Genomic DNA, 243793 nt, shown 5'->3' with positions numbered 1-243793 from the left:
AAATTAAATGAGCCCTGGATTGTACCTGGGCAGAATGAGGGGCTAGAGATGGCTGTATTTATTTATAATTTACTTTCTAGATTGCCCCTCCCTGCAAGTGGACTCAGGGAGCTTTACAACAATAAACTGAAAAAACCTTAACACAATAAAATATAATGAAACAGATTATTTCCTTCATTAATCATCTGTCTATGGGAATGAGCATAGAGACAGAAATCCTAGAGTTAACGGTGCCTCCCATTTGCAGTTTGATTTGAGAAATCCATAGCCACATCAGACTATGGGAGGAGTCACATGACTAACATTCCCCCACATAAAAACTCCCTGAACATTAAAATTAGCACATCAGGGAATAACATACAGTTCTAGCCAATGTTCACTATATTGGTTTCCACTTTTCGTTAACCATTATTTGCGGAGAATGAAATGCAATCTATCCTTTGCAAGCCACAGGGGTATCATCCATTCTAGGAGCTCTGCACTTTAGTACTTCAAGTCCCACTCATTCTACTGCGTGCCTAGACCGGGCCTGACTTTTCCCAAAACCACATTATAGCTGGTGCCTGTGAGTCCCTGTGTCAGAGCTTGAGGCTGGTTGCCCTAGCAGGCAATGTTAGTTGCTATGGCAACAGCAGGCGGTACTAGAAGTCCGGCTGGGTGGCTTCCTGCCTCCCTGAATATGTGCACCAGCTTGGTGTAGTGGTTAAGAGTGGCAGCTTCTAATCTGGAGAGCCGGATTTGATTCTCTGCTCTTCTACATGCAGCCAGCTGGGTGACCTTGGGCTAATCACAATCCTGTCAGAGCTGTTCTTACATAACAGTTCTGTCAGAGCTCTCTCAGCCCCACTTATCTCACAGGATGTCTGTTGTGGGGAGAGGAAGGGAAGGTGATTGTAAGCTGCTTTGAGACTCCTTCAGGTAGTAAAACGTAGGGTATAAAAAAACAGCTGCTCTTCTGGAAATCCTAAGAAAAGTGTTTAGCATTTCTTAGGAATTATATAATCAGCCTTCCCCACACAACATGAGAAGCACTCTTAAAAAATAGATGAACATATTTTTTGTGACTTCAATTTGCTTTTAACTGGATTGCAACTGATCTGTGCTGTCTTGGCAGAGGAAATACAGCACTCTGCCTGACTGTGGAATGGTAAACCATTGGTACCAGCAAGTCAAGTTCAGTGTCTTAGCACCCAGGAGTAATGCTGAGCTAATGTGTACCCGTAGTCCATACAGATCTACTTTTGTCTGAATAACATCAGGAGTCATTATATCTTCTAATAAAATACATTTTGTCTTCAGTGGGGAATAGACAAATGTGCCCTTTTGGTTTGTTTTGGTGTCTTTATGTGGTCATTATGGACAGTTGCATCAGCCAATGACCAGAGCTAGGTAGCAACAGTAAGGGAAGGCCTCAGCCTCAGTTCCATTTGTTGAACTTTCAGGGATACTGAGTTTGAAGGGCAAAATGCTAGACTGGTCTCATCAAACAATAGCCACAGTGCATCTTTTAGGTTACATTCATATGGAGGAAAAGTATTACAGCTTTTCCTTCATGGGAAAGCTGGCTCTGAATGTCACAACTAGCCTAGAATAACACGATTCTAAAAGGGGAGCCATACCTGGAATATCAATTTGTTCCTGAGCTTTTGGTTTGTATCTTGTTTAGTACACTTTATGTTATGAATGCCATTGGGGTTCCTTGAGACACCCTGGACAGCTCCCTAAGCCAAACAACAGGCAACTGCTGTGTGAACATAACCACAGCGATAAATCCAGAGGGTAGGTAGACTTGAGAACAGTAGCACCCAGAGACCAATAATATTTTGAAAGTCAACGCTACTTTGATATTTGACAAAGTGAGACTTCACTCTTGAACGCTCCTGAAAATCCTGAAAATCTCTCAAGGTCTACTGGACATACATGTAGCTGCATCACCACATAGTCCCTTAAGTTAGTACTAGGCTCTGTATAATTTTACTACATTGTACCACTTTCTTGAATCCAGATCTGTACAATGCGACCAGCCAAGGCTACTGTTGAGGGCTCTGCAAGCTCAAGGCAACCCTCTGATTTGCAAAAACAATAAAAAGTAAGCAACCAAGTATTGTGTTTTGAGTTTCACGTAAGCCTGCTTTTCAGCATAAAGCGGGGCAGATATTCATGCTCTGTATAATGGCTTCCAAAACAAATCTATATGTATACAGCAGGACTCTACCAGACAGAACTTCTCTACAGGTGACTTCCACACATGCTGTAGCCTAACATCAAAGGCACTGTCTACTTGACCGCTCCAGGTTTAGCCACAGTAGCGGATCATCTAAGCAACAGGGAAGCCCTTGAATGAATAGCGTCAGTGGGGGGCCAATTTCATCTCCCTGATGCTGGGGATTCCAGCAGCAGACTTTATCTTCCTCTCTGACTATTCCTACTGAGTGTGCTGCTCTTTCCCTCCTCCCCCTTTACTAGCATTGCCCACTTAAGACGGATTTGCTGGACTCCTGGGAACCGGAAGATTTTCCCCGATTTAATAAAGGCTTCCTTCTCAGTAGCCAATCAGGACTCAGAGAGAGAGAAAATCAAGATTAATCAGAGAAGGAAGGCAGGAACTGGAGGCTGTGTGGGTGGGGATTGTTATGCAAATCATTATAATTTTACAGAGAACCATCTCACTGCTCACTGATGTTCTGATTCAGTTAAGTTCCAGTTTTATACAACACACACTCACAATAGCATGAATACCCCTCATTTAAGGGGAATTTCCCTCATGCATTATTTATGTAGGCATTTTTACCAAAGAAGGCTGAATCTTATAAATGTCAGCAATGCCTGTCAGTTTTTAAAAAATGATGTAACCATAATTCTAAATCTGATTATTATTGCATAAAATCATATAGAATCACAGTGTCGGGAGACTGATAAGCTGGAGTGAATTGAGAAATGAAAATGATCCTGGAGGAAACCAACCTGGATTGCTTACTGCAATGCAAGCCAGTAGCTCAAGGCTCCTCTGCAACATGAATGCTGGCTCACCCACGGAATGTTCCCACAAACAGACTGTGGGGCACGAGGATGCAATGAGGGGCTTGTCATTGCCAGGTCTGAGAAAACTGGTCCCTGAGGCACTGGCAGAGTTGCTGGGGCATGGCTCTACATGCTGATTGTCACCAGTGGTCCCCTGGGGCAGTGGCACACTGGGACCTTTCCCTGCAATTTAAATGGCCTGCCTTTCCTTTATTTCCATTTCCATATAAAAAAAAGTGAATTGACTGAGTTCGACCATTTCAAACCAAGAAATGTTGCAGAATTTTAGTCACTGAAACACAGGTCATTCATTACTTCTTACAGTAGCATGAAATGGATGCCCATCACATACTATCTGGAATAAGGACCAGTTCCTCAAAATGAGGGATACTGGGCAGCTGTGTAGGATACACAGGGCCCTCTTCAGGAGTTAGTTTTACTGGAGGGCCACTTTCAGGAGAGTCAGCCCAAGTAAACCCTAACTGTGGGGTAGTGGTTAAGAGTGGTGGCTTCTAATATGGTAAGCTGGGTTTGCTTCCTTGCTCCTCCACATGCAGCCAGCTAGGTGACCTTGGACTTTTCACAGCCCTGCTGGTGCTGCTGTCATAGAGCAGTAACATTAGGGGTCTCTCAGCCCTATCTACATCATTTTAGTTTATTTATTTATATCTATAGACTGACACTCCTGGCACAGCTGGCTCATGGCAGTTTACATAAGAAAGATAAAAACAACATAACCCCCCCTATACAATCGATTGATGGTGGCAACATAGGGTGCCTGTTGCAGGGGGAGGAAGGAAAGGCAATTGTAAGCCACTTGGAGACTCCTTCTGGTAGAGAAAAGTGGTGTATAAAAGCCAACTCTTCTTCATCTTCATTTTCAAAGGGCTACTACTAGTCATGTGACCCCAAAAACAACTCTTTCCATAAGCAACCTCTGGATCTTGGGTGGCAACTGCCAAGCCAGCAGGGGTAGTCACTTTGACTACCCCTGCCTTAGGGGTTTGGATGTGCATAAAATCTGTAAAGTTTTGACGCATGTCCACGTATGTGTATTAGTACCTTTCTAAGTAGAATGGCTGGTTGACGTAGAAATGGAGTAACTTTGTTCAGGTAAAGGTAAAGGTAAAGGTATCCCCTGTGCAAGCACCGAGTCATGTCTGACCCTTGGGGTGACGCCCTCTAGCGTTTTCATGGCAGACTCAATACGGGGTGGTTTGCCAGTGCCTTCCCCAGTCATGACCGTTTACCCCCCAGCAAGCTGGGTACTCATTTTACCGACCTCGGAAGGATGGAAGGCTGAGTCAACCTTGAGCCGGCTGCTGGGATTGAACTCCCAACCTCATGGGCAAAGCTTTCAGGCGGCTGCCTTACCACTCTGCGCCACAAGAGGCTCTCAAGAGGCGCTTTGTTCAGGACTGTACTATAAAACTCCCAAAATTATTTTTGTTTTTGAGGTAAAATATTTTATTCTGCCTTTCCCAAAGTTCTAAGAAATATCTGCCCCCCCCCTCCAAAAAAGGGCAAAATATATTTCAGTCTCTGATTGTTGACACAGTTGTTCAGTGGTGGGTGGAAGAGAGAAAGAATAATCCATTACAAGAGTTCTTAAGCTGGCTCTCCATCACTTGCAGAAAAGCAATCAGGTAAACAACTGCGAGTTCTAATGAAGCAAGTACATAGAGTCCCAGGCCTAAGCAAAGATTACCCACATGAGGCTGTGGCAGCCTTCAATGCCTTGCTATTTTGAAAGAAAGAGAACTGTTTATTTCCAAAGAAATATTGTTTCAGAAAGTCCAATTTAATAGTCTTAAAAAAACGAATACACAATTGAAAAAGTTAGTGTCTATAAGTGTGATTACATTTCCCAAAATCCATTTAGGACGTCTGAATGATTTAGACGTGTTTTATCATGATCGTCACACTTCTACATGTTTCTGTCTTTTTATTCCTACCTGTAATTCTCAATACAGTAAATTTTGATATATGTTTAACTGAGCACATTTGGCCAGTCCATTCTTCTAGAGAAAGTACTATACAAACTATTAATAATGATACCTATGTTAGGAGATAGATTCAGGTGGGCAGCCATATTAGTCTGAAGCAGCACGATAACGTTTGAGTCCAGGGGAATCTTTAGGGCCAAACTTTAATTCTGAGTATAAGTACACATTTCACCAGATGCCAGAAATCAGAGAACAATGTTCATTTCTCAGTGCTATTTCATAATCCCCACAAAAAATCAAAGAATCTCATAGAACACTGAATATTATAATATATTAATCTCAATTAGTACTATGCCTCTATGATGGGACAGTTTATAAAATCCAAGTCACCATTTGTCTTTCACATTTTATAGGAAAGTTTTTTTAATAGGAGTGTGTATGTGTGTGTGAATAAATCAAACTGGACTAAAAATATTTATAGCTGTTGTTAGAAATCATCCATATAGTATATTAACAACATTTTCTTTCATATTGACTCAAATGGCATTGCTATTCCTTTAATGCCAAATGGAATTCTGCTATAGAAGTCCCAAGCACTTTTTCCCAGCTCTGTGTCTTGTCTCCAGCAGCAAGAGCAATGGAAATAATGAGTAACATATTCTCTGTCTTCCAATTATATTATTCAATGTGTGATTTTGTCATGATTACTTATGGAGCCCTCTACTATACCAGTCCAACTATCAGGGCAATTCCGCACAAAGGGCAATGTCGCTAAGTCTGAGCGCTATCGAAAAGCGCTGCAGGAAAAAGCGGCAGGTTGCGGTAACGCACACAGCCGTTTCTATTGAAAAAAAGGCTCTCCCGCTCGCGCTGTTCTCCTAACGCACAAGTTTCCGGTCTCGTCTAAATCGAAACAGAAGAGGCAATATTTTTCCGCGCTTCCTCCCGTCCCTGGCCGTCAATCAACCAGAACAGCCAATTAACTGTTGTGTTCATGTTTACCTTTAAGAAATCTTTTTTAAAAACTCGAAAACACTGGTTTACTTCCTGTATCAGAGAGACTTTTTCCACTGGCATAGGAGCTGGCGCTTAATCGTTTGCATGCTCTTAAAGAAAAAAAAATCCACCTCCCCCTGCTATTCCTGACTAAAATTATGGACAATGTCAAAGGGGGGTGGGGAGGTGGGCTGTATTGCGCTTGGAAACTTTACAGACACTTGCTTGTGGAGTGATTTCAGCCAAAGAAGTAACGCTTTTTCGTTGCTTTTTCTGGTTTAAGGGGGGGGGGGGGGAATGGCGATTGTGACACCGGAGGGCGGGTACGAGAGATTAGGGAGGGACATTCTTTCTATCGCTACATTGTGAACACGCATGTCTTTTCCGGATGTGTTGCAGGTTGTTCTCAAGAGTCTAGCGGTTTTTTTAGGGGGAATCCACTTTTGTGGATTCCAATTATACTTTTGTGGATTCCCCGAAAAGCGCTACAACAAAACGATTTTTGCAGGAGTGTTGCTGATTGGGTACGACGTCGTGAATAATGAGAAATATATAGCATTACACAATGGCAACACTTTGGCTACATTAACGCTGTGTGGAATGGACCTCAGTATTTGCATCATCAGTGATGGCTCTCCAGAACGCAAATTCTACATTTTCCAGCATCCAAATTTTAGATTTTTGCTCCTCTAGATCAAATATACCAAATACTGAATTTTGAATTTTAACTGTGCTGTATACAAGATTATGTGTTAATTTCCAGTAAGCATACCCTATTCCATCATATATCCATTAACCAAGCAAGTTTCTTTGTAAAGTTGATGGGGTTCCATTCCATGCAGCTCAACGGTGGTGCCTTCCATAAAGCGGATAGCCATGCTGGTCTGAAGTAGCACTACAAAATTCGAGTCCAATGGGACCCTTAAGTCCAACAAAGTTTAACTCAAGGTGTGAACTTTGTTCACTGACACAGCTATCCATTTGACTACATCCATTAGCCTTCGCTATTAACAGCAAAAGTCAATTAAGCCATCATGATGCCTATTTGTTCATTTCTCAGTTTCGATATCACCCTCCCCCCCCCCCTTGTATCTTAAAGCCTTCTTAAGGTTGTGCATGTATGTAAAGTGCTGTCAACTGGAGGGGAGCCGTGAGAGCCTGGCTCTGCATGGCAGGTTAAGGTTAGGAGGACTGGGAAAGCTTTCTAAAAGGCTTCAGGTGGGCACCTTCCTATGGTGTGGTCAAATTCTGCTCAAGCCAGAGAAGTGACTCTCAGGTGGGACCCACAAACGTGACACGCAGGGTCCCTGAACAATTCCTGGAGTTCATCCTCGACCAACCATCCATTCCGTGGTGGGCAAGAAGTGGCTGGCTGGCACGTCTGCTTTCTTTGTTTCGCGGCTGAGTTCCTGACCCGGTCCCGGTCCAGGCAAGTTTGAAGTTGGGCTCCTCTGCCGTTTCCTATTAAGGCAGGACAACCGTAGGGGGAAGTCAGGTCTGAAACACGCCTCCCCCCGCCCGGGTGCTGGTGGGGAGGGGGGGGGGATGTTGAGGACTTTGGAGCAACTCTCAGGCTGGACAGTGAGCAGCCCTCGGTTTGACAGGGGACCCGGCGCTGAACTGCCGCCCCACCGCTGCCTCTGAGCGCGGCTCCTTCTCCAGTGCGCCCCCCCCTCCTCCTCCCGCCTCCCGCCTCCCGCCTCCCGCTCCTTCTTCCTCCGCCGATCCCGCTGCCCAGGCTGACGCCCCCGGAGAAGAAGGGGCTGAGAGGCAGCGGCGGTCCCCGTCTGGTCACACCACCCCGACTCTGCTCCGCGGCGGCGGCTCCCACCAGGGACCCCGGGCGAGGGGGACGGCGATGCCGCGGATCCCCTCCCGGAGCCCGCAGGAGGCTTGGCGCCGCGCCAGGGTCCTCTCCCGGCCTCCATCGCCTTTTTAAGGCCCGGCAGCGCCTCCCCGCCCGCCCGCCTCCGGCGCCGTCAGAGCGCTCTGCGTTGCCCCTTTAATACCGCCCGCCCGCCTGGCCGCCTGTGCCCGGCTCTGCTGCCCTCCCTGCCGGCCGTTTCGCGTCCCGGAGCCGCCGCTGGTGCGCGCGAGATCCGCGGCCGAGGAGGAGGAGGAGGAGGAGAGGAGCAGGCACGCCGCCGGCCGAGCTCCGGCCGCCCCTCGGCTTCCCCCGCCGCCGCTGCTGTTGCTGCTGCCGCTGCTGCTGGTGCTCCTCCTGCGGCGCCTGGGCGGCCGCCGCGGGGCATGCCGTGATGTGAGCGGCGGCGGCGGCGCGTCCCTGGGGGCCCCCCGTCGCCCTCGGGAGCCGGAGCAAGACGGAGAGGGCGGTGGAGCATCGGGCCCAAGGCCGCGCCCCCATGAAGGAGAAGGAGGCGGGGGCGGGCGGGGAGCGGGGCAAGCCGGCCACCTACACCGGGGACAAGAAGGCGCGCATGGCGGCCAAGACCAACAAGAAGTGGGTGCGCCTGGCCACCGTGCTGGCCTACGTGCTCTCCGTCTCGCTGGCCGCCATCGTGCTGGCCGTCTACTACAGCCTCATCTGGCAGCCCGTGCGCGGCGGCGGCCAGCAGCACGCGCAGCCCCAGCCCCCCGGATCGGCCAACCCGCCGCCCGGCCCCACGCCGCCCGACCCCGACGCCGGGAGGACGACGGCGCCCCAAGAAGGAGCCAGCCCCGCCGCCTCGGCCAAGCCCCGCGCCGCCGCCGCCGCCGCGCAGTAGCCCGTCCACCGGCCCGGGAGGCCGCAGCCGCAGCTCAGCCCAGCCCAGCCGGAGGGCGCCGGAGACGCGGGACGCGGACACCCGAGCCGGAGCGCCATGGCCCGTGGGGCGGGCAAGGAGCCCTCGGACGCAGAGGCCCGGCTCCGGACTGCCGGACGCCTGGAGACTGGACGCGCTCTTCCCCCGGGCCTCTCCCTTGGCTCCCCCGGCGCTGGGACTCGAGCAGGGCGCGGGGAACCTGTGCAGATTTTAGTTTCTACAAATGCGCTTTATTAATCAGTGAATAAATTATTATTATTATTATTATGGGGAGGGGGCAGCCACGTGGAATGGAGCTCAGGTATGTCAGCCCAGCTGAAATGTACCCAGATGCATTTTCTTTGTATTCTGACTTGTGTATAGATTCTTTGTATACAGAGACACTTCGCTTATGCTTAGAGAGAAGCTATATAATCTATATTCTGTATATACACACACAGAGATTGCTGAATGATGTTTAAAGGGCTATTGGGAAAACCTTGCTTTGAGAGCCACAGCTCACCTGGGGCAGAAAGCGATGCTGCTTGCAGAGGTTGCAGGTGGTACGGCTGGTTTGCCCCTCAGCTTTATTATTCCTTGCTTAGTTTCTCTATTTGAAGCAGAAATGTTAGGTTTCATTTTCTGCCGAGAACAGACATGTATTCTTGAGGTTTTACTGGCCTCCTGTACCCTCGGGCTTTCTGGCTGTGCTTCATTAGAGGATTAACCTTCGGAGAATTCATGCCTAGGTAAAAGACGGCTGGTCTGGGCTCATTAAATCACTTCCCTTCTGTTCCTCCTGCATGTTGTCATTACTCACACAGGCCAATCCTAAATCTGTTGATTTGGTATGCCCTCCATAATGCTGCCGCCCCTGGTCTGTATTGATTTCATCCTTCCCTGTGCAAATGGTGTTCCCAGAAGACATTAGGGAAGCAGCAAGCCCTTGATCAGTGCCTGCGAAGCCCAGAACTATCCTGCTGCTGCTGCTTTCATGCTTATTCCTGATGCATTCTTGGAACTACTGCTAGAGCATCAGAAGTACAGGAACTGAAGAACAACCTGCCATTATTCCTCTGGTACTTCTAGAAGTAGTTCCAGCTTTAGACCAGTGCTCAGGCAGCTGGAACAATGACCCTGTGACACATTTGCCTTCAGATGTATAGTTTATCAAGGGAGCCTGTGGTTTCCGTAGAGTTTTTGCTTATCTTCTCTTAAATTTCCATCAGAAGCCTAACCTTTTCCTTTTAGCTCCTATTTTTCTAACTAGAATATGCTGATGTACACATTGCCATTTGCCACCATTCATGATTTTGTTGACAAGGAGAACATGACTAGAAAGACAAGCTATATCCAAGGCATGGGTGATAGTCAGGCTTGCTTTAACTACCCCACCTTTCCTCCCCTCCCCCCCCCCCCCCCCCGCCACATAGAGGTCATGATGTTTACTTGTCTGGATCAATTTTAGGGATGTCTTTGATAACAGTAAAGCCTTGGATCTTTGCAAAGGTTTGGTTCATACAGTATAATTTTGTTTCCCCCCCCCCCAGGGATACCATTATTCATGTAGGAAAAACGCTCTATGAATCTTGGGGCACACTGACAAATATATCACAGGATATGTTTTTGTGAGCCAGAGTTGTCAGACGTATGAGGGAAAGATTATGCTACAACATGTTTGTTAGTTTTTAAGGTGCTACCAAATTCTCTGTTGTTTTTTGCTGCCACCAACTAATAAGGCTGGAGCACATGCCCAGGACTGTTGAAGATCGGACAGGAAGGAGTATATAGCAGTATATAGCAGGATCTATGAACCTGCAGCAGAAAAAAAACCCTCTTCTCATTGTGAGTCTGCACTACAGGGTGGCTTAAATAGCCCAATATCCACTGGGCAGCAGTACATGGGAATTTGGGATCAGATTCCTTGTGAGCAACAACAGCAATTTGTCACCCTGCTAAACCTCAGAAATAATCTGGTATGTCTGAATAGATGCTCTGTGGCCCCTTCCCCCACCTCTTGCCTTTTTTTTTCTTTTAAGGAAGTGGGCTTTCCACTGCTAATGTCTGACAGAATCCAAGGACTGAAGTGAAAAACTAAAACAAAATCCAGATATGTTACAATTGAAAGCTCTGATGGACAGGATTGGTGGTGGTGGGCAGTCCAGAGGCTTTTGAGGAGAAAATGTGGACCAGCAACAAGGGGAGAAACAACCCTGATACGTTTTAAACAAATACATTTTTAAAACTCACGTGCCCTCTGTTTTATGAATTCAGCTACATAGCAAATATATGCCTTTAGAGGGATTCCAGTAATTAAAACAAAATATGTTGTATTTTCTAGTCAGACATTATATTCTGAATGTTCAAATGCTCAGAAACAAAATTAAAATGTTGGCAGCATTGTTTCCACGTCAGGCTGAGAAGACGCTAGCCCACTGTTAGAGGGTCACGGAATGTCAGACTTTAATAGTTTTAAATTTAAAGTTGTAAACATGCTCTAATGTTGTCTATATCTAATTCAGCCATGTAAGCTATGTCTGTATTCAGAAGTTCTGTATATTTTTAAAAAAAATATTTTTAAGGTTAAAAAATACATCAAGAGATTTCTGCTTAAAACTCATGCGCCCTAAGACTGTCATTCTTTCTTCTGTGTCTGTTTGCACATGTGGGTAATGGGGATGTAATTTGTGAACTTGATCTATGGTGAGCAAATTGCGGTGGATATTCTGATAATTTAGCCAGCAATTGGATATATCACTTAGACCATAATAACTGACATATTTGGTTACTTCTGTTGCTGTGGAGAAGGTCACACGAGGCTAGGTGCTGGGAGGTAACACTTTGTCCACAGGGCAAGAAATAAGAGCTTCTTTGGGCCAGGAGCACCAGTGCAACAAAAAGTGAATTGTGATGAGGTCCCACTGAAATCAGTGGGTCAAATTATTTGTGGCTGAGGCTTAAGCATGGTGGACTTTCTGTGGCCGGGGACCAAAATGTTGCTTTTCAACTTGTATTGCATGATTTTGACCTTTGGGGGCATCATTTAGAAAATGCTGAAGATGTAATTATTTTTATACTTGTCTACAAGGAAGATAGTTGTGTTTAAGACTCATATCTTCCTGAAAGTCCCTGCGATCCCTGTTTGAGTCATGGGCAAACGCTTCTCCCCCGTGGGTGTGCTCAGAGGAAGAAATTCACATCTGCTGTGTCCTGTTTTGTGCACGGAAGGTGATGTTTGTGTCATAGGAGGGACCTCTTGCAGTTTGTTGCTCTGAGATGTCAGAAGCAGGCTTAGGATGGCTGGATCTGGGATTCATCTATCTCAGAAGGGCATGAGTGGGAGTGAAAGAAAGCAGATTTCTACTCTGCAGCCTGAGCAATTCCTTAGAATTTATATTGGAAGCCAGACTGTTATGAGGAATGCTGAATTCTCAAGTTCCTGTGTTGCTTTGGAAGGCATTCCACTGATTTACTGGTGGCTTTTATGCTCTTAAAACTCAAAAAGAGAATTTGCTACAGCAGGGACAGCACTTTGATTGAGGACTTCATACAGGCAGCGGGTATTGCATAGACTTATAAACATTTTTATTTCATAAACAGCCAGCAGTTTTTTCAAGATTACTGGGTAAAGCCGGAGGAAGAGAAAGTGAATTGAATTTAAAGACCAACATCTAATGGGTGCTTTTCATTTTATCATGACTGTAGGCCTTTCTGGGATTTCTATATTTGGCACTTTTCACATGCATTCACAGCACTTCCTCTAGAAAGTCTGCTTGCTGTGCAAGACGGTTTGACCGTCTTATCGGCTCATTGATCAGAGGTCAGCAATTAAACTTTTCATACTGAAGTTGAAAACTCTTTTCTGATATTAAAGAGGGCAGTAAATGCCACATATGTGACAGTGGTTTCATTTTTTAAAATGTGTGTGTTTCCATAATTCAATGTTGCTTGATAGAGGAAGTATGACCAATGTAATATTGATAAATATTTATCTATCAGAACCGTGTGGGTCTTTCTGTTGACAATGAATGTCTGAGAAAGACCAGGGAAGGGAGATGTTGATGAGGGCTTGTGGAGCTGGAGATCTATGTGGCAACCACCCTTTCATGGGAACTTTTTCCCAGACAGTAATGCCAGTGTACCAAATTTTCCTGCATTGCTTTCGCTTCCATTTATCTGAGCTGCCGATACAGGCAGTTGTGAAGGCTCTTGTTCCATCTTTGTTACCATTCTAAGCATATGTGATTATATTCCAAATCAGCTTGATGAATTCACTAATAAGGTAAATGGATCAAAATCAGGAGTGCTGAAATTGTATTATGGGAAAAGTAGATAAAATTTTGGAATACCTGGAGTCAAGATGCACTGTCTGTGATGGTCCCCCAATCAATGTAAATGAATAGTTACTAAGAGAATGTGTCCCATGAATTTGATGTCTTATCCGTAAAGGAAGTAGAGTTCCAGAGTATTTTTCTGGGAGATCTCTAAGATTTGGAATGTATTTTATAGCTGTTTTAGAGCAATGAAATTGATTACAATTATGGACTCCATTAAATACTGCTTTCTGGATCTCGTGAAGAAATGCTGGGTAGAACTGGTTCCTCCCCAAGAGGTCTAATCATGCTGAAATTAGGACTGGTACATTTAAAAAAAAAAACTTGTGGTGTTATTCTGAACCAAGCTATTTTAATGAGCCCAGGGCATGTGAAAACAATGTAACCAAAATAGCCTGTCTGCTTATTAATTTGTTTAACACGTCCAGGGTTTTGTAATTCTTAGGAGATGAGCTGAATGTATAAGGTATGACAGTTGAAGGGGCAGTTTATTGGCTCATGAGTAACTGAGGGGGGAGGATGGGTGGCATCTGTCACTCACTGCTTGCCAGCTTTGCCACATGACCCACACAGGCCCCATTCTGCTGACAGTTAAGCCAAATCCAAACGATACCTAAAAGCTGGGGGCAGTACCATTTTCAATATATATATTTTAAAATTAATTTGATAAATAGATTTAAACCATCTGTGTTTACAAATATTCTGAAGTACTGCTACATTCCATCTTGAGCAGTATCCAGAGAATATTTAAAAATTAATCTTAAGTTTGTACAATGGCAGGGCATTGTTGAGCATTTGTGTTTGTCTCATTTTTTAGGAAAGTGCTGAATGGTCAATTCTGCTCTGGCATGGCAGGGAGGGAGTCCATATTTTTTTAATTAAAACATCCAACCCTTCTAAAATATCAAAAGTTTTCATAGAATGGCACAGGCATGCAGGTAAGAGAGTAGGAGACTAATTAGTCAGCCTCCAGTAAATGCCTGTGACATTTGCAGCCCAAGTGGAAAAGTGGCCAAGATTATGGGACGAGTATCTGAGAGACCTGGGTTGGAAGCCTCACTTGTGCCATGGGCGCTCACTGGGTAACCTTGGGCTAGTTATACCCTCTCAGCCTAAAGTATCTCACAGGGCGGTGTGAGAATAAAATGAAGGCAAAGAATTTCCTTAGGTCCGCATTGGGGAGAAAGGCAGAATACAAATGTAGGAAATAAATAAAAATAACTGAAGTCCAAGGAAAGGATTGCACTTTCTTGGACATCAAACGTGGACTTTTGGGGTACAGATGAAATGCAGGATTTTCACAACAGGTATGCAGTCTTGAAGGAAAATGTGCAGACTGTGTACAAAAGTACATTTATAGTGTAACAACTGTGATCATATAGATAGAGCTCCCATAATTTTTAAATCTTCTCTTGGGACTCCTTTAAATTTGATGCCTTCTGTGGGTGTGAGGAAAGTCTCAGGACCCATAGTTGTCGATTACATGCGCAGCCATAAACAGCTGGGCTAATTCAGGTAGGAGGCAGCATGCAAACAAGATCAGCTCCTGTGATGCAACCCACAATATTTGTTATTGGACTTGCATAGGGAATATAACATTAAAATTGGCCCTTGATGAAACCCTAATTAAAAAAAAAAACCTAGAGCTCCAAGCATGAATTCTAAGGCCGAAATTATAGCAGAAAGCTTTTTTGCCTGCTGAGGCAGAGAGCTTAGAGAGGAAATAGTCATGTAGGCCATGCAGTGTTTGAACACTGTCCTGCTTCTCCCTGCTATAAGGAGATGGTCACCTACCTCTTAATTTAGACCAGGGGTCCCATTGGGGTACCTATGGACACCATGGCATCCACCAACACCTTTCCTGGCACCTGCTAGGTGTTTTTATGCAATGGGGCAAGCCAGGTAGGGCCAGCTTGGTATAGTGGTTAAGAGTGGTGGCTTCTAATCTGGTGAGCCAGGTTTGATTCCTTGCTCCTCCACATGCAGCCACCTGGGTGACCTTGGGCTCATCACAGTCCTGATAGTGCTGTTCTCATAAAGCAATAACATCAGTCCCACCTATCTCACAGGGTGCGTGTTGTGGGGAGAGGAAGGGAAGGTGATTATAAGACCCATTTAGGCAGTGAATAGCAGGGGATAGAAACCAGCTCTTCTTTTGCCCAGCAAGGTTTCTGATTGAGTACTGAAGAATTGATTGGTTGTGCAGGTATTTTTAAATGTTTTTTTTTTGTAGCATCTGCTACCACCACAGCACAAGGATCAGCTTTGTCCTAGTGAAGTTAAGCAGAGGTGATTGCTTTGTGGCTGGCTCTGCCTCCTGCAGCAGCCATTTTTTGCAGCGCCCAGCATGCCATGTCCAAATGTGCCCACAGACTAAAAAAGGTTGTAGACCCTTGGTTTAGATGCGAGGACAGGATATGCTGTTTCTGGTGTTTCTGTTCATCACTGTGTGTGTGTGTGTTCAAAATATGTTTGGCCTTCACATTGTCAACAGAAACCCTGCAGAATCAGCATGGCCCAAGAGTTGATTTGTTTGCTCTTGCCCAGTGTTTGATTACAAAACTCTCTTTGTTTGCTCACCAAAGTTAAAAAAAACAAAACCCTCTGACTGGGTTTAGGCCTGTGTGCCCGTCTCTTGTGAAAGGGCTACCCTGGCTCATTATCTGAAAGCCTCCTTAGAACTTAAGGGTTCACTTCCATTTATCTGTAGTAGACAGCAGGAACTCAGTGGTTCAAAAAGTGGTGCATCTTTTTTCAAAACTCATTGAAGTATGCAGCTGCTCAGCATCTCCGGAAACCAGCCCTAGACTGATGTGTCAGGAAATATCACGTGGCAACTTCCTTATGCTTGATTTGATGCTGCAGTGCTATAATGGATCATTTTATAATGCAGGTGCCTTTATTCACTGGAGTGTGTGGATACTGCAATGGTATCACTGCAATATGTGAGCCCTATGAAAGCTAGCAGAATATAAACAACTCTGTACAGCCTTAAAGGTTTGTCTTTTTAGATGCTCTTTGGGAAAGTATTCTTTCCATGTGAAAACTGGTTGTTCACCAAGAAGATCTTGTGCTCATTCCCCTCCACACAGACACGCCATTATCACCACAGCCCTAAACAGGGATGCCAGTCCCCAGGTGGGACCTGGAGATCCCTTGGAATTATAGAATCATAGAGTTGGAAGGGGCCATACAGGCCATCTAGTCCAACCCCCTGCTCAACGCAGGATCAGCCCTAAGCAACCTAAAGCATCCAAGAAAAGTGTGTATCCAATCTTTGCTTGAAGACTGCCAGTGAGGGGGAGTTCACCACCTCCTTAGGCAGCCTATTCCACTGCTGAACTACTCTGACTGTGAAAAATGTTTTCCTGATATCTAGCCTATATCGTTGTACTTGTAGTTTAAACCCATTACTGCATGTCCTTTCCTCTGCAGCCAACAGAAACAGCCCTCCTCCAAGTGACAACCTTTCAAATACTTAGAGGGCTATCATGTTCCCTCTCAACCTCCTTTTCTCCAGGCTGAACATTCCCAAGTCCCTCAACCTATCTTCATAGGGCTTGGTCCCTCATCTCCAGTTCCTCTGGAGAAAATGGCTGCTTTCGGAGGTCCCCCTCTCCCCAAATCCCACCCGATACCAGCTCCACCCTCAAAGTCTCCAGGTATTTTCCAACCCAGAGCTGACACCCCTATCCCTGAAGTTCTTGGTCTCTGCACCTCGTGTGATGGAAAGCATCCATGTACAGTGGTGACCATAGGGAGCAACCCTGAACAAGTCTGCTTGGAAGGAAGTCCCGTTTTTTTCCATAGGGTTTTCTTTTGGAAGAGCCAGTCAGGTGGCAGCAATAGTAATATATAAACTGACCTGCAGGCATACTTAGGCTGCTTCTTATCAAATTGAGAAAGTAAATTTAGCTCCCGGAAGCAGTTAGAGAGGTTAGAGTTAGGGGTGGACATCATGCCCATTAGAATAACATGAGCCCAAATAAGTTGTATTTTCTTTGAATATTTTGGTTTTTAAAATCAACAACTGTAATAGTAGAAGACATATATATTGTAAAGCAGAAGATATGAGCAGACATCTTGAGTGGACAATTCTCTGCAATAATACTTTTGTGATATCTATTAATATTTTGACTAGATCTGCATACTGTTTGCTCTCCTGCCTAGATATGGACATTTTGGTACACTAGGTAAAAACATGTAAGTGGCTGTGTTCCTGTGCTCCAAGTGCCCTAGGATATATTTCTGTTCCAATGTGCACTGTGACTCTGCCCAAGCATTTAGGGGTATCTTTCACTGTAATTATTCTGTCAGAAATTCTATTCAGCACCTGACAATGTACCCATAGTTATGGCTTATTACAGGAATAGAATAGTTGTATTAATATTCCTATAGGAAGAGTGCTAAGCAGGGGAGGTCAGTTTTCACCTTTTACACATAGCCAATGTGCCAGGTTAATTAGGAAGGGTGAGGAACTCAAAAGTTGAGCTGCAAAACAATGTTTAAAAATATTAAAAATATTTATTAAAGTGCACCAATAATATATTTAAAACAAAGTAAAAACAATACATATCTAACTGCACATGAAGAACAGACCAAACACATTTTGACCCACAGGGGTCTTTCTCAGTGGTCAATGTACTGTACAAGGCTCTCTTGTCTAAAAACAAATTCTACAGTTTTCCTGGGTGGTCAAGAGAAATCTGTTTGGTGCAGCCCCAACCAATATTTCTAAAGTGTTTCTTTTTTGCAGCCCACCTTCTGAGATATATATTGTCTAGCTATAACCTTATTCTTTCAGCTATAATCTTATTCTGCATCAAGAGTGCATTTCATGTGTGTCAGAAAAAAGCTTTGTCCAGGTTGGATTTCTGTTCCCTTTTTGGCTTTGCATAGTTATGAAGGGTGACCAAAACTCACAAGCAGTGGCATGAAATGCTGCAATTGAGAGAGAGAGAGAGAGAGAGAGAGAGAGAGAGAGAGAGAGAGAGCTAATTCTACATGGACTTCCCATTTTTCATATTTGGCAGTACTTGTGTGCATAAGGAGTAAAAAAAGGAAAGGGAGGAGTGTTTTTAGGACCCTGGATGACAAAGTACCTGTCTATGGGAATTGCTGCCAATTTCTGTGATTGCTGCATTTCAAATGGGGCACAGCAATGCCTTACGCAAGCATTGTGCTGGGTGGGAGGCTTTAAATAGCATCCCAATGTTTTATTTAAGCCTTATATTACACCATTTAAATATGGAAGTGTGCCTTTAATTAAAGGACAATATAGCTCCTTCAGGCTTGCAAACCAATTATGCTCTGTTTGTCTGGGGAGGAGTTGGTGGGAAGAATAATTTAGTATCTGGAGTTACAATGAAATATTGCACTGATATGCCAATTATAAAATGTAGCAATCCTTAGCAGTGTGACATTGTAGTTTATGCTGGTGCTGTAACAGCAGGAAAGTTCGCAATGAGCCTAGCTGCGGGGGGGGGGGGGGTAGGCTTTTTCCACACACACACACACACACACACGCACCGGTTGTGCTTGTCGAAATAATGCAATATTGATGCCCTTGCTGCCCATAGGGGTTCCTAGTGTGGGGGGTTCCTAGCTTAAAAGAATTAAGAAGAGGAGCCATTGGGCTGCCGGCCAACTTTGGGAGAGAAAACAAGTACCCCTATAAGAGAACGACTGTGACTGGGTGTCTCAGCTCCATGATTATCTGTTATTATCTGTCATTATCTGTTTACACACCTGGAGTACTGTGTGCAGTTCTGGAGGCCTCACTTCAAGAAGGACGTAGATAAAATTGAAAGGGTACAGAGGAGAGCAACGAAGATGATCTGGGGCCAAGGGACCAAGCCCTATGAAGATAGGTTGAGGGACTTGGGAATGTTCAGCCTGGAGAAAAGGAGGTGGAGAGGGGACATGATAGCCCTCTTTAAGTATTTGAAAGGTTGTCACTTGGAGGAGGGCAGGATGCTGTTCCCGTTGGCTGCAGAGGAAAAGACACGCAGTAATGGGTTTAAACTTCAAGTACAACGATATAGGCTAGATATCAGGAAAAAAATTTTCACAGATTAGTTCAGCAGTGGAATAGGCTGCCTAAGGACGTGATGAGCTCCCCCTCACTGGCAGTCTTCAAGCAAAGGTTGGATACACACTTTTCTTGGATGCTTTAGGATGCTTTGGGCTGATCCCGTATTGAACTTTTGTGTGCACGCAAAATCTGATAAAGTATGCAGTATCTGATGAAGTGTGCATGCACATGGAAGATTATACCTTAAATTAAACTTTGTTGTTCTTAAAGGTGCAACTGGACTCAAACCCCCTCCCCCCGCCCTTTTTACTGTTTCACCAGTTGTTTTGTATTCACATTTGCATGGATAGTTTAGATGCACATTTAGGTTGCAATCCTGTACATACTTGCTTAGGCATAGTCCCCACTGGCCACAGTATTTTTTCTGGGTAAATGTGTAAAGTATCCTGTTGAGAGTTTCCATTTTATATCAGATGCAGACTTTATTTATCCACTGTTTTTATGCCGGTCTCATGATTTTATGCCAGCCTTTCCCAACCTTTTTACCATTGATAAACCCCTGAAACATTCTTCAGGCTTTAAGAAACCCCAGAAGTGGCTTCATGCTGAAGAATATGGTTGGAGGGCATATTGTGTACATGCACCCCCCCAGGTCCCCCCTTCCCATTCCCTCCAGATCCATCATTGGCCATGGGGGGGGCAGATTGACATGACCATATAAAGTTATATCACCCAATAAATGTTAAACAAATTTTCAAAGTACATTAGAAAACATTAACTCCCACCCATGCAGGAAACTCCTCCAGGGCTGTCAAGAAACCCCAGGGTTTCACGAAGCCGTGTTTGGACAGCCTGTTCAATGCCTACCTCTAAAAAGATGTTTTGGTGCCTGCATGGTGCTGTTCAAAAGTGGTGCTATTCACAATGCTATGCTTTAAAACCCTTTTTGATCCTTTAGTGATGCTAATCCAGGAACTTACTGGGTGTTCCATTGTAGTTAACAGTAGTTATCTACATTTTAAAAGATTAATTAATGTCCTACTGCTTGGGGAAAGGGGTGAGAGACAATTTCTGGAATTTTTCAGTTGAAGAGCAGAGAAAAGCCCTTACCCACTTGTGCTGTCACCACTCTATGGTGGTGCCCCGGCTGAAATTGCAGAGAAGGGGGGCAAACGGCCTGTGTGTTTGCTTTTATTCATACACAAGGTATGTACCTTCACTTTTGGACATGGGGAAAAAGGTACTTCTGACAACACCATTCCAGGAATGTTGTTCTTTTCAGGTTTAAAAGGGCTGGGTTTTTAAAAACAAAAGCCAGCTGTTCCCAATGTATGCAGGAATGGAAGACAATATCATCTGGAAACAGCAGCAGCAACCCCAAAATGGCCCTCAGTTGAAGTTGCTGGAATAAAGAACAGGCTCAGTGTGGAATCAGCCTCCTCCTGTAAGTGAGGAAATGTGTTTTGTGGCCAGGGCTGCCAAATGTTGTATATTTTCTAGCATTAGTCTTACCAGTGTGGGGTTGTCAGTTTGAATTACAGTTCCAAATACAGGCTCTTCACATGATCCCTGGGAGACACTTATCTCAATAGCTTTTTCTGTTTTTTGGAGGATATATCATCTGAAGGAGAGATTTCTTTTTGCTACTGTTTATTGCCTCAGCAGTAGAATGATGTGATCTTGCTTCTCACCTGGGTTAGCATCCATAATGGTTTCAGCAGGATCTGATTCCATTTCTAATGTGTGCACATTGACCCTCTCCCCCATTTTTAGAAACTTCTTCAGGATGTTATTATGAGCACTGATCATTCAAAGAGTCTCCCATGGCAATTGGAACAACACAATCAAAATATATGGTAACTACCAAATATGGCAGTTGTGATCATCATTCTCTTTCCTCCTCTGCCTCTTTCCCCTCCCTCTGAGTAACAGTCATAACACGTAAGAAAGGCATAACCCGTTGTGTTTTCCTCAAGCATCATTTATTTAATAAAAATAAGTCCTATATATCTCATCTATTTCAGTAGTCTCTCAACCATATCATGGAAATTTTGGAAAACAAGAAAAGAGGGCGATAAGCCAAGTTAGTTCAGACCTCTCAATATCAATACTACAGATTTCAACAACTCACAATCAATTGCCTCTTCCCAGAGAACTGGGGAGGCAAAGTAAACATGTCTGACAGAGAATTCTCAAGATTCTTTGCGAACTATAATTCCCAGGAGGCATTGGGGAGAAGCCATGGCAATTAAAGTGACATAAAACTGCTAGAAGACTGTAGTGTAAATAAAGGAAGGAGTACATATATAACTAGGCTATTTGATTTAGTTGGTATTGTCTCAGAGCACTGCTTGTTCTTTTCAGTATCACCTCCTGTCCACATAAACTTATTTTTAGATTTCACATTATTTTGGTCTTTTTTGAGGGGGGGGAGGCAGAATAGCAATTGCTCCTCCAAAAGTAAGCTAAAAATATTAAATAGTACTTAACAGAGCAATTATAAAGGAGTATAACTCCATGTTTTGGTAAATGAGACAATAAAGTGGTTCAAGCTTTTTAATGTGGCACAACTATAAAATGATATGATAGAAGAACAGCTGGTGAAAATCCTGCTCAAAACAGTGTTAAGTGATACAAATGATATACAAATAAGCTGTCTATTAAGAATGAACCAAAGTGGAAGAGTGTGTTGGAAATCAACTGAGGGATATAAGTGTGGGCTGGGTTTATTTTTTCTTAATTGTACCATCAAGTTCATGATCTAGCAATAACTAGTTATAATCACTAACTACTGAATGTTCTGTCCTTTAGAAATTGGGCCTTTTCAGGCAAAGAACATCTAAACCTGAAAGCAATTTTTCACCAATGGATGGATCTGTTTCTATCTTTCCAACAGAAGTCAACATTGGCTACCCTGAGTTCAAGTCATTGTTTCCAATAAAGCACATGATAATTGCATAGCAGTTCATACTGTCTTTTAAAAATCAATTTCTGGAGTCCTCTTGAAAAGAGCATGAGACTGAATTCTGTGGAATGGAGAATGACTAAATGTTTCACATTCAAATTAGTGGAAAAACAAAAACAAATTTATTTGCGCTTAAGTGGTTTAATAAAGTCCAGACATGCTATTCTGCTTGACTCTTGCCAACATCTTCAGTAGGCACATTAGCTGTTTTGGAACAGGTTGTCAGGAAGCCAAATAGATCTCTGTGCACACATGAATACATACTCAGCACATATTTTCCCCCTTCAGTGGACAACAGCAGATGCTTTGAGGTCACAGGACAGGTGTCGAAATGTAGACATTCTTTGCAAAAAGATCTTTTTTTTTGCTCATTCTGTGGGGGTGCATAGCTATGTCATACATAAACAGAAGAAGAACTGGAGATAAGGGATATGGAGCTCCCTTGCATTAAAGGCATGTCTTCTCCTAAAACAAGTCATTATGCTGTGATGGATGGTTGGCACTGGTATCTCTTTATCCCAGCAAAAGGCAGCGAAAGATGGGGCTTATAATGTAAAGCCTCTGTTATAAAAAGCAAGGCTTTCAACTATAAGCAGCCTGCTTGGAAGCCTTTGTGTAATTCTTTATGCACAGACACATTAGCTTTGTGATCCATACGGTGAAAGAGATTCACTATTGTGCTTCCATTTTTAATAAACTCAACAGGTGCATACATTTCTATGCTCTAACTAATTGCTTTACCCACCACCTAGTTTTCTCTATGATTCCATCAGAATCAAATATAGCATTTCCCCACAAACAATCAATGTAGCATTCACTCACTGCATCAATTTCCTAAAATGGCAGCCATTTGCTTTAATACTAAATTATCACAATTGAAATTCTGTAGGGGGGAATGCTAATGGAACTACTATAATGGATCAAGAAGCATAGTATGGCTGCACTCACATTAGTTCCTGAGGTGATAAATTCATTACAAGTTCATTTTCCCTCTTCCGTTTTGCAGGAAAGGGACATCTCATATGAGAATGTGTTTCAGAGGTTTGTGGAGGCTGGTAGTACCAAAGCTTCTGGCTGCCTTTAGTTAATCTTCTCTGAGCCTCTAAGGGCCATGGGCAAGCAGGGAAGCCTGGGGAGGTCACAGCAATAGGGAAAGAAGGAGGCCAGGGCCTGAACAGGCCAAGAGAAGGAGGGAGGCCTAGAAAGTAAGAGTGGGGAATCTTGAAGGATGAAGGGATGAGGAGAAGGTTAAGAAGACCAGTTTGATAAGAGAATCACATTAGGAGACAGACTATGAGGCAGAGAACAAAGGGTCTGGGGACTCCTGTTCAGTGGGGAGGAGAGCTAAACTTCTTGTTGTTTTAAAGGGCCAGACAAAGTTTGTGCTACAGGCCTCTAACATTACTTGAACATATCCTCACATGAGTGAGGTCTAACTGATTAGGGAGAACTTTCATTCTTCATTATATGTTATTTTACAGTCTGGACTGTGAAGATATGAGAAAGCATTCAGATGTTCAAGCACAAAATTGAACGGAACCAACTTCAACATGTCAAAATCAATGCAGCACTCAGGCACTTGTAGAAATCTGCCCTCATGGCCCCTTGTTACCTGCACTGAGCAACTTCAGGTCTGGATTTTCTACATACCCAGAACTTGCGACTACCGTCCAATAAGCCAATCAGCACTGTATTCCATACATGGTTTCAGCCAGGAGGTACCTCAAGACAGCACAAATGGTGTCTCCTGCTCCAGAAGAGACCCTGGGCAATGATTGAACTGAATAATTTCATATGTCTATTTTAACATAGCTTAGCACCCATCTCCTTGGTTCTCCATGTGGTAATAAGTCTACTACGGCCTTTTTTTCTGTGTGGGTTCCTCCACTGCTCTAGCAGTGTGAGAAGAAAACAGCCCAAGGAACTGGACAATCTCAAATGTATGTGTTACATAAGTTTCTAGTTATGATTGTGGAGAAAATTGGCCTGTAGTGTATGCTGATGTTCAAATGCTAGAAAGTAATTTACATATGTAAATACTTTCAAGTTGCAACTGTCTTATGAAAGCAGAAAGCAAATTAAAAGGCTCTAATTTCCCCCCCACAAAAACCTACTGGACACAGTTCAACCCACACACTTACAAATCTCACTGTTTTCGATGAGGGTGGTGGTGCTGAATTGGTGCTCAACTTTCCCATTGAAATTAACAAATCTTTCTGCTGTTGGATTGTACTTTTGGAGAGCTAAGGCACAGCACGGGCATTAATGCACATCAGCAAAAATAGTGTCACGCCAGCTGAATGGTATAGTGCGAAATGTTTATTGCACTTCCCAGCCCCTTCTCACCTTTTTGCTGTCTTGCTCTAGTCTGTCGCCTTTTCGCGCTTCTCTCCCTCCGCATCACCTGCGGGAAATGGCAGAAGAGAGCAATGCACTTTACATGCGACTCTCCTCCGCCTGTCAATCAATCAAGCCAGGCAGCCAATTCCCTTTCTCCTTGTTTTAAAGGTCGTGCGATGCCTGCTATTTTTTTGTATTTCATACTTCTTCGTTTAAACACCTATGCATCTAATCACAGATGCATAGTGGTTTTTGAATGCCACCCCTAATGGAATCATGAGTCTTAATACTTTAAAAATGAATCTCATTCCTGATTGGGGGGAACTTTAGAGAGGCATGCTTTGTGTAACAACTTTGGGGAAATTTTTTTATTTCTGGCATCACCTACACACTTGCCCACCTATTCGTTACTCCAGGACGTTAGACCTTTAAAAAAAAGAAATTCCCGTCCCTGGGAACAAGGGAGAGAGAGGTCGGGCGAGGGAGGGATGAGCAGGCGCCTTTAGCGTGTTTGAGCCTCCATACCTTCCCTCTGCTGGTTGCCTGCTGGTTGCTCTCTCTTAGCTAGCGCTAAATAGGTTGGGGAATCCACTTTATGTGATTCCCCAACTAGCGCTTTAAAGTGGAGGGTGTAGCCGTCCATTTACTGCTCAGACACCAGGTGTTGGCGACATCATATGGAGGGGCCAGGATATAACAACTACGTAACCTAAGCATTTCACTACATTTAACGGGTGTGGAAATGCCCTGTGTAACCACTTGGCACTGATACTTGGCTTTTCATGCCAAGTATTATTACCACTGGTTTTTCATGCTCACATCTTTTGCTGCATCTTTGCATCCTTAATTGTTAGTGGCTCTTGAAGTACAGGGCTATCACCTTGCCACAAATCCATTCTAACTTGCAGGGTATGCTGCCCATTTCCAAGACTTGCAGAATAGCTCAGCAGGAGAAATGAGACAAGACCGAAAACATCACATCATTGTGATAAACCTATCTGGTTCATCAAGAATTTCTGGTCTCAAAATCACCCTGCGCATTTTGCACATCCCTGCTCTGACCTGGGTAAATTTGTTCTTCCCCTTGATTTGAGAGAGGCCTTGTATCAAAGATGTTTTGTTCTCAGCAGTGGCTGTTAAATTGCCTATTCACTTCACACATGCAGCCACGACCTGCTCTTAATTCAATGCCTGGGAAGGTAGATATTTTCATTCCTATTTAGAATCATAGAATCATAGAGTTGGAAGGGACCATACAGGCCATCTAGTCCAATCCCCTGCTCAATGCAGGATCAGCCCTAAGGACTGTTCCCTAGATTTGCTTCTAGGATGTTCATGAGAGTCACAATTCCCAAAACTAGGAAGGTTAAAAAGAAAAGCTGTTACCAAATTGCAAACCCCATATTCTACCACTGGTCCCTCCTCATCATTCTGACACCCTCCAACAAAGCAAAACTTCCTGTATTAGACCACTACCTTTTCTGCTACTTTTACCTTTCAGGAGACCATTGTCTCTTCTTCATGGCCTCTGATTGCTCAATCATAGGCTCAAGCATGATGCGACAGTGTAACCCATGTTCTCCTGTTTGAGTAGTGGCAATATAATTCTATAGAAGGGGGTGGGGGAGAGGTAAATATCTACAAGCAAACTCAAATTTCAAATAAAATTAGTTATTAAACAACATAAAGTGCATCATGGCTGGTCACATGCCCACAGTAGATGGGGGGTGGGGAGTCAGGTACAAAAATAAAAGCATTGGTGGTTTGTTTCTGTCACTGCAGCCTGCTTTTTTGCAGGTTTTCCTGTCTTTGGCTTGGAAGCTGTGCTTGAGGGGGACCGCTGCCAAAGCAGGACACTACTGGCTCTCTACGAAGCAAACATCGTCTGCCGTGGGAGGTGTTCGTGAGAACTTAAGAGGGAAGGCTGGGGGAGGAAGGATGGTGTATCCGAAGGAGAGGTTTTGCTCTTCTGTTTTTTTGTAACCAGCTCTGCATTGTACATTGTCCTGGAAAACAAAGAAAAGGCAAATTGAAAGAGCAGCATATCGGGGACCATGGCCACAAACAAAGCCCACTTCTTAACAGTCAGCATATCAGGGACCACTGAGCAATAAGGTTGAAGCGGCCAGGGAATTCTAGCTGCAAGTTGCTGTCCAGCCGGGATTCCGTATGACATAACCGAGTACACTAGAAGTTCCTGAGACTGTGATGAGCACACTGCACATGTTCTATAATAGGAGGAGGCTAAATCCTACCATGCCCCCCCCCCTCTACAGAGACAATTATTTGGCAAATGCTCACTGACAGGAAGAGTGGGTCATGAGAGACTTGTTTTATATGTTTGCTAGCAGGAGCCTGAGATCCTATCTTTAGCACCCAAGGGCCTCTGGGAGCTGTTGTGTCATTGGCCTTGAATCTGAATGTATATCTATCCACTCACGGAGTGACCTTGGGTGCATCACTTTGTCTTGCACGGATTCAACTCCGAGAACATTATAGAGTTCTGGTGCTCCTCTGCAGAGGGGATGTGTGTGACAATGCATGTTGTAAAGGGGTGAGGGGAATCAAGCATCTTCCTGCTGGGCTCTCTCTTGACTATCACAATAGCAGCAGGAACTCTCAGAACTTTTTGCTCATTGAAATCTTTACCAAATATTTCCTTCTTTTTAGACAGGGATCCTTATTTTCTAGTGGTCAGGTGAGTTAGGTATTGCTCTCCTTAGCATTGCTTGTGTGCTTTGCAGTCAATGTTTTCCTGGCTCCCAGAGTGCAGCAAGAATCCTTTTTACACTGCTGTAATGGTCTGGGGAAGTCCGTACCATGGATGGGCATGCTCACTGCATAACCTCTGTGGAGCGGCAGCATGTGTGGAGACTCACATTTGGACTGGCTAAAATTCACCAGACACACTGTGATTGCGCTTAGATGTTTGGACATTTTAAAAAGAAAAAACATTCCTAGTTGAAATGCTGAACTAGCCCAAGCAGTTCTGTACAATGACTATGGAGGAAAATGTTAGAACAGGATTGGTCCTTCCAACTACTTCAGTGGGCACCAACAGAGATTCTGGTGAGCTTTCTCTTGATGTTCTGTACACAGAGAGAGAGAGAGAGAGAGAGAGAGAGAGAGAGAGAGAGAGAGAGAGAGAGAGAGAGACTTCTCATTCCCACATCCATCCCAGATGCCAGCTCGACTTCCAGTGCTCAGTTACTAAGCTCAATTCAAGGCACTGCTACAGTGCAGAATGACTGAGGGCACCTGTCTCTTGGCTTCATCAGCTACTATTGATCCACCCCATGATCTTAATTCCATCCTTGTAGTTACCCCATTATCTAATCCGACTTTCCCAGCTTGGTGTAGTGATTAAAAGTGGTGGCTTCTAATCTGGCGTGCCGGTTTGATTCCCCGCTCCCCCACAAGCAAACAGCTGGGTGACGTTGGGCTCTCACAGCACTGAGAAAGCTGTTCTGACAGAGCAGGAATACCAGGGCTCTCTTAGCCACACCTACCTCACAGGGTGTCTGTTGTGGGGAGAGGAAAGGGAAGGCGAATGTAAGCCGCTTTGAGGCTCTGGGTAGAGAAAAGCGGCATATAAAAACCAACTCCAAGTCATATAGAGATAGTGAAAAAATCTGATCCAGAGTGGAAAGGTCCTACTAAAAGCCAGCTCCTTGGCTATAGATGCCAGCCTCCAGGTAAGACCCGAGGATCCCTTGAAATTACAGCCCATCTTCAGACAGGAATCAGTTCCCCTGAGGAAAATGGATGCTTTCAAGGGTGGGATGTTTGACTTTGTACCCCATTGAGGTTCTTGGCATTCCTAGGCCCCAACCCCAAATCTTTAGGAGTTTCCCTACCTTTGAGATGGCAGCTCTACTCCCCATCCCAACTCAGAGAAGATCAATTCCCGGTTTCCTTCATCTTCATTATTCTGTCTGTGAAATTACGGAATGACTATACAAGCCATTTTACTGGTCAGCAATAAACAATATGTAAATCAAGTGGATAAATACCAAGCAAATGCTAGTTGTCCAAGACTTCTTGGATTGGAATGCAAGCTCTTCTCTCTCTTTTGTGAGGGCTGGGACCTGCAGAAACCTCCTGATTGGATGTCTATTGATCTGAAATTGGAGAGAGATTCCCCTCCCCCCATACAGTGCCTTTTCAGAACTGCTGAATTAGTCTTTTGGGACTTCTATATTTAAATCTATGGCCTTGCATCGTGTTGACAGGTTTTTAATGCTCAGTAAGCACAAAGATAACCTGCAGTGTGGGAAGACCGCAAGACAGCAAAGAAAACCCTCAAGAGTGGAAGGAAAGCGATTTCTCCGAAGGACTAGAAGGGTGCATTTATTAATGTCAAAAACTAAGAAACCTACATGTCCTACAATGTTAATGTAAATGTATTTTATAGACAATTAAGAGGATAGGCTATAAAATGCAATCTTTTAGAGACTGTATCTTTGTTCTTTTCCTCCTCTTAGTCTGCAGCCACAACTGAAATAGTATCTGTGGGCTAATCTAGAGGGCACCAGAGACCTCCCGTAATCTTTAATGACATTCAAAAGCAGCCACAGTGGGGATATTGGAACTGGGGTCAGAAGAGGGGAGAAGGGGGGGGGTTAACCTATTCCATGCTCAGCCCCAGAGTGAAATCCCACCCTGCAATTAGCTGGGGGGGGGGGGGAGAGACAGGCAAGCCATCTTTTTTTCTTTGCCAGAGCTAATAGCTGCTTGATGGAGGGTAACGTCTGAGACATGGTGTAAAAGGAGAGGGGTTGTAGTTCACTTGTGAAGCATCTACTTGGCACGCTGAAGGTCCCAGGTTCAATCCCCAACATCTCCAGTTGAAAGGATCAGATAGGAGGTGATGTTAAAGACCCCAACATGAGAGCCGATGCCTGTCTGAGTAGACAATACTGCCTTTGGTGGACCAAGGATCTGATTCAGTAGAAGGCAGTTTCAGAGTTACTGTCATGAGATGGTAACTCTACTGGTCCTTTATCGGGGAATCATGTTAAGAACCTTAGAATGGATATAGGTGACATGTTGAGCAAGGATTCTCTGTAGTTCTGGCTCAAGAAGCGGGGTAGAGAACATGTCAGTGGAACAGCATCTGCTTGGCATGCAGAAGATCTCATGTTCAGTCCCTGGCATCTCCAGCGCAAAGAGTCAGTAAGTAGGCAATGTGAAATATCTTTGCCTGTGGAGCCTCTGCCAGTCTGAGCAGACGATCCTGACCTTGACGGACCAAAGACATATAAGGCAGTTTCATGTATGGGTTCAAGGGCTTGAGTAGCCACCAGGACAGGCTGCAGGTGGCCAGCTCTCCTTGCCCCTTCCCCAGCCAAGCAGAAGCAAAATGAAGCCAAAATGCTTCATTTGCATAATCTGCATGAGTAAGTTTCTTAACTCATGCAAATTATGCAAATGAAGCATTTTGGCTTCATTTTGCTTCTGCTTGGCTGGGGAAGGGGCAAGGAGAGCTGGCCACCTACAGCCTGTCCTGGTGGCTACTCAAGTAGTTGAACCTTGAGATGGGGAAGAAATGGAGATAGTGACAGATTTTATTTTCCTAGGTTCCAAGATCACTGCAGATGGGGACTGCAGCAAAGAAATTAAAAGACGCTTGCTCCTGGGGAGGAAAGCTATGGCAAATCTAGACACCATCCTAAAAAGCAGAGATATCACCCTGCCAACAAAAGTGCGTTTAGTCAAGGCTATGGTCATCCCAGTTGCAATGTATGGCTGCGAAGGTTGGACCATAAGGAAGGCCGAGCGTCAAAGAATTGAGGCTTTTGAACTCTGGTGCTGGAGAAGACTCTTGCGAGTCCCTTGGACTGCAAGGCGAACAAACCAGTCAGTCCTAGAGGAGATCAGCCCTGACTGCTCTTTAGAAGGCCAGATCCTGAAGATGAAACTCAAATACTTTGGCCACCTCATGAGAAGGAAGGACTCCCTGGAGAAGAGCCTAATGCTGGGAGCGATCGAGGGCAAAAGAAGAAGGGGACAACAGAGAATGAGGTGGCTGGATGGAGTCACTGAAGCAGTAGGTGCAAACTTAAATGGACTTCGAGGAATGGTAGAGGACAGGAAGGCCTAGAGGATCATTGTCCATGGTGTCACGATGGGTCGGACACGACTTCGCACCTAACAACAATAACAAAGTTTCTTAAAACCATTTATTGCCAATCAGAAAATAAATGATCCTCTAATTGAAAACTGTAAACAATGAATTTTCCAGCATAGCGATAAAGGTGCCCCTATCCTTAGCAGTCCATTACTATCTCCATTTCTATTCTGCAGCTATGCTGATCCAATTAATGTGTCCATTTCAGTCACCCAGATCAACACTTTCTTATGACAATGTGCAGCATCTCATTTGACTCCCAGTTTTGAGGGACAAGATGTTTTGCTGGGATAACAAGGAGGTTTCCATGAGGCTGCTGTCAGGATAAAACAGAGGAGAGGAGAATGATGTAGAAAGGGAGGGGGTATAAATGAGGCAAAAAAAGAAATATATAACCAAAGGGCAAGAACATGATAAGGGTGAAGTTGTTACTGTGACTTGCACACAGTTTAACAAATCACAGCATCCTGTTTTTCTTGGGGCAGAATGTGAGTGATCTTTAAAAAATAAATACAGACTATACCAGACACACTGGCAATAATGCCTCCCTTTCATACTTAGAGGGCAGAAGTTTTTAAATGGCAGAACTATGGACTTTCTCATTGCCTCCTTACTGAGGAGTGCAAGGAATGTCCTGTTCAGAGGACTGGCTTGCATTTGAAAATTCCTATCTGCTTTCAAGACCTGCATCATTCAGGGCTTGGGCCATACTGTGCTTGTTTACGTCAGGGAGAATGTTGACGTCAGCACCCCACTGGGCTTTGGAAATGTACCCCAGCTGTATTTTCTCTGGAGATGTTGAAATTAATAGTCTTGAGAGAGCTGAATGAAAAGCCTCTGTGGCTGGCTTGCTTTGTTGATTTCTCTGGCACTCTGATGAAAATTCTTCAGGGGATTCAAGGGTTGCATTTTGAGTAAATATTTATTTCGGGTCATTTGAAGCAGGGTATGAGAGCTACCCGGATGATAATGTATCTAGAAGATAAATCATGAGAGAAAAGGCTGATAGCATGAGCAGTGTTTCACCCACAACAGCAGTTTTCCAAGGAACCTTTGGATTTCTTGGAAAGTTACACTGGGATGATCAATAAGAGAAGAAAAGAAAAGATGCCCCTAAAAGTCCACTTTATCATAATTAGGTTCTAGGCCACACTTATACTTTATGCAGAGCAGTGGGGAGACACCACAAAACTATGCAGCTAAGGCCAAACTATCAGTGATCCTGGTTATCTTTGGAGTTCTGGTGGCATAGGTCAGTGATACCCTGATCTTGATGGCCTTTCTTGGGTGCATTACCATATATGACCCACCCCTCCAAAAATGGCCAGTGATGGGCCTGGAAGGGATGGAAGGGGAGAGGCCCCAAATGGGTATGTATACAACTATACCTCCCAACCATATTTTGCATGATCATGCCACTTCTGGGGCTTCTCGAAGCCTGAAGAATGTTTTAGGGGTTTCTCAATGGTAAAAAAAATTGAGAAAGGTTGGCCTAGAGGTTAGCCTATTCTCACCAGATCTGGAAACTAAGCCCATAGCAGGGGTTGGGGGAGGAATGTGGGGGAAAGAAACACAGGGCAAATCAGCCTTTGGGTATTCAATGGTACTGACTGTAACAGGACAGTGACGGACACTTCACAACCTGATGTCAGGTTACTCCCAAAGGGGACAGAGTAAAACTGGCAGATAGTCAGAACATACTCTCTTAGTCTTTGGGAAGGAAGAGCCAAATGACAGATGCCCCCAAGGTAGATTATAAATTCCCAGGACACAAGAAAAAAAATGCAGTTCCATCTTGGGCAGCTCTTGAAATAGGTACAAGCTATGATGGATTAGCTTTCCCCCTAGGGACGCCATCTTGTCCATACAGTGGAACACAATGCAGAAGAGTCCCAACCTGGAAATCTAAGGTAATGATGAAGTCTAAACTTCTGCAACTTCAAGTAAGGCTAGCCTGTCCTAAATTAGACATCATTTATGAAGTGCATAGTGCAGGGACAGAGAATAGTGTTTTCACCTTTTCTTTCTTCCCTTGTTAAGCTTGAAAGTTTGAGCAGCACATGTGTATTCTTTTATTCCCTTATTAAACTTTCATATATTTTAATTAATTAAATCTAATAGATGAAAATGTACCACAGCTATTCCATCTTCCTATCTAAAGTGTGGTGATGGGGAGGGGCAGTTGAGGTACTTCTCATCCCTGGAGCTTGGTAGTTCTAAATTACAAAGTCGTGATACAAGCCCCCACAACTCCTTGGAGAAGCGTAGTGGAAGGAGCAGCCTCTCAACAGCAATGCATGTACAGAGTGGCAGATGTATGACTCCATCTGGGAGGACAATAAAGTCAGAGCCCAGTGGCACCTTAAAGACCAACAAAGATTTATTCAAGGTCTTAAAGGTGCCACTGGGCTCTGACTTTATTGTGCTACTTCAGACCAACACGGCTACCCACTTGAATCTATCCAGCCTAAGTTTCATTGGTGGTGGTGACTACTCAGCTTGTACCTGGCATCTATGGGAAGGGGTGTGTTGCCAAGTAGAGACTTTGTGGCCATTGGATTGTTCAGACCTCCCGGGGCTCAATCAGAAAAAAAACAGGGGAAAGTTTGCAAGCCTGTTCCTTCCCAGTATGCATGTATTGAAGTTGTTTGCTCACGTGCACTCCTGATTATGAAAAACTGGAGTGCCATTTGTAACGGGCTTTTGTGAAAGGAAGCTCTTCATCCTCATCCCTCCCCACTCAGCATGATCCTCCTGCATTTACAGTTCGCACAAAGAAAGAGAAGAATGGGCAAAAAGCAGCAAGAGTTGAACTTGTAGCTGACTATTGTGCGAAGCAAAGCCCAAAGGCCATGGGAGCTGTTCTTCTGGTAGGAGGTTGAAACAGAAATAAAGGCAGCATTCTTTGTGTATGTTCCCCTGCAGAAAATGGTATGAACCCGGATCTGTTATGCTTTCCCACTTCAGTCCTTTTTCCTATAATGTGATTGAAACCAGTGAACAAATTTTGGTGGCACAAAGTATGCATTCATGTTTTAAAGCACAGCATTCCTTTCAAAAAGGAAACATTATTGTGCAAAGAACAGCAAGACTACTAAGTCGTTTTCTTGTAGAAAACCTGCCCTACTGATGGTCTTTGGATGCCACAAAAGACAAACAACCTCCCAAAAGCACTTCAAATGAATTCCCATACTGCAAGCCAGACCCTACTTGAAATGGAGTAGTATTTGCATTATTTAACAAACTTGCTCTGTCCATGAGCTCAAAATCAACTTTAAATTACTACACCTTCCTGATCCCCATTCTGCTTTGAAGAGGAGTCCTGGAAGCTTGCATTCTTCCAGCAGTAGGAGCTCTAGTAGGGCACTGCTTGACTGCCTCTCCATCACCAGCATCACCCCCCCCCCCATATCAGTGTTGCCCACTGCATATCTGCCACTGATGGCAGCTGGGGGATCGACCCACTTTGACACTAGTGACACTTTGCTTAACATGCATGTCTATCTGCAGGCATCATCCACAAAGGAGGCAGGAAGGACAAGAGGGGAGAGTCAGATGTGAAGCCTGCAATTCTGAGGGCCCTACTGAATAGCACTGAGGCTGGCTTCTGAGCAGGCCTGCCTAAAATTGCCATCTTGCTTAAAGAAGAGCTTTTTTGGGTCCCTCACTTTTCACTACCCGAAAGAATACTGAGAGGCTTACAATCGCCTTCCCTTCCTCTCTGCACAACAGAGGTTGTGTGAAGCTAAGAGAGCTCTGAGAGAACTGTGACTGGCCCAAGGTCAACCAGCTGGCTGCATGTGGAGGAGGAGTGAAAATCCAGTCTGGTTCTCCATCTTAGAGGCTGCTGCTCTCAACCACTGCACCAAGCTGGCTCTCGAGAGGCTTAGCTGACTTGGCAGACTCTTTACACAGCCAGAGCCAACCTTGAATCAGGTGTGACGTCTGCTTGACAGTGCTGCTTCTCCCTGAGCACAAAGGCAAAGCCGCTAGCACTCAGTCCATTATCAGCTGGCCTGCTGACGAAATCCCAGGGGCCAGCACCTTCGATTCTTGGTGCCAAATGCAAACGTGGAACACAGAATGTCGGTGAAGCTTTTAGGATGGGCACACAGAAGCTGCAGTGATGGCCCAAATCAATGTCTTGTCAACGAGAAGGCTTAGGACATTTGCAGTTCATTTCAGATAAAAAATTAATGAAAGGCTGCAGTCTACTTTGCTGCCCTTTATGGTTTGCTTGGGAATATCAGGTCACCTGGTTAGCTGCCCCTGGAAACTGAATGCTGAGTGAATGTCTGATTCAGTTAGGTGATTCTTCTTGTTAAGCAGAACTGTAATGAACAGCAAATTCTTAAAGCTCTGCCTACCAAGAAGAATCATGCTCTGTTGGCTAAAACTGCAAATGTACCATATTCTATGTTAAAAGTAAATCTTTTGTATTGGCAAAAATGATGGCCTGCACATCGGGTTTCAGTATATCACCTATGTCCATCTGTGTTGTGGTTATCTGTGTTTATTTGAATTGTATGCCATTAAAGGTAATCTATTTCTATATCAGTTAAGTGATGTGCATTAGTACATCTCAGGGTGTGTGTGGGGGATTCTACTCCCCTACCTGCACAGATAATAAACCTGTGCAAATCTGAAGCATGTTTATTTCAATCAAACTGATAGCGAAATCTTCATGCAAACAATCTCTTAATCTATTCATAAATTACGAGAATGAGACCGTTTTCAGGAGTGTGAGGGGTGTCCTATTCTTAAAAATGAACACAAGCCAAAGTTGAAATGGAAAGTCGAAAACCTATGGGCTTACACACTAGAGAAACAACTGGGATTTTTATTTTCAGCTCTAACAGGATATGTCAATCACCGCAAAAAGGGGATGAGATTATCCCTTATTTTTCTGACCGTTTCTGTAATCTGACAGTTTGAGGTTCTTGCAGAGGTATGGCATGAAGAAAGAAGGGACATGAATATGTTCATGTGATAATTCTTTTGTCAGGCACCATTAGAAAAGAAAATCTATCAGTCATCACAAGTACCGTGCAACCTGAGACATGCAGCCAGCTGGGTGACCTTGGCCTAGTCACAATCCGAATACAGCTGTTCCACAGAGCAGTCTGGACAGAGCTCTCTCAGCCCCACCTGCCTTACAGGCGGCCTGTTGTGAGGAGAGACCCAGAGACTCCAACTGGTCCCAAATGCAGCAGCTTGAATTCTTACAGGGACTCAGTGGAGGGAGCATATGACACCGGTGGTTGCCCAACCGCATTGACTCCACATTGGAGATTGGTTCAAGGTTTTGACTGGTTCAAGGTTTTGATATTGACCTTCAAAGCACTAATCGGTCTGGGACCAACATATCTGTGAGACTGCCTCTCAGGGGTGAGCGCTTTGGTGCAGTTCAGTAGCCTCAGTAATCACCGAAGCCCGAGGTGGCCAGGGCCGCAGTGCAAAGATGGGTCACAATCTGCTCAGGGTCCCTGGCCCCAAAAAGTGAAACTGGCCTCAACTTGCTCTGGCCTGGTGGAATGCTCTGCCAACCGAGATCAGGGCCCTGCAGGACCTTAACCAGTTCCACAGGGCCTGCAGGGCACAGGTATTTTGCCTGGCCTACGGTTAACATCTAACCGTATGAAAACATCCCTTGAAGAGAAATTATTAGAACAACAAAGCAAAATATACCACCAAAATAAGAATACCCTTCTTAACGTTTAATTAGTTGGCAGACAGATTAGACTTAAAATTATTTTTATGTAAAATGTGATGTTAAAGTTATTGTATTTTAGGCACTGATGGTACCCATCCTGAGACAGGAAGGGTGGGATATAAAAATAAAGATTTATTTATTTTCACATAATCTTCTCCTAGGTCCTGGTTGGCCCAGTTGGAGACATCCTGCTCCTTTGAGCACAATTCCTTCTGTTTTCCCTCTGAAACAACAGTTAGTCAGATAGATTTAAGTGGGTAGCTGTGTTGGTCTGAAGCAGCAGAACAAACTTAGAGTCCAGGGGCACCTTTAAGACCAACAAAGTTTTATTCAAGGTATGAGCTTTCGTGTGCATGCACACTTCATCAGATACAATGTCCATGTCTGAGGAAGTGTGCATGCACATGAAACTTATACCTTGAATAAAACTTTGTTGGTCTTAAAGGTGCCACTGGACTCTAAATTTGTTCAGTCAATTAGACTGTTAGGACTATCTTTCTCCTCTCTCTTTACAAAGTTGTTTCTCTTCTGAATAAAACTATTTGTTCTTTAAGTAGCTGGTGCTCGGCTCCTCTTTTGTACATTTAAATTCTGCCAACGTATACATTATCACTGATCTACACTAGTCTATGCATATTTCTTTCTATCATCATATATATGTTTGTGTTTCAAAGGTGCACAGGGCAGGCAAAGTTTTTGAGGCCTGGAGAGAATAATTAAACAGCCAATGGAGAAAGTTTGATTCTTGCAAGCCAGTGTTTCACAGTATTATTTCACAGTATTTCTTCATCCACTGAGAGAAACTGTATAGGTGGATTCAGGGAATTTTGTAGCAAAGATTTAAAGGCAAGAATTCCCAGGTTGTTCCCTGATAGAAATAGATCACTGCTGCAAATCACTGCCTGCTAATAGCCTTGTATGTGAAATATATCACTGACACAAGAGCTCCATTAATGGATGTCGGTATAAAGAAAGATGACCTGTCCACTTGTGGGCAATGTCTCCTCAGAAGGAACCTTGGCATTTACTTACGTTAAAGCAATTTCCAACAAATTAACCCGCACAAAAAAGTACACTACCACTCAACTGCCTCCATTGAAAGAAATCAGAGATTTGTCTGGATTCTCCTAGACAAGAAATTGCTGGCTCACAGGCATGGTGACACTTGAAAATACATGTTGACCTATAGCCAGTTGGCTAAACTAGATGCCGGAAGTTCGATCATCAAGCTCCAGAGCATTTTCCTTTTAGAAGAAGCAGCAACATTCGGCTCTGCTTTGGATCAGGGTCATGGTCCTGGGGAGAGTGGGGGGTGACTGCACAGAGGAAAAGTTAAACAACCGATGTTGTAGTCCTGATCCTAAAACTCCCTCAGTTTCTACTGACCAAGGAAGTCTTCCAGCATCTCCTCCGGATTGACTTTTGGATTGTGATCTCTTAGGGACCTTTTTCACATGAGGAATTTGCCTGGTTGCGGGGCTAATTCCTACTTCCTGACAACGTTGCACCAGTCTGGGGTGGTCCCAGTGCTGTCATGGTTCTGGCCATCAGTTCCCCCACTGCGAGAAAGAGAATCAGCTGCAACTTTTCCCCACTTCGGGGGTGGGACGTGGAGCCACAAATCCAGGCAAGACAAGGGGCTTAATTGATTGATTCATTGATTGATTGGATTTATTCACTGCCACTTCCAAAGCCAGTCCAGCTCATGGTGGTTTACAATAAAAGAATAAAACCCCCAAAACCCCAAAACAGGGCCCTCAGCTCTTCCAGGAACTCATTCCACCAGGTCGGGGCCGGGATCGAGAAAGCCCTGGGCCTGGTCGATGACAGGCATGCCTCCTGGAGACCTGGGATAACAAGCAGATTCATACCTGCAGAGGGCATAAGGAGACAAGCAGTCCCTCAAATATGCAAGGCCATGGATGGCCTTACAGGTAAGAACCAAAACCTTGAACCTGATCTGGAAGCTAATTGGTAAAAACTGCAGCTGCCTCAGCAGAGGCTGGACATGGATCCTCCAAGGTGATCTCGTGAGGACATCAGAACAACTACCACCAAATAAAAAATCAGGCGGCAGCACAGTTTTGCGTTTTCTGTGCAGAAAGGGTCAGGGAGAAGCATTCTTGGGTAAAATCTAGTAAGCGGTCCCCCATGCAAGTTCAGTGGTTGTTTTATGCTGTTCTTATACCTCTGGCCTGTTTTTAATGGATGTTTGGTTTTTACATTGATCATGTAAGTTTTATGATTGTGTCATATTGTTCTTATTTGTGAGATTCAATATTATGGAAAGGTAACGAAGAAATACTAGATAGAGACAATAGACAGAAATGCTACCCTGTTCTTGCACTGCTTTAATTTGTTTTACTGGTGCTTTTTGTAGTAGAATTCCCTGGATAATTAACAGCCCTGAGCCTTGGGATAGAAGGTTCTAAATCTACATACTTAAGTGCCATCAGGTTGCAACCAACTTAAGGTGACCTTAACAATGGGTTTGCAATACAAGTAATAAGCAGAGGTAGTTTGCCAATCTCTTCCTCTGCAGAGTCTTCCTTGGGGGTCCCCCATCCAAGTACTGACTTTGCTTAGCTTCCAAGATCTGTTGTGATCAGACTATACTATGCTGCCTGCCCACCCAAGTCCACATACATAAATAAAAAAGCCATATAGAAAGAATTAGGATGCACTCACCTTTATACTTTTGGAGCTCAGCATGTTCTCTCTTAATGTTTTGCTTCCTTATTGCATGTCTCAGGTTGGTCCTGTTTGTTGTTCCTCATTATTGCTGCATCCTGGACAAATGTATTAGTTCTGTCTGGGATTTCTTGATTTGGGGAACAGAACTCCTCCCTGTGTGCAAGGCAAGCAATGGCATCACTCTCTTTCTCACAGATTCTTTGGATCTCTCCTTCTACTTGTCTGGCTGGTGACAGTTCTTCACCTCCAGCACCCTCCTCTGCCATCGACAGCAGCTCTCTAAGGCTTTCTGCATACTCTGCACGAGGGCTCTTTTCAAAGTGCCCATTTCTGGATAAACCGTTTTCTACAGACCGGATTTCCTTAATGGCACATCCATCAGTCTGCATTACACTATGGGCCACCCCTTGGCAAGGGCTGCTATGCGCACAGTGGCCCTTGGGGGATTGATCAGCCCCAATTATTGTGTTACTTGGCTTGGATTCTGCCTCAGGGTCATCGAGGCCAAAAGTTGGCATTTCTTGAGCAAGGAACTTCCTGGTCTTTCCACTGGAGCCCTGATCTTCATCTGCAAATGGATTCCTTCCACATCTTTCAGCTTCTGGCATGAGAAGACTCCGGTCATCTTGAACCTCTTGTGGCTTAACATTCTTATCTAACTCCTCAGTGCATTTATGTTTCTTGACTGCCTCACTGACCACAGTTTGATTCTTCAGTTGCTCAGTTCTAGGGTGTCTCTAGAATGAAAAAAGGCAATATTGTGCTTTGCATTTTTAAAAACTTTTATGCACATCAACATAAGCCTACACATCCAAAGTTACCAATATTAGTAATTAGTGAGTGATCATTCTTTAGTGGTGAGAAAGCTATAGCATCTTGATAGAATGTCATTATCATACTACATTAAATGGTGACTGTACTTCTGATGACACGCTGGCCCTCTGACTGGCCCTTAGGGGGGAGGGCCTAACCCACTGAAGGCCACTCAGAGGAACTGGCACACCATCAGGAAGCACCAGGCAGCCTCAGATTGGCTCTCACTGTGTGGGGCCTCCTCCCTCCCCAATGAGAGCCAATCACAGACCATACCACTTTCCAATGGTGCGGAAACTAGACCAAGCACTCTGTGGCTGCTCCACTGCTCACCCCAACACTGCCTGCTTGGTAAGTCCCATTCCCCCTCCAAAAATTGCTACCAGCCTCCCCAGCCCACAGCTGCCTGTGGCAGCCACCCAACCACACTTCTCACCATCCTCCCCTGCCCCTCCATGATGGTGCCACTGCAATCCCTGGCCCACTGCTGCCCTCTGAGGCCTCCCTGATTCCCTCCCCATCTATAGCCAGTGGGGAAGATCCCCACCCCCATGAAGGCACCATTGTGCTCTCCAGCGCACTGCAATCCCCACCCTCCTGCCTACTGGGAGACTGGGAAACACCCTCCTGCCATGCTCCAAGCCTCCTGCCCCTCTCTCCCTGATCTTCAGCCTCCCAGGGGAAGGCATGCCATACACACTCCCTGCTGCCTACCATCTCTCTCCACCTGCCTGCCAGGGGAAAGCACTGAGCCCTGACTGTGCATGCTCTCCACCACCCTCTGACGTCTTCCTGCCCCCCTGGATGCTGGGGCGCCATAGGGAATCCCACCTGCACAGCCTCCGCATTGCCCATGCAGCTCTTACTTCCCTCCTGCCTCCCACTATCAAATAAATGGGATCATACTGACCACTTTCTTATTTACCAGCCTAGAGTGCTGCACATTCTCCCCAGTCTGTCATAAGGTATGTGTCCAATCCATACCATAAGGATTAAATAAGCTGTCACGGCCTATAATCACATCATCCCATTTGTTGTGCTTCCAGAGCACCACTGTCTGCCTCTGCCTTACACCAGCGGTCAGCATCCTTTTATAATTAAAAGCCCAAATAACACCACCGTTCAGAGCAAGAGATCATAAGCAACATTCACTAATCTGCATAAGTGAAAATACTGAACTTAATGTGACGAAATATTACTGAACATTGACATGTTGATTAATAATCTGTAATGTTTCTGCAACCCATTCATTGGCTTGCTGTGAACTGTTTATTAGAAAGTGGCACACATCAGATCTCACAATAACTAATAAATATATACTAGATCACCCTGTATGACTACTTTAGCATGCTAGTATACAACTGTGCATAAATTGCACTTGGTCTACTGGTGACTGTTCACCATCACATCTAAGAAGCCCTTTAGGCTCACAAAAATCTTCACTTGACCTTCCTCACATACTGCAGCTTCTCAGCTTTCCAACATACTGTAATATAAAGACTTTGTTCTCTTTTTTTAAAGCATCACTGGTTCTATATTGAGCCACACTTAGCTGTGGAGCCCTAGGCTGCAGTTCCCTGTGCTGTGGAGCCCTAGGCTGCAGTTCCCTGTCCTACTGCTTGATTTTCCACACTGCTCTCATCATCACATCTAAATCCCAGCTCAAGGAATAAACGGTTCATCTCATATTGGTTTTTTCCCTTGTTGGAGCCCAGTGACAGCAATGGGGTTTAAAGGCCTTAAGAGGACTGACTGCAAATCTCCCAGTGTCTTCTAGTCTGCCCCTTGGTGACTAGGAGAAAATAATAAAGGAGTCATAGTGCTGCTAGAGTATTAATGGAAAGTAAGAGGGTGCGGTTTTTAGTTTTATGAGAGATTTTCGTTTCCTTGCTTGTTTCAAGCATCTAAACAGATGTTCCATAGCCTCACCTGGTTATCTAGATCCTCTTTTACGAAGGGTAGTTCTTCAGCTTCTTTGGCATCCCATCTGTAAAGCAATACATAAAACAGAGTTGTCAGTTTTTCAGATAATAGAATTGTAAAAACCAGACTTTCCAATAAGCTGATGATTTACAGCAACTGATTTTAAACAATACAAATCAATCAGAAACATATAAGATAAAAATAGGACAAAAACTGCAACATGGGTAGGAAAAGCACTTAAATGAAATAAGACAGCCTCCAAACCCTTGTTTCCTTTCTGGAAGAAGACTGGTTTACAAAGTCTCAGATTGTTATGAGAATTTTAGTACTCTACTCACTTTCTTAGCTCAAGGAATGATGATTCTCCTAGAGAAGAGAGTTGATTGCAAGTTTAGGAGAATAGGGCTATAGTCAGCTAAGAAAGGTAATTGCTTTGTTACCCTTACTTTTTTCCTCCTGGTTCATCAGCCCAGAGATATCAAGAAGAGGAGCTTATCTTGTGCTAGGACCTGACAGCCAAAACTAGACATGACAATGTCCATGGGCTTGACTAATGGGCACTGTTATGTCTGACAAACTAATGAGGCCATTTTTAAAAATGTCACAGGAACCCAATCCTGACTTGGTCTGCAGCATGCTGGGATGAGGTGCTCTTGTCCCCCTCCCCCCCCCTACCTTTTCATGTACCAGAACAGAATATTTAGAAAAGCCTGAATACAGCCTGCCATTTTCCCTGCAGTGGTGACTCTTCAGTGAAGTTGAGATTTTTAAAAAGTTTTAAAGCCCTACTGGATTGGGAGAGGAATGGGGAGGGATGCCTTCATCTTTTTATTGTAACTGAGGATATACCGCCTGTTCCAGACACATTGAAAAGAATGCCCAGACTGGGTTTTGCTTTGTTTTGAAAAACCATTTCTTTAGAAGAAGAAAAAAATGGACTGCCTACATTTGGAACACGAATGTAGGATGGCATCAAGTGAAAACAGAAAAAAACACACAAGTTGTGAGGCTGAAAAGGGGAAATCCCTCTGTGTGAAAGCAGCCCAGCATGCAGATTAGAGGGCTTCAAGGACAGTGGTAAGGGAATGTATTGCTATCACAGATGAGCATTGGACCTAATAGTTTGCCATGTTCCTAATGTGTCCAAATTGAGTCACTGCTGGCCTAGATAAAAAAAGGAAGAAGCAAAGAGCTCTTTGGCCATCTGAATTTTCCATTGCATCTCAAAAATATCTCTCCCCTCCAACCACCCTGAACTGGGAAACAGTGTTCATTTTCTGAATTCTATCACTGGTCCAAATGTGTTCCCATTTTTGCCTTCTGGGAATATGTGTGTGAATCGCCAGCCGTTATGCTTTAGGGGGTCAACTCCCATTGCAGGATCACAAAGTTAAATCTGAGTTATCTCTATATATATACAGTTTTATTACGGTCATAGACCAGCATAAGAAACATCCATTAAAACCAGGAATTAAAACATCTTAAAATATAGAGAATACAAAAGGTAGAAAATACAAAAGGTAGATAGACACAGCTGTCCAGATTCATTTAAAACAGACTATTCTATTACGAATTTTGATCGCTGCTGCGCAGAACTTAGCAACTCTATAAGTTGTGTTGTTTTCTATATCTGCAAGCAGCAGAGAAATGTAAAATTCTCCCGAGTGCCCTGGGAATCTGCCTAGCAATGGAAGAATTAGACTAGTTCGAATCTCATTATAGAATCGACATTGAAAGAGAACATGTTCCATGGTTTCTACATGCCCAGAGCCACAGATGCATTTCCTTTCAGTATAGGGTATTTTCTTATATTTTCCTTCTAATACCGCTGAAGGGAAGGCATCGCAGCGTGCCAAAGTGAAGGCCCTCCTATGACTAGGTACTTCAAGCTTGGCCAGATATGTCATAGGGTAAGATGAATATCTATTGGGTTCACTAATAATGAAAGATGGGTTATTCGCTAGGTCCTGTTGGCGTTCTATGTCGGTCAATCTCTGCTTAACAACTTCTTTGGCCTGATCATATCCCATACTCAGTAGGAGCTCAGGAGAGAACCCCAAGAGTGTGATTTTAGTTCTGATGTTTCGTTGCCTAGATGATTGATAGCCATCCTCAGTTGTTAGTGGGGCAAGGCCACGAGGGAAAAAGGACAGTCTAAGCCAGTAATTTAAAGCAGTCAGCCATACTCTAGCCTCCATCTTCATGAAACCTGTCTCAAGTCTCAGAGTAACATTGGAGACACACTTTGGCACTTGAAGAGCAGATCTTAAAAATTTAGATTGAACCCTCTCTAAAGGGGCCAAGTTTGAGGGGAGGCCCAACTGTGTGCCATATTATAGTTGTGACACTGCCTTGGCTTCAAATAATTTGAGTGCTGCAGGTATATATTGTCCACCTTTTGAGTTATCTCTAGCATTGATGATGTATGTTTATTTTCTTTATTTATTGTTGTATTTATATATTGCCCTCCTCTGAGGCTTCCATGAAACTTAGAGCCTCTTGCAGTGCAAAGGCATATTTCACACTCAGCAGCTGCTGCTAACTTGCTGTTGAGACAACCATGTTTTTCTACCATACCTCTAACCAACAGAACCACTTCACACTCTCCTGGCTTTTAAATAAGTGCAGGACAGTGTTTTGCAGCATACAGGCCCCACTGCAGAACTGCCACCTGAGAAGCGTCTCAGGCAGTAATCATTGGAATGAGAACAAGGACCATGAAATGCTGGAGAACAAGCCATGGAGACAACACTCCGCTCCCCTTAATATGCAACTAAGAAGCAAAAAGAAAAAAAATGCTCAGAAACACAGTGCCAGAATGCTGGAAGTTTAGCAATACTCCCTCTGCTTCCACAGTCAGGTGGTGGAAGGAGGGGGGGTTGCACTCAAATTCCTTTCTCTCCTTTAATGGCTGAGTCTGTTTTTTTGTATGCATTACCAATTTTCTAAACGAGCTTCTCTTGTTGATTCAGTAGTTCATCAGACCTTGAAAGGAGGATGAATGGAGCTATACTGCTTCCAGTCCCTGCCATATTTCTACTTAACGGAGTGCTGAGCCATGCACTAATGAGGCGTTCTCATGACTGAGCCACTAGTTGCTGAAAATGAATGGAGGGCCGATTGACAGGCTAGCTGTAGCAGTATGCCAGTAATCAAACTGACCATAGGCTTGCTCCATGCAAACAAAGCAATATTTTAGTAACTGGTTGCAAATGGATTTTTTTGGTCATTGCAGACAGACCTGTTTTAGTAAGTGGTGCTAGCAGAATATATTTAGCTATTCATACAAACCCACTGGCATCAGGTTAGCAAAATGTGATTTTTTTTCTTCCTTTCTTGATTCCTTTGTTGTGCTTCTGAATTGCAGTGGTGTACCGTTTAAAATGTCCATATCACTTCCTATGGTGCTGCTTTTTGCCTACCCTTTCACCATGTGATCTTCTGCAGACTTGTGGGAGGGAATGTTCTAAGTTGAGCGATATAGCACTAAAGCTGTGCTATAGCAGCACCACTGAGGTGATTTGGCTCCACTGACTCATAGATATGATTTTCATACCTACCAACTAGGACACTAACATTCTTCCAGGCGTCACAGACTTGGTGTATGGGAAGGGAACCAAGGCTAAAGCAGGGGCTTGCTTCTTTTCTCAAAAGCCCATGCATGCTAGAGGTAAGAGCTGAAAGTGGCATTTCCTGGATCACCACCCTCTACATCCAAACCACTACATCTTTAACTGCTCCTGCGGAGCGGCAGTAATAATTGAGTAAGGGCAATGTGGGAGGAGAAAGGGCGGGCCCTGTCCGGGATAAAAACTCAGAGGGCCCAATCAGGAGCCTGATTGGGCCCTCTGAGTGTCCATCCAGGTCCATCCCGGTATCGCCTGGCCTAGCCGGGGTGTCGCCAAACAGACAAACAAGACAGCCTGTACGGTGAGTCCTCCGGCTGGGTTCTCCTCCCACTAGGGAAAAGAGCAGGGAGAAGGTCACAGGTCACGCGTGGGTGGGTGGGAGGCCGGCGGCCTTCTCTCGCCTCCGGAAACACCCTCATTGCATCACTGATGCGGCGAGCGTGTTCCCAGGGCTGGGAGAACGCCCCAGGTCGTGGGCGGGTGGGCGGGTGGGCGGCAGCCTTCTCCCAGCCCCAGGAACAGCCTCGACGGGTCTGTGACGCGTCAAGGCTGTTCCCGGGGCCGGGAGAATGCCCCAGGTCGCGGGCAGGTGGCCTCGGCGCATCAGCCCTGCGAAGGCTTCCCCGGGGAGGGGAGCCTAGCACCCATTTTATTTCTGAATAAAATGGGCTTTAATTCTAGTGTTACTAGATTCTGTTTAAAAAACAGATATTCTCCTGAGGTAGTGCGTCAGCTTACCAAATCAGCCGTCACACCACAGGAGAATTTTCACCTGGTTTCTCCATGAGAAGATTTATTTGTATAAATCACAGGAGAGTATATTTTACCTCAGAACATATTGGATTGCTACCACTGGAATAATGAAGTGATAAAAGTTAGGACTATTTTTTTTTTCACATTAAAGACTTGGGAAATTTTCCTGTTAATTTATTTCACTGACAGCTGTGTGTTGGTTTCTGTTTTCAGGTCAGTGATGTGTGACTATTTTTATAATCATTTTAACACTGTTGGTTTCTACCCATCTATTCCTGTCATGAGTTTACATCACCATATCGTCTCCTAGAGTGTGTTGGCAGACAGGCAGGTTAAAATAGTTAAAGTTGGTTGAAATGTGGGTATGGGAGCAGGGAGTGCTGTTCGCTCAGGTGTACAAGATCAGGGTTGGATTCAGACTAAAGTTCTCACCAGCAGAATGAAAGTTCCCTGCCTTTTCTGTTCCACTGCAGCCCACTGGCCTCCAGTAAATGCTGCTCTTGGGAGACAGGGTCTTTGAGAAACAAGGGGGAAGCAGTTGGTGCAAACTTAAATGGACTCCGGGGAATGGTAAATGACAGGAAAGCCTGGAGGATCATTGTCCCTGGGGTCGCGATGGGTCGGACACGACTTCGCAACTAACAAGAACAACAAGCCCTCTGTTTAAGACTGTGCTGTTAGTCATTGCCGACATGAGATCCTGGTGAAGCAATCCCATAAAAGAATCCAGTGATGGGATCCACTTTAACTACCTCCTGAATGGTCAGCTGAATCAGGAGTTGAATTTGATTTCCCTAATCTAGGATTCCAGGTGTTGTAAAGACTATGGTTCATTGGAAGAGCATCTACTTTGTGCAGAGAAGGCCTCAAATTCAATCCCTGACATCTCCAGTTAAAGCAGTGGTTCTCAACCTTCCTAGTGCCACGACCCTTTAATACAGTTCCTTGTGTTGTGGTGACCCCCAACCATAAAATTATGAAAGTGTATTTCACAGAAATTAAACCGAAATTGACCAATGGCATGAAGATCCATTGTTCATGATTGTATATAAATTGGGTTTTTTTCCTGGGTTTCTTAGCTCTGCCTCTTGTCCCATCAAGTCAATCTTGATCTTTTCTGCTGCTCCAGAGAGACGAACGCTCTCGATCTACCCCGCAAGACTGTTGTGTGGGTGGCGCTCCCCCCCCCCGGCCAAGCTGCTTGCCCTGCTATGACCCCTGTGAAAGGGTCGTTCAACTCCCAGATTGAGAACCACTGAGTAAAAAGGGACCAGGTACCTGGCAAAGACCTCTACCTGACACCCTGGAGAGCTTTGCCAGTGAGAGGAAGCAAACCCAAGCCTGATTGACCAAGCCTTACTTGGTACATGGCAGCTTCATAAGGCTTGCAAAAGAAATGCTGTTGCCTCATGAAAATTAATATATTTACTAATATAGCTAGTTTGGTGTAGTGGTTAGGAATGTGGACTTCTAATCTGGCATGCTGGATTGATTCTGCGCTCCCCCACGTCCAACCAGCTGGGTGACCTTCGGCTCTCCACAGCACTGATAAAACTGTTCTGACTGAGCAGGACTATCAGGGCTCTCTCAGCCTCACCCACCTCACAGGGTGTCTGTTGTGGGGAGAGGAAAGAGAAGGCGACTGTAAGCCGCTTTGAGCCTCCTTCGGGTAGAGAAAAGCGACATATAAGAACCAACTCTTCTTCTTCTAATATATTTTAGAGCTCCAGTGGAGCCTTAAAATGCAAATGCAGGCACTTTCCTCCCCCTTTCTAAAGATCATTTATACTGCACATATAGCACAACATGTTCTAACTGGGGGGAAGGGGAATGAAAGAGGTTTAGAACCGGTTTATATGCTAACATAAACATTCCCTAAGGATTAGACAAGCTCATTTACTGAAATGAGTACAAAAAAAAAGAATAATTTGCTGTTAAAAAAATGCAAAAAAAAAAAAGGAAATAAGTGTGATGCATGATATGTATAAATAGATCACATCTAATAGGCTACAAAAGTTCAGCAATGTCTCCCTTCTGGAATACATTTCATTTTCTGTGTGTAACAAATACTAGCCCCTTACCCACTGGGTCTATGGTGCCACTGTAAAAATTGCAGCGTTGTAGGGTACTGAAAAAATTAACATCCCTCTGAGCCCAATTACTTCAAGGGACTTCTTAGACTCACTAGACAATGGAAGAAGGGAGTAAAGACATATTTTACAGTTCTACTCTATTTTGACTAGAAAAGGCAGCATTGCTTTTTATACCCTGCTTTTCACTTCTCCAAAGAGTCTCAAAGTGGCTTACAATTTCCTTTCCTTCTCCCCACAACAGATACCGTGTGAGGTAGGTGGCACTGAGAGAGCTTGAACAGAACTACTCTGTGAGAACAGCTCTAAGAGGACTGTGACTAGCCCAAGGTCACCTGGCTGGCTGCAGGTAGAGGAGTGGGGGATCAAAACCAGCTATCCAGATTAGAGGTTGCCACTAGCTTGTGCTCTAAAGGTACAATGTGGATTGATTCGGCTTTGGCTGATGCTGCGTTGGCCTGCCTCGGCTTCAGCCAAAGTGTCTGAAGTGTCCAAACTGCTTTGGCGTCCATTTAAGTCAATGGCACTATTAACTTTAATAGGATTTTTGGCTTTTCTGCCTTTCCTGGGGGCTGGGGGGGTTAGGTTACAGCCTCAAAACTTTCAGGGTAGTTCCAGGAGGCTCTTTCCTGACGCTCCTCCAAATTTTAAAAAGATTGGACCAGGAGAGTCTGTCCCATAGCCCAGTGGTCCCCAACCTGTGGGCCGCGGCCCGGTGCCCTGCCGGTCCCCAGCCTCAGAAAGGTTGGGGACCATTGCCATAGGCTATAATGCAGCTGATGGGGGCATCCTCTTTGGGAGCCCCTAGAATTGGATCCTTTGGTCCAATCTTTTTGAAATTTTGAGGGGAGTCAGGGAAGAGCCTCCTGGAACTACCCTGAAGGTTTTGAGGCTGTAACTTAACCTCTCCAGGCCCTGGGAAACATGGAAAAGCCAAAATTCCCATTAAAGTCAATGGCGCCTTTGACTTTCCAGGGCCAGGAAGGAAAGGTAAGTGGCCACTTAAAATTTTAAACGGCTGCTGCCAAAGTGCTCTGAAAAGGTCTGAAGCACTCCAAAGCGGGCTGCTCTGGCTCAGTTTTTTTGATGGGCAGTGCATTTCAGACTGCCTCAGAGCAATCCGTCTCTGAATCAGGGCCATTCGAAGCAAATTGCATAACCCTAGTTGCCAATCGCTGCACTAAACTCGCTTTTAACCACTACACCAAGACAATGGAACTTTAAGAGGTTACTTAGGAAGTGTTCTTTCTTCAAGGGTGATTTCTGTTTTTAGCTCTGTGCAAAGAACCCGCAGTTACTTTCATTCTGCTAGTTCTTTATCAGGGGGATTTGTGAATGGGCATGCCAGCTAAACTGTGAGTGTGGGGAACTGCAGTTTTAATCTTTCACAATATTAAATATGAATAATGTATTGAACTAATGCACGTCTACATGTATTGTTGATAATGCATAAATGTTAATCAATATGAATTTGACTAGAGGACATGTGGGAAGGGACCCCCATCTTCCACCCCTCCTGATCAGAACTGCCACTCGACGACTCTGAGAAAGACAAAGAGACATTGAGGATTATGGTTGAACTCATATTCTCCATGCAAATAAGCCAGAGCAAATATAATTCGTTCATTCAGCTTCTTAGAGTCATGGTGTTGAGGGATTTCAGGGTATTTGCTTGAGTGATACAGTCTGTTCTTGAAAGAGCTAGTTATCCATCATACTCTACAAACACTACAACATCATCTACAAGTGTGGAAGAATTGGTTAGGCACAAATCTGCCCTGGCTGCATGAGGAAGGGGCTTCTTGGGGACAATCAAGCCCTAGGGCAGGGGTCGTCAAACTGCGGCCCTCCAGATGTCCATGGACTACAATTCCCAGGAGCCCCTGCCAGCGAACACTGGCAGGGGCTCCTGGGAATTGTAGTCCATGGACATCTGGAGGGCCGCAGTTTGACGACCCCTGCCCTAGGGTTTAGGACAAGTCTCGGGATCATTTCGAGTGGGGCCAAGGGTGACTTGGCCAGCACATACTGTGGTTGCCTTGAGAAAACAGAGGGGCTTTACGCACCGGGATCTTTGTAGCAAATTGGTCACTGAATGAAAAATCGCCATTCAAAATAGTGGAATTCGTCGTTATGCATACCTGCCTTTGTAGTGGAATCCAGTTGCGTTTTGTAGCGTTTCCCACAGGCTTCCGGTCTCGGCAGAAATCGCTAGAAAGGAAGCGCTATTGCCGAGCTCGTCCCACCCCTGGCCGTCAAGCAGCCAATGGGCAGCCGTTAGCATGCTCCCAAACAGCCCCTTTCCCTTTAAAAAAGGTTTTTTTTAAAAAAAAAACAGACCCATTGCAATGAATCTGTGTTAATTCGTTGCAACGGAGAGACCCATCCAGCTGCCTGGTGTGTTTGAGCTGTCGTTTGATCGTTGCCACGCTCCCTCCGAGTGAAAAAAAAAATTCCCCCCCCCCTCACGGGCCCGATTTTCGGCTGAATGAATGTGTAAAAAATAAAGTGACTGCTTAGTAGTGTGCTTAGTGACTGAAGTGTGCTTAGTGACTGAAGGGGAGGGACTGAAGCCGGGGAAGCCTCTAAACTGAAAGAGGCTCGCTGGTGCGTTTATCCCCGCTCGCTCGGAGAAAAAAAAATGGCGATCGCTTCACCGGAAGATCAGAGAAGAGAGCCAGGGGGAGGGACTTTGTAGAAACCGCAACAATGTTAACGCACAGGTCTTTTTCGCTAGTGTTGCAGATTGGTTGCAGGACTGTATCGCTTTCCGGAGGGTGAATCCACTTTTGGGGATTTCCCTGAAAGCGCTACAAGGAAGCGCGTTTTGCAGATTGGTTTCAGGTGTGTGGCAGATTGTCGACGACGTTGTGCAAAACAGCAAATCAGTAGCGTTTTCAATTGGCAACCATTGTGCTATTTTGAAGGCGTGCAAAAAGCCCCAGAGAGACCAAAGAAGCAGGTGACAAGTTCTCCTTCCTTGTAAGAACATTCTTTCAGCCTGTCCAGACCTGTCAATCACAGTAACTTTCAATTTCCCTACCAATACTATTTGTGAAAATAAAGGTGCAATATACACTGCTTGCATCTACACCAAATAAACTTTTTAAAAAGGCATCTTCTTAAGCAGTCACATCACTGGGCACAAACAATACATGCCATTACTTGGATTCCTATAGGACACTGAAAGATGGGAAGGGGATAATGGAGCCATTGCAGTTCTGTGTGACCTGGAAGAATATGGAGCTAGTAGAAAATATAGCAATATGTGACATGTGATCCAAGGCAGGTGGGGGTCCTCTGACTTCATGTTCATTAGGAGAACTCACTTACAAACCCTCACATTGCTCAATGTGGCTTGGAGTGCTGAGAGGTTTCTGATCCTGATTCTTCCCTCAAATAATAGCTTTAAAAGTCATAGAATCATAGAGTTGGAAGGGACCTCATGGGTCATCTAGTCCAACCCCCTGCACTATGCAGGACACTCACATCCCTATCGTTCATCTACTGTAACCTGCCACTCCTTTGCCTTCACAGAATCAGCCTCTCCGTCAGATGGCTATCATAAACATTACCCATTACTGAGAGAGAGAGAGAGAGAGAGAGAGAGAGAGAGAGACTAATCAACCAACTATTAGAAACATTTTGGTTTGGAATTGGTCAAATGAGTGCTATTATATTGTTTACAAACAAAAGCTATGCTAATTTTATTGTTCCAATTCAGGCTGCTTTGGGCCTTGTTCACACATTTGATTTTGGTACTCCAACACTATATAACAGGAGCATACCACCCACAACCCCTCTGCCTGTTTTCCGTGCGTGTACAGCTTCAGTTCACATGAATGTAACTCTGTTTAATTAATCTGTTTACACATAAAAAGGTATATGTGCATGGAAAAGGCATCTGCCCTTTTCATGCAAAATGGCAATCTTGCATATCAGGAGGATCATGAGGGGCATGCTGTTTTATCTTGTGGAGTGCCAAAATCAAACCTTGGCCTAGAACTGTAGTCAAAATCAAAGTTAGGAATGGTTAATGCATTATCAGCAGTTGTGGAGAAATGTACACCAAAATTCACCCCAATATTTCAAGTAAAGCTAGCCTGCCCTGTACAAACAGAATTAAGGAAGTACCTAGTGACTGTTTTCACCTTTTGTTTTTAACTCGCTCATGCTGAAATATTTGGACAGAACATGTGTAATATTTTTATTCATTAATTAAAGTTTCTTATCTTGTGAATCCTGTTACACTGACCAATGAAAATACACCACACCTATTTGGTCTTGCTGCCTGAAGTGTTTTAACGGAGAGAGGAGCGGAGAATGCCAGTCTCCCTGGAGCATGATAGTGGTAAATGGCAATGGTGCCATTTATTGCTCCTGTGCTGGCTTGTGGAACCCGTGACAACTAGGCAAGGCCTCTCAATGGCAGCACATTCAGTTCAGAGGGCTGGATGTATGACTTTGTCTGGCTGGCTAAATGGGAGGCCAAATGCGAGGGAGGACTCATGGCCACCGCAAGTCTGTCACTGCAAAATACTGCACAGGAGGACCTGAGCTCTCCCCACCGCCCACCCCCACCCCCTGCCCCAATGCCTTTTCAAGTGGCAAAACAAACACTGGGGATATAAGCCCACTCGTGTCTGTTTTGGCACATGCAAAGGTGCAGGGGGAAAGAGCTCTGTGCCAGGATTGGGCCCTGGCAGCATTTTAAAATCACTTGTAAATGGCAATGGCAAACTAGCAGTGGCCATGTGTTCTCCATCCCATTTAGTTAAGTATTGGTGGCATCAGGTAGCTTCCCAGTTTGTTTCTGGCACCACTGGAGAGAGAGGAGAAGAGGGCGACAGCAGCAGTGGGATTTGGCACAGCTGTGGGGGTTTTCTGACCTCACAGGGGCCAATCAGAAGGATAGAATCATAGAACCATAGAGCTGGAAGGGGCCATGCAGCCATCTAGTCCAACCTCCTGCTCAGGGCAGGATCAGTCCAAAGCATCCAGGATAAGTATCTGTCTAGCCGCTGCCAGAAGACTGCCAGTCGGGGGAGCTCACCACCTCCTTAGGAAATCTCCTCCTTCAGAGTAGGATAAAGAAACATTGATCTGATCAGATCAGGAAGAGACTGATTTGAACGCAACTGAACTGGTGACTGAATTTTGGACACATCATAAAGTCCAATTTAAGCTGACCCCCAAAGAACTTATCTACTTTAAAATTTTAGACAGTTCAAGTAACACAAACACAAGAAGGAAAAGTTGTCCAGATTAAAAATAAACTTCTAGTTTATTCCCCAATCATTTTTTCTGATGTGACCCACAAACAGCCTCTCTTTTTCTAGCAGCCACTGAGTTCAGTCATAGGATTATTTTCAGTAAATACACCAAGGAAGATAAATAATGTTAAGCACACTCTCATCTGAGTCGTTCATCTCATTCAGCGTGCCAAAAGTGTGCTTATGACGTTTCTTTGGGAACTGGTAGGCACGGGTGTATCCTATTACTCATCTGTTGTTTATTGACATACACTTACGTGGACTCTAGCCTACTTTATCAACTGTTATCCTTAACTGGCAGAAATGTGTATATATACAGGTATAAAGACAATAAATGTAAATTGAGCAGCCAAAAGGCCATTAAATGGAAGGATCATGACTTCTGGTCACTGTTTACAATTTTTTCTGTATACCTTTTTTTCTGGATAAGCATCTGATGATAAGGACTTTACTATGTCAAAACTGAAGCCAAATCATTTGTTCTTTAAGGTCTCACAGAACTCTTTGTTGCAAAGACAAATACAGCTGCCCGTGCTTAGATGTCAGATTTTTTTTTTTGTAGAAAGCGCATAATAGAAATTGATTTTTTCAATTTTCAATCGCAAGAGAATGTATGTCGTAATGCTGCATAAGAAATGTCAACATATGGTCAACATATGGTGACTTTGCCCTGTGATTAGTGATCAAATAGATTTGTGAATGCTACTGATCCAGCTGCTCCCCTTCAGAACTGGGGAAACTATTTAAATAAACCCAAATCATGATCTGTGTTATTGGTTCTTAGAGCCAAGCCAAATATTAAATTAACATTAAAGAGCTAACCCATTTCTTTAAATGCACCAATCTCACAGAAAGCCAAATCCAGCCAGTATCACCAATGTAAATGTTAAATATAAAGACTGTACAGTTCCTAGACATGTAATCTCTCTGCTAACAATTTCATTTTTAATACTGCAATGATTCAATTTGCCGTTATCCAAACAAGTAACATATAATGGAGCTTCATTCGATAGTGGATACCACATACCACATTTCTTATCCAAAGACAGGTGGAGAATATCTCCAAGATGCAATGATGGTCCTTCTATATCTTCTCCCTTACCGTCTGGCTCTGCCTGTCAATCGGTCCTTTCCTCTAGCTTTACTGCTCATTACTGGCAATGTTCTGGAAGCAGACTCACTGGTGCCCATTCTGTGTGGTCCTCCGCCTGAAAAACAGAACATAAGCAGAAGTGTAGTCTAGCCAGTGCAGCATCAGGGCAGATCCAAGGGGCCTCCCTTAGAACTTGGAGCTCTGTGCTTGAAGCAGGGTCCAGTAGCAATAAGGGCCTGACTGGGAGGCTGATTATATTATTCATGGTCTAGAACTAGGAGGTTCAACTAATCTCTAGAACACTGGAGAGACAGGGGCCACATGCATAGAGTGTTGGATATTGTGCAGGACAGCAATTATTTGCAACAGTATTTGCCTACTTAGACAGAACAATCCAAATGTAAGTTATCACTACAGCGCAGCATCCAGTGACATATGGATGCAGCCAAGGAATCCTGCTGAAGAGTGTAAAAATGTCAATTTTCAAAGTCCCAAAGTCTGTCAGCTCAGCAGTTCCTCCAACAGAGGGGCATTTCTATTTGCAGAAGAAGGGAGGGCAATGCCCTGCCCTGCCCTCCCTTCTGCAGACAGGTCAGTCAAGTTCCCTCTGGAGTAGAGCCCTCAGGCATAGATAGCAAGGCTTGAGCATCAGTGGGAGCTTGTGCCTAGTGGACTGGTTGCTCCAGCAAGCCTCCCCACACAGCCCAAGAATTAAATGGGCTGAGATGACAGCAGCTCCGCTGGCTCTGGAAGCAGCACCTGGGGCTCATCTTGTCCAGGCTTAACTGGGACCAAAATCTTGCAAAGGTGGAGCACAGGCTGCAAGATGTCTTCACTGGGCTACCTAGCATGAGCCCACTGTCTCTGCCACTCTTGCTGGGAGAAGGCAGATTCTGGTGGGCTTTGTGGGCCTCTTCCTGAACTGGCACTGAGGACCTGGGGGGGGGGGGAGAGACAGAGGAAACTCTGTTGCAGGATCTCCAACTGCAGATTCCTCAAAGGCAGAAGTAGGCAGGTGTATCCACACTGCAGGGGTCTCTCGGAGTTTCCTGCTCTCTCCCGGCCATGTTTCTGGCTCCTCCTCAGAGGCTTCCAAGCCAGAATCCAGAACCAGCTTGGTGGGGGCCATGACACTTCCCTCCCGCAACAAACCCCCACTCTGTGCTCCATACCAGCATGTACCTTCCTATTCTACTCAGAACAGTAGACTACGTACCACTCCCTCCAATCTAAGAGGCTCTCCTTGCAGAGCAAGATCCATTTAAGGTGGCAGAAATAACCTTTGGCTGGAGGAAGAATTTGAACGTTGTTGGAAAGTGCAGTAGGAAACAGGCTATTTTTCCTGGTAGGTCCACTGACCCACATAAGCACAGTTTTCAAGGGCACCTAAAACTGTGAAGGGTGAAAGGGGGCACTGACTTTTCCTGGCTCCACTCTACTTGTTCTGCTTAGGACCCAAGCCTTGGTGTTCTGTTCTCAATGCCCTTCTTGCCATCTAGCATTCTGTTAGCCACCTTGAGTATCTGGTCTCTAAAACATCCCTCTTCAAACAGCAATGGTGCAGGGGATAGTTATAATGGCAGCAGCATGGCCATGGAAGAAGAAGGATGCAACCCTAAGCCTACAGACATATCTACAATGACCAGTTGACAGGCTGAAAAAGTACATGATCCCCAGTATAAAGGGTATGTTAGGGTTTTCAGGCCCCTGCCAGGTACAAGGAATTCCCTGCTTTGCATCACCCCCACCCCCCTGCATTGGTCAGCTGACTGGCTGGAAACTTACAAGCAGAAAAACTAGTCTTGGCATCATTGGTAACACAGCAATGTCACTTCTGGTGGCAGAAGGGACATTATCATGTTGCCAGCAACACTCAGATACTCTAGTAAAATTCTGCAGTAAAAATGATTTCTGCCATAGCATTTTGCCCAAATACCAGAACATCCCCAGCAATGGTGATGTTGCTGTGTTGCCACATCTGCAAGCCTAGGCCTGCTTTACCAGGTAAACCTACTGGCAAGTCACCCACTATCCCTGCTGGTCGCCAGGGGTACCTGGGAACCCTGCATGTTCCTCTGGATCTGGAATCATGGGCAAAAATAACTGGGGCAAAAATGTCCATTCTGAGTTATGTGTTTGTAAGCCTCTTGATAGTTCATTGGTGCAATAAATCAGCTTTTACCATATAACTGAACAGCTAAAAGATTATTCCTGGCTCCTACTCACTTTTTCCTTCAGATCGATGCTGGGACTTCCTGACATTTCTTGCACCTAAAAATACAAAGCATAAAAATCAGTAATATAAATAGGCTCCCCTGTTCCCCAGCAGCATAGTACTGATTGCCTAAGAAAGCAAGACAAAAAAACACTGTGGAAATGAGAGACTTGGGCTGATTCTGCACAGGCAGAAAAGGCTGGGTTAGCACTCATCTGGCCGCAGGGCTAATCCCACACAACATTGCCATTATCCTGGCCCTGGCCCAGGCCTGGCGCGGATCAGGATTTCTGTTGTTCCACATTCCCTTTTTTGCTGCAGGGACTAATGGGGCCACAGGTCAATGTGGACGTGAAAGAGGCTGCAGGACATGTCCAGCCCCTGGCCTGGCTCCTCCCCTCCTACAGAGGCCTTAAGGGGACAGAAAATGCCCCACAGCTCCATGGTGCTTCGACACCCACCCACCCACCCCGTGCAGCAAAACCTTTCCAACTTGGCTGCATCTGTTGGAACACAGAAATCTGGGGCAGACAACATCCACCGCCGAAATGTGTCCCCTGAGGGGACACAGAAAGCAGTGGAGCATGCAGCTCCACCATAACATGCTGGCAGCAGCCAGGAATGGCACCACTGGTGCAGAATTGGCCTTGGTGGCTCCAACATCTGAGGGCTGAAAATGCATACCTCTGTGTTAAGTACATCGAGAAAGGGGCTTGTATAATAGTAGTGAGCAATGAAAGTGAACATCATGGTTTTGTATTTGTGCACAAAGTGAAAACTCCCAACATTTCATAAAATATTGCCTTTATATTTGTTTGGCTCAATGTCTGGAAATTGTCCGTGATTTCCTCACTGGCTTGTTCTAAATCTCATGTTTTCACATTCCAGTAGAAACTAAGACCGACTACAATAAGAAGACTATTATTTTTATGCTTCCCAAAGACATTATGGGATTCTTATCTTGCCATTCCAAAAGAAGATGTCAGGACAGCTCACAAGTAAAAATCAGAACACTGAAAAAGCTACTATATAAAAATTATAAGCTTAAACTACCGTCTACTCTATCAATGGTAGGTGGCCTCAGTGTGCAAAGAGGGTTTGAGTCACAGGCTTCCCCTTTCAAAGCCATCTCCCAGGCTTTGGGGAGGGGATGGGGATTAATCTGATGGAGCCTCTTGCTGGCCAATTGGAAACCTAACCCAACATTAACGACTCATCCCTTCTTTCTACCATTGGGTGCTCTGGGTAGCAAAGCCCTTGGCCACTGTGTCTGCTCATCACATCTTAGCTCCCAGGGGAGAGGTAAGCTTGATGTACTGGTTAAGAGCAGCAGCTGGGTTGGATTCCCCACTCCTCCTCCACATGCAGCCAGTTGGGTGACCTTAGGCCAGTCGCAGTTCTCTCAGAACTCTCTCAGTCCCACCTACCTCACAGAGTGTCTATTGTGGGGAAAAGAAGGGAAGGTGACTATAAACCACTTTGATACTCCTGCAGGTAGTTAAAAGTGAGCCATAAAACCCAACTCTTCTTCTTCTAAGTCCTGGCCTCTCTCTGTGTCGTCAGGCAGCCATGTCAGGTAGAAGAACTGTCAAGGAGTCCATTGTATCTGTCATCCTCCAGAGACTGATCATGGAATAACCCCTCCCCTCCTGCAGTGGCAGAAGCTCTGACTCCACTGGGCTGCTATCCTATATCTTGAAGCATATGTTGTCTGAACGATGCCTTTCACAAAAACAGAAGTACAATAACATTTTTAGCATTCTGGCAGAACAAACCAAAGCAAAAAAGTGCCAAGATTTGCATCCTTTCATAACTGACAGAAACATATTTCGATTTAATCAAGCCCTTACTGACCTTTCTTACTGTGAACACAATCCACAACTAGTTCCCCGCCCTTAGTATCTTCAAACCTGCAAGTTAAAAGAAAGACCATTGCAGGTATGAAATGACTGGCAAAATGTACTGAAAATAATTTTGCCCACGTTTCCTTTCACACTACAGGCCAATAGATGTCATGCTGGCATTTACAATGCAGGAAGTGAGCTGAGATGGATGAAACATGCTTCAAGCTACAGAGTATGTTTGTACAGGTACAGTGGGGAAAAGGGGCAAGGTTTAAGTGACTTCACCCCGCCTGCACACATCATTTCCACTACAAACCAGAGCCCACCCTATTTTACACTAGTTTGGTCCTAAAATATTCCATCAAATATGAATCAGTATATCCCTCCATATGGATAGCGATGGGCTACCCTGTGAAAATTCCCTATGAATCTTTAGACACTTCTTCCTTGCATAATCAACCAACCAACCTTATAGCCATCATATTTTTAAGTATGCTGAGAGTTGCTGGGGAATTATGCTGTAAGAAGAGCCTGCAGAATCCAAGCAAGGGTGCGTAGGGTCCAGCACCCTCTCTCCAGTAACTGCAACTGGAGGCTTTTGGGGAGCTTGTCATGCTTCTGGGCCAAAGGCAACAGTCCTGCCTCCTCATATGTTCCCAGGAAGTGGTTCTCAGAAGCATGCTGCCTCTGAACAGTAAAGTGCCACTTACCTATTTTTGCTGATCATCCTGACTTTATATAATCCATTTAAAAATCCATAAAAGAAAGGACTATCATCGCATCCTGTAGGCTTGAAATTCATAAGTTAATTGTGTGAAAAAGCTGGCCTGAGACCTACCTTCTTTGGATTGCCCCCAGATTCTAGCGCCATGAATCCAGGCATGGCGCCTCATTACTCTGAGTGTCTGTAACTGAGTTATCTGATAAAGAATAATCTATATGCCATTAGAATCACTTGGAATGCCTGCAAGGCATTCTCTAATAGAACAGGGTAATCAGTCTGCCTGGCTCTTGGCCAGCATGAAAGGAGTCATAAGTCCAGTGCCTATGTGCCGGGTGGGAGAGCAGAAGAAATCCCGCTGCCCCCTCTCCAGGCCCTTAGCCACAGTGGTGCACAAAAAGGCAGGGGCCCATCAAGCATTATGAATGCCCCTCCAATCAGCACTAGGGGCTGTTGTGAAATCTGTCACTCGTCTTCTGCCCTCCCACCTCACTCCCAGCTTTGCAAATGACGGGGGATTCTCTTCCCTCCTCCTGCCTCTCTCCCAGGCTTTGTCAATGGGGGAGAGAGTCTTTTCCCCTCCTCCTGTCTCCCTCGCAGGCTTTCCCTTTGCACTTTGCTTCCTGCACAAAGTAGTTGCTCCTGCTGTGCTCTGAAGCAGGCAACATAGGCCTTTAGCTCCGGCCAGGCATGGATTCCTCTGATCTGCAGCACTGTAGCACATTATGGTAGAAGCTTCTGGGGGCCCCATGTGGGGCTTGGGATGAGAGGGAATGGGTGGCAGCAGCAGCAGCAGCCTCTATATTCTGCCTCTCACAAGTGGACTTGTGACCCTTTGACAGTGTGTGCTGGTGTCCATGCAGCTGATTTGGCCTTTGAAAACACTTGGGTAGGGGGAAAGTATTCTCCACCACAAGCCCACAGTGGATCAGAGCATCACAGCACTTTAAAACCACTGTAAAATGGTAGCAATGAGGTGGTGCTGGCAACAATTTTGACTTTTCTTTTAACTGGGGAGAGCCAGCCTCTGTCTCCATGGAGGGGAGCCTCCCCAGCTTCTCTTCCCAACTGCCTGAAGCAAAACGTCTTTGCCTTCTCCTGCACACCAAGCGGGCTGTAACTGAAGGACACGTGTGTGTGCACATACATGTCAGGCTGGCCAACCCCATGCTGGGGGATTTCTAGAGATTCAGGTGCTAGAGCCCAGGGAAGGTGGGGAGGGACATTCATCAGGTATAATACTTTAGACTCTATCCCCTGAAACAGCCATTTTCTCCAGAGGAAGTGATCTCTCTACTCTTGTAATTCTGCAAGATCTACAGGCCCCTCCTGGAGATTGGCCACCCTATTATATTCCAGCCTGAGTGTCTATAGCTATTCTTGTGTCTTCCTATAGCAACTTATGTGGAGCCAAACTAGGGCAGGGGGGCTAGGATTTGGGGGTGAGGGGGGTCAATGGAAGATGGTGTTGTGAATCAAGGGGGACATCCATCCAAAATGCACCTTCTCCTGTGATCTCTGTTAGCAAAGCCGCATTTCATGCGCTGAGGAAGAAACAGACACTTGCATGGGGGTACTTCAGTGTGTGTGTGGGGGGGGAATTCCCATTTGGGGGGGGTGCTTCATGCATTTACAAGACTCTGGTCATCATGTGCAAATAAAGGAAGGGGATATTTGATTTCAGACGAAAAGGATTATCATTTAACCTTCTTTGCAGAATGGACCCATGCAGAGACTTTGCACCACATCATAGTTCATTTATGATAAACTAAATAAATAATGAGTTGCTTGCCACTATTTTACTCATTTGCTCCCCCCCCCACCTAAAAATCTCCTGGCTAGGGGTCTGCCCCACCCTCTCTTTCTGTGTAATCTTCTGATCACCTGCTGGGCGGCTGCATGGAGGAGGTGACCATGTGAATTTTCTCCCCTGCAATCGATGTTTCAAAACCAACTCTTGCTCTCCCTCCCTTACAAGTGGGGCTATCATGTGCACAAGGCCATGATGTCTGCATTTCTAAGAGGGACTTTTCTGAACATTGCAAGATGCTTCCTTCCCTTATCAGTTGTATGCACCCTGGAGTTATAATAGATCCACTGTGGGACATTGAATTTGAGTCATCTGTTGATGCAGAGACAATGATGTACTATCTTCTTTATACAGTTATCACAAGTCACGTAAAACTGGCATGAACACATCCCCGAGGGTATAAGTAGAAATATTGCTTCCCGTCAGTGGTCTGCTTCCCTCTAGGATATGGTTCCTACTATCGACCTCTTTGCAGGCTTCAGATCCAGGGTGTATTAAGTTGGAGGTGACTTACAGACACTCTGATTTTTCTATGTCCCAAGCCCGTCGCCATTCTCCCCTTGCATTCTTGTGACGTGCCAGTCGCTCAAGGTCAATCTGATCCCGCTCCTTCTTCCACCGCATATATTCTGACCTCTCTCTTCCAGCTAGGGTACCACCTTTGCCTCCTGGACTCTTCTGGGGAGATGCCCCTCTCTCCTAATTGAATAAAAGGGTGACTAATTAATGCAGTTCCTCTCCCCCACCCACCACCCACCCCCGGGACAGCCAGTAGTTCAAGGTGACAACTGCAACACTCTTAAGCTCTGTTGGACTGCAGGCCACTGTTCGGGTTTGCTTGCTACTCTTACTCTTGGCGATTTTTGAAATATCATGGCTTATATCCACTCCAGGTTATCATTGGGGAGGGGGGGAAGGTAGGGTCACCCCAAATCAATCGTGCATGTTGCAGAGGGAAGATTTAAAGCACCCAAAATCAAAATGCAAATTGAATTCCGTGTAGACTGCAGGGATTCATTCGAACTAGGACTGGGTAAAAAGCCCTGTGCAGACTACACCCAGGTCAGGGCAACAGACTTTAATTCTACAAAACAATTTTCTAAAGTACCAAACAATTACTTCACACGTGGTCTTATGGATCACAGCTTGTGAATTGGTTACATCCCCTCAGCCATCCTTTCCTTTCAATCTTGTATCTTCTGTTTCTCTTAAAATGTCTTTGGCAGGGACCTGCCTATTAGAAAATACAGAGCAGCGCTTAGTTTGCCATTATGTGTTTAACGAACGGACAGTATCAATATAATGACAGAGCGCCTCTGAACCAGTCCTTCTCCTTCTTCTAAGCACACTCTGTAGCCAGAACAATGATCTCAAAACTGCACAACTGGCCTCTTTGTGACAGAGATGGGTGGGCTCGCTCCCTTATCTCCTTTTTAATTGATAATAAATATCCCCTGATTTAGAGAACTGAGGGCCATGAGTTATTTCCTATGTTGTGCAGTTATCATACAGTTGTTATTCTGTTGAGCCCCAGAAGCTAGAGGCAAGATTGGGGTTACAGTGTCAAAGGACACTGGTCAGGCTCTGTTGCATCTCCTGAAAGCACGTGAGAGATTTGAACCAGGAACTTCTTTACTCACAGCTCAAGGTCTTAACCATTAGATTGCACTAGCTATCAACATGCAGCAACCATAAATGTGTGTGTGTATCTGTGCAACTAATCGTGCTAGTGCAGGGCACTCAGAGAATGCCACAGAACCATCATAAAGCTCACAAGTCAAAGACTGTTCTTTGAGAAAGGAAGGGCTGGGCCTGGACTGCCAGGTGCCCCCCGGAGCTGTTGTCCATCATGGGTCATAACACTGAGGGCTGGTCTTGCTCGAATAGGTAAGATCTTTTTTAAAAGAGTCTGCTTAGGGAAAGGCTGCATTTGAGAGCAATGCTATCGACACAGCAAGAGTTCAGCGTGGTTCACCGGAGGCAAGAACCCACCATCCGTTCCCTGGTATCAAGTGAGACCCCATAGTGGAGAGCTGAATGTACAGCAAGTCATATGACGTTTATTGTCTGTGGGTAATTCACTGGTTTCATATTGCTCCCCTTCAAAGACAGCCACCCCCACCTTTTTCCCCAAACAGAATTAATCTCCTTGGCATTTTGCTACAGATCAAAATAGACTGAAGGAAAATTAGAGACTGAGAGACTTGTTGCCAGGGAGACACACCTGTGTGGGTGGGCAAAGGAGGGACAGAACAACAAACTCTTTACTTTTGTACCACTAAAGGGAGTTGAGGTACCTGACAGGCCCATCCACATGTGGGTGGAGTAACAAAGGGCAAGTACTCCTGCTGCAGGAGACCGGTAAAGGCCTACTGGGATCTGGAGGCCTTGGTTCTTCTCACCTCAAATATGTGCTGGTTCTAAGAGACCTTCCAGAGATTTGTGTGAGCCCTCTTCCTAACCACTTTCCCTCACTACACTCACCTCACCTGCCAGGCAGGTGCAAGAAATAAGAGATAAATTCATAACAGAAAAGCTCTGAGGGCAATGCATCATTGCGCATGAAGTACATGAATGATGGGGTGAGACCTAGAATGTAGCTATTACATTAAAAATAACAGGAAATTATTATTCCCCATTTCCTAGTTTATTACAAAGCAGTCCAACTGTGGTCATTTCTTATCGGGTTCTGAACTCAAGGGAGATACTCTGGATTTGGCCAGAGGAAAATAATCCTTTACATTCACTTTTATAGCCTAAGAAGAAACATAGAAATTACCCACCCTCCAAATTTAGAATAATCCTGTAAATATAAATTTATTAATTTTATTAAATAAATGGAATATGGCTTAAATTAAAATTTGTTCGGATAAATTTCCATTTACATCCGTTATTTGAAATAGTATTCCTAAGGAAGAATCTTCCTACTGATTTAATTGTATGGATTGTATAGTAACAGCTTTAAAGATATTTCAAAGTATTGATTTTCTTTTTAGTGAGAAATGTGTATAAGGAAGTGTTGATCCCTGTTCTAGCAATACTGCTTGACAGAGATATGTGATAATGGAATGGGTTAGTGAGGAAATCAGGTAGAAAATACATAAAAGATAATTCTAAGTCTTGGGTAACTATCTCATATGGCAATGTTGGAAAAGGAAACCATTCATTATAACTATGTTATCTGGAAGACGGAAGTTGATGCTGAATGGAAGTTTTGATTAGCCACGATCAAATCTTCTACTATTTTGTTCAGGGCCTGATGGAAAACAGAAATCTAAGGAAATAGGGCAAGGGGGGGGGAGGAGATATTAAACCCTTTTTGCACATGCTGTGTTCCTAATGCAACAGTGCAACCCTGAACAGAGTTATACTCTTGAAAACTTAGTGATTTTAAAGAGCTTAACCCAGTTTAGGATGGTACTGTACATCAAAGCATATACACCCCTGAAGCTGTTGCTATCCCGAAAGTCTCTGTGTTTTAATTTCTGTTGTTGGGATAATAGCAGCCTTGGGGGATTGTTTAGATCAGGTATGGCCAAACTGGTTCTCCAGGGGAGAATCTGCACGAAGCTTTTATTGCAATCCCAGATCGATTAAATCCTGCCCGTGTGTGTCAGGATTGTAGAATCTCTGTCATAAATTAGCCTGAGTTCCTCCATGTCAGTTATATTGTTTAATTGGACCTGGCGCCTGCTAGCCCCGGCCTTGTAGTTTGTAAGCAATAAAATAGAATAGTGATGTTATTTTAACCTTATCTTGTTATGGGCTCACAGGGTTGTTGTCACTTCTCTCAAGGATGGGAGTTTGGAATCCTGTTGTTGTTTCACATATGTCTTTCCTCACTAACCCCCCTCCTTGGGAACTGTCAAGTTTTGGGCGGGAGAAATGTATTGATAAGCTGAGGCAAATCTGGCTTCGAGTCAGATTTGACTTTCAGTCCAATGCGTATAGTGCTAATCAATAAAACTATTTTCTTTTGAATAAGTTTTGTTGTGAGTTTCCTGTGCGTCTGACATCAAGTCAAATCTCACAACTCCTTTCACCTGCAAAATGCAGGGCGAGGGACATACTTTTTCTGAGCAGGGAGAGGGCCTGGATTGGGACCTCTCCCAGGGCGACGGCGCGGGTGCCGGCCCGCACAGCTCGGGCATGATGCGGGCAATCTCGGGGACAACCCCGGGGCCCGAGGAATTTTTGGAACGACACGTCACCCAGCGCAGGCGATTGTCTAGATACGACCGCCCTACTGGGGATGAGAGGTGGCCGGAGCACCTGGGACTGCCTAGCTACGCGCTGGAGCCTGTGGGTGAGACGCAGGACTTGCAGTACAAGCTGGACAGGGTGACTAACTGGCTGCAGGATCTTTCGGGTCGGCTGGATCCGGAGGAGAAGCGCCGAACGCAACGCCTGCTGAAGGAAGTGCTTGGTGGTGGTGCGCACGATACCAGCCTGCGAAGAGCGAGTGGTGGGCTTGCACTGCGGGAACACGGCATGGCGGACACGCAAGCAGCAGCGGATGCTGAGGCGTTGGCCAGGGCCAGGGCGCAGCTGGAGATCGAGGCGGAGGCAGAGGCTCGAGCGAGAGCGCAGAGGGAACGAGAAAGCGAGGACGAGGAGCGAGAGGACGAAGGCGGCGCGGGAGGTGATGGAGCCGGAGGGGACGGCGCGGACGGAGGCGAGGATGCAGCAGCGGCGGCGGCGGCGGCGGCGGCGGCGGACGTTGCGGGAGCCGAGGCGGCGGCGGCAGCAGCGGCGCGAGAAGCGGCGCGAGCGGCAGCGCGAGCAGCAGAGGCGGCACGGGCAGCGGAACGAGCAAGAGTGGCGGCGGGGAGAGGACGAGGCATCGGCCATGGTGCAAGACCCCTCGTACCGGCCCCGGCACCGGCGGATTGGGGCCCGGGGCGCCTACCTGCCCACCTCCGGGGTGTGGAGATGCGGAGCACCTATAAATTCAAGGCTAAGTTTTCTGGGGACCCCTCCGATTTTCCTACGTTTCTGGTGCACCTCCAGGCCTACATGATGGAAATGGGGTTCACTTTCCAGGACGACGCTGAGAAAGTGCGTTTCGTGGGTCAAGCCCTAGAAGGCAAAGCAGCCAAATGGTTCGTGGACTTGTACCGTTATCACCCCCAAGCCATCCGTGACTACAACCATTTTATGAGAGCCCTGCGCCAGATGTACGTGGAACCGTTCGAACGAGAGACTGCGGAGAAAAAACTCAGGGCTCACCGGCAAGGGAAGTTGTCAGTGGTCGAGTACGCCAGGGAGTTTAAAGAGCTGGCTTCCTCGGTGCCGGACTGGACGGAACCCCAACGCGTGCTGTCGTTTGTGGGGGGCCTCAATCCTACTCTGGCTGACAAATGCCTCCTCCTGGAAGACCCGCTTACAGTTGAAGGGTGGGTCCAATTGGCTGGGGAGATGGAAAATCGATTGGAGCGAGCTTCAATGGTGCAGGTCCTGGCAGGCAAAACCGTGGCGAAAACTTCCACCCCGGCGAAAGTCAAGCCCCGAGCCAAGTTGGAGCCGTCGGAGCGCACCCGACGCATGGAAAAGGGGCTGTGCTTGGGTTGCGGCCAAGCGGGGCACTTTCTCGCACACTGCCCGACAAAAGCAACAGCGGCCCCGAGGGCCGTGAGCAGCGCCCCACCGAAAGCCCAGCCCGCCAAGAAAACCACTCCAAAGAAAAGTGCCAAGTCTCTCCTGGTGCCAGTGGCTGCCGTACCAGCAGTGGACGACTCGGAGGAGGGAAGCGGGCTGGAGGACGAGGATCAAGCAGAGGAGCAGTCGGGAAACGAGGACGGTCTGCTGTAAAGGCGCCCCGCCAGCAGGCCGCCAACAGGGGCAAACGCGTGGTGAGTGATTCCCCCTTGCTACTCCTACCTGCCAAGCTCTCCAACCCCAAGTCGGGGAAAACAGTGGGAGTCCGGTGTATCGTGGACTCGGGGTGCACCCAATCCCTAGTGAGCCCGGCACTGGCCGAGACTTTGGGGGTGGGAAAGGTGCCGCTAAGGGAACCCTTACCAATCACCCAATTAGATGGGAAATGTGCTCCCGGAGGGGAGGCCACGGCGAAAACGCGCCCAATGGACTTGGACATAAAAAAACATTGGGAGCAAATCCAGCCTTTGGTAGCCCCTCAGTCTGCCTTCCCTTGTGTGTTGGGGTTGGATTGGCTGAAGGAACATGACCCCCTAGTGAAGTGGAAAGAAGGGACTGTGGACTTTACCTCTCCCGCCTGCGAGCAGCACGCTCGACCGCGGGATCCCCCACGTACGGGGATTGTGGCCGCTTTGGGATCGGGGGGGACAGCGCTCCCTCCCGAGTATCGGGACTTTGCTGATGTGTTCGCGGAGGTAGAGTGCAACCAACTTCCTCCCCACCGTAAAACTGACTGTGCCATTGAATTGAAGAAAGGGGAACCACTCCCCAAAGCCAAACTTTATTCCATGAGCCCCCGGGAAATGGCGGAGCTTAGGGAATTTTTGGATAAGAACCTGGCGAGGGGTTTTATTAGACCGGCCACATCTTCATTAGCGGCCCCGGTCCTTTTTGTAAAAAAGAAGGACGGTTCGCTACGTTTGTGTACTGACTACCGTGGGTTGAACGCGGTCTCCACCTGCAATGCCTACCCGCTCCCCCTGATAAAAGACTTGTTGGGCCACTTGGGGAAGGCACGAATTTTTACGAAATTGGATTTGAGGGAAGCCTATTACCGAGTTCGGATCAAGAAGGGGCACGAATATCTTACGGCTTTTAATACCCCCCTGGGGCAGTTTGAGTACACCGTAATGCCGTTCGGCCTCGCCGGCGCTCCGGGCGTGTTCATGAATATGATTAATGAAATTATGCATGATTTATTGTACCAGGGGGTGTTGGTTTACATTGATGATATTCTTGTGTATTCAGAGAATGTTGAGAGTCATGCTGAACTGGTACGCGAAGTGCTCAACCGCTTGCGGAAGCACCAATTGTTTGCTAAACTGTCTAAATGTGAGTTCCACCGCGATGCGGTGGAGTTTTTGGGGTTCCGTGTTTCCCAGGCTGGGATTGAGATGGACCCTGGCAAGGTGCGCGACTTGCTGGCTTGGGAACCTCCCCGCACCAGGAGGCAACTGCAAAGTTTCCTAGGATTCGCTAATTTCTACAGGACTTTCATTCCCAATTTTGCCAAAGTGGTGTTGCCCCTCACTGACTTGTTGAAAACCAAACAAGGGGGAAAAACGGCGAGCCGCCCGGGGACGCCCCTTCTGTGGACTCCCCCCTGTCAAGACGCATTTGACAAACTAAAGTTGTTGTTTACGTCCGAACCAGTTTTGGCCCATGCTGACCCTTCTAAGCAATTCACTGTACAAGTAGACTCCTCGGACGTAGCAATGGGGGCCGTGATCCTCCAAGAGGGGGAGGACGGGAAATTACACCCGCTGGCCTATCTGTCAAAGAAATTCTCGGGGGCAGAGCGAAATTGGGCAATTTGGGAAAAAGAGGCGGCTGCAGTAAAATTGGCCCTTTCCACCTGGAGGCATTGGCTAGAGGGGTCTGCGATCCCATTTGTAGTCTGGACGGATCATAAAAACCTTCAGGCACTCAAGCAGCCCCGATCGCTTTCCACCAAGCAAATGAGATGGGCGGAGTTTTTCGCCCGTTTCAACTTCTCCCTAAAGCATCTGCCGGGTAAAATGAACTTTTTGGCAGACGCATTATCACGCCTGCCCCAGTACAACAGCAAACGAGACCCATTGGTGGACACCGTTTTCACCCCCGCCCAACTAGGGATGGCCGCCGTGACGCGCAGCCACGTAAAGACTGCTACGCCCATCCCAGGGGGCTGGGTCCAGAAGGAGATGTCACAAGATCCGGAGTTTAGCTCCCTCCGCCCTGATCTGACTGAGAAGGGGGGGCTCTTTTTTAAGGGCGAGAGACTCTTTGTTCCTGTTGCGGCCAGGGGAAAAGTTTTGAAACTTTGCCACGACGCAAAAACTGCTGGACACTTTGGTTTCGTGAAAACTCTGCACCTAGTCAGGAGACAGTATTGGTGGCCGTCCCTGCGCAAAGATGTGGAGAAGTATGTGCAGGGATGCCCTATTTGTATTGCCTCAAAACCGGTTGGGGGCAAGAAAAAAGGGCTATTGCAACCACAGCCCACCCCCTCTTGTCCATGGACAGATGTCACTATGGACTTTATTACGGACCTCCCTCCCAGCCACGGGAACACCGTTATATGGGTGGTAGTGGATGCTTTTTCTAAACAGGCTCACTTCATTCCCTGCACGGGAGTGCCTTCAGCACCAAAATTGGCTTCTCTTTTCATTGAACACGTAGTACGTCTGCACGGGATCCCGACACGTGTCCTGACGGATCGGGGCCCCCAGTTCGTTTCCAAGTTTTGGAGGGAACTCCTGAAACTATTGGGGGTGGAGCAAGCCCTCACTTCGGGCTATCACCCTGAATCAAATGGCCAGACCGAAAGGGTAAACCAAATCCTGGAACAGTACTTGCGTTGTTTCATCAATCACCAGCAGGACAATTGGGTCTCCTTATTACCGCTGGCTGAATTTGCCTACAACAATGGGGTTCATGCCTCAACAGGGGTATCACCCTTCAAAGTAGTGTATGGGACTGATTTGGCAACAGCCCCCACCTGGGAACTCAGCTCCACTGAGACTCCTGACATAAATAAATGGGCATCGACCATCAGTACAGGTTGGCCAGAAATTGTTGCTAGCCTCAAGGAGGCAAAACAAGCCTATAAAGCTCAAGCAGATAAGAAAAGAGTGCCTGCACCTGATTGGAAAGTGGGAGACCTGGCCTATTTGTCTACTAAGAACCTGAGGTGCCAGCAGAAATCAAAGAAACTTGGCCCTAAATACGTGGGGCCATTTAAAGTGGTAAAACTGATTAATACTGTGACTGTTGAGCTAGCTTTACCAAAGACTTATAGGAATGTGCATCCGGTTTTTCATTCCAGCCTGCTGCGAAGAGCTCCGGTCCCAGACGAGTGGCACCCTCCTCCAGACCAGCCTGTGCCAATTTACATCGACAAAGACACCCACTACGAAGTCAACCAAATTTTAGACTCTCGTTTGCACAAGGGTCGGGATTGTCAGGATTGTAGAATCTCTGTCATAAATTAGCCTGAGTTCCTCCATGTCAGTTATATTGTTTAATTGGACCTGGCGCCTGCTAGCCCCGGCCTTGTAGTTTGTAAGCAATAAAATAGAATAGTGATGTTATTTTAACCTTATCTTGTTATGGGCTCACAGGGTTGTTGTCACTTCTCTCAAGGATGGGAGTTTGGAATCCTGTTGTTGTTTCACATATGTCTTTCCTCACTAACCCCCCTCCTTGGGAACTGTCAAGTTTTGGGCGGGAGAAATGTATTGATAAGCTGAGGCAAATCTGGCTTCGAGTCAGATTTGACTTTCAGTCCAATGCGTATAGTGCTAATCAATAAAACTATTTTCTTTTGAATAAGTTTTGTTGTGAGTTTCCTGTGCGTCTGACAGTGTGCACTGGAATTGATTTTCATTTTGATTTTGGTCGATGGAAATTTTCCATCTGCAACCTCCATGCCTCGTCCCGCATTGACCCTACCTTTTCACCGGAATATCAGGGAGCGCTTATTTTCCAGATATCTGACTAAAGCACTCCGGAAGCCCAATAGATGAAAGTGTAGATGTCCGCGGCTTCAGAGTAACAGGCAATCCCCCCACCACCACTTTTTTACAATGCTGTAAATGTGTTTACAATACTCACGTAGCACAGTTGTCCCCTGCTGATTGGCTGAGTCACGGACTCAAAAAGAAAGGGCTATCCTTTAGATCCTTTGCTTGGGATTGTTGAAAGACTGCTATAATTCCATTATTCGCTGTTTTATGCTACTCTCCGCTCTCTGCTCACTAAGCTGAACATACATTTTATGGAGCCATTTCTTTCTTTCTTTTTTAAATTATTTAAGGCACTTGAGGCATAATATAGAATCATAGAATCATAGAGTTGGAAGGGGCCATACAGGCCATCTAGTCCAACCCCCTGCTCAATGCAGGATCAGCCCAAAGCATCCTAAAGCATCCAAGAAAAGTGTGTATCCAATATATTCTTCTAAATGGAAACTCAGGGCCATTCCGCACTTCAAAGTAGCAGAAGGCTTACAAATGGTAAACGCTACTAATTTGCCATTCCGCATGACCTCGTACACAATCTGCAACAGTCCTGCAACACTAGCGCTAAAATCGCTTTGTTGTAGCGATTTCCGGTGAATCCAGAAAAGTGGATTCACCCTCAGAAAATCGCTACACTCCTGCCAACAACCTGCAACACTTGTGAAAAAGACCTGTGCGTGCTCAATGTAGCGGCTGCAACAAAGTCCCTCCCCCTGGCTCTCTCTTCCAAACTTCCGGCTAAGCGATCGCCATTTTTTTTCCCTCGGAGCGAGCGGGGAAAACAACAAATCAGCGAGGCTTCATTCACCCAGCGAGGCTTCTCCGGCTACAGTCCCTCCACAGAAGTGCTTTAATTTCCCCTAAGTCCCCAAGCACAACACAGCCCCCTGTTTGCAAGTTCCCTTTATTTTCAGCCGAAAATTGCGCCCGTGCAGGGGGGGATTTTTTTCACTTGGGGGAGTGTGGTAACGATGACTCGCCAGCTCACACGCCTGCTAGATGCGTCTCTACATTAGGAAGAATCAAGGCATATTCGTTGCAACGTGTGTGTGTGTGTTTTTAAACCTGTGCTTAAAGGGAAAGGGGCTTTCCTGGAGCATGATAACAACCGCCCATTGGCTGTTCGTTTGATTGATGGCCAGGGGCGGGAACAAGCACAGAAAAAATCGCTTCCTTTCTAGCGATTTTTGCAAGACCGGAAACCTATGAACGAATGAAACACTACTGGATTCCACTACAAATGTAGGTATGCGGAAAGCCAAGATTCCACTATTTAAAATAGCGTTTCCGCTTTGTGAAACCAATTGGCAACATTGGTCCCTGTGCGGAAAGGCCCTCAGTTTTCTGGTGACCTCTCCTCCAAGCTCCAGCTCAGCAGCATTTGCAAAAACCCCCCCCCCCATCTTTGGCCTCACCCATGCATTTCAAAGGCTCACTCTCCCCCAGGGCCCTTACATCTTGCTATGCACAGGGCAGGGATGGGGGTGATAAGCTTTAAAGTGCTTTGGTGGGCGCTCAGTTTCCTGGCAGGCCCGCCATGAGCATGGGGGAGAAAGTGGGGGTGGGGGGCCCAGAAGTGCAAGGGTGCTTTAATGTGGTGGGATGGGCACTAAAGTTCCTGGCAGCCCGCCACAAACTGGAGTGTGTGTGATCGAGAAGCACTAAGGAGAGCTGCAGTCGGGTGGGGGAGCCCACCCAGATGCAGATGGCGAAAGTGACTGAAGGCTGTTTTGGTTTTGGGAAACTGTTTGTTGCAGATCACTTACTATGTCCGGGCCTGAATGGAAAGGAGATCGGTAAGAATGAATGCGGGAAAAATCATTCAATGCAGAATAGGCCCAGGTGTCCATTGATTACAATTATCATAACAGCCTATGTCAATGGATATCTGGAGAGCCACAATCTGGTCATCCTGATTTAGGTAATGAAAAGATCTGGAGGGGGGAGTATTAAGGCCCACTGTCTCCCAGCAGAACTGCTTTGATCAAACTGGAATTCCTGGTGTTTTCAAGTAAAACTAGATTTATTGGGAGGTTCTGTCACATCTCATGAAGTACGGCCCTTGATGGACTAAGAAAAAAAATAATTCAGATATTTTACTGGGCATGTTTGGGAGTAGATATTGACTCAATTTGGAGGGAGGGAGGGAAATCACTTTAAAGTTCATGACAGGCTGACTGAGTAATCAGTTCAGCTGACTTTGAAAAAGATGTATTTAATGCAAAAAGACAAATGTTAATCCTGTGGGGTTACATCAAGGAAAATACTTGCTGAATAGTGTATTAATAATTGAAGGCAAGGTGGCATGGCATAGCCTGATTTTGTAAGGTCACTGAAGCTAAGCAGGGTCAGTACATGGAAGGCAGACCAGCAAGAAAGATGTTCCAGAAGAAGGCAATGGCAGACCACCTCTGCTTCTCACTTGCCTTGAAAGACCCTTGCTGGGGTCACCATACAACGGTTGTAACTCAATGTCTCACACACACATACACACACACACAGAGAGAGAGAGAAAATAATTGTTTCCAAGAAGAAAATGAAAGCTCTATCAATTGAACAGTGGGCAAGGCAAACATGGAAACAATTGTAGATGGTGAATGATAATCATTCGGTAGGCTGGAAATAAGTGAGTCTCAGAAGGAACTTTGGTACGCATACGCATACATTTGCCTCCTTTTAGAATACAAAAGACATGAATGAATTCCTACAGTCTACACTGAATTCGATTTCCACTTTGATTTGGGGCACTTTAAATTTTATCTTTGCGACATGCATGATTGATTCCTGGTGACCCTACCTTTCTTCCGTGATATCTTGGAGTAGATATAAGCATCGACATTTAAAAGCATCGACAACAGTAAATGTGTAGACGGCTCTTCTTTGCGAATTAATGAGCCTGGGAGCATAGGGGTCCCTGATTGGCCAGGGTGTCAGTTCAAGGACTTCCTGGTTCCCAGTTGCAAGGCTTCCTTTTATGTGGCTGCGCTCCAGACGCCCTAACTTCTCTTAACAGAGATTTGCCTCTTGGATTTATTCCCCCTCCTCTGCTATCTCCAATCCTCTCCCCGTCCCCCACTCATTCAAGAAAAGAAAGAGCCTACTATCAGGAAAATAATTTTCACAGTCAGAGTAGTTCAGCAGAGGAATAGGCTGCCTAAGGAGGTGGTGAGCACCCCCTTACTGGCAGTCTTCAAGCAAAGGTTGTATACACACTGTTCTTGGATGCTTTAGGATGCTTTGGGCTGATCCTGCGTTGAGCAGGGGGTTGGACTAGATGGCCTGTGTGGCCCCTTCCAACTCTGTGATTCTGTGATTCTACTGCTGTGCTTGCCTTCCCTCCCTTTTCTGAGCTTCCCCAATTACGTGCAGAACACTTCTGTTTCAGTGGAGGGGGGGGGGGGGGTAGAGGAAGACCCAAGTTCAAATTGATCTGAATTCAGCAGGATCCACACCAGAAAAAGACAAAGCAAGTGCAGAATCAGCCCAGGTCTCTTTCATCCACTGAGACTGGTCCACTACACTATTGCGTTAGCTCTCCTCCATTAGCAGACCCTACCATAAGTACGAGTGATGTTGGCACATCTTCCCTTTGCCTATGCAGCTGGGCCAGAGAGAGTTGATGCCAACCTTGGGGCTTTACAATGTTCCCTGTCAAGCCTGATACTTGAATCAAAGCTATTCATCGGGGCTCAGCCCACTGCCAGGGAATACACTTAGCTCCTCATGGACAACCAACCAAAGAGGGAGCAAGAGATGCTTCAGCCTGACCGTGTCCCTGGACAATCCCTATGTCTGGTGTGGCTCAGAGGAGGCAGGGATATTGACATTGGTAGCTTTGCACAATAAGCCCAAGAGTTCCCCAAGGAAAGTGTACTCTTCTATTTAGATTGACTGTACACATCGTTTCCGGGACTTTTCCAGTCCCTGAGGTCTAGAATAAGGGCAAAGAAAAAATGCGTTGCTCCTTGGCAATAAGTTATTTGGAGAACACAGTCTATTAAAATGAACCTTCCGTTTAAAAAATAGACACATTTATGGACAAGATGTCTATATCACATAAATATGGGCCTTTTTCTAAGGGGAACAGAGTTTTAGTTATTCCCTGTACAACTCAGGGCAGTCTTCATTGCCCTGTTCATTTGACAGTGTGGTATACTGTTTGTGGCATTATTCTCCGATTCTTTCTCCTAATCGATGTTATGTGCTACAAGTGTGTTCTCTAACTCTGCATATCTGCTTTCTGCACTGTTTGTTGTGTACATATTCCTGCTTCCAGGGCACTGTTTCTAACCGTGTTCTGCCTCAAGGCTCAACAAAAAAGGCAGACTATGAATGAAGTACACAGATCAATAAAATCTGCTGCCTGGCGTGGAATGCAGGACCTGGGGTAGTCCTTACTAGTGGCCAATGCTTTCGACCAATTTAAGTGAAGAGGGCCAGGGCAGGGAAATGTTTATCACTCCAGGCTCAGGCTCTGCTCTGTTCTGCTCCGCCACAGCTGGGCTTTCTGGGCCATGAGGGAGCCTGATCCGGCAGCCCCCTGCTACTCGGTGGGGCAGCAGCTGGGACCAATGCTAAGGAGCTCAGCTGTGTTCTTCTAATGAACTGCATCACCAAGGAAGGGACGCTTATTCAATTTGTCTCCCATTAATTAAGAATGTGCGCCCACTCCAGGGAGCCAGGCCTTCCTCCAGGGTCTCTCCTGAGCAGCCTGCCACCCAGGGCCATGGCAAAAGCACCGCCTTGCATTCCGAGTGTGGCATGTTTTTGTTTTCTTTTTCTTCATGGCACTTAACAGGCTCAGTCCTACAGCCTCCCCTGCAGGAGTTCACGAAAGCTGTGCGAGTGAATCCCTTGCCACAGAGCCGTGAAATAATTCCAACTTGGCTGCAATGGAGGACACCAACGCCTGCACGGAACAGGCACCTCACGGGTTTCTGTTTCACTGCCACAGCTGGTTCCCTAATCTTTTAAACATCAAGGGAAGTACAGGGGCCTTTGTGCTCCAAAAGAAGCGGGTGAGGGGCGTTCCGGCATCCCTCAACAGCCCTGTTGAGCCAAAGGACCAGCCTCGGCAGGCAACTTCCTCCTCCTGGGCCTTGGCGGTGCAACAGAGAAGGCTGCTGGGGGTCACACTGTGCTTATGGTGCCCTCTGGTGGTTGATGTGTTGAACCACAGGGTGGCTTTCCTCTGAAGCAAAGATCAGCCCTGCGCCAGACCAAGGGCTGATTCACTCGAGGGCTCCTGCCTCCCCCCCCCCTCACACACTCCCCTTCCGCTCCCTATTCACAGTGAAAAGTTCATGTGAGTCACTCCCAAAAGCTACCTCAGTGTGGGGTGAGCGAGCAAAACTGCTTATTCTGGTTACAATGAAAAGCTTTTGCCACAAATGGAGACATTCTTTGAATCACCCGGACTTTAACATAATTCCTTTTCCCCATCCGCTTCTCTTTGGCTCTGGCTGGGGCCAACGCAGGTCCAACAGGGCCAGTTTGGGAGATTCTCTAGCAAATCAGAGCACAAGGCTTCCCCACCCCTTCGGGGTTTGATCAGGAATGCCTTTTGGGTCTGGGGCTTTACTAGCTAGTGAACCCAAACACTCAAGCTAGGCAGAGATCAATGTGCATGGAGTCTGATTTGTCTCCATGTTGCAGAGGTGGGGCTCTTCTGCAAATCTTTTGGGCAGGGCGGACAAGAGTCCATCCTTCAGTGATTGTTTTGAAGGGGGTTGGATACTGAGGAAACATTGCCCTCCCGTTGAACTGGCTTCATTCACCCACAATGAGGTCAGCATCTAACCAGTTTTGACTGAACATAATATCAACTAGGTGGGCAACTGGAAGGAGCTTGGATGTGGGGGCATGGAAGATACATGCCATTGTGTGCATCATGATGTCATTTCTGGGGGAAACCCGGAAGTGATGGAGGAGAGATCTAGATAAAACTCTCTAGGAAAACCATAGAGCCACATTATTATTTCTGGGTTTTCCCTAGAAGTGACAAAACAGAGCATGAGCCACCATTGTTTCCCCCCTGCTGCCGCTTGGGGCTGTGGTGGGCAGAGTGGGTTTTCTGCAAGAGGCCTCCCTCCACAGCAGGAAGCTGGTGGCCATAACATCAATGCATTCACTACATTACTTCCATCACTTCAGACTGCCCAGTTAGTCTTGATCTCAAAAATGTCACACAGTCAAAGCTGCTGGGTAACCCTGAAATGTCTTTCTGTGGACTAAGGATTCTTTTCTGGGACTACGTCCCACTGAACAGAGTTTGGCGTGAAAGACGCACACCTACACTCAACACCATGTCTTGGCCACCTCTGGAAATCAGTGGGTTATGAAGTGGGCATGATGATTTTAGAAATACAGAACAGCTGCTGGGCCTGGTTGTACATGAAGGGAAATCATCATGTGGCATATGTAAGCATCCTACTAAACTCTTCAGAATTTATCTGAGGAACTCTGACTCATTCTTCATATGACAACATCTCACATTGATGCCCTCCTGACATACATAAAAGGAGGCAGCTGCCATGTCTGAACTCAAGGCTGTTAGATCATCACCAGACTAGGGTTGCTAGGTCTCCTTTGGACACTGTCAGGAGATGATGGGGTAGGGTGGCCAGATACAAGTTGGGAAACTCCTGAAGATTTGGGGGTGCATGTTGGGGAGGACAGAGACCTCAGGGGAGTACAATGCCAGAGAGTCCTCCCTCTAAAGCATCCATTTTTTCCAGGGAAACTAATCTCTATAGTCTGGAGATGAGCTGTAATTCTAGGGGATCTCCATAGCTCATCTAGAAGCTGGCATCTGGACACCAGAAAAAAGGGAGGCCTACCAGGTTTTACAAATGATCGGCTCTAAAAAAACAAGGCATTGTTTTCAAAAGTTATAAGCATCCATCTGTCTTGTGAACGGCCTACTTGCCACCCTTTCCCTGAAGCCAATCGATATTAAAGGCTACCCTCACCTTTCTGCCAAGAATGTTTTCGGAATGCTTGTCGCCCTCTGATTTCCTCCTCTCCACTGTTCTTTTCTCCTGCACCTAAAAAGACACAGGCCAGGATTCATTTGGGTAACAAACCAGCTTCTGTACAAATTACCTGGGCTAGATGAATCTGCTAAGAAATCTCAAGGGCGGCGTTTTTTAAGGCACAGAGGGAACAAAGCCACCAGGGAGGCTGTCAAGTGAACTTAACCATAAGAGAAAAGAGAAAAGGGAAAGGATGGGAGAAAAAGGTGTGTGTGGAGAATAGCAAAATTCTTACCAAATCATGGCTACTGCACCCTGCTGTCAGAAAGGGAAAGCGGATCTGCAGTTAACAGTCCTATTCTTTACCAGTGAGGTGAGCACTTTCAGCCATACTCCCTTTTCTGTTTTATGGCCCTTTTGAATCTGAAAAGTGCTTTACAAAGCAGAGTACAATTTCACCAGGGTTCAGAGGGGTGTCTGAAGAAGCAGAACATCTCCTATTGCAATCAATGGGGCTTGTGCTCGGGTGAATGACGCCTATTGCTGTGTTTGCCCATATCACACTCCTGGGAGGCTGGTCACCGTGACTTCCATTTTATAGACAGGGGACATGAGTGAGATGGGATGCAAAGGGCCCCTGCCACTCACAGTAGGGTTCACTTTACCCTTTGCATGGAGGATTGCTGACTGGCATACACAGAACCCTACAGATTTCGGTGGCTTTTGTAGCTAATCAGCTCCGGTCACTCTCAGCTTTGTCACCATCCAGGGCAGCAGCAAAAGTAATCGCACACTTTTGTTTTGCAGTCAGCGTTTAAAACCTACACAGGCTGGAAACCAGCAACCCCACCTGCAGTGACCGAGGAATAAGAGAAAGGCAACAACATCCAAAACTGCATCTGCCCCAATTCAACCCCGTCTTCATTTTAGCAGACTGTCACCATCTCACACAATTTCCCCAGGCCGGCTGTGCGGTTAAAGCACACACACTGGCAATAATCAGAGGCGTAAGTTCTGTTCTGCGGCACTGCAGTGAGTGAGTTGCGTGTTGGTATTCCACACGGACCATTTTGACATAACTCTGTATTTATGTTTTCCCTCTGATTTCTATCCCTCAACAATTGTCTCATCCCAGTCCCTTCTCTTTTTCCTGTCCATCATTATTTGCTTTGGTCTGTTCTGCCTTCCTATCCATCAGCATCTCCCAACATCCCTCGAGGCTGTTTATTTCTGTAATGTTCTCTTACAGCTTTGCCAATAGAACGGTGGCAGTTTTATCTGCTGCTGTGATCCTGCAGCTGCTCTGATGTGCTGTGACAGAAAGATGCTTTAATGTTGGGATTGCACAAGGCATTAATTTGTGCTCAGCAGCTTTCTCTGCCAGTTTCCTTGGGGACTTATGACACCTACTCTTGCTCCCAAAGGAGGGGGGGATATCAAAAGCTGGATGCACAAATTCTGGAGTGCAATTGGGGGTGGGGGGGGGGAATAACAATGAATTAATAGGCTGCCTTTTAAGTGGTGAAAATTGTGTGTGAGCAGCCAAGAGCAGGAAGTAAAGACCACAAGCCACCAATGGAAAGAGGCTTCAATGTTAAGGTGAACTTCCAGGCTGGGACTGGCTGCACAGCTGGGGGCAACAGATATCTCTCTTGCTTTTTGCCCCACCATAAAAGGCATTCTAGCAGCATTACTAGGGCAAGAGAGATTCAAAGCAGGTTTTAAAGGCCATGTGAGAAAAAGGCCTCCTTATTCCACAACTCATCATGGCCACTGTGTGAAACACTATGCAGGACCGGACAGATCACTGGCCTGACCCAGCAGGGCGATTGTATCCTTGCCCTCCCTTTAAAAAAACAAAGCTTACTCTCTATGCTGTCAACTGATTATGCAATGGCATCAATCCAAGCAGGATTAGAGGGGAAATAACTGAATGAGAGGCGGAAATGACACGAGGAGGAATTAAGTTGGGGAAAGTCAATGCTGGATGTCAAGGCAAGGGAGTCGGCATACTGAGCACCTGGTCACTCAGAGCCACTTATGGGAAGAGCCCAGCAGCGTCTGCCTGCACTCAATACCTAGGCATACATTATTATACTTAGCGAGAAGCAATATTGCCCCAATATTGCATGTGGACCACACAGATCCTAACATAATCCAAAAGGACAGCTGTCACAGAAAAAGGGGAAAAAAACATATCCTTCAAGGAGCCAAGCAGGCAGCCAAGAGGAGGGGTTATTGCCTGATTGGATGCCCTGGAAGAACCTGGGCAGCTCAGCTAGTGACAGCCAGCCAACACGGCCTGACCTTCCCAACAGACTCCACCGTCTCTTCGTTCGGGGTGTCACTTCAGTTTCTGCTCTTGAGATTTGCTGTGGCAGCCAAGCAAGTACAGAGGCAGCACAGGTGAGACCCAGAGCTTGGACTATGGCCAGTTGTGGCACAGGGTTCCTTCAGAGTTGCACCCTCAGAGCCCTCGGAGAGAATACTCAATACATTCACCGAACAGCAAGAATAATGGTGGCTGAATGGAAATTTTGACACCACCTCAGAAAATGCAGCAATGAGTGGCTTATAAATGGAGGGGGGAGTATGGACAGTGTTCCTGCACTGTTTGCTGAAGCAGTAATAATAATAATTTATTTCTAACCCGCCCTTCCAAGTTGCTCAGGGAAGGTAACAACATCAATAGAAACATCTGACAAATATCTTAAAACATTCCCGCTACACAGGCTTCAGATTACGCTGTAACTAAAATCAGAGGTATGTTGAAATAGCTGCGCTTTACCTGACAGCTAAACATGGGCCCTTGCAGTAGCAAATGCATTTGAGGCAGCCACCAAGAGGGCCCCACCTCCCTTATCTACCTGCCTTCTATTCAGTAGTAGAAGGGCACGGGGAAAAGGCCTCTCCTGGGTAGAATCTGCACTAGGCTTTTTATCCCTGGTGACCCAAAATTAAAGAAAGTCATCTGCACGTTATTTGATTTCCATTTTGACATTTAGTGCTTTAAATTTTCCCTCTGTAACATATATGATTGATCTGTGGTGACACTCCCTTTCCCCCGTGATACCCAGGAGCGGATATAACTCTGCATTTTGCTGGATTAACTTCCTTCCCGATGCCTCCAACGCTGACATGGCAAAGCAGTCTGCCGCTGATTGGTCAGGGCGTTAGTTCAAAGGCTGCCTGGTTCCTGGTTGCCATTCCCTCACAAGATTTATTTTTGCTCTCATTTTGGGATCTGTTTTAAAGTGATTGCACTCCAAAAGCCCACACTTCTATGAGCAGGAAATAAAGCACTCTCCAGACTTGTGCTCTTTCAATGGTGGCTGGAGCATCACCCGACCCCCCCCCCCAAATCAAGCAGGAAGGAGACTGAAAATTGGGCAAATTGGACAAATACAGAAAGGCAACATATTTAAAATCAGGAAAAAGGAAAGTTGGAGATACGGGTTCAAATCAGCCAGAATTTGGCAAAATTTACAGTGGGGAAAAAATGTAAAGACAGACTATACCATGGTGACCTGAACTAATCTTCATGCTGATTCCCTGATTACTAAATGGCCAGTTCCTGTTACAAGAGGAAGCATAGAATCATAGAATAATAGAGTTGGGAGGGACCTCCTGGGTCATCTAGTCCAACCCCCTGCACTATTCAGGACACTTACAACCCTATTGCTCATCCACTGTAACCTGCCACCCCCTTGAACCTTCAGAGAATCAGCGTCGCCATCAGATGGCTATCCAGCCCCTGTTTAAAAATTTCCAAAGATGGAGAACCCACCACCTCCCGAGGAAGCCTGTTCCACTGAGAAACTGCTCTATCTGTCAGGAACTTCTTCCGGATGTTTAGATGGAATTTCTTTTGAATTAATTTCATCCCATTGATTCTGGTCCATTCCTCCAGGGCAAGAGAGAACAATTCTACTCCATCCTTTACATGGCAGCATTTTAAAGATGGCTATCAGCTCCCCTCCACCTAGTTCACACAGCTATAGGAATCAGTGCTTCAGGGAGCCTTTTAGGATGCTAGAAGAGTCTCCTTTGCAAAGGGAAACTGAGTTGCCCAACTGCTTTGTTTTGATTTTGCTGGTCTATGACCGTAATAAAGAATACTACTACTACTACTACAACTGCTCTCAAGCTTTTCCCACGTCTTGGTCTGCAAAAAGCTTTTTTACCACATACAGAATGAGCATCACCACCTACTAAATCCTGCATATCCACCCATTGCTAAAAGGGCCCCCTCTGTTAGTCAGAGTTCCAGGCATTCCAGCTAGGGGCCCTGAAGGGAAATAAGGACTGCTGTGGATTAATCTGGGCCAGGCTCACTACTGTTTAGCTCCAGAGCCTTTTAAGTGAACTTGCAGGCCTCAACTCTGTGAACCCAGAATAAAGAAAATTGTGTTTTTGAGCAGAGGTGTTTCCCTTTCAGTAATGTGCTTCCAAATGGAAGGAATTTTAAGTTCTTCGTGGATGGCACCGAGTGTTGTATCATGGTAAATCCACCCGCCCCTTTTAGCAACCCCTGCTCTTGTGATATAGGAGCACCTTGGTACACAGGAATTAGCAGATGATAATAATGCTCACCCCCAAGCTGTAGAAAACTTCACCAGCTGCTGTTGAATGCACAATGCAGGCCAGGGTAGCCTTTTTTTCTGCTGAGCTGGCAGTGCTGCAGTGGGGACTAGCAGAACAGATGCCATAAATCCCATCCGGGAGTTCTGGCAACTCAAATACAAACTGACAGTTTCTTTCCTGTTTCATAGGAAGACATTTTCTGTGCCACTTCTAAGTTAGGGCTACAGTTCCGTATCATTTTATTTATTTATTTAAAACATTTGGGGGCTTTTTGCACGCCTTCAAAATCGCACAATGGTTGCTAATTGAAAACGCTATTGATTTGCCATTAACGCACGTCGTCGCCGACAATCTGCCACACACCTGAAACCAATCTGCAAAAAGCGCTTCCTTGTAGCGCTTTCAGGGAAATCCCCAAAAGTGGATTCACCCTCCGGAAAGCGATACAGTCCTGCAACCAATCTGCAACACTAGCGAAAAAGACCTGTGCGTTAACATTGTTGCGGTTTCTACAAAGTCCCTCCCCCTGGCTGTCTTCTCTGATCTTCCGGCGAAGCGATCGCCATTTTTTTTTCTCCGAGCGAGCGGGGATAAACGCACCAGCGAGCCTCTTCTGTTTAGAGGCTTCCCTGGCTTCAGTCCTTCCCCTTTAGTCACTAAGCACAAACCACAGAAAAGCCCGTTTGCTGATGTATTTTCCCATTAATTTTTACACATTCATTCAGCCGAAAATCGGGCCTGTGAGAGAGGGGGGGGGATTTTTTTTTTCACTCTGAGGCAGCGTGGCAACGATCAAACGATCAAACGACAGCTCAAACACACCAGGCAGCTGGATGGGTCTCTCCGTTGCAACGAATCTACCCAGATTCGTTGCTATGGGTCTGTTTTTTTTTTTAAAAACCTTTCTTAAAGGGAAAGGGGCTGTTTGGGAGCATGCTAACGGCTGCCCATTGGCTGCTTGACGGCCAGGGGCGGGACAGCTCGGCAATAGCGCTTCCTTTCTAGCGATTTCTGCCGAGACCGGAAGCCTGTGGGAAACGCTACAAAACGCAACTGGATTCCACCACAAAGGCAGGTATGCATAACGACGAATTCCACTACTTTAAATGGCGATTTTTCATTCAGTGACCAATTTGCAACAAAGATCCCGGTGCGTAAAGCCCCTTGGTAGCCATCTTTCTTAACTATGGAGCACAAGGTGGCTTGCAACCCAGATGAAATGCATTTAAAATATATATTCACCAGAATTTAAAATCACAGCTGAGGACTGTGGCCACAGTAGTCTCTGTTCAAAATCCCAGCCTGAAGCCAGATGGATCCAGAAAATCTGTCTCTTCCAGGAGCTCCTGAACTGGAGAAGCAACAACCCACTCAAGCACCCTTTTTGGAAGACTAGAGTTTGGATGGAAATTGTTCAACACAGTAGGACTTGGGCGGGGAGGGGGTAAAAGAGGTCTAATCCCTGGAGCATGGGTGGCATGACCCCTGCCCTCATGGAAGCATTTCCCATGCCCCTTACCCACTCAAGCCAGATCCCCTCTGGCAGCTTTCACCAGCCAAGAAGGGCAAGGATTGAAAGCACAGGTGGGAGGTCTCACCTCTCCCGTGACCTTGCCCACCTCCTTAGGCTTCATATTGTGCCCTACAGTTTCTTTCTCCAAGGATTGCACAAGTTGGGGGAGATCACAGGCAGTGACCACCTGTGCAACAGGAGAGGAAGGTGAGCAAACCCAGTGGCATGCAATAAGGAAGGTTAGCATCCAAGGCATCCCAACAGGTTTTATGGCTGAACAGGTTTTAGAACCCAAGAAGTTTCCCTGTCTAAAGCTCTAGTCATCTGCATGACCTTGCTCTTTCACTCATAGTCCGTGTGCCAGATTCATGGGACCTAAAATATATAACTGGGCTATCAGGAGGGCAATATTTGGATTCTTCCTGTGCAAATCGGTGAACCACACCTTATCCACATTCACAGTGCTGGAGACAAAACTGAACCACAGCCTTATTTTTCTGCTCCCATAGAAGGTAATAAAGCAAATCCCCACAGTCTTGGAAGCAGAAATATGATTCCTCTTATGACATATCGTCCCTTCATTGCCTCTCCAAGATTTTTCTATGTAACTGGCAGACTTATTTTCAGCAGGGAGTGGGTAATACTTCTCTTTCTGGGTCTTTAGTATTAGATTTCCACAGAGACCTCTCTGTGCTCTGGTTCCTTTTAAAAAAATAATGGCTGTTTTTAATGGGCAACAGTTTCTTCCACAGTGTGTTGGAGTTTCAAGTGACTGTTTCCAGATCCACTGGAGCATGACAGCTAATAAGGCCACAAATCTGCTTGAAACTGGACAAGATATGCGGTCTGTGAGCTCTTTAACTTTTTTATTAGCAACCTTTATCCTGAGCTAAAACATTTCTCACCTCAAGCAACAGACACCATAGCAATAAGAACACAATGAAACTGTGGTCAGGTTTAAAGTGGAACATACCAAGGCAACCTCATCTAGGCCATTCAGTCCTTTAAAGGCCTTTTTAAAAAGCCTAAACAAACTTCTCTGTAATCCTTAGCTTTGCAGGAATGCTTGGCCTGTGTGAGATTGTGGTGTAATAGTTAAAGAGGGGCAGCCTCTAATTTTCTGTGAGCCAGGTTTGATTCCCCACTTCTCCTCCACAAGCTGGGTGACCATGGGCTACTCAACAGCCCTGTTAGAGCTGTTTTCACAGAGCAGTCCTGTCAGAGTACTCTCAGCCTCACCTACCTCACAAGAGTGTCTGTTGTGGGGACAGGAAAGGAAAGACGCTTTGGGACTTCTTTGAGTAGTGAAAAGTGTCTAAAAACTAACTCCTCCTTCTTCTGATAAGAATCTTGGACCTCTAACAGCAGCCAGCCAGCCAGCCCGCCCGCCAGAAATTTCACAGGTAAGGCTATCCCTGTTATTTCCTCAAGTTCTTTGCTGTTGGAAAAGCTCTTGCCTCTTGAATGCCTGCTTGCCATTCAACTGCTGAAGAAACAGCAGGAGGCAACTAACATCTAGGCAATGGGGATAGGGTTTTCTGCAGCAGCAGCAGCATCCTCCCAGGAACCACGGACTCTTCATCAGCCTGGATAAAGGCAAGCCTGGGCCCTTTGGAACAGAAATACCTAAATCTGGAAGCTGGGTGGAATGAAAAGAGTTGTAAAGGTGAAAATCCAATGGGCTGCAGGAACATGCATCAGACAGGCTGGGCCAGTGGGCCAGGGGAATGCTTAGAAGGCAAAGAGCTTCTGGCCCTCATCCTTTTCCTAGTGCCACTTCCCTAAGGTGACCAGATTTTAAAAATAGTAAAGCGGAACATGGGGGGGCGGGAGGTGCGAGCAGGCAGGCTTCACTGGCGGAGCATCCTCTGCAGCCTTCTGCTCAGTTGTGTGAAAGGGGAGATCTCCAGGTGGCACCTGGAAGCTGGCATCCTTAGGGACTCTGCAGCTGGGCGCTGCCGTACTACCTGTCGCCAGGCCGCGAGGAGCTTGGCTGCCACCCGCGGGTGCCCCAAAAGATGAGGACAACAACGAGGAGGAGGAAAGGAGAAGACTCTATAGGACAAAGCCTCAAGCACGAAAAGCCAGCTGCCCACCAAGGCACAGGAAGAGAGGCCAGGCCCCCATAGGCACCCAAAGACAAGCCTAATTTGAGCTTCCTACAGAGCTCAAAGACTTTGAAAGCAAAAAGCACCGAAAAGAAATACTCTTCGTCCCTCCCTTCCTCCTAGGAAGGGCGAAAAGCCCGCCTTCTTTCTCCCTCCCGAGCCCTTCTCCGCCCTTACGGCTCACAGGGCAATGCCCAGTCAAAATCCAACATGGCTCTCTAGGCGCAACAGGGGCAGGGAGGCACAAGGCACAAAGAGCCCTGCCCTCGGTGGGGGCAGCCCTCACGCTTCCCCCCCTCCCCCGACTGAAAGGGGTTTGGCTTCCTCCTCCGATCAAGGAGGAAGGCCAGAGACCGGGAGGGGGGAGAGGCTGATGTCAGGGCGATTGGCCAACTTTGCAGCCCAAAAGCCTTCTTGCGCGATGCGTCGCCATGCTTCGAGGTTTGCCTCCCTGTGGCTCGCTTGAAGTAGAGCTTGAACCGAGGCCAGCAAAACTTTTCTCTGCCCGCCCCCCTCGCGACCACTCAAGGGCGGTGGGCACAAAAGGGGCCTGCGGAGAGGCACTTTATCGCTACCGCGACCCCACGCATCAGATCAGCGAAGCAAGCCAAGGTTCGGAACAAGACTCCAAACAACAGCAAAGGGAGACTTGAGGAGGAGAAAGTTTGGGTCGTCGTCCATCCCCCCCCCCCCCCGACACTTAAGGCGACGACTTGGAAAACGAGCAAAATCCATCCAACAATGCAGAGCTTTTTCGTGCTCATGTTCTCGATTGTTGCCCCAGCCATTTCCCCAACGCTTTTCTTCCCTCCTTGCGCTTCCAACGGCGGCTGCAAAACTTAAAGCAGGGGTAGTCAAACTGCGGCCCTCCAGATGTCCGTGGACTACAATTCCCAGGAGCCCCTGCCAGCATTCGCTGGCAGGGGCTCCTGGGAATTGTAGTCCACGGACATCTGGAGGGCCGCAGTTTGACTACCCCTGACTTAAAGCAACCCAGGAGGAGGAAGCGGCAGCGGCGGCAGCACTGATTGCCCAGGTGAGGCCGGACCTGGCTTCCCCTCTGCTGGGAGCTGTGATTGAGGCCCTCACGGGACTTTGGAAGACTCTGGCGGGACGTGGGGCTTCTGCCTCAAAGGCGGGAGGGTCCCACCTGATACGGGACACCTGGTCCACTTACCCTTCCCGGCCTCCTTGATTCCCTGGCTAATTTGATCGCGATATCGATGCACATACTTTTTCCCATTCTTGAATTACAGGAGGGGACATAGCTCAGCAACAGAATACCTGCTGTGCAGGCAGAAGGTCCCAAGTTCAGTCCCTGGCACTTCCATTTAAACAGAGTCAGGTAGTAGGTGATGTGAAAGACAGGACTGGACTAGATGAACTTGGTAAAAAGCTGCTTACCCAGAAATGACACCCTGTGGCCTGAAAAATCCTTTCCTCCTGATGAGGGATGCCTGTTCCCAGACAGGACCTGGAGATCCCCCAGTTTTACTGCTCATCTCCAGACAACAAAGATCTCGTCCCTGGGAGAAAATGGTTGCTTTGGACTCCATAGCATTATACTCCATCTCCTGCCCCAAATCCCACCCTCCCTCAAAGTCTCAAGGTATTTCTAAGCCCAGATCTGGCACCCCTACAGGGCACTGCTTCCCATCAGAATCCTGCTCCCCTACCCCGCAGCCCCTCCTACCCCTCCCTCCCCTGTATCTCCACCTTCTACTAAAGTTTAAACAGCATTCTGTCGCACACAGCTTCACAGACACACAAAAGGACTCTGCTGCCAAATGTGCTGCTTAAACCCTTTCTGAACCCGAGGGCGTGTATGTGTGTGTGTGTGTGTGTGTTCATGCTGGGAGGCACTGCAGGGTCCGGCCTCCAGGACAATGGCCCAGTATTCTTGGGAAAGCACTGGCCGTGAGAGAAAGCCTTGATCTGGCTGCACTTACCGCCCTTCCCAGCGTGATTTACGCTCCCTGTTTCAATGTGTCCAGGCATTCCCCGCAGGGCCGTCATCCATCTTGCCTGAGAAAACAGCCTTGCCCATCTGGGATTGTAAAACTCTCGCATGCCCCTGCTCTCCGTGTCGGCAGGATTTCATTTTCTCTCCATGCTGGGAACGGTGGGGGAGACTGTAGGCCGGGCCTGCTGCCTGCAGAGGAAGCAGAGACTGTGCTTGTTCTCGGCAGAATGCTACTCAGGTGCCGTTGCGGTGAGGCAGATGAAGCTGGGCTCCGAACTCTGAAATCCCTACCTGCAGAAAGTGTAGACTGTGCCCCTCACAGTTTCATTACTAAATTAAGTCACTATGAAGGGGAAGGCCTGTCTAGAATGAGGAAGGGCCGGGGGGGGGGGTGTTCCACACTTGACCGTTTTGTAGGGGTCCTCCTGGCTGGGGATTGCTAGAATTGCCACTTAGCAGTTTCATGTTGGCTCTTGTTAGCAGCCAGTTCGTGTTCCTGGTGTTCCTTCTGAAATTATAGTGAAATTGGATATGGACCTTCTGTGTTGCTTCCCATTCATGACACTGAACCCTGGTGGGTGAGATTAGGATCCTTCCAAGACACACAGAAAAGTCCATTCTGGCCTAGCAAAAGTTCAAGCCCTGATCCAGACTGTGTGGAAATTCAGAGCACTCGAGCTCAGTGAATTAAGGCGCCTGAGGCAAAACTGTAGTTTCCCCAACCTGGAGGAGATGCTGTGAGTTTGCTTGGTCTGTTTCTTGCATGATGAAGTCAGGCAGAGATGCTTGCTTGCAAACCACCAGCCCGTAGCCCAACGTGGTGTCAGTAGCCAGGTCCCATAAAGTGGGTGTGGCAAGGAGTCCCTCTTGCTCTGAGGCCCAGCTGGTTAGAAAGCCTGATCTGCAACCAACATACATTTATAAGGTGCAGAATGACAGCCTGCAAATCAGAACCGTTTTCAAGTGCCTCTAGAGCTATGTGAATCTCTTGAGTGTCCTGTGAACAATGTGTCTTCCTGCTTGTTAAGAAAAGTGCACTGCTGATCTTGTTGGCCGTATTGAGTGAGTGTGAACAACTAGCTACCCCCAGGAATACAGCAGAAAATAAGCTAGTTTTGAAACCACAAACCAGCTGGACCACATACTCCAAATATGCCTCATGTGATGACCACACTGAGCCATGTGTATCCTCCTAGTCAGAAGAAACTGAATGTGACCATTACTATCTATGGTGTTCCATGTCTCAAAAAGGTTGGTTCTGGATCACCATTTTCCACCATCTCCTCAAACTACCAGAAGACCTTTCTATCTAACGGCCCAGAAAGCAATCTAGTGGTACCTGCGAAGGCCTTGTGGCTAGAGATTGTCCTTGTGGCTAGAGATCACGCTTGTCTTCTTGACCAGGACTACTTTGACCCACCAGGTGTCGCATTTAAAGATCTCTACCAAGCTGATGACTCACTATTTGACAAGCATCCTCTTGGATCACTGGTCTTAGACTCAGCCATGGCTGCCAGGCAGATGGAACCCATCATATTCTGTTTCTGGGAAGTCTGATGCTGAACTTGATCATCTATTGTCACTGCCAGTGTTGGAAAATTGCAGAGGTAAAAGCCACACCATAGTGTGAAACTACTGTGTCTGGCACTCCATGAGTTGCGAAGGTTGACGGAGAATTGTGATGGCAGCACTCAAGGTTACAGCTGGGATGATGACTACTTCAAGCTATTTTGAAAATGAATCCACAATAATTAGGAAGGTTTTGCCCTGGAAATGGCCAGCAAAGTCTATGTGGGGACAAGACCAAGGCTTCTTGGTCACCTCCCAAAAGAAAACTGGAGCTTTTGGTGGATTGCGGTGAGCAGCTTGAAATATGTTGCATTCTCTCATGGCCCTTTCAATAGCAGCGTCTCATCCAAGCTGTCAGACATCACTTCTGGCCGGTGCCTTCATTCACACCATACCAAGACTTGCTGCATGTACAGCTATTAGTATGACTTGGAACCCTACTTCTGGAAAGCTCACCCTGTTTCCCCATAACAGACAGCCCTTATGATCTGGCAGTTTGCACTGACAAGATGAAAATGACCAAGGCTGTCCTGACCTGGTTCTGCAGATTCTTAGCAGGCCCTGCACTCCTGCAGGCTGGTAGCAGAGAGACTGAGAAGGGAAGCCCTCAGTGCCTCCTACTCTCCGGCTTGCCCTGAGGCCTACTGAGATAGCCAGCATACAGCAGCTTCTTCTGTTGCCCGTCAACATTAGAGGTGAGCACGAACCAGGAAAATGTGGTTTGGCTTGTGGTTCATGCTGTGCCCAGTTCTCAAACCACGGACCAGCACGAATTTCTCAGGCCTAAATAAATCAGTGAGGTTCGTGATGCAGTAGAATGCTCCCCAGTGTGCTACATGCACCAAATTTGCAGGGGAGCTATGACTGACTCTCCTCCACCTGCCCCCCCCCACATTCGGTGAGGGTTGGACTTGGAGGGTCCAGGTTACACTCCCCCCCCCCTCAAGAAGGCACCAGGAAAGTGTTTTCTGGGGAAATCACAGATGCAGATTAATTAATGTATGAAATGGACCCTGTGTAAATTAGAAGCATTAGATTTTCAAGGGACCTCACCCTGATCCTTCTCTACCTGCTATTCAGGTGTGGTGACTATTGGATTTACACACTCAAAGAAGGTGCCTCCATCCATTGTTTCTGCTGGGGGGGGAACAGTAAGGGGGGAAAAGTAAGGGTAATAGAAGCCCCACAGAACAGAATCACAGTCTAGAGAATCTCTGCCATAGAAACTGAAGGGGGCCAGTTTTGCAAGCCCAACATAGCTAGTGCAATGTGCCCAACAGAACCAGTAGCACTGCAAATCCTACAGAACTAAGGGTCAAGCCAAAGAAAGTACTTTTGGGGAAAATGTTAGACACAGGTTCAAAAGTGTATAGAATGGACTCCCTGCATGCGACACATACCAAATGCACAGGGAACCTTACCCTGCCACCCACGGCTCTACAGCCTCTCCAAGTTAGGGAGGATTAGATTTCTGGGGTCCTTGTTACAGATCTTCCCAAAAGGTTATCCCTCGATCTCCCAAAAAGGTTATCCCTGCCCACCATCTCTCGAAAAGATAGGTCCATTTAAAGGAGTCTATGGAATGGCTCAGTGAACCAAACTCACAGGGAAAGTTCACCTGGGCAGATACTCCCCCCCCCCAATTCTCCAAAAGCAGGTTCTGAAGGCCAGAAAGGCAGCCATACCTCAGAGTTCAGACAGGGACTCTCCAAAGTAAGCCCACAACAGCTTGGCAGGCACCCCAGCCACACCACACAAACAAGGGAAGCAAATTCTCAGGACTACAAAATATGGTTTATGCAGTACAAAGTGTTAACCACTCCTCTTCTTGTTTCAAATTCCTGAACACCTCGGCGTGCTGTGAGGGTGAATGTGGGTGCAAAGAGTGCTCATCATGGGGGGGGAATCCTCTGCCCCCTGCATACCACTGGCCCCCATTCCTGGGCACCAAACCCTTCCTGCCAGGTCACTGGAGCCCAGCCCTAGCAGGGCATCATCAGCTGTCTTGGAGACTCCTTTCTCTGATCTGTTTCTGGGGCTCTCCTCAGAAGCAAAGAAGTTATTGGCACTGCCCAGAGACACCAGCAGTTGCTCACACACATGTTGGAAAGGAGCATCCTCTCCTCCCACATCCCCACTCCCTGTTTATTTATTACATTTATATACCGTTCTCCCCAGAGACTCAGGGCGGTTTACATGGAACACAGGAACAATACAGAGAAGTCATTTATCATTAAACAAAGGAACAATAAATGGGAAACAGTAGAACAATACATTCATAACTAAAACATGTTGCTGCTCCTGCCTTAAATACACCACTCCACGGCTGCTCCCAGCCCAGTTGTGGTGCTGTGCTACTGTAGGTCTGGCATTTTCAGTGACACAAGCAGACTCCACAGGCGACAACAGCAGGCATCTTAGACATGAAGGGTCTGCGGCCAAGGGCAAGCCGTTCCACGTCGAGTTCTCCCTCCTGCGATATGCCATGGCTTGGATCCAACAGAGCCTTTCTGTAGGTGGAGGAATTTCTGCCCTTGGAGCATGCCCTTTTTTTTCTTTGCTTTTTTTCTTGGCCTCCCTGTTTACCTTAAAGGCCAAAATACTTCCCCCTCCAGTGTGGTTCCTGGAGGTGTTCCCCCCCCCAATCCCTGAGAGGCATAATGGGGGGGCATTTTTTGCTGTAGCAGGAGCAGGGAGGCAAGAGGGTTGCACTCCACAAGTGGAAATCCTTCTGCCCCTGGAAAATCTCCAGCAAAGCCAAGTCTACGTCTCTTTTCCCACCATATCCTGAAGTATTACACTGAACATTTCTCTACCACAAGCCTCGGCATCAACAATTGTGCTCAGGGCAAAGAAACGACTAATATAATTGCATCTGAATGTGAGGGGTAAGTTATACGTTACAGAGGGGGGTGCCTTTTCAGCGGCTCCCATGTCATTCTGCCCCACTTTACACTCACTGCTGCCTAAGACTGCCCACCATTAGCACAAACATCACATTTCACATGGAACAGTCAGGACAGCATCACAACTAATTCTCCTGGTGAATTTTTATTTGCAAACAAATGGCCTGGTGGCCTAGAATCTCTTGCCCCTGTGTGGCAACTGACTGTGCACTCTACTGAAGTAGGAGAAGCAGCTGGGTAGATGGACTATTACAGCACAGGCATAGGGGACAGCAATTCAGCAATTCAATTAATGATATTTCTCTTCCTAGGAGCTAGAAGGTTCGAGAGCAGGCAACACTGTCATTACATTGCATTACATTAGCAAGCTGTTTCCCACAGTAGCACCTAAGCAGAGAACTGGAGCCCCAGAAAGCTGCCATTTTGGATCACACTCACCTTGCTTTTGTTATCCATAGTAATAGCAATCTGCATTCTTCTTCCTCTGCGGAAAGCCACCAACTGATCCATCTCTTCCTCACTGATGTCTGGGGTGTCCCCTGGGCTCCCCAGACACTCTGATCCCTGTTTTTCACTAACAATTCGCTTCCCCTAAAAAAGGAAGAGTGAGAATGTCATAATCCAAAGATATGAATCATTATAATTCACATGTAAGGGTATATTTTTATACTGGGCATGTGCATTTGATGTTAATAAGTTTTGAATAAAAGCATCAGACAGGTTGCTTGTTTCTTGTTATGCTTGCTTTTTTCATCTTCGCATTTTCATCTCTATTTTTAATAATGGATGCATCACTCTGATTCTTAAATTCTGTAGGAAGCTTCCGCTTTTAGTGCATAATTTTGCTTGCTTTGGGCTTCCACTCGCACTGAGAGAAGATCAGCTATGGCAATGCCCAGCAGAAGAAAGGGCTGCTTTCAGACCAGGAGCTGCTCTCCTCCCAGGAAATGTTTTTCTGGCTGACACAGACATGAGTAAGCAAAATGTCACAGAAATGGTATGAATGTCATTCTAGATAATTGCAAATCTCAGTGGCTTTCGATGGCTGCAACAGGGGACATTAATTGAATTTGTAGGCTGTGTTTCTCATGACGCTCAGTTCTGCTCTAGGGAGATGGATACATGAGTCCAATGCTGCAAATTCAATATTATAAAGCAAAGCCAAAATCTCTAGGAAGAGGTAATCAGATAACAGTCCTAGAGAGGGAGAGTGCAACACAGTGCTCCAATCCAAATCAGCCACACATTCACAGGTACCTCTAATAAAGTGTGGCCACAGAGAACAAGTGGAGACAGGACACAGGCCGCAATCCTAAGAGCACTTTACTAAGAGGAAGCCCCACTCAATAAAATGGGAGTTCTCAGAAAACCTGCTTAGGATTGCTCCCATAGTGCCTACACAACCTCCTTCTCATGCCTATATTAGCAGCAGGTTTTGCAGGCAAAAAATGCTGCTCTGAAATAGCTGCACTAGTATCGCCTGATCGAGTGCAGATGCCACATTGCTCAACAGGACTTGTTCCCAGTCAATGTGCACAGGATTCCCAGTCTTAGATGAGCCAACAGCCAACACACCTAATCAGAGAGAGTACCTAAGAGAAGAAGAACTTCAGTATTCTAATGATTACGTCATGAGAATAAATGAGTAAAGCACTTTTTCATCCTGTGGATGGGTCCAACAGGGACCAAGACTGTAATCTGACTGAAGACCCCAGCAGCTTCTGATGTGCAGAACTTCTGGCAGTAGTGGTCGAGAGGTTTTTGTAGGAACTAAACAGACTTTTATTGTAACATTTCACACTACTGTGGCTTCTATGCATTAATCATCCTTTTTTTTGGCTCTTTCCAGCCTTTGATGTGTCAGTTCTGACAGTAGGTAGCTGAATCCAAAGCAGATTGCATAAGTCAAGGATCTGACATCATTTTGTTTAAAAGGATCCTGAATGGTTCTATACAATTCTCTGCTCACATGTCAACACAGCATGCCAGACCTCAACCAGGGCCAGAGCCTTCTCTGTCCTGGCCCCCACCTGGTGGAACGAGCTCCCTGAAGAGATCAGGGCCCTTCCTGAACTTCCACAGTTCCACAGGGCCTGTAAAAGGGAGCTCCTCAGCCAGACATTTGCTTGAGGCTGGCTGACCCAACAACATCTGCTGGTCCCCTAGATACCCCCCTCCATGACCTGAACCAAACTGATCTCCCTACGGGTTCATGTTAAAACTTTAGTTACAATGTGAATCTGTTATAATATTCTGTTTAGCTTTGAAACCACTGTTATGCTTACTGTTTCTATTATTATGATGCATACTCATGACATTTTATGTAAACCACTCTAAGCCTTATGAGAAGGCGGTATAGAAATTCAAGAAAATAAATAAATAAATAAATAAATAAATAAATAAATAAATAAATAAATAAATAAATAAATAAATAAATAAATAAATAAATAAATAAAAATGCATAACGTTTACAGTCCAAAGGCTGATAATGCAAACAATGTTGTATTAATGTTTGTGAAATTGCCTTCACTATATATAGTATGCTGTCTTTGTTTTTATTTTATTTATTAGATTTTTATACCACCCTTCCATGATTTTTATACCAGTCTATCTCATCATATACTGAGATAGGAGCCAGATTGTATTACTGCAGTGAATTGTGCAGTTAAAGTTCGAACAAATATCAAACCAGTGACGACAACAGCTACTGAAGAAAGAACAGCATGACAGCCAGAGAAGCATGAAGGCATAAAGACTGAGTTTGTTGACATCTTTCTTGATTGTATGGTGCTTATAAGACTGCTTCCAGTATATCTGTAACCAGTGTCTTTCTTGGTTTAGGTTTTATTGCTGGTCAGGGATTGTATCTGAATCTTCTTGATTTTGTGGTGCCTGACCAAGGGAGGGAATGTGGAACAGAAACTCGATTGTATTCAATATTATATCTTCTATTGATGATATAAGCCCCATTGAAAACCTTCTTAGGCCCCTATCCTTGCAGCTCTGTGTAAAGGTCTCTGGAGTGTCGTCACAAATATTAAAGGCTCACTTTAGCTTTATTATCCATGGTCACTGCCAGTTGCATCCTCTTCCCCATCTTGAAAGTAAACAAATGGCCTGCTTCCTCTTCCTCTTCCTCCTCTTCACTACCAGTCCCAAAGCTTGAGGCAGCAGAGCAGCTGCTTCCCCGTTGCTCACTCACGACTCGTTTCTCCTAAAAAAAATGGAGATGATCATTTTCATGTTCTTTTGCACTTACAAGTGAAGAAGAGGAAAAACTATGAAAATGACAAGGGAAAGCTACATCGCCCTTTTTGTCAGTGATACAAATACCACAAAATTCATTCCAGAGAAACACTTGGCCCCTTTGTTTGATTTGCAGAGCATCCCATGCATATCTGGCATTTGACTCAAATGTCAAAGGCTTAAGTAATTGATGGAGTCCTAATTGACTGAGACTTTACTGCCTAGGGATAAAGTATGCAATGGCAGTGGTGGACAATCTTGCATAATGTATTTTTCTTTTTATCAGAACCCCATTGATCTCATGACATTTTAAATTTATAAAGAAAGAATGCATACTCAGGAATTGTTACTAAGTTATATGTTACTCCTGTTAAGAGATCCTGACTACTGACTCTACTTATTTAAAATTTAAGAAGTAACCTGCATGATCATAGCAAGTTCCACTCCAACTGCAATCCTTGGCACACTTTCTAGGGTAGGGAGTAAGTCTCATTTTTATTTGTTTGTTTGTTGATTCAGCTTCTATGGAGATAGTGCTTCTTCACCTCCATATATATATATTGCTGGTGGCCTGCTGGTTGCTCTCTGGTAGGTAGTGCTGTTGGTGAATCCACTTTTGGGGATTCACCAACTAGCACTTTAAAATGGAGGATGTAGCCGGCTGTTTACTGCTCAGACACTGTATGCTGGCGATGTCATGTGGAGGGTCCAGAATATAATGACAACGAAAGGCAAGTATCTCACTATTTTTAAAGGGTGCAGAAATCCCCTAACATTTGTACATTTCCAGCACAGGGGTGTGATTGCAGAGCAATACAATGGCAGGGTGCAAGCAATGCTGATGAAAGGTGCCTTGTGAGCAAACTGCCCCTCAAAGTGAGGTGGAGTCTAACGGTTAACACAGGCTGAGAGCATGTCATCCAATGCGTTTTCATGGCAGAATGAGGAATCAAATCTAACCACAAAACTACACCAGCTTTTTGGGAATGGCTGCTGTTGAAGAGTAGCAAGCAGTCAGTCCTGGGGAAATCAGGTCACCTGGTATTTATTTATTTATTTATTTATTTATTTATTTATTTATTTATTTATTTATTTATTTATTTGTTTGTTTGTTTGTTTGTTTGTTTGTTTGTTTGTTTGTTTATTTATTTGATTTTTAGGCCGCCCTTCTCCAAATAGGTCTCAGAGCGGTTTACAACATAAACAGTTAAAACACAATAAAATCCCCATAAAACCCCCAATTAACATCAACAACAACAACAACAACAACAACAACAACAACAACAACAACAATTTATTTATTTATTTATTTATTTATTTATTTATTTATTTATTTATTTATTTATTTATTTATACTGCCTTTCCCTACAGCTCTGGGCGGTTTACATAAAACATTTTGGAACATTTACATAGAACACTCTCAAAATCAATATACCAGTATAGCAATAACAACAACACACCAACTGGAACAATTAGAACAGCACTTGAACAATCAAGTCACTGGGTGGTTGCTGCCAGGCCTGGCCCAAATAAGGGCCTTCAAAGGCCAAAACAGCCCTGGAAAGAATCCTGACTGTTACATAGAGAGACTGCCTGCCTTTTACAGACAGAAACTAAGGGGCTTTCTGCACTCCTTCAAAATCGCACAATGGTTGCCAATTGAAATCACTACAGTTTTGCCATTATGCACAACATCGTTGACAATCTGCCACACACCTGAAACCGATCTGCAAAAAGCGCTTCCTTGTAGCGCTTTCAGGGAAATCCCCAAAAGTGGATTCACCCTCCGGAAAGCGCTACACTCCTGCAACCAATCTGCAACACTAGCGGGAAAGTTCTGTGCGTTACCATTGTTGTGGTTTCTACAAAGTCCCTCCCCCTGGCTCTCTCCTCTGATCTTCCGGCGAAGCGATCGCCATTTTTTTTTTCTCCAAGCAAGCGGAGATCAAATCACCGGCAAGCCTTCGTTTACCCAGTGAGGCTTCCCCGGCTGCAGTCCCTCCCCAAAGCTCTTTACAGTCTCTTTACAGTCACTAAGCACAAACAACAGAGAAGCCCATTTGCTGATGTATTTTCCCTTTACTTTTTACACTGTTTTCGGCCGAAAATCGGGCCCGTGAGGGGGGGGGATTTTTTTTTTTCACTTGGGGGGAGCGTGGCAACGATGAAACGACAGCTCAAACACACCTGCCAGCTGGATGGGTCTCTCCGTTGCAACGAATCAACACATATTCGTTGCAATGGGTGTGTTTTTTTTTAAACCTTTCTTAAATGGAAAGGGGCTGTTTGGGAGCATGCTAACGGCCGCCCATTGGCTGCTTGACGGCCAGGGGCGGGACGAGCTCAGCAATAGTGCTTCCTTTCTAGCGATTTTTGCTGAGACCGGAAGCTTGTGGAAAACGATGGAAACGCAACTGGATTCCACTACAAAGTCAGGTATGCATAATGACGAATTCCACTATTTTAAATGGCGATTTTTCGTTCAGCAAACAATTTGCTACAAGGATCCCGGTGCGGAAAGCCACTAAGGTTTGAAGGCAAGTGATACAGTTGTGGTGGCTTAGCAGCCTCTCAGTTGCATTCATTTCTTAAAGCTAAAGGCTGTTATTTCATTGAGGTTAAACCCCCTCCAATGTATTTGTCTTAAATTTCAGATTTTTCTGTGAGCATGGGACATTTTCAGATTTGTAGAAAGATCTTCTTCTGTTTATGGCTCCACTATCTGGATTTAGGTATCCAGAGAGAGTTGGGAATGAGATATGTTGATTATATTGACCAGTAGAGGGCGCTGCAATGAAGTCTATTTTTAGTTATATGAAGATCCAGAAATGCAATTTTCAGGACAGAAGTCAGAGAATGAACGGAGGAATTACACCTATTGAACATTTATTACACAGCTGCATGCAGTAAAGTTCAAGTCGGTGAAGCTAAGCCTCAGTTTTGTTTGAATGATCCCTTTAAAAACTCAGGACTGTTTTCAAACTTTCCTACTTAATCCTCCAACTGAGAATACCATTAGGCGTAATATAGGGGCAACATTTTCCCCTTCAATATTTATGTCTTTGACAGGCTGTTTCATCTGGGATTGTCACAAGTGACTACATTCCATTCTTTTTTTAAAAAATGCGTATTTTCTATTGTTTTCAGAATCTGGGAGAAGGGACTTTCACTTACTATATTAATATGTAGATAGATAGAAGTCATCTTACAGCAACTATCTTCAAATTGGTAATGTTTACACTGCCCCAGATAGAGGACTGATGGAAAGAAATTGTGGGGGAGTGGGGGGGGATGACACTGTTCCTGTGTGCAGATGTCATTTCTGGTGAAAACCAAAGGCAATGTTGCACAATGTTTTTGCCAATCCTAGAGCATCTCATCATGTCTCTTCCAGTGGAAACATGTCAGCATGTGAGTCCTGCCCTCCTCCCCAAATGCTCCTGGGGATGGCAACTCTTGCTCCACAGCAAGCATTCCTCAGTGAAGAAAGGAAGGGGTGTTTTGTGGCCTGGGAGAGAGTATTGAATGAACGGGACTCTTGTCACATAGACAAGGGCACAGAGCTTTATAGCATATTTAAATAGAGACACAATACATACTTCAGCTTCATCCCTAAAGCCAATGAACAAAAAAATGTCTATTAATGAGGAGTTCATTACTATAACCAGTAATTCAGGATGACTGGGAAATGTTAGAACAGCCATTTTTCTCACAAACCTTCCACATTTTTAATGCCTGTTCTGGAGACCACACAAAGCCATGAAATATATCATCACCTGCATCAGGCCAGACACCTTCACAGCTTTTATTGATCATCGGGTTAGGAGAAGGGAATTCTGTCAGATGGGGAGTCAGATGAGTGGTCAGAAAGGTAGCCATAGACAGGAGAAGGGAGCAGACATTGGATAAATAAACACTTAAACCAAGCTTCCTCAGCTTTGGGGTTTCTTGAAGGCCCTGGAAGGGTTTCCCGAATGGGTGGGAGTTAAATATGTTTTAAATATATTTTTAAAATTTGTTAAACATTTATTGGGTGATGTGACCATATGGCCAATGATGGGCTGGAGGGGATGGGGAGGGGTGGGGAGTACACAGCTCTGCTTCCCAGCCATATTCTGCACAGTCGCACCACTTATGGGGTTTCTCGAAGTGTGTTTCAGGGGTTACTCAATGGTAAAACGGTTAAGAAAGACTGACTTAAGAAAGACTGACTTAAACACTTTTACTCTGGAAACCGATCCTGATTAAAATACTATATAGGGGGCAGGAGAATGGATCCATGATATATGTGCAATCATATCATCATTCTATCAGGTCTGTATTGTCTACTATGCCTGGCAGTGGGTCTCAATGGCCTCAGTTAGCAGCCCTTCACATCACCCACTACCTGGCCCCTTTTCATCTGAGATGCCAGGGATGGGCCCCACTTGCAAAGCAAACGCTCTCCCACTGAGCTGTGGCCCTTCCCTTTGAATGCCACACTACAAGTGTCAGAGAGTCCTGCCCCATTAATAGAGGCTTAATGAGATGTTAGTTACCACGTGATCTTTTTTTTACCTCTATGGCATGAAAAGCTTCACTTGCCCATTTTCACACACCGTCTCTTAAGAGCCAGTGTGGCATAGTGGCATATGGTTGAGGCCAGAGCAGAGTCCCGGCATCCCAACCAAGGATCCCTTCCCAAGGTCTACTAGACCTACACCCACTCCCAGGGGAAGAGGACTTGGCCTCCAGCTGAACAAGGTGGGGTTGTTGTTGTTAGGTGCGAAGTCGTGTCCAACCCATCGCGACCCCATGGACAATGATCCTCCAGGCCTTCCTGTCCTCTACCATTCCCCGGAGTCCATTTAAGTTTGCACCTACTGCTTCAGTGATTCCATCCAGCCACCTCATTCTCTGTCGTCCCCTTCTTCTTTTGCCCTTGGTCACTCCCAGCATTCTCCAGGGAATCCTTCCTTCTCATGAGGTGGCCAAAGTATTTGAGTTTCATCTTCAGGATCTGGCCTTCTAAAGAGCAGTCAGGGCTGATCTCCTCTAGGACTGACCGGTTTGTTCGCCTTGCAGTCCAAGGGACTCGCAAGAGTCTTCTCCAGCACCAGAGTTCAAAAGCCTCAATTCTTTGACGCTCGGCCTTCCTTATGGTCCAACTTTCGCAGCCATACATTGCAACTGGGAATACCATAGCCTTGACTAAACGCACTTTTGTTGGCAGGGTGATGTCTCTGCTTTTTAGGATGCTGTCTAGATTTGCCATAGCTTTCCTCCCCAGGAGCAAGCGTCTTTTAATTTCTTTGCTGCAGTCCCCATCTGCAGTGATCTTGGAGCCCAGGAAAATAAAACCTGCCTCTATCTCCATTTCTTCCCCATCTATTTGCCAGGAAAGGTGGGATACGACTGGCTTAATCAGAAGAACGTCTGGCTATGTGCTGCCTTATTGTAATTTGTGGGGTTTTAGGGTTTTTTTAATTGTATTTTAACGTTTTATTCTGTGAACTGCCGCAGGTCCATTGGAAGAGCAGCAGTATATAAATTGAAAAACAAACAAACAAAGAAACAAATAAGCAAGCCTCTGGGGAGGGCAGTATATAAATATAATAAATCAATAAGAGTGGCAGCCGCTAATCTGGAGAGTCAGGTCTGATTCCCCGTTCCTCCTCCACAGGCAGCCGGCTGGATGACCTTGGGCCAGTCACAATTCTCAGAGCTCTCTCGGCCCCACCTCCCTCACAGGATGTCTGTTGTGGGGAGAGGGAGGAAAGGTGACTGTAAGTCCAGTTTGAGATGCCTTTGGATAGTAAAAAGTGGGGTATTAAAACCTTCTTCTTAAAGGGACAGGATATTATTTTTCTCCAGGTTGCTGGCAATTTTATAGTCATGAGGCATATATGCCTTCAGAATGTCTCTTGCCTGGCAGCCAGACAATGTCGGCATCTCCTGGCATTTCACTCATGCCAGACGATACATAAACGAATCAATAAATTGGGCAGCTCTACAAGCCTTTGTTGTTTGCTAAACAGAATTTTTGCATGTACCTAGTTCCCCATCGTGTACATTTGAGGATAGACATGCATTCCTCATTGTTGCTTGCCTGAATCCTGAGAGGAGTCTGTGGTTTGCTGTGCCCCGATGTCTATTCCAATCAACTCCCATGATCTGTCATGGTTTAGAGGTCCAACTTCAAATGAGTGGAATATGGACAATCCGTTTTCTGGGGGTGGGGGTGGGATGAAAGGATGCTTACATTGTGAGCTTTGGTGATCGTGATGGTGAGGCCATCTGCCCTGGGTCTCCTTGAGGTGACCGCCATTCCCTCCTGCTCTGCACGCTTTTTGTCCTCTTCTATTTCCTGAAAAAGTGATATCTGGATCCAGCATCACATCACATTAAAATATTAAAACAATCTGAAAACCAAAAAGATGGGTAAAACAAGGAAGGAAACAAATGGAAACTTGTTAAAGCTATACATTTCTCAGGAGATGGTCGGGGTCATCAAAGTCCAGGTGACTTCTATGCCCACCAGTGCTCAGGGTTTTTTTTTTCTCCAGAGAACTGTAGAGCATTTGAAATCAGGTTCATTACATTCACCAGTGTTGAACAGGTTTTGCAGGTTCTGTATTGTTTCAAAAGCCCGCAAAAATCTGTTCAACCACAGGCTTTGAGATGAATTTGTGACCACTATGGGATGTAATTCCTCGTTCAAACCCCTTCCAATTCTTACAGCTTTATCCTGTCTCTAACCGATGAATTCTCACTTCTCTAAATATCACCTTGAAACACTCGTTCCTGGCAGAGAAAACTGCAACAGAATCATCAGTGAATCAAATGTAGAGTTGGCTTGTCATTAGCATGTGGATGACATCATACTCCAAAGTTCTGGAAAATTCACCAAACAGATTCACATCGATGTTAAACAAGGCAATACTAACTCCTCTGGTTCATCTTCTAGAACTGTATTCTGGCTATGGTCACTCCAGAATATTTTTTTAAGAACTATTTACTTCTAACTCCAAAGACCATGGCAGTTTCCCCGTCTGACCAGCAAGGCAATTCTCATAGAACGATTAAATAATTCCAGAATCTGATGTGAAATTCTTATTCAAGATGTTATCACACAAGTACTGATATTTAGAATGCTGATGGGGAGATCCCATGTGTCTGGATGCATGGGCTCTGAGAAATTGGATGTTTGTGCCTATAAAATTAAATGTTTTTGTCCGTTTTGTGGAGGGCTCTATTAAACAAATCTGAATTACCAGCTGCCACCTGATCCTGACAGTAAACATACCAACTATGCTTCGACATTAAGCCAAGACCAGACCTGTATTTGCATTCCGAAGCACAGGGGAGTTGAAGGCTGGCTGTATATCAGTCATTCAGCATGAATTCTTTTTAGGAATCCTTTTTGCAGATTCAAACATCCGATAATATTGCATTTACAACCAACTTTCTGTTTTTCCAAACTCATATACTAACAGTGGGGGAAGATCTGAAAATATGAATTCCATCAAAGATGATACTTTGAAGTAGACTAGGCTTTTTTTTTTAAAAAATGAGATTACGGTTTTAAAAAAGCATTAAAATAAACTTTCAAGTTGCAAAGCTTTAAGAAGGGTTAGAAACCAAATTAAGGAGCAAAGCTTACACTCACTTGGTATCTTCTCATAAGCGCTTCATTCTTTTTCCGTAAAGCTATGATTTTCTTATCGAGTTCAACATCCTTCTGCTCTTTCTTCCGCAACACCACATCATCTGCAGTGGCATCCTAATATTGCAAAAGAAAGTGCTTTCGTTAGTGGATTTAGACATATGCACAACAATACAGAGAACTGTCCATCCTCTTTGTTTCTGCATGGTTAATACTAAATTAAAATGGGGGTACAACAGTCCTTACTCACCCGTGACCTCCAGAAAAGGCCTCCCAAAATTATAATTTATCACCATCCTACAGAGATCAGTTTCCCCTGAAGAAAATGGCAGCTTTGGAGGATGACATCTGTGACATTATACTCGGCTGAGGTTCCACCTTTCCCAAACTCTACCCCCAATTTTCCAGGAATTCCCCAGTTTGGAGTTGGCAAGCCTAAGGGGAGGAAGGTTGGGAGCTCTAGGATGAGGTTCTTGCCACCTTGGTTCAGGTATTTCACCTGGGTGTAGCCAGAGGCACAAGCCAAAGGGCTCTTGGGCCTTGCCTTGTAGCCTGAGGCCTTCAATGAACCAGGCCAGCAGATCCAACACTTACCTGGGATGTGATGCATGCTATTGTTTTCTTGTCTTTGCTGTTTGCTTATTTAAATTATAGTTTTGTAAAGAGTGTTTTCATTTTTCCTCATTTCTAAGCCACTTTAGATCCCCACTGGGGAAATAAAATATGTAAATAACATTTAAAATAAGGGAGGATGCTCAGAACCATGGAAGTTTTAAAAACAGGAATTAAAAATGGATCGAGAAACAATCTTCATGTCTTTTTTAAAAGCAGGTATACTTGAAACTCAATCCGAATTTCATATTAAAGTAGTAGTAACAGGATTGGGGCCCACATAAAACCTCCACAGAATTCTAATTTCATAATCTACTGGAGGCAATCTGTCAATAGATACCGATAAAGCTGATTTGGCCAGGTATAATATTTATAGACAATAACAACAAACTGCAGTAGAATGACATCTCATTTGATTTATTTAAACAGTTTATACTGTGCTCTTAGCTAAATTGGCTCTCAAGGCAACATAGAAGTAGGGTTTCTCACAGAGAATATATTTTTAAAAATTCAGACAGTGAAAATGTCAAATACTGAAACTTCCCAATAGAAAGAAGAACATGGAAACTTGCCAATAGTTTCCATTTTTGTCTCATATCAGTGTGATACCTTGAAAATATTCTAAAGGAAGTGGGAATTCCTAGCCTAAATACAAAATATCTTATGCTTCAGACATGTTGTCTTCGCTGGACATATCTTAAATACCACAGAAGAGGAAATGTAAATCAATGGAAAAAAATACCCAGGGATTCATTGAAAAAGTAAGCTCTGCATACCTGATCAATCTATAGAGAGAAAGATCCAGCTAGTTCAGCATCTCGTTTCCCACAATGGCCCATAGGCTCACAAGATTCTGCCTCTCAACATAGAGGGTTCTCTGAGCCAAGACAAGTAACAACAACTTGCATGCCTATACTCCATAAACTTGTCTAAAGTCATCACTACATGAATTATGATTTTGGTGAGGAAGTACTCTTTTGTCTATACTGAGCCATCTGTTTCATTTGATGACTCCAAGTTCTTATATAAGGAAGAGAAATAAAAAGATTTCTCCCTGCTAGGCATATTCTATATATATTCGATAGTGCCCCTGTCCTCTCTCTCTCTCTCTCTCTCTCTCTCTCTCTCTCTCTCTCACACACACACACACACACACACACACACACATTGTGCTTTCCTTGTAGAGAAGATCTTCCAAATTATTGGACTGCTCTTTTCTGAACCTTTTTGAGTGCCTCTGCCATGGAAGGCTAACATAATATTGATTAGAATGAGAACCTTAAGGACAGCAATCAAAGAGGGAAATGAGGCTCCCTGTTAATTCAATACAGATGCTAAAACCCAGTTTCACTAGCATCTTTTTTTTAATCTATTGGATTTTATTCACAGATATGTTATTTTTCTATTTAAAAAAATCAGAGCTCAGACTATGAGTCAAGTGATGTGCTTTTGTATTTGTCGTTGCATGATATGGGCATGCCATAATGGAGTCTGTATTTAGAATCAGATTGTCTGCCAACAGCCTGTGATATCTGGGATGTTTGAGCCGTTCAAACACAATCCCTTCCTACGAACATTCTTGTCAAACTTCAAATAACCTCATCAGGAGAAGTCATGATGCTCTGAAGTGTCAAATACCAAGCTTGAATTTTATACCTGCATCTTGACAGAATCATATCCTACTAGTTGTATTATTTTGTCTGGCAGTTCTTGAGGTAGGTGTATTGAGACTAAACTTGTTCTGCCTTATTCCTTACTTCATTTTTTCATTAGGACAGGACATGTCTTGCAGTTTTAGAATAGTCTTCCCACACCTTTCATTAATAATACCTTAGCCTACAAAGTTAGGAACCCAAGGGTTGAGCTGCAAAAATAATTTTAAAATTTTTCAAATATTTATTACATAAAGTGCACTAGTTCAACATATTAAAAACATGATCATCACAATTTAAAAACATCACATTTCTAACTGCGCGTGGAATAGACCAAAATAGAATGGACCAAAAGCATTTTGACTCCGAGGGGTCTTCCTCAGTGGTCAAATTATTGTGAGGAATGCACTCATGTATAAAATCAAAGGGCTTGCTGGGTGGCAAAGAAAAACCTGTTAGGTGCTGCTCCAACTAGTCTTTCTAGTGTAAAGGTATCTGTCGACACATGTGGGAAGGCACTGGTGATTTAGAGCAGGGCGAAAGCAGAGTGGTGGCCTCTGGAAGTACATATTTTAGAGGGTGCGCTCAGATATCTATAGTGGACTCAACAGCATTATACTAAACTGAGGTCCTTCCCTGCCCCAAATCCTGCCCAATCCCAGCTCCACCCCCAAAGTCTCTAGGTATTTCTCAACCCAGAGCAGGCAACCCTATGGTAGATTGTTGAGGGGAAAGAGTCCAGAAAAAAAATTATCCTGTGGAATGGTAAACACTATCCTAGATAAAGGAAAGAATGTATGGTCCTGGCAAAAGGGAGGACACTGAGGGGTTACTAAGCTTAGACTTTGAGTGCTTCTGATAAATTAACCATTGTGTAGAACAATGGTTCTCAGCATTTCATATTTGACATTCCACTAATCACTGTATCAAAGAACTTGGGCCTCGCTATCATAGAAACAAAAGCCCATTTTAAGTCTATTTTTTCCAAGAAGGACATCTATTTATGTAGGGGAAGGTCCTCCTGGCATGGGCCTCCCATTCCCTGCTGCTTGATAGGCCAGAGGGGGAAATGGGAGGGGCTGTTTGGAGTCACATCAAATTTATTTATTTTTCCATTTTCCATACTGTCACTCTTGACATAGTGGTTCACAGATTAAAACAATAAAATTTCCATATAACCCCCCCATAAAACCCCCATACAAACAAATGAACAACATATGCAATGACAGATGACAGCCTGTTTAGGATTATAGTCCTTCTAACCCAACCTCACTGTTCCAGCCTATGGGCCCATGCTGATGACCCTAGGCAAAGATGACCCGGGGGCTCTTGATCGTTAAAAAGAGGGCAGGGTTCACAGTTCAAAACTCCGGTCACCACCCTGGCCTCAACCAAACATAACAGCACTTCCACTGAAGAACCAGAAATGACATCATGACATTAATGCAGCATTCCAGAATTCACACAAAACTCTGTGGTCGGAGCATAGACATTTGGCTGAGTCCCAGAGCAATCGGCCTAATGTGATGACATCACTTCCAGTTTGATGTCAGAATGCGCCATTTTACAGGCATTCTAGTAGAGTGCCAAAAGTTCACAAAAGTATAATTAATCCATAGCAGGTAGGGTCAGCAAGATGTGACATGGGGACTGAGGATGAGCAAATCATTAACAGTAGTTATGAAAATTCAGCATCTCATTTGGATTACTTCTGAATCTCAATAGTGGTACATGTATTGCTAGCTGAGAACCAGAGCTGTAGATAAGAACATTCCACCAGGTTTGCCTTCTCCCACAGATACTACCCTGCACCCTGAAAATACTGAGAAGAACTCAGGGCAAAAACAGTGGGGAAACAGGCTGGATTTCAAATAATGATTTGAACTACATAATATTTTTTTTCAGCAGCAAGCTTCTAATAGTTCAGAAATGCTTTATTTTTTTAAGTAAGTGAATGCTGACTCTGTTTAAGCCTACTCTGCACATTTTTGTCATGAGGAATACTGCAAGGTTTCTTAATTCTGCAGAATAATGAAATATTTGATATTTTAAATGACCATCCATCATGCTGCCAAACAGAGTGAGCTGATACCTTCTCCCAAATGAGGAATTTTCAAGACAATTTTACATAACTGTCTTAAATTAGATTTAAACTTCCCTGACCAGAGTTTTTGGATTCCTGAAAATCTGGTACAAGTCTGCAAGGGTGTGCTGCATTCATAATTAGAAGGGAAGGGAAGGGAAGGGTTGAGCATTTAAATGCATGGAATGGAAGCAGAACCAGGTGCAGTCTTTCCATTCCAGGCGCCTTTCCATTCCAAAGCAACAAAAATGCTGTGGTGAAGTCATATTCTGAAAGAGCTATCAGGAATCTAGGCCCATCATATCACAGTACAACCTGTTGTTTTTTATAACTATGCAAGATAGTTCTTTATTTTTTACAATTTTTAACCAGCTTAGCAATTATGTGTAATTGGCACTTTGTTGTATAAAAATTAGGTAGGCTTAGCACCAGACATATTGCACAGAGAAAAATAATGTTTTGACCTTTAGGTACATGTATTAAGATAAGCTCCAGGCAGTAAATGTTGCAGGATACCATGCCACAGTCCACCCCAGGGGAGTCAGAGTCTGCAGCTGTCAATAAAAACACTGCAGTATATCCAAAACTACCTACTGATTTATCTGAATGATTTAAAATAATTCACCTGAAAGTTTTAACATCTCCTAATTAAACCTCCATTTCCACTAGGAATGATATTTATGATGAGGAACATTTGCTAAACTCAACTAAAGGTTGGCTTCCATTGTGCCTTTGTTAAGAAAAATCTTTCCCCCCCCCCTTCATCATAAGGAAGCCCAAACAGAATTGCCTACTCTTGGTTTGAAAATTGTGGGATATTTGGGTATGGGGCACGAGGAGGGCAGGGTTTAGGGAAGGGAGAGTTTCCCTCAGGTTGGAATAGAGTCCACCCTTCAAAGCAGCATTGACTTCCATAGCCCCTGCCCCCTCCAAGTTCCTGGGAATGGCCATTTAAGAGCTGGCCACCCTATAGTGGGCCAATGGCTTGGCAGGCTGCTCCCCCGAGCAGGGGCAGCCGGGCCCTAACTGAGGAGTGGCTCCAGGCCTGTGCAGTACAACTAAGCTGTACAACCAAGCTGATGATGGCAAATCCAACAAATGTTTATCGTACTTCACAATAGAGCCAAAACGAATCCTGGGAACTTAAAACTCATTTTCAACCATTGGTAACTACAAGGTATGATTCTTATGAGTGATGTAATTTTGTTTTGAGGTCATCAGTACTGATTATTCTGAAGGTTTAAATAATGATGTATAACATTTCTAGCAGAAATATTTTTGAGACCTATGACATTGAATTACATATTGCATATTATATAAACAAAAGGTAGGCAGCAATAGTAATAATCTTTATTTAAGGTTTACGGGATATTCATTCTGTAATAGACAATGTACATTTATTTTTAGTCATAGAGTTAATGAAGAAGACAATATGTTTGAAAACGAGCTTAAGATTCCCAGGGCTTGTTTTGGTTCTGTTGTGAAGCACAATAAACAGTTGTTGGATTTACCATCATCAGCTTGGCCATATTCTTTCTCTGGCTGTTTGGCTGACGGGTCCTTCCTGTTGGACTGTGCAGCCAGAGGCCTGCTCTACTTCCCTTCTCCCCCCCCACACACACACACCCTGCTCCCCTTGAGTTAAACAGGGATAGGGCCCTTCTCCAGTGTAGTTTTTGTCTCCCTGCCTCAGAGATTATGTCAAGCCACCAACCAGCTGATATCTCCACTGAAATCTATGCTGTGAAGGCACTTTTTATATCTGTCATGTTTGCCATTGCTACTGTAAATACCTTGGCCATAAAATCAGACCCTGCCTCATACCATCAGGCAAATGGTCCATCTAGCTAAACATTATAGTGGTTTGAGTGCTAGACTAGGAACAAATTCAAACCCCCACTTGCCATGAAACTCACTGGGTGATAGGGTTGCCAGGTCTGTTTTCAGAAATGCCTGGAGTCTTTGGGGGTGGAGCCAGGAGTGGGTGGGATTTGGGGATTTCCCCCTTCTCTGGTTATGACTGGTTCCAACAGGCCACATCTAGCCTCCTGGCAGCACTATCGCATCATCCTCTCAGAATATAAATTTTCCCCAAGAGCTAAGTACTTCACTTGCTTTCACATATGCACCAGCTTCATGGGCACGTACTGGCACTGTCAAGCAGCTTGAGAGATGGTAATTTATCTTTTTTTCCCCCTTTTCCCAACACAATTTCTTCTTCTTCTTCCTCTTCTCAGTAACAATTCATTCCATCTTTCCAATGTTTTACATTATCTGTTAAATGGATATTTCCTATCAGTTCCAGTTTAATTGATTTTGCCATCCCAAAAAGGAAGCTCTGTGTTTTTATAGTGTTATTTGAGTTGTTTAGATTTACTCATATATAAAATAATTATTTCAATTTTTTATTTTTTACAGGTTCTATAACTGTTTATCTTCTTGGCTGCTTTTTATCATTATGTGTGTCCATAATTAGACTTCTGAAGAAGGCCCATTTTGGGTCAAAATATGTTAGGTCTGAGGTTCAAAATTGTATGGCACATATTGTTTTGTTTTTTATGAGTGGCCTGTAAGCTTTGTGTATGTTTTTAATTTCTTAATTTTGTAAGTTATGCATAATAAATGTTTATATAATTTTATGATTTACATCAGCTTTTCTCAACTTTTTTACCATCAAGAAGCCCCTGAAACATTCTTCAGGCTTTGAAAAACCCCAGAAGTAGTACAATTGTGCAAAAGATGGTTGAGAAGCATAGCTGTGTACTCACCCACCAAGGGCCTCTCCACATCCCAATCTCTCCAGGCCCATAATTGGCCATTTTGGGAGGGGGTGGGCATGTCAACATGACCATATATAGCCCTATCATCCAATAAATGTTTAACAAATTTTAAAAAATATTTTTAATTAATTAACTCGGACCCATTTGAGAAACCCATTCATGAAACCCTGGCTGAGAAACCCTGATTTATATAGTACAGATATACAACCTTTTGACTTTGGGGGTAGAGCCAGGTTGGCGAGATTTTGTTTAGGGAGGGATCTCAGTGGAGTTCAATGAACCAGCCATTTTTTCCAGGGGAACTGATCTCTTTATTCTGGAGATGAGCTATAAAACTGGGGGATCCCTGGGTCCCACCTAGGAACTGGCAACCCTATGATGACCAATCATTGTCTCTTAACCTAACATTGTCTCTTAACCTAATAGGGTTATTGTGAAAATAAAATGTACGATGTATGCCACCCTGAGCGCTTTGCAGGAAGGGAGGGATAGAATTGCTCTGAGTGAATAAATGAATGAATGTGAATTAATGAACAAGATAAACTGACTGGCAGCAGCTCTCTAGAGTTTCAAGAAGTGCAAGGCCTTTCCCAGCATTTGAGATGGGATCCTTTAACTGGACATACCAGGGACTGAGCTAAAGACCTTGCACAGGAGAAGCACATACTCTTAGCCACTCTCAGTCATTTGCACGATAGCAAAGATTGCATTAAAGTCCCTAGGTGAAGCCACCTGGTCCTACAGAAGGCTCCCCCCTCCCCACACACACACACTCATTGTTTCAGGCCAGGCTCAAAACCCACCTGGCGCCCCAAGTGCTCCTGTGGTCCACTGAGCAGATGGAGTAGCACCATTTTTAGCCCAGGAAACAAGCTACAGACTGTAATAGCCAAAGAATTTGAATAAATTTCTGATTCATCTGTGCTACTGCTTCCGTCACGGGAGAAATGGGTGGAAGTACTTGAACATACAAAATACTTGGACATACGAAGTGGGAGTGGTGGGATATAAATCAAGTTATAAACCGCCCTGAGCCTCTCGGGAGGGCGGTATAGAAAGAAAGAAAGAAAGAAAGAAAGAAAGAAAGAAAGAAAGAAAGAAAGAAAGAAAGAAAGAAAGAAAGAAAGAAAGAAAGAAAGAAAGAAAGAAAGAAAGAAAGAAAGAAAGAAAGAAAGAAAAATTATCATGTGGATTGGAAGGATCACCTGTCTCCCATCTGTCCTGTGCACCAATGTGGACTTCTGCTTGCAGCCATGGTATAATGGTTAAGAGTGGCAGCAACTAATCTGGAGAACTGGATTTGATTCCCCACATCCTCCACATGCAGCCAGATGGGTGACTTTGGGACAGCCACAGTCCTCTCAGAGAGCTCTCACTCCACCTGCGCAGTTTGTCTGCTAAGGGGAGAGGAAGGGAAGGCGATTGTGAGCTGCTTTGAGACTCCTTCAGGTAGTGAAAAGTGGGATATAAAAATGATTCTTCTTCCTCTGAGGTCCTTTTATTTATGGAGGTTTAACAGTGCTTAGGCTGCAGGCATTTTGGAGGGGGGTGTAGAGTTTTTTTGTATGTGTTAAAATTTTAAGTCACCTTGAGCCACAAACATTTATAAATGGGGTATAAATGTTCTAATAACTAAGAATGCAAAATTTGGGGAGCTCTTCTGTCATAACCCAAAGAAGTGTGACCAACTGATACAACCATCTTGTCAGCCTCCTTGTACTGTTAACTGAAATTGCTTCAATATTTGTGACTAGAGAAGAAATCTCGCTACTCATCCATTTCCTCCCCCTCCCCCCCAAACAACAACAATAACAAAGGTCCAACTGAATTACCTCAGTAGAACTGCAAAGCAGCACTTTGAGGCTTGACACAGATCCCCTGCCTATGTACAGTGGCCAGCCCACGGAAGCGTGGTCAGCATTCCCCCCCCCCCTCCATCCTCTGTTATTGTGCTCTAGTCAGGAACAAGAGGATGCTTCTGCTGCCAGGCTAGCTAGAAAGAATGCCAGAATGGAAAGGGACTCTGACACCCCATGCTGGTATAAAGCCCCCCACCCCACCCCTGTCTGTATGCCATAGTGACTAGGCCACAGAGTTATAAATGGCTTTGGCAGCACTACCATGCAATGGCTGGGGATCAGAAAGCAGTGCCTGATCTTTCAGGGAGGCCCACAGGAAAGAAGGGGAGGCAGAGCTGGACATTCGCAGCAATCTTTCTCTCTTAAAAGGCATCCAAAACAAGGTGGGAGGGGAGCAGAACAACAAGTTATTAATGGAATCTTTATGGAGATTTTTCCATTGTATTCCTCACCTCATGTTCACTCTTAGATGGGCAGTATTTCCACACCAAACATGGGTCTGCCCACACCATTTCCCTGTGTGATTTCCAAAGCAACAATGGGAAAGATTTCCAAGAGAAACCAGAAAAGACTGGAGGCAGGGGAGAGGAGAAAGGAAAGACAAGGATGGGGCCCCAGCCGAGCGATTCTCTCTGGCAGCCCGTGCGCAAGCTCTCTAATAAATATTCTCGGTCTTTGCTCTGACAGATGCCGCTCCAGACTCTCTGTCTTGGCATGGGAAATGTCTGTCATTACCCGGCTTTCTGGTATTTATCCCCCCACGTCTCCCTGATTCAGCCTAGTCTGAGGTGGTAGTCACACCAAAACCTGCTGAATGAAAGATACCCCCCCTTTCTCCCCCCCCCATCCTTCTTTTTTTTCTTTCTGCTTTCCCACATCTTTCAGATTCATGTTGTTGTTGTTATGTGCGAAGTCGTGTCCGACCCATCGCGACCCCATGGACAATGATCCTCCAGGCTTTCCTGTCCTCTACCATTCCCCGGAGTCCATTTAAGTTTGCACCTACTGCTTCAGTGACTCCATCCAGCCACCTCATTCTCTGTCGTCCCCTTCTTCTTTTGCCCTCGATCGCTCCCAGCATTAGGCTCTTCTCCAGGGAGTCCTTCCTTCTCATGAGGTGGCCAAAATATTTGAGTTTCATCTTCAGGATCTGGCCTTCTAAAGAGCAGTCAGGGCTGATCTCCTCTCAGATTCATGTCAGGTGGCCAAATGCAACATACCCCAAAATGACCACGCAATTTTTTAAAGTCTGTTTTTGGCTTTCCTTAATACGGGAATGAATCCCCCGTCCCCCTCCCAGTCACAACAAAGGCAGCACTCACAGATCGCTGCATTTTGGACATCGGTGGTGGAGCTCGGCGGATTCCACAGCAGAGCTACATGAGGAGAGACATCAGCCGGCCTTTCTCAGTGCTGGTTGCACAGCATACAAGATCATGTTTTGATTACAAAAGCCCGGTCTGGGCTCCCAGCCAAGAGCACTGGCTGCCTAATATTCCACAGCAGAGGCAGGCCGTTGGAGCGCTTCTGCCTTCCCCGACACTTTTCAGTCGCCTTTCACTGGAGAGGCACCTCTTCCCTGCTCTTGAAGGCTTCCTTTCACTCCCCAAGACCAACACCCCTAGAGGAAAAAAACATGCTGGGGAAAAAGCAGACCAGGGCACATTTGTGCATCAACCACCAGACTTAACATGCAGCCGTTCATAGGGTTGATGTTGCATTAGTGAACAGACAGCGCTTCAGCTGGTGGGCAGAAGTTCAGCTCTCTGTCCAGAAAATTTTATGAACTGGAACTCAAATAGTTTTTCATGTTAATGTTTGTGACAAGAAATAGTTGTACAAGAAGAAGGGCTGATTCTTATATGCCGCTTTTCTCTACCAGAAGGAGCCTCAAAGCAGCTTACAATCGCCTTCCCTTTCCTCTCCCCACAAAGGACACCCAGTGAGGTAGGTGAGGCTGAGAGAACCCTGATATTACGGCTTGGTCAGAACAGCTTTGAAGAAGAGCTGGTTCTTATATGCCACTTTTCTCTACCTGAAGGAGGCTCAAAGCAGCTTACATTCACCTTCCCTTTCCTCTCCCCACAACAGACACCCTGTGGGGTGGGTGAGGCTGAGAGAGCCCTGATATCATTGCTCAGTCAGAACAGCTTTATCAGTGCTGTGAGAGCCCAAGGTCACCCAGCTGGTTGTATGTGGGGGAGCGGGGAATCAAACCCAGATCACCAGACTAGAAATCAGCACTCCTAACCACTACACCAAGGATCCTCTTCATTCCCTCTTCATTTTCTACAGGTCATTCCCATTGTTGGAGTGGGTGAATCAATCCACCTCCTGCCATGTTTGTCAACCCAGTGTGCTGCAACAGTGAAAAAGGCAAACTCTGTGTTGGGGATTATTAGAAAAGAAATTGGAAATGAAAGACCCAATAATATAATGCCCCTCTATAGTTTTATGGTGAGTCCTCATTTGGAATACTGTATACAGAGTTGGTCCTCAAATCTCAAAAAAGACCATTGCAGAGGTGGGAAAATTACAAAGGAGGCCAACCGATTTGGGGGTTGGAGAAAAAGAGTTGTTTTTTTTAACACCTCCTATTCACAACATTCTCTGGCAGCGAATTCTACATTTTAATCACTTTCTGTGTGAGGTAGTGTTGTCTTTTGTCCATCCTGAAACTACTGCTCATCAGTTTCCTTGGATGTCCCCAAGTTGTAGTATTTTTGGAGAGGGAGAAACATTTTGCCTATTTATTTATTTCTTACATTTGTATACTGCCCTCCCCTAAGGCTCAAGGTGGTTCACATAAAACGTAATAGAATACATCAAACTCACTGATTATTATGAATGAAAGGTAACAGGTATAACAATAATAAACAGAGAATTGGGTGGGAGATAATTTTAATATATTTATTTAAATTTCAAGTTTATTGGGTGATATGACCATATCTGAGCATGTCGACCCACCCCCCCACCCTCAAAATGGCAAATGATGTATCCGGAGGGGGTGGGAAGGGAAGGGGCCCTGGCCATACAAATCCTTGCTGGCCAAGGCTCATTGCACACGGTACTGATGTAAGGTGACCAGATTTTAACATTGATAAAGCAGGACACCATTGACTGGGGGGGGGGTCTTGATTAAAAATTTGGTCTTTATGGAGCAACAAAAAGTTTCATAGAACGCATAGAATGCAAAAATAATATTGTAATATATACATTTTAATTTCAACATAAGTATAATTTGCCAGGTACCCCCATATGTCCCTCAAAAAATGGGACAATCTGGTCACCTTATACTGATGGGAGTCCAGAGAGGTAAGTAACATAGGCCTGCTCCACCCTGTTTCTGGCATGGCAGAGGGGGGGAGGTGACAGCCCAGCATAGGCTGCTCAGCCCTGTTTTTGTAGGCTCCCACTGCAGGCTTCCTTTGCTGAAGAAGAGCAAACTGATAGGCAACTCAGAGTGCAGTTATAGTTCTGTTCACAAATCATCTGAAAAAATATTTCTGTGCTGCCACTTCCTGTGCTGTACGAGTGGCCTGGTGATGTCATATCCAGTGGGAGTGTCTTGCGAGTGGCCTGCTGGCTTCACTTCCAGGGTTTCTCAAAGCCTGAAGATTGGTTCAGGGGGTTCTCAACAGTAAAAAGGTTGAGAAAGGCTGCTCTATCATGTGTTCCCCCCTACACACACACACACACATTAATTACGTCTTTTCTAAATTGGCAAGCCCCAGACTCTTCCAGCTTTTTCTCATAGATCCTTGCTCTGACCACCTCACTTGTGCTTTCCTTCCTCTCATCATAAACTGATTACAGTAGATAGCCCACCAGGCACCAGGACAGAGGACAGACAATCCAGCAGATTTCAGTTTTCAGCTCTCAACAGGAGCAGCTCAGCATTCAGAGTCCAGAGGCATTGTGATGAGGATGGAAAGTTCCTGCCAGTTCCCAGCACATATATTGGCAGGAGCAGGTGTGTGGATTCAGCATGTTACTTCCCCAGTCCAGCTAGACTGTATGGCGGATTCATGTTACAGACCCTCTGGAGTTGGCCCTGGGAAGGCTGTGCCTCCTCCTGCTTGTGCCCAGATTCAAAATATTGCTTCAGTTTCCTGCCCTCCAAACATGTCTCTGCATTTACTTTTTAAAAACTTTTTCTCGTTTATTTTTTTTAATGAGCAGGTTGCAGATGGAGTTTCCACATTTATTATTGTTGTTCTTATTGAACATGAAAATGCCTCTTTCTGAGTCAGGCCATTGGTCTATCGAGATCTTCTCTACTCTGCCTGGCAGCAGATCTCCAAAGTCTCTAGTAGAGGTCTTTCACGTCAGGGGTAGAAAGAAAATCATAGGAAAATCATAGAAAATCATAGAATCATAGAGTTGGAAGGGGCCATACAGGCCATCTAGTCCAACCCCCTGCTCTACACAGGATCAGCCCAAAGCATCCTAAAGCATCCAAGAAAAGTGTGTATCCAACCTTTGCTTGAAGACTGCCAGTGATGGGGAGCTCACCACCTCCTTAGGCAGCCTATTCCACTGCTGAACTACTCTGACTGTGAAAAACTTTTTCCTGATATCTAGCCTATATCGTTGTACTTGAAGTTTAAACCCATTACTGCGTGCCCTCTCCATTGCAGCCAGCAGAAACAGCATCCTGTCCTCCTCCAAGTGACAACCTTTCAAATACTTAAAGAGGGCTATCATGTCCCCTCTCAACCTCCTTTTCTCCAGGCTGAACATTCCCAAGTCCCTCAACCTATCTTCATAGGGCTTGGTCCCTTGGCCCCAGATCATCCTCATCGCTCTCCTCTGTACCCTTTCAATTTTATCTACATCCTTCTTGAAGTGAGGCCTCCAGAACTGCACACAGGTGTGGCATTTGCTGCCAGGGGCTCATGGGAATTGTAGTCCATGGACATCTGGAGGACCACAGGTTGACTACCCCTGTTTCACATCACCTACAACCTGCTCCTTTTTGACTGGACATACCAGAGACTGAATTTAGGACCTTCTGGCCACAGTGCAGATGCTCCACCACAGAGCCACGGATCGTTCATGTCATCAGCTAACTAATCCTTTTACCTCTAAACGCCAGAGGCTGAACCAGGGACATCCTGCAAAGCAAAGCAGATGTCCTACCTCAGCCTCTCCACTAAGCAACTCAGCTTGTTCACTTGTTTGTCCTCTCGTATTTTGACCAGGCAGAGAAAGAATTCCAGAGACACTGCGCTTTTTGAGCAGTCAGAAATATTTTGTGCTTACAAAAATGCAAGACGCATCTGCTGTAGAGGCAATGTGTTTTGTTTGCATGAGGATCACTGGTATTCAGTTTCTATAGCAAATGCAATATAATTTCTGGAAAAAAATTACAAAACTTCTTTCCTTGCCAACCTCCCTTTGGTCTCTTTTTGTTGCTTGCACTGGTATTCGGTGAATAATTTCAGTTAGCATTTGGGAATGATGTGTTATCCCACAACTCATACCATTCTATTTTCAGTACTTTAGGGATATGTGCAGTTCTTTGGAGATATGTGGCGGGATCTCACAAAAGAATTCTGGTAATGGCAGAGTGCAGAGTTTTTACAAATCCCTCCTCATGGCCTCCAGTTCCCTCCTCAAGCTGTTTCTGGGGGTCTCCCAAGAACAGCACGGGGGGAGGTATTTGGGGCTTCATAAGAAGGGGAAAGGTAAGCAACTCTCACTGCATCAAATCTCTTCCGACAGCAGCCATGTACCATGGGTTTTCATCTATCACTCAAGAGACAGCCTTGTCCCTTCCCTTGGAGGCCTGAGCATCTGATCCCAGCAGGAGCAGACCCAGAGATGGTCACCAGCCCTTTCGCCACAGGGCACTTTTTTCCATCAGAGTAATCTCTTCCAAGATCCTTTCTTGCATGGGTCGCTAAATGTTTTAACCCAGAGCGGGAAAGCATCTGGGATGGAAAGAGCATTTTGGTCATAAAAACAACCCCCTCCTCGCCCTCTGCTGTACCCGCATTCTATTCTATTAGCCATCTGAATTATATCTGATGCTGGAGTTACATTTTAGGAACAGGATACAGCCACAGAAACTTGAGGAAGTGCTCCATTTGTAACAAATGCCAATTTACCTTTAACTATTGTTCAGTATGGTTATTGTGATTGTCCCAGCAAACCCAGATCTAAAGCCAGCTGGACTTCCTTTCCTCAGACGGTAATAGATTCAGAAGATAGCTGTGTCACTCTCGAGTAGAACAGCTAGATCCAAGTCTATGGAACTTTGTCCCACCAACACAGGGGTGTGACTGTGTCTGGCTACCTCGGTCAACTTGAGCGGTTGCACTTTAATTAAAATTTGAGCACTGGCTGCTCTAATATATGTGTTGGCTGGCTAATACATTCCTAAAAACTTGCTATACTTGTTATTGCCCTGGAGCCCAAACATCCACAAATAAAGTCCCTAAAAATCTAGAACTGTATCCAGAAAGTCCTGTCCCAGCTTTTAATCACTTGGCTGTAACATAAATTTGTGGTTAAGAAATCAGATCTAGGAAATGCCTCCACTCTCAAGGGGCAGACCATACTGTATTTGCTGGGTGGAAGGGGAGTGAAATGCTTTTGTTGTTTTGTCTCAAAACATTATTTCACCGCTGTTCATTTTTCCCATTATAGACATACACACAAACCCGACTAAAACTGAGACTACCCTAACTCTCTCATATATCAAAGTCAAAACCATCTCACACCCATTGCCCCATAAAGTCTAGTGCCACCCATCAAATAAAGAGTGGAAGGAGAAAAACATGAAAGGTAGCATAAGCAGGTACACAGCAGTTTGGCCAGACTGTGTTCTTGTAGACACATAGCTTTCTTTCCGTTTCATTGCTATGATCATAATGCGCCATGTACCAATTCCTAGAGCTATGACACAGATGACTAGAGAAAGCTAATTGCTGATATATCTTTGGATTGGGATTGATGGGCAATTTTCAATCTGTCTTTATGTAGCAAAGTAAATACACTCAAAATGAATATTATACCTAGGACTAGAGTTTAAGCCCGCTGTAAGAAAAATAGAGCAGGTGTTAGCGGGCAGGGCCGTAAGGCGGGCCCAGGAATAGCCTGGCCGTGTCTGTGACACAGTGAGGCTGTTCCTGGGGCCGGGAGAAGGAAGGCGGCCACCCGCCCATCCGGCCGCGACCTGGGGCCTTCTCCCGGCCCCAGGAAAAGCCTCACCGCATCTGCGACATGGCGAGGCTGTTCTCAGGGCCGGGAGAAGGCCCCCACCCACCCGCCCGCAACCTGGGGCCTTGTCCCGGCCCCAGGACCAGCCTTGCTGCGTCTGCGACCCAGGGCGGGAAAGGGGTAGGGAGACCACGTCTTTGACACGGCATCCCTGCTCCTTTCCCGAGGGCGAGGGGAAGCCGGCCGGCGGACTTACCGTTGGGGAAGGCAACCCTCTGCCTCAGTACTATCCAAGGGTGGATTTCATTTGCTTTAGTCTGAATGCTGGGAAGGATATGGGCTGCTACATTTGCACCTGCCTTGACCTTGCTCACTACATCTTGCTGGAGGGGACAGCCAGTCTCTGCAGATAGATGCTCAGATGTCATTTGTAGCAGAGGTTTGTATTATCAGATCCGGGTTGGGAGACTCCTGAGGATTTGGGGGAGGAACCTGGGGAGGTCAGGGACCTCAGTGAGGTATGCAATGCCATATAGAGTCTACCCTCCAAAGCAGCCATTTTCTCCAGGGGTAACTGATCGCTGCAGTCTGGAGATGAGCTGTGATTCCAGGGGATGCCCAGGTCCCACCTGGAGGCTGGCATGCTCTTCTTCTTCTTCTTCTTCTTCTTCTTCTTCTTCTTCTTCTTCTTCTTCTTCTTCTTCTTCTTCTTCTTCTTCTTCTTCCTCTTCCTCTTCCTCTTCCTCTTCCTCTTCCTCTTCTTCTTCTTCTTTCTCATGCCCTGTTTAGCCTTAGACTATAGACCAGGCCCTTGGTACACTAGGCCTAACCATCAGAACATGTAAGACATGTCTGATGATTACACGGACACCAGAGACTGACCTTTCAGTCCTGCTCCTGCCTGGGTGTGCCCAACAGCAAAGAGCAGAGGCCGAATTTGGCAAATCTCTACAGCATACCTCTTGCCTTGGAAACCCCTGGGGGGGGGGGGCTGCCATGAGTCAGCTGTAACATGACAGCAAAATAAGAATGCCTCAAGGCCTTCTGCCCCATCAAACCACACACAATATGAAAGAGCAGAATCAGAAAGGAATGTGTGTCCTTTGGAGCAAAAAAATCAAACTAGATTTCAAATACACAATATGCCATCTCCATTAGAGGTCTGGGAAACTATGACTTCTGGAAAGTTATCTGAGAAATTCAGTCCTCTTCTGCCATCCTGGAAAAGAAAGTAACTTGATGACAGGTGTCTTTTCTATTAAGCCTGTAGAGCCCCTGATGTCTTCTCTGGAAGAGCTGCCCACAGCTCTGTTAGAGCTGTCCACAGAGCAGTTCTCTCAGAGCACAAGCAGTTCTCTCAGAGCTCTCCACCTCACAGGGTGTCTGTTCTGGGACAGGAAGGGAAAGATGTTTGCAAGCTGCTTTGAGACTCCTTCAGGTAGTGAAAAGTGGAGTGTAAAAAATCAACTTCTCTCTTCTTCTTCTCATCCATCAATTCATTTGGTTGTCCAAGGTCCTTGTAAAATGGATAGCCTTTTTCATGCCAAGACATTACATAGAACAGCCACCAGAGGGACCCAAAACAATAGAAAATTGCCAAGAAGAAGTAAACAATGGCATTTGCTAGTACCTGCTGGAAGCTAATGCACCTGTTTTTGTGTCATGTTTTTCAGATTTCCCTGCTGTACTTCCTACTGCTGGATTCTCTCCTGTGCCCATGCCAGGGTGTCCACAGCCTCTGCCCTGGCCGTTATTTAATTCCTTGTTCCGTTGACTTTCATGTGTCTTCCTTTGGGCAGAATGCTGGTGATATCGAGGAATGGACAGTGTATGTGTGTGGGGGGGGGGTCTAAATATGTTCTGGGACATATCAGTGATTTCCCTGGCAGCGCTGGCATTGGGGAGGAACCGTGGCTGTGGGACAGTCATTCCTTTGCATGCAGAAGGCTCTGGCTTCAATCCCTGGCATCCCCCTGCCCGTCAGAGCAGAATGTCCTCCTGGCCTTGAGAGACCAAGTGATCTGTCTCTGCACGGCTGGCCATATATTTGCAGCACAGACAAAGGCCGTGGGCAGGCATCACACTGCACTTGGGCATGGAGGAAGGGGGGATGAGCCTGCTGAGTGGCTAGCATCAGCTGTCTAATTGCTGGCCGCGTTTGTGTCTCCTTTGCTCTGAGGTACTTCAGGCCAGAGCCACCCCCCACCCCCCAGGTGCTCCTGTCCTTCCATGCTCTCAGCTTGAGGGTCAGAGCTCAGTGCTGGGCAGAACATTTGGCAGAGAGGAAGAAGATTTGCTCTTCACCCAAAAGCTTTCCCTCTCCTCCTCCGACTTGGGCTCCGTTTTTCCAATTGCAAGTAGATTTGGGTCCCTGCTGGGGAGAAAAGTGGGGAATAAATGAATAAAAACCTTAGCTTTGGTACAAAAAGAAAACAAACTCTAATTGCTTTGCTTCTCACATTGAATTTCCCCGTGGTTGGGAATGAGCGCAGTGCTGTGCTACCGTGAGAAGAGAAAAACAGCTTGAACGTTCCTCACGCCTAAGAAAGACGACGGTTGAATGCTATGAGGTTGATTAAGAACAACAGGACTTGCTTGTGAATAAGCTCTGGCTGCACGGCTGCAATTCTAAGCATACTTCCCTTCAACTCCTGTTGGAATCAATACTTCTGATTAAACGGGGCCCTGTTCAGGCTGTTTGGGGCTTCATTATGCACTTAATGCCTGCTGATTTCAAAGGGCTTTGTGGCACGGAATGTACTTTAGATGGTGCCCCCGGATTGTCCCTCTGTCGGTGCTGTTAAGCCTATGTGTGCAAGGCAGAGAATAAAAGCTGTGGGCAGGGCTGTTGTGCAACACCATCTTTGTCAAATTGTGATCCTTTGAGCTGACAACTAGCAATTCCATGGCACTGAGCATAGCATTTTTTTCTGTGGAAGCTTGAACAGCTTTGGTGCCTACCTCCATCTGGTTCACCAGCTGTGGCCTTTCCTGGTCATGGATAACTTGGCCACTGTGGTTCTTGCTCCTAAAGCCCCGCTGTGATTCTTGCTCTTAAAGCCCAAAAGAGTCTGTTCTGATGTGAACCTGCTCAACAGTACAGAAAAACAGCAGCGGGGGGTAAATTTAACAGGGGGGTCCTGAAAATTGTGCTGCTTCCATATGCCTTCTAGATGGGCAAGACCAAGGGGGCCTCCTTGAAAAGGGGGCTCCCCAGCCTCAGAGACCCCGTTGAAAAAGTGGATCTGTCTCCTGCAGCAGACGCCAAGCATCCAGTGCTGAGGGCACTTGAAACACAACCTCTGAGGAAGACCTTAACTTAGAGAAGGGGGTTCATGGGGAGGAAGGGGTCCCAGCAGAATTCCACTCACTGGTTTCCAACTTGTCTGCCAAGTATATCTGTTGGACCCCTGCAGCCTTGAAACCTGCACAGCTTCATCTTAGGACCTTCCATTTGCAGAGGAGAAAGTGAGCTCAAGCAGACTTCCCTTGGTCGTGGGCATTATTCCCATGGGCATAATTAGCAACAATTATAGCTTAGCCAGAGAACCGGAGCCTCATGCCTGCCTGCACTGGAGATTCCACACTGAATTGTAGCATTACATCATTTATCCTTTAATGCAAATGTAGGTTCTGCTGGAAATTCAATTCACCACTTAGGACAGCTATAAGCCATGTCTCTTTCAGTGCCTTCTATGGATTTTGTTCCATACTCCTAGCTCATTTTCCAGATCCTAGTGCATTTAGGGGGATATTGCAAGAGCCATTATGCATTGGAGGGCAGTAAATGGCAAATTAGTAGCATAATTTCAGTTTTGCTACGCTGATTCCGTCTCAAACAGTTCCAGCGGTACCGGTGGCATTTAAAGACTATGTAGCAAAATCAGCAATAGGATTTTAAATAAACTGACCTACCTTGAGTATAGATGTAAAGATACCCGAGGTCAGAAGTGTGCCAAACCTACTGCATTCTCAAGCATCTATCAAGCAACTATACTTGCTTTGGGGCTGAAATCTGCCATATGGATTAGAAATGTTTGCCCTGGTCTGTTTAACAGGGCACATTTATGAGGAAGATTTTGTACCCAGAATCAGTTGGAACAGACCTCTATGTTTTGCCTGAATGTAAGAATCTGGAACAATCAGATTGTCCGAGTGCTGTATCCATAGAGACGACTCGATTCCAGTTAGCTTCCATCTTCATCCATATCCCATTTTGCAGGGAACATCTCAAACTGGGAGGTGTGCACGCTGCCAGTTCTCAGCCCTGCCACCCATGCCAGGGTCTAGGCACAGGCCTCTCTGGGCACTTAGGCCTTCCTCCTTGTGCCCCTGCAGTCTAAGGCAACGTGGTGGGGGCAAGAGAGAGGGCACTGCCTGTGGAAGCATCAGGACACTGGCATTCACTCCCAAGGAAAGGCCACCTCACTCCACCAGCACTCTCCCTCTCGCCATACCCTGAACATGGCCCTTTATAGGAGGACCTTTGCCGATGGTGCAATTGAGTAATAGCTATACATGGCTTTGGTAGCTGGTTCTGTTGTTTCAATCATGCAGGTAAAGATGCTGTTGAAAAAGAAATTACGGACCCTCTTATGACTTAATGTGTCTTTATTGTAGCCACTGCTTTAGTGTAGCCACCTCCACCGAGGAACCATTTCTTGTAAGGAAAGGAAAGATAGGAATGGCTTTGGTAAGTCAATGAATAAATGTTGGGGAAAAGTGCTGTCGACTCACAGCAGACTTGCGGCAACCCTGTGGGGCTCCCAAGGCAAAACCCAAACAAAGGTGGTTATGACATGGCCTACCTCTGGGCAGCCACTCTGAGTCTGGACTTCCAAGGCAGTCCTACTCAGGGCCAGCCAGGTCCTGCATAGCAGCCAAGATCTGACAAGATCCAGGTCTGGCCAAGTCAATGCATCCTACTGTTTGCTTGCTTCTTTGTTTGTTTGTTTGTTGGGTCCATTTCCAGGTGTAAACTGCACGGAGCTTTTATTCCAATCCTAGATCAATTCAGTCCCTGCCATCTACACAGAATGTGATTTCCATTTGGATTCTGGGTGATTTAAATTTTCCTTCTGCAGCAAGAAGGATTGTTCCAGAGTGACCCTACCTTTATTGTGCGATATCTTAGAGTGCTTTTAACCCTCAATATTTTTCAAATCTGGATTGGGAAAGCAAACTCTGTGGTAGACAACCTCTGATAGGCCACACCAGCTCATGTGACAAGCTTGCCTTAAAGGAGAAGCCCCTAATTTCCCTCAACTTCTGTCGGTCCTGGATTTTTTCTCCCTTCTCTGCCTTTTTCGATCCTCACCCCCCCCCCCTCCAAGAAAAGAAAGAGGCTCCCTGCTTGGCCCCTCTCCCCCTCCCCCTTCAAGAAAAGAAAGAGACTTCACTCTCCCCCCCCCCTTTCTGAACTACCCTAACCACGTACAGAACACATTCCTGTTTCAATTGGGGGAGGGGGGGGAGAGGAAGACCGGAGTTCAAAGTGATCTGGATTCAACAGGATTGACAATGGAATAAACAAAGTGCAGACTCTGCCCTTGATAAATATATGCTGTTCTCTATACCTGGAAATGTCTATGGCAACCAAGGGCCAGTCACAATCTCTCAGTTGCACCTACCTCATAGGGTCGTTGTGAGGTTCAAATGGAGGGGAGGAGAACAACAGAAGCTGCTTTGGGTCCCCATTAGGTGAAAGGTGAGGTACAAATGACTTAAATAAATTCATTCCTTATTCAAAGATTAAAAAGGCGTTCAAAACAAGTAATTCTACTCAAGAGTAGTGCTACAATCAATAAATTAGAATGTTACTCAGTTTTTAAAAATCTAATATTTCCCCAGGTGAGAAGATGAAAGGGGGGGAGCCCAATTCTCTCCCCCCCCCCCCGTGCTGTTTTACAGGCCTTTTATAATGTGTGCCGTTTTACAGGCCCTTTATAACGTTGGCAGGCTTGACCACTGACAGATCCTGGGCTAGTGTGAATATCGAGTGGCTGCAAACAATGAGTAGCGTGCTCCTCTTCTTGGCAAGGACTGTAATAGCGTTTGCCTCAAGATAACCTCGAGGTGAGTGATGTCCAACTCCCAATCATCCATGCCAGTAGTCTCAAAAGGCTCGAATTTTGGGGTGGACAGCATTGCAGATTTCGTTAGTGGACGTGTAGGAGGCAGATAGTTTTGACTAATCACCCGGCCCTTTTGGCTTAAGGCACCGCAGTGGTTTCAGCTATTGCTGGGCCAGGTCTCTCTCTGGGATGGCACCTCAGCCCATCAAATCTGCTCTAGCTGGGCCCGGTCTCTCTCTGGGATGGCACCTCAGCCAATCAGATTCGCTCTAGCTGGGCCCGGTCTCTCTCTAGGATGGCACCTCATCCAATCAGATCTGCACTGGCTGGGCCCATTCTCCCCATGGGAGGGCACTTCACCATTCAGATTCAGTCTGGCTGGTCCAGGTCTCTCTCTCTCTGGGTTGGCACCTCAGCCAAAGACAGCAGTTCCCTGTGGATGGTGGAACAAGAATGGCGATCCCATCCTCTTTGCCAACGTTAAGTCTGCAGCTTCAGTAGACTACAAGGTCTTCGAAAACACGGCTCTTGATTGAATCCAAGCACCAACCAAACACTGAAGAGGAAACACAGGAATGGATGAAATTATACACAGGTTGGCTAAACCCCATAAGAACCTGACTGGTCCTCAAAGGGCCCAGTTCATTGGTCCATAAGTCTCCAGTTGGTTGCTTAACAATGCTTTATTTGCATCGAGGCCCATGTTAGCAGAACTTGGATTGCATATGTAACATCTCTGGGCTTTGTGATAAATATTGCTGCATTACAAACTAAGTAACACGAGGAATGTCTTTGCTTTTGCAGCAGTCACATCTTGCCAAGCCATGAATGTTGCTGTCACTTGAAACCCCCCACATGAGACAGTGTAAACCCAGCAACCCCATCTTTACCCATTTCTGATGAGTGTCTGGAGAACTGGGGGAGGGGAATTAGGGTTGCTCCACTGATGGGGAGGCTTGTCAGATACAGGTGGGGAACTCCTGGAGATTTGGGGATAGATCAGGGGAGGGCAGGGACCTCATTGGGACACAATGGCAGAGAGAGAGCCCACCCTCCAGGGCATCCATTTTCTCCAGGGGAACGGACTTTGTCATCCTGGTAAAGTGGATGTGTGATCGGGTGTAGGAGATGTCGGGCCTGCATTTGCAAGAAAGATGGGGGAAAGATTGTAAAAGGGCTCAGACAAGCCAGCCTGGACTTGGGGACCACTCTGGCTCCCCCTCCCCTACCTGTCAATCAGTTGGCAGCATTGCAGCCTCTTCTCAGCCTGTGCTGACATGGTCCGGGAGCCCACCCCACTGATGGCTCTTGGTGGCTACAGAGAAGGATGAGGCAGCTTCCGATCTCCCTCCCTTCCGGCAGGCTACCAGCCTCCTGGCAGTGGCTGGGGTTCTCTCAGAATTACCACTGAGTACCAGGCAGTGGAGATCAGTTTGCCTGGGGCAAAAGGCCTCTTTGGGAGGTGGACTCCATGGCTTTACACCCCACTGAAATCCATTTCCATCCTGAAATCCCACCACCATCTGGCTCCACCCCTCAAATCTCTGGGTATTTCACAATCCACAGCAGACCACTCTATGCCTTGCTCCCTCAAGAAACCACAGATGTAAACCAATCCACCCGTAAATAGCTGAATAAAGAGTTTCCAAACCTGCCCATCTGGAGATTTTGAGTCATATGACATTGAATTTGCTCCATGATTGACGAGATCCGCTGTTATAAAGGATGAGGTTTCTGATTTGTTGTATACAGACACCTGTCCTTGATAAATATACCTGGAAATCTCTATGGCAATCAAGGGCCAGTCACAATCCACCTACCTCATAGGGTCGTTGTGAGGATCAAATGGAGGGGAAGAGAACAACAGAAGCTGCTTTGAGTCCCCATTAGGTGAAAGGTGAGGTACAAATGACTTAAATCAATTCATTCCCTATTCAAAGATTAAAAAGAAAAATTACAGACCCATCTCAACTAACCTGACTATGGAAATCAGGTCAGAGGGCTGCCCAGCCCCTTTCTTGAGTCACAATGCAGCCAAGCCCCCTCCCCGACCTCACAATAACCCCCGCCCACCAGGCCATCAGAGCTCCCCTATAAAAAGGCCACCCTTTCGGCCTCCCCTCTGCCCAGGGTTTAAGATGATAGTGCAGGCTGAGAGCTGGCTGCCCAAATTGGAGCCGAGAAGGAATTTTTTCCTGAGATCCGGCCCACGTTGGCCTGGACTCAGGTTTTTCGCCTTCTCTGCACTGTCCTCATTGGTCAGGGGCCCCGAATTGAGGGCAACTAGCCAATGACTTAAAAGGTGGGCCTAAAACAAATCTAAAACTAGTCCAATAAAATGACATAAATTTAAGCATATTCCAGTGGTCTTGTGTCTTTCTTACTGTGTGGTGCTGTCTATTTTCTTATGTGTTGAGGATTGGGGTGGGTTTGGGGAAGAAGGCATGGGTTGGGAAGGGAAGGGGAGGGGAGGGGAGGGTCCTCCGCAGGGAATAGGACCACGGAGTCAACCCTCTAAAACAGCCATTTTCTAAAGGAGAACAGACCTCGGTCGTCTGGATATGAGTTGTAACAGCAGAATTTCTTCAGGTACCACCAAAGAGAAGAAACAACTGTATGGCAGTCCAATAAAGTTCTGGTTATTATAAAATTTTCAAAACCATTTCCTGTGTGTTTATTGTCTCAGACCAAATCAATGTCAACCCGAAAACAGTTTTTTTTTCTCTCATTTTCAGAAATTAGGGGGCCTTCATCAGTGGCTCACTCCCAACCCTCTGAATATTGACAGATTAATAATCCATAGTGGAATTCTAACATTGAATGTTTGTACCCCCATTGTAAACATACCTCAGTCTCTGTGTTGTATCTAAATATCCTTTCACCGCAGCGGAATTTTCTACATAGTGAAACAATACTATATCAGTAAATACATCATACAAATTAAATGGGCTTATCAAATATACACCCCAAAACAATATGATCATAATGAACTTAAGGAATCAATAGGCCACTGGCTCACGTTTGCTGTGGAGATCTCATTTTTGAAATCAGGGGCCCACTCCCAACCCCCTGAATAATGAAATAATGACTAATTAACCATCCATACTGGAATTCTAACCACCTTTAATCCCTTGCAGTTCTTCACAAACATGAAAATTATCCAAATCGCCAGTGTTCCAAGGTCAGGGAGACAATGGGCAGGCAGCTGGAGCCATTCAGTCACAGCCCAAAAAACCTGGCCAATGACTCAGGTTGACTGAAGGAAAATTGTGCATTCCTTTGTAGATCTGTTGAGGGCCAAACAGCCAGGGATAGGTTGACCTTTAGAACTTCCCCTACTACCTTCTTTTTAGAGCCAGTCCGTCTGGTCTGCAGCAGCAGAGAGAAGGACCAAAGATTGGCTGAGGAAAAACTGCAAACTCCTTTGCAGGCCCAGGCCAGACTCCAGAAAAGCAGCAGCAGCAAGAACCACTGGAGATGCAGCCTTGCACTTCCATGAATTCAAATTTGGACTTTCTCTTCCCCTCTGTTACTGGGCATTGTTTCCTAGGACTGGCTGTGTTCTCAGTGTCCTTTCAGAAGGACCCTGAAGATTCTGGTTCTATTATCGTTGCTATGTTCAGAGCCCTGGTGATTTAGTGCAATGTCTATTTGTGAAGTTCCGTGGTTTGTGATAAATCTTTTTCTCCCCACTGGTCAATCATCACGTGGTGAAAACTCCCAATCTTCTTCCAGCACCATTTTGTTTCATTTGATCACCCCCCCCCTCGAAGTCAAAATGCTTAAAAAAAAACACTCACATAATGCAAAACTACAACAACCCAAAGAAGATAATACTAAAACTTGGGCTGTTTTATCACGCCATTTCCCCCACACACGTACACACAGACTGTCCCAGATCTCACTGAAACCAAGTACGAAGTGGAATCCTAAAGGAAAAAAGAGAAAGCTGGAAAGGTGCTGCTATTTTGTCATATTGGAATGCATTATGTGGTTGATCATTTTGCAAGGGTAGATGACAGAAGTGATCCTCAAGGGCGGGGGGGGGGGGGGAGCAAGGGTGGGGAATGTCTGACTGGAATCAGCCCAAGTTTTCCCACTTCCAGATGGCCTAGGCTGGTAGCTGTGTTGGTCTGAAGCAGCAGAACAAAGAGTCCAGTAGGGCCTTTAAGACCAACAGAATTTTATTCAAGGGCTGTGATTTTGTGTGCATGCCCACTTCATCAGATACGGTAAAAGAGAATATCCTCAGAGAGAGAGAGAGAGAGTCTGTGTTTGTGTGTGTGTCTGTGATTGTGATTGTGTGTAGGAAGAATTAATTGCCAGGAAAGGCTAGCTAGAGTCAAGATGCATAAATAATGGTGCGATCACATGAACTCAAAAGTTTATCCCTGGAATAGAACTGCGTAGGTCTTAAACCTGAAACTCGACTCAAACTGCCATTCACACCTTTTCAGCCTCACAGGGTTGTTGTGTGGATCAAATGGAGGAGAGGAGAACAACAGAAGCCATTTTAGCTTCTTAATTTGCCTGGATATTATTAGCTGCAAAAGCTGCACCCCTCAGTCAGTCTGGCCTCCAGAAGGAATAGAAGGCCCAGAGATTTATTTTATTTTTATTTGTTTATTCAATTGTTATGCCAACCCTCCGTGATGGCCTTGGGTTCAGCTACTGTGAAGGATGTTTGTGGATCGATGGCTCTTTTTTTTACAATGCCATGGAATTGTTCTTTGTGTGTAGACACCTCCTCTTGATAAATATTCTCTCTGACCTAGAAGCTCTCTAGATGTCCTTAGGCCATTCACACTCTCTCAACTTCACAGGATTGTTGTGAGGATTGAATGGAGGAGAGGAGAACAACAGAAGCCATTTAAGGTCCCCATTGGAGGAAAGGTGGAGCACAAAAGAATCACGTCAATTAATTCATGTTTTGATATTTTTAAAAATTAGCAAGGATCTCAAACCTGGACATGGGCCAGAGGGCTGCCTAGCCCATTTCTCCCAGATCTTTACTCCCGTTTTCAGAAATCAGGGGCCTTCATCAGTGGCTCACTCTCAATCTCTCTCCGAATATTGACAAATTAATAATCCATAGTGGGATGACCAACTCCTTCCTACAGCATGGTAACACAAACCAGGAGGAGGCCAGCCCTGGGCAAGAGGAAGGTGAAGCCTGCTGACAAATACTTCCCTTCTTAGTGAAAAACAGTTTATGTGCTCCACAAGTTATGTTTCTTAAAGAAAATTTTAATGTTGTTTTGCATCACGTGGTTCCTGTCTCTTAAGTACCTTAGGCTTACAAAAGGCTAGACCCTATCATTCCGGTCACTGGATGAACCATGGTTTGTTCGGGTGGACGGGTGGACGGGGGGGGGGGCTGGCTGTGCATGAAAGGCTAAACAGAAATGGGTGGGTCCTGAAACATGGACACAAGAGATTGTTTATGTTTCATTTAAACTTTCAAAACTTTTATTTAGAAAATTATTTAAAAACAACAGTTATCAACAACACCCCCCCTCCCCCAACCCCAGCAAAAATCAACTTTCTATTTAACAATAACAGTTAGGATAGAGATTGAGGTATGTTTAAAATGGTGAGGTATAAATATTCAATACACCAGTTTGGTGTAGTGGTTAGGAGTGCGGACTTCTAATCTGGCATGCCAGGTTCTATTCTGCACTCCCCCACATGCAACCAGCTGACCTTGGGCTCGCCCCGGCACTGATAAAACTGTTCTGACCGGGCAGTGATATCAGCGCTCTCTCAGCCTCACCCACCCCACAGGGAGTCTGTTCTGGGGTGAGGAATGGGAAGGCAACTGTAAGCCGCTTTGAGCCTCCTTCGGGTAGGGAAAAGCGGCATATAAGAACCAACTCTTCTTCTTCTTCTTTAATATTAGAATTCCACTATAGATGATTAATTTGTCATTATGTCATTTTTCAGAGAGAGATGGTAGTGAGCCACTGATGAAGGCCTTTGATTTCTGAGAAAGGGTAAAAATCCGGGACCTCATTTTGGCAAAGCAAAACTTTTCATTTCTTTGGTTTAATTTTGATTTGGGCTGAGACAATATAGACACAGGAAAAAGTTTTGAAAATTTTATAATAACCAGAACTTTATTGGACTGCCATACAGTTGATTCTTCTCTTTGGTGGTACCTGAAGAAATTCTGCTGTTACAACTCATATCCAGACGACCGAGGTCTGTTCTCCTTTAGAAAATGGCTGTTTTAGAGGGTTGACTCCGTGGTCCTATTCCCTGCGGAGGACCCTCCCCTCCCCTCCCCTCCCCTTCCCAACCCATGCCTTCTTCCCCAAACCCACCCCAATCCTCAACACATAAGAAAATAGACAGCACCACACAGTAAGAAAGACACAAGACCACTGGAATATGCTTAAATTTATGTCATTTTATTGGACTAGTTTTAGATTTGTTTTAGGCCCACCTTTTAAGTCATTGGCTAGTTGCCCTCAATTCGGGGCCCCTGACCAATGAGGACAGTGCAGAGAAGGCGAAAAACCTGAGTCCAGGCCAACGTGGGCCGGATCTCAGGAAAAAATTCCTTCTCGGCTCCAATTTGGGCAGCCAGCTCTCAGCCTGCACTATCATCTTAAACCCTGGGCAGAGGGGAGGCCGAAAGGGTGGCCTTTTTATAGGGGAGCTCTGATGGCCTGGTGGGCGGGGGTTATTGTGAGGTCGGGGAGGGGGCTTGGCTGCATTGTGACTCAAGAAAGGGGCTGGGCAGCCCTCTGACCTGATTTCCATAGTCAGGTTAGTTGAGATGGGTGTGTAATTTTTCTTTTTAATCTTTGAATAGGGAATGAATTGATTTAAGTCATTTGTACCTCACCTTTCACCTAATGGGGACTCAAAGCAGCTTCTGTTGTTCTCTTCCCCTCCATTTGATCCTCACAACGACCCTATGAGGTAGGTGGATTGTGACTGGCCCTTGATTGCCATAGAGATTTCCAGGTATAGAGGACAGCATATATTTATCAAGGACAGGTGTCTGTATACAACAAATCAGAAACCTCATCCTTTATAACAGCGGATCTCGTCAATCATGGAGCAAATTCAATGTCATATGACTCAAAATCTCCAGATGGGCAGGTTTGGAAACTCTTTATTCAGCTATTTACGGGTGGATTGGTTTACATCTGTGGTTTCTTGAGGGAGCAAGGCATAGAGTGGTCTGCTGTGGATTGTGAAATACCCAGAGATTTGAGGGGTGGAGCCAGATGGTGGTGGGATTTCAGGATGGAAATGGATTTCAGTGGGGTGTAAAGCCATGGAGTCCACCTCCCAAAGAGGCCTTTTGCCCCAGGCAAACTGATCTCCACTGCCTGGTACTCAGTGGTAATTCTGAGAGAACCCCAGCCACTGCCAGGAGGCTGGTAGCCTGCCGGAAGGGAGGGAGATCGGAAGCTGCCTCATCCTTCTCTGTAGCCACCAAGAGCCATCAGTGGGGTGGGCTCCCGGACCATGTCAGCACAGGCTGAGAAGAGGCTGCAATGCTGCCAACTGATTGACAGGTAGGGGAGGGGGAGCCAGAGTGGTCCCCAAGTCCAGGCTGGCTTGTCTGAGCCCTTTTACAATCTTTCCCCCATCTTTCTTGCAAATGCAGGCCCGACATCTCCTACACCCGATCACACATCCACTTTACCAGGATGACAAAGTCCGTTCCCCTGGAGAAAATGGAGGCCCTGGAGGGTGGGCTCTCTCTCTGCCATTGTGTCCCAATGAGGTCCCTGCCCTCCCCTGATCTATCCCCAAATCTCCAGGAGTTCCCCACCTGTATCTGACAAGCCTCCCCATCAGTGGAGCAACCCTAATTCCCCTCCCCCAGTTCTCCAGACACTCATCAGAAATGGGTAAAGATGGGGTTGCTGGGTTTACACTGTCTCATGTGGGGGGTTTCAAGTGACAGCAACATTCATGGCTTGGCAAGATGTGACTGCTGCAAAAGCAAAGACATTCCTCGTGTTACTTAGTTTGTAATGCAGCAATATTTATCACAAAGCCCAGAGATGTTACATATGCAATCCAAGTTCTGCTAACATGGGCCTCGATGCAAATAAAGCATTGTTAAGCAACCAACTGGAGACTTATGGACCAATGAACTGGGCCCTTTGAGGACCAGTCAGGTTCTTATGGGGTTTAGCCAACCTGTGTATAATTTCATCCATTCCTGTGTTTCCTCTTCAGTGTTTGGTTGGTGCTTGGATTCAATCAAGAGCCGTGTTTTCGAAGACCTTGTAGTCTACTGAAGCTGCAGACTTAACGTTGGCAAAGAGGATGGGATCGCCATTCTTGTTCCACCATCCACAGGGAACTGCTGTCTTTGGCTGAGGTGCCAACCCAGAGAGAGAGAGACCTGGACCAGCCAGACTGAATCTGAATGGTGAAGTGCCCTCCCATGGGGAGAATGGGCCCAGCCAGTGCAGATCTGATTGGCTGAGGTGCCATCCTAGAGAGAGACCGGGCCCAGCTAGAGCGAATCTGATTGGCTGAGGTGCCATCCCAGAGAGAGACCGGGCCCAGCTAGAGCAGATTTGATGGGCTGAGGTGCCATCCCAGAGAGAGACCTGGCCCAGCAATAGCTGAAACCACTGCGGTGCCTTAAGCCAAAAGGGCCTGGTGATTAGTCAAAACTATCTGCCTCCTACACATCCACTAACGAAATCTGCAATGCTGTCCACCCCAAAATTCGAGCCTTTTGAGACTACTGGCATGGATGATTGGGAGTTGGACATCACTCACCTCGAGGTTATCTTGAGGCAAACGCTATTACAGACCTTGCCAAGAAGAGGAGCACGCTACTCATTGTTTGCAGCCACTCGATATTCACACTAGCCCAGGATCTGTCAGTGGTCAAGCCTGCCAACGTTATAAAGGGCCTGTAAAACGGCACACATTATAAAAGGCCTGTAAAATAGCACGGGGGGGGGGGGAGAGAATTGGGCTCCCCCCCTTTCATCTTCTCACCTGGGGAAATATTAGATTTTTAAAAACTGAGTAACATTCTAATTTATTGATTGTAGCACTACTCTTGAGTAGAATTACTTGTTTTGAACGCCTTTTTAATCTTTGAAAAAGGAATGAATTTATTTAAGTCATTTGTACCTCACCTTTCACCTAATGGGGACCCAAAGCAGCTTCTGTTGTTCTCCTCCCCTCCATTTGAACCTCACAACGACCCTATGAGGTAGGTGCAACCGAGAGATTGTGACTGGCCCTTGGTTGCCATAGACATTTCCAGGTATAGAGAACAGCATATATTTATCAAGGGCAGAGTCTGCACTTTGTTTATTCCATTGTCAATCCTGTTGAATCCAGATCACTTTGAACTCCGGTCTTCCTCTCCCCCCCCCTCCCACAATTGAAACAGGAATGTGTTCTGTACGTGGTTAGGGTAGTTCAGAAGGGGGGGGAGAGTGAAGCCTCTTTCTTTTCTTGAAGGGGGAGGGGGAGAGGAGCCAAGCTGGGAGCCTCTTTCTTTTCTTGGAGGGGGGGGGAGAGGATCGAAAAAGGCAGAGAAGGGAGAAAAAATCCAGGACCGACAGAAGTTGAGAGAAATTAGGGGTCTTCTCCTTTAAGGCAAGCTTGTCACATGAGCAGGTGTGGCCTATCAGAGGTTGTCTACCACAGAGTTTGCTTTCCCAATCCAGATTTGAAAAATATTGAGGGTTAAAAGCACTCTAAGATATCGCAAAATAAAGGTAGGGTCACTCTGGAACAATCCTTCTTGCTGCAGAAGGAAAATTTAAATCACCCAGAATCCAAATGGAAATCACATTCTGTGTAGATGGCAGGGACTGAATTGATCTAGGATTGGAATAAAAGCTCCGTGCAGTTTACACCTGGAAATGGACCCAACAAACAAGCAAGCAAGCAAGCAAACAGTAGGATGCATTGACTTGGCCAGACCTGGATCTTGTCAGATCTTGGCTGCTATGCTGGGCCTTTGATTTCTGAGAAAGAGTAAAAATCCGGGACCTCATTTTGGCAAAGCACCACTTTTCATTTCTTTGGTTTAATTTTGATTTGGACTGAGACAATATAGACACAGGAAAAAGTTTTGAACATTTTATAATAACCAGAACTTTATTGGACTGCCATACAGTTGATTCTTCTCTTTGGTGGTACCTGAAGAAATTCTGCTGTTACAACTCATATCCAGACGACCGAGGTCTGTTCTCCTTTAGAAAATGGCTGTTTTAGAGGGTTGACTCCGTGGTCCTATTCCCTGCAGAGGATCCTCCCCTCCCCTTCCCAACCCATTGCCTTCTTCCCCAACCCCACCCCAATCCAATAAGATCAGAGGGCTGCCCAGCCCCTTTCTTGAGTCACAATGCAGCCAAGCCCACTCCCCGACCTCACAATAACCCCCGCCCACCAGGCCATCAGAGCTCCCCTATAAAAAGGCCACCCTTTCGGCCTCCCCTCTGCCCAGGGTTTAAGATGATAGTGCAGGCTGAGAGCTGGCTGCCCAAATTGGAGCCGAAAAGGAATTTTTTCCTGAGATCCGGCCCACGTTGGCCTGGACTCAGGTTTTTCGCCTTCTCTGCACTGTCCTCATTGGTCAGGGGCCCCGAATTGAGGGCAACTAGCCAATGACTTAAAAGGTGGGCCTAAAACAAATCTAAAACTAGTCCAATAAAATGACATAAATTTAAGCATATTCCAGTGGTCTTGTGTCTTTCTTACTGTGTGGTGCTGTCTATTTTCTTATGTGTTGAGGATTGGGGTGGGGTTGCGGAAGAAGGCATGGGTTGGGAAGGGGAGGGGAGGGGAGGGGAGGGTCCTCCGCAGGGAATAGGACCACGGAGTCAACCCTCTAAAACAGCCATTTTCTAAAGGAGAACAGACCTCGGTCGTCTGGATATGAGTTGTAACAGCAGAATTTCTTCAGGTACCACCAAAGAGAAGAATAAACTGTATGGCAGTCTAGTAAACGTCTGGCTAATATAAAATTTTCAAAACCATTTCCTGTGTGTTTATTGTCTCAGACCAAATCAATGTCAACCCGAAAACAGTTTTTTTTTCTCTCATTTTCAGAAATTAGGGGGCCTTCATCAGTGGCTCACTCCCAACCCTCTGAATATTGACAGATTAATAATCCATAGTGGAATTCTAACATTGAATGTTTGTACCCCCATTGTAAACATACCTCAGTCTCTGTGTTGTATCTAAATATCCTTTCACCGCAGCGGAATTTTCTACATAGTGAAACAATACTATATCAGTAAATACATCATACAAATTAAATGGGCTTATCAAATATACACCCCAAAACAATATGATCATAATGAACTTAAGGAATCAATAGGCCACTGGCTCACGTTTGCTGTGGAGATCTCATTTTTGAAATCAGGGGCCCACTCCCAACCCCCTGAATAATGAAATAATGACTAATTAACCATCCATACTGGAATTCTAACCACCTTTAATCCCTTGCAGTTCTTCACAAACATGAAAATTATCCAAATCGCCAGTGTTCCAAGGTCAGGGAGACAATGGGCAGGCAGCTGGAGCCATTCAGTCACAGCCCAAAAAACCTGGCCAATGACTCAGGTTGACTGAAGGAAAATTGTGCATTCCTTTGTAGATCTGTTGAGGGCCAAACAGCCAGGGATAGGTTGACCTTTAGAACTTCCCCTACTACCTTCTTTTTAGAGCCAGTCCGTCTGGTCTGCAGCAGCAGAGAGAAGGACCAAAGATTGGCTGAGGAAAAACTGCAAACTCCTTTGCAGGCCCAGGCCAGACTCCAGAAAAGCAGCAGCAGCAAGAACCACTGGAGATGCAGCCTTGCACTTCCATGAATTCAAATTTGGACTTTCTCTTCCCCTCTGTTACTGGGCATTGTTTCCTAGGACTGGCTGTGTTCTCAGTGTCCTTTCAGAAGGACCCTGAAGATTCTGGTTCTATTATCGTTGCTATGTTCAGAGCCCTGGTGATTTAGTGCAATGTCTATTTGTGAAGTTCCGTGGTTTGTGATAAATCTTTTTCTCCCCACTGGTCAATCATCACGTGGTGAAAACTCCCAATCTTCTTCCAGCACCATTTTGTTTCATTTGATCACCCCCCCCCTCGAAGTCAAAATGCTTAAAAAAAAACACTCACATAATGCAAAACTACAACAACCCAAAGAAGATAATACTAAAACTTGGGCTGTTTTATCACGCCATTTCCCCCACACACGTACACACAGACTGTCCCAGATCTCACTGAAACCAAGTACGAAGTGGAATCCTAAAGGAAAAAAGAGAAAGCTGGAAAGGTGCTGCTATTTTGTCATATTGGAATGCATTATGTGGTTGATCATTTTGCAAGGGTAGATGACAGAAGTGATCCTCAAGGGCGGGGGGGGGGAGCAAGGGTGGGGAATGTCTGACTGGAATCAGCCCAAGTTTTCCCACTTCCAGATGGCCCAGGCTGGTAGCTGTGTTGGTCTGAAGCAGCAGAACAAAGAGTCCAGTAGGGCCTTTAAGACCAACAGAATTTTATTCAAGGGCTGTGATTTTGTGTGCATGCCCACTTCATCAGATACGGTAAAAGAGAATATCCTCAGAGAGAGAGAGAGAGAGTCTGTGTTTGTGTGTGTGTCTGTGATTGTGATTGTGTGTAGGAAGAATTAATTGCCAGGAAAGGCTAGCTAGAGTCAAGATGCATAAATAATGGTGCGATCACATGAACTCAAAAGTTTATCCCTGGAATAGAACTGCGTAGGTCTTAAACCTGAAACTCGACTCAAACTGCCATTCACACCTTTTCAGCCTCACAGGGTTGTTGTGTGGATCAAATGGAGGAGAGGAGAACAACAGAAGCCATTTTAGCTTCTTAATTTGCCTGGATATTATTAGCTGCAAAAGCTGCACCCCTCAGTCAGTCTGGCCTCCAGAAGGAATAGAAGGCCCAGAGATTTATTTTATTTTTATTTGTTTATTCAATTGTTATGCCAACCCTCCGTGATGGCCTTGGGTTCAGCTACTGTGAAGGATGTTTGTGGATCGATGGCTCTTTTTTTTACAATGCCATGGAATTGTTCTTTGTGTGTAGACACCTCCTCTTGATAAATATTCTCTCTGACCTAGAAGCTCTCTAGATGTCCTTAGGCCATTCACACTCTCTCAACTTCACAGGATTGTTGTGAGGATTGAATGGAGGAGAGGAGAACAACAGAAGCCATTTAAGGTCCCCATTGGAGGAAAGGTGGAGCACAAAAGAATCACGTCAATTAATTCATGTTTTGATATTTTTAAAAATTAGCAAGGATCTCAAACCTGGACATGGGCCAGAGGGCTGCCTAGCCCATTTCTCCCAGATCTTTACTCCCGTTTTCAGAAATCAGGGGCCTTCATCAGTGGCTCACTCTCAATCTCTCTCCGAATATTGACAAATTAATAATCCATAGTGGGATGACCAACTCCTTCCTACAGCATGGTAACACAAACCAGGAGGAGGCCAGCCCTGGGCAAGAGGAAGGTGAAGCCTGCTGACAAATACTTCCCTTCTTAGTGAAAAACAGTTTATGTGCTCCACAAGTTATGTTTCTTAAAGAAAATTTTAATGTTGTTTTGCATCACGTGGTTCCTGTCTCTTAAGTACCTTAGGCTTACAAAAGGCTAGACCCTATCATTCCGGTCACTGGATGAACCATGGTTTGTTCGGGTGGACGGGTGGACGGGGGGGGGGGTGCTGGCTGTGCATGAAAGGCTAAACAGAAATGGGTGGGTCCTGAAACATGGACACAAGAGATTGTTTATGTTTCATTTAAACTTTCAAAACTTTTATTTAGAAAATTATTTAAAAACAACAGTTATCAACAACACCCCCCCTCCCCCAACCCCAGCAAAAATCAACTTTCTATTTAACAATAACAGTTAGGATAGAGATTGAGGTATGTTTAAAATGGTGAGGTATAAATATTCAATACACCAGTTTGGTGTAGTGGTTAGGAGTGCGGACTTCAAATCTGGCATGCCAGGTTCTATTCTGCACTCCCCCACATGCAACCAGCTGACCTTGGGCTCGCCCCGGCACTGATAAAACTGTTCTGACCGGGCAGTGATATCAGCGCTCTCTCAGCCTCACCCACCCCACAGGGAGTCTGTTCTGGGGTGAGGAATGGGAAGGCGACTATAAGCCGCTTTGAGCCTCCTTCGGGTAGGGAAAAGCGGCATATAAGAACCAACTCTTCTTCTTCTTTAATATTAGAATTCCACTATAGATGATTAATTTGTCATTATGTCATTTTTCAGAGAGAGATGGTAGTGAGCCACTGATGAAGGCCTTTGATTTCTGAGAAAGGGTAAAAATCCGGGACCTCATTTTGGCAAAGCACCACTTTTCATTTCTTTGGTTTAATTTTGATTTGGGCTGAGACAATATAGACAGGAAAAAGTTTTGAAAATTTTATAATAACCAGAACTTTATTGGACTGCCATACAGTTGATTCTTCTCTTTGGTGGTACCTGAAGAAATTCTGCTGTTACAACTCATATCCAGACGACCGAGGTCTGTTCTCCTTTAGAAAATGGCTGTTTTAGAGGGTTGACTCCGTGGTCCTATTCCCTGCGGAGGACCCTCCCCTCCCCTCCCCTTCCCTTCCCAACCCATGCCTTCTTCCCCAACCCCACCCCAATCCTCAACACATAAGAAAATAGACAGCACCACACAGTAAGAAAGACACAAGACCACTGGAATATGCTTAAATTTATGTCATTTTATTGGACTAGCTTTAGATTTGTTTTAGGCCCACCTTTTAAGTCATTGGCTAGTTGCCCTCAATTCGGGGCCCCTGACCAATGAGGACAGTGCAGAGAAGGCGAAAAACCTGAGCCCAGGCCAACGTGGGCCGGATCTCAGGAAAAAATTCCTTCTCGGCTCCAATTTGGGCAGCCAGCTCTCAGCCTGCACTATCATCTTAAACCCTGGGCAGAGGGGAGGCCGAAAGGGTGGCCTTTTTATAGGGGAGCTCTGATGGCCTGGTGGGCGGGGGTTATTGTGAGGTCGGGGAGGGGGCTTGGCTGCATTGTGACTCAAGAAAGGGGCTGGGCAGCCCTCTGACCTGATTTCCATAGTCAGGTTAGTTGAGATGGGTGTGTAATTTTTCTTTTTAATCTTTGAATAGGGAATGAATTGATTTAAGTCATTTGTACCTCACCTTTCACCTAATGGGGACTCAAAGCAGCTTCTGTTGTTCTCTTCCCCTCCATTTGATCCTCACAACGACCCTATGAGGTAGGTGGATTGTGACTGGCCCTTGATTGCCATAGAGATTTCCAGGTATATTTATCAAGGACAGGTATCTGTATACAACAAATCAGAAACCTCATCCTTTATAACAGCGGATCTCGTCAATCATGGAGCAAATTCAATGTCATATGACTCAAAATCTCCAGATGGGCAGGTTTGGAAACTCTTTATTCAGCTATTTACGGGTGGATTGGTTTACATCTGTGGTTTCTTGAGGGAGCAAGGCATAGAGTGGTCTGCTGTGGATTGTGAAATACCCAGAGATTTGAGGGGTGGAGCCAGATGGTGGTGGGATTTCAGGATGGAAATGGATTTCAGTGGGGTGTAAAGCCATGGAGTCCACCTCCCAAAGAGGCCTTTTGCCCCAGGCAAACTGATCTCCACTGCCTGGTACTCAGTGGTAATTCTGAGAGAACCCCAGCCACTGCCAGGAGGCTGGTAGCCTGCCGGAAGGGAGGGAGATCGGAAGCTGCCTCATCCTTCTCTGTAGCCACCAAGAGCCATCAGTGGGGTGGGCTCCCGGACCATGTCAGCACAGGCTGAGAAGAGGCTGCAATGCTGCCAACTGATTGACAGGTAGGGGAGGGGGAGCCAGAGTGGTCCCCAAGTCCAGGCTGGCTTGTCTGAGCCCTTTTACAATCTTTCCCCCATCTTTCTTGCAAATGCAGGCCCGACATCTCCTACACCCGATCACACATCCACTTTACCAGGATGACAAAGTCCGTTCCCCTGGAGAAAATGGATGCCCTGGAGGGTGGGCTCTCTCTCTGCCATTGTGTCCCAATGAGGTCCCTGCCCTCCCCTGATCTATCCCCAAATCTCCAGGAGTTCCCCACCTGTATCTGACAAGCCTCCCCATCAGTGGAGCAACCCTAATTCCCCTCCCCCAGTTCTCCAGACACTCATCAGAAATGGGTAAAGATGGGGTTGCTGGGTTTACACTGTCTCATGTGGGGGGTTTCAAGTGACAGCAACATTCATGGCTTGGCAAGATGTGACTGCTGCAAAAGCAAAGACATTCCTCGTGTTACTTAGTTTGTAATGCAGCAATATTTATCACAAAGCCCAGAGATGTTACATATGCAATCCAAGTTCTGCTAACATGGGCCTCGATGCAAATAAAGCATTGTTAAGCAACCAACTGGAGACTTATGGACCAATGAACTGGGCCCTTTGAGGACCAGTCAGGTTCTTATGGGGTTTAGCCAACCTGTGTATAATTTCATCCATTCCTGTGTTTCCTCTTCAGTGTTTGGTTGGTGCTTGGATTCAATCAAGAGCCGTGTTTTCGAAGACCTTGTAGTCTACTGAAGCTGCAGACTTAACGTTGGCAAAGAGGATGGGATCGCCATTCTTGTTCCACCATCCACAGGGAACTGCTGTCTTTGGCTGAGGTGCCAACCCAGAGAGAGAGAGACCTGGACCAGCCAGACTGAATCTGAATGGTGAAGTGCCCTCCCATGGGGAGAATGGGCCCAGCCAGTGCAGATCTGATTGGATGAGGTGCCATCCTAGAGAGAGACCGGGCCCAGCTAGAGCGAATCTGATTGGCTGAGGTGCCATCCCAGAGAGAGACCGGGCCCAGCTAGAGCAGATTTGATGGGCTGAGGTGCCATCCCAGAGAGAGACCTGGCCCAGCAATAGCTGAAACCACTGCGGTGCCTTAAGCCAAAAGGGCCGGGTGATTAGTCAAAACTATCTGCCTCCTACACATCCACTAACGAAATCTGCAATGCTGTCCACCCCAAAATTCGAGCCTTTTGAGACTACTGGCATGGATGATTGGGAGTTGGACATCACTCACCTCGAGGTTATCTTGAGGCAAACGCTATTACAGACCTTGCCAAGAAGAGGAGCACGCTACTCATTGTTTACAGCCACTCGATATTCACACTAGCCCAGGATCTGTCAGTGGTCAAGCCTGCCAACGTTATTAAGGGCCTGTAAAACGGCACACATTATAAAAGGCCTGTAAAACAGCACGGGGGGGGGGGGGGGGAGAGAATTGGGCTCCCCCCCTTTCATCTTCTCACCTGGGGAAATATTAGATTTTTAAAAACTGAGTAACATTCTAATTTATTGATTGTAGCACTACTCTTGAGTAGAATTACTTGTTTTGAACGCCTTTTTAATCTTTGAATAAGGAATGAATTTATTTAAGTCATTTGTACCTCACCTTTCACCTAATGGGGACCCAAAGCAGCTTCTGTTGTTCTCCTCCCCTCCATTTGAACCTCACAACGACCCTATGAGTTAGGTGCAACCGAGAGATTGTGACTGGCCCTTGGTTGCCATAGACATTTCCAGGTATAGAGAACAGCATATATTTATCAAGGGCAGAGTCTGCACTTTGTTTATTCCATTGTCAATCCTGTTGAATCCAGATCACTTTGAACTCCGGTCTTCCTCTCCCCCCCCTCCCCCAATTGAAACAGGAATGTGTTCTGTACGTGGTTAGGGTAGTTCAGAAGGGGGGGGAGAGTGAAGCCTCTTTCTTTTCTTGAAGGGGGAGGGGGAGAGGAGCCAAGCTGGGAGCCTCTTTCTTTTCTTGGAGGGGGGGGGGAGAGGATCGAAAAAGGACCGACAGAAGTTGAGAGAAATTAGGGGTCTTCTCCTTTAAGGCAAGCTTGTCACATGAGCAGGTGTGGCCTATCAGAGGTTGTCTACCACAGAGTTTGCTTTCCCAATCCAGATTTGAAAAATATTGAGGGTTAAAAGCACTCTAAGATATCGCACAATAAAGGTAGGGTCACTCTGGAACAATCCTTCTTGCTGCAGAAGGAAAATTTAAATCACCCAGAATCCAAATGGAAATCACATTCTGTGTAGATGGCAGGGACTGAATTGATCTAGGATTGGAATAAAAGCTCCGTGCAGTTTACACCTGGAAATGGACCCAACAAACAAACAAGCAAGCAAGCAAACAGTAGGATGCATTGACTTGGCCAGACCTGGATCTTGTCAGATCTTGGCTGCTATGCTGGGCCTTTGATTTCTGAGAAAGAGTAAAAATCCGGGACCTCATTTTGGCAAAGCACCACTTTTCATTTCTTTGGTTTAATTTTGATTTGGACTGAGACAATATAGACACAGGAAAAAGTTTTGAACATTTTATAATAACCAGAACTTTATTGGACTGCCATACAGTTGATTCTTCTCTTTGGTGGTACCTGAAGAAATTCTGCTGTTACAACTCATATCCAGACGACCGAGGTCTGTTCTCCTTTAGAAAATGGCTGTTTTAGAGGGTTGACTCCGTGGTCCTATTCCCTGCGGAGGATCCTCCCCTCCCCTTCCCAACCCATTGCCTTCTTCCCCAACCCCACCCCAATCCAATAAGATCAGAGGGCTGCCCAACCCCTTTCTTGAGTCACAATGCAGCCAAGCCCCCTCCCCGACCTCACAATAACCCCCGCCCACCAGGCCATCAGAGCTCCCCTATAAAAAGGCCACCCTTTCGGCCTCCCCTCTGCCCAGGGTTTAAGATGATAGTGCAGGCTGAGAGCTGGCTGCCCAAATTGGAGCCGAGAAGGAATTTTTTCCTGAGATCCGGCCCACGTTGGCCTGGGCTCAGGTTTTTCGCCTTCTCTGCACTGTCCTCATTTTTTTTTCTCGGAGCGAGCGGGGATAAACGCACCGGCGAGCCTCTTTCTGTTTAGAGGCTTCCCTGGCTTCAGTCCTTCACCTTTAGTCACTAAGCACAAACCACTTAAAAGCCCGTTTGCTGAAATAAAGTCCCTTTATTTTTTACACATAAATTCAGCCGAAAATCGAGCCCGTGAGAAGGGGGGGGGGATTTTTTTTTATCACTCGAGGCAGCCTGCAAACAATCATACAATCAAACGACAGCTCACATTAGGCAGCTGGATGGGTCTCTCCGTAGCAACGAATCTACCTAGATTCGTTGCTATGGGTCTGTTTTTTTTAAAAAACCTTTCTTAAAGGGAAAGCGGCTGTTTGGGAGCATGCTAACGGCTGCCCATTGGCTGCTTGACGGCCAGGGGCGGGACGAGCTTGGCAATAGCGCTTCCTTTCTAGCGATTTCTGCCGAGACCGGAAGCCTGTGGGAAACGCTAAAAAACGCAACTGATTCCACTACAAAGCCAGGTGTGCAAAACGAAGAATTCCACTATTTTAAATGGCGATTTTTCATTCAGTGACCAATTTGCAACAAAGATCCCCGTGCGAAATGGCCCTCAATGTTAGAATTCCACTATGGATTATTAATCTGCCAATATTCAGAGGGTTGGGAGTGAGCCACTGATGAAGGCCCCCTAATTTCTGAAAATGAGAGGAAAAAAAACTGTTTTCGGGTTGACATTGATTTGGTCTGAGACAATAAACACACAGGAAATGGTTTTGAAAATTTAGCCAGACGTTTACTAGACTGCCATACAGTTGATTCTTCTCTTTGGTGGTACCTGAAGAAATTCTGCTGTTACAACTCATATCCAGACGACCGAGGTCTGTTCTCCTTTAGAAAATGGCTGTTTTAGAGGGTTGACTCCGTGGTCCTATTCCCTGCGGAGGACCCTCCCCTCCCCTCCCCTTCCCTTCCCAACCCATGCCTTCTTCCCCAAACCCACCCCAATCCTCAACACATAAGAAAATAGACAGCACCACACAGTAAGAAAGACACAAGACCACTGGAATATGCTTAAATTTATGTCATTTTATTGGACTAGTTTTAGATTTGTTTTAGGCCCACCTTTTAAGTCATTGGCTAGTTGCCCTCAATTCGGGGCCCCTGACCAATGAGGACAGTGCAGAGAAGGCGAAAAACCTGAGTCCAGGCCAACGTGGGCCGGATCTCAGGAAAAAATTCCTTCTCGGCTCCAATTTGGGCAGCCAGCTCTCAGCCTGCACTATCATCTTAAACCCTGGGCAGAGGGGAGGCCGAAAGGGTGGCCTTTTTATAGGGGAGCTCTGATGGCCTGGTGGGCGGGGGTTATTGTGAGGTCGGGGAGGGGGCTTGGCTGCATTGTGACTCAAGAAAGGGGCTGGGCAGCCCTCTGACCTGATTTCCATAGTCAGGTTAGTTGAGATGGGTCTGTAATTTTTCTTTTTAATCTTTGAATAGGGAATGAATTGATTTAAGTCATTTGTACCTCACCTTTCACCTAATGGGGACTCACAACAACCCTTTGAGAATGAGAATGGCAGTTTGAGTCTAGTATCTCCTTTAAGGCCCACACAGTTCTATTCCAGGGATAAACTTTGTGTGCAAGCCCACTTCATCAGATATGGTAAAACAGAATATCCTCATAGGTAGGGTGTGTGTGTTTGTGTGTGTGTGTGTGGGGGGGTTAATATCCAGGAAGGCCTAGCTAGAGTCAAGATGTGATCGCACCATCATTTATGCATCTTGACATTAGCTAGCCCATCCTGGCAATTAACCCCCCCACACACACACACACACAAACACAAACAGACTCTCTCTCTCTCTCTCTCTCTCTCTCTCTCTCTCTCTCTCTCTCTCTCTCTCTCCCTCTCTCTCTGAGGATATTCTCTTTTACTGTATCTGATGAAGTGGGCATGCACACAAAATCACAGCCCTTGAATAAAATTCTGTTGGTCTTAAAGGCCCTACTGGACTCTTTGTTCTATTGCTTCAGACCAATACAGCTACGCGCGTGGATCATTATTCAATAGAGTTGATTTAACTACACCTGTTGGTCTGGTGTCTGTCTTTTGTGATGCGGAAGCAAATGTCTTCTTTCGTGGGGGAGGGGAGACTTCACTGCAATCCTAAATAGGAACACGGGGGTTCCAGTAGCTCCATTCCCTTTTGGGTTCGATCTCAATCCCAAAATCTTCCCGTAAAGTTTGTAAAGAAGCGAAAGAATGGAGAGAGTGGGAAATGTCCCATTTCCCCTCTGGGTCTATAGATGCTGAGAAATGCAGACCCTTGACTCCCCATTGTATTAAACGTGATAGTAAAGAGTTAACTGAAGGTGAGGCCAGAGGAAACACCACAAGGACAGGATGACAGACAACGCCAATGATCTCTTTTCAACAGACAGCCAGGAAGTGGCCAGAAGCCAGTGGTTTGGCAGGTGACTCACGAGCAAGGAATGAGCAACAAGCCACAGACACAAAGCTTGCCAGGGGAGAGTGAGTAATGTGACATTTATGATATTGCACAGCTCTGGCATCCGTCAAAGTCCGAGAGCTGCGGAGTGATGGATCTGCTGGCAGCAGCGGGGGTGGCAGGGGAGGGCGGCCCATGTGCACCAGCCTGCCTCTTGCACCTATGGCAGCGGCTGCCATTGGTTGGGCGGCTGCCCGGAGGGTTGGCTGAGTCAGGGCATGTTGACAGTGACAGATGCAGAGCAGGCAGTCAAGCTGTTCCTTCTCTCCCCCCAAAAGGAAGCCGGGCACACCACTGGCTGCAGTGGCTGCACGAGAGGCTCTGAACCGGGCCCAGCCAGGGCTCTGGGCAAGACCTGCAGTAACAGGCCTAAGTAGCAGGCCTTCCTGTGGTGTGCAGTGGTTGTAGGCAAGGGCTCAGAATGAACTTGGCTGGCCAATGAGTGAGTTCAACCCTTGGACTTAGCCATGTTTGATTGTTAGGAATGTGGTGCCTTGATCACCAGACTGAATTGTTTGTACAGCAAATTTCCTCAAGTGCACATAAGACAATTTGTAACTATGCAGGAGCTGCATGGTTTGCTGGCTGCACTAGCACATCTCTGGTGCCTTATTCTGCGCATGCACAACAGATTACTGTTCAGGGACCTGCACATGCCCACATTTCCCCCACTTTGGCACTTGCTCAGTTATCAATTGTATGTGTGCACCAACCCAATCAATCATTTTAAAGGTAAATTTACAAATGATTTTTGCCACTGCTAGTGCAGAAGTCACTAAACAAGCAACAAGGATTGGAGCAGAATGGTGCCAGGTTGTGGAGGTTACTCAGACCACCTGGGAGGGAGCATTGCTTTCCACACCCACATGGAGTCACCTCCTTGACTGAATTAAAGCAAGGTATCAACCACTAAATCCTTGTGCTACCAGGTAACTGAGTTCTCTCATAAACAGCTAAGACAGGTATTGAGATTTATTTATTTGTTCCAGATGTAGAATGAGATTAACAGTCACGATATTAATTAAAAGTTTTACTTTTAAAAATTTGGCATCTCTATATCTACGTAATTCAACAAGACATTAATGAATATATACACTGAATACCGGCATACACCACAGAAGTCAATCTGGTGTGAGAATCCATGTCTTTCTTATTTACTTTAAAGGAAAGCTTAAGCGTCAGAGCTTCTTTTGCAAAGTTTTGCCAGAAAAAAAAGAGGAAACAGATTTCATTGAATGTCAAATCTGAGCTCCAGGTTGGGAAATTCCTGGAGATTTGAAAGCAGAGGCCACAGAGGGGCCACGGAGTCCGCCCTCTGAAGCAGCCATCTTCTACAGAAGGACTGGTCTGTGTAGCCAGGATATCTCGGGATTCCAGGAGATCCCCAGGTTGCACTTGGAGGTTGGCAGCCATATTCAGAGTTTACAGGGCATGGCCTGTTTATATAAACGTTAGGCCAAACCGTGACTTCACTGGACACTCTGTGGGCTGTCTAAAGGTATGATACAACACTGCCCTGAGCATGCCCTGATAGGCACTATTTTCACAATGGGATTTTTTCTGGGCATTGAATCAGCTGTGTGGCATTGTTCTTTGGGCTGAGAGCTTGTTTGGCAGAAGACCAACCTTTCTAAACCTCATTCTAACTCTAAACAACACATCCTGTCACTTTGGCTGGCCTGGTTGCTCAAGGCTGAAGAAAGAAGACTAACAAGACTTTACAAGACGCCTGAAAAACTGTGCAAGCAAGGTGCGGTCAAGCTTTGCATGTCAAATATATCTATAAAGTCTAGGTATGAAGTGCAAAGCATGCCTGATGACTACCACAATCTCACACAAGGTGTCTTTAACAAGTGGCACAGAGGGGGTTAATAAGCCAAATAACCAACACAGTTGAAAATTAACATTCCCATGGTCCTTTGCAAAATTGCATACACCTGAAAACCCTACCAAGTTACTCCCATCAGCAGGTATAATTGACACGTTTAACAGGAACAGCAAAAGGTAGGATCTACTGTAAGCCTAATTCATTTTCCAAGGCGTTTGTGATCATTTAAAATCTGATTGCAAAGCAAACAAATATGCCTATGCAGCAGCGCCATCAGGCTGCAAGAGAGAACATGCATGCTTGAAAGCTGGTTGTGCTTGCATGTGCATGGGCTATGATGGGCGAGAAGCCAACCAGCAGTGACTGATGAATGGGAATCATCAATAAATTGGGGGTGAGATTGGGAGGGGCGATCAAGTAGTCAAATATGTCAAATCAAGTCTATAAAGAATCTTTTTTCTACATCTGCCAACATGTTTGAAAATGTTTTGTACTCTGGATTTTTATGTGCTTTCATGTTATTGATGCAGAACATCTACTGGCGTAGCCCCTGACATCCGTAGTCCCGCCCCCAGAGACTGCACCAGTACATGGGCAGTGGGGCCAGAGTACTGAGGCGCATTCGCTGCTCTGCCGCCACTCCCACCAGTCTTCCAAGGCTGCTCCCACCCTCCAGAGTGCGGGGCCAGCCTCAGGAGATAGGCGGGGGCGGGGCCAGCCCAGCACGGCCTGCCACCAGGTAAGGAGAGGGGGTTGGGGGGAGGAGGAAGGGGGCAGGGAACAAGGATTCTCGCCCCTAATGTGGATGTTCCACATAAGGGGCGAGAATCCTTGTCGGTAGATTTTTTAAATGTAGTTTAAAGATTTTATGTGGTTTTATACTTTTGAGTTATTGGCCAGTTGTAAATTATTGTTAATTGTAATGATTTTTAATTATTTTTGTTTGTTTGTTTGTTTGTTTGTTTTATTGTGTGAGCCATTTCATGCAAATCTCTAATGATGTGATATGTAAAATCTGTGAAGGTTTAACCCCAGGGATTGGAGCCATGAACAGATAAAACAGATTTTTCTACAAACCTATTAAAAAATCCAGTTTTACATAAAAATCTAAAATCTTTGTAAAAAGAATTGGGGACTTTAAAATCCCCAAATAACAGAATCAGCACCTGGATTTTTAAGAAATGAAAGCCCCCAATGGCTGTTGCTAAGCAATCACAACAATATTGCCAGGGTATACAGGAGAAGGTGAAGTAGCCCTTTGTAAGTCCTCACAGTTTTCCACTAGGCCTGGTTTGGCTGCCAGTAGCGGCAATCAGCAATGATTAATGGCAACAGAGAAGACAATGCAGGTAGGTAAAGATAAATTGGCTGGTAGAAAGGAAGGAATAGGAAAAGGCAATGGGGCTTTCAGGCAAGGTAAAATGGAAATAAAAGAGGAAGGGAAATAAGAGGTGGTTCCCTTCTTGTAATCATCTGTTCACACAGAAATAAAAGTAAGGACCATAGCCCACTAAGACCCATGCAACAATCCTGGCAAAATAGATTAAAAACTTCTTAAAATATGTAACATGCAGTCAGTCTGAGTGTAACCTTGGGCTTTGACCATCCAAGAGGAGCAGAAGAATAACAAATACAATAGAATCATTTCTGCCCTACCAATTTACATTTCCCCCACCAATTAAAAATGGTCTAACTAATTCACAAAAGTTTACTTAAACCAATTAGAGGTGGCATCCCTAACTGTGCGTGATCCAATGGGACCCAGTATGGGCTGCCATGGTCGGTCGAGAACTTGGTTAGTGCCTCTCTTCCCTGCACTGCCCTGGAATTGATTGATGGAACTTGTGTTCCCAGACCATTAGGTAGCAAATTATATTTTTAACAGTATTTATAGAAAAATTACACACAAAAACATTTGAGTGGCAGTCACTGTCTTAGAAAATGAACTCTCTCTGGTACAGCATGGAATGCCTCTTGTAGAATTATATGGGGGACCCTCATGTTATGGAGCCTGAAGCCTAGAAACTGGAACAGGGAAATCTTCATGCTCCATATTCAGCTCTCAAAGAGTAAAATTGTATTAGAAGCCACTAAGAATGCTCATTGAAGAAGCTCCACTGAGCATAATGAAAAATGGAGGTGGTTGGGCGGTTAATTGGAATGGCAAGAGAATCTGCTCGGAATCATAGAGTTGGAAGAGACCTCCTGGGTCATCCAGTCCAACCCCCTGCAGAATGCTGGAAATTCACAACTATCTGCCCACCCACAGTGGCCCCAATTCCATGTCCCAATTCCATGTTCACATCTGCAAACCTTCAACTCTTTTCACAGCTAAAACTACCCACCAGGCACCAAGGGTCTTCCAGACTGATCCTGTGATATAGGAAACCAGTTTGTGATCTATTTGAAGATGTCAAAGTAACTCTGCAGTAACGTTTCACTAAACGGCCAGTTATGCTGACTTTGCTGTTCTGTTGCATCAGATGACTCATTTTACTTCTTGCACTTGTTATTGAATAAAGCTGGGCTCCCCCAGCATGTACCCATGGGTACCATGGCACCCTCCCATGCCTCCCTTGCTGCCTGCTGAGCTTTTCACAAAATGAGCAGGACCATTGTAAGGCAGGGCTTATTGTGGGCTGCCCTCATACAAATGAAAGGGTTTTCCATTGGAGGATAAGAAGGACTGAGTTGGCGTGGTTCCAGCCTCCCCACTTCAGGATTGCCTTCTTCCCAGGGGATATGAGGAGGGAGGTCTTCCATTTTGTTGTTGGTATGTTCCATCTCCTACAGCAGTCCCTGTGGGATGGTGCTCCCCTCCCCATCTCAACTTTCCAAAGGTGCCAGTAGGCTCAAAAAGGTTGGGGATCCCTGGAAGAGAATCTTTTTTATTACGAACCCAGTCTTCTGTGAGTCTTACTGGATGAGTTGTATGATGACAAACAAATATCTGATAGGGCTGCCCTCTCAAGAAATGTGACCTAACATCAGGGGTGATGCCAACCTCCAGGTGTGGCCTAGGGATCTCCCAGTATTACAGTTCATCTCCAGACTACAGAGTCAGTTCACCTGAAATTGGAAGGTTGGAGTCCATGGAATTGTATCCTATTGAGGTCTCTGTTATCCACAACTCTCCAGAAACTTCCCAATATGTCTGAGCAACCCTACACCCTAGCCCACATCATTAGCCAAAGGGAATTTGGAAACCCTATCTCCAGGGATGCCCTGGCCAAAAGACTAGGAGGGGGGCCAAGAAGTCCTGGTCCCTTCTGGGGTTCCCTGCTGCCACCCTTAGCACTCCCCTGGGACCAGTCAAGGGTGGGCAGGTGATAGACATCACTGGAGGCCAAAGCAAGCACAAGTAGCCACCACTGAGTTGGCTGCTTAAGCCCCAACACAGCAAGTGTGAGTGGCTGGTGCCATAAGGAGATGGCCCAAGTCCTAGACAGGACCAGTGCAAGTGTTGGGGGCAAGCCATTGGTGGATTGGGTCCTGGAGCAGCTGATCCTGTTTCCCATTGGTTAAGACTGCCTCTACACAACTCTACAGGCAAATGTGTATGACCCTCCTTGAATTTTTCATTTTAGTCCGCACTGTAATGTTTCATTCTTTATGAAAAACAACAGTGTATGCATGCCACCCAGACTCCGTAACCCCATGTTGGTCTATGAGGAACATACCAGCATGGTATACTGCTTAGACTGCTATGCCCATGAAATTCACAAAATGACCTTAGGTCAGTACTGAAATGTCGCCCTACCTTGCTCCACAGGGGTTTGTGAGAACAAAATACAGAGGAGGAATCCCGGGAGGCTGCTCAGGGTACCTTTGGGGGAAGGGGCAGGAACTGAAACATGATAAAAAGTTGCCATGCTGCACACAAGAAAAGGCAGTAAATGATGCAGGACATGGTGCAACTCCTGCAACTCGTGGAGACTCCACCCTCCCCCACTGCCTACTTTGCCAAGGGAAGTATTGGCCTAAGAAAGGGAAGAAGGGACAGGAGTGAAACATAGAAGACACACCATTTCATGCTGCACTGTTTACATGAGAAGTAAAAACCTAGTTTTCTGGGTTACAGCTTGGCAACGCCAAATGCAACTGCATTGTTCAAAGCCAAGTTCTCAGCAGGATCTGAGCACAAAGTGCCCGACCCACCACACATACTGGCAGGCATTAATAAATGAACGTGTTTAATCCAGTGGCTCATTACATCTCACCCATTACACACTGAAAACACTGCACTCGATCCCTGGGGCTGGCAGGAGCTCTTGACTCATTCCACTCCTGCATTAATCTTTACAGATAAGCAATTATGCACTTGCATTTAATCAATACAAATGGGCTTTTAAGCAAGGCGGTGCCATTTGGATAGCTTGAAGGGGACTGTCATTTGCCAGGTCCCTTCCTCCTTTCCCCTTGTTCACACACAGCTCAAAAAAACCTGATAAAATTGCTCTCTGCATGATTATTTAAAATGTTAATCAGAAGGGAAGTGGCTGGTTTGCCTTTCTGGGTTGAGTCTATTACTATGAATTGCACATGACCTCATAGAGAGGCCAACCGCCAAGTGGGGCCCGCAGTTCTCTCGGCAGGCATTACAACTGATCTTAAGATTAGCCAGTTCTGGGTTGGGAAATACCTGGAGACTTTGGGGGTGCAGCCAGGGAAGGCAGGATTACGGGTGGGAAGGAATCTCAGCAGATGTAACTGCATGGAGTCCACCCTCCAAAGCAGCCATTTTCTCCAGGGGAACTGATCTTGTTTGTCTGGAGATCAGATATGATAGAGGGAGAGCCACAGGTGCCACCTGGAGGTTGGTAACCCTAACCGGTCTCCAGATTACAAAAATCAGTTCCCTGGAGGGCATAACATCACCAGAAGGTGAGTTCTATGGCAGCCCTAGTTTTACTAATAAGGGATTGTTCCTCCACTCAGATTATAATTCTAGGAACAAAGCCCATTTTTAAAAATGGGCATGTGGAGGGTTGGGGAGAAGGCAGCGGGGGCCAGCGCAGCGCAGGAAACCCGACGGGCCAGCAGGCTCCAGGCCGGGTCCAGAGCTTCTAGCGCGGCAAAGGGACAGCCCCATCGCAGCTGTGCCGTGGCCGGGCTGTCCCTTTCGGATGCAAGAAGGCAGACAGGCCCGGCAGGCTCCAGGCCAGGTCTGGAGCTTCCAGCGTGGCAAATGGACAACCCCGCCGCGGCTGTGCTGCAGCCGGACTGTTCCTTTGCCGCGCAGGAAGCCCGACAGGCTCGGCTGGCTCCCGGCCGGGTCCAGAGCATCCATTGCGGCAAAGGGACAGCCTGGGAGGGTCACCCTGACTGCCGCATACCTTGCTTGCCTGCAGGGTAATGGCAGCGGTCAGGGCGGGCAATGTGGTGGGGGTGGATTGGCAGGCGCAAAGCACATGCCGACTTGTCTGTCAGGGCCAAGGGGCTGATTGGCCCCTTGGCGGCGGACTGACAACCGGAGGGCCCAATTGCCAGGTGCTTTGTGCCTGGCGATTGGGCCCTCCGGTTGTTAATCCAGGGGGAAGGGGCCAATGGTCACCCTTCCCCATCCCGGACAGGACCCACCTCAAGGGCCCTTACGGCTTTATTTCTACCGCTCCCACTGAGCGGTTTAAAGATTTGTGTTTTATTATTGTTCTGGCCTAAGACTATTTAAATCATTACCATTGTTTCTCTTTATAATTTAGAAACAGCAACCTGGAAGGCGCTGTCCGGGTCCACATCCTGCGGTCTGGGTCAACAGTCCCTGTCCGTCCACCACTTCCGCGGGCCAATCCGGACATGCCTAGCAAAGCTTGGTGTGTCCGGATTAGGCCGGCCCCTAGAGCGCCCACCTCCACGAGCCGCTCACGAGCTGCAATCATTCCCTCGCCGCCAGACAGCTCCTGGCCACAGAGGGCGCCACTTCCATGGCTGCACGGCTGCCCCAGCCACAGAGCCAGCGGCCATGCACCCACTCCCTCCTGCTCCCAGCCTCCCCGCGCTGCTTGACCACAGCAGCCCTGCACTGCCACCTGCCGCCACCACATCCCACCTTGCCAGCTGAGCCCTTCCAGCACCGTCTACGTCTCCCATCCACTCGTCAGACCCACGCACGACAACGCTCCACTCTGCGCACCACTGCTGCAAATGCTCCTCTCACCCGCCACCGCCGGCAGCCCTTCTGCAGTTTGGCTGTGGGGTAATATACCTCATGGACCACTTTATGATATGCTGAACTCTCTCTATCTTGTCATTGTAACCTGTCATGAGTCTGGTCACAGAGAAACGCAGGTCAGAAACTCTCTGAATAAATAAATGTATTTATGAATACATTTGGATGTATTGGATGTATTTTTGTATAAGTATCCTCTAGGAACTCCTAACACCAGTCCTTAAGCACGTGTCTTGACTGCTTGCGAGTAGAGAGCCAGTGTGGAATAGGGGTTAAGAGAGTGATTCTGGAATCTGGAGAGTGATTCCCCACTCCTCCTCCACATGCAGCCAGGTGGGTGACCTTGGGCCAGTCACAATTCATTCAGAGCTCTCTCAGCCCCACCTCCTTCACAGGATGTCTGTTGTGGAAGGGAAGGGGATTGTAACCCGCTTTGAGACTCCTTCGGGGAGTAAAAAGTAACATATAAACAAATCAACTCTTCTAAATCCAGCCCTGATAGTCACGTTGTAGACTACTATTTGCAGCACCTCTTTTGATGCCCGCTGTTTTCCTTCCCTTTTTTACCCATTTGCTTTGGTTAGTCTGCTTCCTCTCCCTAAGGAAGACCGTTCTGCGCCTGTCTGTGCCACTCCTTTCCTTTCTCCTAGTGACTCCACCTTTCCCAAATATACTCTCTGGGTGTGGTTGAACTATTTCCTACTGTGTTGTTCTATAAAACCCCCAGCAACCCTATTATCTTCTCCGAGAACTGCCTTCTGCTGGATCGGTGGCCTTTCCTTTGTGAGTATAAATTCAGTGCCCTACAGGTACATAACTGACAATATTAGGGGGGTGTGCAGTGAAATCCAAAGCACAGTTGCTCGGAAGAGTGCATTTCTATTTAGGATTTCACTGCGTAACTCACACATTCTTTTTTGCTTGTTTCTTTAAGAAAGCCGTAGACATTTTACAATACTTCTAGAGAATTCAAAATAACTCGTGTTCTTGGGAGGGAAACGAGCATTCTTTGGGGGGGGGGGGACCACACACCTATGGCAAAATGATCTCAGCTTCTGCTTAGACAGCTTAATTCTGTTATGTGCCTGTAACCAATATGGAACATTTTCTCTGTGGCCAAGCCCATTTGGATGATTATATGAGAGCAGTAGTTGGTACTTCTCATTAAGTAGTTTCAGGACTTTGGTACTCTGTTCCTGTGTGCTTTTCATCACAGTTTCTATCTTTAAGCACAGCTTAGGGCATAAGAAGACTGAAATTCATGACAACTTGTATTAAACTATGAGAGAAACCAGGGCATGTCATCTATTAACTTCAACTGCGTCTGCACTGTAACAGATTCATTTATTCCCTATTTTCAGGTTTGTGTGACTGTCTCTGTTGTAACACACCACTATGGATTCTGGTAAGAAATTGGAGGAGTTTCATTTTGATGTTGTCAGACTTAATTTTGTAGGCTTATTATGCCTTCCTTTGCTTGCTATGTGTATGCTTACAGCTAGGTCCATTCTGCCGATTATTCAATGGGCCAATTGCAAATTCTTCAGATTGTGGCTGTTGAAACAGTCTGACTGATTTGTTGAATAATGTTGTGCTTAAAGTCCAAGGGAGTGTAGGGGCATGGAACTTGGGGTCTCTGCAGAGCAGGCATGCTTGGGTAACTGCCACGAGATTTTGCTGTCTGCTACTGATGCAGACATTAACACAGCAGACCTTCTGCAGTGAAGCTGACCCAAAGAACTGCTGCCCCAAACAAAGTTAGCAAATTGGTCCATCTATGGCTATAAATGACTTCAAAATAAGCACCAGGACCTTGACTTGAGCCCAGAAGCATGCAATGCAGCTGTTTTAATAATATTCCCACAACAGATCCCAGTGTACCAGTGAGTTATCAGGTTCTGTTCTAGTTGAAGCTTCTGAGATGTTTTCCACGGGTAGCCCCTGGAGATGATGTTTCCGTAAATTAGTCCAGGAGTGGCAGAGGCATGGATCAGCATGGCTATATCAGCTGAGTCTACAAGGGAAGAAAACATATGGATAAGAAAACATTCCTAAGTACCACCTCCCTCCTTCTTTTCTGTCTTCAGAGATGGGTTACTTTTCGTCTGATTAGCCAATGTCAGGCAAACCTCATCCAGAACATCATCTCCTCAAATGAGTTGTCTCATCTGGATCCAGTTTCAGCTTGCCTTGATCCTAAGAGGAAATATTCTATAGCAAATCATTAGTAATAGCCCCAAACACAGTTCTGCAACAGAACCTATTGGTATCTTCCTCACTCTACTTCCCTTAACTCAAGTTATAATTAAACAGCTGCATGGAAATATCTGAGCTTGAGTCAAAGGTAGTGAGGTTTATGTTCAGGAACAGGACTCAGCAGGACCACTCTGGAAAAGACCAGGAGGCTCTTGTATGGGATATGTTGCTAGTCATGGGTTGGAGCAGGAAGGACTGGCTGGGAGATGGAGACATTCTCTTTTTCCCAGCTGTATTCGGCATGATCGCACCAATTCTGGGGTTTCTCGAAGCCTGAAGAATGTTTCAGGGGTTTCTCAATGGTAAAAGGGTTGCAACCGGCTGGACTAGACAGAAAGGCTACAATCTAAATCTCAGCCAGAGAGAAGTCACCCTGAAGAATCGTTTGAGAGGATGACCCGAGGCAAACAGGCCTGGGCTTCTTGTTCAAAAGAGGAGATTTCAGCAGGCTTAAGAAAGCTGCTTCTCCAGCCGCTCTTCTATGTGGCTGCTGAAGGTACAGGTGTCTGTATCTGACCTTTGCACAGTTTCCAGCCAGTTCTGGCCACTCCACAGATTATGAGCTGCCTTCTCAGTTTGCAGAAACATGCCTGAATCAGAACCTAACTGGTTCCTCAGTCACCAGTTAGCGCAATCAAAAGGTGGGGGGTGGGGGGCTGAGTGAGAGAGGGATTGTGTCAATGCACAGTCTCTATAAAGGATTTCTACTAAGGGGCTAGTGATCTCTCTGAGCATCTTCCTTCAAGCACATTCAACTGAGCAATTTCCTAAAGAGTTTGGTGGATGTGAACACGCTTGCAACATTCATGTTGGTATAAAAATTCTACTTCATAAATGTTCTCAAGAAAAGAAGCTGACCAGGTACTTTTGGTTTGGGCCTGTACCCCTAACAATACCTCTAAATATCTAAATCTGAGGATCTGTGCACAAAAGGAAGAAGTTTGGAAGTGTAATGGAAACTGGATTAATACCTACTCCTAAAAGCTATGATTAAAAACACAGGAATTGGAATCAGTCAACATTGGCAGCTCGTGGGGAGCAGCCCTAAGCAATCCTTGCTTAGAAGGAAGTCCCATTTTATTCAATACTAGAAAAAAAAGCCCACTGTAGGCTAAATACAGCGGGCTCTAGCAGGGCCAGGGCGTTGGGCTTAGCGGGGCTGTGGAGGGCCGTCAGCAGAGGCAAGGTCGGAAGTGGGCGGTGTGTTGAGGTGGTGGCGGGCCTGTGAGTAGGGGCATGGGGGGGCCTACCTCGGCGTTCCAGTGAGACTCCGTCCGGGGCTGTTTTGGGTGGGTAAGGGGCGGGAGGCTCCGGCTGTGGCGGAGGGCGCGGCGGCGCGGCTGCTAGAGAGTTTGCATCCGGGGGCAGAGTCTGTGCTGGTGGGAGAGGCGGCGGAGGTGGTAGAGGGGGCGGCGGCGCTGCCAGCGGGCCCGGCGGCACCAGAGTCCTCGCCGCCTGCAGAGGTAGGTCAGGAGTGAGTGGCTGGTGAGCGGGCGATTGGGGCGGGACCAGGAGCCGAACTGGAGGGTCGTGAGGGTGCAGCGAGGCGGCGAGGCAGCGGTGTGGCATGCCGTGGGAGCGGCCATGTCCGTTGTTGGCGGGCGGGTGCGGTCCGTTGGTGGGCGGGGCCTCCTAAGGGAAGGGCGATGCTTCGGCGGCGGGAAAGGAGCAGGGCCGCCGCGTCTTCGACGCGGCATCCCTTCTCCTTTCCCGCCTCCGAAGCATCTGGGCAAGGAGTGCAGGGCGAGCCAAGTGGCCAATAGGGAGGCATGCTATGCACGCCTCCCAATTGGCCACTTGGCCACTGAGTGGCACTCGGAGGGGCCCAATCATGAGCCGCTTTGCAGCTCCTGATTGGTCCCCTCTGAGTTTTTATCACAGACTGGTCCCTCCCTAACTCCTCCCCACTTGGCCTTAGTCAATTATTTAGTCCGCGGCGCCCTGCGCCGCGGGACGGTTTACAGACTAGGGGCCAAGCCAGTTGCATTCAGGAAAACAACAGGGGCTAGATTAGAGGGGTGGAGTGGAAGAACTCTGTGGACAGCCTTCCCCTCTCCCCAGGACCTGGAAAGGCTGCAGGCAGCTGTTAGGGAACTCACCAGGAGGGGCAGCTCACACATGGCAGGGATTTGCAACCTCCAAGCCTCAGAGGAAAGTGGAAAGAGGGTGTGGTCAGGGGTGGGGGACAGAAGGCGATTGGCCGACCACTGGACTGACAGGCAAGCCGGTTGAAAAAAGAGGCACTCAGGGGCAGGACAGCTGCTCTGAGTGGGTGTTAAGTGCTGAGTGGCACTTAAGACATGTGACACACTCCTCCACCAAGGCCTTATCAGAAATATATTATGTGGAACAGATGGCTTACTCCCAGGATGGGCTCTTAGAATGTCGACTTTAATGTATGCGAAACCTGAGAGATACATTTCAAAATGAGCAAAAACAACCCTCTCCAAATATGAAGATATTAAAAAAAATGTTTTTCTCTTTTGTTCACAGCTAAAAAACCACAGGTAAGAAAACACAACACCATCTGCTGGCCCCCTGACATCCCTCCCACATCCTGAACCCAACTGACTTCCCTGTGGGTTCTTGTTTAGAAAGTTATTATTGCATCATTAACTGTTAGAATATTGTTACTCGATTTTGGTTCCCACTGTTACGGTTGTTGTCATTATGATTGCAATGTATATCCCTGTGTTTTATGTAAACCACCCTGAGCCTTATAGGAGGGTGGTATAGAAACAGAATAGATAGGGAGGGAGGGACAGAGGGAGGGAATGGAACTTGGTTCCAGGTTTTGAGTGTTAGAGTCAGCAGGCCGGGAACTGGAGGCTCACTGGCATACTTATTTAGCATGGAGAAGGCTTCGGATTCGACTGCTATTATCTCAAGGAACTGCAGTAAGAAGTGCGAGGTGAAGGCTTTCTCTTCCTGAAATCTCAGAAAGCCACTACCAGTCAGGTAAAGTAGTGCTGCACAAGATGAGGCTGCAGGTCTAGCTGCGTCATCTGTGTCTCTGATTCATCCCACAGCCTTTGTGGAAGGCACTCTGCTCCTTGAGCTGGCTCTGTTCTGTTCCCGAGATGTAGAATGAGATAGAATAGCCCAATGTGGGAAGCCAAGCAGGGTCAGCATTTGGGTGGGAGGCCTTCAAGGAAGACTACAGAAGAAGGCAATGGCGAACCACCTCTCTGTTTCAGCCCTTGCTTGAAACCCTACGGGGACACCGGAAGCCAGCTGTTACTTGACAGCACTTGACACACATGTTCTGTTTCTGTCGCTTTATCTCTTTCAAAATACTAGTATTGCTTTAAATGTCTGTCTCCCTCTGTGATTTGTCCCTGCACAGGGAGCGAGAGGAAATAAATTATTCAAGAAAAACAGCGCACTCAAAAATAGGTGAATCTGAGCCATTAAGAGGAAGGTGTTAGAGAGAAGTTTCTTAACACGACACACGTGCCCCATGGCTCACCTTTCCAGCAGAGGATGCCAATCTTTCCACATGAAAGGGACATAGACAGGATTTAGGGGATTAGGAACAGCTCTCACAGTAACCTGCTAAAGTTTCCCCTGAAACAAAAGGTTTCCTCTCCTTCAGGTTTCCTTTAAATTCTCCTGGAATGGGACTCTCTCTAAGCTTGTGGGCAACCACGTTGTCTAAACTGTTTCCTCTTGCACAGTCTCGTATCTGTAGTGCACATGCACTCATTACATCCAAACATGTCCCTTTAGAGGTATTGTACAAATATGTACATGGCCTCCCCATTACTCAAAATATATATAAGAGATTTAGTATGCAAAAGTAGTTCCTTATTTGATTAAAAGTGACAACCCCCAATACACACATACACATTGGGCATCAGATAAAATAAATTTGGGGCACTAGTTGATGATGTGTAGTAAAGAACAGAACCCTCTTCAAGGTCAGCTGCTGCTGTTGATCCCAAGGAGTGCCAAAAGGAAGATGGCAAATATTACACAATCTGGTTCCCTCTAGAGGTCATAGAAGCTGTAGGAAGTCTTGCAGTGCCTATGTAGTCTTGACTTTATGGTCTCCTTTGCCTTTCTCCTCCCCCCCCCCCTTTTCATCTGTTCATACCGCCTATGGCTTCTATATCCTAGCTTATCTCTGTTGCATTTCATTCATCTTCTATTTCTGTGCATTTGTTTCTTTGCCTAGATGCCTGTAGTGTGTGTACAGTTGTGAAATAGAGCAATTTCTTCTTTTATAAACTTAGGCAGATTGTGAGTGGGTGGGCAGGAAGGGATATGCCAGTGTTTGTCTCTTGTGGCCCTTCCTTGCATACCCAGGGCATTGCTGATTGCCACTGTGGTGAATTTCTTCCAGGCCAGGCTGGATTCTGGAGATTTTTGGTAGTGGGGGGGAGATCATTTGGGAATGAAATTGGGATCACTGTGGGTGGGCAGGTAGTTGTGAGTTCCTGCATTGTGCAGGGGGTTAGACTAGATGACTCAGGAGGTACCTTCTAACTCTATGATTCTCCCTTACTGATACAGTAGTTCTTACTGCAGCCTTGCTTCAAGTATGAGGAAAGAAAGGGAAAGCCTTGCTTGCAGAAAGAGGAAAAATCTTTTTTTAAAAGAAGATCTTAAAACTGCAAAGATGTTAATTTTTCTACTGGGAGGCAGAATGCACTTTGTTTAATGAAAAAATGTAGGGAGGGGAGTTAGAAATAAGAAAAATGTGTGAAAATGGCAAACACATTCTTTAAAAACAGTTGTGCAATCAGAGTACAGATGGGGAAAGGCTCTATTAGTCTCCAGTGGTGAATGCCTGCAAGTAGCAGCGCAGCAGCTGTGCACACATCTGTGGAATCAGCCTGGTCTAATTTCTGGAGGAGGGGTGGGGGATCTGGGGACCCTGAGTTTACCTTGAAATAAAGTTTATAAAAGCTGTTTCACCAAAGCCTGCAGTGGGGCAAAAATAGATGCGTTTGCTTTGGGTCTTAGCATCCTTCTCCCACAATTTCGAAAACTACCTAATAGTCTATCAATCCAGTCCTGTGCATTCTTATTCAGAAGTAAGTCCCAACTGGTCCAGTGTTGCTTACTTCAAAGTGACTGCAGTGTATGAGATGCTTTCCCTATGTACTTCTTCCTTCTTTGTGCAAGCCTGCATGGTGTAGTGGTTAAAGAGCAGAGGCCTCTAATCTGGCCAGCTGCGTTTGATTCCCCACTCCTCCATGTGCAGTCAGCTCAGTTACTTTGGGCCAGCTAGTCACAGCTTCCTTAGAGCTGTTCTTGCAGAACAGTTCTCATACCACTCTCAGCCCCACCTACCTCACAGGGTGTCTCTTGTGGGAAGAGGACAGGAAAGGTATTTGTAAGTCACTTTGGGGCTCCTTTGGGTAGTGAAAAGTGCAGTATAAAAAACCAGCTCTTCTTCTAATGTCTTTCTTTTAAGCTGGACAGCCAATAGTGAACAATTGCAGAGCAATCGCCTTGTCAAGGAAATCATTGGTTTCTGTTTAATGGTGGCTCTGTGGAAGAGACTTCGTTGTGTCCCTTGAGACATTTTACAGATGGCAGCTACAAGGCTGGTTGCTCTGCCAGCAGTAAAAATAGCCAAACTATGTGCCTGTCTTAATGAAAGCAGAGGTGCTTGAAAGGAAAGAGCCCTACTGAGATCTACATGTTTCAAAAGCTATTGGAAAGGAACTTGTATCTTATGTGAATGCGAACTCTATGGGACTCTGCCAGATTGAGTCTGGTCCTTTGGGCAAAAAAGTGCCATGTGTTGCACCTGATGTGCCAATGTAAACACATGACCCAGGATGCCTCTCCATCCCCGTAGCCCAAGGTGTTGTTTTCTGTGCACCATGCACCAGGGTGTGATTGTGCAAGAACTGAATGCATCTATGTTCATGACCATTCATTCCCTACATCGGAAATTTTATGAGTTACTTATTTTTGAGATTTGTAGGCCACCTCTCTCCAACAATGGTCTTGGGGCAGCTAACATGATTTAAATCCGACACAGATATTCCTAAAAATATAAAACCCATTGCAAATGGCTTAAAAATCCTAATGAGGCAAACTGCTCCACCACAAATATTCCCCCTGAAGCCGGGGTCAATAGAGCCAGATCAAATTACAGCCCCCAGGTTCAGATGGAGGGGGTAACATGCAGGAGGAGGAGGCTCAAAGCGGCTTACAGTCGCCTTCCCATTCCTCTCCCAAGTTGATGTTCCCAAGTGCTGGCATTGGCCTCAACCATAGGGCCTTTGAAACTTTGCTGGTTCTGAAAGGGCCTGGATCTCTGTGACTGCAAGATTTATGCAGATCTTATTGCCAGGTCAAAACTGAGTCATGGCAATCCCATAGGGCAGTTATTCTTAACCAGGGTTACTAGTAACCACAGGGTTACTCCAATGGTGGGGGATTTAATTAAATAATAATAATTATCTACTGGGGAGGAGTCAGGAGGACAGAGTGACTTTCTGCTTATCTGTCTGGTCTGGGGTGGCCTTGTTGAATTCACACACAATAAAAAGGAATCAGAGGAAAGACTTGAATCTGCTGCACTCCCCCATCGGCTCCTCCCATTTCCCCCTCTCAGAATTTAAACTACAAGTACAACGATATAGGCTAGATCAGTGGTCCCCAACCTGCGGGCCGCGGCCCGGTGCCGGGCTGCGAAGGCCATGGCCCCGGGCCGCGGTTCCCTCTCCCTGCCCCCCCGCAGTAAAAAACTTCCCAGGCCGCAAGCTTGCGGCCCGGGAAGCTTCTTACTGCCGGAGGGCGGGGAGAGGGAATCGGGGCCGGGCTGCGCCCGTGCCGGTGCGGCCCAATGTGCGGGCGCGGCTCGCGGGGCGCGGCTCGCAGGGCGCGGCTCGCGGGCGCGGCCCGATGCGGGGGCGCGGCCCAATGCATGGCCGTGGCCCGCGCGGGCCACGGGCTGCGCCCCAATGCCCTGCCGGTCCCCAACCTCAGAAAGGTTGGGGACCACTGGGCTAGATATCAGGAAAAAGATTTTCACAGTCAGAGTAGTTCAGCAGTGGAATAGGCTGCCTAAGGAGGTGGTGAGCTCCCCCTCACTGGAAGTCTTCAAGCAAAGGTTGGATACACACTTTTCTTGGATGCTTTAGGATGCTTAGGGCTGATCCTGCGTTGAGCAGGGGGTTGGACTAGATGGCCTGTATGGCCCCTTCCAACTCTATGATTCTGATTCTGTGAATTTCTTCTTAAGGCCCTGCAGAGAAAAAATGGCTGGAGGAAGACAATTGCAAGCAAAGGGATTCAGCTATTCAAGCAGGAGAGGACTGTGTCCAATGCCACAGAGTCTACCCTCCAAAGCAGCCAATTTCTCTAGGGAAACTGATCTCTGTAGTCTGGAGATGAGCTGTAATTCTTGGGGATCCCCAGGGCCCCACCTAAAGGCTGATATCTCTAGCTGAGAGCTACTACATCTGGCTCCAGGGCAAGGACTGTGTTCAGCCTGCATAAGGATTCCTTTCTTCCCAGGTTTCCCCTTGCCCTGGCAGCCATTTCCAATCCTGGGACAATATATTCTTAGGTCATGCTGGGACTGCCATCCTCCTGGTGGTGCCTAGACATCTCCCAAAGCTACAAGAGTTCTCTGAATCACACAGATCATTTCCCCCGAAGAGAATGGCTGCTTTGCAGGGTGGGCTTTATGACAGCTGAGATGAATGCTTCCTTGTTTTGCTCAGGAAAAGTCCTGCGCACACACAAATGAAACAAGCATTCTACTTTATTTGTGATGCCATGCACATTATAGACATGATTCCAGGGGCATGGCAGGGAGGTGTGGGCCAGCTGGCAACACTTCTGGGGTTAAGCTAAGCCTGAAGAATATTTCAGGGGTTACTCCATAGTGAAAAGGTTGATAAAGGCAGCTGTAGAGTACTCAAGAGAGATTCCCCAGAGGTTTGTCATGGCCTGCCTCCACATCATGACCCTGGTATTCCTTGGAAGTCTTCCATCCAAATACTAACTAGGACAGGCCCTGCTTAGTTTCCAAGATCTAGTTGGGCTAGCCTGGGCTAGGATACTCACTTATAAAATCTTATCAAGTGAATCAGCCTGCACATTTCATCAACTTTCTTTCATTCTTTTTTTTTAAGGAGTCTGGGAAAGAAAAGGAATTGGTAAGCACTGCGTTTTAGCTTCAAATAGCTCCTCTGCTATCTTTTTTGTCAGGCGGTCTCTTATTTTTTTCTGAGCCACATCTACAGTCTTGAATCTGTCAGTTGCTTGTTGCTCTAATGTCAGTGATCAAGCCAATTGCTTAGCTGAATCAGACGGCATCTGTGCCGCGAATTCACTCAGCAGCATCCAAACGGCTGATGGAGCCTGTCATTATTGAAGCAGCTCCACTCCCCATCCTGTTCTCAGGGCTCTCTCCTTGGCCTCTAAAGCTCATTATCCCACGCTAGGAGAAGGTATCTAAACCAGTATCACAGAAGGGCTTATGTTCTTTATGCTGCCTTAAGACTTCCACGGCATTAAGAGAAGAAGGGCTTATTCTAAACAGCGAGCGGGATTAAAGTGCCTTCACCACAACGATTTGTAATATGTATTGCTCTGGCTTTTCACAGCACGAGAAACACACTGGATGCCACAGTCATGGCCAGACTCATTGTCATGAGAAGAGCCAAGGTCATGGGAAATGTCAAGGGCAAGGTGAGAGTCCAAAGTGCCAGACTCACTGCCATGGCCAAGCTTCTGGAGAAGGACAGCACAAATGAAGCCTACCTGGATCAAGAATCATTCCATACAACACCCAACTAATGCCACCTAATTACTTTTAAATCCAGAAACACTTATTAAGCTTTGAGGAAACAGAAAACTTGGTTGTGTTTTGTCTGTCCTACCTTTATTACTATCAATCACATTTAATAGGCATTATTTGTCCAAAAAAATTAAATTGTGACCATTTGACGGGTTTTTTAATGTATATATACCACTTTTAGGCTGACTCTAGAACTCACCACATTAGAGAAGTTGTCCTCTAGAATTGTGTAATGCAGAGGCAAATTGAGTGATTTCTGAATAATGGATAAGACGCATGAGTCAGTCATAGAACAGCTCAATTAAATAGTTACTCTTTTCGCTGATTTTTTAAGGGTTATTAACGGTAAAATATGACGGGTGTTAATAAGTCTATCTAATATTTACTTCAGATTCTTGGAAATATGGCTTATGTTACTATTTAATTGTTTTTTTATCTATGGTCATACAATAAAATTATATTACTACTGCTACACTGGATGGATATCTAGGCACTGATGAGTGGGTGTAAGCTCTGATAAAATGTTTTGAAAATGAGTGCCTTAGAGGTTACTTTTCCCCCTTAGCTTTGTTGTGGGACCAATTGAGAAATACACTAGCAATTTGCATGTATCAAAGCACAAGGTGGAAGACAAGATGTCAGAAGAAGATTAAGGGGAACATTCAGGCTCACTACTTATAAGGCAGATAAATGTTCCGGATGTAAGGAATTGCCCAGAAATCCTACAGGGGTTTGATTGTGATAGGATGTGTAGTACTTCCTGCTATTGAAAACTATTTTTTATTGGCAGGTAGGATTTTAAAAAGAGCCTCTTGTGGTGCAGAGTGGTAAGGCAGCGATATGCTGTCTGAAGCTGTCTGCCCATGAGGTTGGGAGTTCGATCCCAGCAGCTGGCTCAAGGTTGACTCAGCCTTCCATCCTTCCGAGGTCGGTAAAATGAGTACCCAGCTTGCTGGGGGGTAAATGGTAATGACTGGGGAAGGCACTGGCAAACCACCCCGTATTGAGTCTGCCATGAAAACGCTGGAGGGCATCACTCCAAGGGTCAGACATGACTCGGTGCTTGCACAGGGGATACCTTTACCTTTACCTTAGGATTTTAAAATTTATTCTTGTTTTTTGAAAGGGGCTTCCAAAGTGGCTCACAGTATCCAGAAATCCATCCAAATAAACAGGCAATTAAAATAAATCTCTAAAAAGCATTGTGACCAGGGATGCAATTGTTTCAGATATTTGAAACTGGTAAAAAGGCCCCATCCTTTTCAATCTCTCTTTGCCACATAATTGTTATGAGAACAATGTCAAATAAGGGCATTTTTATTCAACCATCTTATTGCAGGGACAATGAGTGGCTCCCTGTCAAAATATGATGTCTTCTTTAACGTTTACAAAGATGGCTCTAACACAATTCAAACGTGAGCAGTCTTCCATGGCCGGGCAACAGCTATTGGTAGCCCCGGGTAGTGGCTGCTGTCACACGAACCCACCTTTCGATGGCTGGGCTCCCTTGGCGGGCTGGGCGGGCTGAGGTCCCAGCTCAACTGGCCAGCGGCCCCAGTCGCCCTCCCCCTCCCGTTGCTGCGATTGGCCCACGTGCCCGCCTCGGCCCGGTCCCCTCCCCAGCCAGCCCTGGCAGCCTCAGCGCAGGCGCTTTGCCGCTGCGGCGCTGGGCAGAGCGTTCAGCACCGCGGAGCTGCGGACAGCGCCTCCGAAGCCAGGGCCGGGCGCCGAGGGCCATGGAGGGGGCGGCAGGCTCCCAGGCGCTTGGCCCGTCGGTTGACGGCGAGACAGGGCGCTGCTCCTCCAGGTAAGCCCCCCCTCCCTTCCCTTCCCAGCGCCCAGGGCCGTCACGCCGCCGGGCGAGCGGCTCGCTGCCCAGACAATGGAGGCGAGGGAGGGACCTGCTGCATCTCCCCAGTCTGGCCTGGCCGCCTCCATTGCCTTGCATTGCATTGCCGGGGTTGGGCGGCTTCAGGCCTTTCCTCCTGCCTCCCCGGGGCAGGCATGACCTCCTCCGGGAAGTCTCTGCGGTCCGCTCTGCCGCCTGCATCGTTGGCTCCGAGGGCGAGCCAGGCTGTCTGTCCCTGCCGGGGCTGCCCCCTCTCTTGACGGTATCCAAGGAGCGCATCGGGGCAGCTGTGTCTGTCTACGCCGGCTCCGCGCCTTGGGATCCGGGGTTCAAGAGGGGCGCGTGGCTGGCCTTCGTGTCAGCAAGGATGTTCCCGCCCAGCCCCGGAATCAAGCCGAACAAAGGAAGAGCGCGGCGAACAAAAGAGACGGGCAGGCAAAGCTCACGCGGAGCCTCACGGAAACAGAGGCTGGGCTGGGCTACTCTTCATTAGGCTGCCCCAGGGTCTAGAATCGCGGCTGACCGGCGACCCACAAATGCCCGATTTGGAACAAGCATAAACGCTACGGTGCTCATAACTAGAGCTCTGGGGTTACAGTTTTGCTCTGCAGAGTCCATGGCAATGAAACCAGACATTATCAGGAGGAGATCTCCTAAGGATGGTCATTGGGGAAGAAAGCAGTACAAAGCTGGGATATTGCGAGCCGTCCTGGCTTTTGACTAGGGCGTCTTCGTACACTCCTGCAGTCAATGCATATATGCTCCAGACTAGACCTGCAAAGTTGTATTGGTTCATTAATAGATTTAGTGACTGATCCTTCCACCCAAACTGAATTATGCATGCAGCCAAGATTCAGAATAGAGGACATGCTCTTTCCGTAGCCAAATATTACGATTACAAACAAAAACGCTTTTCCCAGACTACAACCAAACCTGACAGCCTTCCAACTGAAATCATGGCTTAACAATATGAACTACAGGCAACTGTCAATTATGCAAACTGGTACTCAGTATGCACTTGAACTGAACTCCATTTTCAGTTCATCTCAAAGTTCAGGAGGAATGAACCTGTAAGCAGCTTCAGGTGGGTAGCTGCTTTGGACTGAAGCTATAGAGCAATGCTTGAGTCCAATGACACCTTTAAGACCAACAAAGTTTAATGCTGAGCATAAGGTTTCATGTGTGCACAAAATGTAGCCCAAATTAAACTTTGTTGATTCATGACACCTAAACAGAATCTCCATGTTGACAGCATATAACATGCATACACATGTCCAATCGAGTATGAATCCTGGATGAACGGTTGCCTCCATGTCCGGCTTGCAAGTTTCTTGGATGGTCACTGTTGAAAACAGATCACTAAACTAGATCACCTGCAGTAGAATTCACTTCTTATATGTAATATTAAAACTTGGATTTTCCACAGCAGTGATGAATCTTAAACTTTTTTTTTCTTGAAGCCACTCCCAGATTAGATTTGCAAGGAGCCTGATACAGAGTTATGCCATTGGCCTGTCAGTCTTGTGCCATCTTTCTGGCAGGGATTTTTCACATCACCTGTTCTGTTTCCCTGGAGATGCCAGGCATTAAACCTGGAGACTTCTGCCTGCAAAGCAGATAAGCCACATCCCTTTCCCTATATGACCAGGATGGATGCTAGCTTTTGTCTGTTAAACTGTAGTTAACCTCATGGTGAAGAAAAATAGCCTGTCCTTTAAGATCCTCAGAAAGTTTTGTGTGTCAAGGTTTTGGAATATGTGTGTGTGTATTTAATTAGTTACTTGAAGTGATTGATTATAAACCTGATTGATTTAAGGTTATTTTTAAGAGCAGCAGTTAGTTGACTCTTTAGAAGAACATAATAATCTAATGGAATATGTGCACATGAACTCATATATATATATATATATATATATATATATATATATATATATATATATATATATATATATATATATATATATATATATATATATATATATATATACACACACACACACACACACACACACAAACACACAACATCTTTCATGCAACATAGGATTAAACACATTTAAAGTGCCATCCTAAACAAATGTCAATGGATCTAGAAGGCTGCCTTGGTACCACCAAAGATCCAGGGAACCCTTATGTGAGAGCTCCCAAGGGGTTGGGAGGCCTTTCCCAGAAGTTCAGATGGCCAATGCCATCACTATATGTTGTTCTAAAAGGCCTAGTCTCTTTCTCCACAAAGGAAAAATGGTAAATGATCTATCAATTGATTGGCTGGTTCACACATCTTACTTCCAGTCCTACTTCTCTGAAGGGGCAAGTCACCACTTCTGGGGTTCCTCGAAGCCTGAAAAATATTCCAGGGATTTGTCCAAGGTCGAAAGGTTGAAAAAGGCTGCTGTAGAGTATTAGAAATTGGACAACTAATATTAAGTAGTTAGATCTATTCTAAGGACACATTTATGGAAATATTGAAGACATGGGGAAAAAACAAATGGAGAGAATGGAAACATTTTCAGCATTTGCTTTGCTACCAATATCACAGAGATAAAACCATGCCAGTATAATAAAGAACTCACCGTTTTCTTTGTACATGGCATTGGCAATGCTCTATTACCCTGAATATTAGGTATGGTAAGCTGAGAGTTGTTCTATGTAGAGATGTTTCTCAGACCTTTATAGCAGCTACCCAATTTGGTTAGTGCCCTACACTGTAATATGTAAATAAAATGTTAGAAGTCTGTGCTGGACCAGATGAAAGGTTCAGCTAGCCCTTCATACTCTTTCCTGTAGTTAGCTACCTTGAGCAGCTCATATAAACAGCAAAATCCTGGCATTCTTTGTCCATTGCTTGTACTACTTTACAGCCATCTGCATATCTCGTTGGGATAAGTGCAGGAGCGCCATCATGAGTGGCACAGTCTCCCTAGTAGAAAACTATGCAAAAGAATCAGTAAACAACCTTTGTAACACATTTATCCATCAAAGAGAAGGATGCTTCAACTGGAGCATCATCAAAGGGGACTTTGCTTCAAGAGAAGTACCTGCTTACCTGACATCTCCTGGATAATATTATCCAATATCGCTTCCATTGATTATTTAGTGGAATACCTTCAAACAATCTCAGCTTTGTTAATAAAAGACCACCTTTTGTTCCTACAAGAGACAGCTGGGTGTCTCTTTTAGTGCTGGAGAGAATTTGGTTAGATGCTGCCCTTCATATTCACAAAGGGAAAATGCTGTTTGTTTCTTCTCTCCTTTGTCTAGCGAAACTGGTGCAACCTTGCAAGCCTGTTTTGTACTCAAAACTATCAACTTTCATTCCTTTTAATCTGCAGCACATTCTTCTTTCCATGTTAAGGCTATCACTTTCTGATTTAGGCTTTGTCATCATTTCTTGGAACAGTTGATTTTCTTCCCCCCCCCTCCTTTTTTAAAAATTAAATATCAATGTCAATGAAGGCTTCTAGGGAACTCAAAAGCCTTCATCCTATTTTGTGATGTTTTGATTGGTCTTAATAAAAGGTATCCTAAGACTCCTGTGTTTTTGGAATTTGCCAGTATACCAGTGGAGCAACTTGATCATGCCATGTACATTTAAGACTTTCTCAAGCTCTGCCTTGCATATTCTCTTAGTTTATGGTGCTTTGCATTGTATGTGGAAGATTGGTTAAGTCTTTTGTTAATCAGACCATTTGGGCTTTCTGTTCAGCAACTTCAAACTGTTCTTTCATTACTCTTTTGTGATTGAGATGTTTTGCTTCCCATATCTGGTAAAGAGCTCTGTACTGTTTGCTACAAATAGATCCAATACAAGATATGGTCACTGAACTAATCTTTTTTTGCAAAATCCCTCTGGAATATGTTGTGCAAATCTAGAATGCCAAATCTCTGCATGTTCAATGCTTTAGCATTATTCACTCTGTTTAAAGTGATGTCAATGCTGGGTTAGGGCCAGCATATAGAACTCCCACTTTCAGCCTGCTTACCCATAATTATAGCCGGGGTGGGGGTGCTAACCAGGCAAACTGTGCACCTTTCCTTTGTGACATGGCCAAATCCAGCCTACAGATACTTCTGTACCACAGCAGCGCCTGGCCAGATCTGTGGGTCCCTTTGCAAAGAGACTTAAACCAATTCCGCATGAGGAATCTGCCTCTGGAGAGCCTCTAGTTGCTTGGCGGTTTTTAGAGCTTCCTCCACATGATGTTATCTGCATCCCAAGGCTGGCTCAACTTTGGGCTAGATTTGCCTCGAGGGAAATTGCCAAAACTGGATTTTCTACCTCCTATTGTGCTTCACAACAGTGAGCATCCACAGGCAAGCCCATATAGAGGGGAAATGCATGACAGTCCTGCCAACATTGTCCCACCCTTGCTCCCACATTCCTTTCCGTGTTTCTGGATTGGGAAAAAACATTTTTTTTAATGGCGATGTCCTCATTGTTGTGGGACCACAAAGCTACTTTGCCAAAGTTAAAATAATATGTTCTCTTTAGTGAGCATGGTCATTTTGGGATCAGACAGACAAAACACATTCCCATTTGTGTTTTCTGGTGGTGGGGAATGAACAGGGAAAGGGGGAGGGCACATGATGAAGCAGACCTCTCCCGATCATCTAGGTGTCCATGCACTTTGTTTTTAAGCATACTGTTCACACACAGTCACTATTCAAGGTCTAGTTACTTTTTCCAACCTCTCAAAAATCTACCCAAACAGAGTCCAAAACAGCACAAATCCCAAAAGGGGGGAGGGAATGCTTTATTGTTCTGGCATTTCTCCATAGCGATGCCGAAGTATTAATTTTTAAATTAAAACTGCTTTTGTGTTGTGGTGTTATTGCATAGCAATGTGGAAGTTCATTTTTTTTTAATTAAATTCGCGCCGGGGGGGGGGGCAGAAGTTTGAGTTCCTGAAAGAACTGCTGTGCTGTGATTGGTGGCTTGCTGTGATTGACAAACCAAGGAGAGGGGTGAGAAGTGCAATTTGTTTTCCTTTGCCACCTTGTTAGGCAGCAAAAGGTTGTGACGAGGTGGAGAGAAAACATGGGAGGGGTCTCTTGTGATGAGGCTTGCAAATGCATGGCTTACAATCACATGTTTGCAAGTAAGAGGCCACGTGAGGTTTGTGCCTCCATGTGGAATCAGTCTTAAACAAAGGAGAAAGCAACGGACAATAATTATCATAAATATATCTAACATGATTATTGACCAGTTGGTTATTATTCATTTCTGGGCAAGATGATTGGCCAAGAGGCCAAGATGAAAGCAAAAGTTGTCTAGTTCCTTACCAGTGTGTTTTCAGCTGCAGTTGTGGTACTGATACTGTCTTAATTGCTCTGGTAGATGACCTACAAGGGCAAACGGATGGGAGGAGCACGGCCTTGTTGAACTTCCTGTGTCTCTCAGCTGATCTTTCTGAGTCACATACCTAATTTTGGTGTTTGGGGCACTGCATTGTGGCACACCTACTCATACATGCCAAGCAGAATGTAGTAAGTGTTGCAGGAAGAACTGCCACTCTGCGCTGTGGGTCTTCTTCACAGAGATTGTGTGGATGATGACTTTGGCCTAATAGCCTTTAACACCTCAATGAAGCCACCAGAAGTTATGACATGAAGTATATTTGCTATGCTGGTGATATTCTTCTCTACTGCTGCCTTCAAAAAGAGTTAGATGTCTGGAATTGACACAGGTGGGACTCAACAAATCAAGGCTTGGTTAAAGCAATATCTTCATGTTGAGAGTATGAGGGCTAGTTGACCTAAGAATGAGCAGTTCGCTAGTGGTTGCCAAAGATCAGGTCAGTCTGGGGAGCTTTTGGACTACACATGGAACCTCATGGCCAGAAGTGCCGTTTACCATTTTGAGTTGATACCTAGAAAAATAATGAGCTGCTACCATGATGAAGAGCCTCTTGTGGCGCAGAGTGGTAAGGCAGCAGAAATGTCTGAAAGCTCTGCCCATGAGTCTGGGAGTTCAATCCCAGCAGCCGGCTCAAGGTTGACTCAGCCTTCCATCCTTCTGAGGTCGGTAAAATGAGTACCCAGCTTGCTGGGGGGTAAATGGTAATGACTGGGGAAGGCACTGGTAAACTACCCTGTATTGAGTCTGCCATAAAAATGCTAGAGGGCGTCACCCCAAGGGTCAGCCATGACCTGGTGCTTGCACAGATGATACCTTTACCTTTTACCATGATGAAGTTGGTAACCTCCAGGCTGGAATGGTTTGATATGCTCTGGATAAAATTAGTTTTGAAGATAAGTTGGAAACTTCAATTAACTCAAAATGTAGCAACCTGTAGAAATGAGCTGTTGACAATATATCCTGAAAGAACTGCATTCATTTCCATTTTGTTTCTATGCACAGCTGCTGCTTACAGCCTAAGTATATGACTCTTAAAAAGCGCTTCCATATGTGCTTCCTGCTCCCCTCACTGTTTCCTAAGAACCCTGAAGAAGAATCCAAGTCCTACTTTAGTGCAAGAAACTACAAGAAACATAAGAAGAGCCCTGCTGGATCATACCAGTAGTTCATCTAGCTCAGCCTCCTGTCTCACACAGTGACCAATCGGTTCCTCTGGGCAGCCAACAACAGGACACAGAGGCTGAAGGGATCCAAGGCTAGATCAGACCAAAGGACAGAAGTGATGGAAATGGATTGCTGCCATTTACAGCTGACAAGTGGGGTTCACCAAGAAGGGTGTTAATGAGCATGAAGATGGCAGAATGAGGGTTCAGTAAAGCTTCCAGGTGGTGTTGCATTTCTGCTGCAATTTATTCTGGCTGAGGAATGTACAGATCACCAGGCTCAAAGTATTCCTTACTCTCTTTCTCTCTCTCTCTCTCTGCCCCATCTCTTGTCCCTTTTTGGTCTCTGTGTCACAACTTGGCTTTGACATCATATACAACATGGTCTAGCAATATCCAGCCTGCCCCTCAACCATACAGTGAAGGAGTCAGGCTCAGTCCCACATTCATGTGATGCTTTAGCAGCAGCTTGAATGGACTCAAGAGTCTCACTTTGAAAAGCTATAGGGCTGCTGTTCTCCAAAACAGGTTCTGTCTTACAGTGCGGGAGCAAACCTTACCAAGCATAAATCCGATTACTGTTTTGATATGAAAGAAACTCAAACATCACTCTGTCAAAGCCAACAGATTGCAGAATTTACAAGCTTTCCATCTGCAGTGAGGCAGCCCCATATCTATATGCCCTTCATGGGTAAAATGACTCACACCTTCCCCCGCATTGAAATTATGTCATTCTTGCATCCATCTGTACAATCAGCCTCCAAAGACAGGCTCTTGCAGATGGAATAATAGAGGCCAAGTGTATGCCTTGGCCCAAGATCCCCAACTCAATCTGTGGTGTCAGTTGAACCCAGGTGTTAGTACACAACATAGTATGTGGGTAGCTTAGCAAATTGTTTTGGCAAGACTAAAATTCAGCAAATCTGAGAATCAAAGCACAGGACCTAAACACAGCCGAAGAACTCTTCCAGCTACATTTCTGGCTTCTCTTTACAGCCCTTTTTAACTCTTTGGGGAGTCTGCTTCCAAGTAAGCCCAAAGTAGTATCTAGTAAATTTTTATCCCACTGCAGGGCAGGATAAAGGAGTTCTAGATGGGCCTTTAAAACTGGAATCCCATGCATACCTAACCTGGATGCTTTAGGTGATCCTACAGGACTAGATTGCCTATGAGGTCCCTTCCAACTCAATGATTCAATGAAACTGTGCATCTTAGGGCCAAACCAGATGAGACATCAAGATTCAGGCCAGGGTTCCCTAATACAAACTGCAGACAAATATTACTGCCAATTGAACATCCTTGGGTTTAAAGTCCACCATTTTTTTAAAGTTTGTTCACACAGGACACTCTGTGGTCATTTTCTTTCCAGCCAGGGTACGCCCAGCATCACCAGGCTTTTGCTAATGTAGGGACCAACAAATTGTCTGGTCTTTCTTATCCCTGCTTCAAGTCCTTTAAAAAATTTTAATGACACCGATTGTCTTTGCAATTGAATATTCATCATATTTAATTAAATCCAAAATTGTTTCAAGGGAGTAAGTTTGTGACAATACAGGCACCAGTCAATCAATTCTGGGTACGGTGGACTTTGCAAACACCCCAAACCAGTTTTCCCCAGCTCAGTTCTTTAAAGAAGATTGTTCACTTGAACCACACACGCTTCCCCAGAGAGCCCCCCATGTCCTCAAACAACGGATGCATATATGTTGCCTTTGTCTTGTTCAATCTTCTCCTGCCTCCTTCTCAGCAAGTTTGGATTATGGAGTACATTTTATACTTCCTCCAAGGAGCTCAAAGCAACATACATTGTTTTCACCTCCTCCACTTCTGGTCAGAACAAGCCTTTTCTCTGAACTGGCCTAAGAAAAGGATAGGGGGATGACTAAGAGGCACATAAGCAACTGAATTGCAAAAATTAGAGCTCCTAGCTCCCACCTTCTCAATGCTCTCTGCATAGCCAAATCTCTCTCTTTTTTTCTCTCTTTGTTGCATCCAGCTGAGCTAGACAAAATGGAGCTGTCAGATCACTCCTTTGAAGCTGCAGGCTGCCATTGTTGTACGGTGGGGGGGGCAGTTCCATTCACACCACAGCCCCAACACTGTTGAATGCACAGCACAGCCAGAAGTGGAACTCACTGTGCACCCCCAGTCTCTTCTTGGTTGCTTTTTTTTGTTTGTTTGTTTTAGCTGCATCATCACCAGTGGATTAATGGATGAAAATATGTAGAACATTATGGCAGACTTGGGGTTTTTTAGAATACTGCATAAAGATTAAAGAGCCCTGTCATATTATCAGCTTTTCAGAAAAACTCCCGTAGTAATGTGCTGCTTCTAATACAAAGATACATAAATAGCTGTTAACACATAGAGCTGGTCATTCTGTTCAGCAGTGCTGGCTGTAACAAAAATACTTAATGAGCTGGAAAGCCAGTGCTAATTGGCTTAGCAGGCAGTTAATTGCCCTGCCATTTTGCTTAAACAAGTAGGTGTGAAACCACACTTGACAAACACAGATCTTCCACTTATTCTTTAGGGTTTTTATTCCTAACAGTTTGCACTCAAATGTGGGCTCTTTGCACTAGCACTTGAAAACAATTTCATTTTGATTTCACTTCTTAGAAGAAGTTGGGTCTTTTTCAAAGCCCACCTCCTTTTGCATGAGGATCTAGCATTTCTACCGACACCTGGTCCAACTATTGCCAGTTAGACAACTAGAAACTTGCATTTAGAAAAACAACATTGATTGTCAAAGAATTCTAGCAGAACTCCAAATGCCTTGGGGCCTAAATACAAATTATAGTGAGCAAGGTGTTATGCTTGTTTTATAGTGGCATCCTATTTCTATAAGTTTTTTTTCCAATGTATGACAACACAAACAGGCAATAAAACAAAATTCTATCCTTTCCTAACAATTCCTCAGTCACTACTGTCCTGGCTTATGGACTGTAAAGTTGCCAGTTGACATGCTTGCCAAGGAACTTTATATCTTGGTTCAGAAAAAGCCCTGGCTGACTTCTCCTCTTTTCCTTGCTATAGAGCGTCAACACATGTTGTCATATATATTATTATTATATTATTTTTTGCAGTATGGTATAGTACGTGTGGTGGTTAGAGTGTTGGAGAGGCCTAGACATGAATCTCCACTCTGCCCTAAAACCTTGCTGGGTGACTTGGGCCAGTCACAGACCTTTAGCCTGACCTGCCTCACAGGTTGTTGTGAAAATGGAGGAGGGTTAATAAAATGCGAGCCACTCAGAGCCCCCATTGAGGGGGGAAGGTGGGATATAAATGAGGCACATAAGTATTTTGAGGCAGCCCCCCCCCCAAATCAGAAGGCCAGTATGATCCAAATTCATAGGGCTTGGCTTGACCAATTAATAAACACCATGTCATCCTTGAGGTATAAAATTAAGCAGGTGTTTGCAGGGTAAATAGTTTGCTGCTTCCTGTCTTCTGAAGGCACTGTGAGGGAAAGAAGGAGTGAGAACGGGATGTTTGACTTGGCTACTAGTGTCCTACCTGTCCTCTGAACACTTGGCCACAGTGATCCATGCAACGGTCACCCCCAGAATGGATTTCTGCAACTCACTCTACACTGGTCTGCCTTTGTGTTGGATCAAGAAGCTTCAGCTGGTGCAAAATGCAGCTGCTACGATCCTCACAGGTACATATTGGAGGGCCCATAGCCTGTGCTGAGGCAGCTGCATTGGTTGCCAGTTATTTTCCGGATCCAGTTCAAGGTTTTGCTTTTGACCTTTAAGGCCTTATGTGGTCCGGGCCCAGCTTTTCTGAGAGACCGCCTGTCGACCCATGCCCCCCACAAGGCTTTACGCTCTGCGGGTACAAATCTATTGGTCGTCCCTGGCCCCAGAGAGGTGCGCCTGGCCTCGACCAAGGCCAGGGCTGTTTTTGTCCTGGCTCCGACCTGGTGGAATGAGCTCCCAGAGGAGCTGCGGGCCATGTGGGAGCTTCCAGCGTTCCACAGAGCCTGCAAAACCGCCAGGTCATTGGTTGAGGCCAGGCAGCAAGGAAGATCAGGGGCCCCCCTATAGGAGCAAACTGGGTACCAGTAGTGAATGCCAACAGCACCCTCTGTCTCCCTCCCCTCTAGAATGGGTTCTTTAGGGTCTGGTCTAGATAGGGGTTGTGTTTTTTTCCACCCCATCTTATTTTTAATGTGGGTAGTATATATGTGTATTGTTCTATTTTTATAGGTTTTTTATTGGGGGTTTTAAATGTTGTAACTCACCTTGAGCCTTTGGGGGGAGGCAAGTAATAAATCTAACAACAACAACAACAAATGAAAACTAAATTAAGCCTGCAGGAGTCCTTCATTTTTATGATTCAGCTTCCTAGAAAGTTGAGAACACACCTTTAAGGATGGCAGAACTGCTATGCTGATTTCCTTGCATTTTTCTGAAATCACAGTGATCTGGTAGTTTGAATTTTCTCCTGCAGACCAACCCAGCCACCCACCTGAAACTGTCCTGTCATACATTGCTTTGCAAACATGAGGGCTAGCAGCTTGCATCTTAAAGACTTAAAGCTGCATTACTGAAAAAAACACAATCAGGATCTTAAGAGAGCCCACAGTTTACCTGCCTGGAGTTAATGGGAGAAGAGCAGTTTGCCATTAAACTCTTCTCAATTCCACCTCTAATGTCAAACATGGACTGTCATTGTTAATTTTCCTTTAGCTCAATTTAGGCAAATTCAGGGATCCACCTCCAGTTTCCAAAGGCTCTCCCCTCTTACACTCTCACCACGTACAGGTGCAGTCCCTGAGGCTGGAAGTAGAGAATTCACACTAACTGCCTTGATTTCTTTTTGCAGAGAACAGATAAACCCAGAACCTTGTCAAAACTGTCTTAATGTGCCAGAGATCAGGAAGATGGAGCCGAGCCACAGCGGGGTTAACCGGGATGGAAGATGTCCGGTCCATCACTGCCCAATCGATACTTCCCCCAGCTCAGTGAGTTACTGTCGGCCCTCGTCCAGCCATAAGCATGCACCGATATCCACTCGATCCAATGGCCAAGTGCCATCTGGCTCCCAGGACATTTTCCAGCCTCACCTGTATTATCATTGTAACCAGCAAGAAGCCCAAAGTAGCTACGCCTTGCCCCCTCTGCCTGGGCATGGGGAGAGAGCGACACTGTGCTCCCATCGCTCCAGTGGGGATCTGTCATCCTCACCCCAGCGTGAGACCACTGAAAGCAGGTGGAAGCAATGGCCACAAGACCAGCAGCAGTTACGGCGGATGCAACACCACGTTGTAACAGTCAGGTAAGGCCAAATTTTGACAGCAAACAGAATGTCTCCTTGGACTTTTGTGGGGATGCAGGAGAGTGATATGATGCACTTCACCTGCTTTGTGGAGCAACATGTCTCAACATGCTGTACATGTAAGATGTATTAAACGTATACCTCCCATTGCAAAGTACCTGCAGATATACATGTATTCATTCATTCATTCATTCATTCATTCATTCATTCATTCAGGGAATCAGGAATTGTGGATGATGCCCTATTTGGTGTGCACTTTAATGGCAAATATGAGTGTGCAACCATATAACATACGAGATTCCCCTAAGAGTCATATATATGTGGCAAGTGGGTTTATAAACTCCTTTTAAAGCACATTCCCCCTTCATACCTTCTTCACAAGTATATATCTAAGAACAGCAGATACCTTAATTTGATTCTTAAACTGAATAACAAGCTGAAATTTTACCATCTTCAGTCCAGGTTTGGGGGTTTTTTTGGGGGGGAGGGTTAAACTTTTTAAGCCTTTAGCACACTCTTGGGAGTGAAACCTACCTCTCAACAACCATGAAAATATCTTGTCTGAAATATTTGTATAATATCTGTCTTGGAATAGGAGGTATACGATTTCAGCTGTCTCTGCAGTATGATGATGGGTTTTCTCTTCAAGGAGGAATTCTCAAATAAATTCCTCTACACTGAATCTGTTTGTAAAAATTCTAATTAATATTCTTCTCATTTGAAGTTTCTTTTTCCTAAAACTTCCAGTTTAGGAGGTGGCTGCATTTGGGGATTTAACACACACACAAGCATTTAGAATTTAGAAAACTAATATATAGCACCGCTGGGCTAAAATTCATCAGCAAGACTAACAATTCAAGGGGACCCTCCAGTACTTGCTTTTCTCTCCTTCCATGCACTGTGTAAGGAATTCCACTTCCAATGGCCACCCTTCTTCCTCATTTATTCAGACAGCGATGCTGATGCAGTGCTGTCTACATGGCCCAAAATGGCTTGTGATTCTGATTTTAAAAGATCACTAGATGTGCATTTCCAAACCCTATTCTGGTGACTTACAATCCACAGTCAAATCTGAATTGTGAGATGTGGCTGAGTTTTGAATTTGTGCAATATTTCATTCCCTCTCTAAAGTTAAAGGTCATAGTATATCCTTCAAGGCAAGATTGATGCTATATAGATCCCTTGCCCTCTTTGCTCCTGCCTATCTTGACCTTGAGACACCGCAATGATAGATCTCCATGGCCGCAGGCACTCATTCTTCTGTATAACAACCTTGTAGTTTACCTCATCTATGCAGAAGTTGAGCCTCTTGTGGCACAGAGTGGTAAGGCAGCAGAAATGCTGTCGGCAGCGATGTCCATGAGGTTGGGAGTTCGATCCCAGCAGCCGGCTCAAGGTTGACTCAGCCTTCCGTCCTTCCGAGATTGGGGGGGGGGGGGTAAAATGGTAATGACTGGGGAGGGCACTGGCAAGGCCACCCTGTATTGAGTCTGCCATGAAAACGCTGGAGGGCGTCACCCCAAGGGTCAGACATGGTGCTCGCACAGGGGATACCTTTTTATGCAGAAGTAAGAGCAATTGAGTTGATATAATTCAATATCAAGTAAGCAGTTGTACGCGACAGAATTTAAGGTATGACCCCTAAGGACCTCTGGCTGTTCTGCTGAGAAAACATCACAGTCAAAACCCTGGAAGAGCAGAGTAGCTAGAAATGGTATCTATCTCCATTGGAAGTTGCTGATTATTCTATGCACCTGCAAATCTGTAAAAAGAAATCCACATCGCCATCCACAGTCATAACCCAAATCAGTCCCCGGTTGTCAAATGGAGAAACAAATGGGAGGGGGGAAATCCATTCAGTTAATTGAAAAAGAAAGAAATGTCCTCTCAAGATGCTGCAGCTCAGGGGAAGGTTCAATCGACCTATTTAGCAGTGGCCCACAGGAAGTTAAGAGGGTAAATGAATCAAGTCTTCCGCTAGCTACAGTACTTTGGCTGGGGCTGCGTTCTGCTGCTCTGGTTTTGTGCTTTGCCTGCTCAGAAGGGGGAATGCTTTCATTATCAGAAACTCTGCTTGGTGTGAGACTAATAAGTGCATGAATGTCTTTCCCTCCACAGGCATGACAAAGCGTTCCGGATGCCAAAGAGGTAGGTGACGATCAATCACTTCCTGTCTTTCTAGCCCATTACCCTGTCTCCTCCTCATACTTTGCTACTAGGAAGGAGACAATGTATGGCTTTCAGTGACATCCCAGGCAGGCAAAGAGCTACTCCATTTTATTAATTTAATGCATTATTTACTTATAAAAATGATTTTATATGGCTATATTATAAACAAATACACAGTTCGTTAAAAAGCAACAGACTAACTTTTACCACACAAACTGCTGAGCAATTGTCATTTCCCGCCATAATTCCATAGGATTCATGGGGTGCAAAAAGAAGTTGTGTGTATATGTTATATGCTAAAATCTTTAATGTGTATCCAGTGCATTAAAAGCTAGAATGAGTAGAGGTGTTCTGATCAGGAAGACAAGAGTTCTGTCTCGCAAACCTTGGCTTCCATTCTGCTAAGCATGCTGCGTTGGGTTTTCAAGCTCACTGTGACTTCACCACTGTATGCTTCAGCTTCTTCATTGGCCTGATGATGTGTATTTGCTTCAGTACAAACTCCACTACCAATCTGCCTGCCTGACTTTCAGCTACAGCATCATATGGATGCTGAAAAGGAGAGTCAGCTGAAGGCAGGTGCTGCAGTGGTCATCAACAACCACCGTTTACTTTGTTAAATCAACCTTCTTCATATGTTACTGCCTTAGAATTACAGGTAGGGATTCCATCATAGAATTAAAAAAAACTGGAAAGGGACTAAAATACATAATGTAACCTGCCGTGAGCCGTCAGGGAGTGGTGGGCAATAAATCAAATAATAATAAAAACTATCCTTTGCACCATGGTGCCCCCAGACCTGATTTCCCCCTGACATCTCGTTGCTTTGGTCCCTCTATCCTCTTCTCAAATGCCTATTATCAAAACCTCCCCTAAGGTCCAACCACCCCCCTGCAAACATATCTATTCTTCTCCAGCATCAACACTGCCTGCTTCCTTCCCTGCACATATAAAAGTTGTCCATGTGGCAGCCATTTTGTTGTAAGAGCTACAACCAATTCTTAGCAATTCCTCAAAGTCCCATGGGTTCAACAAGGATGATGACCTCTGGCTCTCTCAGCCTCCCCTACCTCACAGGGTGTCTGTTGTGGGGAGAGGAAGGGGAAGGTGAATGTAAGCTGCTTTGAGACTCTTCTGGTAGAGAAAAGCAGCACATAAGAACCAACTCTTCTTCTTCTTCTAGAGCACCACAGAATTTCAGTTATTGCTCCTATACTAAAGCCAGGACTGTTGTGTACAAGTGCAAGGAAAGCAGACCTATCATGGGGTCTACTAATTCAGTGGATCACATCATTACTAGCCTTTTTCAAGGAAAATTTTAACTGGTAACACCAGAGGAAAGAAGTCTCAGTTATGCTTCATTTTTTTCCCCTACCGTGTCTCAAAAAAGGTTAAATTGGTGCTTTTCTCTTGCTCCTTCCAGTTTTTCTCAAGTGATCACAGAGTGGCCAGTTGCAGTCTTGCTTCTCTGTTCCGTGGCAGTGTTGATCTGTTCTTTGGTGGGTCTATTGGTAGGAAATTTGCCAGATTTCTCTGAGCCCTTAATGGTGAGTTCATGCAAATGATATGGACCTATCACAATTGATTGGAAGTTGTGACACTGCTAAGTTTCAGAACTGATCAGAAATGCTCACAGTTTACAAGTCATGTGTTTTCATTTATCTGAACCCTAGCATTTGGGAATTTTAACTTGGTTCATAAATGTCTGTATGTTCTAAGCTAGCGATCCCTAACCTGTGGGCTGCGGACCGCATGTGGTCCTTCGAGTAATTGGAGGTGGGCCCCGAAGGACGCCTCCCCCCCCCCCGGCCCTTTACAACACGCTTTGGGTGTCATTGTCTCCCATCACTCCCAGATGGGACTATCTCGTTGCAGAGAAACAAGCTCAGGGTTCCCATTGATTTGTCATTGTCATGAGTTAAAATTTCCAAGAAAATAAAATGTTCCTTATGTTCATTGTTGTGGCGTGTCTATCTTATTTTGAAGGGATGTTTAAACATTACCATAGCGATCAGAGAGCGTTAGGGCAGTGGTTGAGAGTAGAGAAGTAAACTACCCCTCCCCATCAGACCTCAGTAAAAGGCGATGAGTGGTCCCCAGCGTTGAGTGGTCCCCGGTGATAAAAAGGTTGGGGACCACTGTTCTAAGCTATCCCACTTCTTACCAAACCTCTTCCAGCAACAGCAATAGAGCAGTACAAAGGAGAGGATAGTCTTTTGAGTCTCCATTAGTTCCTTGTGCAAAGATCCCCAGAATCTGTAGTTTGACAGAACTTCTGAACCTTTTGTACAGACCAAGAATTCCTAGCAAGCATTACTGGAAGTTTTAAGGAAATGATCTCTAATAACTAAAAAGTCAGCTCCCAGGAATGCAAGGGGCAGCTGGCAGTTGACAGGGAAACATTTGGCCTGGAACTTTCAGCACTCGACCAAGCTTTCTCCAAAATTTTCTGGGTGAAAAGCTCAGAAAAGGTGAGTTCAACCCGAATCAAGATGGGGGAACTCACCTGTCTCTATCACATGACATGGTTGGCAAAATGGAGGGGGTTAGGCCAGCTATGCTCCTCTGTTGTCCCAATATCTATTTGATTAACTTGTATTATTTGGAACCTCGAACAGATCCACTCAGCTAATTTAGCATTAATTCTTCCCAAAGCCATCTCATTGCCATATGTTTGCATCTGAAACTTGTACATTTTGAGAATCAGGGCTAATTTGAAATGGCTCTATATTTCTGCTGTACCTGATGAGATGTGATAAAATAAAATATTCATGCTTAAAATCTGAAAACCATTTGTTTCTTCCATATAAACAGGGATTTGAACCACGAGACACTGACATAGGCAGAAAGCTCACAGTCTGGAGGAACATGAAAGGGCAGACAGGCAATAAAAAGACTCTATCACTATTTCCCTACACTGATAACAGGTATGATGGGTTTTTGTTTGTTTAAATCCCAGATCTCAAATTTCTGCAGTGAGATTGTGAAACAGATAATCAGATGCAAAACGTACTCCATCTGAGTCCAGTATAATATCACACAAGTGCATAGTGATGCAGCCAAATCCAGCTGTCCAACATGGGAAAATTCTAGTAGACAATATAATTGATCTAGACCAATGGCCCATTTATTTTTCTTGTACCAATTTTAAATGTTGTGGATTGCAACAACAGAAAAGGCGGTAAGAGGGAGGCCGTGGTAACACATAAAATAATTTTATTAAATTAATTCACTTCATTTACCGTATTTGCCGGCATATAAGGTGACTGGGCGTATAAGATGACCCCCCAACATTTCCACTCAAAATATAGAGTTTGTTACATTACATTACAGTACTATGGGCCTCTATGGGCAGCTATGTCTATCCCAACTGAAGTGCACCTGGCGTATAAGACGACCCCCCCACTTGGAGGCATGTTTTTCAGGGGGGAAAGGTATACGCCAGCAAATACTGTATATCTTTCTCCCCAATGGAGATCCCGAATAGTTTACATTGTTCTGCTGGTTTCTAATTTTTCCTTACAACAACACTGTGACGTACGTTAAGCTAAGTAAAAGTGACTGACTGGCCCAAGCTGCCATGATAGAGTGGGAATTCAGACAGGATTTCCCCAGATCCTAGTCCAACCACCATACTACCATGGACCTGGAAAGAAAGAGGCAAAACCTATTTCCTACCTATGAGCTGGGTAATGGTGTCACTCAGCAGAGCTGCATAAAGGACACTGTTTTCTTTCATTAGCTACAGGGACATGAATATGAACAGAGGGCAGAAGTTCATTCGAGGTGAACGAGAAGCCAGGATAAGGAGAATGGTGGAGCCAGACTATGAAAAGGAAGGTTTCTTCTGCGGCCCTCCCGGTAAATGATGTTTCAGATTAGGCCTCAACTGCATAATAAGAACAGAACGAGGGAAGTTTACTTAATACAGTGTAGCCACAATATCTTTCCCCTTATACATATCTAACAATATCTTCAGTTGGTATTATAAGTACATACATGGATTGTTTCCTATTTTACGAATAGGAACCCCTAGAAACCAGGGCTTTACAATAGAATGAAATTAGAGGGTAAGGAAGAAGGGACTGAGTAGCCAGTCTTAAAGATCCTTCTTATCCTCTATCATCAAAAAACTAGTTCATTCAACACAGATCCAAACCAGGCAGATTTTTAAATCAATCTATTTTACAGGAGGCCATAGATGGTTGTTTAAATAACAGTACCATCCTAAGCAGAGTTACAGCCCCGTAAATCCATTGAAGTCACTGGGCTTAGAAGGATGAGACTCAAGTCAGCGTTTGTTTTTACTTCTTCTGATTGACAGCAAAGCATTCTGCAGACAATCACTGAAATCAGTGGGTTTTTTCTTACATTTAACCTACTTGGCATCTAAATGCCGGCTGCACTTCTCATTTGGAGGTATTAATGGTGACTGTCCACACGCTCTGCAGCAGACTCTTGCTAACTTCAGTGGACCATGATAGGGGTTTCCTTTATTTCTGAGAGATGCTCTAGTAATTATCTGTTACACTTAAATGGCAGTGACATGCATTGTAATGTCGACTTGTGGCTGTTATGCAAAGTGCTTCTTGGGGAGCCTCAAGCACCAGTGCAAGCATGGAAACTATGCATCAGGAAGGACTCATATACTCATTAGCCCTCCATATGGCAACATTTGCTGAATTGTATCAGCCTTCAGCCCAATTTTATTAGTGGAATGTTAAACAGCTAATATCAATAGTAATATTCAAAATGTAATTGACCTGTCCAACAGAGCAGCCTCGTTCCTCCAGCCTTTATTGTTTGGAAAGCAATCTGGTTTTGTTTGGGACTTTTTGCTTTCTATAGAACTATTCTTTTTACTATCAGGGCCCAGAAAGGCTCAAGGGACTGCAGGTGAATGATAGCAAACGGACAAGGACATATTTAGTCATCCAGTGACCTATTTTCAAAAAGGATGCACAATGTTGTGTATTATTTTGGTCAGTTTAAATGATTTTACGGGGCTTTCTTTGGGGGATTCTCAAAGGATATTATAGAAGGACAAGACAGGCTCTCTCTAGTGCTCCTTTTTCACCTTCAAAATACATTGATTATTCCAAACAGTTTGTCAGATTGCTCTGCTCTTCCTTAACTGTATGTACACTGTTGTTCTGCCTACAGGGAAGAGCTATTCTCAGCTGGTATTTATGTCCACAACTGCTGGGAGCTTATGGAATTTGCAAGCAATACAATCCATGTGTCAGATGGAACAGGACAAGGTTAGTACATCTGGAGAGAATCTGTACAGTTAGTTCCCTGGATGACTTCATTTCAAGCTGACACTCCGAGGTATCAGAGAAATAATCCTGTTATTGTTTTATAGAAATCCATATGCATTAGGATTCTGCATCCTGCACTGATACAACATACTTCACTGACACTAAAGTAAGCACACGATTCATCTGCAACCAGAAATGCAAGACTGACAAAAGTACAAATTGAAAAAGGGAATATAATAAAACACACACACAACAATGCCATTAAAGAGCCAAACAGTGTCTCTAGTTGAAGTAGCAAAACATTTCAGTTCATTGGGCAAAAACTGAGTTAGGCTCAGTTCATTGGGCAAAATCTTAATTTGAAAACATCTATGACCCAACAGTGCTTACAGTTACAAAGAACTATAACTGATGAGATCTTTATTTGGTCCAGTACACAAGCTCTTGAGTTTCACTGAGTTATTATCCAGGGAAAACTATTGCTCAGTAGGACTGCAGTAATATGGAAACAACAGCAGGCCTTTGTATATAGAAGCAGCATCACCCCATTTCCACCAATCCTTACTATTGGCTCCAGAACAAGCAAGGTCATCCTCAGGGCTGCTTGCCAATCCCACCATTACTCCATTTTGCATTACACCATTACTGCATTTTGACAGAGGAAAGGATTCTTATAGCACTATATATACCCATGTAATGAGCCTACTGTCAAAGGATAAAGATAGTAATCAAAGGGTAAAGCAGATGGGTACAAAGTCCTTGAGCAGGCCTAATTAATGCTTTTATTTTTGTCCATTTTCCAGATCCGCTCTCATGCTCAGTTTGGGAACCTCTGTCAACGTTCTGAATCCAATGAGTGCTGTCCCAGTTGGTCTCTTGGAAACTATATTGCTGTCTTGTATAACCGGTCATCTTGCTTAGAGATTACCCACACTGATGTGTCCCAGACCCTCACCCTCCTTCGTTCTTGTGCTCCTGACTATCACAAGGGCATCCTTATGCCTTCATGCATTGGACCCAAGACAGAAAGAGAGAAACATGTGCAGTGTTCCAAAGTCCCAGAGAAATGCACTCGCTTCCCTTCTGTTTACCAGTTGCTTCATTTCTTAGTTGACCGAGATTTTCTCAGCCCGCAGACAGTGGGATATCAAGTGCCAACCCTGAAATACAGCCTGCTGTTTTTGCCTACCATGAAGGGAGACTCTATGATGGGGATCTACCTGAACAACCTTGAATCGTGGGATTTGTTTGATAATTACACATCCATCACCGGAATGGATCTGGGCCTTAAACAGAAATTATTCCAGCACTACCTTTTAGTAGATACTGTGTATCCAGTCCTGGCAATTCTAGCCATATTTCTATGCATGTTCTTTTATTTACGCTCAATCTTTATTACCTTGATTATGTTAATGATTGTCTTTGGTACCTTGATGGTTTCCTATTTCTTGTACAAGGTGGCCTTTAGATTTGCCTACTTCCCTTTTATAAACCTAACAGCAATTGTTATTCTGAGTAGTATTTGTGCCAACCACACCTTTGTCTTCTTTGACCTCTGGAACCTTAGCAAGAGCCAAAATCCATCTGCAGGGCTTCTGCAGTGGGTAAGACTAACCATGCACCACTTTGGCTATCTCATTATGGTTTCTTCCTTGACAACTGGTGCTGCTTTCTACACTAGCTACCTGAGCAACATCACTGCCATCCGCTGCTTTGCCATCTACATGGGCACTTCTGTCTTGGTGAACTTGGTATTCATGCTGACATGGTTTCCTTCATCGGTTGTGCTGTATGAACGATACATAGCAAGGAACTGCATTTATAAGCCAGAAGATTACTGGGATAACAGTGGGCATAAGAGTGTCATTCTGTCTTTCCATCACATCTTCAGGAGACTCCAGAATACCTGGTGCGAAACCTCCAAGCTATTATTTGAGAAAGTGCTTCCTTGTGGGGTCATAAAATTTCGTTATATCTGGATATGCTGGTTTGCTGCCTTGGCTATAGGTGGGGCTTATATTTCTTGTCTCAACCCTAGACTAAAACTTCCCACTCTTGAGATGTCATCTGTACAGGTATTCCGGTTGAGTCACCCATTTGAGAGATACGATGCTGAATATTGCAATGAATTCATGTTTGAAAGACTGGAACAAGGAGAAGACCTACACATGCCAATCACTATTGTATGGGGCGTACTCCCTATAGACAATGGGGATCATTTGAATCCCAAAAGCAATGGCACACTAGTGATGGATGCAACATTTACAGTCAACAGTCCTGACGCACAAAGGTGGCTGTTGGACTTTTGCCAAAAAGTGAAGAATCAGACTTTCTACTACTATGACCCAGAACAAAAGCCCTCTGTTTGTTTCATGGAGGAATTTCACCGCTGGATGGACAGCCGCCAGTGCTCTAAGCGGGATCATAGCTTCAACTTCTGCTGTAATCACTTCTTCCCATATGGAAGAGACGTCTTCCTTCATTGTATCAAGATGATGATAATGGAACAAAACAGAGGTGAGGATGAAACTTATGACCTCGGTCTCAGATTTGATGAACAAGGAAATTTAGTTGCTTTGGTATTACAGTTTCAAACTATTTACCACTACAGCTTCAACTACAGCGAGGCCAAACGTTTCTATGATGAAATTGGCCTCTGGGTAAAAGAGGAGATTCAGGCAGCCCCTATGGGGCTTCAGAATGGCTGGTTCACTAGTAAACTGGAACTTTATAACCTCCAGCACAGTGTTGACACAGAGACGATGGTCATGATGGGTTTGTCCATAGCTGTGTCTTTTGTGGTTCTGTTGCTCACTACCTGGAATGTCCTCCTTAGCATCTTCTCCATTATAGCCATCACAGGCACTGTTTTGGTTACTGTTGGGCTTCTGGTCCTTCTGGAATGGCCACTCAGTGCTGTGGAGTCCCTCTTTGTTTCAGCAGCAGTGGGTCTTTCCATAGACTTCACAGTGAACTACTGCATTTCCTACCACTTGTGTCCTCATTCAGATCGCCTGAATCGCGTGGCCTTCTCCTTGAAACAGATGAGCTGTGCCACCGTCATAGGGGCCTCTGCTCTGTTTGCAGCAGGCATCATCATGTTGCCTGCCACTGTGCTGGCGTATAGGAAGCTGGGCATTTTCCTGATGATGATCAAGTGTGTCAGCTGTGGATTCGCAAGCTTCTTCTTCCAGTCTCTGTGCTGCTTCTTTGGTCCAGAGAAAAACTGTGGTCAGATCCTTTGGCCTTGTGCTCACGCTCCCAAGGACTATTCTGATGACTCCAGTTCCAGAAGGACATTTGCTTGTGGGGGGAGTGGGAAGCAGAACCGACTGCAAAAAGGTGAAGAATCCAATTGTGTCAACGAGCAATATGAGCTCCAACCACTGGCCAGGAAGCTTAGTGACAGCTTTGATAACAGCACATCCACAAGCAAGTTATCTAACCGGCCATCTGTCCTGTCTGATGACATCCAGCTCCAAGAGAGTAGGGGCCCCAGAATGCACCTCCAGCCCTCCTTTGAAAGGGACAAGCAGAAGCCAGAGCAGCCAGAAGAACACCATGCAGCTCTCTGTCCATGGCCTGCCTTGCAAACATCTTCTCCTTACAAACCTGGCAGTAACTCAGGAACTCATTCAAAAAGTCATAGAAATGGGCTGTGCGGAGACTGCAGCTGTCAAAAGTACATCCCAAAGATGTGGGATCCTCTTCAGTCTACCAGCACAATAGATGATGGACTGCTTAATAAATCTCACTGTTCAAGCAACACTGATCCACACAAATCAGATTATACTTCAGAAACCAGTGATCTGCCAGAAGCTGAGATGTACGAACTTCACAGATGCCTCTATTCTACTGGCAGCTCTTTCAGTGTTCGGAATGTCTCCAGTGAGACCACCCTCAGTGACTTGGAGCCAAGCGTTAAACCTGTGGAGTCAGCTAGTTCTTGTCCGAGCCATTTAGACATCTCCGATTCTAGCTGTTCAACTGAGAGAGGTCAACTGAATGCCAAGCGAGACACCCTGAAGCTGGATCTGAGACAGACTGTCTTTGATACACCTGCATTAGTGTCCCATCAAAACAGCTGTCTGAGGAAAGCTCGGTTAGGAATAGGGGGAGAGGGTCCAGTTGTTTTGCCAAACAGCAAACCAGATATGCCCGATGTCTGGATCAAACGCTCGGGTGTACAAAACTCAGGATACTGAAGCTGAAACCTGAGACAAAACAAACACCGTTTGGGGAGCAAGGAAAACAAATGCGCTTTTGCACAGAGTGCAAAGCTGTCCTTGCTCTTTCCTGAACAGAGAACAAACCGTATTGTTACAGCAGTGAAAAGGACATACTTTTGCAAAGCCAGCAAATCTGATGGGGACTAAAACGATATGTCAATGCAGCCGTAGGTGTTTGACCTCCCAGGAGTCAGTGCCATATTCTAAACTATACCGGCAGAATCTTAAGCAACGGTTGTTTGTCATTCCCCTCTGGTACAATTTGTTTTCCTGGCAATTCAATGGAGGCGGAATGACTGGGGGAATGAATGATGACTTGTGGTAGATATTTAAAGACAGGAGGGAAATACTGTATTAACTAGCAATTGGTGCGGTGAGTCACTGTGCTACTGACAGACTGATCCTTGTCAACGGCACAAAAAGTTCTTTTATTAATCAAATCAGTTTTTACCATCTGTCATGCAATCTCCTTCAGAGAATTATATCAAAATGTTTTTTTTAATGAGCCTGGACATCTTAGAACCAAGAGGACTTACCCTGTGGTCTTTTAAAATAATGCTGCCGTCCGGCTCACCCTTGAAATGGAATTTATCTCCAGATCAGAAGCGACCCTGCATGTAGAGACAGGCTACTTCTTATTCTTTTTTCCCATTGTCAGTGTGTTTAATGTTCAGTGCAGTTTTTGTTTGTTTTTTTCTTTTCTGGAGAGAACAAGTCATCTCACTTTCTGACATGGGTAGTGCATACTTTGCTTTAGCCACTAGTTCTCGCACAACACATTTCATTCAATGCTGTACAAAATATGTTTTAAGAACGCATATTTATGGAACTCTGCAATTTAATTTTCCCCTCCTACCATATTACATCACCTCTCCCTTCCCCAGCACCATACTTTTACACCATCCTGTTAAACTGTTATCCCAGCATAATAAACACCATGTTTCATAAACTGGTCCAATGCTTCCTGCTGTCACAATGAATGCCATTATTTACATTCTTTATTATTGAATCATAGAGTTGGAAGGGACCTCCAGGGTCATTTAGCTCAACCCCCTGAAGAATGCAGAACTCACAACTACCTACCCGCCCACAGAGACCCCACCACAATGCCCAGATTATGACTCCCTCAAAAAAATAATTAAAAAAACAGAATCCCTGGCCAGTCTAGCCTGGAAAAAATTCACCTTTCAACCTCACAGTGGCATTTCCCTGGGCATGTAAGAAAGGGCCACAAGAGCCAAGCGTCAACACAATCCTTTCTGCCAACCCACTCAAATGCTGCCTAAATTCCCAGAATCAGCATTTCTGTCAATGGCTATCTAGCCTCTGGTTAGAAAATTTCCAAAGGAGAACCCATTACCTCCAGAAGAAACCTGTTCCAATAAGGAACTACTCTGTCAAGAACGTCTTCCAGATGTTTAGCCAAAAATTATTTTGAATTAATTTCAACCCATTGGTTTTGGTCCAATCCTCTTAGGTGACAGAAGGCAACTCTGCTCCATCCTTTATATCCGTGGTTCCCATTTTTGGGGGGGCTGTGCCCCCCTTGGCTCCCAGGGCACACACACACTTATGAACACATATCTGTTTCCTGTGGTAGGTCTACTGCAAATTCAGTGTTGAGAGCCAGTTTAGTGTAGTGGTTAGGAGTGCGGACTTCTAATCTGGCATGGCAGGTTCGATTCTGCGCTCCCCCACATGCAGCCAGCTGGGTGACCTTGGGCTCACCACGGCACTGACTGTTCTGACCAAGCAGTGATATCAGGGCTCTCTCAGCCTCACCCACTTCACAGGATGTCTGTTGTGGGGAGAGGAAAGGGAAGGCGAATGTAAGCTGCTTTGAGACTCCTTCGGGTATAGGAAAGCGGCATATAAGAGCCAACTCTTCTTCTCTTCTTCATATTTTATTATGGAAAAACATATAAGTCTTTTGTAAAACCCACTTTGGGTCCTTATTGGGGAGAAAGACAGATGGCGGGAAGGAGGGAGAGACAGACAAGCAACGGCCAGGAGCAAGCATCTTCTGAAGCTGCCATTTTCTTCAGAAAGTTAAGCAGGGTTGGTCCTGATCAGCACTGGAATGGGAGACCACCACGAAAGTCCAGAGTCGCTATTACCCAGAGACAGGCAATGGCAAGCCACCTTGCCTAGGAAAATGCAGACTTAGCAGGCAGAGCCAGACTGCTGCCCTACTACTGCTTCAAGTGTCCTCAGCGCCTCTCCCCTGCCCAATCATTCTACCCACCCCCAGGGGGAGCATACTGCCCACTTTGGGAACCCCTGCTCTATATGAAGTGACCAAGGAAATGCCACTTAGCATTCATATAGTTCTCTTCCTAAAGGTGCAAGGATACCACCACAGCATTCCTTGCAGCAGCCTGGTAAAATCAGTCAGGACCATAGAATATAATCTTGCCTCTTGCCTAAAATCCTCTGCAAAAACAGATTTTAAGCAAGAGAGGAAAGATTCCCTATGCACTGAAAATTAATCCAAATCCTGCACGACTCTGTCTTCTTACATTGTTCACGATACTGGAAGTCTGCCATGGTTACCCTGCAGGAACATTATCATTAAGCCTCTTTCCTTAATATCATCTTTAACATTAAATTCAGATTAAAGATGTGCAACACACAACCAACAAAGCAATTTTGCTTGGTGTGGGATTAGCAAGAAAACCAGGAGAACTGGAGTTAAATTTAAAGCTGGTTTTCAGCTGTCACTTTAGTTGCAGAAGAAAATGGAAGCAGAACTCTGAAGTGCCTAGTACAAAAGAGCAACTGGGGTACAATCATACACACCTTCCATTTTAAGTAAGTCATTCAAAATAAATGGTCACATGGTTCATGAGCCTATGAGAGCCACAACATAAAGCCTTGCATCACTCATCAGGCCCATACACTTGCAAGAAAATATAACTGAAAACACAACTACTTGGATCACACCCTTGTATCTCGCTCCTGCAGACAGTCTTGGCACAAAGCATGGCTTCTGGAGAAGGGCCTAGTGGTAAGAGGGTCTGTTTTACATGTATCAGATCTTGAATCCAGTGCCTGGCAACTCCAGATACAACAATCATAGTAAGTTACATGAAAGACCTCTGCCAAACAACCCTGGACAGCACAATACTCATCGTAATACACCAGAAATCTGACTATCATACAGCTGATCTGTGTGTTCAAAAGGGTTAGCTCCATGCCTTGCATCAACCATTTATGCACTGGAGATTTCATGCCGGGCTGCAGGCTGGAGTTTTAGTTGTGGCAGGTTGCCCCACCTCTTCCTGCACCCACACGGGGGAGCATTTGGCCTGGTGTACCTCATGCACCCCTGTTCTGTGCTCCTGACAGAGGGGTGGGGCAGTGAAGGTCCCAGTGCATAAACGGTCATCAAGGCACCAAGGTGTGCCTACCTTCCCCCCCCCCCCCATCAGATCTTGGGAGGACAGTGTAATATATGACTAAAATGGTGAGTCTTCAGTTTGGGAGTTTACCTGTTACTGTTATTCATTTTTTTTTAAATCCTGCTGATTATTAAAAAACAAAAGAGCACCCATTCTCCACAATGCAATATGGCCCCCTGGCACATTTGAAGGGGGCTACAAACTGAAAAATGAGAGAAGGGGATCCCAAAGGGTTTATGGAGAGCCTTGATAACTGAAACAATGAAATGTTCTTTTTGTCACAAATGATGTCATTAATTGCTATAATTAGCAAGGGAAAGAAAAAGAAATCATGCAATTCCTTTGTGGGTGTCTGAATTAATGCATTTAAAAAAAACATGAATACACATGCTTTTCTTGGTCAAATGTTCCAGAAATCTGTGTCACGTACACATTTTATTTTATTTATTTATTATATTTATATACCACCCTCCCCGGAGGCTCAGGGTGGTTTACATAAGAAAGAACAATACATAAAACAGTCTATAAACATGTGAATAACCTTACAATAATATAGCATAAGACAAGGTATTCTTAGCTTAGGCCTTTTTTATGGCCAGCCTACTGGAGGTAGCCCTGGAACCAGGGCCAATGACTGGGCTAGAAAAGTCTACATCTCCCTTTCTCCCTGGAAGATCATGCATCCAACCCTGCTGCTGCTAAGGTGGAGTCCAAGTCTAAACAGACATGAGAGATTTTATCCACAAAGTGCTTAGCAAAATAATTGCAGAGGGTTGCAAAGCAGTCCATCCACTGGCCAGGACCCAATAGGCCCCCAAGCACCAAGAAGAGTTCTGCAGGTCTACACTGTGGATGTAGTTAGTAGTGTGGTAAACTACTGCTTCTTTGGTGCCCCAGGCAGCATGACAAACAGAAGTTCTACTAATGGATTTTTCTTCAGCTGAACACTATTTTTAAATGAAGTTAGCAATGTGAGCTATCAAACAAGAAATGGCAATGTCCAGGGGGGGAGTCAACATCCCACTGCCCACCTTTTAACATGAGAGTAAACCATAACATAGAGCCTCTTGTGGCGCAGAGTGGTAAGGCAGTAGACATGGAGTCTGAAAGCTCTGTTCATGAGGCTGGGAGTTCGATCCCAGCAGCCGGCTCAAGGTTGACTCAGCCTTCCATCCTTCCGAGGTCGGTAAAATGAGTACCCAGCTTGCTGGGGGGTAAACGGTAATGACTGGGGAAGGCACTGGCAAACCACCCCGTATTGAGTCTGCCATGAAAACGCTGGAGGGCGTCACCCCAAGGGTCAGACATGACCCGGTGCTTGCACAGGGGATACCTTTACCTTTAAACCTTATTAAACTTACTTGGTCTATCTCCACCGGGAGGTTCAAAGCAAACTGCAATACGGTAGACGAAGCAACAAGAACCGTATAAGACCTACAACGATCCGTGCAATAAAACAGAGCCACAAAACTAGCACATTCCCGGGCGAGAACAAGAGACCGCCTTCCTCAGCCAGCGCTACAAACCACACTCCCTCTCCCTCCGCCAAGGGACCCGCCTGAGCCGAGGGGGATTCCCCGGGAGCCACTGCGCATTTTTCCGGCCACCTCCTAACATCATCCCGGACCCCCGAATTCAGACTTTCCATTCCGGAGTGGAACCAAACTTCGCCCGGTCCCAGCCGACCGGCTTCGCTTTTCAATCCTGCGCGTGCGCTACTCTGCCAGTCTGACGCATGTGCGTTGGGGGAGGACGGCCGGGGAATATTTACCGCATGCGCACGAAGCTACTTCCGCGGCTGATTGAGGGGAGGTCGTGGGGGCGTGTCTGTTTTAAACTGCGGCGGGAAACGACTGCGCAGCTGCTGCTCGGGGGCGGGCGAGGCGCGTGAGTGAGACTGTCCCGGGCTTCTTCCCCTTTGGGTGCCAGAGGCACTGGGGCGGCGTGGTTGGTTTGGTCCCCTTGTTGGAACCCCTGCCTTTAAAAGCCCTTCCCTTCGCTGGCGGGAAGGGGGACTGCCGGGAGTCCGATGGGAAGGCACCTGCGGTGAAGGGGGCGAAGTGTAGTTCCTTTCCTCTTCCACCACCCTACCCCACCCTGAAGTAGCCTCCTTCAATTCTCTGTGTGTTTCATGACCTATAATGGCTGTTGCAGTCCTCCCTTCTTTCCTTCCTTTTAGGCTTTAAACATGTGCTGTGAGAAATCAAGGATTCCGGTCTTCAGTTTCCATGATCCCAAATTCATCCATGTGCCTGAAGGTCTGTTAACCTGTTACGATCATTACTGTACTTCTGTGGTGTAGCACTCTTTCCTGCCTTGCAAGCCCTTTTCTTTACACGACTTCTTCATGGATTTAGCTGAATAGCTGAGGGAGTCACGATTCTCTTAGAGAGGATCACGCAGCTGTTTGCCTTGAGTGAGGAAAAAGAAGAGCTTTTCTCTACCGGAAGGAGTCTCAGAGTGACTCACATTCACCTTTCCTCTCCCCACAACAGACACCCTGTGGGGTGGGTGAGGCTGAGAGAGCCCTGATATCACTGCTCGGTCAGAACAGTTTTATCAGTGCCGTGGCGAGCCCAGGGTCACCCAGCTGGTTGCATGTGGGGGAGCGTGGAATCAAACCCAGAGGTAGTGGTAGCTCAGGGAGACCCAGATCGGAATCCCTCCCCCCACCCTGCTACCATGGAAACTCACTGGGTGAACATGAGCCCCTAGCCTCGTCGACCTTACAGAATTGTGAGGATAGGATGGAGAAAAGTAGGGCAATAAGGGCTCTTCTGGGTTCCCAGTAGACAGAAAAGCAGAGTTTAAATGATGCAAATAGATTAAAATGCTGTGAATTTGACCACTGTACCCAGTGAAATCACATCTTGGTTTTCCTGTAGCTGATACAGAGTAGTGTTGTCCTCATGTTTGTTTGAACTAAATCAAAAGGAATTCCCACAGAGCTGTGTAGATTGATGACATGCAAGTTATCCCAATACCTCTTAAACAAGTCAACGATTCAAAAAGGCTTCCACGCTCCCTTTTGATATTGGACTCTTAATCCACTGTACTTTGTTGATGCCCATTGGAAAAGTTAGCTAATAGAACCCTGAGCATACAAGCTAAGCTGCACAAGGAAAGGTGAACCCGAGTCCAAGGGGACATTGACCAACCTGGCATCCTTTCCTGATAGCATTACTGGTGACAAGTATGTCTCCTGTTTGGTGAGATCCAGTGGGCAGATTTTTGCTTCGTTTGGGATTTAAACAAAGTGCAAAATTAATTTGAAAACCAGATAGAACTTTTCAGCATCAAAAGCAATATTCTATAGGGCATTACTCATTCAATCTTTCCTCATATTCATTGTATGATATGTGCTCATATAATTACATTACATGACAGTGCTCATGTCTCTCCATATGGACTGTTGCCAGTTTGCACTGTGTGAGCTACTTTGAGTCTCAGTGAGAAAGGTGGACAATAAATTCAGTAAATAACTTAATAATAAACATTGGGGGTATCTTTTAACTGCTACAGAAATAATGTGTTTTATATAGGGATAAGAGCCAGGTGCTGGTTGTTTGGGTGCCGGGCTGCAGGCTGCTTCAGACTTGCTTGAAGTAACTGACAACAATAAAGAAAAATGAAACAAGCACTAAAAGCAAGCAGAACAAATCATCCACCTTAAAACCGATAAGCCATGTCAATAAAAGCAGCCAATCAAAGCAACCTAGGACATACCAGCACAAAAAATAGAACTGCTTAAAATGCCATTGATAAACATTCTTCAGGCTAGGAGCAGACCATAAAATATATTTTTTTAATGGAACACTTAACAAAAACCTCTAGTTGCAAACTCCTAATTCTGAGAAAAGTAGGGAACAGGGGAACAAACAAAGGCGGAAGAATAAAAGGAAAACCGGGTCTTGAGCTGCATTTCAAGTGTGATGTTCCTCTGGGATGACGAATGGAGGCAGAAGATGGCAGAACACACCAGAGGCAATGGACTTGCACGAACTAACAGAATGAAGGGGGGATTAGGGGATCTCTGAGGCAAGAAAATGCAAGTACTTGGAAGGATGGAGGAGAAGCTGAAAACAAATGTGATGCTGGGAAGTAGAGTCAGTGAACTAGAAAGAAGAACTGGAAGGTGCTTTGCCGTTGCAAAATAGGAATTATCCAAGTAGTTGTAGCAAACGGAAAATAGGAAACAAAGGGAAAACTCCAGGGTTGGGGGTTTCCCAATATATTTCCTCTCCTGAGGGTTTTTTTTGTTTGTTAGCTAATTTTGCCTGCTGTTTGATCATGGAAGTGATCTCAAACTATGTCTCACAAAAAACAGACTCCGGAATGTTGCCCATCCTCATTTTTTATCTGTTTCTTTCTCTGTTGGCTCTGCTTTGTTCATTTCCCCTCAACGTGCAGTTTTGGAGTTCTTATGATGCTTTAGTCCAGGGGTAGTCAACCTGTGGTCCTGCAGATGTCCATGGACTACAATTCCCATGAGCCCCTGCCAGCATTTGCTGGCAGGGGCTCATGGGAACTGTAGTCCATGGACATCTGGAGGACCACAGGTTGACTACCCCTGTAGTCCATCTTCCTTTCATTCAAACAGTTACTGAGTCCTGCCTTTTCCATTTGTTGACTGGTGCTTCTAAACCTTGTCCCAATTTGATCACTGCAGCATGCTCTCAGGGTCCTCTCAGTCTCCCCTCCAGGCTCATGTTTCTGCAAGGACTTCTAGAAAGCCTCACGTGTGAAATTCACTTTTCTTTCTGTGCCTTATTTGCAGAGCGACAGCCATTACTTCCTTCAAAAAGATATCTCAACAGAACTGCCAACCTAGAGCCCCGCAGAGATCGTGCTTTTGTGTTTGGAGCAAAGGCTCCAGAAAATATTGCCTTCAAAGGGGCAACTCAAGGGTAAAGTGGAAGATTATGTCTATCGACACTGTTACAGCATTGAGCCTTGAAATGTTAGATTTGATTAAATGTCTCGAGGTGTGCTGGGGCCTTTTTATTTTCAATAATCCTGAAATATCAGACAATGTGGTATCGTGGTTAAGAGTGCTGGACTAAGTTCCGTCTGCAAAGTGGCCCTGTGCTGCAGAACCTTGCTGGGTAACTCTAGACCGGTTCCTTTCAGGCTGCTGCAAGGATAAAATGAGAACAAGAGTTTGAGCTCCTCGCAGAACCCAGTGGGGGAAATGCATGAAATAAGCAGCCATGTTTAGAATGGAATAGCTGGCTTTGTTTTTTGTTAATCCTCATACAATATTAATATCCTACTCCTGTTAAGGGTGACGAAGATAGTACCACCACCCCCTAAGAAAGCAACTGTACAATGGTGAGTACCTGTTTTGTGCATCCATTTCTCCTCTTCCTCCACTTAATATGGCTGTATTAATATGGCACGTATTAAAATACAGTCTTAATTAGGAAAATACACTCCTTTACAAACATCATAGTATTAAAGCTAACCCCAAACCAGATGCTAAACCCTGTTACATTAGAGATCACATATAGACCTCTGGCGGTGCAGACCATTTGGATAATATGTCTGCTGTTGATACACGCTTGAAGCTTCATGAGCAGTAAATAGTGGTTAAGCCTCTAAAATGGATACTGATCTGACCCTCATGCAGGAAGGGTGGGATAAAAATGTGACATGTTGAGACATCCCTTATCTGCTGGAAATATCAGTCTGAATGTTGTACCGAGAGCCTGTCCTCTGTGATGCATTTGTGATATGTTTAATTCTGTAGCCCGGCAAGCAGATACAAGCGGGAAGCAGAGCTCAAGAGCAAGAATAAGATCTTGGAGGCTGCCAGAAGTGAAATATTGGCTAAGTTGGAAAGGACAGAGGTAGGGAGTCTCCTTGACTCTGGTTAGCATAAGATGGCATGTATGGTATTGGAAGCTTCTCACCACCCCAACCTAGAGGAATATTGGGAAATACAAGCAGGTTTTGGTTCTACATGTGCTCAATGAAATAATAGCCCAGGCTCAACTTGGTAGTACAGAATTATCCAATTAGATTCCCTAAAGAGCGTTTTATATCAGATGGTTCTTCAAAAGGTAACTCTTTTACAAGGGGGTTCAGTAGGAGCCAAATTATGTTGATGACAAATGAGTTATCCAATGTGTGGGAAGGGGTTATATTGTGTGGAGGAGGAGGAGGAGGAGATACTGGAGCACAAGAGGCCAAGGGAGCTGACTGTTTCAAAGGTGTAAAATGAGATGAATGCACTACCAGCTTGCACAGGCTTCCAACATTGTTTTTGTTCAAATATAGTTAATGGTTTGCGAAAGATTTCTATATGTGTTCTTAAGCTTTGATGGAAAAGTTGACTCTGTTGTCCTGGTATGTTGTAGTTGCTAGACTGTCAGGGAGATCAGGTATGAATCTTGCCTCTGCCATGGCAACTCGCTGTGTGACCAAGGGCCAGTTGTGACTTCAACTGAACCCACCACACAGCATTGTTGTGAGAGTAAATTGGAGCAATGAGTTAATGGTGCAGGCCCTCTAGGCCTTCATTGCAGAGAAAGGCAAGGTATAAATTGTGCAGTTCCTTCTCTAGCTGAAGGGAGTTCTTTGTATGCTTAGCAAATCACGGGCAGCTGAGGGTTGGTCTTTGTGCTTTCAGGGCACTGCAAAGGAGTTGAAGGAGCAGTGTGTGTGTCTACAAAAGGAAAACCAGGAGCTGAAGCAGTTTCAGAAATGCTGCATGTTTGTTCTGGAAATGTGCAACTGTCTCTCAGGTAACTGTTCAGGACAGCCAGTTCTGGGCTCCCAGGATTGTACAACAGGCTTCTACATTCTGTCCATTGCCTCTTCCCTTTCTACACACTTCTCAACTGCCTGGGAGAAAGATGGGTTTGTAACTGTTTTAAATAAACTCTTTAAAGGTGGCTGCTCTGATAAAAGAGGGGCTAGTCTTCAGAGCAGGTGGAAGGAACAAAGGAAATGTCTAGAACTATTTTGCAGTGAGTTAAAACACCAGCCAAGGATTGTTCAACGATACCAGTCAATAGACCTGAAATGTATGGCTGTTATGCATCTTGGAACTACATGAAACAGTTGTGTGTCTAATGCAGGTGACACGCTTTTGGAAAAGGAAGAGACGACAAAGGAAAAACAGGCTGAGATGATGGTAAGTCTGTACCTGCTTTCCTTTCCATCACTGATGTATAGCATAAAGTTACACATGTGCATACCTTGTTTCTTCCTGCCGATAAATGTTCTGCAAATCATTATTAGCTCTCATGTAACTGAGAAGCTATATATTGAACCCGTCAAACTTGCATGGAACAGAACCTGGCTTAAAATGTCATTGCTGCTCTTCATTCCACAGGAGTAGCTACATTCGTCTCTCGTAGAAAACTAAATCCAGTAGCAACTTGAAGACTAAAAGCAGAATAAGATTTCCAGAATAAGATTTGATTAGTCACAGCTTACCTCAGATGCACAGGGCATCCTTCCAAAGCAGTAATATTGATATGATGAAATTTAGCTGATGAGACAGACATTCCTATGCACCAGAAGAACTGAGCTCTGCCTCACACACACAAAAATTAAGCTGGAATAAATGTAATGTTTATTTTATTTACTATGGTATTTCTAAACTATTTCTAAACTATATTCTAAATATATTCCAAAAATATATTTATAAACTTGGTGTGCTTCAGGATCCCGGTTTCACTTCTAGTATTGCTTTCTTTTCAGGTTTTGACTGAGAAACTTAATGCTCACCTGGAGCTGTTCTGCAGAATGGCTAAAGAGCAGAAAGAGCATATCCAAGTAAAATTAAAACTATTTTATTCCTTCCCCTGGCTAGTCTAAATTTCCATTCAAGCATACTAGAGATCTTGTGTCAGCCTTTATCTTTCCATCTGATGGGATTTCCAATCTTCAGAATTAAACTAGCTACTTTGATATAACTACAATACCTCCTTCCTGAAGGGAGATTTATTTGGCAAGAATTTAATTAATTGCCCTTTGGCAGCAGGCTAGCAAAATGAATTTGTAGTCACTAACAGTGAAAGCCCATTTTACTTTAACTGCATTTTTTGTTTTCCCCGTAGACTGCAAAGATGACTTGGAAGCAGGTGGAGGAAGAGCAAGTCCACTTCAGAGAGAAGCAGCAGTGTTTTAGAAGAGAAATGGAAGAATTTGCTGCTATCTTGGATCAAGATGACTTTGTGACAGCAGAAGTAGAAACACCTGTTCTTACCCTGCTCTAACTTTCAATCTCAAAATGGGCTTGAGTGCACTGGGAATCAAGGAACCTAGAACTTTAATCTCGGGAGCTGATATCACCATTGCTTCTCTGTGTCCTGATGTTTATGTTTCTATTTTTGTTCATGTTTGGGTCTTTTGTATGGAAGTTGGGTGTGTTACCTTAATAAATGTTGGCTTTGTACAGTTGTGCAGCAATTCTATATTTTCAGACATTTCATTTAGTGTGCAAAAATGGGAGCAGGGAGGACTCCACTAGCAGGATACTGCAGCAGGCAAGCTTAGCTTATGCTGGGAAAATGATCAAATATCACAGAATCATAGAATAATAAGGAGTTGGAAGGGACCTCATGGGTCATTTAGTCCAACCCCCTGCACTATGCAGGACACTCAAACCTTATTGCTCACCCACTGTAACCTGCCACCCCCTTGAGCCTTCACAGAATCAGTCTCTCCATCAGATGCTGATTCTGTGAAGGCTTAAGGGGGGGTGGCAGGTTACAGTGGATGAGCATGAGATAATCAACAAAAGTGTTCAATAAATAGGGGCAATGTTAGAAATTTAACAGGAGTGTGGTGTTTGTGTGTGTGTAACTGTTCTGGTGATGACTAGCAGAATGGCCACACAAGACCTCTACTGTACAGAGCTTATATGATTTAGTTAAGCCCTGGCTTATTATATAGTCATTGGATCATAGAGTTGGAAGGGGTATTCAGGTCATCTAGTCCAACCCTCCTGCAGAATGCAGGAAATTCACAACTACCTGCCCACCTATAGTGACCCCAATTCCATGTCCAGATGATGCCAGAATCACTAGCTAGTCTGGCCTGGAAGAAATTCACTTTCTGATCCCAAAGTGGCAATCAGCATTTCCCTGGGCTTGCAAGAAAGGGCCTCAAGAGCCAAGCTCAGATACAATCTCTTCTGCCCAACCCATTTACAATCTGCCTAAGTTCACAGAATGAGTATTTCTGTCTAGCCTCTGCTTTAAAACTTCCAAAAGAGGAAAATCCACCACCTGTGGAAGCCTGTTCCACTGAGGAACAGCTCTGTCGATCTGTATGTTTAGCCAAAAATTCTTTTGAATTAATTTCAACCTATTGGTTCTGGTCAACCCTCTGGGGCAACAGAAAGCAATTCTGCTCCATCCTTTATGACAGTCCTTCAAGTATGTACACATGGCTATCATAATACCTCTTAGTCATCTCTCCAGGCTAAATGGACGAAGCTCCTGTGATCTTTCCTCATCCATCTTGGTTCAAAACTGAACACAGTATTCTAAGTGAGTAAAGCAGTACCATCATCTTGCATGATTGGGACACACTACTCCATTTGATACAGCCCCAAATCCCATTTGCCTTTTTAGCCACTGAGTCACACTGCTGACTCATGTTCAATGTATGGTCTACTGAGACCCCCTAGAATCTAGATCCTTTTTGTACATATTACTACCAAGGCAAGTCCCCCCCATCCTAGAATGATGCATTTGATTTTTCATACCCAAGTGCTTACATTTGCCTTCCCTTTCCTCTTCCCACAACAGACACCCACTACACCAAGCTGGCTTTCTGCTCTTTCTATACAAAGATTTTTCCTTAGTAAAAATATTCTCCAAGCATCCTGGTGCTGTGTAACACTTTGCATATTTAAACTCTACCGACATATTTAAATACCAGTCAAGCTCTGCTGCTTTCACTTTCCCCTCGCAGCCTAGTTCTACACCAGTCTGAAGCCTGTGCGCATTGGCATGTCTCAGAACTGACCATATGCACGAAGTTGCCTTGCACCGAACCAAATCCTTGGTCCCTCAAAGTATTGTCTACTCTGATGGGCCAGAGCTTTCCAGGGTCTCAGGAGATGCCCGGAACTGATGATCGTGCCCACATGCCAAGCAGCTGCTGCACCGCTCCTAAATGACGCTGGCAGATGGGTCATTTTGTATCCTCAGTGCTGCAGGACAAGGGCTAGGGACTGTCCCCATCAGGATCTCAAGCATCAGTGGTTCCCTCTGTACCAGGATCACGCCGCACAGGGCCAGGCGGCCCCCTCCTCCTACAAATTTCCAGCGAAGGAGCCGAGGCAGCGCGGACTTCAGTAGGATTTCCTCCCAGGGGCCGAAAGAGCACACGCCATCCGACTTCGCAGACGGGGGGGGGGGGGGATCTCGGGAGCCTCTTGGCGCAGCAGCAAGCGGCGGCCCTCCCCGCGGCAGCCCGTTCCGGGCAAGGAGGCCCCGCCCCGCTGGCCCTCCTCCGGCTCCTACTGGCCAGCCGCGCCCCACCCCCGCGCGGCGATTGGCGGGAGGGGTGGGTGGGGCGTGGCTCGGAGTCCCGGCCTCTCGGGCGGAGCGGCGGCGGCGGTGGCAGGAGCGATGGCGGCTGTGGCGGGGAAGCGGCTGGCTGGCTGGGCTCGGCTCCACGCCTGGCGGGCGCTTTCGCTGGGGCGGCGAGGCTGCGCCGGCGGCTCTTTGGACGACACGGTGAATGGGCTGAGCGAGGAACAGCAGCAGGTATGGGGGGGGGGGGGGGGGCTGGGCTTCAGCCCCGCGGGGAAAGGTCACGGGTGTTCCCCCAGTCGCTTTCCCAGCCCCTGCCCGTGGTGGAGCGCGGTCCCTGCAGGCGCCGGCCTGAAGCGTGTGCTGACGTTCCGCCACGCGCGCGGGAAGCCTAAGGAGGCAAGGGTCTCGGACCATGTGCAGAGCGCCACCCTCGCTTTTGCGTCCGTCGTCGTTTCCGGGCGTAGGGAGCAGGCAAGACTGAGCCAATCGGCAGTCATCTTCTGACTTGCGCCGTAAAACAAAACTAGGAACTTTACAGATCATACCAAGCGATCTTTATTCGTCAGCTGAGGAGTAGGCTCCCTGCAGGAGAAGCAGCGAACCAAAAGGCAGAGAGCAGGCAGGCTCTCTAAATCAAAGCATTTATACTTCTGATTACAGTACAAACACAGGTTCAGCTACATGGTAACCTCCAGTTCAGCCCCCAAGGTCTCCCGTCGGGATCCCCTGGTCATGTCATGTGCGGTTCTTGAACTCGTGTTGGGGTGTAAAGATGGTGCTGGAGGGCGTTGCTTTTATTATGGAAATAATTAAAACGCCTTCTAATCGGTTGCCTGTGGCCAGTTCAGCTTGAAACACTATGTTAGAACTGTGATTCTTTGTTCTTTGGTTAGTTTAGATACATTCGAATCTATGTTAGTCACATAATGATCTGAATACAGTGGCCATCTATAAGAATTGCAAGTCAGAATGCATGAACTAAATGGAAAAGTGTTCTTATTCTGTGATGTTCTCAACTGTACTGAAATGCATTTAATTAGGCTCAGCAGAAACTCAAACTGTGACTCTCTCATGTGAATTTAATTTCTGTTCAGAAAAGAGATGAACTATAAAGCATAAGTACAGCCATTTTATATATTGTGTGACAATACCTCTTCTTGAACAAGTACCAAGCTGCCTAGAACCAGTTTCCTCACAAATTATTTATTCTTCTTAATTCAAGGCAATTGCCTTTAAAAAACTAAACTAATTTTTGTTATAATTGAAGACAGATTGAAATTTGAACTTTGGATAAGTGCATTTGTGCAGCAAAATACGAGCCTTTCAACTCCTATCCTAACTACTAAAGGTCATGAACAAAATTTGAGTCTAATGGTGGCACCTTTAAGACAAGAACAAAGTCTGATTCAAGATAAAAGCTTTCATGTGCAATCACACTTCTTTTGGTACAACAAAACAGAATTTCCTCACCCATACATAGAGGTTGTGGTGGGGATTAACTGCCAGGAAGGTTTAGCTAGAGCAGGGGTAGTCAACCTGTGGTCCTCCAGATGTCCATGGACTACAATTCCCATGAGCACCTGCCAGCAAATGCTGGCAGGGGCTCATGGGAATTGTAGTCCATGGACATCTGGAGGACCACAGGTTGATGACCCCTGAGCTAGAGTTCAGATGCAGAATTAACTGAGCAATTGCAGCTGAGAGGATCCAGTCAGTTAGCAGAGTCTTACAAATGGCCCACAATCAGCATACAGATACAGAACAGAAATATTGATGAACAGAAGTGTAGGTCTGGTGGTAGTCCCAAGGCCATGCTCTTTTTATGCGTGGTGCTAAACTGTACATAGCTTGCTTCCAACAGGTCTGAAATATAGAACTAGGACGTGCTAAACCCTTCCCCCTTCTGTTGTCAGAAAGAAACCTGTCAAGCAGGATCTAAAATGGTACAGAACTTCTTTTAGACAATTAACAAATATATTTATTTTTCAAATTGATTTGCTGCCATTCCCTGAAGGCTGAGGGCAGCTGGCGGCACATCAATCTGTAAACATTGCAGATGTTTAAAACATTCAGATTTGCTTTAAAACCAACCAAAAACTTGCTGCCTTTTCTCCAACAGGAGGGGGGAGGTACAGTGCATTGCTCAGAGTTTCTGGATGGAATACAGATGTTTGTCAATTTGTGAAGGGAGGCCTCCTTATTGATGGTGTTTACACTTACTGGCTTCAGCCGTAGGCCTGGTAGAACAGCTTTGTTTTACAGACCCTGTGGAACTGTCTCAAGTCCCGCAGGCTCGTGATCTCACTTGGGAGAACATTCCACCAATGAGCCAATTTATTTCTCTGGGACCAGGGATCTTGACCAGATTGTGTGAGCTCAACCATAAGTTTCTTTGGGGGATGTCATAGAGAAGGTAGGTCCCACAGGTACGAAGGCAGGTCCCAGCCCAAATGGGGCTCAGGGGCCAAAAAACAGAATTCATTTATATTGAATTCTAACTCTGAACATGTCCCTGGCAGTGAAAAGGAATCCTATTTATGGGAGGGGGGGGATAAAGCTAGAGAAGTGAGGTTTAGCAGTTTGAGATCTAATCCAGTTGAATAAATTCTGCTCCCGCTATGACAGAAATAGGTGCTTGCAGGATTCAGTTCACTGTGAGGGGTTTCTTGCTTATTTTCTGGAATTATTGTTCAACTAGATTGTTCAACTAGAGCTAGCACGCCGTCTCCTGCCTCCAGCCCCCTTGCAGTCCTCCTGTGCTGAAGCAGAAAATAAGGTTGCGCTGCTAAAGTAATCTATAACTTTAGTTGCAAAATATTAAAAGTATTTCCTACTGCCACTGACCGATGTAAATGTTTAAAAGCAATATAAACCATCTTAAAGCTCAGTAGATATACACTTGGGAAGGGACAAAGTCCACTAAGTTATTCCACCTAAGTACTTCCCAAACAACTGTTTGGAAAGCTGTGTCATGAATTTCAGTAGATTTAAAGTTTACACCAAGTTATTCTTGGGATTTATGTTTATTTTATTACGTTGCATCTTTTAACAGCTTAGACAAACCATGCACAAATTCTGTCAGGAACACTTGGCTCCAAAGGCCCAAGAAATTGACCAGCAGAATGAATTTAAAGACATGAGGGTAAGTGCTTTCGCTCGCTGGCCAGCTGGTGTGGCAACCTAGTGAGTGTATTTTCACAGTAGATTGCTGGCCTGTTGTAGGGAGATGAGCTTAAGAATAGAAAGTGATGAAATACCTGTCTTTAGAAGAAATTAATGTATTTGTAACAGATATATCCTTTTTGTCATCAACTTATAACTGGGCACAGAATATCCTTCAGTAACTGCATTAGAGAGCTTGTCACAGAAATGGTATATACATATTTTAAATAAATAAGTTTTTTTTAATATGTATAATTTCTTATTGAGAAATATAGAGTGTTTTCCTTTCTGGCAGGTGTAAAGGGCACTGACTTTCTCTTTAGCACATAAATTTTTCCTGACACTTTCTATAGGTTGTAAAGAGTCCACTATCGCGGTTGGGCTTCTAACTGGGATTTAATAGATTCCCCTTACGAGTACTCTATAAATTTGAAGAGCTGGAGGTATTTTATGGGCCTCACTTCTGATGGCTGCTGCCTTTTAGATGCCTGCCTGTACTTGGGAAGTTCATATCTACTGGCATACCTGCCATATTTCTCTGAAATTCGTAATAACATTTTATGAATCCAATCTCAGGAATATTCAGCTTTCCACATTATATCGTATGCCTAGTGAAGAAAGTCTGGAATTTTAGCTACTGTTCGTCTGTATAGGAACAAACAGTAAACAAAAAAGCAGTTAAATAGCTTTTGGCAGTCCATGCACAAACAATAAGTTATCAATAAGGTATCAATCCAAGATCCTTTGCATTTTGGCAGCCTTGCAAAAGACTTATTGAATGACAGACTCTTCCTGTTCCAATTGCTTGTGCATTATGTGGCCAACAAATTGATCTTTCAATTTGGAGAGAGCATCACAGTGTTATTTGTCTAGAAAGGACCCAGTAAACCAAAAAGCCACCACAATGTAATTTCCAACTGGTAGGAAATATTACAATGGCCAAGTTTGTTCTTGAACTCTGTGGTTCCTCAAAGCAGGCAAATAACAATGTCTCTCATGGCATTTGACTTTGCCATTAATTGAGAGGGAAATCCAGTTTTATTAGTGCCCAAACCCCTCCGTGGGCAACAGGAGTTTGCTCGCAAACCACCTTAGGGGCAATGTTGTCTGATTCTAATTAGCAAAGCATCGCTTGGCCAGAAATGTTCTAAGACATGTCAGTTTCACCCAGCCATGCAGCAAACAAAATGTGCATTTCTAACTCTGGGAAGACCCTAAGGCAGTGGTTCCCAACCTTCCTGATGCCACTAGCCTTTAATGCAGTTCCTCATGTTGTGGTGACCCCCAACCATAAAATTATGCAAGTGTTCTTTCACAGAAATTAAACAGAAACTGACCAATGGCGTGAAGATCGATTGTTCATGATTGTATATAAATTGTTTTTTTTTCCCCCGGGGTTTCTCAGTTCGGTTCAGCTCTATCTCGATCTACCCTGCAAGGCTGTTGTGTGGATGGCACTCCCCCGGCCAAGCTGCTTGCCCTGCCACAACCCCTGTGAAATGGTTATTCGACCCCCAAAGGGAGAACCACTGCCCTAGAGTATGCAGAGCAATATTATTGTTCTCATGAGGGACATGCTGACATCATCTGGAAGTGATATTGCCATGTTGGATACATCAGGGGTGATGCTATGGCTTTTGGGCAAACCTCTTTGGTAGAGTTTGCTTCAAGCCATAGAGTTTTGCCCATAATCAGAGCATTCCCCCACAGTGTGTACTGCCATCACTTCCAAATAATCTCAGCACCTCGCAATGTTCTTTCAGGTCCAGGTGAGCGGGGGGCAGAGTTCAGGGGGGTGAGTTACATCCAGAAAATGGGGGACCACCCGGACCACTGGACCTGGCATCCCCCTCCCGCCGCTAATTCAGAAGTGCCCATTTTATTTATTATGCATTTATGCTGTTTTTCCTCATTGTTCAAACTGGTTTACAGTAAAACAAACTATGCCTCTATTTCAATTCTCAGTCTTTGTTGTGGAATGAATAGTTTAGCCCCTTGTCAATATTCTGAGGGCCAAGCAAGAAGAAGCCACATGCTGTCTTGTGCCCATAGATGTGTGTTGTGAGTTCTTTGCTTGGAACTCAGTTCTCAAATTCACAGTACATGGGGCGTTTCTGTCAGAGGTCTCTCGCCTCACAGGGTGATTGTTGTGGGGAAAGGAAGGGAAGGCATTGTAAGCTACTTTGATACTTTTTCAGATAGTGAAAAGTGGGGTATAAAACCAACTCTTCTTCTTCTTGATTAGATGTCACAGGGGAAGGATGAAACCCCAACTCCCTGCCTAGCATGAATCTGATCCATATTGAAGCCCCATGTACTGGGAATTGAATTTTGTTCAGGGAACTTAATAATAATGCTACTAATAATCTTTATTTTTGTATTCTGGAGAGAATTGGGGTGAATAATTTTAGTTTAGTTTTAACTGGAAATGTTTTAAAACTGTTATTGTAAGATGCCCTGAAGCCCAAGGAAATGTGTGGTAAAAATGTTTTGATAAATGAAATATATTCTCAGAAGTAGTACCAACCATCTACCTTGCTAACAGTTTTTGTCCTGCTCTTTGTAGGGTTTTTGGAAGAAGCTAGGGGAGTTGGGAGTTCTAGGAATCACTGCCCCCGGTGAGTGTCTTTACGACCTGTTCTGAACAGCTCATTTCTAAGTCTTAAGGACACATCTGTGTGTAAATAGGGGTTGCCTACTGTAACCCAACAGCAAGAATATCGTGGGACTATTTCAAAATGCCACTCATGCAATGTGGCTCCTTTCAGGTCCTTTCCAGCCCCATGTATATTGCTGTCTTGCTGTACTCTTGATTGTCCCTCTCAGGGGTTCTTGAGTGATCTTCCTGCATGCGGAGTTCCTCCATTATTCTCTCAGCGTCCATGACATCCCATTGCTCAGCAGACAGGAATGGGCTCTGTCTTTCCATGGAGGTAAGTTAGTGAATTTGCAACCCCCCTTGAGAGGCTGGCTCAGTGACAAAGCATTTGCTTGTCATGCAGAAGAGTCCCCCTTTAAAACCCCAGCATCTCCCGTTAAAAGGACCAGGCAGTAGGTGATGAGAAAGGCCTCTGCCTGAGACCCTGGGGAGCCACTGCCAGTCTGAGTGGACAATACTGACTTTGGAGGACCAAGCGCTTGATTCAGTCAATGGCAGCTTCATGTGCATTCATGAGATTCTTCATTCTGAGTGTCACTTTTGGGTCGCTTTCATTGCATTGATTGTTCATGCATGGATGGGTACAGCAGCCTGAATGGCTCTCCTCTGTGCATGAATAGGAGGAACCATATATTGACTATTTTGATTTCCATGATGGGTTAGGAGAGGCAAGGAAAAAGAGAAGAGGCATATCTGCGGTAGCATGACTGATCTTCTGGACAACTCATTCTCTGTGTTTTAAAGATATGGGAGATGAGACTGAAAGGGTAAACAGACATGACCAGCTCATTGCTTGCTGGTCAAAAGCCAAACCTATGCCAGTAGAGATCCTGTCTCATGATGACACTATTTATTTATTGTGTGGCATGTGTGTAATGTTGCCAGGAGATCCTCAGATCGTCTGCCAGCCAGGCTAGAGATATTCAGAGATGGTTTGCCATTGCCCCCCCCCCACCCGCATCATGGCCCTGGTATTCCTTGGAGGTTGCCCTTCCAAGAGTAACCCTGCTTAGCTTCTGACAGGATCAGGCTTGCCTAGGTTAGCCAATTTTTTTGTATAGATATTGTATCTGATGTGTATCCCATGAGAAATATGTTCTCATCTGTCTTAATCTTCCCTTTTCTCTCGCGTCAGCTGAATACGGTGGATCTGGGATGGGCTACCTTGATCATGTGTTGGTGATGGAAGAGATTTCTCGGGCTTCAGCAGCAATTGGGCTGAGCTACGGTGCCCACTCCAACCTTTGTGTTAATCAGTTAGTGAAGAATGGCAATGAAGCTCAGAAAGAAAAATACCTGCCCAAGGTATGTAGGACTGTGGAATCTCCCTTCTGAAGGGGATAAAAAGAACTGATGGGTAACAGCTGTCATTGAATTTGAAATAAAGTTCAAAAAGTGTAGACTCTTTGCTTCAGACATATTCTGGTTAACATCTTTGAACTGAATTTTGAATGATAATTCCAGTTAAACGCAAGGTCATTCTGAAATAATTCCTGCAACTTTCCTGCCTGGCTTTGTTGAGCTAAACGTAGATCCTGTAGACCTAGCTCTGTATGAGAAAAGGCAGCAACGGATTGCAGATCCAGACTGTAGACATGGAATGGCTGAGTTTATCTGTATCAATTTCCTTCCATCTTGCACCTGAGAGATGCAAGTGGGGTCTTTTGTTGAGAGTCTTTTGTTGCTAATTCACTTTGATCTTCCTTGGTGGTCTCCTATTCATGTACTACCCACCTCTGACCCTGCTTGGCTTCCGAACTCTGAAAAGCTACTTGCACCTTTCGATGCCCATTCAGTTCAATGAATTTAGGGTACAATTGTGTGTTTGTTTGTTTCCGCCAGACTCAAAGTTCATTTCAAATCTTCTGTAATGTCAACTGTTCATTTCTCAAGAAAATAAAAAGGCCATATCTGGTCTTCTTTGAACAAGGTTGTAGCTCTAGGATAGCAGCATATTCCAGTTCTCTTGCATGAATGGCAGTTGCTGCCTTTGGTTTTGTGGGGCCTTTTAATGCTGAAGTGAACTGAGCTGTGGGCCAGTGCCCGAGCACCAAATGGTTCCGTCCCTGCTGCCATTGAACAGTTTCCCCACCCAGATGTGAGCGGCAAGGCGTGTGTACCTGGAATTCCAGTTACCTGAAGCAGTCTTCCTTAGGCCCCTATTTAACAGCTCACAAAGCAGAAACCATCAAGAAATATTAATAGACAGGAGTCCAGCTGCTGGCCATTATTTCACAAGAGAATTGCTCACGAAACCTTGTCTTTTGCCAAATGAGTTTGAAAAAGGAAAAAGAGGTTGGGGGGGGGGGGAGTGCAAAAAGAGAAAAGGACAGGAAGAAACTGGCAGGGGTGGGGGGGTGACAAGGTTGCTGTGCCAGAGAGTGGCATAAGGGGGCACAGGAGGAGGGTGACCATCTGCTCTTCCATTACATGAGCACTGCAGCTTTAATTTATCGCCTCACATCCTGGCAGTCCCCCCGATTCGTTCCATACTCTGCAGACTCACATGGCTCCAGTGATCTGGCCTCTTCCCGGGAGTGCCTGAACTGGCTCTCCCCTTCTGGCTCATCTGTTTTCAAAGGGTAGTCGAGGGCAAGGCACGGGAGAGGGAGATCTCTGTGGCTGCCTGCCAGCCGTGCTTCTCTCAGCACCAGTCTCTCCTTGAGGAGTAGCCGTGGGTGTTTTAAAGCCATGGCTGGACGTGCTTATTTGCCACTGCCTGATCGAGCTGCTGCAGTTTGCCTTTTGCAGGAGAGGCTGTTTGTGCCAAAGGCAATGGGTGCCTCCGTGAAAAGGCTTTTGGGTTTCATCGTGATGTTTAAAAGGCATGAGAGTGGGAGGAACTGCAACAACATATTTATTTGTCTTTTGCACCTTTCTTGACGCCTTGTGGTTCAGCAGTCAGGCTGCTGGACAGCATCGGGGAGAGCCAAGTTCGAGTTCTCACTCTGCCAGGGACACTCACTGGATGGCTTTGGGTCAGTCACCTGTACTCAGCCTCACCTACCTCACAGGGTTGTTGGGAGGGTAAAATGGAGAATGCTATAAGCTGCTCTCAGTCCCCATTGGGAAGAGAGGTGGAATCAATCAGTATAGGTTTTTTTCCCCCTTTCCAGCTTATCAGTGGAGAGCATGTGGGAGCTCTAGCCATGAGTGAAGCCAACGCTGGTTCTGATGTCGTCTCCATGAAGTTGAGGGCAGATAAAGAAGGTAAGATTGTGCTGCATACAAGGACTGCAGCAAGTCTTACAGCTTCTCTCTGCATCATGCTCTGTCCAAAGGTCAGTTTGAGCATCTTCCGTGGAGAACAGTCTGGGGCTTGTGCACAGGGGAGCAGAAGATGCTCTGTGATCGCCACCGATCTTTGTCAAGCAAGAGTTCCCAGGGAAGATGGAGACTTGCTAGAGCTCTCTACTGGTGCTGCCAGTCAGTAGCCATCTCCTCTCCATTCTTCCCTTCCATCCTATGTTCCCCCCAGATGTGGGCAGTGCTGCAGGAAGGCTTGCCTGCAATTCCCAGAGCATGATGCTTGCCTCCACTCCTCATTCTCTTGCACTAGATTTCAGGGGTTCAGCTATAATGTACTTTGCAAACTTCCCTCCCAAGGAGGCTGCTGAGCACTACGTATATGTGTGTGTGGAAGGGGGGGGGTCACAAATAGGCTGCCATTCTTTTTAATGGCAGTTGTTTAAAAGGGTTAAGTTTTGTTTTGTTTTCCCCAGATACTGGGCTGCAACCTGGTTAGGCTTGCCTTACCCATCCTTTTTGGTTAGCAGCAAAGTGGCGGCAGGAAAAGAAGATGTGTAGGAGGCAGGTTATGACAAAAGTGCAATTTGAAGGGGGGTCCTAATTGTTGGTGTAATGGTTAGGAGTGCAGACTTCTAATCTGGGGAGCCGGGTTGATTCCTTGCTCCCCCACATGCAAGCATCTGGGTGACCTTGGGCTAGTCATAGCACTGCTAGAGCTGTTCTGACTCAGCAGTAATCTCAGGGCTCTTTCAGCCTCACCCACCTCACAGGGTGTCTGTTGTGGGGAGAGGAAAGGGAAGGCGATTGTAAGCCACTTTGAGATGCCTTCAGCTAGAGAAAAGCGGCATATAAGAACCAACTCTTCTTTTTCTATAAAACCTGAGACTTGGCAACCAATCTCCCACTTTGCCCAACAAAGCCAAAACATCGACAAACAGCCTAAAGGATGTGTGAGAGTTAATGGGTCTGCCACAATGCCAAAACAGTTCCTGCCCCATGTTTCATAAAACTGACGGCTGTGCAAAGGACTAGCTACTATAAAAAAAATAGATCGATACCTTTTGATCGCCCAGCCAGAAGTTAGCTAGTCTGAAAGGTTCAATGCTGCTTGTATCCAAACTGAGATCCTGGCAGAGGTGGAAGCACAACTGGGTACTTCAACCACTCCTGACTCTGGCAGGACCACCTTCCCTGGACATGATGGGTCCCACCACTAGTGCAGCTCCCTGCAACCAGCTCTAGATAGAGGCAGCGTTCTTTGCAATGAGGACGCCAAGATGACTTCTGTTACCAGTCTCAAGAATGTCTAGGCATCCCTGTACAGCTCAAATAGGTGGCTGATGGTTAAGCCATGGAGTTTTTAGTTGCAGAAATGAGCAGGTCCAACCCTACAGATATTAATATTAAAACAATTAAGAAGTATGACTTGTGGAAATATTCGATGGTCTTCATTCATTCATTCATCATTCATTCATTCTATCAAGTCACAGCTGACTTATGGCCACCCTGTAGGGTTTTCAAGGCAAGAGGCATTCAGGGGGTGGTTTGCCTTGTCTGCTTCTGTGCAGTGACTCTGGTATTCCCTGGAGGTCTCCCATCCAAATACTGGTCGGGGTTGATCCTGCTTAGCTTCTAAGATTTGGCAGGACTGATCTAGCCTGGGCTATCCAGAGGAAGGGCTATTAGAAGAAGAAGAGATGGTTTTTATAAAGCCCACTACCCAAAGGAGTCCCAAAGCATTTGGGGACAAATACCATTCCCTTCCTCTCCCCACAACAGACACTATGATTCTACTGGAGCCTTAACAGGATATAAGGGGAGCTGTGAGAATCAGCTGCTTCTCTCCTTTGTTTCTAGGGGACTATTATGTTTTGAATGGGAACAAGTTCTGGATTACCAACGGGCCAGATGCTGATGTTCTGATAGTTTATGCCAAAACAAGTCCCAGTGCTGTTCCAGCTTCTCAGGGTATAACTGCATTCATTGTCGAAAAGGTAAGTTTGCCAAGAACCCAACTTCCTCTTCATCCCCCTTTGATCAGCTCCAAACGGAGAGTATCTGTAGATGGCCTCTTGTCACTTGGATGTGAGGAGGCCGAGTCCTCAAAACACAGGACAGTTCATGCTTTCACTCCTGCCCCTTGGCTTGGTCCCTGCAGGAAGCATGAAGCAGCATCTACCTGCTTTCATGTAGCAGAAACGGAGGCCCAAATCGGAGGGTGAAGGTTCAGAGGATCGTGCAGTTTATCAGAGGCTTGCAGGGCTGGGCTATTGTCTGTTGGGAAATTTAAAGATAGGCAGCTCTGGATTTGGATAGTTCGGGGCAAGGGACCTCAAAAAGTGTCAAAAACCTCAAAACATAGGGAAATGCAGATGGTTGTTGCAATTTTGCAGCACCATTCATGTTTTCATGAACTAAATGTATGCAGGAGAGGCTGTTGGGTGTGTGTTTGCATTTAGGCTACATTTTTGATACTAGGCACAGTAGGTTATGCTATAAAAACAATAAGTGGGATCATTTTCTTGGGAAATGTTTCAAGGCTATTTAATTTCTATCTCCTATATAAATTCAAGCTTTGTGCACATGAATCCCACTTCCCCATGTGGTTTGCTGGCTCCACGTCATTGTGTGTGTTCACTTCCAACATTCAGATAGACATAGCTGTTCTCCTTCCGTGGGGCCAAAGTCATCTAGATGGACAGTGGGTGCCGGCTGTCATCCAGGAGGGGTATCACATCCAACTCACTGCAAAAACCCCCAAGTTATTCGTCCCCTCCCTAATACTCAGGAGGTTTTGTGGTGAGTTCAATGCAATGCCCCTCCTTGATGACAGCCAGCACCCGCTGACCACCTGAATGACTTCACCCCACTGAAGAGAAGAAACCTTCAGGTGAGGCCAGTGTTTTGTTCATTCCCACCTAGATCCATTCCATGGGATTTAGCTTCCAGTCTCTGCTTATTGCAAAAGTGACAACTAGGAGAATGTAACGCTTGCAGTGCTCTGCCTTCTTATGAAAAGTCTTCTCCTTCTCCCTCTTCTTCTCCCTCTTCTTCTTCTTCTTCTCCTTCTCCTTCTTCTTCTTCTTCAGGGAATGCCTGGTTTCAGCACTGCCCAAAAACTTGATAAGCTGGGGATGAGAGGATCTAATACATGTGAACTGGTCTTTGAGGACTGCAAGATTCCTGGTGAGTGACATCTAAACCGTGCCATGCTGCTGTACTCCGTAGATGAATACTTGCTTATATTTATCGCTGCTCTGGGCAAACAAAATTAAACAATAAAGCCAACATTAAACCCCCACAATAACATGTTCCAAAACGAAGCAAGGAACAAGTAAAAGGCAGATGATTTGAGTGGTTTGTCATGAATGCCAATTAGGCAAGGGCTTTGTGCTTATATGACTTTAGTCTGATTCTTGTGCCATTTTTCAGTCTTGATCATCATCAGAAATAAATTTTAAAAATGGCTGCTCTTCCAGAGTCGCCAATTAAAAGCTTTGGCCATTAGCTGGGGTGTAGTAAATGCAAGTCTAAGCCAGTCTGTCTAGAATTCAACTCTAGTCAGTTCAGTAGGGCTTACTCCCAGGAAAGTGTTTGTGGATGGCACTGAGTATCACACTTTCAGTCTCTATGGAAGCAGATGTAGGAGATCTGTTGACCTGTGTTTTTGCTATAGAATGTTAATCTTTTTGCCCTTAGCAAGATGGAGGTTGCACTGCTATTCCTGCAGCACAGCAGGGCTGACTGCTTGCAGATTCTTTCCCAGGTGTAACGCTTCTCATTGCAGGCTTGCAGTCCAAGATCTGAAGTGTTCTCAAAAGAGATGTCAGGACCTGTTTTGGGTTTTTTTTCCTTCTGAATGTGTGTTCTGATCTTTACAACTGCAAGTTCTCATGGCAACAGAATCCCTGCCCTTGGCTCAATGAAAGAGATTGGCAACAGAACCAAAGACTTGTGCTTTTGTTGAACCATTGCTACTGCCCCTGATCCTCCCAGGGTAGAGATCTGGCCACATCTTTTGTTTCTCATGCTGGGAAGAATTTTTCCCTTTTAAGATCAAAGTGTACTTCAGTGCTGCAACCTTGTCTGCTATATTAGTTTGTGGAGCAGTTTCAGCAGTGCTGGTTCCTTTGATAGCAAAAACTTCCCATGGAGTCACATTCTTAGGTCATGTAGCAGTGGCCAGAAGAGAATCTAAAAGCTCATCTTGCATTTTTGCCTGGGGCATAGTGGCTCAGGTCACTTTCTAGGTACTTGAAAGTTTCTGTACTGTTTCTTAACCTTCTCTTATGCATTGCACAAAACACTTTTAGCTGCCTCACACGGGTGGTGTGGGGCTGAAGCCTTAAGGAAGAAATGTCAGTGCCCCCGCTCCTGTGTCACGTGAGTGTGTTAGGATTATAGGGTGGAAGTCCTGAAAATTCTCACATTTAGCTGCCTCCCATACACCACATCTCACTTTGTTCCCAAAGATTCCTGTCCCTGGAAGAGCTTTTTAGGGATGCTAGGGACTTGGGAAGAAAGGGGGCAAAAATAACTTGTGTATATTTAGACTCAAGTGGGTAGCCGTGTTGGTCTGAAGCAATAGAACAAAGTTTAAATCCATTGGCACATTTAAGACCAACAAAATTTTATTCAAGCTATAAGCTTTAATGTGTGTACACACTTCCTAAATCAAATGGGAATGACCAGTCCATACATAATGGCAATAAATTAGCATACAGCATAATGAAGATGTTTAACATATTCAGGGATCATTCCTGTTTGTATGAACTGGTCATTCCCATTTCATTTTATCTGAGGAAGCGTGCATGCATGTGAAAGCTAATACCTTGAATAAAACTTTGCTGGTCTTAAAGATGCCACTGGATTCAAAATCTGTTATATATTTTTATTCAACAGTATGATACGGTCCAATTCAATATATAGGTTCTTGCAGCTAATTTGGGACTGAGCAGAATTTCTGTTGGTCATGGGGAAAGGCTTCAGTGTCCTGGTAAGCTACTGGCCCCTCTTCATTATTAGCAGAAATTGGGTATCTTTATATGGGTCATCGACACACACCAGTTAGGCTTCCGTACTGGCCATGGGGTGGAAACAGTGTTGGTCACCTTGGTCGATGATCTCCGGTGCCAACTGGATCATGATGGTTCAGCCATACTTATGATGCTTGATCTGCTGGATGCATTTGATGTGGACAATCACAAGTTGTTGGCTCACCGCCTCACCAAGGCCGGAATTCGGGGGACAGTCCTTCAGTGATTGCTCTCCTCTTTCCAGAATCAAACACAGAGAGGGGGAGGAATTATTGCACCCTTATCAACTCCCTTATGGGGGTCCCTCTGGGCACATTTTTTTCTACCATACTATTTTACATCTTTATGCGCCCTCTGGCACAGTTGGTCCAGAACTATGGGCTGGGTTGTCACCATTATGCTGATAACACCCAGCTCTATCTCCTCATGGAGGGCCACCTGGATTCCTCAAGCCCCCCCCCTCAGGTACATTTGCCAGATATTTAGAAGCAGTTGATGGATGGCTAAAGCAGAGTCATCTGAAACTCAGCCTCTCCAAGACAGAGGTCTTGTGGCTGGGCAAAAAGGTGACCGGAAGTGCATTTGCCCACCTTAGCTGCTATACAGCTTGACATCTCATCCTCGACAAGGAACTTGGTTGTGATTCTGGATGAACTTTGCTCTGCAGGCACAAATCTCTTGGAGGTCCCTGGCCCCAAGGAAGCACACCTGGCCTCAAACAGGTCCAGGGCCTTTTCACACCTCAACCCAACCTGGTGGAATGAGTGCCCAGGACAGTTGAGGGCCCTGACAGAGCTGTCACAGTTCCGCAGACCTGCAAAATGGAGCTCTTCCGCCAGGTCTTTCTTTGATGCCAGTGCTAGGTATATCATGGCCCCTCCTCGGGCACAGTTGTACTACATCTACACCCCCCCACACACACACACCTCTAGGGAGGTCTACTCAGGCATAGGGAATTTTTTAGCTGCCAATCTTTGTGGGTGTAGGGGGTCTTTTATGGGGGTTTTATGTTGTAAGTCGCCACAAGTCTTCAGAAAGTGGCAATATATTAGCCTAATAAATAATAATGATGATGATGATGATGAAATATAAGTTGTTTTAGTAATAAACTTAATTGTGCTAAATTTTTAAAACACAGAATGCTGGCAACTCCACTGATGCCAGTCAAAAGTATGAATGTATACCAATCTGCCACGCTGATATGATAAATATTCAAGTCTCCATGTCCGGATCCCATTCCTGCATCCGTCATCTGCAGTCCTTCCTCATTTGGTACCCTTTTAATTTTGATGACACCGTTAACAAGACACTGCAGAAACTTGCGTGCATCCAAAATAAAATGCCAAAGCAACAGTCATGTGACATCATGGATTAAGATCAACCAGAATAACACACTATGGTAGGCAAACCTTTGAGGTGCTAAGCCTTAGGCTGGATTTGGCGGGAAGTTTGCAAATGTTTCAAGCCAAAATCCAACATATTTGGTGTTTTGGTTGGTCTTAATAAAAAGTGCCATGTTGATTACATAGTAACAATTTTCCATGGCTTCCAGTTCAATCTTGATTGTCCCTCATTGGCAATCTCAAAATTTGTAGAACTTTAAAGACATTTTGTCATCTTGAATCAACACCTTTCTCCCTTGTGGGGCTGGAACATAAAAGTGCCTGTTGAATACACGAAGTAATGTTGTGTGATTGTGCATAAATCTCCGACAGGCGTGCCGCATGTTTCCTTTGCCTCCCGCAGCTGCAAATGTCCTGGGGCACCTGAATAAAGGAGTCTATGTGCTAATGAGTGGCTTGGATCTGGAGAGGCTCGTGTTGTGCGGTGGACCACTGGGGTAAATATATATTCATTCCTCAGTCTAGCTACATACCTTGTCCTGTGTCACCAGTTTTTCCCCATTTGTGGCAGTAATAGTGATGACAATTCATTGCCACTTAAGTATACCCTTGTTGTTTGCAGGGGGAAATTATTCCAGCTGAGAAGAAAGATTACTTTTCCATTTTAACTTAATCTTTTTATCTCCCTTATTCCACTTGGATGATTTCTTCTGCTTTAAATTTTCATGAAACCTAGGAAAAGAGCACATTCCTATCCCTGGCAGCCCCCCCCCCATTGTCTTTGGGAGCCTATGGAGGCACTACCCTGCTTATGGTTGGAAAGTACTCCTATGGAGAGGCACTGTCTGCCTGGATCAGTGATGCCACATCGGAGCTACCCACCACAAGGCTACTGCACGAGGTGTAATGGTGGCAGCTGAAGGAAATCCCTGCTGTGAATTGAAATGGCTCCCCCATGGAGCACTTCACAGAAAGACAGCCTCTCTTTGGGTGGCTGTGTGCTGAAGCAGTGGCCCATGGGACTTCCAGAGGCAATCATTCAGGCTGCTGCATGTAGGATCTATCCCAAAGAGAAGACAATTGGACATTCAGAATACAGTGAAAACGTTGCCTTAAACTTGGGAAGGCCTTTTAAAAAATAAATTGCACACTATATTGGTTGAACAGTTCCATGTTAATATTGTTGTCTTAGTAGTTCTGCCTGGTGGCTCTGGCCTCCCGTTTCCATTGATGGAAGTCTAATAGAATTCCTTTGAACTACGGGTTCATTTTCTTAATATCTAGGTAAAGAATTAAAGAATGATCTCTTGAATTGGCTGATTAAAGGATGCCACCCTTTATTCTGGGTTTGTCATTTGGGGGGAATAAATAAATCAACTGACAAGGATTTTTGTCCCTTATGTGGAACATCTACAGAATGGGCGAGAATCTTTGTCCCCTGCCCATTCCCTCCTCCCCTCTACCCCCGACTCCCTTCCCCACGTTGCACGCATGACTCCTGGGTGCAATGGCTGGTGCATCCTTGGCACTTGGAGCCTGCACTGAGGCGCACTTGGTGCTGCCACCGCTGCCAGTCTGCCGAGGCTTCTCCCGCTCTCCTGAGTGTGGGAGCGAGCTCGAAAGGCTAGCAGAGGCAGCTCCAGCCTAGCAAGCCACCACACTGAGGCATGCTTGTTGCCGCCAGCCCTGCCAGTCTGCCGAGGCTTCTCCCGGTCTCTGGAGTGCAGGAGTGGCCTCGGAAGCCTAGTGGAGGCAATGCCAGCTCAGTGAAACCCAATGCTGAGGTGAGCTTGCCATTGCCAGCCCCACAAGTCTTCCGAGGCTGCTCCTGCTCCTCGGATGGTGGGAGTGGCCTTGAAAGCCTGGCATTAGCGGTGGCGCCAGAGCAACAAGTGCATCTCAATGCTAGGCCTCACTGCTCCGGTGCCGCTGCTGCTGTCGGCCATCCATTGGAGTGCACCCTAAGGGGGGATAACAGGCATCACGTCCATATACATTTATGTTGTAGGGAGTGCTCTAGGACAGTGGTCCGCAACCTTTTTTAGGCTGCGGACCAGTGGCTGGGGGAGGGTGATCCAGCGGCCACGCATGCGCGAAACTGCCTTGCATTCGGCTGCACATGTGCATCTGTGCATGCGCGAAACTGCCTTGCATGCGGCAGCACTTCCCTCTCCCCCCTCCTTCCGCAAAAAGAAGCTTGCGGCCTGGGGGGGCAGGGAGAAGGAGCCATGGCCCGGTGGTTGGGGATCACCGCTCTAGGAGATGTTACACATTAACAAGATAATAGCAACAACAGCCCAGATTGGTTCAGAAGTGCACTCCTTCTTTTTCCCTAATGTGGACTTCTTCATGCTGTTCCTTCAAAGAGATAAGGATGAGGAAATACATTAGAGATGGAAAGCTGTACAGATAAGCCTTAGATAGGCTGGTGTGACCCATATATTCTAGAATAGGTCCCACCTTCACACTAGGTAGCCAGAATATAAGAGAGAACCTTCCTCCTGCTGCCTCTCACTAGGCTGAGTGATCACACCTAGGTCAAGGGAGAACAAATTCAATTATAAATAAATAAAATGAATAAATGCTGGATTAGGACTTGAAAGACCTAAGTTCTCTTCACCACTTGGCCATGAAGCTCATAGGATGTTCCTGGGCCAGTCACATTCTCCCAGCCTAATCTACCTCTCAAGATTGTAATGAGGATAAGTCAGGTGAAGGTACCCTGAATTGTTTGGAGGAAAAGTGGAGTAGCAGCTACATTAAAAAATGCACACTGGGCAATCACGCACACAAATGACAACCCAGGGATCTTTGACCAAGTGGCAAAGCTCCTAATGTAAGTGTAGAAAAAGTACTGAGACACTTGGATAGGGTGACATCTAAAGGCAATTTAAGTGAAGGAGCTGGTGTCTGCCAGGATGAGAAGGTAGACGCATATACCAAAATAGAGACTTGGCGGTCACAAAGGTCAATTTGATGTTCTTCCCCTCAGAATTTTTTGACAGGATGAAAAACAGTTGTTGTTGCTTAATAAATGGCACACAAAAGTAACCTCCAGCTTGAAACAAAGTAGAGCAATGACTCACCACTCAAAATGGGCCTCCCAATGAATATACACACAGAAGTGCCAACTTAATCATAGGACTCATCTCTGCACAGGAGAATGTGAACCCATCTTGTTTCATGCCATCAAGGGTTCCTTCATCTGCACATCTCTGACATGATCTATGTCATGGGATAGTGGTGATCTTCTGCCATTTATATTGGCCAAACAGGGTTCTCTCTTAGCAAGAGAATAAATGAATACAAGCAAGAGAGTATTCCCACTTTCCTGGACAAACAACAATTGCCATGCTTAAGGAAAAAACTTCTGATTAGGAAATTATGTGCAGTTTTGACAGTGATAGGCTTGCACTCAGTTTAGATTATAAAAATTAGATATATGCTATTCTTTGTCAGTTCATCTCTAGTTGAGAGTGGCCCACACTCATTCTGTTTGGAAATAATGTATTCTTTGAACTGGATTGTGTAATCTTTGTTCTGCAGGGAAATATACCCATTTCTTAGATCGTTGGGCCTTCAGAACATCCTTTATAATGACTTCCCATACCCCACCCTTGTTCACTTGTTACCATGACACAGTCTGCCATGGGATGGCATAGAATCATAGAATAATAGAGTTGGAAGGGACCTCCTGGATCATCTAGTCTAACCCCCTGCACTATGCAGGACACTCACAACCCTATCGGTCATCCATTCTAACCTGCCACCCCCTTGAACTTCACAGAATCATACTTCATGCATCTGACAAAGTGGGCCAACCTTGTGCCCCCATGTGTGTGTTTAGTCTGTAAGGCGCTCAAGCCTTTGTTGCATTAGCTACAACAAAATAGCAATGCCACTCCTTTGACCACAGAGACAGTGCCTTGTCTTCCTCTTAGAGAATAACACCCTTTCCTCCTCCCTTAATGAAAGTTGCATGTTCTCCTAGCGTTCATGGTTATTTTTTCCATCAGGGAAATTATTCTTGATTGCTGATCTCGGATGATAATTATGATAAAGTAAACTAAAACTAAACCTCAGTAGAATGTGGAAATTTAGACTCTTCCATCTTTCCAGGGGGATGAAGGTGGGTAAGGGTTGTTAGTTCATGGAATTTTGCAACATTTCTTGTGAGGAGACTCAGATGAATATCCATGCCTTTAAACATCCCAAAGAGATCATTCCAACAGCTCAGCACTTTCTAGTCACCTCTTGGACAGCCAATAGTTTTCCCTTGCCCTTCAACACCTTATGTCACGGAGTGTCTGTTTCCTTGGCAGAATCATGCAGGCCGTTCTTGATCATTCTCTGCCTTATTTACATGTGAGAGAAGCCTTTGGGCAGAAAATTGGCCATTTCCAGGTAAGAGCAAGCAGCGGGCAGTCTATGAACTTCTAGAGCATGCTTCAATGGCTTAACAAAATCCCATTGCCTTTGTGCTTGTCATAAGCCATGAAAAGGATTTTGGATCAATTTCTCTTATTGGGATGTTTCCACCAAAGTTTTGACTTGGCTTGTTGCCTACAGAAGCTAACCATTTCCTCTTACTGCATTTCTGTGTGCTTTCATGTAATGGGAAACACATTTTGTATTGCTAAAACTTCAGACGCTCTCGTTCAGAAACTTAGTGGTGGGCAAATCTGATCAGGGTTTGGGTAGAGTTGGCTCATGATGACACTCGGTGAAAGTTTGGAAGAACTTACCTGATTACTTCAGGGTCAAGCTTGGGATTTGGAACCAGAAGGTATCTTTGCACTGTAACTTTACTGCTGTCAAAGTGATACTGACTGTCTTGCTGTCGTAGCTCAGTCCCATTGGAAGAGCTGTCTTCATTTGGAAAGAATGGATGCCAACACTCATCAAGCACAGTCACTGTAGTTTCTGATTGACCTTGCAATGCAGACACAGTAGGAAGTGGATCTGTCTTCCTAAGCAGTCCGGGAGTGCATCTCTGTGTGGCATGAGAGAGAGAGAGAGAGAGAGAGAGAGAGAGAGAGAGAGAGAGAGAGAGAGAGAGGCCATTGATGTGACATCCAAATACAAAGATTGCCATCCATCGTAGATTGAGTTCTTATTGCCTTAATTTTACCTAAGCCAAATTGAAGACGTGGCTGCTGCAGAGAATTCCATTTCCCACTGTTCTGCCCTGAATGTTATGTCAAGGTTCTGCTCCTTGCTTGCTTTTTTCATATATTAGATTTATCTTTCAGTCCAGCATTTTCTTCTTTCCCCACTTCCCTGTGCTGTTAAGCTTATGCAGGCAAAAATGGCTGACATGTACACCCGGCTGATGGCATGTCGACAGTATGTCTACAACGTAGCAAAAGCCTGTGATCAAGGACATTTCAGTGCAAAGGTGAGCTCTGTTTCAATGAAGACGATGACTTCTTGGGCTGTGTGATTTCAATTACTTACTAATACAATATACAGCATTCCTGTTACCCTGGTACTAGAAGCCGCTGTGGTGTCATTTCTAACTTGCTTTAAGTATGGCAATGATTATTCACCTCCTTAACTTCTATGTACGTTAGATGGGAGAGGGCTGCTGTGCACCCTTGCAGGGCTTGTAGTGCTCTCATTGCCAAAGAAAAGGACTGATGAATTTGGAGAAGCTGTGCATTGAAGCCTGAAGTTCTACTATTTGTGTAACTATTTTATCCCCTCTACTAGGACTGTGCCGGGGTGATTCTCTACTCTGCAGAATGTGCTACTCAAGTTGCTTTGGATGGAATCCAGTGTCTGGGTAAGGCTGTAGATGCAGTCGGCCCACTGAGCAGCTAGCTAGTTAGGAACAGGGCTGCCACTGGCCGGGAAAAGCATCCTATTCCTTTGCCAGGCGGTTAAGGCATAAAAATGGATAGTTAACATTTTTCATGGCATGGAAGTAAGTGACACAACCAGGCTTTTGTTGCAGATCAATCTGATATTAAAGGGACAGCTAGAGAAACCACTTTCAAAAGCTGGCAGCCCGAGTTTAGAGACAATTAGAAGCACCCATTTTTTATTCAGTTGTGATTTATATTCTTCTATAAGATCTTTTGTTTTCCCATTGATGTCACACTTTCCAGTATGTTGTCACGATTGCCATTTATTATATTTGTTAGCTGGCAAAGATAAGGTTGCTACCCTATCCTAGCTTGTTATTTAACTGCTTCCTTGAAGAGTTGTCCAAAAGAATAATTCAATGCATTCCTAAAGGCTGATTTGCACTGGTGCTGGATAAAGGCAATCTCCTTGTTTTCCTGTGCTAATCACTGCCTTGTAGCTACCATTCTGTGATAGGTGATTTCTGCTTCAGCTGAAGTAAACAGTCCTTCTTCCAAAGGCTCTGCTCATCCATACACAGTTTGCATCCAGGTGCACAGTTTCTCCTTAGACTCTTAGGCTCTCTCTTTATATTACAGGTGGAAATGGCTACATCAATGACTACCCTATGGGCCGTCTCCTGAGAGATGCCAAGCTATATGAAATTGGGGCAGGAACAAGTGAAGTGAGAAGGATTGTCATTGGCCGATCATTTAATTCTGCCTTTAAGTAGGAGCACCAGAGAAGCGGCAGTCATCAAAGTGGGGGCTCCAAGAGGGTAAAATGCACAAGAACTTTCCTGTTTTAGCACTTTAGCACTTTGGCCGTCTCTGTGTGGCTCTTCTTGACCTCTGGCTCTCTGTGCAAGTGCTGCTAGATTTTTCTAAGAATGTGATTACACTGCCATGAAAGACTTCAGGTGGAATATTTGGACATTTGCTGTCATGTTTCATTGTAAATGGAATGACATTTTTAACCATTAACCAATGACCTGTTTCCATGAATCATTAAAGTAGATTTCCTCCAACATATTACTTTTGTTGCATTACTTACATAACTGAAAACTTATACTAGAGGACCTTATGGGATCCTGCCTTCCAGTTCTAAGTTAAAGGTTATGGTCCTGCAACACTGCTAAAATGTTGAGATGTGACACATATTTTCTTTTTCTTAGTGCATTCTTTTTTCCTTCTGGTGCTTCCTGTGCTATATTGGTACCACTGGAAACCTGCACAGCTTTGATGGGCTGCCTCCTTGTGCCTGATTCATGTGGGGATGTCACCATCTATCATTCTGGAAGTAGTTAAAATGTCAAAACACTACATTGTGGCAGCTGGGAGTGAATTGAGAAAGAGGAGGAGGTGGCAGCCTGATTGGGAAAGAAGGAGTGTTTTTGGTAAGGATCTGGCAGCACATGAACACTTTTGTTCTAGCTGGCTAAAAGAAAGCACGGTGAGAAAGGAGGCATAATAGAATCCAGAGCTTTTTAGATTCATTTGCACCATCACAAGGAGCAAGAGTATGGGTTTTGCTGGGCTTTTAAAAAATGCTGGATACAACAGCATAACACAATTCCCACAAATCTAAAACTTGGGCAAAATTTGAAAGTCGGTAGGATATGAAATACTTGTCACTGGGTTGCTTGGTGGAAGGATTTTCCTGTTCAAAAGAAAGAAATTCAGGCAAATAATCCTAAATTTCACAGCTAAATAATATGAAATTCAGTAAAGACTGAAAAGGGTGGTGGTATCTTACAAACCAGGAACTTGCAGCTGAGGGACTTTACTTCTTAAAGTCAGTTTATGAAACGCCATTAGAAAGGATTAGGAGAGAATTGAGCATAAGGAAAATGCAGCACCAGGAGTGAACAGAGGAGGCTTACCTAACAAATATTATTGAACACCTTACCTAATCTTTCTCATAGAATGTATTAAATTAATGGACTAGAAGGGAACGCAAAACCTTACCCACATTTCTAAGAGACTGCTGTCACCCACCTGTCTGCCATAAACAGGACAAAACACTGTTTGCCATGCCAGAGTCACCCCTAAACAGCCCTGCCTCCATGTATTCAAAAATTAAGATCAAGCAAGCTATGCAAATGCCACCCATTCCCTCTCTGCCCAGGTAAATAACCCATCTAATCTGAGAAAATGTTCTTTATTGGCTCTGGATTTGGTTATGTTAGTAGTAATCTGTAGCACCTACCTGTGATCTAAGTCCTAGTTTGAATTTTCTAACTGAGTCCATCTTCCTCTTTTTCCTCTCTCTCTTTAAAAACAAAAAGCTTAAAAGAAAATCAAGATGTTGCTGAACCCAACAGATTTTATGTTGGAGAGCAACCCAGTAAATTATTACCCACCAGTTGTTAAACTAGACCTTGAATGTAGAAGCAGCACTACCCACTGAATCCCGCCCCAATCCAGAATGCAGCGTGAATTTGAGATGGCTCTTAGAGCAGAGGTAATATTTGAACCTTGAGGCTGTTTAGCCAACCAGCTGGGGAGGAAATGTATGTTGAATAGAGGCTTAATGTGTGTGAGCAGCTGAAGCTTTTCAGGGTATGGAAGCAAGCAAGGTCACCTGTTTTTGCTTGGTGATGAAACTGAAATTGAAAGGGAGAGTTAGAGGGCCTAGTTTTAATGGTTGGCAACCTTACTCATAGGACCTCTTTCAAATTTTGAAAAATAATTTAACAAAAAAAAATCAGAAATGATGAAAGTATTTGTAACGTTGTTGTTGTTGTTATTATTATTTGGATTTATTACCCGCCACTCTCAGCAAGTACTATTGTAGACTAGAATAATGACTATGTTCAGTTAAATATGTTCTCTTCTGTTTTGTAAAAATGGTTGATAAGCCTGTATTAATTGTATGCTTTTGTATTTTAGAAGGACAACCACTGAGGAAAACAAAATTGAAAACGGTTTAATCTAGAGGCCGTTCTGGTTGTGCTTATACACACAAAAATATAAGAAGAGATAAGAAACGTTTATTTGTATTTATTGTTAAATTGTTTAATATAGCCCGGGATAGGTTCTTCTTCTTCTGTTACAATAATTTTGAACCGTCCCTTTCTTTTCGTGGTGTACTCTCAGCAAGCCGGCATTGAAACATAAGGAATATAAGGAACTGGAAAGAACTGCAGTAGATTTCCTTAGACCAGGGGTGGCCAAACTGTGGTTCTCCAGATGTCCATGGACTACAACTCCCATAAGCCCCAGCCAACACACACCCTGTCCATGGACATCTGGAGAGCCGCAGTTTGGCCACCCCTGCCTTAGACAATGGAATGCAGCAGTAGTGAGTCATAATTTGTCACCCAGCGTGGCCCAGAGTGCCAGTGAACTGAAGATAAAAACAGGACTACCCAGGAGTTTAAAAATATCCAAAATCAAATCAAAGCCAATATCCTCTGTTTGCTAATGTCACCACCAAACACCACCACCTCTTCACATGCAAGCCCCACAGTATGCAGTACACAGTACGCAGAATCTGAGGGCTCAGTTAAAGTGCAGTGCATAAGAACCAGTGTAAATCTGTAAATCTCTGGGTGTTTCTAAGTATCACTGTGATGAATGCATTGAGCAATTTGTTCAGAAAGGCTGTTTCCAATCTCTGCTGTGATCAAATATGAAGAAATCCCGGATTACCGGTCATTTGAAGACCACCTTAATGTCAGCATGCTATTTCAGTTGAAATAAAGATCTCCATTTTTTGGTTTGCATAAACATATCCTGTTTTGTCCAGCAGGAGGCAAATTGAAATTTCATGTATTTGCTTGCATTACATCACCGTAACTAAGACACCAGATAGCCTGTACCGTATGGATAGCAAAGGCTGAGGGTAGGGAAGTTTTTTCAGCCACAATGATCCACACACATACACACGACTGCTCTTCTCATTTGCTCTGTTTTAAGACAGTTTGATGTGACAGACACGTCCTGAGTATAATTAGCAACAGAACTTGATTCAAATGAATAGCCGTGTTGGTCTGAAGTAGCACAATAAAATCAGAGTCCAGTAGCACCTTTAAGACCAACACTCGAAAGCTCACACCTTGAATAAATCTTTGTTGATCTTAAAGGAGCTACTGGACTTTGATTTTATTGTGCAACAGAACTTGAGGTTGCAATTTCTTGATGTTTCCCCCCCTACTCTTCAGTTTGGAAACTTACCAAGATAAATAAATGGACATTTTGTTACTCAGTCACACAGCTGCTCGCATGGAGGTCCTTGTAGTTCAAGCCACAGGTAGTGTGCAAATCTTCATCAATTTTATGATGCAGAGTCTGGAACCGATACTTGGACTCGGGTTCAAATGCTGACTCAGATCAAATTTCACAAAGGAAAGCAGAGAAAGCCAAACTGACAATGGCTAAAAGCTCAACAATATTTATTAGAGATGTGCCAGAGTCTTTCCCTGACTGTCGGAATGAATCTCACCTGCCTTCTCTAGGGTAGACAGAAACTCCTGGGCTTGTTCTTGAACACTGCCGACCTGAACCACTCAAAGACCCGCATATACTCTCAGCATGAAAGACTGCCCTGTTCTCTTCTGTAGATGCACTAAAGTCAGGTAAGATTCATGACTGGACTCTCCTCCCTCTAGAACATTTTGCATCCTCTCAGTAAACCTGTGCTATACAACTGTGTTGCTTCTACAGCAACAGGCCCAGGCTAACCAGCCCAAACCCATTGTGCTCCTTTTCATTATTCTCTGGATGACAATTTGTAGCAAACATTCAAGCGACAATCCAGTTAGGACAGCTGAGCAGTGCAGGCACCAATTCTCCTTCCTTGCCCCCTGCTGGTGCCGGAGCCCCTCTGGCCTGCTGGCAACGGCAGGCGCTGCCCTTTCTGAGGAATTGCCGTGCAGAGAAATGAGAAAGAGGTTTTGCTTCAATACAAAGGAATGAACAACTGTGAAGGGAAAGACAAAACCATCCTTGAGCAAAGCAGACCGTATTGTGTGGGCAGGAAGGGGGGGGATTACTGGTAGCGGCGCTGGGATTTCTCTCCTTGCACCTGCTGCTTGCTGAAAAGCTAGTGGTGGGGCCCAGTTGTCTGCCTGAATGGGGGAAACAACTCTGACGAATGAGTGCTCTTGCCAAAGAAATCAGGCACCCTAGCCACGCACAGAGTGTGTACAGCAGGGAGGAACCAGGAGAGCCTGCCCAAAGACACAAGAGAACAGCAGGGGCAGTTTGCCTCACGCAGTTTGGAAACATCTGGCGATCCACAGGGGGAAATATTAACTGCAGTGTGCCGCACACATCTCGATGGAGCAGATGCCACGGAGGAATTCCTGTCAAAATCCACAAGCAACGTACTTCTCAAGCATGCTGGTTGTGCGAACAAGGCTCACTGTGGCTGATTTGGAAGACCATTTATGGATGAAAATGGCTCACGTTTGCTGTGATTTGGACTGCATTGTTTCTGTGGAGTAGTCACGGAATGCTATTGGTTTTATCAAATGGAGTGTGTAGTGTAGCCAGGAGACCTGAGGTTTGTCTAGTAGACAGGCCAAGGACGTTGGGAGGTGGCTTGCCATTGCCTGCCTCTGCGCTGTGACCACAGCATTCCTTGGAGGTCTCCCCTCCAAATACCAGGCTGGGTCAACCCTGCTTAGCCTCCAAGGCCTGAAGAGATTGGGGTTGCCTGGCCTATCCAAGTGTAATCCTCATTTCATTTATAGTGAAATAAAACTGTGATTCTTTAAAACTCACATGCAGCTTGAGGCAACACCCTGATTATAGTGGAGTTACACCCTGTTTTTTTGCAAACAGCTGACAGACACGGTGAGCTCACTCAAAAATCCAGAAGAGGGCTTGGCTTTTTCAAAGAAAAAGTTGTCTGGCTAGCTGAGCCAGTAATGTCTGTCCTGAGATGGCCATAAAAGTAGTAAGTCCATTCTTCAGTATGTTTGTAGCCTTTTCCCATACTACTGTGAAGTGCATCCTGCATCTCCAAAAAGGGCCATGTTGGTACAAAGAGACTCCTTCCCCCATGAACTGATAAAACTGGTCAAAGAGGCACACTAAGCATATTGCTCCCTCCTAATTTCTCCCTGAAATCTTGCAGTGCCTTATAGGGGTAGAATTCTCTGACAGAGGACTGGTATGTGCCCTTGGTAGGTAGAGCTGAAAAATCAGGATAACTATTCAGACAGGATTACCTGCTAGGCTTGTTGTCTGCAAAGCCAGACAAATTCTTCTGTTAAAAAGAAGAAAAGGGAAGAAATATTGTGGAATCCACATGGTGAAGAATCTGCAGGTCACCCAGCTGGCTGCATGTGGAAGAGTGGGGAATCCAACCCAGTTCTCCAGATTAAGAGTCCACTGCTTTTAACCACTGCACCCCACTGGCTGCAGTACACTAGTTCCTTTGCATTCTTAGTCCTTATTGCTTTACTTCTGATTCTGATGGAGAAGTTCATAGTGAGAAGGGCCAGAGACTTCTTTAAAAATCAGGGCTGGGAACGCAAATTAGTATACCACAGCACTATGGTGTTATAACCTTATAACACTAATGTGCAATAGTACTTACTAATGTTAAGGCCCTCTGGTGGTGTGGAAGGGGAAATGGTGGCTGCAAAGGGTGAGGAAGGAAAGTGGTAGAGATGTGTGTGGCACTTTTGAGAATGCTCCCTTTGTCATCCAGACAACTTAACTTTCTACTAAGTTCTTCTGGAACGACAGACCAAATCAGGATCTGGACGGAACACACAAAGGATGAGGAAAGCCTTAAAACTGGACAATGTCTTGTGAATGGAAAAGACAAACAAGCAGAAACAAAAACCTGCTGCCATTTGGAAGCCAAAGCAGAGAAAAACCTCCATGAGAAGTCTGCCCAGACACGGTGAGCTCACTCACAAAAATCCAGAAGAGGGTGTGATATAAGAGAGAGCTACATGTCCAGCTGACTTTGATGTGGGGAAGAGACCTTTAAGTAGGGGGCAAGTTCTGCTATTGTCCGCTTGAATCGATAATATATATACATCAAGTTGGTGGGGGACTTCTAATTCAGAAGCAGTAAGTGTTGTGTTTGTGGTTCTACTGAGGACTGTGCTTGAGCAGGCCATGCAATTGACCAATGCGTTGCTAGACCCTGTCTGCAGGAACCAGTCAGTTTAAACCGAAACTGACCAATGGTGCACACTGGCAGGAAGATCCATTGTTTGCTATTGTATATAAGCTGGAGTTTCTCAGTTCAGTTTTGCCTCTTGTAACAACAAGCTGAGATTTTTTTTAAATTGTGCACTTCTGGACTCTTGTTTTTTTCCTGCTGTTACAGACTATCATGGCTACATCAATGTCAAGGCGATGAGTAAGTATCAAATATGATGGGAAGAGGGAAGGAGCCCTAACTGACTGCACATTAATTAACACATAATTACCCTTCATTTGTTATGCATTTATGGTAAGAAACACCAGCCTAACACTGACATTATATAACTGCTGTGTAAAGTGGCCCAGTGTTCTAACCTTCTCACTTAAATTATACTGTGCATGCAACTGCATACCTACCTGTCCTGGATGGTGTCCTGAAGAGTTCCTAAGCAGAGTTAGGCATGCCCAAACCTCCTGAAATTGACCTGCTCATGAATACACAAGCCTGCATATGACCAAGTAGGAATAATGATTTGAAGTCTGGATTAACAGAACAATTCTAAGGCATGATTGCTAAACGGTAGAAAACAATAATGAATTTCACCTGTAAGCCTAATGCCAACAATGCAATATCTGGTACATTCGTTTAAAACGAAAGTCTTGTTTGCTGCAGGGAAACAATGAATAATATGACTGTACAAAGGGGGGGAGGGGCTCAGAAGGTGCTGCTGCCTAGCAACTGCCCGTAATCAACAAGGGAAGACTTGCTTCAATCAAGGGAGTCCCAGTTGAGGACCTCTCAACCAAGGTGCAGGGCCGAGCAGCTGGAACTCTTGCTATTTGAGGCTCACTTCTTCCTTAGCTGATTGTGGGCATATGACTGCCGTACTAGCATCTACCAAGGACCAGGTCTTTGCCTCAGGGAGTCTCAGGAACTGGAGCAGCTGCTTGGAAAGGAAGGGCCAAAGGCTCAACACTAAAGGATGTATGGATAGATAGGACAGGTAAATTTCCCCAGTGCACAGGTAAATTTCCCCAGTGAAGCAAACAGTGTTCCTGGTGACTGTTTCAGGTCAGGACAACTGAACTAGTGGGCAGCACACCCCCAACATTGTTATCCAAATTGAGTTCCAGGCACAGAAGTCCCTGACACCATCCATCAACCAGAGCCAAGGAAGAATTCCAGGAGAAGTATGTGTGTAGTTATGCTGCATGAGAAATTCAGGAAAATAATTTTCCTTTCTTTCTCTTAATGGACGGTCCATCAAGGTAACAAGGCTGTTTCAGTTTCAAGATGAGGTCGAAAGCCAAACTGAAATGGACAAGAAAATTTCTCTAATTCAAGAAAGATTACAATTGCATGGATCTCCTCTCTATGCTTCTATGCCATTCAAGACCTCTTGTTGTAGCCAGCTTGGTGTAGTGATTAGGAGTGCAGACTTCTAGTCTGGTGAGCCGGGTTTGATTCTGCGCTCCCCCACATGTAGCCAGCTGGGTGACCTTGGGCTCACCAGCTGTTCTGACTGGGCAGTAATATCAGGGCTCTCTCAGCCTCACCTCCCTCACAGGGTGTCTGTTGTGGGGAGAGGAGAGGGAAGGTGAATGTAAGCCACTTTAAGAGTCCTTTGGGTAGAGAAAAGTGGCATATAAGAACCAACTCTTCTTTTTGTTTTGTTTCACAATCTAAATTTGGGGTGAATTCTGGGCCCTACTTACCTTTGGGACTGCCTGCCCCCTTATGCCCGCCCCCCCCCCCCCGCAGAGCACTCCGCTCTGTAGGTATGAATTTGTCGAAGGTCCCAGGGCCTCGTGTCAGGAAAAGCCTCTGCTTAACAGGATACCTTGTAAAACAAACCCATTGTCTAAAAACATGCTCTTGCATGCACATAATTTATCATCAGTCATGCGGTGATGTTCTTTTTGCTGTGGTGGTAGCAGCTGCTTCTGAAACAGCTTTTGTAGTAACCGATCACATCTTCAGCAACCAATCAGAAATCCTGCTGGGCTTTCCTAAAACCACTTGGTGGGTGCCAGGCATCATCATACCCAGAAGTGGTTTAGGGTTTTACAGAACCTGTAGCACCAAAGCCAGTTTAAGGATTCACGGGGCCCTAGTAGAGTACCACAGTGGCAGAAGGAGCCAGATTGGAGGCAGAGGGGCTCCCCACAGTGGAAAGCGGTGTCACTCCCATTTTCCTTAAGGAGGAAAGGGGGGGGGGGAGAAACTGCAACCCTGATCCATGGAGGGATGGCACCTTGTGGGGCCCCTGGAACCATGGGGCCTGTAGCACCTGCTACATGGATAAACTGGCCCTGATCATACCCACTGGTGTTATGGTATAATACCCCTGGTTTATGGTATACTTTGTTTTACATGGTTTGTTTGCATTGTCCTCACTACATTGTACATCAGTTGTCTAATGATAACTCACTGCAGTGCTTTATATCTTGGAATCTCCCCAAAGCCTTAAGGGGAAAAGGTGGATTACAGATAAAGTAAATAAATAAGCTCCTACATGGTAGATATCAGCAGTCATGTAGGTTGGTCCAACTTCACATGCCTTCCCTCAAGGGACGAGGTTTGCTTTTAGTATATGCAGCAGTGAGAGCAACTGACCTCAGAGGTGCCCATCCCATTTTTACTTGGGGTTTGTGACTGTGAGGAAGCGGAGACTCATCCAGAGCCACAGCCCGAGGACCAGGCATTTGGGTTTCCTCCTGGCCTCCTCAGGCTCATTGAAGAATTATGGCCAAAAGGTTGCCAAATAATCTATTTCCCGAAAGGGGCCAATGCTGTGGGTGGGGGCTTGGGGGCTTGCAGGAGTCGTCAGTTGCCCGATCATTTCCTTTCTTCCCGCACGCTTCGGGCAGGGCTGCTGCGGAGGAAGCGGGAGGGACGCGGTAAGGTCGCACGGAGACAAGCCCGTCCCGTAGCCGGCGCCGCGGCCGGGGCCCAGGGCAGCGAGCCATGTTCGCGAGAGCCGAGGCGGCGTCATCGTCTCCGGCGGGAGCGCATCTGGACGGCACTTGCGCCCGGCGGCTTGCGGAGCGCGCGGCGGGCAATGGGCCAAGCCCCGCAGGAAGTCGCTTTCCTGCAGGCGGAATGCGCCCCTCCTGCTGGGCTCCAGGGAGGAGGCCCCCTGCTCCACGCCCGTTAGAACCGGCGCGCCTGCGAAGGCGAACCCGAGCGCGCAGCGGAGGGAAGCAGCCCCGCCGCCGGAGGGGCGTAGCCTGCCGGGAAGGGACGGCTCGGGTGCGGGAAAGGGCAGCCTCTCGGGGCTTCGGCCACCGTCGGGCGGGAGGAGGAGCCGCTGGCCGCGGCGCCCCCAGGCAGCGTGGTCGTGCGGGCCACAATCCCGGGGAGGCCGAGGAGGGACGCCAAGGACCGCAGGGTCCCGTGGCTGAGCGGGCGGGGAACGGAGAAGCGGCCTAAGAGCGCCCCTCGTGGCCAAAGGCGGCAGCCGTCGGGCAGCTGCCCAGCGACCCACGCGCGTGGGGTTTGTCCGCCGGCCCGGCCCGGCCCGCCCTCTCTCAGCGGGGAGCCGCCATGCCACGCGCAGGAACGCGCCCTCGAGCGCCGGCCTTGCAAGACGCCACCGAGGGCAGCCAACGCGAAACGGGGCGATACGCGCCGCTCAGTGCGGCCATGTCGTGCCGCACATTCTCCTCCGTGCGAGACAGACCCTTCCGCAAAGCCTCTCGAAGTCATTTCTTCATGCAGGTTTTGGCGCCTCAAAAGAACCGGGAAGGTGGGAGAAGACGAGTTCCAACACCGGCTCCACTACGGTGGGTTTGACTGCCATATTCCCGGTTATGTCAGCGACTCGATCATGGGGAAGGCGTCACAAACCCCACAGCAGTCCATTTCTCTGCCGTGAATATTCGACGTTCATTTAAAACCAGAACTGGAATTTTAATAGGCTCACGCTTGTTTAATCCTTTGTTGGATTTTCGCCTGGATTTGTAGCCTATTTTCTGATGACGGGTATTTTAAACACACACACAATCCAGTTTTCTCAGTAAGGTATAATAACCCTACCCCAGACTGACTGTATTGGTCTGGCTAGCTGGGCCTGCCTACCAGCAAGTACATCTTCGAGGGCTGCTACTTGAACCCTTTTAAAAGGGGTTGTTAGCAGGAGCGGTTAAAGGATATCCCCAGCCCAAAGCACCAGAGCCAGGTTAAGGATTCACAGGGCCCTAGCCAGTACAATTGTGGCAGGAGCAGCCAGACTGCAGGTGGAGAAGCCCCCCCACAGTGGAAAGTGGTGTAACTCTGAGTGTCCTTCAAGACTGAAAAGGGGGAAGAAGAAGAGTTGGTTCTTCTATGCCGCTTTTCCCTACCCGAAGGAGGCTCAAAGCGGCTTACAGTCACCTTCCCATTCCTCTCCCCACAACAGACACCCTGTGGGGTGGGTGAGGCTGAGAGAGCCCTGATATCACTGCCCGGTCAGAACAGTTTTATCAGTGCCGGGGCGAGCCCAAGGTCACCCAGCTGGCTGCATGTGGGGGAGCGCAGAATCTAACCCGGATGCCAGATTAGAAGTCCGCACTCCTAACCACTACACCAAACTGGCTCTCTGACTATGACCTTGATCCATGGGGGGGAGGCACTGCGGGGCCCCTGAAAGCGTCGGGCCCGTAGCATGTGCTACATGAATAAACTAGCCCTGGGTGTTAGGGTTTGAGACTCAGGGCAGATTTGTTCTATCATTTAATGAGTATTGCTGTCAGGTCTTTTTGTTTCTAACATTGGATGTTTACCAAGCTAATGCTTACGTATTAATATGAATATTCACCACCACAGCATACTGTATGAAAGGTTGGCTCTTTGGCATTGATGTCCTCCCACACACTACATTACTAACTGCAAGACAGCTTTGTGTAAAAATGGCATTTTAGTGATACCTTCAAAAATGCTGTGAGGACAAATAGGGTAGACAAATGTAGAGTAGGCTATAAGGTAAATGAGTATGCATACAAATGAAATGTATGCAAGGCAGCGTTAAGAGGGAACATGTTTGGTTTCCTGAACTAGCAATACGTTTCATTTAATTACGTTCCTTAATTTATTTCCCCACACACACTCTTGAAACTGACTCTTTTCTGACTAGAGAACTAGGATTTTGAGCGGGTTTGCATTTCCACCCATTCTTCCCACACGCATGATAAACTTTGGACCAGGAAGCAGGCAGGTGTTTCATGATCCTCCCGTGGCCGATGCCCAGGCCGTTGCCCTGTCCTGCTCACTACAGATGCCATTATGCTCTTACCATAATACCCCTTTAAAAGAGCTTCTTGTGGTGCAGAGTGGTAAGGCAGCCGTCTAACAGCTTTGCCCATGAGGTTCGGAGTTCGATCCCAGCAGCCGGCTCAAGGTTGACTCAGCCTTCCATCCTTCCGAGGTCGGTAAAATGAGTACCCAGCTTGCTGGGGGGTAAACGGTAATGACTGGGGAAGGCACTGGCAAACCACCCCGTATTGAGTCTGCCAAGAAAACGCTAGAGGGTGTCACCCCAAGGGTCAGACATGACTCGGTGCTTGCACAGGGGATACCTTTACCTTTTTATAATACCCTTTTGGGATAGCTAAAGCCTCCTAGTTTATAGCCTCGTTTGAGATTTGGAATAACACTGCCTGAGACCTGCAACAATCTCCTAAAATTCACTGGCTGTCATCTCTCATGGTTCATGAAGCAGAACTTTTGCTCTGAAGCTATGCCCTCCAGAGTTGTGGTAGTGAACCGAAAGGGCGCCTTGGTGCCACGGGGTGTTCTACCTGCATCTGCACATGCAGAGTGATGCAGTGCTCAGCCCTATGGGGCCATCACAAGGGCAGCCGATAAAACAGAAACATCTACTGAAAGTGCCACTGGTGGAATTGAATGGCAGCCCCGATGCCCTCTTGACTTGTTGCTTCTTGCAGGGCAGCCAGCCTAATGAAATTCCAGTTTTAGTGTCTGTGGGCTGTTTCACTGGCTTGATTTTTTTTTTCCATTTTAAATGCCCCTTATAGGCTGCTTCTGTCCATTTCTGCTGCTTAATCTTTAATGAAGACATTCTGCCTCTGTCTATCAGCTTTTCTTCTGTCTGGTTTTCCCTTTAACTTTCCTGTTCTTTTAATCTCTTTCAAGGTACTGAATATGTCTTTTTTAAAATGTGGATTTGTTGCGTACATTTTTCTATGATGCAAGCTAATATAATTAATGTTTAAAACTGTGTCAGATTGTCTTTAGCCATGAAAAAACTATCGTTATCTCCATACAGCTTCAGTCAATTGACTGGTCAGATATTGTAAAATATTAAAAGGTCTTTGGTGTTTGGCAAATTAAAATTTTTAGAACTATAAAAATTTTTATAATAAATTAATTAGGAAGATAAATGAATAAACTGGTAATGTGAAAATTAAAATGGGCAACTTGGTTGTTAGAATATAAGACATGTAAGCCCACGAGACTCACAGTGAAGGGGGGAATCCCATTGTCTCCACACACTCTTTCTCTCACTGAGCATGGCTTAGAGTATCGGGCTGTCTGAAAGCTTTCTGCAGCTCAGCTGGAGCAGCTTTGAGCAAGCCACTAGAGACTGTCAACCTCCCCCCCCCCCAAAAAAAAAACAACACCACCCCAGCTCTGTGCAGCTTCCTCCATCAACTTTCCTGCTGGACCCAAAGTGACCAAGGGTTGTTGCCACTTCTGGAGGTACCCTGCTGGGCTTTCATGCTGTACTGCCACCACTTGCCCCAGTGCAGCTGCCTGGCACAGCTGCTGCCACCACTGGCCCTAGTGACGGTGCAGCCTGAGGCCCCCGCTGGGTCTAACAGCAGCTGTGCTGCCCAACCTCCAGGTTGCAATGCTGCCAGCAGGTATCCCCTGTGTGGCTCCTGGGTTGGGTAGCTGTTGCCAGGCCCACAAGGGTTCTCAAGCTTCTTCAACTACAAAAGGATTTTTTTAATTGGAGGATTTAAACCCCTGTGTATTTTTAAAACATTTTTCTGGACACTTGAGGAGTCCCATCAACTGTGCAAAAAGAAATGTTCTGCCTCCGTGTGATCCCAATCCACAAATTTAAATGTCTGCCAATCACAGCCACAAGTAGCTAATAGTATATAGCTATTGCTGTTTTTAACACTTTTAATGTTGTTTTCTTCTCTTAATATCTATGATCCAATGTGATGTAGCGGTTAAGCTGCCAGAAACAGATGAGGATTATCACTCTCTCCTAGCATAGCCTGCTATGATGGATGAACAATGGTCCTGTCCATTTTTACACACAACCAATGCACTTTATGTTTGGCTTGAATGTGTGAAGAGGAGGCAACAGCCAGTCAGGGCTCAGAGAACCCTGGAAGAATTAGATGGGACAATGGTATTGACAAGAAAAAAAACCCTGTTAAATTGCTGTTTTCAATTGTACAGAGATTAACTGTCAGAGCCTCACAGAGTCTGCCTTCTAAAGTGTTCGCTGGGACAGAATTGCACTTAAAATTTAGTCTTTTTATATTTATAGACAAACTAAAGGGTTACAGTAGGTGTCTGTTACAAATGTCCTAGAAGATCTGGGAAATATTTATCTCCTGAAGATTGAACCAATCCATTTAAGAGTTAGAATAAAAATCCATGAGTTTGGCTGATCTGAAACTCATCAATTTAAACTTTATAATTTTCCTACAAACTGTGCCAAGCTGTGTGATACAACTGTAAATAGCTTCTTTATAAAACCACCTTTTAACCTCTTCCAGGTTAGGAAATAAGCGTTACTTAAACTTTACCAACTACTTGACTTCTGTGTGGTGCAGGGTGGACGAGATATTTTCCAAAAACAACATTGAGACAGTATAGGATGGGATAAAAGCCCATTTGATATTCAGTAGAACCATTCCATAAATTTCTGAAGATTTGCTCACAATGACACACTGGCTCCAAATTCCTAAAAAGAAGGAATGGATTGTGCTTTTCAGGGAGACATTGAGCAACAAAGAATTAATTTCCCTTAGCCATAGAAGTCAGCATACATACATAGAGGAGATGACACGGGGGTGGGGGTCCCCCTCCTCAGCACAAATAGTTTTTGGCCCTTCAGCCCAAATCCTCTCATTTTCAAAAGGACTCTATTTGGGGGAAGAAGTTTTGCTTCAGGGATTCTGGCCACTTAAACCCTGAAGGCTGGGGCTTAACGTCATTTGCAGACGCACAAAATGAAGACAAGGAGAACAACGTAGGCCACTCTGAGGGAGAAAGGAGGGGTATAAATGGAGTAAATAAATAAGAGAGGTCTCTTGGGAGTTGCTTTTGAAGCAGGCCCATTAAGTTGTTTGACTGAAGGCAAAGAGGGTAGAAATGCATTAACTGCCTGTGATTACCTGTTCTTACTGGTTTGGTTGGAGGGTCTTGAGTTTGAAAGGCAGTTGGGTATGAGGAAGTTCCCAGGGATGTAACTAGGTAGCATGCTCTCATGGCAATTTGGGGGCCAGTTTTTGTAAGTAGCTAGAGTATGGAAATCAAAAGGGATTTTCTCCACCACAAGAGCTTAGCAATTGACTGTTAATGACCTAGAGCACTCTTAGGAAGATCTATGAGATACTTGAAATGTTACTGGCTCTGCTGTGTGAGGTCTACATAAATACATTACCAAAGCACTGTCAATATTTTCCCCAGCATTCCTATAAGGCCATGAGGTTTCCCTGTCCCATTAAGAACAGATGGAGCACACACTTTCCTTCCCTGAGGTATATTCAATCTGCCGATAGTGGATTAGATATACTACAAAAAGGAGCTTGAAAGCATCAGTCCACTGATGAGTACAATTAATTGGGGTTAATTCACTCACCTTTATCAATCAATTATCATCACAAGGAAGACAATTAAATGACTAAAATGCCTTTCTAATCATTTGAAAGCCAGGATATAAATGTTTTGCCTACAGTTTCCAAATTGTTTCCTAAAACAGGAGCCAAATTTTATGGCCTTGTATAGGAGTAGAGTTCAGTATTGGTAATTTGTAGCTGCTGTCCCTGAGAGGGGAAGATATTCTCCTGGTCTGTAGAGTTTCATAGTTAGAATCCTCTTTGTCTTTCTTCCCAGCTTCTCCACTGTAGTCAGGTTTCACAATACTGAGGTCCATTCCTCACAACTTAACTGTAGCTGAAGTCTTATAGTTTGTAAACGATATTATTTTAGCGTTCCGCATGATGTCATCAACAAACCGCAAAACTCCAGCAACAATCGGAATTTTATAGCACTTCGGGGGGAATCCAGAAAAGTGAATCCCCCCCCAAAAAAAGAAGCACTTTTCTGAGCACAATCCACAACACGTCAGCGAAAGACATGTGCGTTCTCAAAATAGCAGTAGAAAGAATGTCCCTCCCTAGCTCCCAACCCCGAGCTTCCAAAGACGGGATTGCCATTATTTCCCCCATAAACCAGCGAAAGCAACGAATAAGTGAGCGCGATGCTTCTTCAGCTGAAATCCCTTCACAAGCAATTCAGAAGTGCTTAACAGTAAAACAAAACTCCCTTGTCTTTAAACTTTCCGAGCACCATACAGCCCCCAGTTCGACACTGCCCCTAATTTTGGCCAGAAATTGCACCCATCGCGGAAAAAAAAATTGTTTTTACTTGAAGAGTGTGTAAATGATTAAGCACAAGCTCCAACACCAGCGAAAAAGGTCTTTCTGAGACAATGAATATTCGTTGCTGCTGGTGTTTTCGGGTTAAAAAAAACAGTTTTTAAAGGGAAAGGGGCTTTTTAGGAGCACGAACACAACAGTTCATTGGCTGTTCTGTCTGATTGACGGCCAGGGGCAGGCAGGAGCACGGGAAAAAATCGCCTCCTTTGTTGCAATTCCAACGAGACCGGAAACCTGTGGGGAATAAATAGACCGCTACTGGGACTTCAATATTCTGCAAAAATTGCAGGTGTGTGGAATGACATAATTCCACTATTAATTACAGCATTTCTGCATACTGCAAACATTTGACAACATTGGTCGTTGTGCGGAATAGACCTGAGTATATTTCAAGGACAGTTTCTGTGAGGGTTATGTTTTTCTGAGAGCCAGTTTGGTGTAGTGGTTAGGAGTGCGGACTTCTAATCTGGCATGCCAGGTTCGATTCTGCGCTCCCCCCACATGCAACCAGCTGGGTGACCTTGGGCTCGCCACGGCACTGATAAAACTGTTCTGACCGAGCAGTGATATCAGAGCTCTCTCAGCCTCACCTACCTCACAGGGTGTCTGTTGTGGGGAGAGGAATGGGAAGGCGACTGTAAGCCGCTTTGAGCCTCCTTTGGGTAGGGAAAAGCGGCATATAAGAACCAACT

The 243793-nt window shown here is 45.6% G+C and overlaps 5 protein-coding genes and 3 long non-coding RNA genes across 13 annotated transcripts; 5 read left to right on the top strand and 3 right to left on the bottom strand.

Annotated features, from left to right (window-relative positions):
• The first annotated feature begins 7578 nt into the window (after positions 1-7578).
• On the top strand, positions 7579-11327 carry INAFM2 (InaF motif containing 2). Its single transcript, XM_077322903.1, has one exon. It carries the CDS (start codon positions 8327-8329, stop codon positions 8687-8689), a length of 363 nt encoding a protein of 120 aa, XP_077179018.1. The 5' UTR covers positions 7579-8326; the 3' UTR covers positions 8690-11327.
• Positions 11328-20774: 9447 nt separating this feature from the next.
• CCDC9B (coiled-coil domain containing 9B) lies at positions 20775-113903 on the bottom strand. 4 transcript variants are annotated; one of them, XM_077322898.1, is made up of 13 exons: positions 113557-113892; positions 103246-103365; positions 101845-101949; positions 95407-95571; positions 92796-92948; positions 77712-77786; positions 61596-61780; positions 58561-58616; positions 56718-56762; positions 54501-54606; positions 41660-41717; positions 38912-39654; positions 20783-26386 (listed from the first exon to the last, which is right to left on the bottom strand). In XM_077322898.1, exons 1-12 carry the CDS (start codon positions 113575-113577, stop codon positions 38944-38946), a joined length of 1800 nt encoding a protein of 599 aa, XP_077179013.1. In that variant the 5' UTR covers positions 113578-113892; the 3' UTR covers positions 20783-26386; positions 38912-38943. The 4 variants fall into 4 exon arrangements, with proteins under 4 accessions (XP_077179015.1, XP_077179017.1, XP_077179013.1 ...); XM_077322899.1 differs by having other exon boundaries at positions 20785-26386; positions 103252-103365; positions 113557-113886; XM_077322900.1 differs by lacking the exon at positions 95407-95571 and having other exon boundaries at positions 20775-26386; positions 113557-113903.
• Positions 113904-125124: 11221 nt separating this feature from the next.
• On the bottom strand, positions 125125-128379 carry LOC143828801 (uncharacterized). 2 transcript variants are annotated; one of them, XR_013227883.1, is made up of 3 exons: positions 128323-128379; positions 127296-127405; positions 125125-126031 (listed from the first exon to the last, which is right to left on the bottom strand). It is a non-coding gene; the product is annotated as an uncharacterized LOC143828801 (long non-coding RNA). The 2 variants fall into 2 exon arrangements; XR_013227882.1 differs by lacking the exon at positions 128323-128379 and having other exon boundaries at positions 127296-127458.
• A 12156-nt stretch (positions 128380-140535) lies between these two features.
• LOC143828800 (uncharacterized) lies at positions 140536-142712 on the top strand. Its single transcript, XR_013227881.1, has 3 exons — positions 140536-140718; positions 141983-142289; positions 142343-142712. It is a non-coding gene; the product is annotated as an uncharacterized LOC143828800 (long non-coding RNA).
• Positions 142713-148746: 6034 nt separating this feature from the next.
• On the top strand, positions 148747-191839 carry DISP2 (dispatched RND transporter family member 2). Of its 2 annotated transcripts, XM_077322905.1 has the most exons (13): positions 148747-148828; positions 149183-149391; positions 156183-156226; positions 159571-159584; positions 165183-165206; positions 165657-167657; positions 179052-179504; positions 181623-181652; positions 183097-183220; positions 184488-184600; positions 185416-185534; positions 186837-186934; positions 187738-191839. In XM_077322905.1, exons 6-13 carry the CDS (start codon positions 167344-167346, stop codon positions 191137-191139), a joined length of 4653 nt encoding a protein of 1550 aa, XP_077179020.1. In that variant the 5' UTR covers positions 148747-148828; positions 149183-149391; positions 156183-156226; positions 159571-159584; positions 165183-165206; positions 165657-167343; the 3' UTR covers positions 191140-191839. The 2 variants fall into 2 exon arrangements, with proteins under 2 accessions (XP_077179020.1, XP_077179019.1); XM_077322904.1 differs by lacking the exons at positions 148747-148828; positions 149183-149391 and adding an exon at positions 155508-155604.
• Positions 191840-196423: 4584 nt separating this feature from the next.
• Positions 196424-202985, top strand: KNSTRN (kinetochore localized astrin (SPAG5) binding protein). The gene is made up of 9 exons (XM_077322897.1): positions 196424-196511; positions 196744-196822; positions 199342-199471; positions 199848-199895; positions 200314-200413; positions 201196-201310; positions 201647-201702; positions 202275-202349; positions 202634-202985. The coding sequence occupies exons 2-9, from the start codon at positions 196753-196755 to the stop codon at positions 202790-202792; spliced, it is 753 nt and encodes a 250-aa protein (XP_077179012.1). The 5' UTR covers positions 196424-196511; positions 196744-196752; the 3' UTR covers positions 202793-202985.
• Positions 202986-205116: 2131 nt separating this feature from the next.
• Positions 205117-227393, top strand: IVD (isovaleryl-CoA dehydrogenase). Its single transcript, XM_077322896.1, has 12 exons — positions 205117-205297; positions 208119-208208; positions 210795-210846; positions 212023-212192; positions 214004-214097; positions 215994-216130; positions 217226-217322; positions 220919-221012; positions 224838-224919; positions 225809-225913; positions 226228-226300; positions 226962-227393. Exons 1-12 carry the CDS (start codon positions 205160-205162, stop codon positions 227093-227095), a joined length of 1266 nt encoding a protein of 421 aa, XP_077179011.1. The 5' UTR covers positions 205117-205159; the 3' UTR covers positions 227096-227393.
• LOC143830412 (uncharacterized) lies at positions 221682-228719 on the bottom strand. The gene is made up of 3 exons (XR_013228439.1): positions 228571-228719; positions 225261-225508; positions 221682-221795 (listed from the first exon to the last, which is right to left on the bottom strand). It is a non-coding gene; the product is annotated as an uncharacterized LOC143830412 (long non-coding RNA).
• Positions 228720-243793: the final 15074 nt, after the last annotated feature.

This window comes from Paroedura picta, chromosome 2 (genome assembly GCF_049243985.1).
Source record: "Paroedura picta isolate Pp20150507F chromosome 2, Ppicta_v3.0, whole genome shotgun sequence".
NCBI lineage: Eukaryota > Metazoa > Chordata > Lepidosauria > Squamata > Gekkonidae > Paroedura > Paroedura picta.
Note: the sequence above shows the minus strand (reverse complement) of the source record. Positions and strands in the feature narration are given on the sequence as shown.

Coding starts and splice junctions, on each gene's coding strand:
- INAFM2 (XM_077322903.1), top strand. CDS start 8,327: ATGAAGGAGAAGGAGGCGGGGGCGGGCGGGGAGCGGGGCAAGCCGGCC.
- CCDC9B (XM_077322898.1), bottom strand. CDS start 113,577: ATGTCCAAAATGCAGCGATCT. Junction 92,949..95,406: donor CCATGGATAATAAAGCTAAA/GTGAGCCTTTAA, acceptor TTCCTTTTTTAG/GGGAAGCGAATTGTTAGTGA. Junction 77,787..92,795: donor CTATGGATAACAAAAGCAAG/GTGAGTGTGATC, acceptor GTGTCTTTTTAG/GTGCAGGAGAAAAGAACAGT.
- DISP2 (XM_077322905.1), top strand. CDS start 167,344: ATGGCTGGGCTCCCTTGGCGGGCTGGGCGGGCTGAGGTCCCAGCTCAA. Junction 179,505..181,622: donor CACCACGTTGTAACAGTCAG/GTAAGGCCAAAT, acceptor TTCCCTCCACAG/GCATGACAAAGCGTTCCGGA. Junction 181,653..183,096: donor GCGTTCCGGATGCCAAAGAG/GTAGGTGACGAT, acceptor TGCTCCTTCCAG/TTTTTCTCAAGTGATCACAG.
- KNSTRN (XM_077322897.1), top strand. CDS start 196,753: ATGTGCTGTGAGAAATCAAGGATTCCGGTCTTCAGTTTCCATGATCCC. Junction 196,823..199,341: donor ATTCATCCATGTGCCTGAAG/GTCTGTTAACCT, acceptor CCTTATTTGCAG/AGCGACAGCCATTACTTCCT. Junction 199,472..199,847: donor TTCAAAGGGGCAACTCAAGG/GTAAAGTGGAAG, acceptor ACTCCTGTTAAG/GGTGACGAAGATAGTACCAC.
- IVD (XM_077322896.1), top strand. CDS start 205,160: ATGGCGGCTGTGGCGGGGAAGCGGCTGGCTGGCTGGGCTCGGCTCCAC. Junction 208,209..210,794: donor ATGAATTTAAAGACATGAGG/GTAAGTGCTTTC, acceptor TGCTCTTTGTAG/GGTTTTTGGAAGAAGCTAGG. Junction 216,131..217,225: donor CTGCATTCATTGTCGAAAAG/GTAAGTTTGCCA, acceptor CTTCTTCTTCAG/GGAATGCCTGGTTTCAGCAC.